Source organism: Calypte anna, chromosome 2 (genome assembly GCF_003957555.1).
Source record: "Calypte anna isolate BGI_N300 chromosome 2, bCalAnn1_v1.p, whole genome shotgun sequence".
Lineage (NCBI taxonomy): Eukaryota > Metazoa > Chordata > Aves > Apodiformes > Trochilidae > Calypte > Calypte anna.
Genome location: NC_044245.1, coordinates 50,137,269 through 50,381,061, shown reverse-complemented (window position 1 = coordinate 50,381,061; position 243,793 = coordinate 50,137,269). Strand labels below are relative to the sequence as shown.

Sequence of the window (243,793 nt, the reverse complement as noted above, 5' to 3'; positions counted from 1 at the left end):
TCAAAGCTGATGAGAACAGGGGTTCGGCTACTGCTGGTACCCTTACACTGGCAGCTGTCTCCCCTTTCCCCTGCTGGACCCTGGCAGAACTAAAACCCAGCAAAGCCCTGGCACAGGACTCCCATCCTCCCACCACCCACAGCTTCAGTCCCCACTGCCTTTCTTTTATTTTTCACACCCGGTCTTCCTGAACAGAAACCCTGCTTACAGAAGCAGCTGAAGATATTTTTTTTTTCTTGTCTGTGGAGGAGCAATGGTGGGAGGAGGAAGGCTTTGTGGGGCTGGGTTTTGGTTTGTATTTTCTTCTTTTTTTTTTTTTTTTTTTTTGTTTTGCAACACTAGTTGTTCAGGGGAGTGTCTTGTGTTAGTAATGCTGACTGGCTCTGACAGCTACTGTGGTTTAAGGTTGTTATTCATCCGCTCCGACCGCAGGAGACACAGGAGCCAGAGCTCTTCATCTTGGTCCTCCCAGGCCAGCAGGTTGGGAAGAGCTCCACATGGGGCACTGGGGTCTGGGGGAGTGTGGAGAGCATCCTGGGGTCTCGGGGGCATCATCCCAGTCCGGTCATGGGGTTCCCCATGGCCAGGGCTTTCTGGGTTGTGCTGGGTGGCTGCACAGCCTTCCTGAGTGGCCTGGGAGGGGCTGAGGGATGTGCAAAAGGCAGAGGCTGGGAGAGCACTGCCGTGTGCCAAGGTAGGATGCTCCATGCACCCAGTCAGAGGGCAGATGTGTGTCTCTGCCTGGCAAGAAGTCCCTGTGTCACATATAGCTATATAGGTGTGTGAGCCTCCTTCTCAAGCTGCTAATGAAACAAGGATACGGGATGCTCCCTGACCTCTAAGGGAATACAGGTCCCTGTGCTCCCTTCCCTCCTGATTTCTTCTTTTCTTTACTTTGTCAGGATGAGGGGGGCTAGGGGAACATTCCTTAATTTATTCTGCATCCTCTGGCTCCTGCTTCTGCTGAAGGCTGCCTCTTCCTCCCCTATGCCCCGTGGAAACAACCCACCGCCCCCCACGCTCCCCTCCAGGCTGTACAAAGGACACACCTGCGTCGGTACGTATTCAGGTTTTGTTTGCCTGCTGGACTAGTTCATTTGTTACCCCACCAGTGAGCTGAGAATTGCTATGTACATCGTAAATCACTCCTTTATCTATTTCAACAGCTGTACTGCAAAATACTCATAGTCTTTGGTGAAATAATCACTGAAGATTTTGCAAGGCCAGCCATGGGGTCTGGTGTTATTTTATGATTTTGTTTTTTTAGTAGCTACTTCCCAAAGTTCATGTTTTTACTCTGCAGGGAATGGTGTCTGAAAAGATAACTTTAACTTCCTTAAGTCTGGGACCTGGAAAAAAGATGTTACAGGGTGTCAGTTAGGTGGCTGTTAGGGTTCATGATGCATTTTGCTTAACTTCAGGAAACCACAGTTTTCTTCAGACTCACTCAGGGTCTCCTTGGTGATTTCACTACCTGAGAAACTCTTCCTAAGAACATTTTGTCCATTCGTGTGCCAGAGAACTTGATGGTCTGGGTGGTCAAGTCAGGATAGTTAAGTTGCAGGGGCTGTTTCTTCACATTTCCTTTCCTTTTCACAAGCACACATGCATGTTCCATACTAAAGTGGGGTGAATGTGTTTTGCCAACCCCCTCTCGTGTGACATGGGTGGTGGCAGTGATCTCCACAGGAGCTGTACCTGTGGCCTCAGCTGATTAAGTGATTCCCAAAGCAAGACCAGTAACACCAAAGTCAATGTGAACTGTGGGTATCTCTGCACTAGAAATGCCCTTAGTGTGAGACTCTATACACCTAGAGATGTAGTAGCTTGTATTTTTATGTGAGATAATGTTAAATGATGGATATGTTGTATACATCTCAATCAATAGGTTTATTTTGCCTTCTCTAAGCTTTTCAGGGTACTTTTGTGCTGTAAACTCTGTCATGGCTCTCCATCCTTCAGAAGGAAAGTCAGCCCAAGATTATTTTCAATCTGACTCAGGGAACATGATTAGAAATAATAATCCTCATCTTGATAAAACCGTTCTTCTTTCATCATTTTTGAACCATCCACAGTATCCCTGCAGATTTGGGTGCCAGAAAGGCAGGGTGAACCAAAAGCAGAGCAAAGTCAAGGCCCTGCCAGGGCTCATCCACCAGCTGGGAAATGAGAGCAAGTCATGAAAAGCAGAAATGTCTGTCAGGGTCCGGATTGTTTGGGTTCAACAGCCACACAAGCAGTGACTGAGCAGCGACCAGAGCAAGAGAGAAGTGATGGTGGTTTTTTAATGGTGAGATCTTTAGGCAGCATATTGTTGTGATGGCACAGGAAAGGTGATGAGAGTGCTTGCCTGTAGGGTTTTTATACTGGTGGGTTTTTTTAATGTCATGCATGAGCACTGTCTTCTTTTGCATTCTTTTGACTCAGCAAAACTCTAAATTCTTATAGTAACTGCCCAGTGCATTGAAGTTGCCTGGCAAAAGATAAATTGTCTTCTATTTCCCTTCCATATAGAGGAAAACTACATCACTCCTATTGCTGGGAGTGCTGGGAACATGCTGGGAACCAAACATGTTTGTTCATTGGGAAATACCAAAAAACTCACTTCCCACACCAGTTGCTCTCTCTGAGGTGTCACTTCAGCTAAAAGCATCCACATGAACTCAGCTCAGGACCAAACCAGACTGTCCACATCTCTGTGAACCACAAGCTAAAAGTGAAGTATGCAGAGCATTATAATTGTATGGGCCAAATCTGGGAGGGAAGGCTGGTGGCTGCAGTAGCCCAGACAGCCACCTCTGGGGTCCCACTGGTTAGTTCCTCTCTTGACTAACCCATGAAAGCTGTCACTGGTACCTTCACAAGTGGGAAAGGGAAAGCATCAGGAGCTGATGGTGACACTTGCTGTGGCATGGAGCAAGTGTAGCATCAGTTTTTGTGGCTGATCTGGTGACCAGTGCTCTTAGGAGCAGAAATTAATCTGAGATCAGCTTCATGTGTAGGAGGAAGATTGTAATTTCCTCTCCACATCTTGACCCCAGGCCCTGCTAGCTCAGTTTGCCATCTGGCAAGGCAGAGGGAGAGAGCCATGAGAGCTTCCTCTGCATTTTCTTGGCCTTCTGGATCAAGGCAGCATTTTTAGCATGAGAAATGTCTGTTACAAATTTATAGGAGATTTTCTTGAAGGAATGTTAAATGCAAATCAAACATGTGGTCAGGTGTCTAATTTTTCAAAGTTATTTGCCTCTCTTTTCTGAGGAAAATGAGGTGGCTGCACATTTAATAGTCATTTCTGATCCCTTCTGAGTGTGTAGCAGCTGCATGATTGAGATTGCTGTGTATAGTAGCCAAGGCTGGTCAGAAAATGGATGCTTTTTCAATAACAAGAGTATGAAAATATTTTCCATTAAGTCTTTCCACTGAAAGCATCACACTTCTTCAAGAAATATCTAGAAATGATATGACAGGAGAGCAGAATGCAGCTCTGATACCTCTGTTGAAAGTCATACAGCTTGGTTGCTTCCATCTTCTATTGCCCTTGCTAGCACCAGCGCTGAATAGGCACCCTCTGCCCCAGTATATTGTGGTCATACTGGGAAGGCAGCTGGATGCTTCAAGGGAGTGCCCTGGCCCTAGCACATCTTGGACAATGTATTTTGGGTAGGCACCTACATACTGGTGCAGAACAGGGCTGAAGGAGAGGAGGGTACATGTTCAGTAAGGTGCCAGAGTAGGCTGAGCAATTCAGACAACTCATAAGGGAAGGCTGGCCAAAACATTTCTGCTTTCAGATTGTTGCTTGTATAGAAAAGAAGGTGACTTTTTTCTTGCAAGCTCAATTGTATCAGAAAGCATTTAGACAGAAATTTTAACCAGCCTCAGTATATCTAGAAAAATTCACAGCATTTTTGCTGTATTTTTTGAAAACCTTGTTGCTTCATTCAGAGGAATACTTTTCGTAGTTGACTTGATATAAAAATAAAGCACCCGGAAAACATTTCCACCTAAAAAGGGATGCAATACTGCTGCCTTTCAGAATTATGAAAAAGAGGGAGAAAGGACATGGTGATAATCTTTCCAGAGAGAAGATCACATGTGGTATCAATTCTTGACCATCTCTAACCTGCTCTTAAATAGATATCTGCTCTCTCTTTGGCTCTGTCACTAGAAGAATTTTCCCCAGCATATGACAGTCTCTTTTCTGCATCATCTTTTCTGGCTCCCCAGGCTAGAAAAATCCCCCATATTTACATATGTGTAATCAGCTCAATAATAGGTTTGAATTTTGTTTCTGGGTCTGTTCCTGACTGGCAGTGTGACTCAAGGGATTTTTTCAGGACCTTTTGAGGTCCTTTTGAGAGATGCAGCCCAGCAATTTCAGTGGGGCATTCTGAGGACAAGATGGTTTGTATATTTCTCACAAAGTTAAGTATGAATGATTCAGATACTCTGCTCTTTGACTTTCTCCATCTGTTAAATGAGGAAGATAATGCCCATTTCACAGGGCAAATAAAGTTTTACTTTGAAGTAAAAAATTTTTACAAAGTTAATGTTGAGGTACCCAAAAACATTAGTAACTGTTGACACCAGTGTTACTTGAAACATTTTTCAATACTCATTTTTCTACTGTTTCTGATTAGTTTTTAAAGTTTTTATTCCACACCTCCCACCACCAGGTTTTATTCCACCACCTCAAATAATGACAGAGCCAAGAAATTTTGCTAATTGTCCTGTTCTCTAGCAAAGGTGACTTCATCCAGAAGTATGTGAAGAAACCTCAGGAAAGGCAAAAGCCTTGGAGGACTCAGAAAGCAGGGGTGACACTGAGAGACAGAAGGGAGTGGATGTATTCATAAAGATATGGTGAAGAAAAGAAGTTCAAGGGATTGTAGACAAGTCCCTTAAAAAACAGTTCTTAGAAAAATCCTGCAATAGTTGATGAAACTTCATAAAAAGCACCTTTCGAAAATAAATTGGAGTGAGAGCCTCACTAGATTTATCAAGGAGGAACAGTGTCAGATCAATCTAATTTTCTTTGCTGATTAGATAATGGTGTGTAGACACGGAAGAAGTAGTAAATGTTACAGCTGGACTTCAGTAAGGCTTTTGGCACCATCTCAGTGCTAATCTGATGGCTGAGCGATATGTTACGCTGATTAAGCTTCTACAAGGCAGGACAAAACCAGTGGGTGGCCTTGTTCAGAGAGTAATTACAAGTGGCTCTTTCCCTAAGCATAAGGACGTACAAAATGAGGTGTTTCTTGGACCTCTATTTTAAACATAGTGTCACTCCATATGGGCTATTAAATTATCATTTCATAGACATATGAAAAGATTTCACATGCAATGAAGGGCGAATTAAAAAATATCTTGAAAACTTGGACTATTTGCTCCCAAAAAAGATCATTTCAAAATGAGTATGCTGAAGGCACTTCAGCACAAGCAGTCACAGGTAGTGGATGAGGAATGATTGGCTGGGTAGCATCCCTGGGGAAGATCATCTGGGCTTGTAGTGGCACACTGTCGTGAAGAACACACACTGCATACGCTGAAACCTGTGAACAAAAGTTAGCTTGCAAAACGTGGAGTAACCCACTATCTTTCTCAGCAGTGAAAAAGCCCCAGAGGAATTTCTGCCTTCCCTTTTGGGCTGTGTGTCAAGAATGAAGCAAAGTGACAGGAGGTTTCAGAGAAAAACAAACAAGCTATAAAGGAATACCAAATAAATTAGAGTCGACTAGTCTAGAGAAGAAGAACTTGAGAAAATGACATGGCATCTATCCTCAAAAGCATTAAAGAGGTGGTCCATTCACCACCAGGTGGTCAGGAGGTTCATGACAATTAAGGCAAGAAATAACAGAAATGGATGCCAAAAGGGGCGCTCAGGGTAGAAAGAAAATTTTCTAGTGGCAGTGATCAGTGAGCACTGTCATGAGTTCCTGAGAAAGCTGTAGAAGACCTCGGCAGAGATCTTAACAGATCTGTGTCTACCCCATCCCTTTGGAACAGCACAGATGCCCCGGATTATCCGCTCAGGCTGAGGCTTGTCGAAGATAACTTCTTCTAAGCTGGATTTCCAGGGGTTCTGCTCTGTGACTGTGAGATCCATTTGCAAATAGCAGGGTTTATTTATTTTCTCCCCAGCAGCAGGCTGCCCTGCTCTTTTGGCGTTTAACTTTGGCTGCCCTTTTTGTAATGAGGCAATTAGTCAGGGAGCGCTCGATACAGCCGAGCAGCAGCGCTTTCCATCTTCCTCTCCAGTGAGCGGAGATCCTGTGGGTCAGCAGCCAGGAAAGCAAATTTCCCCATCTTTGTGCTCAATACAATGCCATTCTCAGCAACCTTTGCAGGTCACCTCTCCCATTCACCCATGAGCACATAATCCCTGGAGTACAAAGCAGTGTGTTTGGTGTTTGGCGTTTTCTTTTGGTTTTGTTTTTAGTTTTTTTTTTTTAAATGTATTTTCAGCTCTGGTTACATTAAAGCACAGATGTTTCCCAGCTTCCCAGCAGCCTAAAAGGCCGACCTCTACCTGTGTTGATTTGTGTGACAGTCGGTGTCCCCAACACTTTGCTTCTGCCTTGCTGTGTGGGGATGCAGGGATGAAATGTGCCCCACAGAGAGGCAGCAGGACCAGTGCCCTTTGGAGGTCCCAGGAACTCTGCACAATGGAAGGTGCCAACTGGAGCTGGAGGTTTTTAGTGACTGTGCTGAGACAAAGGGGCTGTGCACAAATTGTCCAGGGAGGCACCATGACAGAATGTATCATTTACAGCTCAGTGAGTTCAGTAAAAAGGCCGTGCCCAATATCAATGTGTTTTACTCTAAAAGGCTGGGATCAGCTTTGATTGCAGCTAAACCAGTGCCAAGCCACAGCACCTCTCTTCTCTTCACTGGCATTGCTCAGCTTGCTTACTGACAAAATCTGGTCTGGTGATCAGTAATAAATATCAAATATGATAATAACATACTTTTTCCTGTGATTATACTTCAGATATAAAAAACAGGAATGTTACTAGTGCAGTGGAGATACTAAAGCAGCTATTAAAATGGGAATTTTTTTTCTATGTCTATGCATATATTTTAACAACTGATGGTAAAAAATTCCATTTTCAAGATCACCCCAAGTCTGAAACTCAAAGTTTCTGGCTATAAAACACAAAAATATCTATTGATCACAATGAGATGTATCTGTGTGTAAATACACTCATTTGTGTTTATATGTGCATTTGTATGCATGGGTCATCTCGAATGTTCTACGTTACTGATGCTTGCTGTTAGGTCTCTTTTATAGTCTTATTTATTTAATACTGACTGTTTGGTTGCTGATTACCTTAACATATGTTCCTCCTATTCTTGTTCAAATGTTAGTCTTAAACAGAACTTCAGAAAAACCTTTTATGTTTAAGGCAATTTTTTTCAGTGGTTTTAGGACTTGTATATCTGAAAAAACTTTTTACATCCAGAATTTTGAAATCTTCCAACCTTTGTGACAAGGTTGATTTTATCTGGTTACATTAACTCCCTTTGCCACCATTCAGGCTTCAGTAAATTTTTTATATCCTTTCCTGATTCAGTAAAGAAAAATATGTTAATGGTACACATACATTTATTCTATTAATTAATGCAAAAAGCTTTTCCATTGGAAATGCCTGGGGTTATAGGTTTTGTTAAATAGGGCCCTTTGAAGTGTGATTTTGGAAACACTAGGGATACATATGGCTGGCAGATTTGGATACCAAAGTCTTCCACTAGATGGAAACTGACTTTTCTGTACCAGCAAAAACTGTACTAAAGTCCTTATCAGGTGTCTTAAGGAAACAATAATGAATAAAGCTGTGGGGTTTGGGGGTCTGAAGTGTCTCACTGCTATTGCATGAACTGCAGAGGCATAAGCAACAAAAAAGATAATGAATATTTCTGGTTCTGTTGCAGAGCTAAAATGCACCCCAAATACTGCTGTACTCAAAATGTCTTTTAAACATCTTTGGACAGTGTAATGTAGGTAATTTTATGCCCAGTGGCCATTATAGTGTACCATTTAGCATTTCCAAGATATCTTATGGCAGTTGGTAAATTTGGGGGTAAAAGATCTTGTATATACCAACATATTTGAATGTGTATACCTATAATTATATTCCATCACATCAGTATCTCTGTGAAATACATTAGCATTGTAAATGGAGTAGGAAGCAAAGCTTGGGGTCAAAGACTTTGGCACTCAGATCCCTTTCTAAATTACCTTTCAAGGCAACAAATCCTCCAGCTGTGCATGGGAAATAATTATCCTAACTTTGAATATACAGTTATGTCATGGAAATCTTGAGGTTATAAAGGGTTGTTCTTTCAAAGTATCAGCTCCATGCTGGGAAGCAGTGAAAGAAGGCAAAATGGGTGTTGGAAAGTATTAGGAAAGGAATATATAGTGAAAAAGAAAGCATTCCTGTATTGTAACTTTGCATATCTCTGGTCTGCCTGTACCTAGAATACCTAGAATATGTCCCCATGTCAGAGGAGAAAAACCTTATTTCTTCTTTGCTTCCCATTTGAATGCTTTTATTTCAAACAGGAGTATTCTTTTCCAGATCAACTGGGACTGGATTAGATTACTTTGGACAGAGTTGGTTTTCCTCTAGAGCAACAAACACCTGCACCAGGACTCTCAGTATGGTCTGGTAGACTTTGGAGACAGGTTCTGGGGACTCCTCACCTGTAAGTTTTAGGATATGTACTGGAGCCTATGATAATATATAAATAGAAGAAGCAAAGACTGTGTTCTGGGAAAACTTTATCTTCTGTATAAAACCAGGAATGTGATAGATGGGTTCATTTTCACAGGGCCTTCGCTGCTGTAGGCAGTATTTGAGCTTTGTCAAGCTAGACTCCTGTTCCTGCCCCACTGGGAGTGAGCAGGGTGACCACAGCCTGGCTGGCAGGGTTTGTGGAGAGCTATTTGTGTCCAAGGCCACTTTTTTTTTGCACCTTGTGCTTCAGGAAGTATGTTTAACTTATGTCTGGGAAACAGTGATATGGCTGGAGGAAGAAGAAAAGTCTCCAGCACCCAAGAACTCAAGCAAAAGATGGCAAAGAAGGATGCATCAGGTATCAAAAAATCCCATTTAACAGAGTTTGACTCAGGAAACAAATCTGAGACCTGGAGAGGCAGCTTTCACTATCCAGACACTTCTTGACATCCCCAGGTATAATGCTAATTTTAGAGCCTTTCAAATGTGTGCGGCAGAAGTGGATTAAGTTAAATAGTCTGCTCAAACTGCCAGAGGCTTCACAGCTAAGAAATGAGTTTCTCTAGTGCTGATTTTATTATTGGGATTTGATTTTTTTTTTTCTGAGCTTATGGGAAATGTCATTTTATTATTCCACGCTATTTTCAAATACATGGAGAGAAGTACTTCCTGGCATGTGAGTTTTCAGATTACTGCTGCTGAGCAAAATGGTTATGGTTTTCTCTTATTTCTTCAGAAATTAATAGCAGATGGGACACACTATCACTAAAAGAGACAGGCATTTTATTAATTCTGGAGTCTAGTTTCTAATGGCTAGCAGGCATTATAATACCAATTAATTCCTTCCTGAGAAAACATCCTTCAGCCTGTCAAGACATTGAAACCTATTATTGAAGTGCAATAGCAGAGTCAATTTCTTGAAACTTGTTTCTAAGGAAAATCGGGTGCAACTGTAAAAATTTTAGAGCTTTTTTTTTAGCCTTTAGTTATGAAGGTGATCTACATTGTTTTATATGTGCCCAGCTTGTTATGAGAAATAAATCATATCTAAATATCTGCTAAATTAAATACAAGCAATAGTTGCCAATGACTAGACAGATCTGGAAGTGCTTTTCTACTGATGCCAGCGTATTAAAAAGGTTGTATTTGTATACACATCACAAGTAATTAAAGCAGTGAGATTTCTACAATCCAAGACAAATTATTTTCTCCTTTCCTTTCAACTAATTAATTCTTTTCCGCTTTTAGTCAGAAGAATTAAGACCCAGGCTAGGGTAACTAGAACTAATTAGCATTTCTGATCGTACTCGGTATTCAGGGAGATTTCTGTAGATTTTGTTAGAGGGTAGTGGCTTCTTATGCTGCAGCCAACAGTGAATTCTTTTTCTGTCACTAAATCCAGAGAAATTATATATATATATATATTATATATATATATATATATACACATGATTGAAAAGTAGAGCAGGTTTGTACTAGGAGAAAGAGTAGTCTGGGTTGACTTTAGTTTACAGATACTAAGCTCTTGATGTTTTACCAGTAGCCCAACACAGGTGATTCTAGAGGTTAAATCTGAATTACTTACTGCGGGGGAAGCAGAACTTTATCCAGAAAAACAAGCAACCTGGATGGGTTGGGCATTAGGCAATTAGACATTCCTCCTCACAGGATTTGACCCTTTTCCAGAGTAATTTACAAAATTCCAGCCCAAAAGCTGCTCCTGATTACACCAGTCCAAATGAAGAGCTTTGAGACCAGGCAGAGCCTGAACAGAAATGAGCATCCCCTGGGTCGTGGCCCATGGCAGGGCACTAAGAGGTGCCAGCAGACCATGAGAAGTAAAGAGAGGTGGACTGAGGGCACCTGATAAAAGTTGAGGGAAAGAAGTTCAGTGGATCAGCTGATGGCAAGTTTTGGTGGCATCCATTCCCCCCACAGCACTTTTCCCACTGGAAGTCAGGAAGACTCTCCAAATTTGGGTCTGAAGAGTTCAGCCACAGCACCTGAGGCTGAGAATGCCCCAAATGGCAACTCAGACCTTTTGAATATCAGCCAAAGCTTTCTTTATTGTCATGTCCTGCAAAGTGTTTCAATAGCCAAAGTGTGGTAGGGGGGCCCAAAGCAGGGCAGGTGTAGTAGCATGTTCAGAAGCATCCTCTCTGTGATTGTAAAGTCTAATTTGTGAAAGCAAACATTTCAAAGTTCTGCTCTGTGGGTTTTGCCCAAGTAGTCAGGCTATTATTATTGTTATTATTATTATTATTGTTACTATTATTTATATTCATATAGCATCTATTAGCCCAAGGTACTGCATTTAATACTGCACAAATGCAGAAATGGCTCTGGTAATTCTCGCACAAAGAAAATCTCCCCTTTGACCTGGTTTAGAAGACACAAAAGTGTCTGATGGACTTAGTCAACATAGAATGGTTTGGGTTGGAAGGGACCTTAAAGATCATCTAGTTCCAAGCCCCCTGCATGGGCAGGGACACCTCCCACTAGACCTGGTTGCTCAAGGCCCCATCCAGCATGGCCTTGAATGCTTCCAGGGAGGGGGCAGCCACAACTTCCTTGGGTAACCTGTGCCAGCATCTCACCACCCTCAAATTAAAGAATTTCTTCCTAATGTGTAACCTAAATCTCCCCTCTTCAAGTTTGAAACCGTTTCCCATTGTTCTTTCACTACACACCTGTGTAAAAGCCATGCAAAAAACCATGCAAAATTTCCATTTAATTCCCAGGAGACAACTCCATGAATAGGTTTATCTGGATGATTGTTTGGGGGATTAAGAATTCCGTTTCTATTAGGCAGAGCTGAACCAAAAATAGCTCTTCTTTTATGCCCTCCCCACCCTCCTCTTCAGGTATTTTGACAAACATGAGAAATTCATATCTTCAGTGGAGACTTCTTGCATAGCAGAGGAACTGGAAACACCAGGGCTATTTTAATCCTCAACAAACTTTTTGGATTCAGAGCACTCAGGTGCTTTGTCCTTAAGCCTCTTTCTCTAAACCTGTTCTGCTGCAGGTGAGAAGATCTGGCTGTGATGACAAAACTAAGAGTCACAGGGGCAAAGTAAGTCTGGGACAGGGGAGGATGGGCAGCATCCCACTGCTACCTGAAGCAGTTTGCAAGCTTCATCACAATGGTGCACACCTCTGGTCCTTGCAGGGGGCAATGGGGTGCCAGAGGTGGGAGGCAGACTTTTAGGAAGCTGGAGCTAGCTGGAGACCTCCATTCCCATTCCATTTGGCAGGGGTGCAAAGCAAGCAGGGTGGGTAAAAGAAGCAGCAAGTCAGGATGAGGAAGCTGGAGACATAGATTTAATAGCACATAGGCAGAGGTACTTGGAAGGAATTTAAAAGCTCACTTAAAAAGCTCACTTTAAAGCTCATTTAAAAGCTGTGCTGGTCTGAAAACCCTAAGCAGGAATGCTCTTGAGCTTTGGAAAAGGGGGATCTGCATCTACATCCAAATGCTGCAGCTCACCTCCACTACCAGACTGTGTCAGAGCAAATTCTGAGAGCTGAGATTTCTTGCAGCGGGGAGGAAACAGGGTTCAGCTACAGGGATTTCAAAGACAAATCTTTATTCAGGCTGATGGAAAGTGGTGTTCTGGCTCCTTGTCTCCTGATTGCCTGAGATACTGTCATCTAAACAGTAGTTACACAGCCTCTGGGTCCCATCTGGGACCTCACTCTGGCTGCCAGGTCTGACTATTTTGGTCAGACTTTGTATTACCTAACATGGCTTCTTTAGAAAATGGTGAAGCCACTGCAAAATTAGAGCACAATTGGCCTGCAGCAATTTAAAATAGTCTGGAAATCAACCACTCATATTCATGATGTGGATTTTGAATTGCTATGTGGAGATCACTTTGAAACTACTTCATCCCAGAAATACCAGAAAAAGTGCTGTACATCTCAAGAAATGCTTCACTATGGTGAGCAAGTTCTTGGGTCTCAGCCACAGCTAGTCCAAGGAGCAACCAGGCTTTGGCCCTGCTAGCCCCCAGATTAGTGATGAAAAATAACCAGCTTTAGAGGTCATAGGAAGTGGTTTATTTCCAACCACAGAAGATGAGCAGAATGAACTCTGAAGACATTTTGGCTCTAGCAGCCCTGTGCATGAGAAGCACTGCTGAGCTTCAGAGGAGTGTGAGGAAAGGATGCTGTGGTCAACACATACGTCTGCTTTGTAATGTCTCTTCTGCAGGCAGTCACACACATTTGTTTTTCAGTTGCTGTAGCTCTCTGTGAGCCTTGTGTGGAGGGCTACTGAGGTCCTTTTAAGTACAGACCTGGACATTTTTCATGTACACAATACTGAGAGAGCAGATGGCCAAGCAGGCACTTCTAACAGTGCCTGTCTCACCAGTTCCTTGATTTTCATCCTTGAAATGATGAAATTCAGGAGCAACATCCAGTGCTGTAAAAGCCAGGTTGCTCTGTGCTCTCCTCTGGCATCAGCCTCCTCACTGTGGTAACTCATAGCTTTTAAATAAAGTCAGAAATTCACCGACATTTTTTCCCCCTTGAGCACTCATCTGCCATGCACCCTCACAAGAAATGAAATGACCAACCATGACTGGAATTCCTCTACGGCCAGGGGTGCTTCACCCCACTTTGCAGATAACCATATTTGCTCTTTTTCTTTGCTTGCAGGTTGTGTGCTTGTGGTCTCTGTAATCGAACAGCTTGCACAGTGGCACAACAGCACAGTAAAGGCAGCCATGGAGAGACTGTGCACCTACATACCTGGTAAGTACCAAATAATATGCCGTATGTGATGTTGGTACTGGTGTGTTTCTCTGTTAATTAAAAATGCAAAAGCTTTATCCATTTCTCATGCAGCACCTCAAATGGATGTATCTGAAAGTTAGGAAGGTGCTATCTGGAGTGGCTCACGTGGCTTCAGAACTGGGATTTGAAGTTAGAATGAACAGGGTTGCATTAAGCCCACACGTGTGGGAGCACCAAGGCATGCAGACCTCTTCCTTTCCTTTTTCTCCACGTTGTCTCTTTGTAAGCAGTTTAAGTTTCACTGTAAGCCCAGCCACTCCTCTTTCTTGTTGATATGGGTCTTTTTAGCAACTGTGAAGATTAATATGTTGTCAGCAGGTATAGGAAACTGCTATTGTATAACCTCAAATATATGCTCTGCTCAGAAAAGCTTTTGAAGTGTAACTGATGGTAAAAATTTCAAAACCAATAGCTATTCCATATATATATGTAGACACCCCTTTTGCTGCCCCTTATTTTGTCTGCACAAAGGGGCTTAGCTGTATGAATGCACATCCCTAGGTAGAGAACAATGTGACTGCCAGAATAGCTTTGTGTCTCACAGACCAATCCTGTAACTATTTAAGCAACATTCATGGTATCTTTTTAAAGTAATAAATTTAAAAAGATGGCTTGGGATTCTTTATTAAAAAAACATTTATATGGGACTTCACAATTGTATCTCTGAGAAACCATCTAGCTCTGTGGATCCTAGTTTCACAGAAGATACATGTAGAATATTCATTCCCTCCTTTCCAAGAGAGGATTTCCTGATGCGGGATGGGGCAGGGAGGTAATTGCTGGGATTCATTCACTGATAGAATAACGCTTATCTGATTTCTATTCCATAAGTCATATCCTCAGTGTTTAAAATTATGAGCACATAACCATGAAGTTACAATTAGAAGTACTGATCCTTCTATTAAAATACAATTTTCTTCTTTAAAATATGACATGCTAGCTCTGTGTTCATGATTCACTCAGTGGACTTTGTTCTGCTGACATGTCAAGATACTTCTTTTCAGCTGCCATTCTTTAGACATATAAAATCCTATTATCCCTTTCGTTAAATTTCTCTAATCCAGTTACCTTCTATGAGATGCATGATTACAGCCCACAGGAAAAAAAAAATTGACCCCGAACTTGAAAGGAATGAAAAATCCTATAGATTGTGTGGGAGCTAAAGTGAAACCAAATTTGTCCTCTCCTGGGAGGGAAACACTGAAGCCCAGAATGAGTCAACAGCTTCCTCTTGCTGCTGCTTGAAACAAGAGATGAACTTTGGATGCTGATAGGGAGCAAACCTACTGAAGCAGGACATGCCATTTCACCTGAAGGAGCAACTTCATTTTTATGAAGTTGCCTGCAATTGACTGTAAGAATAATGGCAACAAATTAATGGCAATGTTGTTTTTCATAAGGCCAAAAAGGGAATAAGGAGTCATGTGGTTTTTTAAAAGCCCTGCTATAATTTCCGCTGCAATTATGTTGGAGCTGGGTCAAGCCTATCGTGAAGTTATACAGCGTTCAAGAACAAAAGTATTTAGAGAAAATAAGAAAAAAACAGTACCTCTCAATCCCACTTAATATACTGGGTGGTGTAGAAAGCACAATTACATCCTTATTTGTATGGAAATATTTGCAATGTATGTGGTTCATGTTAGGTGGCCAATAAACCTATGAAAATAAGAGCAGTAACATCATGACTGAAGAAGAAATGACAGGTCTGGAAGAATGGGAAGAATTTACATTACCAAATATGCTGATAGCAAGAATGTATGTTTACCTGGGTGCTGGCTATCTGCCCAATGAAACAGAGGTCTCTGGTACCCAAAACGTGCTTTGAGACCGTCTGCCTCCAGTGTTGCCTCTGAGTCATGCCCTACTTCTGTGTTGCTTACTTCTATGTAAACACCTTAGAGCTCAAGTGGAAATGGCAACATGATTAATACCATCTTTCTTGCAAACACTTACCTTTGGGACTCAGCCAGAATTTGTGTTTCTAGGACTACAAGTCTATGGAGGGAGAACCCTCCCAGTTTTTATCATGGAAGAACAGGGCAGTTTAGGGTTGGATCTCTTTTACCTAAAGCAGGGCAGAAGGAAGTATAGTCTAAATTTTCTCCAAATTTTCCTGTATTTAGTTTGTTTTAAGCTCTTCTCTTGCTCCTATAGTCTCAAAGTTATTCATTATCTCTCTATCATTCTCTTCACCTCTTTTCTGACTTAGGCAGATTCTTCCTAACAGAGCTTTCTCTCGGTGAGACCCTCTCTCTCTGTGTGTTAGCAGAGCTGCAGGTTTGTGAAAGCATGAATTGCAGGCTGGCTCAGAGGATGAGCCTTGGAAACTCTGCCCACGGCTCAGGTCTGGTTTTTTGCTGGTAGCCAAAAACCTGAGTGGTACTTGTTTCTTCCAAGAGGACTACATGTGCCCAACAATAGTTTTATGTTATTGCTGTTCTTTTTGCCACCCCTCACTCTTTCTCTTGTTACCCCATGGGGTAATTTACAGGTCAAATGTATAAAGAATTTATTAATATATATACTAAATGTGTAAAGAATTCAGTGCCCAGATATCAGTGTGCCCAGCAGACCCCCAGCATCAGCTCCCCAGAGGTGCTGGTCAGCCAACCCTCCCCTCCTTGCAGCCACCCCTATGGGTTACAGAAGCCAACTGGCTCCTCCAGGGCCAGAAATGTTAGGGAAAACAGATGGTTTGGGAAACCTATATGGAGACCATCATGTGCAATGCACAGAGGAGGTGTTGGAGAAGCCAGACACCCTCTCCTGCTGGTGACTGTGGTGACAAGTGCCCCACTGGCAAACCTCATCACAGGGTGTTTTAATCAGCAATGATACCAAGCACAGGGTTATTGATGTCTGAGATGTCTTTTCTTTAAGGTGAACAAGAATAAAATCTAATTCTAGCCAAGAGACCGATTTTTAGCTTTCAGATTGCTTCTAAAAAGCCAACAGAGAGGAGTTATGTGGCAAAGGAGGCTAAGAAATGAAGATAGTAACTTGATTGAAATAAAATACCTGGCAAGGGATAAGAAAAATCACCCAGCATAGTTATAGAAGCTGCCCGCAGCACCATATCAGTAGGAGGGTGTTGGGGAAATGATCTTTTCAGTCTCTGCTACGTCTTTCTGGTCCCAGTTCTCCTTTCTCAGGTTGCCAGCCAGGGTGTCTGCAGTCCTGGCAGGAGAGCAGCCACCTTCCCAGGCACCCATGGGAGTGACTCTATCATAGCCCTGATGATAGAGTCAGGGCTGTGAGGTTTTTACCCTCCCCAGAGCAAGACTACCCATCTCGTATGCATCCTGCCTGACCCTGGGCATGTCCAGCCTAGTGATGGTTAAAATGAAATATTCATCCCAAAGTTGGAGGAAAGTGGCTGTTTGAGGGGTTCTAAGGGTTGGGGTTTTTTTGGGGGGAAAGATGAGGATCCTCTATATTTTGTTTCCCAGATACAGATAGCTATCTCTCTGGATAGTGGAGGTGCAAGAGAAAATGATAGCTCTCAGGAATTTCAGGAACTGCAAGTTTGTCATCACCACACTCGTATGAACCTGTCTGTTCATAACTTTTCGCAACACCAACCCTGATGAAACAAGGCCTGACACCTCTTTTGCAGGATTCATGCCTGGTTAACCATCCCTCATCTATTCTGGCCAAGAAAGAATCAGTTTTCCTTTGTGGGAACTATCAAACCCGTGCTGCCATCATGCCCTACCTGTATGCAAACCCACTATCTCTCCACAAAATTACTTTGCTTGGATGAAGGAACTACTTTTTTTTTTTACAGCAGTAACTTATTGAAACCTCCAATGAGCTGTCTTCTGTAGGCTACTGAGGGCATGCTTCACATAGATTAAAGAAAGCCACCTGAGCCAGCATCCTGAAAAGGCACAAGGCTGCAGACTGTCAAAGGAAACCGAATGAAAAGTGACAAATATTTGTTTTAGTGCAATTACTCCTGCACAACTCCTGCTCCACGTGAAACATATTCTCTTAACTCACATGAACCCATAGAGGCTTCAGGGTAGCTCTAGCTGTAGCATTAAGCCCTACATCTACTTTCTGCACTTTGATATATGTAGTAGTTTTCTTTCTTCTCACAAATCTACCGAGCTCTTTGTTTAACTGCTTAGAAGATGCTGCGGTGTGTATGATTTCTTCTTAGTTTTACGTGATGCCATACTCAGAACATTTTAAAAATGCTGAAATGCTGCTTCTACTTTTGGCCCTTATAATATGGCTTGCCTAAAGCCTCATGTTCTGAGTTATGTTAGAAATTCAGCTTTTCCCATTCTCTGATGTTATACTGAAGTCATAGATTGACATGGCTTCCCGCAAGATAAGTCAACATTCCCCTTAATGGACCAGCTCCAGGTGTATTTGACTCTTATAAAACCAGTTTCACCATGCTCTATTACTTAAAAAACGATATATTAATTTTTTTTCTAGACAAACTGCAAGGTGTCTGCTATGTACTCGCTGAACTTTATGGACCACACATAGCTGAACTGTAAGTATTGCTGTGAACTCTTAGCTTTTTCCTTACTTTGTCCTTGACACGTGTGGATGTGCTGTCAGATTGAGGTGCAGGGAGTTCATTCTTAAAATCACATTATTAGGGATGCTTGAGAGTGATTCTGGTTTGTCATTTGTCATAGATGTTCCTGAGTGAATAAGTGCAGGCTGCCTCTGGTAACCATTTTCATACCTGGTTTGAATCTCTGATCAGGCCCACCTGATGTAATTACCTTTTGAAATTCAGCTCGTTTGGCTGAGGGAGGAATTTGAATAACCCATGTGTTCAAGACAGTTTCTACAGAGTCACACAGTACTGTAATACTTGGCTCTTGCTTTCCTTTCTGCCTTTAATCAAGCTTTCTAATTGTCAGCCCCTACCTGCTCTCAGCCCCAACCTTGATACACACTCTCAGGGAAGCCTACTAAGTAATGTAAAGTGATTAAAAAAATAAGATGTAGGTAATTTTATTCCTCTTTGAGAGATCTTAGTTTAATTAACAGAGTTTTTGCCAAACGTTCTTCTTCCCCAGGGTTTTTATTTTTATTTTTAAAACTAGCCAAGGGACTGCAAAGTGCTTACAGGACTAAGAACTGCTGTAATCAAACATTTTAATCTAATTCCTGATTAGCCCAGAGGTATGTCCCAAAAAGAAAGAAACTATCGAAGTGCCTGGTGATGAATGGTAAAGGATACTTGAAGGATTTCTGGTTATTTCCTTGAGTTAATGATTGAATATTCATGTGTGCCAAATTGCATAGACATTAACTTTAACCTTTAAATCTTTGTCAGACTTAAGACTGATTAAAAAACAGAACAGTCATAATGTATTTGACTCAGGTGCTGCATATAAAGCACAGTACTTTTTCATCCTCCTGGGACACGGTTTTCAATGCTGAATTGGATCCTGTGGCAGAAAATCATTCGGACCCAACACAGTACTGAGCAGCAATTATGGGCCACAGTGAAGCAAGCTGAGATTATTGTCTGGCATTTGGGAGATTTAGCTTCCCATGGAAATCACTTCTACTTTCAAGCACCCAGAAGAGCATAATACTCTTTGTTTTCACACTCTTTCTTTCAGCATAGACAAGGAAATGAATGCTGATGTGGTCTGCCATTCCTTGAAGCTATGCAAGCAGGATCCAGGACAACCACTTTGTCATCTCTACACTCCTCCAAAGGTGAGTTGGTTTGCCACTTTTTGCAAAGCTACCAATTGTGGAAGGTCTTCTAAGTTGGAAATGGCTTCCATTGCACATGCATTGCCTAGAAAAGAAATTTCAATGTTGAGCATTGACACTGTAGAAAAAGATGGTTTGAGTGAAAGGTACATGACACAGTTGTGTGGAGCATCAACAACATGGTTTACAGAGACTGGGAATTACAGAGCCAAATTCTCTTGTACTAGTCTGGGTCAGAGAAGAAGAGAAGGGAAAATAAAATCTCCAGACTTTATTGTTAAGCAGTGCAATAAACACAAACCTGAGGCTCAGCTGAGATTCATCTATACCACCATGTAACCATGGCACAACATTACCCCTACAGTGCCTGATCTGCTGTGTTGCAGCCTGGGTACAAGCTGGTTAGCAGGGCTGTTTACCTTGGACTAGTCTGCAGTGCAAGAGGCTTAAGCTAATGTGTGTAATCTTTTGCCACAAGCTGGAAAGGTGCTCAGTTACCAGAGTTTTTGTCATGTATGGTTACTTGCTACACCATGGTAACTTGATTGCGAGTCCTACAGCTGTCCTGCTCAGCCACATACGTCTGCATAGGTGTCTAAACAGATTCAGTTTATTTTTTAATTTTTTTTTGGTTGTGGGTTTTGTGTCTTGCTTTTTTTCTCCAGTCATCATGCATCCTCACTCACACTAAAAGCTGTGAGTGATGGTGGTTGTTTGGCAGTGTCAAAAAGCAAGTGATTCACTTAGGCATCTGATTTTGGAAATCTTTTTCCCTGCATCTGAATGGATAAAGACATGTTTGATTTCTAAAGGTTTACACAAGATGTATTACATGGGGCCTAATCCAAAAGCCATTGGAAACAGTCAGAGCCTTTTTGTGGGCTTCCTTGAGCTGTGGTTCATCTCTAAGATGGATTTACTCCTGCCAGTATTAAGACCTGGAGAAACACTTGACAAAGTGCCCATAACAAACCTGAACAACTTCCAAGAAATTTTGTTTTATAGCAGGTGTGTGTCTCTTGTGACTCCTATGTTTCATGCTGTGCCAATAGAGATACATGGGTGAGCAAACAGGCAGGGATGAAAGAAGAAGAATGAAGGCAGCAAAGAGGGCCTACACAAACTTGGTTCAATCAGGATGTTGCCCAAACTTCATCAGATGTGTTCGTTCAGGAATTCTGTGTCTGAACACACAATTTAAGCCAAGGTGCTTCCCCTGTAGGTATTAGAAGATCTGTGATGAATTGCTCAGCATACCAACCAGAGGGTACAGACTACCACTTGTGAGGTTGCTGTCAGACTTTGGTTAACTCTTCCTGTCTCACAGAGCAAGGTTTGACTTCTTCAGCCTCCAGTGACAGATCTGCAAGTGCACTTTCTGCAAGGAAAAAAAGTGAAAATATTTTTCTTTTCAGTTTTATTTTTTAAACAAAATTTGCAGTCTCATTTGCATGGCCTGGAGACTATCTCTTTGAGTGGGTGGCTCAAGCAACTTCTCTCCCTTCCAAGTGGTAGCTAAACCCCTTTCTGTCAAGGTGTATTTGTTTCTCATCAGGAATAAGGGAACTCTACCAACAAAATGATTTTTCTACCCTGACTGTGTCCTACTTTTTAGCTCACCTGGTGCCCTGAGAGAGTGTAAGGAGGCTGTGGGAGATGGGAGAAGAGCAGTGCTTGGAGTTCATGCTCAAGTGCTTGATAAATTGCCCACAGTAACTCTGACAAGTCAGACCGAGTGAAGGTGAATTATGGGTGAAAAAATTAATATTCAGTCAGAGATGCAGATGCATAAAATGCAGTTTACCTCACATTTGCTTCTTCGGTTTGTAATTTGATTGATCACTTCAGTTACATGAGCCTGAAAACGCTGGCTCAGTCCCCTGCCAAGTGTTTGAACAAGACTTCAATACTAATGACTGTTTTGTTCAGCGCTATTGATTTTCAGGTACTTTGTTTATTCATTTAGACTTTTGGATGCCCATTTTCCCAGAATTAGTATCATCTTTGTACTGGCAAAGTCGGTAAAATAAATAAAGTTCTTTGCCCTTATAAGACAATATAATGTTCAGGTTTAATTGCTTTCAAGGAGACAAATAACAATGTGTGGCAGCTTTTTCAGTCAATAGTTCATTTTGGTTTGTTTCTGTGATGTTGCTCTGATGAGATCATGTGTCTCAAGGAAAGAAGACCCCCTGCTTCAGAGGCCTTGCAAACTATCTACATAATGGAGACACCACAAGCTGAGTAAATGATACGTGCACTACATTACATACTTCCCTGGTCTCTGACAAATTAGCCCAAATTAATTTTTTTGCCAACCTGCCTGGAGCCATTAGCACTCAGCAATTTTTCTAGGAGACTTGGCTCTAATTACGAATAAAAAATATTGCTCTATTTGTATGGAGTGCGATGCTCTCAACACAGATCTGGAGGAAGAGAGCATCAGCCTGGGGGAGGTAGGGGGGGTTCATTGGGGCTTGGGTTAGGGGTGGGCTGCCCTGCTGGTGGGCAGTTCCAGGAGCAGGACCCTGATGTTGGGTGGGAAGAGTGGTGGCTCCTGGATCTCAGGAAAACAGATGTCTCTTGTAATGGGGTCCTGTGAGGCCCTAATTACCACTGGTGGCACATAAAGCAGAGCCTGGACCAGGACTGGAAGTGCAGGCTTCCCTGCTGCATGTTTCTCTCCCAGTAAGAGGTTCTCCTCTGCCTTTTGTATTGAGGGTGTTCAAATCAGGAGGTAAAATACCTGTAGCTGAAAACTGGGCTGTATCTAAAGCTGCTGTAATATGTGTTGTGGTCTGTTTCATCAACGGTTGATATTCTAATGTTGGCTGCAGCACCACTCCAAAACTCTGACAGTGGGTCCAGGTATCCAAGTTACCTGTTTAGGATGACTGGATATCTTTTACTCAAAAAAGTTTATAAGCTCACATAAAGGTGAACATCCTGCACCAGGTCCTGTGATACAGGGGTGTTCCTCTAGCAAGTGAAAAGGGCTGAAATAGGGTGAGGAGTTTTAGGTACTGCCTACCAAGCTCCCTGTATGGCCTCAAGAGAGAGCAGATTTGCAGGAGATTAATCTCAGCTTGCCTCAAGATTGTTTGAAGCCAGCTGGCCTGTCAGTTAGATGGCAAAACTTTAAATGATTTTGTTGGGGCCAGAATAATGGCTCAACTTCAACACTGGAGTCCTCCTGCTGGCAATCATAAATGGTCTGTATTGGATGGAGCTGGTACACTTCTTTCTTCCCTTTAGAGAGTCTTTTCTGCAACCCATCACTTTTCTGCTCAGGATTATTAGAGACTTTAGCTTAACCTCCAGTTGAAGGATTTTCCTGGGAGTCATCTTACATCAGAAAAAAATACATGTTTATGCTAATGCAATTTTATCTCACCAAAGTAAGTTTTATTGCCACAAGAAGTCATGCTGGTTCATGTCCCTTCTATCAGGTCTTTCACTGATTTTCTGAAAATCAAAAGCCACATCCCTCATGGACATGGCTGTTGGCAGCCTGCTCTTTGACAAAGTAAGAGCCAAACAGTTCTGGATGGAAAAAAACCCCAAACCCTTTGGGGTTTCATTTAATAAAAAATACTCCCACTATTTTCTCTCTCTCTTGCAGTGAAAATGTGAGCTGCTTCCCAAAAGTTGAGGCAGAACCAGGCTCTGGGGTGAGAGTGCTTCTGCACTCCTGTTAAGAGCAGTCTGCCAGCCAAAGGCCAACCTTGCATAAAGCAAATATCTGGGAGGCAGGTTAGGTTCTGGGGAGCAAGAAACCCTCCTGTTAGCCTTTCTTTTTATAAATAGGTAAAATGTACTGAAATGGCAATTGTTTCTGCTTCTGAAAGACTTGAGCCCTGGAGAAACAACCTATAGACAAGTGACAGCAAAAGGCACAGTTTGAGCACTAGGTCTACCTCTTTCACTTGTTTTCTTACAGATTGCCCAACTCCTCTTCACTATCAGAAAATAAAATGCAGAGGAAGGCCATGGAGGTGATCAGAGGCAACCCATGGGGAACAGCAGTGTTGGTGTGGGAGGCTGGCAGACCGAAGTGTGGGGACAGGGAAACATTGCTTCTGGATACCTACTGTTTTTCAGATGCAAACTAGAAGAAATAAATCAAAATGTTTCATCTAGAGCACACAGGGTCCAAGCCCAAAAGAAACATGTGGTGTAAAATGAGCAGAAGTCAGAGTAGTTGCTCTGCGGGGGAGAAAGGACTGAGTCAGGCCTTGCATGGTTTAGATCTGGTCTTGTAGAGAAGGTCCCTATTTTGCATCCAAAGCACGTATAATTTTGAATAGCTATCCTGTGCAATTGTAATGATTCCCCCATGGCCTCTGCAGGATGAAGGGTGGGAGATATAGAATAAATTCCATTTTTGCCAGTGCTGTTTAAACAAGCTCTTCATCATTTTGGTACCTTGGTATGCAAACCTCTGGGAAAAGGATTGTAAAAATAAGTTAGAAGGCAACCTGTTGGAGTGTTTGGTAAATGGAAAGACTCCTGGAAAAGACTTGGCTAACAAGGATGATAAATGAGAGACAACTGAAGTTGGTTCATTCGTTAGCTTATGATGAGAAATAGATCTGTTTGCAACAAATTCATTACTGGGAATATATGGGATATTGCTGGAGCTTTCTGAAGCATGTAGTTCTCATGCACTACTGCTGAGAGCTGGAAAGGTTTCTCCTCTCCTGCACAGCCAAAAGAGATTGATGAATCTTGTCTCTCTGAAAATTTTTATGCATCGTACTAAACTTTAAGTAGTTTTCCTCATCTGAGTCTCAAGTTATTTTATAGCAGAAATGATAGCAGCTGGTAATGTGCAACATAACTGTGGCAAAAGCAAGATGCACATTGGCTTTTGGGGACAGCAGCTGCCCAGGGAGAAGAAACTAGGAACCAATGTCTTGGCTCCTTCCTAGAATCTCTTATCTACTTGTGACGTATCCAGATTTTCTAAGACTATAGACACAGTGAACTAAGCATGTATTGAACACATATATTAGTGTGACACATATGTTAAAAAACCAATAACCTAGAAGTCTATGTTCAATGTGGCTTATTCTTACTCTTCCTTATCCCTTTCTGTTATTCACTATGAAGTTTTGACCCTTGAGTATCACAGTTAATTAATTTGCTTTGATCACTGTGTAAATCAATTAAATGACATGCTAAATTTTTTCCCCTGATAAGAAATGTTGGTAATGGTTGCTTTAAATGCAAATATATGCTGCTTTAATATTCCAAGCTGGCATGCCCACTGTTCAGTATGGTGCCATGACTTGAGGGATATTTTTTTTTCTAAATGCTTTAGTGCTACCACTTGGTCAAGCATGCTTTTTTTCCTCCTGTGTTGAGTTCTTATGGCTTTAACCAGATAAATATAAACTTGTGCTGAACTTTACCTTGAAGCTCTCAACCCCAGCTGATGTGAAGCTGGGCAGTAATGTCCTTATGCTAGGCGGTAGGAGGCATTGATGGCTGGTCGTTGTCAGACAGAACAGTGTGCCCTGGGTAATCATTCTGATTAGCAACAAAGTGCTAACACATTTGTGATACACAATTGGAAGTATTTGTAAAGGTAATTTATTTTTATCTGTCTTTCTTTTTAAAATTATTTTAAATGATCCTTAAAGCCTACGAAATAAAGGCAGTGATTCCTTCCAAAAGAGGGCAAATGAGCAGTATTTTCAGCCTTCTTCATGTTGAAAGCTAGAGGGGAAGGGCAGAGACCATCACACAGAGATGACTGTTTGCAGAGGTGGCTTAATAAAAGCAGGACAATATATGGGAATTATCACTGCTGAAATAGAACAATATTGTCCGAAAGTAAGAATGGAACAGCAAGAGAGAGCACACTAGTGTTACCCTGCCAAAACTAAATGCTTTTGCCAGAAGTTTGCACTGAATTCTGCCATCTGAGCTCATCTCAGAGGCACTCAGGAACTGGCTTACTCATGAGCAGGGCACCCACAGCACAGTCTTAAACCCCCCTCCTGGACTTCTGTTACTAGCTTCTTTTTTCATTATTTTTCTTGAAGTTGTGGGATCTTCTTCTGTTACAGGAAGATTTTATGGACTTTAGAAAGTGCTGTAGATCAGAGCTGTTAAAGAGCTGTCAAACAGCTGAGACTGCAGGAGCATACCTGGGGCATATCCTCACCTCTATGACTTGGGTAGAAGCCTTGTAGCGAGAAAATCAGTGTGTTCCTTCTGTTATGTGCTATGAACCATGTTTCTTGAAGCCAGGGTAAACTCAGCACCCATGGCACACCTGCCCTCCTGCTGCCAGCAGCATTTATTCCTGAATTGTCACTCAGAGTTGGTGCCCCTTGCACAAAATTCCCTGTCCTCCTTTGAGGAGCATTAATTCAATGGGGAAGGTATTTGAGGAATTATCAGGCTATCACCAGCAGTCATAATTCATGGCATTACCGTGGCCAATTCATTCTCTTTTAATAAAGATGCCCTTCCAAGGTCTTTTCTTGCAGTGCTTGTCCCATTCTTCCTTTTTGTTCAGGTGTAACTACCTCATTTTGGAAGAATCCCAAAATGCTTTTTTCAGCAAAAACTTCCATGAACCCAACAGAAAAACAATCTTGCCACTGTCTGCAAGACCTTGCCCTCCAAGGAAGATATTTCCAGAAAAAAAAAAAAAAAAAAGCTAACCTTCCTGTATCCTAAGCAGGATACTGCCTACCAGTCTGTAGTCCCTGCTTTGTACCTTCCCACGTGCCAGCTGCTCCCTTGCTGAGATGAACCTCAGCTGAGAATAAGCCTCATCCATGCAGGACCCTACGTCCCCTCTTTACCCCTTCAGAGCAAGACAGAGCAGCATCACACACAAAACCTTCTTTTGACCACCTAATGGGTGAGTTGTTCTTCAGCAGGAGTCACTGGAGGAGCTTGTTCTCTGCAGTGCAGTCAGATCTGAATGTCAGCTCTTTTACCGAGCTGGACTTGTCCTCAGGAAATAAATGATGCCCTGGAGCAAAATAAATGAACTCTCACAACTGGAGTTTCATAGAAGGTGATTGGATAATTGATTGCTAGCCCAATAAAAAGTAACTGATGATGCATTTATGGAGTCATACATCATTTTTTGTGCTGTGACATATATATTTTTTTAAAAAGGCAGAAAACGGGGAGAAAGAATGGTAGAATGCTTTGAGGCTGATCTGTTTCTATTTTGTTTTGGTCTCCTAGGTGGGACTGAATACTGCAATAAGGAAAGCAAAAAGGATTATGAAGACTTCCAAAGATCTGGTAAGAAATCAGTGGCACTAGAATGTTTTACACTGTACTTGCATTTTATCAGGAGTGACTCCTCATTTATTTTTCCTAACTATCAACCCACCTGATCATCCTTGAATTAAACATTGTCTCATTCCTACCCTGTGTAGGGTCTGGTCTATCAGGTGACACTGGGAAGGAGAGAGAGCAAGATAATAGAAAACATGAAATAATGGGAGAATGAGAAAAAAACTTAATGAAAAATGTAGACTGCTTGTAGAGTAGGGATAACAGTCTATATCTATCCAAGACATAAATTTGAGTCTCAGATTCATGCAGCAGCTGATGATATAATCTGTGAGTGCTGTAGTGCAGTCATGCTGAGACATTCCCTGGTACTATCCCAACTTGCCTTTGGTGGAGCAGCCATCCTTAAACCAAAATAAAACCAGAGATTTTTTTTTTTATTTTTTTTTTTATAAAAACAGGAATTTTATGCTAACCCTGTGCTTTTTCATCCACAAAAGCTCCCTTCCTTCCTTCCTTCCCACTTCTTACAGTATTGCTATTATTATTACTTATATTAATTATTTTAATGAATATTTTTATTATTATTATTATTATTATTATTATTATTATTATTATTATTATTATTATTATTATTATTATTATTGCTCAGCCTTGTTTCATGCTTCTTCCTTGTACCCTTTCATCCCTGCTTTGCCCATGTACCCATATGTGGGAGGAAGCCTCATCAGCTGAGCCACTGTCTCAAAGCACAGTGAGTGACTGTACTTTGGGATTGTCTGAAACCCAAACAATGCCCTGAATGCATATTCTGCATATTTTTCCTTTATTTTTTAGAGGTTGCTTTTGCCTTTAAACTTAAAAACTGAGATTTGAAGTCACTGTGACTCCAACAGCTTTAAAGAATAGTGGGGAAGGGAAGGGCAGCTTTTGTTCTGCTGGGTTCCCTTACATGAGTCAGCTCTGCTGTAGGGTTTGCTTCTAGCTGCCTTCAGGAACCTAATACAAAGCAAATGTTTTTGCTGTTTCTGAAGAAATGATTGATATTGCTTCTTCCTGAATCCTCACTGTGATGCTACTCACAAAAGTGAAAACTGAGGTGCCTAATTAGCCTCTGGACAATTGCCAAATTACTAAGCCAGGGAAATAAACAATGCGCTGGAGAGAAGGGTCTCGGCTCCTGCAGAAAAGCACCCAGCAGGATCTTATTCATTTTCCTTCCTATTCAGCTGTGCTGCTGATGGCCTGAGATTTCCACTCAAGTTACATGACATTTCTAATCCCCTTCCCCCTAGTGCAAGTCCCCACATTAACACCTGCATCAAGATGCTCCTAGTCGAGGACTTCTCTGTTAGCCTGAACCTGGGCACCTGTGTGGGGATGAAGAGGAATCCAAGAGTAGCCTCTGCCTCCCAGGACACAGGGCTCCTTTCCTCCCTCGAGTGTGATTATACCCTTGGCATATCAGGCTGTGTCCCTTGCTTGGCCAGCCCCATCTGGCTTCTGAGATTCATGTGTGCCATGTCCTTCCAGGCTGTCCTATGTAGGGTGGCATGGTTGGCATCGGTATTTGAGTGCAGTGGGGTCTTCTTCCAGTTTTCCTCTAGGATCTCATCTCCTCAAAGTTGCTTGATTCCATGAGGCCCCCTGTATCTCCCTTGCTCTCTGTTGCAGCGCCCTTCACCTTTTCCTGCCCCTGCTTGCCTATTCAGCAGCAGGAAGGATGAGCAGACTGTGCCTCAGCTAAGAGCAGCAAGGTTTTGGTTATAGTTGGGTTTCTCCAGTCAATTTATTTTTAAACTCACAGTATAAGATGAGTTCAAATGAAAACAAGTATCATGTGGTTGGCTGAGCCACTCCTGCAGGTATTCCTGACATGTTCCCTTTAATGACCCTTGCTGAAATTTATTTTGAAGCTAGAAAATGAAAAGTAATGTTTCTAGAGGCATTACTGTCTCTCACAGCTTCCCTTTAGCTGGCTTGCAGTAAATTTCATTTCAAATCCTGATAACCAACGTAGTAAGAAACACAAAAGATCTCCAAGAGAAAGCACAGCATGTATCACACCTGCATAAGCCCTGTATCCCCAGAGTGGCAGAACGAGGACCCAGAAATGCCCTGTCTTTGGTAGGGCATCTCTGCATCGACACTGGTGGAGACCGAAAAATATTCACCTGGCTTTTTTTATGTTTTGGTCATGCTGGACAAAAATGTCACATTATAAGAGAAATGATTATGGCTGTTGGTAATGAGAACAGGATGTCTGGCTGCCTTCCAGAGAAGCTGTGTTTACTGTGTATTTCTTAGGATCACTGTGGATTTGGGAAAAAGAAAAGGTATTTTCAAGATGTATAAATGCAGTGAAAGTAGCTGCAAACAAAAATAAATAAATAAAATAAAAATTTAAAAATCTAATAATTATCTCCATTCATTAAAAGTAGTGGGCTATTTGTGAGTGAGTGGCTTAAAGCAAACACCAACAAGCATTAGGGACTCATTGTTACTCTTTGTTGTAAAACCAATTAAAATCATTATGGAAATGTCATTAGAGAATGTTAATAGGCAATGAATAAATATTGGTGTTATCAATCACTGTGAGCACCTCTAGCACTAAATGTTCTTCTGGGGGGCGAAGATCCTAAGAGGCATCTGTGAGCAGTAGCAGTGGAGGAATGACAAATGCAGCCATGGCTGTAGCATTCAATGAGGATGAGCACTGTGTGTGCAGTCCTGTCTCAGGGCTGCACTCACAGGAGAAGTGGGAAGCCACAGAGGGAGCCAAAAGGGAACTGGAAGGCAGAGGAGGGTATGAAGCAGTCTCCTGCACCACCCACTTGTGTTACACAGGGGTAGGTAATCTGTCTCCTCCCCAAAACACAAACAGCAATCTCAGTCTGGCTTTACTGGGAAGGACCCCAGGGTGCCTGTTCACCTGTGTTCTTCAGCTCACTCAATTACACATGCAAAGATTATCCCTTTCTTTAATCCTGTGCTCCTTAAGAGTAACACAAGACAACCTCAAAAAGCAGATGAGCTGCTCTCCTGCACGTCCCCGAGCAGAGCTGAAGTGCTATGTCCAGACCTCTCTCTCCCATGTGCTGTGGGGATGTGTAGGCTGGGAAGCCCAAGGATGCCGTGCTCTGGAATGCTCTGGGATGCTGCTTCAACTCAGTCTCAAAGCCCAACTTGACACCCCCTGTGCCACCACCAGGGCACCATCATGCCAACCTTTCCCACCAAAATTAGGCAATCTCTGGGGCTGCAGGGTAATCTTTCTTTGAAAGTGACAGAGGTCCAATTTTCAAATTCCTAGCTGAGAAGAAAGCAGGGAAGGTTTTATTCTATTTTCAGGAAAGACTAGACTTTAAATGCAGCTTGTGAGAAAAGTGTAATGTTTTATTTATTTGTTGAAAGCCCTGTAGTTTGTGTTTCTGGTGCAGTTTCAGCTAAAGATGCCTTTGTGTGCTGTGATATAGGCTAAAGTGAAAAGCCCAGAGCACAAGTGAAGACACTGCAAATCTTAGCCTGATGGAAAGCTTTAAGAGCTTCTAGTGCTTTTAGAGGCAGTGCTGAGATTAGTCCTACATGGGCAATTTGGGGGAAGTGTTTTATTTCCTCTCTTCAGGGAGGCATACATAAGTGTGCAAAGCTCTGAGAAAAGTCGTCATCCTACCTGCACATCTCTCATGTTCTCTGCCTGTCTGGCCATACATGTGTATGCACACACAGGGAGCAAAGTGGAGGCCTGTGACCCTGCCCTGCTGCAGGAATAGCCCAGAGACACCCAGGCTGGCAATGAAATCAAATAGAGGGATACGGACGGATGGGCAAAAGCACGGGGTGGCTGGAGCCAAAGCAGTGCGATAAGGTTGATCTTTCAGCTCATAGAAAGGCCCAACTCTGGGCTCCTTTTGGCCATTTCTACCCATTCCTTTTGTGGTTGTATTCTGGTTTCTCCTTTGACTCCACTGTCACTCTCTCCACCTCATGGAGAGATCTTGCCAGCCTTGTCATTTGAGTGTTTTGGACAGAGCTGATGAGTTAACTGAGGGGGGATGATGGGGCTTGTGGATTTCTTGTCTCTTGCCCCCTTGACTTTCTTTTTTTCTCCCCTCATTTCTCTACTGGGTCCTTCAGAAAGTGCTCTGTCATCCCCCATCAGCATGGCACCATGCTTTTAGGTTTTTTTCTCTGTATGTGAAATGTGTAACACAAGGTTCCAAGGACAGACCTCCTAAGTGCTATGGCAATATAAATAACTACCCCTCTTTGCATGTAGTTATGAATGTAGTGTCCATTTGCCCATCTGCTCCATCAGCAGCATTAGTGAATAGGTAATTAGTTAATGAATTAGTTAATTAGGTAATAGATAATAGCGACTGTGCAGCTACGTCTGTATTTACCTGAATGCCATCTGTGTTTAAAGCCTACCTGAACTTAGAGTGAAGCCACTTTAGCAGCATATTTTGAGGTCAATTATTGATGCAATGCAATGCTTCCATAAACTGAGCATTCAGTAACGAGGTTTGTCTCAGCTTCTGAAGATTCCTTGCCACCTGGTACCTTGACTGGATCAGCTTGGTTATGGTCTTACCAATGTTGAAAGAAAAGCAGCTGTCTTTACAGCTTGCAGGTCTGACCAAGATGAAGGTCTGACCTGGTTATGAGATTTCCAGGTAAAAATCTCATTAAAAATCTCATTCTATGCATATACTTGATCCTCCCATTTCTCCTCTCATTGGAACTGTTCTTATTCAACTCTTCCCAAGCCTGCAGAAACCAGCTTTATGGCCCACAATGTGTTACTTCCACTTGCTTAGCACTAAGTGTCAGACACCACTGTGTTTATTGAACATGAGAACAGCAGTTTTTACAATGAGTAAGAAAAACAACTTTGGTACATGAGAAGAGACAGTTTCACAGAAGCATCTTCCTTCCTTTTTAGTTTTACAGCTCTTTGAAAGCAAGAGAAGTTGGTTTATAAAATGCTCAGCTGAAATCCTTAAGTTGTCTACTATGTTGTGTCTAAATCCTCTGGCATGTAGCACCCTTTATGAAGTCACTGGAGTTTTCAGATGTTTCTAGGCAGACAATACATGATTTATCTATAGACTTCATTACCCCAAGCCACACTGCCTCAATGATTTAATGTATTCACCTTCTCTTATTTTCTTTCCCTTCAGAAGATCTTCACGGGGTTCTCAGCTGTATGTGCATTTCCTCTTCTGGATAACCTGTGTGAGAAGATTAAGTAGTATGTATAAAGTTTTCAGTCCTTAACCCCAGAAACAGAATATGGTACATTTTTTTCTTTCAAAAGTCCTTCTCACTTAATGAATCTTCCTATATTTTACTTCTTTTGGTTTCCTTCATAAAACTATTGCCCAGGTAACATAGAAGGAGGCTGTGGAGTTCATGTGAGTAAAATTCCTCAGAGGGATCCTTGTGCTTTTTCAGTACTTAAAATACTTGCATAATTTTAGTGGGTTCCTGAGGTGAAATGCATGACACACGCATAGCAGGACAACTCCAAGAGCCAATTATCTCCTGAGCCCAAGATTTCCTGAGCCTGGGAAACTTCTCCATTGCATTTGTTCACTGAATCGTGGTGTCCATAGCTCAGGGCAGGAAGTCCACCAGCACCTTTATATATGAGTGTGAGGAACATGAATTAGGCAGAATTGCAAAGTGCAGGAGAATCTCAACATACTTAAACAAGCCCTGTGGGTGGTGGACAGGAAAGCAACTTTGGGCAGTGCTGACAATGCTGACAGTTTCTGAAAACAGGCTGGGGGCAGCAAATGAGCTATCACCCCTAAAGCATGTTGGTAAAATTGCTGCAATGATTTGGAAGAGGATTTGAGCAAATCTAAGAATAAATATCAGCAATATATTTTGACTGATTTGACTGCCAAGACTAACTTGCTCGTATATTTCTACTCATTTAATTGAAACTGTGGACATCAAGAGTTTATTAGGAATGGCTTGATAAACATGAAACATCTCCTAAGCATTCTTGAAATGAGGACAAGTAATCTGAGTTTGAGCCCTGTGAGCCCAAGCAGTGAAAGCAGGAATCAAATTGTGTATCACTTTTGATAGCATGTGTTCAACTCCTCTGATCTCCTTCTCTTTTTTGTGGTTTTCGTTATTTTTTTGTTTTCATTATTCTTTCTGTAGCTATAAAAACATGTTTGGCAGTTGAACTCTTTTAGGTGGTCTGGATCTGTGCCAGTTCCTTGCCACTGAACCTTGCTGTGGAGAAGAAGTAGCTCAAAGCAATTACTGATCACAGACAGACTAAGGAGCCCCTACCAGGAGTGCATGCCACCTGTTCCCTGTGTATTCTTTTCTTATCCTGATGCCCTTGCAGTCTGAGGAATCCACCCTCATTGGAACTATTTGCTCTCTGAGCCAGGTTCAATATCTCTTATAAGTTCAAGAGGCTGGAAGAACTCAAAGAAAACTTTTCAAATAAAGAGTGGTTAGCATTTAATTCAAAGAGGAATGCCTGCTGGGCCAGATATGAAAATCTGCTCAGTGTAGGTGAGCTAAATTATAGCCTGTAGCCAAAATGAGGCACCATACTTGGGCAGCACCACATGAGATCTAGCATGTGTCCAAGCTAAATAGGAAGGGGAACAGAACTGACACCATCATTTAACACCTGCTTCAGGTACCACTAAAGCCTATAGGGTTGCTGGAAACAGAATGTGAAATAAAAATACATAGTTTCCAAAGGTTAATGTAGTTAGGCACTTTGGGGGACCAATGAGGACCACTCATTGCTCAGATCAAAGTCAAATACTTTAATACTTTTCCTGAATACGTTTGAGCATGGCCAGATGTTTGTGGGACCAGAAACAGAAACTGCAAGATGGGCTGCTAATCCTCAGGTAAAGCATAAGGCCACTTGTGAATTCAGTGTATATGGTCCTTCCTCTTCATATTATATTCAATTTTACCCTAAGCACAAAAGGAGAGAGCAGGTGTAAAGATTTGAGGGATGATTATAACAAAGGGTATTTGCCATTCGGTTTTTACAAAAGAAAGAAAGTCAGTCTCCATCATTATAAGGCCTCATTCTGAAGCTCTTTCTCAGGTAGGACTTCTGCTAGGCTGAGTGTAGTATTTATTTAAAAAAATTAGTTACTTTTACCATAGTTTTGATGTCCTAGTTTGTTTTAGAGATTGAATGTTCAGTGTTGCAACCATACATGAGTCCATCAGCCTCACCTCGAGATCTCAGTCAGCAGATATCGAAAGAAATCAGATTTTGCTCCTTTGGACAGAATAATTTTGCTGAAGTACAAGCATGCACCTAAAACTGATTATGGAGTTGCAAATGACATACCAGCTATTCTGTTCACTTCACTGTGTTTTTTCACTGCATTTGTTGTTTATGGTTTTTAGTGTCATAAGAAATAAACTGCCTTTTGAAGATTTTGATGGAGATAAATTTAGTACCTTCCCGGTAAGCAAAGTTTTTCCTTTGGTACAGTAATCCTTTGATAATGGAATTGTCTAAGGGATTCCCCCTACCTTCCACAAAACCTTATTCATTCACACGAAAATAGATAAAAGAGTGGATGGAGGGTTTTTTTTGTCATAAAAGATGCTTTCTTTTCTGGATGAAAAACAATCATTCATTTACACCACCTGGGGAGATGAAATCATAAAGCTGTGCTCCCTGCAGAAGAAAATTGCTCTGCTGCTGAGTGGTCTGTTTACTGAATTAATAGATGAAGTAAAGCCATATAAAAAAAAAACAAATTAAATTGCCAGCCTGTCTAATTTCTGCACCCAAGTGTGCAAGGTTCCATTTCTTAAAGCTTAGCAAAGGGACTCTGGAATACAACCAATTTACTGGGTTTTATTCCTACACCTTGAGTTAGATTCTCATTTCAGATATTTTAAATTAAAAGTGCAAGAGTAACAATGAACATCCTCTCTGTGTTCTTCTCCTGGCTTTCAGACATTGAGGGGATATCACTGGAGAGGCAGAGACTGCAATGACAAAAACATCACCGTGTACCCTGGCAGACGGTAAAGCTTTTAATTATTTTAAAGTCTTCCCAGTAATTGTGGCTTCTGGAAGAATGAGCTCCATATTTGTCTTTGAACATACTTTAAGAGAGCAGCACATCACTGCTCATTGCTTGAATTTCCTTTGATGGTGATAAGAAGGGATGATCAAGATCAGGGATGGGGTTCATTAGCCTAGGGGGTGGTTCACAGGTTTCTTTCCTATCTCTAAACTGTCTGCAGGCAAAATTGGTCAGACAGACCAAAGGTGGGAATGGAAACGGAGCCACTGGGTCTTATAAGCCATATGCCACTACAGCTGATGTGGGCTGTGACTACTTTAGGGAGGCAGGGCAAAACTGCGGTGCTCGTGGCTGGCTGCTGAGCTCCAGCATCCAGTCCTCATGTTGTGTTGGTAGAAATATAGACCTAAATATGTGTTCTAAGTGAGTGCTTTCCAGGTGAATACCTCCCAGCTGCCTGAACACATTCTTCCCTGCAGGTTGGCCTTGAACAAAGTCCCCTACTCTTGCTATTTAGCCCTGTGCTATAAAAGTAGTACTTCATTTTTTAAGAAGCTGTTGACCAGGAGTCTTTTTAGAGCCTGGGTTGTGGCCAGATAAGCTGAGTTTAAAGGTGTGGGCTTGAATGAATGATGTGCCATCATCCTGGGCAGGATACCTGTATTAGCAGAAAAGGTTTTACAAGTCAGTCCCTGTGTAGTCCTAGACTGAAGAGATGGAATCTCCCTGTAAAAGAAGCTTGAGTTTGCCACACTCTGTTGTTGGCCAGAGGAAATCCCCATTACACCACACTGAATTCAGAGGGAGGGGCTTGGTGGGTTTCAGTGAATTCTTAAAAGGAATAGGGCAGGGGAAAAGGGCCGGTATCCTACTACAGTCATTACCATTCACTTTGCCTAAGTGTAATGTAAAATGTAAGTTTCATTCAGCAACTTAAGTATTAACTTTAAATTAATATTGCATTTTGCTAGGAAAAAAATGTCTCTCCTAGCTTCCAAATGGGGGCAAAAAAACCCCACCCTTTTGTGCAGAAAAGAATTTCTAGGTATTTTATATTTCTAGTGTAAAATGGCAAAAAGGATCTGCTCTCCTGCTTTTTTTTTTTTTTTTTTTTTTTTTTTTTGTAACACTATAAATCCTTTTGTAATCATTTCAGTCCTGTTAACTGGGATGTGGAAAGTGACTCTAACTGCAATGGTATATGGGTAAGTAAATTAAGTAGCCTCTTATATTTCTTTCCTCATTGCTTCTTCTCTTTTTTTCCTGCCTTTTAAATTAGTCTGCAAACATTATTTTTTTAATTTATTCTGGTTTATGAACTGATTTGGAGTAGTCTTATTGGAGTACCTTTGATATTTCAAGCAGTAAAACTGTGTTTATTAAAAACCAAGGAAACATAAAGGAGGAAGTTATGAGCAAAGTTTGTTTATTGATGCTTATGATTATTTAAATTATAGATATAATTAATTTAAATGCACATACACTTATTAAGATTATGTAATGAAAGCATCATTATCATGATGCAGTGCTTCCTGCAGGCAAATATTCAAAAAGAACTGAGTGCTAAGCCTCTGTTTTGCACTGCCATTTTCCAGGCACTAGATAGATAGCATCATCTGCCCCTTCTCTCCTCCAACAGGGCGTGGATCCAAAAGATGGAATTCCCTATGAGGAGAAATTCTGCAAAGGTAAATCTTTACAGTCAATAAAAGAAACAATGTGTCTTTTGTATTAATTTCATAAATATTTCTATGTCCTCACTATAATTGCCAAGGCAGGGGAAAGACAAGGGGCTTTGCAGCTTCATGAGAATGGCAAAATGACAAAATAATTTATTTTCTTTTTTAATCTTGTGAACAGGCAAAGATGAAACATGAAAAGCACAGGCTGCTGCTAATTTCCTGCTAAAAGCCAGCTCAGTTATTAAGCTGAAATACATAGATAAGGGACAGCAGCAAAGAGAGATATCACCTCTGCATCTGCTGTTGTGACTGAGAGCAGCTTAATCTCCGTGTGTGTCCAGTTTGACCCTTTGCTGTAAATACCAGCAATGGTGCCAGCAGTGATGCTGACAATTTTCCAGAGAAGGCCTGAAAGAGATGAAGTGGTGCCATGGGCTGATTTCTCTGGCAGCCCTGTGAGTGTCTGGGTGTACATGTAAGCACAAATAACACCCCCACTGAACAGCCATGGCTACAGTTGCTGCTCACCTTGCTTTACCTTTAAATCAGCATTCTGAGGATGAACGATTGCCTGGCAAGGCTTTTCAACATTTTTAGGTGAAAAGCAATCTACAAATGCTAAGTAGAATTAATTATAAACCAGACAGATTGTTCCATCAGAAATACTCATGAGTAGTACATCCACCACCCAGTTCTCTTATAAGGAGCTTTGATCAATTTCCTGAGTAATCCGATTTCCCATAATGTTTAAATACTGTTTTTATACATATTCCATGCATAGTAAAAATAAATGCTGGCTGCAGAGCAGAGCCTCTGCTTAAATAACCTCCGTCCTTTAATGCAACCAGGACTTTTTCTGATTAGCAAGACCTCTCCTGTTTTCCATCCTCAGTCCCCAGCTGTTTCTCTGGGTTTGTTGGCACGTGCCTATTAGTCAGGTTTTGCTGCAGAGAGAGTTAAAATCCCATCGCAAGGTCTGAATGTTTCAGCTGCATGCTGAAAAAGGGTGGTGTAACCAGCCACCCCATGACTCCAGCAGCTTCCATTGCTGTTGCTCTTTAAGCATCGCTGGGATGCAATCATTTGCATCAAAGTTTGCTCGTTGTGACTAATAAGATGCTTTCATTAGGTGCAGACTCCCAAGGGGTTGTGCTGTTGGGAGACTCGGCCGGTGCTCACTTCCACATCCCTCCCGAATGGATGACCGTGAGTCAGATGTCAGTGGTGAGGAATCATGTTCTGGTTGCCAAAAACACTCTGCCATGGGTTGCTGTTTGCTTTCTCCCCAGTTGCCAAAGCATAACAAGAGCAAGGTGCCTCATTGCACTGGGATTTATAGTCTCCTATTTGTCAGTGCCCTCCCGCAGCTGCTCTTCTGAAGATAAAAAAGCATGGCCCTTGTGTCACCACTCCTCCAACATCTGTGCAATTGAGTCAGGGAAGAGTTTGGCTTCGGTGGCCCAGTGCTGTGCCAGAGACACAAACCAGGACATCTGGCCTTCCAGGCACATGCCTGCAGCTCAAGGAGAGCTGTGCTGTGGGTGGGATCAGCCCTGCCATGAGCAGGCGTGTTGGTACGGCTCCTTGCTGTGCAAGTGTTGCAGGAGCAACCCTGCTGCCAGTCTGGAAACTTCTGGTTTAGGCATCTGGCTTTGAAATTATGTGTCCTGGATTATTTTACTTTATCTCTGGCATATGGGAAGCAGGTGTAGTCATCCCAGTGTTCAGGCTCATTGCACAAATGCATCTGCAGGGCAGCATCCAAGGACCTATAATGGACTTGTGCAAAAGGGAGGAGTTTTGGTAGTGACTGTAAAATATCACTGCCACACTGATATCTACCTTTGGACAATATCCCAGCATTTCTCATTTTCAATCTACAACAAAATGTGCCTGACTCTGAATTGAACTGAGTCTCAGCTGCTGCAGTTCAATGGAATGGAATGAAATAACTGAGAAGAAAAGATAATTCCAGCAAACTGCAGTTTGGAGATAAATGCACAGGTACACTCATGTTCCTTGCTCTTGTTTCCTGTCCTGATCTGGTATCAGTCCCTAGCCAGGAGGTACTGTCTGTTGTCCTGCTCTGCACACAAGGGTCTGTTTCACAGGGGAGATCAGGGAGATCATTGCTGCCCACTTCCCCTGATGAAAACTTGCTACTCTCCCACTGTGGAAGAGGATATGGACAGTTTCTAGGGAACAGTCCTGATTCCAAAATGTCAGTAGTTACAGGGCTGTTGGAGGTCTGAGAATTTCATTTATTTTCCCACTTTGGGTCCCAGAGCTGAGCTGATTTAAATGTTGCAGCTTAGTGGTTGTTTTTCTTTGTTAAAGGTTTATGAGCAACAATTAAACAAATGACACTGATGACAGAGCTCATGATAAGCATAATAAATTAGCACTAATGATAGCTGAGATTATCTTGTCTAATATAGATGGTAATAATACTGATGGTGGTGATGATTGTGGCAGCAACACTGATATATTGCCATGTAGGCAGGAATAGTTTTAGACTGTGTCAGCATTTTATTATCACTATGATGAAGGCTTAGAAAGAGTTCCTCTTGCTTGAAGCTTGCTCGATCCATTAGTTGGATGGATCAAGGGTTTGCAGTGCCATGCAGAAGCAGAAGCTTCAAGGTCTGGACTGGAGTACAGATTATAAATGTGTTTTGATGGCACATTTTTTTGTTTGATGAGTGTAGAGCAACTTGCATAGGAAGGGAACTGGTTCTGTCTGTGCACCAGTTCTGATCTGGGGAAGATCAAGGACTGGTTGGAGAGGGAGAAGTGAGTTTCTTCGCTTTGCAGAAAGGCTGACTGCAGGTTGGAGCTGGTGCCCTGCATGGGGACAAGGAGAGCAAAGAGATGTGTTCACTCTCTGGCCTTTTGTAGTCACAGCACTTACAGTATATAAAATAAAAGGAATTAAGAAACAACTGGAATTGCAGAAGCTAAATACAGTAAGTATAAAAAAAGTAAAGTAAGTAAGTAAAAAAAAAAAGAATCCTGGACTTCCTGGATAGACCCAGACCCATCACAAGCCAGTACTAGGAGAGAGACACCTTTCATGCATCAGTACAAAGCAGCAGGGCTGGGGTCTCTTCTGAGCCCTGTAAGAAAGACCAGCATTAAGGTAGTGCTTAAAATACCACTTGTTGCAGCTAGCAGAAGAAGGTAAAAGAGGATAAGATAGGTCCCTCCAGACACTGGTAATTCTGAGTCTGGGTAGCACTGTGCACATTCCATCCTTGGGGAGGTTCTACAGCTCTGTGGACTTTGTATTTTTTGTAGCAATTTTCTTGGAAGAAAACAACTTCATAATTTTTACTTTCAGACAACAAGGATGGTCATTTGAGAGCTTTTTGCTGCACTTGTAGGTAAAGGTAAGGTAAAGGCCACCAGGCAGGTGACAATTGCTGGTACTGAGAGGGAGCTGCCCACAGGCTCCTGTGGCAGTGTGTGTGGGGATTCCTCTCCCAGCAGAGGAGGTCAGGCAATGGGGCAGCATCCCACATCTAGAAAACAAAACCAGGTGGAGGGATGCAGACGAGGCAGCTCTGGCTGTGAAGCTTTGCAAGGAGAATTGTGTGTCAGGAAAGTGTAGACAGCCCAGCCCTGGGATTTGGCAGCAGTGTCACCTCTCTGACTGCAAGGTGATGACCAGGGCTCAGACCTTGGCCATTGCAGCTGCACTGGCTCTATGCATTTGGCTCCTTCCATGCATCTGGACCTTTCACTGGGTGATTCTATGTGACAGCCTCAGTGCAAGTTCTTCTACCTGACCAAGCTCCTAAAGGCTGGACCATGCTTGCTTACCTTCTGAAGACCAGATTCCTTTTGCCTACACTTGGGTCATTCCATACTAAATGTATATAAAATTATAGCATTCTGGTCTGGTTGGTAGTATTTTAGGATGTGTTAATAATGTAGAGGAACATGGAAAAGTCAATTATAGTTACCCAGGACGGACCAGAGCTGGGCTAATTACCATGCAGGACATGCAGCCCTCCTGCAGCCAGCTGATCTCCACGGTAGTGCACCTCACAGCTGTCCAGGTGTCTGCTACGTGAGATTCATAAAACAGGAAAGAACAGGGTCATTTATAGGATTATTTGCAAGCTTTCCTACTCATATGGCCAAAATACAGTAATAAAATATCAACGCAGAGATACGGAGAGTTTAGCCCTTTGAAAACCCAGTGCCTGTGCCTCAACTCTAGCAAACGCAAAGTTATTTCATTTGCACCTCACCTGAAGTAAGAAAGCAGTGGCCTGAGTATAACAGTGGCAGCAAAAAGATTTCTGAGCTAATTCAGACTTTGTCACTGCCTCTTCCACGTGCTTGTCCTCTGTGGCTTGCTTTCCCTGTGTAGATTGGCAGTAACAGCAATTCAGCTGCCTCGGGGTTGTGAAGGTGAAATACTGCTGTCTCTTGATGCTTGACATTAAATATTACTGTCAAGTATCCTTCATTTGTAGTTTTAATTAACAAATTAACTGGCTTCAATCCCTTAAAGGGCAAGGCCTTTCTTAAAGAGAATTTCTAAGCAGATGTAGGGACGGTTTTGTGACCAGAGAGAGAGTGAGGAGAGTCTGTGCCTTGATCTTACAGGGAACATCCTTAATTTGGGAACACGGCAAGAATTTGAAGTTAGGGCTCTGAGGGGAGGATAACACATTAGCCTCCTGTACCTGCTGTTGCCACATGCTACCAAACTCAAGACAATTCACTTTGATTCTCTCAAAATTTCTTTGATAACACACATAGAAAAATTAGTTTAACAGTTTCCTCTGCAGTCAATACTAGACTCAGTTTAAAGCTTTCATTACCATTTCAATGGAATCTCCCTCAACATGGAGATCCAAATAGAACTTTTCCCCTCCCCCAAAGATTTTATCATGTGTAGACAGAAAAGTTTGTATGCCTTTTAATTCATATTTATTAAATGTAATGTTTCTTACTTTAATGTTTTTCTATATTTTCACATAACAATGTCATATAATTTGTATATTTCATGTATTTCCTATATTTACCCTTATATGTGTTCACATATACAAGCCTTTACACTTGGTAGCAATTTGGTGGGCCCTTCTGTTTATCAGCATCACATCAGTGGCAGCTGTTAATTCCTGTTTTCAAGCTAGTTCCATGCAGACATAATTTTTCAGGAGAGATGCTGAGAATTCAGTCAAGAGGCTCTGCAGAATGGTTCCTTTCCGTGGTTGTGCTCCACATATTCTGCCAGGAGGAGGAATGATGAGTGAGGGAAGAAGGATAATTTTGATTGAAAAATTTCCTCACTGGAGCAGGCTCAGGATGTCATTTGGGTAACCAGATGATCAGCACAAAGGTGTTCACCGGGGAACGTGGGCTGAACACCTTAGAAATTCAAATCCCTGCTCCAATGGCTCAAAGACTGTTGTTGGGAAAATGCTATAGACTGGATTTTGGATCTCCTGGTCTAATTGGGAACTTACTCCCTCTTAGTATTGGCCTTTCACAATGTAATACTCTCCATTGTAATCCAGTGCAGGGGTACCTGCCCCTGTCATAAATCCCATGTCCAGGTACATCAAATTACATCATTCAATTGCCCCATATCAAGTTCTCCAGTGCCTTCCTGGCCTTCCTGCTTTCTTAAACCTGAGCTATAGCTCAGGCATGTTATTTCTGCAGTTCAAAACCAAAAAAACTAAACCAAACAAACAACAAAACCAAACCAAACCAAAACACCCCACCCTATGCAGCCCTAGGGGAAGCCACAGGTACTTTGATTTTGAAGTTTTTGACCAGCCTGGTAGTGCTGAGTCCTGAAGTCTACAGGGATCTAGTTGAGGTGCAGGAACACAGAGAAAATGTTGCTGGGACCATCACAAGACACCTGCCTACATGTTCCTGAAGATGCAGCTGAGTACATGGCTCTGACCTTAAGCTGCCTTCACTCCAATAAATCCCCAAACACCCGGTATAAAATTACAGGAAGAGAATTATAAAGCTGTAAGAATGGGACTAGTCAACTTTATTTTGTCTTCCTTCTTGTCAATAGGTTTTGGGGTGAGTTGTTTTTTAGGTTTTTTTAGTTAGTATTTTATTTAAAAGGTTCAGCAAGAATTGAGATGAATGTTCACTCCTCTGACCTGAAAATTCAGACACTACAAATGAAATGTAATGCAGTAGACATTTTATGAGATTTAGCAAAGCAGAAGAAATACTGGTTTGTTTTTTGGTTTTTTGGGGTTTTTTTTGTGGTGGATGGTTTCTGTGGAAAGCTAATATTGAAAACACTGGTGTGTCTAGCGATGGATATTGTGCTCCTGCTGCTCTGTCCATCTGCTTACAATTTACTTCCAAATAGCTACTAAATGCAGCATTTTTCTATTACATGTCTGGGATAAAAGCTTACTTTTAAATCTCATTTTAGGGACAATTTTATCCGGAGATAAAAGCACTGTATTTATAAATGTGCTGAAAATTATACCCTTTCTAGGAAGATGCCTTTTAAAACTCTGATATCTATTTCATGCTGAATAAAGAGAAGAATAACTATAATCCAGTAAATATCTATTTACCCACAAATTCAAGGAGTTCCTGGGTTTCATAAAAGTAACTAGTTTATTCCCTATTAAAATAATTCAGCATTTCTTTAACTGTGTGTTCATGACACCCCACTGACTTATTTTTTGCACCACCATGAACCTATGATTCTATGAAAATCTTATTAAAAACATTCTCCAGCTTCCCTGTAAATCCAGGGCAAGTTTTGCAGGCAGGTTTCTCCCAGCTAGTATTATGATGACTAAGATGCTGTATTTTGGTGGAAATAAGGTAATAATTTTGGTAATTTCAAACCTATGTCCCATGCAGCTTTAAAGAGTAGAAATGCCATACATGCTTTTTAAAAAGATGAGGCTGTACTTTCCTCAAGAGCTATAAGGCTTGCTTATTTACTCAGAATAAGTAAATGGGTCTGTGGTACTTCATGCTAGCACAAGGATTTAAGCATCATTAAAGTAAATGCAAAAACAAATATTCATTTCTCATTCAAATTGAGGGATAGTTTAACTCCGGATTTCTGCAACTGCTATTTCTAAAGGCTCATATGAGCACTAGGGCCCAATCCCTTTTTGTGTCCTGATTTTGAAAATTTCCTGCCATAGCAGCCCAGAACCTTCTCCCACTTAAACTAACTTTGCTCAATGCATCCTGGTCTCTGTCCATTTAGCATCAGCTAAACTGGGCTTTGGCTGCCCAGTGTAAAAGAAGTGGGAGGGTTTGGGGAAACATATTTCAAGGTAGGACACATCTACAAGGTGAGGCCATTCCTTTGAAATGAGCCCAGCCAGAGCATTCGAGGCTAAAACACAGCATTTGAAGCTAGGCTGGAATAACTTTCTAATCATCCTCTGCTAAAATCTGGCACGTAGGCTGAAGCATGGTTTCTCAGCCAGAATAGTCTAGAGAATGGTATTTAAACAAGGCTGTGTTTGGTTTTAAGCTAAAAGTCAACATAGAACTGCCTCTAGAGTGGGACACATTTGCATCTGAGACTAAGTGACATGCAGTCTGTTAGACTGTGCTTTCCAAACTACATCCTCACAGAGTTCAAGGTCTAGCATTCTTCTGAAATTTCCATTAACTACTCATCTTCACCCTTTGGCCCTGACACATCTTCAAAGTCTGTCTCTAAGTGCTTCGCTGGAACAGTGTAAATGCTAAACATACATATAGGTTTGAAATGCAACTATAATTCTAGGCTCACAAAGTTCTTTTCTGAACCAATTTGCAGCTCAGTTATGTTTTGGCTAATTCATATTTTAGCAAAGGCTGCAGGGGAAAAAAAATAAAACAGCTAAAAATTACTGGAACTTGTCTACTGAAAATATTATTTTGGAGTGCTAACAGGAAATAATGTGAGAACTGGTCATAGAAGGATTTGTTTTAAAGATATTCCATCAATTTTAGGCTGTCTTTATACTTATATTTGTTTTGACTTGTAACATATTACATTAATAATTTGTTCTGTTCTAAGAGATTGTTTCAATATTTCTGTCACCTTTATGCAAAGCTACAAAGAGACAAATCTTGCAAATGGCCCCTCCATTCCTGCTCATAGCTGCTCCCATGGATGAAGTGCTTGTTTGCACACAAAACTATCAGATTTGAAGAAGGAAAAGTTGGAAGTTTGCTCTGGTCTTAAGATCAAATAAAAAAGGGATTTATATCCAGATACATGCAAAGACACACACACAGGTTGGATATAGATGATACCTAGATGTGGATATAGATATAGATGATAAATATAGATGGTAGATCATATAGATGATAGGTGATATAGAAATAGAGACAGATACAGATTTAGATTTAGATACAGATATAGATGATATAGATGATATAGATATAGATATAGATAGATATAAATGATATAGATATAGATAGATATAAATGATATAGATATAGACATATAGATATAGATATAGATATAGATATAGATATAGATATAGATATAGATATAGATATAGATATAGATATAGATATAGATATAGATATAGATAGATATAGATAGATATAGATATAACCAACTAAAGGATAATTAAACCAGACCCATTTTTACCTTTGTAACTAATGCAGATCTGCTGTAAGTAGGTCAAATATGCTGTTATGTGCTTTAAGCTGGCATCTGCTGTGCATTAGGCTGCTCAGAGCTTGGCTTCAGGTTTCCTTTCCTCCCCCTTCCCCCACTCCTAGCCCCCCTTTTCTCTCCTTCCCTTTCCCTGCATCTCCTCCCATCCTCTTACAGACAAAACCTGTAGTAGTATACTCAAGCATAGCTCCCATTCACCTAAAGAATAATTTTGTGGGAGTGAGGACTTGATGAGGGACTATGAAAATGAGCTCTTCTGTGGCTCCTGAGTTACCTCTGACCCTCCTGGAGGGAGGAGGGAGCTATTAAATCGCATGAATTAAACCAGTGCATAAATTCTCCAGTTTTATGTTTTGACCTTCTTTTGGTTATTACCTTTTTCATCAACAGTTTTTCAGTATGAGCACACTGGATTTATGCATTTGTCTTGGAGAGCGTACACCAGACCAGGAGAAGATGAAAATTTACTCCATTCTGTCATCCTTCTAAGATGGTGCAATTTCTTGAGGCCATTTTTCTCACCTTTCATGATTTTTGACACATTCGTAAATCAAAGTAGAAATGAACAGCCCCCTGTGTTTTAAATGTGGAACATTGGTTGCACTGGCATAGGGACTTTCACAGAGATAGTCACTTAAAAGCCTTAGGGACTTATACCAGGAAAAGCAGGAAAGGGTAAAGGTTGCATCTGTTTCCACAGGAAGGCTATGGCAGAGCATGGTCCCTCCCATGCTTAGGGGCCTTTGTGGCTCTGTTGTTTCAGTGATGACCTCGAAATTTGCAATGAAGACCAGGCAGAGGTTTTCAGGGAGTCAGCTGCTCCCACAGTTCATGCTGATTGAGAGGACAAGGGAGCTTTTTGAATTCTGTGAATCTGTGAATTTTGTTATTATCCCTCTAGCACACTACCATGTATGCTGGAGATATCAGGATGTCACCTCTCCCAGTGCCCAAGGACACCGACCCTTGGAGCAGGAGAGGTGCTGCAGCAAACAGCTACTGCCTTGGTGGCCTGCACCTGCAGCTCAGGCTCCACTTCAGGAGTAATTTTGGGCTCTTCCACAATGATAGAGTGTCAGGATATGAAGCTTGGAGATCTTTTCTGCTTTTCCTTCTTCAGTCTCTTGATATGCTCATCTTATGAGAGTCAGCTTTTTAAGTGTCTGTGTAAATAATTACCACTACAGCTATTGTTATAATTGCTGCTGCCTGCCTAAAGCTTCCGCTAAGAACTACCTGAGTTTGCTGAAAGGATTTTTTTGTCTGTGAGGGTGAAACTGTGTTGATTTAAAAATTTTTCTTGCAGAAATCATTTGCTAATCTCCCAATGGCTTTCACTGATGAGCTTGACTGGCCCCAGTTCTCTGAGATCACTGGATTTCTGAACTCCACCATTGGGTAAGCCAAGAGGCTGGGTAGCTGAGTGTCAAGGTACCTCAAAGCACAGCTAGAAGAAACAGTGATTGAACAGAAAGATTAAAAATCTAGTCAGCTTTGCTTCTGATCTTTCTAAAATCAAGTTTGACACTGGATCTAGGGATCTTTAAAAATCTTTTAAACATATGGACAATGCAAAATACTCTCTCCCAGACTTCCTGAAATTCAGGGTAGATCAAATTGTAATTTAGAAGGGATCAAAAGTGAAGAAATAAAAATCTAACTTGCTTCTTTAATCAAAATTCTGGGGCAGGGAGAAGGGGAGCATTGCTGAAACTAAGAAAAATCTGCATTTGTTTTTCTCTTTCTCTCTTCCTTCTGTTTCCTTTTTGCTGCTGAAATAGCAGAATTAATAGTGACCCCCAGGCTATTTAATGTTTTTCCCTTTTTAGGCATAATGTTTCCTTTTTTTCGCACATGTAGATGGAAGTAGCAGAAGAATTAGGAAGTGCTGTAACCTAATTTGCTGTGTTATACTGGCTCATGTGGATGAGGAAGGATGCAGGGATAGATGAAAAAAAAGAAGTCTCTTCCAGAAGGGAAGGAAAATAGAGTCCAAAGACAAAGAAAACCCTTTGAAATGCCTGCATATTTAATTGTGAAGTAAAAATTAATTAAAATAGTTTTGTTAATCATCTTCCTGGCCAGCAGTAAGAGACCTTTTCTTCTACTGGAACTGAAGGATGCAGTCATCAACAGTGCCTGGCCTCTCCCAAGTTTCAGATAATTTTTAATTTTATATATCTAAAATAAGTCATGAATACAGTGAAACCAAGCATGAGTCAAGCCTAGAGAGGCTCTCTACCAACAGAAGTAAAAAGTTGGCAGGATACATATTTTTGCCATGAAAAATACTTGTATCACCATATGCTTGTAACTTTTTGCTCCCTTTCTTCTCCCTATGCCAAAAACCAGGTTCCCAGCCCCAGCTACATTCACACAGTGCATGCTTGAACTGACAGGGAGACAAAAGAGATCTATGCAGCCTTCTCTGAAAGTGTCAGCAGCAAAGCTGACATCTAAAAATCTACTGTGGTGTCCAGTTACTCCATACACAGTATTTATCTAGGCTGCAAGGGATCTGAGGTTCGTGAGTGACCAAAGCTTAGTACTGACCTTGAAACTGCTAGTGATAGGCCTTGGTTCAGGCCTTAATCTCTATCTTAATGTCTACCACATCTGGAGAGACAGAGGGAGGGGAAAAAAAAAAAAAAAAAAAAAAGGACTGATGGGAGATTCATGGCATTTTTGAGAGAAATGACTCAGTGTGGTGAAGAAGAGTAGGCAATGTGCAGGGTTGGAGTAAGGTTGCCACTTACTCCAAACCTGCAGAAATAGAGGTGACACAAACAGATGTCATCCATGCCCATCCTGCCCATCTGCTGATGGATGAACATTGTCACCAACATCTAACTAGTATCTTCTAACCAAGAAGGTCTGTTTGCTTCTCCTTGCCCATTCTTCTGCTATTCTGAGAAGCAAAAAGCTTGCAAGTTCCTTGTGTAGCCCGTTGCATGGTGTCTGATTGGTTATGTGTTTCTATGTAGTTACTTTTTATTGATGGTTTCAAAATGTACTCTTGGCTTCTGTTTCTCTGCATTGGTCTAAGTTTTTTGCTCTTAAGCCATTGCATCGAAGTTATCTGATTCTTTTGGTGTCTTAAGTTCAAACACAAAATCAGCAGCCCCAGAAGAGATGACCAGGTACTCATGGCTGGGAGCATGGTCTTCTCATCAGCTTTGCTTTGGGCTGTTAGCCTTTCATTTGCCTTTTCTTTTTTCTCAGCTGTGCAAAGCAAAGGAGAAAACTGATCACAATCAAGCAAAACCTGTTTTCAAATCAATCTGTCCAAGATTTATGGCACTGGGAAATGAATGCCATGCCAATATTTCTTCTCTCTTATTTACTGTTTCATAACAACCAATTGAAAAGTCAATTAGTGAGCAATCAACAGGATTGTTTTGGTAAATGATGTATAACAAAGAGGGTTTTAATCACCTTATCTGACAGACCAGAATAAAAGCATTCTGGATGGAACAATTTCAAAGAAATTCTCCCTTAATTTACAGTTTCTGAAAGAATATCTTGCCCTGCATTTTAGGTCACCCTGTTTGTTATTAGAAGGTTTTATAACCACAAAAAAAAGAGAGATGGTGAAATACAAGTGTGTACATAGCCAGGGCACAGAGTTGTTCAGTGACAAGAACATACTTCATTGTTAATATCAGCTGTGTTTCAATTAATATCACAAGAGTTTAGCAGCTTGCATTTTCTGAATTTATTCCAGAGGATGGACAGATTCTCTGTATCTACGTTTACGCAGGAGAAATCGCTGCAATCACAGAGACTTACAGAACATTTCTCAAAATGGTACGTTAATTTTTCAATTTATTTTTTAACCGTACTAGTCTGATACTTGATTCTGCATTAATGAACATATTTCAGGAGCAAGAAGAAGCCCCTTCCTAATTGCATGTGTTTCTTATGGAAAAGTAGAGAACAGAGTTTATTTAATTCAGTGTCTTTTTTTCTGGCTCTGAGTGAGGTGTGTGTGGTTGGTAATTTTTCTCCGTATCTTGACTAAAAATTTCCATTGGACTAAAAAACAGTGTACCCCCTGGAAATATAAGGGACAATTTTTTTGGCTGTGGCCAAAAGTGGAGATCTATAGGGATATTGCTGGCAGTGATGGAGCTACCAAGGTCTACCCCTCATCAGCTCCTCTGGAGGTTGTGGCATGGTCCTTGCTTGCTTAAACACCTCTGCTCTGTACTTCTGCCACGGATGCTAGGAGAGCCCTAAACTGCACCCCACAGAAGCACAGGGGCCTCACAATGCTGCCACACCAGCAGGCAGAGGGGAAACAAAACAGTGGCCAGTCTCAAAGCAAGGGTGTCCATGATGTCCTATGACATCCTTTGGAGCTGAAGAGCAGCCAATGTAATTTCTCTTGCAATATGGGGTGAAGTCAACAGTGCAAGCATCTTCACATGCCCTAGAAAAGATTTTAAAGGAGTAATCAAAGACGTACAAGTAAATTAAAATTAATTCATTCATTTTGTGAGGCTGTGTTGGCAAGTGTGCATGCAGCAGACCTAATCTACGTAGAATTACAGAAAATGCCCTGCATGGTACCTAGTGGGAAATGTTTATGTAGAGTAAAGAAGAGGAAGGTGGGTGCAAGAAATGAGGTGCACAGAGAACCAGCTAAGCAGGGGAGAGCAGGGGAGAGTGTTCCTCATGCACTTCTCCTGCAGCTTGTGTTACTGTACACTTGGAGTGTTGACTGTAGAGCAGACCAAGGTGTGTTCTTGATGTTATCTGTGTATGATGCAAAATCGCACAGTATTAACCATTCTGAAGTGGCCCACACCCTTATACAGGCACAATTTAGATGAGCTTGGGAATAGCAGTGACAGCAGTTGCAGCAAATAGAATTGTACAAGACATGGATGCCAGAACTTCTGACAAGATGCTTGTCTCAGAGCTGGTGGCTCATCAGCCAGAGGTGGGGAATAGAGAGAGGCATTGGAGTGAAAAGGGGAATTTCAAGGAACAGCTGGGAGTGTAGGATAGAGCTGCTAAGAGGCTGCAAGAAGCATCAAGGACATTGTTTTATTTAGAGATGGGGACACAGCCCTTCCTCATGTAAGCCACTGATGAGACCTCTGGAAGTGGTCCCCTTTGCCCAGAGAGGACTGAGTTTGGTGATACAGAGATACAGAGAAAGGCTTTGGGGAAGATTAGGACAATAGAGAGTCTTGAAGGGATTTGGCAACTGAGCAAAATAAAAATCAAAAGGGATTACAGTTCTGAGTCCTTTTGAGGCATAAACATAATAGAGTAGGAAGAATGGTTTAAACTGAAAGATAGTTCTGGTACAAGAACATGACTTTTCATTAATACTACTTCTGGAGGGGAGATTTTTTAAAAGAAGTCACTAGCAAGGAATGAAAACCTAGAATAGTCCTCAAAATGGAGGAGTGGTGGTAAAAAAGAAACCTAAGCTGTTTCAACAGAGATTCTGATAAAATTTGTCAAAGGGATTTTACAAGGAGATGACAGTAATCCCCCTTGGAAATTAAGGTTTCTGATGTTAGCTTTTGTGTGTTGGATTAGACGATGTCTCCAACAGCAGGTTTTAAAGCTATTTGATTATTCTCTGATTATCACATTTTGTTTCTATTGTATTTAATTAATATTCACATTTCAGAAAGCTGGCTGCAGAAACTTGGGAAAAATTATTCTCCTCAGATAGATGTTTTGGCTTTATGAGATGCTTTTCCTCTATGACAGATGAGTTATTTTGGCCACAAGTGAGGATCACTGCTGCCCCTAGTGCAGTCTAGAAACTTGTTAAATGCTTGGGATTTCCTGCCAGATGTAGGATCAAAAAGGGTCTTCCCCACAGCTCTGACAGACATAGACCTTACTGGGCAGAAAACGCTGTCCAGACAGGTAGTGTGACACAAGGATCACTTCCAGGCTTTGGTGGACATTTTTACCTAAAGAATTGTCTTCTGGTGCCAACATTTGTGCCACTGGCAATGCCTCCCATATGCCTTCCTCTAACCTGGGGCACACAGAGGCTATTTCTGAGTCTTTGGGTCTTCTGCACAAGTGTTTTTCAAAGTGTTTGGTATCATTAGTTAGGTGCTTCTCACTTTCCCATCTGGCTGTTGAAGGGCAATAGAGTTGGTGGCTTCCATTATTGCAGTATGCTTTCTGGTGAAAGAAAGAAAAAAAAGACCAAAGTAGATGGTGTCAATGTTTTTTCTCATTTATACCCAGTTCAGCTCAGTACCTGACTCTATTGCCTTCTTCTGCTCTCTGTACATTAAAGGGGGGTTTTACTTTATGCTCTTCATTTTTCTCACTTCTCTTATAGACTTAAAAAAAATAAATCTCTCACTGCATGCATCATTCCTTCTCTCCATGTATCTCCTTAACACTTGTGCTCCAGACACCTGCAGGATATAAAAGGAGTTGAGCTTCTGTCAAGGCAAAAGACTCATTGAGAAGGGACTTTAATAAGGGGAAAAATTACAAATGGCTGAAAAATCCCAATATATCTTCCCTCTGCATCTTCTCCTGATCATCACACTAACACCTCATTCTAAGAGTTTGCTTCTGTTGGCCCATTTACAATAATATTTTCCCCAAATGGGAGGATTTAAATGGGCACTCCCAGTGTCAGTAAAGCAAAACCTGACAACCTGACCTAGCCTCACTTGGGACAGCTTAGCTTTCCTCTGGAAATGATGCTTTGCAATTGTATATAAATGAACTCAGAGGAAGGGATGCTGCGGGTGTGGACCTGGTGAGAGAGGTGAAAGACAGAGCCCAGGGATGGCAAACCAAGGTGGGCACCAAGCTGTAGAGCAAAAAAGTCAAGAAATGCAGCTCAGGTGTTCGAAGGTTTATGAAATTTGAGATTGCTCACAAGCAGATGCAAACCTAATCCTACTCCGCAACCAAAACTATAAAACCCCACCAGTCTGAAAATGTTTGGAAAAAAACAGAGTAGAAGAAGAGATTGAGGAATAGCTGTCAGGACATCCAACAGTGTATGGGTAACGGTTCTTTTGTGTCTCTTTCTCTCCCTTGAATATTTTCATCACAGGTTGCATCCTGTGTCCAAAAAAACTTCTTTAACACTCAATTTATCCATGAAAACAGTTCTCTTCAAAAAAATCCCTTCATTTTCTTGGGTTTTTTAACTTGATTTGTAACTATGCCCATGCTTTACTTGGAGCTGCTTCTAATTACCTACACTTGTGGGGACAATTCATACCAAATAACAACTTCCTACTTATTTGTAAATACATTTTTAGTTTCTAGAGATCCAAGTAGTTTATTTGTGCTAGAGCTGCAGCCCCAGACTGGGGACCCATGCAGCAGAACGGTTTAGCAGAGGGGTATATTACACTCTAGATGAGAGAACAGAAATTATTAGACAGAAAAAAAAAGAAATAAAATCAACTGGTGGTATTTGTATTCCAAGCCACATTTTCTAAGGATTTTGTGAGGCTCTTATTCTGCTGAAAAGAGCTTCTCGACAGAAAGTCTGGATTTTTAATGGACCAGCAACTCTCAGGAGAGAAGCAGCAGATAGATATGTTCATTTTATCTTGGAAGAACTGGATTATTTAAAACATAAAGGTTTCCTTGATATATGCGGTTGGTCTCACTGTGAGCGGTAATAACAAAGACACCACTATTAAAATACAAAGCTTATTATTGCTGCCTTATGGGTTTATCTGTTAGATCTTTCCCCTGTACCAATCCAGCAGGGACTTAATGATGTTCTGTCCACAAGTTTTCCTCCAAGAGCTGCGGGAAGGACAGGGTTTTCTCCTCAAAGCAAGCTTCAGAGGCACAATGCAGAAAAGAGGAGAAGAGAGAGACGAGGGAAGAGCTGAGCGAAGAATAGAGGGAGTGTAATACAAGAGGACAAGGAGCAAAAAAAGAGGAGTGAAATACTTCAAAATAAAAGCAAGTGCAACCTGTAGGTCCTGCTTCTCTGAAGATTGTGTCTGGTACTTTGCTGTGGGATGAGGTTTTTTGCAGTCACAGTCATAGCCTAATCTTGAACAAAGCTCGAAGCCGTTTTTAGGCTCCTCATTTGCCATCACTTTTGCACTGTAGGTGATGGAGTTTGATTTGTGTGCTGTAGACACGTGGGATGTATATGCATAACTTTTAAAAACCCACACTAATAAGTTTTATGCAGAAAAGTTTTCCTAATTGGGAATGCTTTTCTCATTCAAGACATAAATGAAAGATGCTCACAGATGCTTAGGTGCAGCTAGCTCTTTTCCTGGAGGAGGAAAGATTTGCATCCAAGCATTTGGGCTAATTGCCCTTGAAATGCAGAGCCTGTCAGGAGTTGTGCAGCTGGCCTAATACTATTTTTTATAAGTCTGACACTCATGGGGAAAGCAATGCAGACATCCAAACATTGGTGCTCTTTAGGATGCTTTATGGTACCTTTCCCACCTCCAGCTGCCTCTCCAGAAGTGCACAATCTCTCAGGCATCCTGTATTGTATCTGCCAGCCCTGCTGCAGGTTTCATGGATACTCTAGGATGTCAAAAATGGCACTTTGTGACTATCTTTAGGACCTGAATCAGTCCCAGCGTGGTATAGCTGTGAGACGCTCACTCTCTCAGAAGAGTGAGAACAGTTCCCTTTGAAATTTATAGGGAAAGTTAAAAGTAGATCAACTGTTGACAAGTCAGGTTGGCTAGTATACGACGTTCAACAGATGGAAAGAAGCTGCCAGATCTGGATTAAAAGCTAGATCCAAACAACCTCGCACTTAAAACTAGTTTATTTTCTACAGTCTGAAGTGTGAGACTCAGGTAAGAGCAGTGAGACCCTAGATACAGCTTTGCTTCCTCATACAGCACCCAAAATGTTTACAGAGATGATTTCTTGTTCTATTTTTATTTTTAGTGCTTTTACATTCTTGGAAATATGCAGTGAGGGTGAGTTTTGCACTTCATTTTGTTTGTCACTATAATGATGTTGAACTATTTCTCTCATTCCCACTCCGTGCGATCAGGTGGTTCTTCAGGAAACCTCCTCTATTTAATAAAAAGGTGAGTGCTTAATGGGATTCAAATTCGGAGTGGGGTTACAAAAGAGCTGATATTATACTTTTTTGGAAGCAAAACGCAAAGCGTTGTAAGGAATGTAATAGCCACAAGTGTTTTAGCAAGTGGCTTCCCTTGGCCACTGTGTTCTGCAGTGCTGACAGTTTTTCTCTGGTAAAAATGTTCATCAGCAGAAGAAAAACTGTTTTAAGCTGTGGATGTCACTATCTCCAAGGCCTTGATCTTGGTCTTGCTTCTGTCTAGCACTGAACTTCAAATGATATCCAGATTTGATCTTGAGCCCAGTCCTACCCATAAACTTCGTTGTCAGCCAAACATAGTCTTCATCTCCCCTCTCTGATTAAAAGTTTCTTGTGTTGCTTTATGTCTTCCCTCTGAAATTAAACTATCTGGTTTTGTTTCTGAACAACACAAAATAACAGAAAAATCAGGGAAAAAGACAAGTTCACAAGGGGCAAAAGGGAGAAATTAAAAAAAAAAAGTCTATATTTAAGAAATCTTACTGAAATATAAAAGTATAGTGGGGGAAAAAATAATTTAAAAAATTCAAAAAACAAAACCAAAAACCAACCAACCAAAAAAACAACCAAAAATCTCTCTCCCAAACCTAGAAGTGTTGTCACCTGAGAACTGACCAAATCTAAACAGGCTACTTCCAAATGTGATCTGATACAAGCATGATATGTGATTCAGACACTGATGTATTTCCCCATTTATATAGCTGCATGTTTATCTTTCTAGCTTGGCCAGAAATCAGCTGTTGGATAATCCAGCCATAGTTATCTATGCTACGATTGGGAACGATGTCTGCAATGGGTAAGGAGTAAATTGAATTAACTATTAAAGCATCATAAATTTTACTTCTTTAGGGTAATGCTGGCTGCTTGGGCATTTATATCTCATTGCTTTACACTTCAGTGTGATGTAATTTTTACTTTGCTATTGATCTGTGCATCTTTCTTATTTTTCTGCTTAAAAAATCCTAGTTGTTGTCTTACCTGTGTTTGTCATAGCCATCTAGCAATCCTCATTTGGAGCTGGTCTTTTTTTATTTTCACAAACCAGTGATAAAATGGCATGTCTGAAGCAGAATATTTCTAGTTAAGCAGATCAAAAGAAGCATAGCAACAACAGGAGGGGGAAGAAAGAGTTTAAAAGCTTGTATATCCATTATACTCAGCGTGTCACCTCCTGTCAGGAGGCAGAGCATGACTGGTTTACCTTTTCTGAAGAACAACGTAGTCTCCTGTCAAGGTCTATTTTCACCCTTCCTGCTGCCTGCAGCCTTTGCTGTGCTCTCTTGGTGAAGTGTTTTGTTTTTCTGGCTTTACTCACGTCATAAGCTGAGCAGGCAGATGAACTGGAGCTTTCAAAACTAATAGTTCTAGTATTATCCATTAGCAATGCTTGCAGGGATGCCAAGAGGTCACTGGTTGGATGCTTGCCTTCCTCCTGGTACTAAGGCAGGAGACATTTTGCAACCAGGCCAGTACACAGCACATCCATGGCACATCCATTGCTTTTGCAGGCAGTCCAAGTGCTGTTGTTAGTGTAGTTTTATTTTCACCATCATGAATCTTCAGGTCTTCATTTAAGTGGAAGAAATAAATCTGGTATGCAGAGACTTTCAAAACACTCATTTTAATAAATGACAGACACTCAGCTAAGCCCCCTTCTGAAGCTTTTGAAAAGTCTTACCTGCAGGCTACATTATGAAGTTGGAGCTACTACTATGCTGTCACTTTGCCATTAAGTGATCCTGGTTATAGCAGGATCTAAAACAGTAAGTTCTTGGATTGAAACTTTCCACATTGAGTGTTGTGCTCTACACAGGGATGGCCAAGGGCTAGGAGAGGCTTTCCCTGAAAATACAGCTCCTGCAAGTCCTAAGCTGGGGCAGAAGTGGGACCACAAGGGCCACCTTTATGGGTTCTTCCCTGGCACCACCATCTGCCTGGATATGTGCGAGCAGCATTAGGAAATAAGCTCCCATGAGCAACCCTTGGCATCTCCTTCTGGTACTTCAGCCCTGTCTACTGCCCTGCACACATCTGCCAAATCTGCCTCAACATCACCATCCTGCTACTGGACCCTCAAAAGTTACACTACCTCCTTTTGACTGAGTGGGTAAAGCAGTCACACACTGCCTGCTATTGCTCACAAGACTGTCCTGGGCATCTCTTTATTGAGAAGCTCATGGAGGTATCATTACAACTGCCTCCATCCCCCATGCCCCAAATAGTGCCCTGGCTGAAGTCCATGGATACAGCTCATAGAGACTTCAGGGCTGTCTTCTCCCAGGCTGGGCCCTGGCTCCCAGGCTCTCTTGTGTCCATATTTCAATTCTGCTGTTTTGTTGGCTATTCTAAAGCAATTCTTTTTCCTTTGTTCTATTCCTCCTTCTGCTAACTTCCCTTTCTTCGAACACTGCTTTCTATCTTTGCCTGAAGTAAAAAGAAACTTTCTACAAATTTGAACCATTTTGGCCTTTCATCGCCCATTTTTATGTTCCAAAACAGTATTTATTACTTGTAACTCAGCTGTCTTTTTATCCCAGCATCCATTACTTGGCAAAAAAGATTTTGTCTGCTCAAATTCTCTCTACTGTCTGTTTTCTTCTAAATCATTTGCAGCATCAAAAGAGGCTATCAGGCTGCAGTGATCCCTGTGACTCCATCAAGGAAAGATGCTGCAGCTTCTGCAGCAGCATGCTGTTTCCATCGAGTGGGCTGTACAGCAGAGAGAGATTTTTTCAGTGTCCTGTCACTGTGTGTAGCTGCCCTGGCTCTGATGTACCCACAGAGGTTACAGAGGATGCAGAGTATCTGATGGTCTTGACTTCAGACCCAGGGCTTGACAAATGAAAACCTCTTCAAGGACAGCTTTAAACTGCAGTAATAGAGCCTTTGTGGCCTTATCCTGTATTTTACCTCCAAAAGACAGCAGTGTGCTGAGCACACTGGAGACACAGCTTCTGGTCAAAGTATTGTTAAAATGCCAGTATTTCATCCCATGCAAAGGGCAATGAATAATATGGATGTTTGTAGAGGAGAAAGATAATGAAATTGGCAGCCTGTGTTACATGTTCCCAGTAGTCTTCACACTGTGGTGTCCAAACAGGGGGGTTAGAAAAATAAAGACAGATGGCAATGGTGTCTCTCAATCCACTGAGGTGTAAATGTGGGACACAATGTGGGACACACAGACCTGGAACAAAAGAAAAAGAAAAAAAATATCAGACAAGAAAATAATGAGTACCGTTACTCTCAAATGCTGTACAGTTATTACATATAGTTGTTGCATTTGGACTAAGGCACAAGTTCTCTGGCCTCTCTTTCCTGGCTTTGCAGGTATGGCATCTGCAGGAAGAAAAAGGTGACAGCCACAAAGAGGGGTGAGCAGGCAGCCACCAGGAAGGGACCTTGTACAAAGTGCCACCAGCAAGAGCATAACACTCCCTTATTGTAAAGCTACCATTACCAAAGCACTGCTGCACCCCTCCAGACTTAGAAGTGGTATGTGAGTGTGCAACACCTCTAGCCCTCCTGTCTGGGCATATCAGCCTCCTGCAGCAAGCTGGAGCTGAGCCCCTGCCCTGTGGACCCAGCTCTCCGTGGAAGTGCATGTGGCGTGTTTGAGCTCGTGCTCAGGTGTATTAGGACACCCAGGAGCTGTGTGCACATCCAAGGATATTACTGAGTATTTATGTATTGTAGGAGGACAGGGTGTACTCCCTAATGCACCCACATCCAATGCAGCAAGAATCCCAACACTGCCATCCCTTTGCTGTGCTCTGACACAACGAGCCATGGCCACTTTTCTGGGGTCCCCGGAGGACAGGGGATATCACTGGCTGCTGCCTACCAGGGCAGCCATGTGAGGGGACCACAATGTCCCCCATGCTCACCCAAGCACCTTGAAGTCCTTATGACACAACCAAAAACGAACATGCCTAGAAGATGGCTTGCTTCTCACTCAGTTTCAATTTGATAGGCTGGCACAGAAAGGAAATGTGAAGAAATGTTGTGAAATATCTGCATTATTTCAGCAGAGAAAGCCGAGAGAAAGTGGAATCATGAATGTCATATTAATTTCAGCTCACGCTGACATGTTTACTTGTGGTAGAGTCCTTACATCAGAGCAGTATTTTGAAATCAAGCGCTGCAACACCTGCAGGCAAAATGAAGTAATTTGAGGGCAAAACCACAGGCTTACTTATCTCCAAAGTACCTTGCTTGGGTGGCTGTCACAAGGATAATCCTGAATCTTAACACTGTTTTTCAGATATCCCTAATCAGAAAGTCTCAAATGCTTCAGCAGCACATACTGCAGTCAGATAAATTTCTAGGCCCAGAGAACTCATCTGTTATTTTGTGTGCAAAACACAGAGCTCTGTAGAATCCCAAATCCTTGCTAGAGAACAAAGTCCACCCACATGGGGCTCAGTACACACACACACACACACACACCATCCCCTGAGTACAAACATTTCTAATGCCTTGAGACAGAACAACAATGATTTTGAAAGCTCTTGCTCCTACCATGTACACTGACAAGAAATTCTACCTAATTCCACTGCAAGCAGGATGGAGCAAGGATGGAGCCTCCTGGCTGCTCAGCTGATTACCTCCCTACAAGCCCACATGAAGGAAATGTGGGAACTGCTACAACAATGAGTATGGAAATTAGTGCAACCTTATGCACTACTTGGAAGGACATCCCCTGTCTTTCTTCTTGAGCAACAAGATCAGCTCCTCAGTGGGTGCTGAGGCTTTCTGTCTGAAAACCTTGGTCTAGCTGAGCTGTACCTCCAGGGCAGGACCAAAACTGCAACTAAAGGCTGCTTCCCAAGGTGTATGGTCTGTGCCATGCACAGCTACACACACTGATGTGCTCCAAACCCCAACTATGGTGCCCTTGCTGCTATTTTTGGTGTTCTTTTTAGAGTTTATGTTGCAAGCATGTCTCTACTGCCTTTCCCATTTCAAAAAAAGCAACTTACGGATTTATGTGCTCTGCTGCCTGTGCCCCTAGGGGACCCTGAAGCTACCTGTGTTTCATGGAAGCCTGACATGGTGTCTTTCTTTCCATCCCACTGACTCTTTGTTCATGGGACATCTCCAGACAACAGGAGGCTTTTCCCCAGAGCTGGCTCCCTCTGCCTCCCAGATGTTGCTGGAGCTGGGGTCTCCCCTGTGCCAGAGACCTGTGGACCCTCTCTTACCAGGATGAGACAGCTTCCTCAGGGCATATTCATAGACTTGCTCAGTGACCCTGTTCTAGACCTGTGCACCATGAGAAAGTGGCAATAGCTCTCAGGGGGACTTTTTCTGTAATAAAGTAGGTGTTTTAATAATAAAACTAGAGCAGTGTTCTCTAGGCAGCCCCAGGGTGGTTTTTCTTGTTTGTTTTTCTTACATAAGTTGAAATTTGTTTCAACTTCATGATTATATTTTTTCCCTCTCTGTGGCATTTATGGCTAAATCCAAGGCAGGAAGGATAACCCTGAGCCCAGGACTCTGGCTTGAAGAAGCTCAGGCCTGCCAGTGAGCCACAAATGTGGGGTTTCCGTCCATGTGGGACACTGGGACAGCTCCCATCACCTACTGAACATTTCTGAGGACCATCTTATTTTAAATACCTCCTCACTCAAGCCTCCTATTTTTGTCCAGAGCCCTCACTACTCTCCTGCCTTCCTGCAGAGCTGTAGTAAGAGATATAACACGTGAGAAACAAAGCTACCTCAGATATTTCTACCTGGCATAATCAAAGAGCATGTTGAATGTAAGCTACCTGCAGCAACCTATGGAAAAGAAGCCCTCCCATCTGTAGGGCATCCCACAGCCTAAAGTTGTGGAAGAAGGGGGGGAAATCACAATTTCCTCCTGATAAGAGCTGAACCATGGAGGCTTTTAACCAGGTAATGGTTCCTTTTCCTGCTGGAACTTGTGGCAGATGTTATATCCGTTGACTGTCAGTCACAGACTGGAATTCGATAAGCAGATGAAGATCAGTGTCTTTGCAGTCACCAAAAGCAGCATGGACTTTCAAGGATTACAGCTGGACAAGTTCCTGGGTTTATATCAAGTAGCTTAAGATGCTCCTCAACAGTTAGAAAGGCAACAGGGTGAGTGGAGTAGTTTTAAAATGGACTTTTAACACCATGGCAAGCTAATGTGGTTGTAGTCTGCCTCATGGCTCTGATTTGCCTCTCTAGACTGTAAATAAAGACTAAGTAATTTGCAAACTATAAAATAAAGCCAGCAAGAGCACAAATGTTGGGTTGTTTTTTTATTTTATTTTAAGGAGGCATGCTGGGCCTGGCTAGGATGGAGTTAATTTCCTTCACAGCAGTTCTCATGGTGTTGTAATTCAGATTGGTAACAAGCACTACTTTTAGCTGTGACTGAGCAGTGCTTGCACAGTGTTGGGGCCTTCTCTGTTTTTCGCTCTGTCCTCCCCATTGGGCAGACTGAGGGTACAAAAGAGGGTGGGAGGGGTCACAGACATGCAGATGACCCTAAATGACTAAAAGGATAGTCCATTCTATGTAACATCATGCTCAGAAATAAGGATGGAGAAGAGGGGATTTTAGAGGGGTGCAGCCATGTTTCACTTAGGAGGTGGCTGGGCATTAGTTTGCCCATGGAGGTGTCAAGTGATTGTCTTTGCATCACTTCTTTTGTTTGCTTGCTTTCTTCTTATACTTCTCCTTTGCTTATTGAACAACTTTTTTTTTTTTTCTAATCTTGACCCCCAGGTTTTTTGCTTTTATTCTTCCTTTACTCTTCCCCCATCTCACTGGGTGTGAGGAGAGAGTGAGCAAGAGGCTATGTGATGCTTAGCTGCCCACCAGGTTTAACTCACTCTATAAAAATGGGGTGCATCCATGTGTTTTTAGCAGGAAGAAGGGTTACACTGAAGGACGTTTCTATCACTTCTGATTTTCATAATAACAATGAGGGCTTAAAACACACAGCATCATTCTAAGGTTTTAGTTAGCTGATTTAACGCAGAAAAACAGCAAAGAAAATTCCACTGTTTTGTTCCATTTGGGGGGGGGGAACTGTATTATCTGCCACAATGTCCTGTTGACATCCTCTTCTTTTGCAGGAACCGTGACACACTGGCTCACATGACTACACCCCAGGAGATGTTCTCCAACGTGGTGCAAGCTCTGCGATACCTGGACTCCCGCCTTCCAAATGGCAGCCACGTCATTTTAACAGGCTTGGTAGATGGTCGCTTTCTCTGGGATAACCTGCATGACAGATACCATCCTCTAGGTAAATATGAGATGTTGTGGGGTCCTCCTGGTTATCTGCTTGCTCATGTTTCTTTCTCTCCTTGAATAATTTATGAATCTCTTGACAATTTCAAGGAAACCTGAGAGAGCAGAGGAGCTCTGAGAAATAGGAGACAGATACTGGCTTTTCAGTAGAAGTAGAAGGGCCATCCCCAGTGCAGGACAGGGCAGCTAGAGGTCAGACTGCTATCCTGCTTGGTCCCCAACCCAAACCAGACCCTCTCAGCTCCAAATGTGTCTCAATGCATACTATGGACATGAAAACAAGCTTTTCTGCCTCAGCCTTGGCCCAAAATTGTGGCTGGCCTGCCTGCACATCATCCTAGTTGTGAACACTTCCATTCACAAACTCTTGGTTTCCTTGGTTAAACTGGATGTGGGCCAGGACAAAAATCTAAGTCAGGGGGTTACAACAGACTGGTTAGATGTCAGAGAAATAATTTTTCTGCAAGAGTTAGGTGCTTGCCACCTCTTACCCTACCAATTGGTGTAATGATTGAAACCTCACACCATCTGCAGTCATGTTTTGGGGTGCTCCTTATGGCAGTTGCCATAAGGTGTTTTGAGGCAGTGTGTTTAGAGATTTGGAGGCTGCCTTTGGAAATTTGTCACCCCAGAGCATGCATTAAACTCTGTGTCTGACCATCAACAGACCACTTGCTCCTTGGCTTCAGCCTGTGCCAAAAAAGCAAGGAGGAACATCACTGGGGAACGTATTCACATGCAGTGACATGTGACATTTCCCTGTGGATGTGGGAGGTTGTGGGGTGGGGAATCTTGGAAGCTGGCTCATGAATCCCCTCTACAAATTCATACCATCCTGCTGTGGATAAAGAAGGTGAAGTTTTTCATGCAGGTACCCAAGACATACGAAATGATAGAAGTCTGTTGTTCTCCAGTCACGTGTGTGTGTAAGGAACCATCAGGACCATTCTGCTGTCACATTTTAGACCAAAAGCATATTCTTCTTTGTATTTGGGCCCAGGAAGGTCTCTTTCATCTGAACAAGTGAGAGAGAAGCTAAATCATATCATTAAAATGGTGGATATGGTAGATTACATCTTCAGATCATTTTGGTAACCACTGGGTACCAGAGTTTTCAGCAGACTCTGTGCTTTTGGCTTCCCTATAGTCCCCCAGTCACAGCCAGTGGCCCCACAGCTTATGCATTTTCTACAATGGGTTATTTTACCTCTCAAAAGTAATTGCCTCTCCTCAGGAAGTCTGAGTTCTCTGTTTCTGTTCCTGCTACCTTGTTACATTATTTTCTAAGCGCTATACTGCTATCAAGTGAATGCAGGGAAAAAAAAAAAAAAAAAAAAAAGAAAAAAAAAAAAAAAAAAAAAAAAAAAAAGAAAAAAAAAAAAAAAAGAAAGAACAAAACCAAAATAAAACAAACAAACCTCAAAATAAAACAAAAAACCCCACATTTCCCTTTCAGTGCAGGAGGTATCTTTGATAACTTTATTTAGTGACATAACTGATAACATTGATAATTGGTTTTAGTGACATAAATACATTTCTTCCTTTGAGTGCATGTTTATCACAGGGACTGTTTCTCTACATAGAATAGCTAAATTATGAGACACAACATGTAGCATTGTTTGGCACAAGTCAAGTCAGGACTGATAAGTTGTGGAACCGGATGGAAATTTTTCAGGGGGGCTGATTTGCCTTGGAGCAAGAGAAAGAGCAAGAGAGAGATTCTGACAGATTCTCTGAGAGGTCCCAAGCAGGTTTCCTCACTCAGATGCAACCAGACATCAGTCTCCCTTTCTGCTGAATCCCTGGTCCCCCTGACAGCCCATCCCAGGGCCTGATTCTTTCAGGCTTCATGGATCTGGGACCACCCTTAATATCCAGAAGTGACACTAGATCTTTCAGCCCTCCGTCTTTTGCTCCTCAGGCAGCTGATACTCCTGTTGGGTGATGAGCAGCTGTGAGATAGGCAGGAATCGTGTCTGTAACAGAGAGTCACTGCAAAGCAACCTGAGGAGCCCATTTCACCTGGGGGGAGATCATACTTTACAGTTCTACAAATTAAAAAAAAAAAAAAAAATCGCATTTCAGCACTTCAAAAATAACAAAGCCTGACAGGGTTAATCAATGAGCTGCACACTTAGAGAACTGACTGGCCTTTTCATTTCCATCTTGGTTGTAGATACCAAAGAATTAAAAAGGTTGAGAAAATGGGTAAATTTTTCAGTAAACCCAGCTACTGTGTAGCACAGTGCATTTTAGGGAGTGTCAGCTGGGTGTTTGACTTGGTGTTTGAATTTGCTCCCCCCATGCCCACTTCCCTCTGTGACAGCAAACATTGTACCCCCCTTTTAAGGCTAACCTCTCTGAGATAAATGTGAAGCTCAGAATATATACAGCACCTCCAATCTTCCTTTTGACTTTGCAGCCCCTACATTTAATTTGGAGGGTGAGACACACGGTGATGGATAAAATATCAGTCACGCACCCAGGAGATTGGCACAGGCTGTGATGACTAAGCCCACGTGTCACACAAATCACCTGTGAAGGGGTGGAGAGGGATGTGGGAGAAGGGAAAGTGGCACTGGGTGCTGTGGGGATGCAGGTCCTTAGCAGGAAGGATGCATCAGTGCCACCTCTGCTCCATCCCTGCTCTGATGATGGGAGGGTAAACTGCGGGGGGAGGCTGGGGGTCCCAGGGTGTCTCTCACCACTGAGGGGTCTCATGCATGGCAACACACAGACCTGCAAAATGAACTTACACTTGGCCATCAAGCACATGAAGTTTCCCCCTCTGTGCATTGCAGGGCAGCTGAACAGGGATGTCACGTACAGTCAGCTTTACTCTTTCCTTGACTGCCTGCAGGTAAGGTCTCTGTCTCTATCTTATGAGCCCCTCCTTTCCTCTCAGCCCACTGCTAAAGCCCTGCTCCCCATACCTGCCCAGGTGAGCCCCTGCAGTGGCTGGCTGACCCCCAACGAGACCCTCAGGAACTTGACCTCAGAGGTAAGTCCCAACAAGGCTGTAATGGGACTGCCCTCTGGTAGAGACATTCTTCCAGTTTGTCCCTGTGTTTGAGGAGATAAGCCTCATGTCTCAAAGTCAGTGTCAGCACTCTTTTCTTTTGAAGGTGGGGAGAAGATGCAGCAACATCTATAGCCATCCTTTCAAATGCCTTTTAAGCTCTGGGAGACGGCATGGTTAAGTAGAGGGATTCGTAAATTACTCCTTTTCCAACCTCTCAGCTGCCCACATTTAGTCTCAAGGGATGTGGTCTCCCCAAGACAAAACTTCAAGTTCATGTTCTTTAAGGAGAAAACATACCTGACAAGAAAGAAAAAGCTTGTGCTAAGAGTAGCTGTGGGAACGAAAAGCCAACTGTGTAGATTTCACTGGCAGCAGGAGCAGGGCCTCAGAGCAAGAGCCTTGCTCTTCCTTCATTTGGGATTTGTGCTAATCTTCCTCAGACACATTTCTGTGGACTTAATCACCAGATGGCGTGACCAAGGAGCATCCAGGCTCGGTGCAGGCATGGGAATAGACAGAACAGATTCTTAAAACTCACCCTAAAAATCTGTCTGCAGAAGTAAATGTTACACGGTATCAGCCACTTATTGCCCTACTGTACAAACTGATTTTTAATCCCAGCACCCCCCTGCAGCCATGTAACAGAGCCAGTAACCAAATATCATCAAAGGTGTCATCTCTCTGTGTAGCTGTATTAATGGTTCCATTCGTTAAACAAAAATACGGCTTTAATTTCAAGAGGGACAGAACATAAAATGAAACATATGTGAGCCCTGGTGAAATTAAAGCCAAAATTAAACCAGAGAAGGCAATTAAGCACATTCCCAAATCTTTGCAGGGTTGCAGCTTATATATTCATACCAACAATACAGAGCATCCAGCACACATAACTTCTGTCCATGAACAATTCATATGTCTGCAGGGTATGAATTAATCTTCTTTCTGAGCCGTTGTCTGAAACTAATTGCCTATGTTATTATCCAAACCACACAATTTAAATATTTAGGAGATCCTGATCTCTGTTACAGCTGTAGAGATCACACTGGATGTATCAGTTAGGTAGATGCTCAATAGTGGTAATTTACTCTACTGAAAGTAAGGGCAGAATTTGTTCTGGATAGATAAGCATTAGTGCCCATAATACAGTAGTGGGAAGGAGAAGAGGAAGGAAGAACCTTTTTGCTGTAGAAAAGTTTCAGTTTTCTTGAAAAAGAATGAAAATGAGCAGTCTACTGCTCATCAAGAAGCCTCTAAAGCAAAGAAATTCAGAATATCTATATAGGCATAGAGATGCTACTAGAAGAGGTGTCTATTAAAATAACCATATCCTGGTTTAAACTTATTACATTGGCTGAGGCTTCAGAGCTGTCTTCAATTTTATGGTGAGCTGAGGAGCCCAAAGGCTGGTGGTTCTCATGAAAGTCTGTGTTATGATGAAGAACCCCATGTCACCTCCTTTCTCCCAGCTGAAAGGGCAACATCATCGTTCAAATCCTTGACCACACCTGGGAGACAAAAGCTGAATCTACACAAAGCATCATGAGTAGCATCAAATCATCATTAAACTGCTTGGTTTTTGCAGAGAGCTTTACAACTTTCCAACATCCTGAAAGAAATAGCAAGATCTGAAAAATTTGCCCACTTTGATGTTTTCTACATGGATTTCCCACTGAGACAAAGTAAGTTGTTTTTTTCCTGTCTTTCTCATGGAGCATTTATTTAATTTCTGGGCTGCTAATGTGCTCCTCATATTTTAGCTCTGTGCTGGGAGAAGGGCAGCATGGAAAGACAGCTTAGGTGACCCAGCTGGCAGGGCTGGGGCTAAGGGGGAACCCTTAACGCCATCTCCCTGCTTCTCTTCTTGGGATAACCATGGACCTCTGCAGACACGAGACCCCATCACCAGCCTGGGGCCCACAGCATCCCCTCTGTTCCTGGCTGCCAGCACCCACAAGTCTGGTGCACAGCACACTGCCCATTTGCACTTGGGTGTTGATGGCAAGGCAACAGGGACAGATGAGCCTCTACTGAAAATGCTTCCTGCTTTTCCCCTGCAGTTTCTCAAAATGGAATCTCAAACCCATCTCCATCTGTAAGATTTGGGTTTATTTTTGATCATTGCTTTTATAGGGGCTCATCTTGGCTGGAAATTGTGCATCTGCAATGGTGAAGGTGGTTTTCATCAGATATAGTGTACTTCATCACTGACTAGGCTTCACATTGCCTCCTGTGGGATGAGCAGTGCATTAGGAAGGAGAACATTGCTCAGCCAGTTTTTCTGCTTGGGTAACACAGCCACCCTCTCCTAACTAACTGCTTTGAAAAGCACCTAGTTACTACCAGAACTTATGACTTGAAGAGTTTACAAAAGTCATCATTCTTTGATCTTAAGTGATATTTTGGTAAGCACATTACCTAAATCACTTCCTTCTGCAGCTCTCACTTATAAAAAATCACAAGCCCCCCCCCCAGCAAACAAACCCCTCCCCCCCCCCAAAGTAATAACCCAAACAAAAAAACCCAAACAAACCCAAAAAAACCCCAGTCATGAAACAGAAAGTGGTTCACAACCATGGCTGGATGGTGTCCTTGCAGGGCTGGGGACAGATACCTGTCCCCAGATCCCTCTCAGCAGAAACATCCTGGCAATACTTCAAAGTGTAAGTCTTTAACTCAGTGCTCTCCTTATCAGTGCCTGGCTGTCCTTGGAAGTAAGAAGCTGCTGAAGCACCTAAGATTATTGCAAAGATTATTTGCATCCAAATCCTATCAAAATTCACAAACTTATTTTATCCTACGTGACCCAATTCAGGAAGCTGGTTCTGGGTCTCATGCAGACCATACAGAGGAGGAGATAAAGAGATGGGAGAGGGAATCTTTCTGTTCAATACTTTCTCTCAGAGACCTGCTGTCATGTTCCATACTGGAGCACAGAGTGTCAGGATGTCCTGGTCTCATTGTGGCTTCTGCCTCAGCTACTTAATATTTAACAAGTCATTAGGATTCGGAACAAACTACCTGCTGGGTAGGGAAATTACTTTAATAAGTTAAATGACTAACTTTAGGTAATTTATTTGCTTTCACGAAAAGAAACATCTAATATAATTTGCTGTTCTTGATTACATTGCGTTAAATAAATGAGGTAAACAAAATCACACATGCACATACAAACATCAGCGCTGAAAGACATTTTGCAAATGTTCCCACAGCCCTGGAGCCAACAACTTGAGCTTCCCATCAGGAAAACTGTCAGTTTGTGAGTGTGCTCAAAAGCCAGCTAAGGCTGCTGACCTACTTTTCGGGTCTCTTTCTGAAGCAAGCGCAAATCCTCCCCTAAAATCTCTGGACATCAAATATTTAGCAGTGGTTGCACACTGTGATGAGTACACTGATCCTTGCTGGTCTGGATAGATACATATATATATACACAAAGCAGCTCCCAGCTTTCTTGGATTCATATTTGAGTATACTAGCATTTATTCTAGATTTAGATGGACATTCAAGCTCCAATGTTGCCTTTGGCTGAAGAACTCGGTGATTCCTTTAAGAAGCAGTGCAATAAATAGGGGCATAAGGCTTGTTTGCTTTGGCTTTTTGTTAGCACAGATGGCAGCAAGTTCTAGTCTAGTCTAGTCAAGGCAATAGGCACTTTTAAGACAAACTCTGGACATACTCAGGTGATGAACACCTCGTTTTTTCAGCTGCTCCAGATTTTTTGGATGCCAAGTACAGCGGCCTTAATGTACCTATCTAGATATAAACGTTACTATCTTACACTCCTCTGCTCTTTCTGGCACTGGAGCAATTGTCCCCCCACAAAACAAAAGACAATACACAGCTTCATATGTACCATATACAAACATGTTAGGCAAGCTTGTTCTGTGCACTTGTATGTGTGCTCTGGATGCAAAGAAAGGGGAATGTGTTGTGCCCAGCACACTGCAAATTTGAAGCAAAGCTCCAAGCCCTGAGTCTTAAAGAAGGTTTCTTTGCATGTTGACTAAAACATCGCAAGTAGTTTTCTAAAGGCAAAGTAATATCACCCTTCTGTGAATTCAAAGCTAGTATGGGGATCCAGACTTCACTTTTTCACACAATAACTGGGGTCACAACAAACAGCAGTGACTCTGTGTTGGAACTGTGGTGCCTGAGTGGAGTACATTTTACTTCTGCCAGGACGCCTGCATAATGCTATTAAGAATTCTTAATATGTCATTATAAAACAAAATATTGAATTTACAGTCTGTTAATGCCATTTCCACTAGGCCCATGTTTGATCACTCCACAGCCCTTTTGAAGAGAGAAAGCTTTTTACTTCTCTAATGGCTCTGGGGCTTACAGCACAGCATCATTTGCACTGAATGTTGTGTTTATGTCATTGAAAAGGTTATTCTGTTGGAGTTGAAAAAGGCTGCTCAGAAGTGAAGTAACTGAAAATGACAGTTCATTGCTGCAGACATCAGCCCACGTTAATATTGTGCTACCATCTCTCTCTCAAAAAAGCACCGCTTTCTTCATCTCTTTGGTCTTCAGCACTGCTGAAGATGCAAGTACAGTGGGAAATGCAGAAGTATTAAATCAGTATTAAATAATTTACAGCTTCAGTTGCTACAGCATCCATCTAAGTTGGGAGGGAAAGTGAATTGTTTTACAATCATTTATGTTCGAAGCGCTTCCTCGCATAAAATATCAACGGGGGTGGGGGGGGAGAAAAAAATTAACAATAAAGGCTTAAACACTGCCCCAAGGAGAGGAGGGAGGGCGTACACAGCATTGGCTCTGACAACTTTGTATGAATTATCATAATCTACATGTAAAGCTGTCGTGTGCTTAGAAACACCAGTGGCACTTTGAGGAGGAGGGGGCAGCTCTCTGGGCGGGTGGCTACGTGCGCAGCAGTGGTAACCCCTCTGCTCACCTTGTTTGCAGCGGCGGAGGAGTGGAGCAAGATGGGAGGTGAGCCCTGGCAGCTGATCGAACCAGTCGATGGCTTCCACCCCAGCCAGGTAAAAAAGAAAAAAAACAGCCCCAGGAGAGAGGTGGGGGAAGGTGGGATGCTGGTGCCTGCCTCTACCCGAGGCAGCTAGTAGCACACCAAAACAATGCAAGGTTGAGGGATTTTTTTATTTCAGAGCAGATGATGGCTTTAGCCCCAGAGCAGATGTCTCTGACATCACTCCCAGCCATCTACTCAACATGGGGTGGTGGCCAGGGTCCAAAAAGCAAAAGCCATTCTTGATTTCCCTGCTTTTTAATCTTGACTCTTGGAAGTGAGAATTAAGCTGGGCTAAATTATGAGTGGACAAATTAAGGTGGGGGAGATGGACCTTTTTTCAGTGGTGCCGAGAACAAGAGGTAAGAAACACAAAATCGAACACAGGAAATTCCATCTAAACATAAGGAGGAAATCTGGTTCCTCCAAAAAGGTAGAACTTTGAGGGAGGCAGAGCACTGGAAGAGGCTGCCCAGAGAGGTGGTAGAGTCTCTGTCTCTGGAGACATTCAAAACCCACCTGGATGCCATCCTGTGCAGTCTGGTCTATATGAATCTGCCCTGGCAAAGGGGGGAGGGGGCTGGATGAGGTGAACTCCAGAGACCCCTTCCAACCCAAAACATTCTGTGATTCTATGAAAGCAGCAGCAGAGCTGCTATTCCTCTCTCTGCCACAGGCCTGTGGGCTGCCAAATGGCAGTAGCAGCTGCTCTCCATCTCTCTGTACATAGCAATAGGCCCATAAGATTCTATCAGCTGCTGTGAGGGAAACATGCCCTCCAAGCAGCCAGCTCCACTCCCAGCATCTCTACCCTGCTCAGGAGTGCTGGTGTGAGCAGCAGTGGGGAGGAGGAGTGATGATCCTTGGTGATGTTTTTCTGGTTCGTGATGCCACGTGCCGTGACAGTATTGTCTGTGCCATGGAAAGAGCAATTGAACAAAGCTGTTGTCTAGGGCACTGCTGGCTTCCTCCATGCTCTTGGTGCCACACTCTCATCCACCCCAGCATAACCAATCCATGCAAGCAAACCCAGCCATTTCTGCAGCCACCAACAGTGCTGCTTGGCAAGTCCTCCCGCTCAAAAGTTCTATGATGTGAGCAAAAACTCCATATATATTCATTCCCACCATCAGATACCTTGATGAGATATTTTTTTGTATGCTGAGAAAAAGCAATCCGTGGAGAAACACTTCAATGGGAGCATGTTGCAATAGTGGATGGATTCCAACATTTCATCAGCTGCTGTCAGTTCAGCCAGTGGAGAATTGTGAAGGGGAGGTCCAAAGCCAAGCTATATGCTTAAGTTACTGTTTTTTACATCCATGCTAGTCAGCCAAAGCAATAAGTTTGCTTGCTTAGCCTTGACACATCCAAAGAGACTCTTGTTTGAAGGGGGACTTACACATAATAAAAATTCCTGCCTGGCTACCGTGCAGTACCAAGAGAGAGCTGCATGACAGTAAGAACTCACAGCCTAGGGAAGTGAAGAAAGTGCATCTGGATTTTTTGCTGCAGGCTAAAATTGCTTCCCTTTACAAGGAAGCAATTAGAGAAAACTTGGCAAAAGAAACGAGCATGAAAACAATCATGAAATGAACCCATTCCCAACCCTGCCATCTGGGGAAACGGCAATATGAAGAACCTAGAGTGAAGAAGAAAAGGTCTTTGAATTAATTTTGTGTCTCACCCTTAGGCTGGCCTGAGGCTTCCTATAACACCCAGCAAAAGGCCACCGTGGGAGCCAAGCTCACCAGATCACAGCTTTTGGTCCAGACTTGCCCACATCCTCTATCCCCCAAGCAGCTGGAAAGTAGCACAGAGGTGAAGGCAGAAAGTATTTATCTTAAATGTACCGTGCCTAAGCCAGAAGAAAACAACAAGACAGCACTGAAGGGCAGCTTCAAACCTGCACACAGCTCGGAGGATGCCAGGCTGCAGGAGCCAGCTGAGCACTGCCATATTTCTCTCCCTCTGGACCCGGCATCCTGCAGTGGTTATGACCTCCCCCTCCTGCTGTTAGTATGACATTAATGCTTTTAGAGGTACATTTTCCCTTACAGTCAAGGTGCCAGCTGTAGATATGCCTCACTTCATGAGTTACTGCCCTCCTTGGATTTATTAATTAGCCTTATCCAAACATCCTCTGCTTTAAATCCATTTTTCTTTTCCTGCTAGTATATGAAAGTCTGTTATCAACATACCACTATTTGGACTTGAGAATAGCACCTTTCTCCTGCAGAGTGGCTGCCTTAGTGAAAAGAAGGGGAAGAGTGAGCAGAGTGTGATATTTAAGAGAACACTTGAGAGAGATGATAAACAATTCACTCACTCTTCATAGTATTTTATTTAAAGTTTTACTTTCTACTGATGACATGAATGCCTCTGGCCACGTACAGCTTTCATACCATAAGGAGCTGCCTAGTGGGAAAGGATTAATGCCATGCAGCTCTTCAAGTGAATGGGGGCTCTTACTTTTAGCAGTTATTCCCCACGCTTGGCAAACAGCTTGACAAATAAATACAACAGATAAGACCTGCCCTGAGCATCTCTAGTGAAATTTTCTCTCTGAAAATCTCAAAGCACTTGGCAAATATTCACGTTTTTTTAACTGAGCAGTACTCTGGGGAAAGTGTAAACATTTCAGCTTTTGCCTTCAGATGTGGAGAAGCTTAGGAGTCTGGGATACAAGAACAAGCATGTATATCCAGAAGTCCAGTGGTCTGGAAGGTAATTGGACCTTCCTGAGAGCTGTGTACTTATGGTTGCAAGAAGAAAAGGGGCAAAGGAGGCAAAATTCCCTTTGTCCTATTAGAGCTGTTCTGCTTTTTCATGCATTGGAAAAAGGCTAGGTTTGGTCAACCAGTCAGGAAAAAATAGCCCACTCAGTTCCAACTCCAGGCAATATTTTGTGTTTTAAAAAGTCTTTGAAAGAAGGAGTAAACACGACTTGCTCATTTGTTTAGACAGGCCCGGAACTATATTCCCTTACTGGAAATACCTTGAGGAGAAAAGGTTGGGTTTTCTGCATATATACCTGTTGCAAAACAGAAGGCTGCAAACAAGGTGTTTATTCTTGGCATAACTGCATTTCTCCTCAGTTCCAAAGCTAAAACTGGGCTTCATGAGTTTTGTTTATTTTATTCCAAAACACCCAGGTCGGTCCTTAAGTGGAAGAAATTCACACCATTTACTTTTGACAAGTAAAAGCAAAATACAACATACAGTCCTCCTAAATTCCCTCTAGAACTGCCTCTGTGACACCATTCCTCAAAGTCTCTCTCGTTTGCCCTTGGGAGACTTTCTCTTCCCATTGACTGTAGTGGAAGCTCAGGGACTTTTTTTCAGCATCTTTCTCTTACTTTCTCTTAGTATGAAATCTGACAGAAAACCATTCTGCATGCCAGATGGCTCCAAGGACACCACTTCTTTCTAGAACAGCCAATTGCTTTGTTTGAATGGCAAGACCTTGCATTTCAACAGGATCCTGCACGAACGGCTTCGTTTCTTCTTTTTATGAACTTACCAGGAGTGAGAACATTAAAGTCCTGAGCACTGCAAACTGGAACCTGGGACGCTTGGAAGGTTCTTAGTGATGATGTAGGCAGCAAGGCAGAGGCACTGTTGCCGGAACGGCTAAACCACAGCAACCAAAAAGAAAGGAAAAAAAAAAAAGAAAAAAGAGAGAGAGAGAGAAAAGAAAGCACAGAGAGAGAGGGAAAAGGAGGGAGGTAGAGAGGGAGAGAGGCTGCCTCCTTGTCCTGAGCAGGAAGAGACAGCTCCAGATCAAGAGGGGATGGTTCTGACTCATCACAGGTGGAGACTGAGTGCCGGCGACCTGAATCCCATCACCTGTGAGAGCAGTCCCTATCATTACAGTTTCTTCCAAAAATCACAAGATTTAACAAGAATCTGTAAAAACTTCTCCAAAGCCTCTAGTCCATTCCCAAACTGCAAAATATCAATTGAAATAGGTTTATTCCGTAAACCTATCTTGGCCCTTAATAGAAAGGATTTGTTGTCCCTATTTAAGCCTCAAAATTATAATCCATGCCAGAGTGAGTTTTAGAACTGAAAGTGAAGTTGCCATATAAGCAGAATATAATTATAGGACAGAAATTAGAACAAAAATGAAGTAACAGCGTGTGAAAATTTGATTAAAGGAGAATGAGCCTGTTTCCCTTTTCATATAATCATAGAATCATAGAATTGGCTGGGTTGGAAGGGACCTCAGAGATCATCAAGTCCAACCCTTGAACCACTGCTGCAGTTACCAGACCATGGCACTGAGTGCCACATCCAGTCTCTTTTTAAATATCTCCAGGGATGGAGAATCCACTACTTCCCTGGGCAGCCCATTCCAATGCCTGATCACCCTCTCCATAAAGAAATTCTTTCTAATGTCCAACCTAAACCTCCCCTGGCACAACTTAAGACCATGCCCTCTTGTCTTGCTGAGAGTTGCCTGGGAAAAGAGACCAACCCCCACCTGGCTACACCCTCCTTTCAGGGAGTTGTAGAGAGTGATGAGGTCTCCTCAGAGCCTCCTCTTCTCCAGGCTGAACAGCCCCAGATCCCTCAGCCTCTCCTCATAGGGTCTGTGCTCGAGTCCTTTCACCAGCCTGGTTGCCCTCCTTTGGACCTGCTCCAGGACCTCGATATCCTTCCTGAACTGAGCAGCCCAGAACTGGACACAGTTCCCATCCCACATTTCTTACCCTGGCAGTAGAGTGGATACATATTTCTTTTCAGAGCATGTCTTCTAGGGAAGCTACAGTGATTCTAACAGTAAGGAGAAAACCTGCATGTCTCATGGAAAATAAGCTCTAAAGACAACTAGCTGCAGGCAAAAACTTAGAGCATCAGAGCTGGGTAGTTTTGAACCTAGATGTAATTGGGTCTCTCAATACCTGTGGTTTCCTTATAGAAAAGCAGAGAGAATATTTATTAGAATTATCAGAGGCAATCAAGAGCATGAATTCCTTTGGGCTTGCTAGAGTTCCATGCATTAGACACAAGTAGTGCTTTTGAGATGCTTTCAAAGTGTTTTCTGGGGAAAAACTGATCAGATTCCAGGCCTCTAGAATAGATATTTGATGGGACCAGGCATCATAGGCTTCAGGAAGTGATTGGACACTAGCACTAGACAAACTGACTGGTCAGGGAGGTGCAAACATACGGTCCTCACCTTCTGTTTACTGTTCAGAAGGATTTTCCACTATCCAAGCAGCTGCAATGGGGTATTTTCTGTGGTTTGAGGTTAATGTCCATCATGTGGCTATACAGGGTAGATGTGCTGAGGAGATCTCCCAAGTGCTGGCATGAAACAGGTATGTTATAGAGGCACAAGAAACTGACAGTATTTGTGCTGTTTGCAGATTGCTGCAGCCCTTGGAACAAGCGTTACCTGGCAGAAGGTGCTACATGAATGGCCTCAAGTGCTTGGAAAGGAGAATCCATTCAATGACCAGATTGAAGCTATATTCAAAGACCAAGGTGGACACTGACTTCCACACTGCTGGAGCAGTTTACGGTGTTGCTTCCACAGAACATGATGATGGAAGACACAGACAAAAGAAGAGGGAGGGCAAGTTATCAGAGCCAGTAGCAGTGGATGTAACACAACAGCATTCTTCTCAGTTTGTATCACACCTGCACAAGTAGACTATGCTTTTTCTTTGGAGCTACAAAAACAAAAATCAAAGGATACCTGGGAGCTAGATTATTCATTGTGCTGGTTTGCAAATCAGTACTGTTTGTTCCAAATATAGCAATCGCTTTGCTCTAATTGATTTTTTTCCTCTGCAGAGCATTAATTCTGTTTTCTATTTTACTGTTTCAATGGTGAATCTCATCCGAAAAGGCAGAGGGAGGGGGACAACATGACCCCCAAACTCATTAGGTTGCTATGAATTGTGTACATGTAATTGCCCTGACAGTCAATAGATTATTTAGCTGCTGTTTGCTTATTAAAATACACCAGGAATAATGAGGTGCTGGAATTTTGCTGATTTGCCTCACAGCATTAGTGCAGGCTGACTGGTTCTCTTCCCCCCCATTAACAAAGTAGTGACTCAACAATACTTCATGTATTTAAAACAGGTTGTTTTTCCAAGCTTTGTACATCTTTGCTCTTCTGCATTCAAACAAATAAATGATATATCCAATCCTGTACCTTTTACAGACATGACCAAGGGAATCACTGAAGATACTGGGCAGCACTTACCCACTCTGTTTCATATGGAGAGTTGAAAGTTGAGAATAGCAGTTTACAAAACAAACAATATATACATTATACATATATAAAATTAAGGACAAGTCTATCCTACTTACAGCCTTACTGGTCAGATCAGACAGCAAAAAAATGTCAGTAATTATACATGGAAAAAAATCTGGTAAAGAGAAAGTATTAACATAACATGATAAAACCCATCCAAATTAGCCCAAGCTCAGGGAGATTTATTCTGCTCTTCATTCTGAACACGTCCCATGTGCAAGGCTGAGTCACCTGTGATCAGCTCTTAATCTGTGGTCCAAACTAAAGGAGGTAGCCTGGCTGTACAGATCTCAGCACACTGGCCACATCTGTTGGAGATCTATCTGCTCTGTATTTTGAGTACACAGAGGATGACTTGGCTAATGCTATTCCAACTGAAATATGTATTATTGCTCTTAGATCCCCTCCCTTTTTTGTAAAATACAGTCTATGCCACATCTTTTATTAAGATTGATATTCCTTTGGGGAAACTGCTAATATTTAAGGAAACATTCAAACCACCTACTTTAGGAAACCAAAGAGGAATACACTCCTTAATTGAAAGATACTCACTGATAAGGCTGCAATTCATTAAAGACATTTAGAATTTACCAAAATACCCACTCTCCCAAGCAGCAGTTTGAAGTTCTCAGAAGCATGTCTGAGGAACTCTTTACTACTAAAAGTAGGAAAATGAGATCTACTTCCTGTACAAATCCTCTCTACAAAAGAACGTAAGATATGATGTACACTGGCTAGGTAGGAAACCTGAAAAGTTAATAACAAGTAGTTAGAAGGGTTCTATCTTTCATTAAAAAGAACAAAAGGACAGAAACATGTGCATCCATATTGTTTTACTATAGACCAAGTACAGCATAAGCAGCAATTATATCAAAGTTTCCTCTAAACCAAAATACAGAAATGTAACAATTAATAGGAGGAACAGTATGTGTTCAGAAGCCAAATTTTCAGGCACTCTCATTGCAAATTATTGTGTTTCACTTGAGGCTGGGGATTTAATAGATTAAATTAGGAGTTTTACAAGCTAGTAAAACGGAAGTTCCTCAGCTAAAATAAGCTTCATTGCCAAGAGCAAAGTGTTTTCCATTTACAGACTTTCTTATTAGTGAAGATCCTGAGGCTCTGAACAATGGATAAAAAAGCTTTTATAAAATTAGAACAATCAAAGATGACCTGAACCCCCTGTAGCTCAGTCCTAGAGCAAAACTCAGATTTTCCCAGTGTAATCACTCTGTATTTGATATGGAGTCTCTGAGGGACTTGATGGAACAGGCTTGCCACTGACTGACAAAGCACTAAACCAAACCATACATCCTCCTGCCTCAGAGGCAAGCTCTGCAGTTGAGTTAGAAGTAGGCTGTATGCAGAAACTTGATTTGTAATTAATGAAGTAACTATTTGCAAAAAAAAAAGAGGTGAATTCTGGATCTATTAACCTGTCAGGTTTTATAGCCACTGTATCTCTCCATTATTTCAAAGAATGCTGAAACCAGCTGAAGATCTGTACCCCCAAACCATCAATCACTTACCAGTACCACTCTAAAAATAAATGCCTTATATTTAAACAAATGATTCTGAAAATGTTACTTACTCTAAAGCAGTAACAAACTGGGAATCCCTGTTCATTCCATTAGTTAAACTTCTCCTGATTCTTAGATTGGTTGAAGGTGACAAATGAATGGGGAGAAAAAAAAACAAATGGGAAGAAAACATTTCTCTTGGGTAACTATAGTTCCATGAAATTCAAGCAGTTCCATGAAATTCAAGCTTTATAGCACTACATATTTCTTAGAGGAATGGTCTACCAATGTCTTTTTTGGGGGAGTCAGAGCATGAGACTAGAGGAGGGATTACTTCACTGGCCAGTTCCCACATGCTGCAGACAGGAAGATGTTCTCCGAGGTTACTCTGTTCATAAACTGTTTTTACAACACTTTGATTTCAATGATTTTGTAAAAACAGACAGTAGAACCTATTTTTGAAGTATGAAACATCCATAGCTACCTGAAGCTATTTGAATTCATACAACCTGGCCTCTTTGAAAATGCTCTGCTACAAACATGAAGAAAATGTTTGCCAACATCTTTGAAATTTTTTCCACAGCTCACCCTTAAAAGAGTGAAGGAACACAGGAGGAAAGGAGGTGCACAGCAAGGTGAGCCAGTAAATGCATGCAGCAAATGCAAGCTTGCTGCTCAGCTGGCATCCCATGCTCCTGCTGGCTGCAGGCATGCACATCCTTGGCAACAATCCCTAGTGCCTAGAACTCATCTTTCAGGGTCAAGCTTTTCTAACTTGCATCACCTGATACACTTTATGCCTTTCCTTGATGGGGATAATTTTGTCTTGGGCAACAAACAAACACAGATTAATTTCTACAATGCATAATAGCCCAATTAGCCTAGATTTTAAAAAGGAAATTTCATTAGATATATCCAGTTCTATTCTTAAGACCTTTCTACAGACTCAATCTGTGATTTTATATTTAATAATTTTTTACTAGCATCCATTTGGAAGTTTCAGGAGACAGCCTGCTGTGGATCCATAGACAAAATTTGCTCTTGCACTGTCTCTATTGTATTGCACTCTGCTGCCACGTCCCTAGCACAAGAGAAAAGAACCATCTCTCCTCTTCATACTTGAAGGCCTGCGGGTCTCCAACAGCCTCTACATTCACATACATTCCAACCAGTTCATAATAGCTGCCCATGGACAACCAAAGCTCCCACTAAAAAACCTGGTACACCAGGTACTCCTTAGGCATCACATTATCTTCCCAAATCAAGTGTATTTTGGGATACACATCTTGAAGAGGATCCTTTTTTTAACTTTATGTCCAGCTTTTCTTCTTCAACCTACAAACTAGTATCTCAAATGCAGAGATGACAGTATGGAAAAAACAAAGTGTTTTATTCTTTATTTTAAATGAATAAAATAAATCTCAGTTTGGAAGACATCAGAAATAGAAAACTAGGTTTAAAAGCAAGTACAAAAGTGGCAGAATGAAAACAGCATAAGCTAACAGAATTTAGTGTTGAGTGTGAATATGTAACAGCAATAACAATTTTAAGTACTCCACTATTGCATTAACAACAGTGAAGTAATGAGATAGTATTTCACTAGGCTCAGTGAGAAGCTGTGAAAATTGCAAGTTTTAACTGAATAGTTTTGCCTGAAGTAAAGTTTTTATCTGCATTTATGGACATGTCTCTAAGGGGGAGGAAGACCTATACTTCTGGCCAGTGGAGTATTAGTTTGTAGATAGCAGCTTTGTAGTGTCTTAAAAAACATTTTTAGAACCTATTCCTGGTTTTCAGATGGAGAATTCTAGTCAGTACAAACTATGAGTTCCAGGAAATACTGATACATAGAAATGCTAAAGCTATTAATTTTTTTAATGTAGCAGTCCTAACAAAAATATTCAAAGCCTTTCATTTTTACCAAAGTGCAACATACTGCATACATAATTTCACACACCTGTAAACCATATAGGATACATGCCATGCACTTACCCAAACCATTTTGTATGAGAAATTGCAAAAGAAGAATGCATTGTGCATGCCTTTTGTTCTGACCACAAGGACACTGTGCAAGCAAGAAATACTTGTACTGCATGGTGTAGAATAAAATTTACTAGCCTGATCTTGAAAAACAAAACCAAAAAACAAACAAACAACACAAACAAAAAAACCCAAACAACTGAAAACCTTCTAATATTAATCTTGTGCTTCAGCACCATCCTTGTTAGAGAACTCCAAGATGCTGTTTCTTTCAGGGAGATGAGTTATATAGTAAGCTTGGTCTTTTCACTAGCTTGCCTCCCACCCTGCCCCATAGTGTGATTTTCTGCAATAATTTAGTTATTTAAAGAATGTACTTAGCTAGAAAAGCTTCCAAAAAAGGAGCTACATAAATATTTAGCACATTTAGAAACAGCTAATTGTTTCCTACCATGTCCAAAAGCTAGGAAGTAAAAAGGTTTTAAAATTCTTAAAAGTGAAATAAAAATACTGCATAACATAGTTCTCTATCATGTTAAATACTCTCTTAAATTTAAAGCATAAATGACCCAGACGACTTCCCACATTTTCATTTAAGTCCTTTTTTTTGTGTAGTTCCTGCAGGTTTTTGCATACATATTTTCTTTGTATTTCCCTTCTAGATGTTTAAAGCTTTCCAATAGGTTTGTAGCAGGCATCAGGCTGCCACATACGAAGGTCAACAAGGACTTGATTGAGCTTTTGCATCCAAAGGTTACGTTCTTCTTTTGTATCAGCGGACAGCCAGTTCCTGAAAGGCAAAGAGCCCAATGGATTAGCTAAGTCTTTCTCTGCCTCGCAGATATTCTTAAAAATGTCAAGCTGATCATCCACAGAAGTCCAAATAGCAGGGGAAAAAAACAACTATTCCACAATCATGCTACCAAGCTACATGGCATTTCCACTTCTGGAAAAGTTGAGTTCTTTGTTCTCAGAAGAGCAAAATGGGACAGGAAGACAAAACAGGACTAAAAGCAAACTAAAAGCAGTTCAAGTGTCATGCCAAAGTCCTAGCATTCAAATGTCCTTTGCACTGGCATGTCAGAGCTGTAAAGCCCCTATGTTATAACTATCATTTGAGGCTAAATAATCCTCTCACACACACATACACACCATACCCCCCACAGCCTTTGCTATTCCATCCACTCACTTTGTAACACAGAGTGTGTCCCTGCATTGGCTGACAAGAGTTTCTCTGTCATCTTCCCTCTGTGGACGGACAGTTATTAGTTCGAAAGTGTGGGGACGGGCACAGAACTCCCTGTTGGCAGGTTCAATCTGATGATTAGTGCAATTAGCCAAGTTTATCCGGCCCAGAGGATGCTGAAAGGGAAGTTATTTCATCAGTCAAGAATTCTGCAATGAAGGGTTATTTGAAACAATATTTGCTTTGACGATTTTTGGCATATTAAGAATTGAAACACTACCCCAAATCAATTACTCTATACTTAAAGAGGGATTCCATTTTTTGTGTTTAAAACCCACAGCTGAAGTAATGTAGACAATGGAACATATCCTGGCTCAGCTATGTACAATGCAGCTAGAAATCCAACCCTTACACCAAAGGCCTTGGCTCTAGAAAAATAAATCCCCCCTTTCCTTTACTCCTTAGTTAAGAAAAAAAGCTTTTTTAACTTTTAAATTAAAAATAACTTCATAATAAAATCCAAACTGATAGATTAAACCCTGTCAAAGTTGACAGAAAACAATCGTTTTAGGGATGCTTTCATCATTCTTGTCAAAGCCTGAGCATGTGGATTCATCTTCAAACATGCAGCTAAAGCACCTACGTGCCTTGTCCTACTGCTTTAGCTCCCTCTGTAGTAAGACCCCAAAGAGCATTTGAAATTCCAAGGCAGATCTCTCTTTCTGCTGATTACAGAGGTTCAGCTATATGCCTGAAGTTAGTTACAAACCTTGGATTCCATTCCTCATACCTACATTAGGGACACATCGCAGGCTGCTCTTGGTTTGGAGAAGTTTGTTATTAATTTTGAAAGTTCACAACACTATTAAAATACACTAGCTAAATATACTATACTAGTTAAAATAACCTAAGTTACCACAAAAAAATAGATTGCTCAATTTAAAGAGCACTATGAAACAGGTTTCAAGTTGTTGATATATATACAACCATGGGCAATTAAAAAACATTCCATAATTTAAAGCAGTTATTTCCCTATACCAATATTTCTGAGCTATGTCTATCTTTGCATGGCAGACAGATACAGTGTGGGTTAGATGAAGCATTTAATCAGATAGTTTAATATTGCTGTAGATGATAGCATATCAAAAGGATATAGCTGACCTCTTCTCAGAGTGATAGTGAAACAAGGCTAGAAGATTAAGAACAATCTGAAAACAAAAGGTGCTTTCTTGCACACAAAAGCAGAATAGGAACCTTTTTCTTGCTTAAGTTTTTTTTTTCTCCCTTCATCTTCTATTACAGTAGGCAGAGATTTTTTGCCTCTTTCTTGGCATAGAAGGAAAGTACTCCGATATATTTTGGCAGTGTCAGCTATCAGCATATGGTCTTCCTCTGTTAGCAGGGAAGAAACTAAACTCAGGCATCTGGATTGGCACAGGAGACCCAAAAAGGCCAAAGGTCGCCACAGAGTTTGGGAAAGAAAGTGTTGTGCCAGTAAACAAGCAAGTGTATAATGGTAAATTGCTTAAGTGAGTCAGAAAAACCCTCTTGAAAGCAGTCTTTAAAAGGACCTGGAAACGTTTCAGTATACACTGCAAAACAGGATGATAAGGAGACAAGAAGGTTCACCTTAGTGACAGATGAACATCTGATTTGTCTCCTTAGCACACAGTAACTGAAGTTTCCGTGAGAACCATTTAAAAAGCACCAATTCTAACTGCAATGTGGACCTCCAAGAAAACAATGACTGCAACATTATATGTAGTCCATAACTACAACTATGCTTCTGCAATATGGAATGATTGCTCACTCTAATTCTGTACTATAATGTTATTCATTATTTCATCTAAAACTTAAGTCAGCTAGATAGTCTGTTTAGTAAGTTGTTCAAGTCTGATTAATTTCTATTAAATGATTAGTCATTTGAGAGGTGCAATGAAAAACTTTAAGACTAAAGGGGAAATTAAATACCTATCTTCCACTTTTCCCTGTTCCTTCTAGATAAAATGCTGTTTCTAATTTTGCCCTCATTTAGGTCAGACTTAAAAAGCCAAGTCCCTTCCATTCCCCAAGGAAACCTTCCGAGCTTGAATCACATGCTCTGAATATACTTCCCTGTTTTAAACCTAAACATTATTGTCATGAAACATGAACAGCTGGTTGTGTAGGGTACCACAGAACCTTGGACCTGAGCTTCATAAAACAGCATTACCTTTCGTTTTTCATCATCAGGGTATGTCCAATAAGATATACAATTTCCAGACAGCACACACCAGCGCCTATGCCATGCTCCGAATCCACTAACATCTTCAAACATAGTCTAAAAAAATAGAAATTAAAAATGGGGTAACATTATAACTTGAGCTTCATCAGTACTCAACTATTTTTTCTACCAGAATGGTTCTGCAAGCACAACTCTTTATAGGAAAAAATATAAGAAAAGGAAAAAATATATACTCCACTAATACAAGTCTCTCCCAGCATATTCATTTTCCAAGTAGCAGAGAAAATGAGCTTACACTATCATTCTTGCTCAAGATGCACCTATTACTGTTATTTCAAATTACCAGATTTTTAAGTTAACAAGTTAATTTTCTCTTAAAATAATGGAGGGCTGCTTATAGGAGAGACAGGATGAGAAGTTGACAAAACATGCATTAGTATCACATAATAATTTATGATTAGGTATGTAAGGCATCTTTGATTTACAATTCAGGATTTTAAAATGTTGGGCTATTCTGTAGGCCACACTCAGGAACCCACTCAGTTTAAAATAAATTAGAAATTGATTTTCAAATGTTTGTGTTGGCAGTTATTTTATTGGATAGAGGTTTATGTCAATTTCAAGCCCCATTTCCCTAATACTGGACTAGAAAGTCTAGCATCTGCCTTCTGTTCCTCATCCCTCTTGAACTTGTACAGAATGTTTTTTTGCTCCAATTAATTTTTGTTTCTCGTGTTTTTCATTCTTCACAGTTCAGATTATAATTTTTAATTGTGCAAGGAGTTTACAAATCTTTAATCTGAAAAAATAATATGCATGTGCACCTTTCTCCAGGTTCTACATACTGTATAATAGAAATAAAAAAGTACTTTCTTAGATTAGTACACAAAAACATGGGACAGCAAATACTGTATGTAAAATGTTTGCATCTAATGAAATCTCTTCAACTTCAGTTAAGTAAGAGGAAAGGAGAGAGAAAGACCTGCTTGAAAAAGAATCCTGATTTCTGCAAACACCAAAACAGTGAATGTTACTGTTATGCTGAGTTATATTCATAGCACATTTACTGCCATCTGCTGGGCTTACCCTCAACAGTTCCACCTATTAGGCACAATTATAAGCTGCACTTTCTAAGCCAAGTTTTAGAAATTAAACTGCTTAAGATGTTTATCAAAAATTACTGTCACTTCCTTGCAAGTCAAAAAGTTTCTGTACATAATGAAAAAAGTTAATCTTTGGGGAGTTAGGTTTTTTTTGTTTTTTTAAATGCAAAAAAGTCCAAGATACCCTGTAAAAATTTCTGGCTAAGAAAATAGAATCTCATCTCTTGACAGACTATATCAAGAGAAGGTTAATTGCAGTTCAAAACAACAATTGAACAGTGTTTAGAAGAAAAAGATATATAACTCCTAAAAGGTAGCTTTAATTTAGGCACGTTTAGAAGATAAAAAGATAAAGTTTTGAAGCCTGAATCAAAGGGGGGGAAAAAAAAAAACAACCAAAAAAAGCCCAAACAAGGCAGTTTTAAGCTTCACTATCCTCACAAATACATCTGGGTAATTTTAAAAGTGACTACATTTAATAAGGCCTGTAATTCCCAAAGAAAGAATTTGAAATTAATACCTTACCAAGAACCCTTTCTCCTCCACAGAACAGTCCACTTGGCATTTTAACTTTAGATATATATGCCCTTCCAAAGGAGACAAAAAGGGAACCTGTAAAAAGTAAAACAATTAGTCATTTAATTTTGACACCTCTCAACTCTACCAGTTCAAGCAAGCCACCTGCACCAGAATGTTAGTACTGTCTTGTTCTTAGCATCTTCAGCCAGAAAGAAGCAGTCCCAAGCAAGACAGTAATAATCACCTTCATTTTAAGTTCATTTAGAAGCTTTTCAATAATTATTTGCTTATTAGTTTGCTCAGGACATATGCACAAACATGCTTGTGTCTAGAAAAATGGGCACTTCAGCTATGGCTAAAACCAACACAAAGCACCAGCCCACATTCTGCAAGCTTGTGTTTCAGTTTTCAAATAAACTGTTCGGAAAAAATCAAAGTGGTATTAAACAGGATTGGTACTTAGATGCCATAGCATTTTGGCAGATACTGTTGTAGTAGTGCCTACTCAGATTAAATATTTGTATGAAAAGACCTAGAAGGGGAAAAAGAAAACTAGTTCTTCTTAACTGGAACTCGAAGTGCTGAAGACCTGTGTTAAGTACTGTCCAATAAAAGTGGGTCCAAGACTTATCTTCTACCACTGAAGAAAAGCAGCTTAACTCTTGGACCAGTGGTCAGTCAAATGGTTACATGATATTCAAGAATTCTGAGGAGCAACCTTCAACAAGAGCTGCCTTTTGACTTCTTCCAGCCCCTCCACACAAAGCAGCTTATTACACTGAGTATTCCCACTGCTATTATCTAGTAATCAAACCTCTTTTTTTTTCCCCCACAGGGGAAGCTATCAGACAAACTGCTAATTCAACAAGCAAATGAGGTGCATTTTACACACCATATATTGACAGCAATAAGCAATATTGTAAGATAAGCAATACTGTAAGAATTCTGGGGGGAAAAAACCAAACAACTCTTACTAGAGAAACAAGAAGTTGATGGTGGTGTTCAAATACAAAGAGCCACTTGCCAGCGAACAAGCACGTGTACACAATAATGAAATAGTTTTTAGAACCATGGATCATTGTCAAACAGAATTAAATTTTGCTTGTAGTTAAGGTGAACAACAATAATCCTTAGTAGTTAAGAGTGCACAGATGTAGACCACAGTGAACCCTGCAGAACACCAAAATAGATGTTGTGGTTCAGCTGTAGGCAGACTGTAGCTTCCTCAGGGACACCTGAAATTCATGGGCACAAGCAAGTGATGAAATAATTTTTACATTAGATTTACTCAACTGAGACAGCATGCATGGCTTGCTCGTGTGCTTGGCCTTACAGTAGAGTAAAATTTTGAGCACCAGGTAGGAGTTTGCATATGATTTGAGAAACAAAAATAGTAAAATGCTTGCACATAATAGAAATTATTTGCATCAGCCATGGATTTTTATCAGCAGAGACAACTATAACTTTACATGCTACAACAGGGAATTTTGTTTACATCCTACTAAACCACAGTAAAATCCATTTCTGAATTATGGCATCATGGAAGTTTAGCCAGTTCCCCAATTGAAGTTTGTCAAACTTTACATTCTTTTCTAATTTATGTCAGGACAGAAAAGTTTACTTTGTAGATTATGAAGTTTTACCTTGAAGAGATGTGTGACAGTGAAACAGAAAGGATGTAGTACAAACAGAACCTATCAGCTAGGCAGAGCCTACAGAACCATTAATAATTCCTAAAGCAGGTCTCAAAACACTACTGTGCACAAAATGAGAACATACTACATTCTAGCCAACAATATAACCTTTTCAAAGCAAGTGGAGTGGAAGCAGTGATAAGAAAGCAAATTTGTTGAATATACAGCTAGATGAAGAGAAAACTGAGGCCTGTGACTAAGCTAGCTTGCATTCTGGTATTATCATTTACCATAGAAGTTGGCTTACTGTCAAAGATTACCCATAAAAACAGGAGAGTTTTGATTACAAATCGAAGGTGATGGGTATTAAAGTTATCACCTGCCTAATTTTGAGAGAAAACATAGCCAAAGTTCTCTAAAACAATGTCCTCTTAGGAATCAGAGTTAACTATTAACTAAATAAAACTACTGTCAGCTATTAAAGACCAATTATTTTCATGCTATCAGTGTATGTAATTCGTAAAGCCAAAAACATAAACCAAGCAAAATATTTCTTTTGTACATTTTTGTACAAATAAGAACCTGATATTATGATGCGTTTGGTACATTCAGAAAGTATAGTTTTTTCATTGCTTTTTGCTAAAAGAAAGAAGAAAAAAAGATAAAAAAAAGAGAATCTTAACAGAAAAAGATCGAAAGAATAAGAAACAAAGTATTAAGTGATTAAGAATCCTTAGTGATTTTAATTTTCTTCAGTGGCAACAAGTTGAGTGAAACCAACACTTAGATCAGTCATTTTTCCCTGGTCCTCTATCAGCAGAGTAGCTGATTCCATGTTCTGTAGAGTTCATTAAGAAGCTGGGTCAAATTTCTTGACTTGCAGTCTCTAGGAGAGACACTGTTTTGTTTTGAAGCAGGAAAAAAAACAACCTCCTGTAGTAAATCCAGGAAGAGAGACATGCTAGTTAAGGAAAAACCCTAGGTGGCCTAAATAACTGAGTTCCAGTAGCATGCCTATTGTAAAAGATAGGGAGTAGAATTAAGCAAGGCCTAAAGGCTCCTAACATCTTATGTTTAGTTAGTAAATCATTGTAAGCATTTTCTTAGAAGATTAAAAAAAAAAGAAATACTGCAAAAAGGTCAGCCAGACATGAGCAACATGCACTAGGAAGCCACTCTTTATTTTAAGCTAAAGGGTCATAGCAACCTTGTCCTGGAACATATAGCCCAACAGTTCTTTTTCCTCCCCTTCAAAATTTATCTAGGGAAAAAAAGAAACATGCTCAATGCAATTAGTATAAAGTTAAGGTTAAGAAAAAAAAAATCTGTACACTTTGGTCATTTATACCATTAATTTTAAGACTACATATAAAAGGAAGGAATGAAACTCAAAAGAAATACCACTGTGGCACCAGTTTGTTTCATATTAGAAATGTATGAGGCAAGTTAAAAAGCGGCTGTTCAGTAGTGCCACAGGCCAATTAAAAACTAGTTTTACAGAGGTAAAAACAAACTTTTACAGAAGTGATAAGTTAAAAAAAAAAACTGACAAAAGCTGAGTTCTTATTTATAACTGTTGAAGTTTGCACCTAGAAAAATTTAACCAGGTGACAGCTTCCCCTGGAAATTTTTTTGGATCTTGTGCCACAGTTTACTAGTACAGTCCAGTGTCCGATCTTAAAGACTAAACAACAACAACAAAAAAAACCCAAACAAACCTCAAATCACTGAATATAAAACAAAAGCTGACTCCATAACTCAACCAAAAAGGAGTTTAGGAGTTTCCAAAACCCAAGCCATACATAAAGTAAGATTTCTTCACATAGGTCTGGTTAAGAGGAACATTCACACTGAAGAACTGAAGTTCACACAGTCAGTAACAGCAGTGTCAATCCATCTCTTAAGTCCTGCAAACTGCTTCAATAAAGGAACCCATTTCTATGCACAAAAATCAAAACTTCTAGAAAGGAAGTTGAGATTCTGATATTTTGGGGTTTTATGCACAAACATAACCAATTCTTGTTATCTCCTTTCTCATCAGAAGCTATAATTGCAATACTACTATAATAACAGTAAGACATAATTAGTTAAGATGACAATTTATTCTTATTGCTGCTGGTTTGGACAGATAAAAGCTGTAATTTAGTACTAACCATAAGATGCAATAACTTTTGAATTAATTTATCTTGGGAAAGCTGCTAACATAAACACCTATCGAAAGAGGTTTTAGGTATAAATTATTACAAGGTCAGAGATTACAGTGAAAGTAAGATTGTATTTTTTAACTTCTAATGATAAGAGCCAATAACCTTATTGTGTTAAGACAAGGAACTAGTGATATCAAATTAAATAGTAGCTCTCAAAAATATTGATAGCTTGCTTCTACAAATTCAATTAGGATATGAAAGGAAGCTCAATTTTAACTGTATTCAAACAGCAATTTTAAAGTCAATTAAATGCAGAACATTTAAAATACTTCATTAAAACACATCAAGTATCTTTAGTGGTAACTCCCAGACTAAGAGCAATGTACAACATGAAGACCTCCTAAAGAGATGCCAAGTGCACACAGAAATCTTTTTTGTCAGTGAAAGCAAATCAGTAATCAAATGCCTTCTTTATCTTTGCATAACTATAACTTACACTGAGCTACAGAAAGTAAAGAACACCTGGCATTATAATGCAAGTCTTTTTCTGTTGTATCACAAAATTCATTTCATTCACATAGAATTAAATGAGTATCAATAACTATATATCAACCAATAATTTCCATTACCTTCTCCAATGCAAATTTGACGTTTCCTACAGAAGACAGTGACAGCTTGTGGGATCCAACAAGGATGAAGTTAGTAGTGCGTATGGCATTAGGACCACCTGGACTGGCCATGGCTGCAGAGAAAGAAGATAAATTCAAGTCATAAAACAACACAATCATCATCTGCAAGGCTTAGAAATGCTTTCATTGTTCTACTGTATCCATGCCCTGCTCAGTCCTCCAGTAGAAGCACCCTCTGAAGGGCACATTCAGACAGGATCTCAGTGCGCACAACTCCTCTTCAGTAGATTTCTTTCAGAAAGAAGTCTTGAAATTTTCACAAATGAGAAAACAAAGCATTTTAAAAATTATCAGAAGGACAGTGAGCACTCTAGGGCACACCACAAAACAGCCATGCCAATCTCAGCTTCACTGACACACTACACTCTTCCAGAATTTTTATGTCTCTATTCCTTTTTGCACTTACATCAAGAGAAACAAGCACTATAGCTCAGACACAGAAATCTGGCAAGCTGCATCAGCATGGTAGACATTCCAAATTTAGTTCATTAGTTTGTTGCTGTAGTTAGTACTAAAGCTAAAGTATCTAACACATTTTTATGTAGTCAGAAGAACACTCAGAGATGCTGTTCTTCCTCAAGACTCAGAAATACATAAAAATGTTAACATTACACACACGCAAAACTTCAGAATCTGCTGCTATTTTCCACTTTGCTGTATATTACTTTGTTTACAGACTTTAGTTTAAAATCTTAAAATTTGAGCTAATATTTTCAGGAAATTAATGTAAACCACAGCCATCTACTAAGAGATAATAATTCTGGTTTTGTGAAAAACTCTTTCATTAAGCATAACTGCAACTCAGATAAAAACACAGGGCAAATTTCTGGGCTGACAAACTGACATAATTGTGTGTTTATTACTCCCAAATACTGTTACAAGTACTACCATTCTGCTTTAGATAGCAAGTGTAGATTATTAATCTTCACATAAGACATTAAGATTTCCCTTACCTGGAGTGAGAAGGGTGCTTTTCTAGAAGGAGAGAGAGAGAAATAAAACCTTATTGGAAAAATAATCTGACAACTTCTACACTTGACTAAGCTAGGCTAGAAAGAAACTAGATTTGAATTACTTAAACAAAAAACAAAAAACCCCCACCAAAAACAGCTTGAAAAGGAAATCCAAAAATATGTGTAGTAACTGTGCATTTCCAGCATTACATATTTAGAGCTGTTACCTATTTCTCGAGCTGATGGCAGATAGCTGGACAGTTTACAGAATTTCAAGTAAGGAATACAAAGAGTCTGCTATAGGCAGAGCCTTCAGTCAGAATATATCCTTTGGAAGTGGTCATAACCAGATTGTGTTATAATATTACATTCATACTTACAGAGGTAATAGATGTTAGTAATCTCTTTGGAGTTATAACCTACAAGAGAATATAACAAGATAAAGGTATTTGCAATTTGTCCATCACATCGGTATGAAAATTTCACAATGAATCTGCTAAAACTTACCACCTAAATCAATTTTTAATGAAAACTGACTAGGTGTTATGAGAAAGTCTTGTGCTTTGAACTCAGACTGAATGTAACGTTTTTCCCCTTTAAAGGAATGCTACATTTTACAAAAATATTTACCACAGAAAAATTTAAGTACACATTACCAATGTATGGAGACACACATTTAAAATATTTATAGCAGACCTTTTCCATTTATGTAACGGGGCTTCAAAGTGACATTTGCTTATTTAAAAATTAACAATACAAGCACAAACACTTGAAATGTGCACCCCAATCAAGCTGAAATATTTATGCTCAAGGAGTTATTAAAACATTTGCTTTAAAAAATGAGCAACTTTTACTTAACAATGGGAAGAAATAAGTGTTGCAGGTTGATCAATAGAATCTTTAAGACAAATCAGACTGCAGGGTAGGGCATATTCACTGTTGTATTTTAAATAAAATGGAGAATCACTACCCCCTAAATCACTACCAGAGAGCTCACACCTAATAAATAATTGCAAAGCATAGCATTTCACAGACAGTAAGACTCCTTTTTCTTCCTATCCAATATATTTCAGACTCAACCAAGTGCTGCAGGCCCAATCTACTAATAGCTGCAGAATTCCATAGCCCATCTGTCATTGCAGATGTTCCAAGAAAGCAACAGCTTGTATAAGACTATTAGTCAGTTCTCCCTGAACACTGCAATCTTCCTAGGATACCTTCTGTTGAAATACTATATAGCAATTTTCATGTTTCGTTTACCTTGGATTTATTTGCCTTTTTCCTTTTATCAGTGCTTGTAACTTCTTTTCTTTGCACCTGTAAGGCAGGAAGGTATTAAGAAAGGCCACCACACTATTCTCCCTTCTAAATCCTCTTGATAGAAAAGGATACATACCAAACTGTAAACTTCTATATTTATTTCAAAGTCATTTGACACATCGTGCCTGAAAGAGAGAAGTGGAAAAAATAAGCTAGAAACAGCCTGAAGAAAAATAGAGATTTTTGTTTTTTTAGATTACTTATTAATACTTCTGTCCTTCCACTCCTTCAGACTCTAGGGAACAGCTAGATTCTACACTTAGACATAATACTGACTAATAATTAATATCTTATTAATAAGTTATAGCTTGTTCCTTCAGGTCAATAGAGCTGTCTGAGATCCTTCTGCTTTTACAACAGTATTCTCCAGCACAAGCAAGTTGCTAATTTTAAAACTCGAGTGTATTATATCAAGACACTTTCTGAAACAAAAGAGGAGGGTGAGCAAGGGGCAGATAGACTACATCTACCATTTCTCAGATAGTATCATTCAGTTCACTGCTGGAATACCCATTTCTAAACAGAGACAGGTTTTCTTGCATAAATAGTTTTACATGAAAATTCCAATTAAGTTGCACTTTTTTTAAAAAAAGGGAGTTTGCTTATTTATTTTGGAAAACTTTTACTAACAACCACTTTAATTCACAATACCTTTTTGGCTTTAAGAGTACTATTTTTTCCAGACACCAAAACCAAATAGCTATATGTATAATTGTTGCAAAAGAGAAAAACACATCATTTCAGGCAGAGCAATCCATCTGTCACTGCAGGTATTCCCAGACAGAACAAAACCAGAAAAAGCAAGAGGTAAATTAGCTGATGGATGGTGGAATAAGTCTAGTGTTCTCTTTCAGGAGAAGTGCATTCCAGCTATTTCTTGAAACAGGAAATAGCTATACACAAGATCTCACCATATTTGTTTGTAGAGTATTACATCCTTATATGTAAATTTTTAACATTTTTATGTGCGTGCCACCAGAGTTGAAACTGGTTCCAAAACAGTTTCTGTGTACTTACATAGTAAATGTTGTAGTAAAAGTAAGAGCATCTCCATTCAGGGAGCTGGCAGTACTTGCTAATGGAGTTGCAACGATGTTTTCTGCTCCAGATCTCAGTATTATTACATAGTAGTAATTTGCTGCTTCTGTAAATACATACAGAATACACTTGATAAGTGGCTTTGTTAGCCAGAGATGTTCAAGTACCTAAACCCCCTCAAGGACTGTGTTGCCTCTGTTACACCTCACTTAAACATTCTATGAGCAAGTCTTGTCCATAATTAAATTACTCTTAAGACAAGGCTTTTTTTCCCACTTTATGTGTTGGAAGACTGTCTCCACAGGATTACCAGCTGCAATACTATGTGGGGCACCTCAAGCCAGACCTGTAGCACCCAGTGCATCAGAGGTGAAAGGAAGAACTTTGTCATATTCACCAGTTTATCTTATTTCCTTAGACACTGTTGTTACTCCCTAGGCCTGCCAGCTTAAACACAGATCAGCTTTTGCTACTGCTATTTTATTCATTTTTATTCATTTTTATTCATTTTTATTCATTTTTATTCATTTTTATTCAGTCCTATGAAGAAACTGTTTACCCAGGCAACACATTTTCCTGTTTTCACATAAGGGAAAATGACACCTCAATAGTGTCAGATCATTTGTGCAGCAGACTGATACAAGTACACACTGTAGTAATTTGCTGAATAGTAAAGTAGAAGCGTTGTATAATAGTATACAATGTCAAAAAAGAAACCAAAACCAAACAAGAAACAGAACCACAAAACAAAAACAGTCTGAGTACTCTGTTAAGCAGGACAAGCCATATCTTTCAGAACAACAGGTGAAGACTCCAGTAAGCACTGATCTGTACTCTTAATAATTGTAGTTCTTTTCAGAGATGGAAGTGATTAATAGAGTTTGTTCTGGTGCACAATATAAAGTTGCACTTCTGCAATAAAGTTTTGACAACAAATAGCTCACAGTTTTTAGTTCAATTACCTAGAGAAACTGAACTTATTTTGGAACTATTTGAGAGGCTTTCCTATAAAATGGATAAATTTTCTCATGCAACAAGAACTGTAATGTGTTGGGGAGTTAAGTCAGATATTTATGTTAATTTAAAACCTTTTTTATATTTTCAAGTAAAATATAATCACAGTTCATGAACCAGTTAAAAAAAACAAGGTTACATATGAATTCACTAGTAGAAGTTTTGCAAACAAGGAACCTGCTAGAAGAATCCAGCTACACTCATTCTGTGACATTATATAAAATAGCACAGGTTATTGTGGGCTTGCAAATTTTTTTAAACTGCCACATGACACAGAATCTTACTATGTTCCAGGATAAGTCTCTAGACCTACAATTACAGATTACTAGACATTATTCTGGAACAAAAGAAGAAACAAAGCCACAGTTTTAAGACTGGCTGGAAAGGTCTTTAAATTTCTTGAACCTTAAAAGCCAGAAAAGGATGCAACTAAAATGGCCAGGGAATGAATGACCAATACAAAAGACCAGACTCCATGGAGAAAAAACTAGAAACATATAAAGACAGGGGTAAGAGGAAAAAAGAAGAAAAGCTTTCATCTGCTATTTTTACCTGGCTTTTGAACTGTACCACATACAAAGTCTGCTTTGAGAGGTAGACGCATTTCTGAAATTGAAACAGATCCCCTAGATGGAGCAAATTCAGTGGATGCAGAAACAGCTTTGTTTCTTCTGCTGTGAAGTCCCTCACTCTTTAGCTTATTCAGTTCTTCCAGTAAAGCAGTTCTCTTCTCAGCTGCATAGATAAATGAATTATTGTAACAGAGGAAAAAATACTATTTTCTTTTGCTGCTTGTAAAACGTAACAAAATTGTTAACCATCTTCCAGAATAGTAGGGACAGAAAAAGGTAACAAATTATCCTCTTGCCTATAAAAGAAACTGAGAAAGAACAAGTATTTTTCCTTCATTGTTTTACAGGTGAAGAGCTGTAAATAAGCTTCTTCAAGGTAGCTAATAAATGCATTGACAGAGTTTATTAATTCTTCCTTCTGCTCATGACAAAGAATTGAACTTGGGTTGAAAAACCTACTTGCAAAGAGAAGAAGTCTCTCCGCTTCTGCTTCCTCTTGTGACCCTTTTCCATGTTCCTCATCAAAACAGCAGTTCAGAGCTTGACTGGCTTGATAAATCACTGTCTGCTGCATGTTAATCTCATTATTCAGATCCTAGAGTAAGCCAGCAGTAAAATAATGAGGAGAGATTTACTGTTACACCCAAACAAGGAAATCCTGTGAGATTAGCATTTACGGCTATGCTTCAGAGAAGTGAGACCAGTTAAATAGTAAACTAGAATAATCTTGCAATTCACTGTTGCTTCTGCAATACATTCCAACACTCCATCTGCAGAATATTCCAGCATAACTTTTTTCAACTTTAGAGATAATTTAAATGTGGTGAGGAGCAAAAAACTTCAATGTTTGCATGTTCCATACACAGTTTAGTCTTGCTTGCAGAAATTCAGCTATGTAGGTGAACAAGTCAGTGAAGACCGGAATATTGTCTACTGCAAGTATGCAGTTATGAATCCTACCCAATTCAGAGGCAGTGATTAGATAGAGATTCCCTGTTGCCTTCTAAAAACAATAGCTTGTTCTTTCCAGACTTAACATGGTATGATGCTTTTAATAGATGCATTAGCTGTTCAAATTATGCAGTAAAATGCCCTAACATTAGATATTTTCGCTAAGCTAAGCAATATAATTTTGCAGATATAAGCAGTATGTTGATGTCCTGGGCATTCATAGGGAATATTAAGCAAGAGAATAGTAAATTAGAAAACTTTTAAGATTTGTATTAGATACCTGGATTCTCTTTTTGATATTGACTTGATCAGATGGACCATTCCTTTTCATTTCTAGTTTGGAACCAACATCTTCTTTGCGAACAATGATTTGCTTTATTGATGGACGATCAGTTTCTTTAAATCTTTGAGATCTATATGCATCAATGCTTTTAAATTAAAAAATTCCATTAAATGTTTCACAGATGTGCCAAGGTTCTGGTCTTTTTTTTAACCATACATATGTATCAAGTACTGACATTTTCCAACTTGCCTAAATGGCTTTAAAAAAGCCACTTAAAATTTGAGCAACATAAAGACGACAGAGCAATCTTTGAAAAAAGACAAGATATTGAAAAAAGCTTCATTTGTAGTTCAAGTAACACACTTCATTAGAGTTTAAAAAGCCAATATCTTAATTTGCAGTCCTACAGAATTAAGTGTGGGGTTTATGTATTTATTACCTATATGGAAGACTGCGATCTTCTGACAGAGAGCCAATACTGTCTCCAGATTCTGCCCTGGGGACTTTAGTCCTTTGGAACTTGTCAGACTTCAGACTTACATCACTGATACTACTACCTTCACCAACTGATCTACAAGGAGAAACAAAGGCCTGGAAGGAAGAAAAGGCTTATTAGTTATCTGTCCACATTACTGATGATCTCCTTCCTCAACTTTACTTGTTTTGCTATTACATATAAACAGTAAATTTGGAGGCTGCTTATACTATTTAACAGACATTTTAAAACTACTTCCTAGGACACAGAGCAAGCTAATTTATTTTTTTATTTTAAAAACACCAGCAGATCATTGAATTCAAGGCTATATTCAATATGCTATGCTATTTTCAGAGGAAAGTAACTACCTCATTATGCTTTCATGATTAAAATGTCTTCTGTAGTTTTTTTATTTGCCCAGGTATCACAGTACAAAGTATCACTGCTCACAAGCAAATTGTACATCTATATGATAAACAAGTCCTTCCCCACTTCCTAAGAGCTCTCACCTCTGGACCAACAGATTCCACGAGAGGCGTTAACAGAGACATTGAGGAAATATTCAATGACTCTTCCTGTTCATCTTCATCACTTTCACCTTCCAGGCTCATGCTCATTTCTTTCTTCAGCTTTTCTATGTCTGGACCATCCTCATGAAGAACTTCAAAAATTTCATTTATGACTTTTGAACTATTCATCTCGTCATCCACATTGATTTCAATTTCATATACTTCATCTGAAGGGTGATGTTTTAAAAATATTAGTAGCATTGAGACTCAAGTCTTCATTTTCATTAAATGTACAAGGCTATTAACAGATAAGCAACTATTTTTACTTTTCAAGTAAGCGTGATTAAAAAGCACTTTTTATTACAGTCAGACATATAGAACCCTAAAGTATATTTTAATATACTATTATCACATATACTTCATAATTGCTACAGAAAGGGAATTAACAGATGCACTGGTTAGACAAGTTTCAACATTTTAACTCAAACAGTTCTGAAACTTAACCCCAAGCCTCATAATAGAGTAGTCAATTCTGTCCTTTCCAAATAAACTAATATCAGCATTTTAATATTCCTTGAAGACTTGAATGTCAAGAGATAAGGGTTACAATAAAAGAAGTCTCCCAATTTGTTTTATATAAGCATAATGACAAAACACACAGAAGTGTCAGCAGATGCATGATGAATTTGTTCAGACTTGAAGGTTATTAATAGTCCACTGAACAAGTGGCAACAGATAGCTAAGTGCATCTACTTACTACACGTACTCAATACAAACCTTTTGGTTTCTCAGCAAGCTGTTCAAGTTTTGACACAGGCATCGCTTTTACAGGGCTCTTTGGTTCAGTCATATTCAGAGGACTGGGTTTATCAGTCTCTTCACATTGAGGAGTATCTAAATAGTTCATGAAAAAAGTCACTGAGGATTGATTTTTAAATTTTTTTTTAGTTATTGAATTTTGCAAGTTCTACAATATAGATGACAACTTTAAGAAGCCCACTAGACAAAGTATTCCTGTTAGCTTGCTGTCAAAAAAAAACAAACCAAAAAAAAATAGAATACACACCATCCATAACCTCTACAGCTAGACTCCTATCTTACAACCAGAAAACTGATAGCACAAGAAACAATACTAAAACCAGTATTGTAAACAGTAGAGTGCAGTTGCCTAAAAGAAAAAAGAGAAAATTTGACAAAAGCACACCAAACACAACCCAAGAGCAGGAAGCTATCCTGTTTATCTAAGAGCAAATAAACTTTATGGTCAAACAGGCTTCTTTTTATGTCCCCTACTAAAAGAATTAATACCATAAGGGGATACTGAAAAGAGAAAAATTTTCTTCCCTCAGTATAACTTAAATCTGTAACTGACAATTCTCATTCACTCATTCACTTTCCCAACACTTAACATTTGTGGAGTAAGAAACATAGGTAAACCCTCTGAAAAACAAAGGGCAGTCTGCCTTGCCAATCTTTGAAGGGGCGTAGGAGTGCAGAGTGTTATCACACAAGATTTAAACAAATCACTAACTACATGATGGGTCCAGTTCTACATGTCAGTACTACCAGCCCCTGTCAGCTCATGAGTCAAGGCAGTGCTTCAGTGCAGTGTTAGACAGAGGTAGACAGTGACAGTTCTTACCTGAAGATTCCACACTAGGAGACTCTGTTGGCCCATCACTTGCTGCTGTGTCCTCTGCTGATCCAAAAGCAGTGGCATCTGAACTAGGAGGATGTTTCGGACTAGTCCGAGGTTGGCTCTCCTGTCAAAAAATAAAGCATAGTACATTAAGGAGGTAATGTGCAAAGTGACTAAAAAAACCACCAGATACACATTTAAACACATGCTAGGAAAAATAGGTAGCACATTCAATATCAGGAAGAATCCTACTTAAGAAATTCAGCTGAATAATAAATTGAGTACTTGTGAGAGGATCTTGGTTTTGTTTTTAAAGTTACAGAATATAAAAACCATACTCAACATCATCAAATAAATAAAATCAATAGGCTTAAAACAGTATCATTTCTCTTTTAACTGATTCTGCAAGAGGAAAAAAATCTAATCATTTGTTAATAATCATACAAAAAATTTGACAAATGGTATTTTACAGCCTGGGCATTCACAGGGTTTTATATTTTACTTACATTTGGCTATTTATCCCTATGTTCAGAACATGTTAAACCAACTCACAGACTATCCCCTTTTGATACATGGAGGTAACAGATTACCATTTTAGTTTCTGGAAGTTTTCTCTTCGAACTTTCACTTTTCTCTGCACTCCACAGATTGCCCCTATCAAACCGGCCACGGAGGCACGCAAGTTCTCGTTCACGTTCCTACACAATTAAAGGAGAATGGGGGAAAAGCTGACAGCTTTAAGATGTCAAAACATTTCAGATTGCTCAGGTAGCTGCAGTACAGCAAGATTCTTCCCCAAATTGAAAAACAAGCTATGAATATAACAAGTCATACCTGCTTAAGTTGAAGCGCTAAACTGGCAGTAGAGGAATTTTCATTTTGTTTGAGAAGCCTTTCCTGGATTGTCCTTGTATTTGGGGTAACAATGGGTGTTCTGCACCCTGGAGTATTCGCTGCAGGACTCCGTGCACTACGCTCTTGGCAGCGCTCCCCAAAGCGTTCCAGGAAGGGCTTAATTCCTGATCCCCCTACAAAGACAACTGTGTTGAATTTGCCTCAAAAGAAACTCTCAGACACACAGAAATCACTGTTACTTTGCATCCTGATGAATTTTTTCAGTGAAGGAATTAAGCTGTCTCCTTTGCAGATGTGTCTCCATTAAACTTAATACAAACTAAACCTGAAGTGCAAATCACCACAGCATCAGATCACTGAAGTTAATAAAGCAGCAAATCAGACCAAAGAGACGTCCCCCTCTTACTAAAGTCCCCACGTGATTCATCAGTTAATTATACCCGTTTGGTTTTTCAAAATTTGCTCTACAAGCATCCTCCTATGCATCCTACACATAAATAAGCATTCAGGTACATAAGGTGGATACACTGGTGTGGCATCCACCCCCCTTTACTTGTCTTTTATTGTCAGCATATCTAGACACACACTTGCTCAATTGGCTATCGTGTCGAAGGCTATTAGCCCAAGTTTCTAACTGAATTATCAGTTGGACTAGGAACTATCATTTGTCTTAACATCAATGCTACCACTCAAAAGAGTCACTATACAACGTTACAGGACTTACATGGCAGCACTGATTTATTGTAACTTGTGCAGACTCTTTATATAGATTGGATACACATAGTATTAAACAATTTGAAAGAATCTTGGAATAGTCTCAATTAACTGATATTAGAAAGATATGTGTTTACATAGGGAGAGAAGTTAGACTGATTTTTTTCCCCAAGAATTACTAAAACCATGTCCAAGAAAATGCTCTGGCAAAATATGGAAGCTGCAGAATTTATGACAATTATTAGAGACCTTTTCAGGATTCCACTCTAATTACAGCAAAAAATAATCATTATACAAAAGTCTTAACTAATATGTAGTTTTCAACACAGGACACAAGCCCCATCTGAATGAACATTAACTTCAAAACAGCTTACCTGGTGTTGTGGGTTTACCCTTAGGTTCAAGTTGCACATGTGTTCCTTTGACTGGCTCCTCTTTGGATTGAACTGGTTGAGGCAAAGTTGATTTTGCTGTTTGTGTAGGCTTTTCAGTTTTCTGAGGGCTACAGGGATTCCCTGTTAGTGGCTTTTGTACTTCAGATTCCTTAGAACAGGGAACAGTGACTCTTGAAGACTGTGCTAGGGAATTAGCTGGACCCTTAACAAGAAAAAAGGAATAAAATTAAAACGAGACAGTCAATTCTTATTCTCTCAAAAGGAAAAAGAACAAAATAATTATGCATAGGATAGTTTGAATAATTTACCTATTCCATCATCAATAAAAAAAGTTTCAGAAAAAGTATTAAGCTTTTTGTAGATTTTTTTTTCATCCAGTATTTCAAATTATTTCAGCATTTGATTCCAGCTGCTTTTGCCAGCTACTTCAGGTGTTTTCCCCTGTCTCTCTGAACAAGACTACACATGATAGGTATTGTCATTTCATAAATGGCATAAACCAAACAATAGGTATCTAGTACTAATTATTTCAGCATTCTGATTGCATTTTCATATAGCAATAATAGTTACAATTTAAGTCAACCAACTATATGAAGCTAGGGTGAAACCCACTAGCCCTGTGAGTAGCTCCACTTAAGGTCAGAAAAGCAGCAATCAATTACCTTCACATAAATTTTACAAGACTTAAGTCTTGTAAAGTCTTAAAGACTCATCTTTAAGTACTAGCAACAGGGATTCTAAGCTGGTTCAGGTCTGCCATTCAAAAAAAAGGCATGTGGGATTGCAATAAAGCAACTGCTGCAAATAGACTAAGATCACTCACATCAAATCTTTAAATTCAGATTAAAGAGTTACAAATTAACATTCGTCCCCCCCGATACTCTTATCAATTTTTAATCAGCAACTAAATCAGACACTCACCGCTATCTTTGAGGTTGCTGCTTTATTAATAGAAGCTTCAACAAGCCTTTGAGAACAGGATGCAGCTTCCTGCTTGACACTGCTACTATTGATTCTAGCAGATGCTCCACTTGTAGTGGACAATTTGGATAAACAAGTAGTGCCAGGCTGTTCTTGTGCATTGTTTTGCTTTGCAGATGGATGACTTAGGTCATCTTCCCAGGAACCAATTGTAGCAGCAAGGTTAGCTAAACGGCCTCTTCTCCCAATAGGGGTGTCACTTGCCAGGACATTAGATGTGTGCTTAGGTGGAGAAACACACAGATCTTTTGACTGGAGAGGAGACAGTGGAACACATTCAGAGGGATCTAGAAAAAGAGAACACAGATTTATTGGCTAGTAAAATACACTGAGATATATTTGCATCTTTTGCATTTTTGTATACATAAAGTTTATCAACAGTTAGACCTTCTTGCCATTAAACAGAACCAAGCTATTAGCTCTGAGGACACTGAGACTTAAAAAATTAAATTAAAGGTCATTGCAAACCAGCACATTTTTAACCTAGCAGTTTAACCTAGCCTTGCTCAACAGTGACGTAAAACATCACACTACTAAGGAAAAGTTATATAAAATAAAGCTGTGGTCAAGAGTTTCATTATTTGAGGCCTTCCCTGGTGCTAAGAATTCCTTATGAAAACATTAGCATTCACACAGAAAAAAATATCTTCTTCTAGCAAACACCATCATCAATCCAGACACTGAAAAGCATCAGTACTACTTAACAAGTGAAACACACCCTCGCTATCCCAGCAACGCCGCTGTTCTGCCAGCTTCTGCATCCGTGACTTGACTGAACGGGCTGCAGGAGTTTCTGACTCAGTGTTTGCTTTTCCTTTTTCAAGGGGCTGAACCAGTGAAGTCCTGGTAGAAGCAGTTGCGTGCAATTCCGAACTTATCTCAGGAGGATGATGATTTGTGGAACTTGGTGGAGCTGGCTGTACGTTCTCTGAACTGGAAGCTTGAGTCTCCACACTGCTAGGGCAAAGCCTCTTTGATGGTGATGGCTTTGTCCCAGGTTTTGCTGTGCAGGTCAGAGTATACAAGTAAATTATTAGTATTCAAACAATGTAAAATATTTTCAGAGACAGTGCAAAACTGTAATGCAAATAAAGCTATGATTTACAAAAACCCTGATATCCTCCCCAAAAAACGCCTTTTCTGAATACTACCAAGCACAATACTACCTTTGCCATTTTACAGTAACTTTTAAGTAGCTTACTAATTACTTAGAGCAACTGCTCTTAGAGTAAGCTAAACATTAGCCTTATTCATTCCTTGTGGTCAGGTAACTGTATCCTTGCTGCTTAAAGATAAACACTAACAGTTTCCACTTGTCCTTAGAGGAAAAAAAAAAAAAAAAAAGACATGGGACTTGTATCAAAAGACTATTTTCATGAAATTTGATAGAATACCTTCTTCACCAGGAAGAGGTGCCTGGTTACTGGTTTCTAACAAAGGCTCTCTGACCCTCTTGGTCTGCACTGTGGGTCTCACTCCCATCTTGGGTCGCTCAGCCATCTTCTTCTGCAGGTTCTCTCGCCTGGCACGAGTTCTTTCAAGGAGTTTCTGAGTAGTCAATAAATCACAATTACTACACACTGCAACAAGTCTGTTAATTAGCAGTCACCAAAATTAAAAATGTTTGGATTTCATTTCATCCAATATTTCATTTCATCCACAATACCAGAAATTCATGATAAAGACTACATTATGACAAATACAGCTCTCAGTTGTTGGTAACCAATCTACTTCAGTGCAACACAATAGAAATACTCAAAAGTCTGATTTGCTGGCTGACTGTCCACTCCTAAAAGCAGAACTAAGAAAACGTTTTCTACACTGTCAACTACATGATTTTCCCATCTACCTCATTTTTCCTCATTGTGATACTCCCAGTCTCCATACTTTGATTTCACTGTTGCAATACCCATAGCTTCTATTTTCAGCAAGTACCTGTCAGATAAAAGGTCATATTGTAGCTCACATTGTAGTACATTCCAAGCTACCTTAGTGCTATGTGGCTGATCACTACACCTTCCTAGGATATCTGAAGTTCTCTGTCCTACCAGACTGACAAGAGACTGCTACATTTACTTCAGAAGCAATGGTTGGAGTCTTTCCACCTAGGCACAAACTTAACAAAGCAAATAAGTTTGAGACAGCTGCTCTCTTATGAAGAAGTACAGCTAGGCAGCAGGTTCCAAAGTTCTGGTCATTAAGTCAACTAGTGTCTTCCATTAGCTTCTTTTTCAAAGGAAACCAGGCTAAAGAGACACAAGCAGACAGAAAAAAAAGAATAAAAATAGTTACTTTAAAATTAAAGTAGTTACTTTCTGTAATTGAATCACACCACTGAATCACATGAAAATTTTGAACTGTCAAGTCTTACTAATAGTTTTTTTTCACATGCTGCAAAAGCATATGGATAAGTCACCTGATTGGCACTAGCCCTCTAACAAAACCAACAACATTGAAATGGTTGCCAAGTAGTCATAAAAGTTTCAACATATTAAATTCACAGCTGTTAGTATTAAAAAATATTGCTCTTACACCTTCTTACTCACAGGGTGATTTTTTCTTCCTCAAGCATCATTTTTAAGAAGAGACTGATGTTATAACTAGTTGTTTTAAGAAACAGGCTAATACGATATATGTAGAAGAACATATAAAGATATACCTATTAAGCTACCTGCTAATCTTTCATTCCCTGGCCATTGGAAGCTTGAGTACTATGATCATATTCCATACAAAACAGCGGTTTAGTAAACTCCACATTAGTAGAAAACGACTACTCATTCCATCCAAGTTTGAAATACGTATTTTTAAAATACCACATTCATAAATCGTTATCATTCTTTTTAATCATATCTAAAGGATACCTCATTCATTTGATCTAGGTTTTGAGGCACTTTGAAAGAAGAAATTGTGTAATTGAACTAATGGCCTTGAAAGGGAAGCATATAAACTGCACTTGTTTGTTGGCACATAAATTATTGTGAGAATTGTGCCAGCCATTATCTGTCCTGTTACACAGCAATTAAATACACATTTGACATTCTTAACTGTCTGTGGCTGAAGTCTGAAACAATGTTCTATTGTAGGGTAACACAGGACAAATGGAATGTCAATCTCAACAGTTTTTTGTGAAAGCAAAAATCAGCTTCACTAACTTTCATACAAGAGGAGGATTTCGGGCCAGGGGGGCTGTGCAAAACATGAAATGCCAGGAGTGATTTCAATGCAAGTTCCATGCTAGTTATGTCCACAAGTCAAGTTTCCCTGTTTCAAGCTCCAACAGGAAGGGCTACAAACCACAGGTAATAACCACATAAATCAAATCTTAAAGACTATATAAATTACTTTCCCTCTTGCATGAAGCTGAGCATATCTTCCACAACAGTATTCCCATCGTTCTATTCAAACGCAGTTGCATTCCTTTCTGTTTTGTTAGTTCACTCAAGTGGAGTTTCAGTTGCTACAAATAGTATGTCACTTGCCAAGAATGCACGCCTCTGTTGTTGAACTCCAGCTCCTATTGGTGGTTAGTTTCTCAAGTTTTCCATGCAGCCATCATAATTCAAATTCTGCTATTACACATGATGAGTAAGCCACTCGCTAGAACCCGAGACTTCATGTTCAGCAGCAAAGTATTTGCTACAAGTACCTTTTCCAAGTGTTCTACTGAGTAGGACATACCAATTTCATTATACCTAATAACCTGAGAACTACTGTCACAGAGGATCACACTTCACATTGCAAAAACACCTTCCAAAAATCAGAAAAGACATTCCTACTTTAAATGTTGATGGACACTGTTGCTTTTAAAGAAGTGTTTTAAAGTACATATTTAGCAGCATTAGAGAAGATACTCAGGCCCACATGTGATTACAAAAATCTGTTCTAACTTCCCTGCTTTACTAGCAGAGTGCAACAAAGGGAGCAAATTCATCAGTGACATTAAAGCAACAGTTAACTTCAAACTTCACCTATGCAAATTTCCCCTAAACAACTGCATCAGTCATTTCTCTTTAGTCATCCTCCATGCTAGGAAACCATACTTTTCTCTATGAATATTAATAGGTACTTCAAAGAACAAAATAACTTAGACTATATCTAACAATCTGTAGTACCAAACAAAAGCCTTTTGTGCAAGAAAGGCGAATTATACAATCAACTATAAAGTAGAAGTCAAACAGTATGTTGTCATCCTAAAAAGTATCTACTGCAGTATCTCTTCAGTTATGTTTTACTAATAATTTGGTTGAGATAGGTTTTGCTTACAAGATTAATCAAAAGAAACATTGTTCCAGAACTGATTTGAAAGCATTCCACTGAACCTTAGAGTGAGATTTGAGATTAAATTCAGTGAGGACATAATTTGTTACTCTAAAGTGATTAGCAAACACCAAACTAACAGCATACTTTGACCTATTAAGGCACAAATTACACTGCTTTATGCAATCAACACTTAGAGTGCCTCACCAGTTCCCTGCAAGAAACAGTAATTTGTAGACAAAAGACTATCTGAAAATAATTAAGAAAAATATATCTAAAGAAAAAAAAATAAGTTGGAACATAAGTACTTCATAGAAAGTGGTAAAAAGCTTCGCTTTAAAATCATTAAATTTCAGTATTACTGTATTAACTTTGCTCAGACTTTTACATAACAGCAGTGAACGTCCTCCAACATTCTTGATAGGTAACATTTCAGGCGCTCTGCAGTACTAGATCAGAGCTGAGTGAAGTTTGCCATAAGGAGCGGCCTCACAGTTGGTCACAGCTTTCAAAAATCAGTTATTTAAAATCAAGAAGGGCGTGTTGAGGTTGGAATATCTCCCAGCATCCAAAACCATTGCAAAACCATTTTAAACTGGATTCAGTAGTCTGGACTTGAAGTTTACTTAAGACTAGTTGGATCATGCCACTCCCTACCATTTAAGGAAGGAGGTTTTAGATGTTTATAATACCGCAAGCTTTTACATAGGGGCAGGGTAAATCTGCCGTGGCATAACACATTAACTAAATATGTTCAAGATTAATGTCTTATGTGCAGTTTTTTAAAAGCTGATCTTAACAGTCGCTTTTTTTTTGGGTGCATAGTGTATTTAAAATATGTTACTTTTATAAGCAAACTTTTTTCAAGGGGAGAAGAGAGTATTTCATCAATGTATTTCACGTGGCTTTTTAAAAAAAAAAAAAAAGTTTAGGTTTTTGGTTAGACAGGCTGTGAATTGAAGGCCACTTTTAATATGGCATTTCTTAAAACAATTTCAAGGCGGGTCCTCAACTTTACATCTGTCACACAAAATCAGAGTACAACACCACATCTTCAAGAAACTTCCAACCATACAGATTCAACCCCGTCACTTCCACTCATTTTGCTATAATTTTGCCACCGTAAAACTTCCAGATCCACCTAAGTGACTTTTTTTTTAATTTTCCCCCCCACCCTCAAACAGGACGCGAAACTGTGCCTGCCGATGAAAGCGACCAACCACAGGTTGGTCAACAATGTCAAGTAAGACGCATTTGCAATCATGTGGGAGCTACTTTGGGCAAACTTCACCCTCGACCTTTAGATACGGCAGGCACGATGTGTGTCACTCCCATCAGCTTCCAGGGTCCCTTCCGTTTCAGCCGAAAATCTTATCTGCCGGACGCACATAAAGGGCAAGCAGTAAAGCGCTTGGAAACACAATCGAGTACCAGCCCGGTTTAGACTAAGTTCTCTCCTCCACAACCCCTCTTCTCCTCTCCTGGAAGGGATCTGACTGCAGCCTGAGGGGCTGCGTGGTGGAGGTGGAGCAAGACGAGGCGGGCAGAGAGAGAGTCATCCCTTGCAGAGAAAGAGGCTCAACAGAAGCCCACAAACTCCGGGCATCTAAGGCAAAAGCGGATGAGGGGCGCTGACAAGTCTGAGCCAGAGCTTGGGAGAAAGTACTCCGCTCCAAGAGCTCAACCACAAGGAGCAGCTCCCCTGCGGACCCTGGCCAGCCCTCGCCGCCCTCTGTCCCTGCGGCGCCAGACACTGACAACTCCGCCCCTACCCCGGAGCAAGCCCCAGCTGTGCCCCCTCCATAGCTCACGGCTCAGGGGCTGGCCTACGCCCTGTCCTCACCTCAGTGAACGGGTCCATCTCCGCTGCTGCTGCTGCTGCTGCTGCTGCTGCTGCTGCTGCTGCTGCTGCTGCTGCTGCTGCTGCTGCTGCTGCTGCTGCTGCTGCTGCTGCTGCTGCTGCTGCTGCTGCCGCCGCCCGCCAGCGGCACAGCCACCACCCCAACCGCTCCTCAAATTTGAATTTCAGCGCCCGCCTCAGCCGCGCATGCGCGGGGCGGGGCCAGAAGTGCGCTCGGCAATGGCCCTTGCCCTCCGCAGCGTCGGCGGGCACTGATTGACAGCGGCGCTGTCCAATCAGACAGCAGCCTGCCCGGCTCTCCTGTCCCCCTCGCCGACTGCCGGGCCCTGTGAGAGGGAGAGAGAGAGAGGACGGGAGGCGGGGGCTGGGCGGGGGGTTTCGCCGGACCGGGGAGGTTCGGGTGTACCCTGCGTGACGGTCCGAGACGGTTCTGCTTTTTCCGGGTCCGGGAGCAGGGCCTGGATTCAGTGTCGTACCGTCGGGTATCAGCCCTCTGGTTGTGTCGACCAGGGTTTGCGTGTGCTGGGCGCAGGAAGCTCCTTCAGCTACGGTGGCTCTGCCACCTTCTCCTCCCGTGTCTGCCCAACTGGTTGCAAACTGGTTATTTAAAAAAAAAACAAACAAACCCAAACCAGACTGCTCAATAGGACCATTCCTGGGGCCTTCTTGGTGTGAGGTTTTGTAATTAGAAGATACTTATCCCAATACAGCTGTGGAAGTTGCAACTCTTTCTCCTGCCCATCTTCTCATCAAACCTCACCCACAAGTTCCTCCTGCTGCCCTCCTCATCACTGGTTGACCATTCTTGATGTGGATGGGTTGTGGACACTGAATTGACAGATACACATTGGGTGCTCATACCCAGTCCTTGCTGTCACAGATCTGGTCACAGATACAGCTACAGTTTTAGGGTGGTTTTGTCTCATTCTTCCTGGAAGGTTGCTGTAGGCTGTTCAAATTACTAAATCACATCAAATTTCCAATCTATCCATACATACTGCCCTATATGAGAAAACAGAGTAAATTACAATGCCTGAATGCTCTTCTTTCCTAGTGTTGTTCTTCTTTCCTCTTGAAGTATTTATAGGCAGCAGTCATTTCTTCTTACAACCTCTACTTTGCCCTGCTAAACAAACCATGCTCTTCTAATCATCCCTTATAAAAAAATCTTTCCAATGCCTTCCTTGCAAACAGTATGGCATCAGTGTGCAGCAGATTCTCAGAAATATAACACTAAATAGACAATTTCCAAAGAAATCTTCAAGAATGGGCACCCTGGACAACAAATGTTCCTGCACCATTCTCAGATAAACAGGGATTGAAGCAGTATGAGGTCCAGCATCAAAACCTGCTCACACACCAGGCTGAAAATTTGGGCTTGGCAGATGAGATTTATCATTCATTCATAATCTATGAACCAGCCTGTGCAGTGATAAGGACAGGCTTTATATCCTTCATGAGGAAGTAGGTATATGTATCACTGGTTAATAACAGAGGCCTTCCTTTATTGTAGCAGTAGAGAATCAATGCAGGCAAATGCCAGAAGACAAAACTGCCAATACGGAGCTCAGAGAAGTCTACGGAAATGAAGAGAGAATTACCATTAACTCTGTCATTCCTCCTGCCACTCCAAAAGAGGTCATGCACAATTTGAGCCCATTCAACATAACAGAATGAATGCATTTTGAACATACTTTCTTCTTTACACATGGATCTGTGAGAGTAATATAATGCAGCTCCAGCTGTTGTTGCATTTCCAAATGTGGTTCCATCCATTGGTATTGCCTTTCAAATTATACAGCATAGTGAATGATGCTTAGCCTGGGGGCCAGCTGAAGTGGTGCTAGCTGCACTGTCAGTGTACCTTATAATCTTACCTGGTACTTAACATTTTAAAAAGAGAGAAATAATAATGCTTTATTCTCTAAAATCTATTGTAAATTTTTTTTCTATGAACTGTATTCTGAAAAACAAAATTGAGGTCTCTATCTCTTAAAAGGCCCCCATATCTGCTTAAAATGTCAGTGTAACATGGATGTGACAAATATCCTTTCCTTTTCGTCTCTGCAGAGACAATAATTTCTTCCACTTGGATCCAGGGTCAGTAGGGCCTTTACAGAAATTAGTAGAATACTTGGTTACTCAACTTCTCACAGGGTTATGTTTGTCTTTCAGAAAAGCAACAGAGAGTAAATTTATCTTATCCTTATATTGTTCCAAAGAGCCAAAAAAAGTCTGTCTTTTTCAGGACTGGTGCTATAAAATGGCTACATTGATCCATTGTCCACATAATGGGGCAGTTGGGTAGGTATGGCCCATACAAATGAAATTGCAGTCATGGCTCTTTTTTTCTAAATAAATTAATAAAACTATTTACAACGTACAGAAAGTACCAACTGCTGTTTCATGATCTGAAGGCATAAAGAAAAAGAGAAGGAAAGAAAGGAATGTAGCGTTGAAACCAGCAGAACAATGAGCTGGCTCTGCCTGCTGAAGAACGTTATATTTTATGCCAGCCTTTTGCATTCAGAAATTATGAGTCACACCCTTCACTGTCTCCTCACCCCATGTGATACAGTTTAAGATTTCTTTTTGCCAGGGGTAAGCTAATGAAAAGTAATCCTTTCTGTAGCAACAAATAACACAGTACAAAGGACTTGGGGAACGGTTTTTGCTAGCTTGCAGTTTTCATGGGAATTGAGAGTGTGGGCATGAAAGCTTGTAATTTGTTTTTTAACATGGCAAGAAGAACATTTGTACTTTCCCAAGTTTTCCTTCGAAAATTTTTAAAATATGCTGACTGTTTTCAGGATTGAATTTTAATTTTCAGAGAGTTAAGTAAGTTTGCACTATCACTTTAATAAGAATAGAGCACTTTTTAATCAATAAGGTATTGTATATGTACTACATATATGGCTTATATTTATATGGGGTGCTAGCCAAAGGTCTTTTTATCTCTGATTTCCTTACAATACCAATACAATAATAAATGTAAAATACTGAAGGCAAAAATACTGATCCCGGGTGATTATCCTTCTTTTGTCAACTCCTGTGATAATCGCAGAAGCAAATTAGGCTGACATTTTCCAGTAAAATAATATATTTGTGTCAGGAATAAGACAGGTTTTGTGAGTGAGCAACTCAATGCATTGGGATGGATTTAAATTAGCAAAGTTCAGTGCACAAATCTCTCTAGAAGGAAACTGATAACCAGCTCAATCAGACTGCAGGATTATGAGACCTCATGGATGTTACAGACCAAGTTTCAGCTGGGACTGTGTTGTAGAATACCAAAGGGCTTGGCTTGTTCACCTGCCTTGGTAAGCACTGTTTTGGGAAAAATCCTTTAAAATGGACATTTGCTGGGGGAAAGCATGCTGCATTTTCAGAGTAAACAGGAAGAATTTCAAACATGAATCTCTCACTTCTGCTTTGTAAGAAAATGGGAGGCTCTTGAGACAAGACTGGCTTTCAGAAAACACCATTATATTAAAGGTTGGAAAAGCATAAAATCATTTATATTTTGCACTAAATTACCATACAATGGCACTGGTGGATTAGTGTTAACTGCTGTCAGAACTGAAATGCACTCTCTTATATGGAGAGCACATTAGGAAAATCAAACAGAAATCGAAGCTGGAAGGAACAGCAAAAATATTATTAGGAGAAAGAATTTAAAAAAACCCAGCAGAAAATGGCAAATAACTAGGGAAGATAAAACAGGAGGAAATGACAGACAACAAAATATATTAAAACGGAAAAAATAGTGAAATGAGGAGTGAGACAAAACTTGTATTTCATTAACAACAAGAGATACCTGTCAAGTGAACTCAGTTTCAGAAGAAATCTCAGAGTGGTTGATCTCTGCATTTTTACACGGCTGTGGGAGTTGAGAAACATTTGCCTGTCATGCAAGCTGAAAGGATACATTGTGTTCACAATTTTCTTAGTATAATATTGCATTTGTATCACTAAATCAAGGAAAGTTTCTCAGGACCTTTCATTTAGGTCTAATAGATTTACACATGAGACTGGGAATTAGACTTTCTCCTTTTGTGTTTCAGTTATAAAATTCTTGCTTTTTCATTCTATATCCATACAGCACAGCTGTACCATTTTCTGACATAAACATTCTGAAAATAAACCTGGGAGTAGTCAGGTGTCATTATGTAATTTAGGCCATTACTTTAATTTACAGGTGCCTGAGGACTTATTTGCAACTCTGTATCATAATGCAAACCAAGTAGTCACATAAGCAACATCACCGACCTGATTGTATCACATTTTATATTCTTGAAATAATTTTCTGGAAGATGGAAAATTAGGAGATTATTGTTGAAAAATCATTTTTCACCAAAAAAAAATATGTTCTCTCAGCTATAGTTCATTTTTCTGAAGATGCAGTAATGCTGTAAGCTTCACAGGTGATAATTTCTAAACTCATTCTTGCTGTCTTATTTTTATATTTTAAATGAATATATTAAATTATATGACACCTGTAAAACACATCCTAAACAATGCCCAAGAAGCCCAAGAATGGTACCTACAAAATGACCTTATAGTTTTAAAATCTATATTAGATACTCCAAGATAAGCATTACATATATGCCTTGATAATCAAGGAAAGACCATAGGGTATGAAATGGATTTTACATGAATTCATTGCTTATTTTTGGTCTTCACTTTCCATGTCATTCATCTTAAAAAAAATTAAAAATAGTCATGCAACGACAGGGAATCTTTTCTTGTAGTAGTAGCATTTTTACACTAGAGGGTGCTACTTAGACAGGACTTCGGGCTGCTTCGTGTTTTGCTTCGGAAAGCTCAATATTTGGAAAAAAATGCACATCTGAAAGAAATGGCAGCTGTTTTCAGAATGAGAGTTTCTACCGGAATGTGAAGAAGTTCAATTAAAATGTAATGGTAATTATATTTTCCATACACCTACCCATGAAGAACAGTGGTAATACAGTCATCTCAGGTTCAGTAGATGCTACGTCTGTAATTACACTGAAGCTGTATTAAGGATGAGTGAATATCCCTAATATTTCAACCTTATTTTGCTTAAAAGCCTATTATGCAGCAGAAAACAGATTATCTAAAGGAATATGAAAGTGAAATCATGGCTTCTTGTTAATGAGAGACACAGAAACATCTCATGGATTAAACCATAAAGTAGCCATGTATGGTACAAATTCAGTCTCATGGTATGTCTGGGTGTGATATGATGGAGGGGTTTACCTCACTTTGCAATTAAATAGGAAAAAAGGCAAAGGGAATGGAAGTGGCCAAGAGGTTGTTTTAAATAACTTTTCCCTCATCCTTCCAGAGGTGGTGAGGATTATCAGAGCCCTGAACATGCCTCTCATTGTCTCCAGGGGCTTTGGCTGATTGCAGTCAGAGCCTACATGGAGATGGTGGATCTCTGGGACCGTGGGCTGTGAAGAGACCTGCTGCTCCTTGACAACAATTTGCAAGTAGCTTGATATGGATAGCTTGTCTTCTTATACATCTCATCAAAAAAATCTCTTTTTACCTCAGAGGACCTGTAAGAGGGCACAACGCTGTGTGCCCTGCACTGTCCCCCACTCGTGTGCTCCAGAGCACCAACTCCATGACTGTGATAAAACTGAACCTAGGGAATCTCCAAAATCAGATATGAGAGGGAGGAGAATAAAGTCTGCAAAGAACTCTATCTTGGCTTATGCTTCTCCCAGGCTGCAACACTATTGACAGCAGATGAATTTGTCACTGGTACCACTTGAAAGGGATTATTCACCATGGAGTAAATAAAATAGCCCCAGATATTTTATAGTTCCATCTAACCCACAGACTGCACAAACCTTCAAGGGTAGCAGTGCCAAGCACGCACATGGAAACAGGAAAAAGAGAGTGGTCTTACATCTTGAATTCTGCCCCTCACTGAGTCCAGTGCTTTACTTTGAAAACAGGAGTTACCAGAAGACCACCTTCTCCTGGCCAGGCAAATGGCTTCTGTTCTACAGATGCTGTCCTAAGTGGGAGGGTCTGGAGGTCTCATGCACTGAAATACTTCAATGAAGAAAGAGATTGCTGTTGAAGAAAGACTGAAGAAAGACCCAGCTGTTGGGTCTTTGCCCACTGAGGTCAACTGTGAAAGCTCTGCTCCCAGCACTGGGGCTCCAGCTCTAGGAGAGAGCTGGCCCTGGTCTGCAGGTGAGGTATCTTTCTCCAAAGCACAGTGTGGTCCTGCCTATTCCTGCACGTGTTGCATCTTGTCCAATGCTGCAAAGGCAGTGTTTTGTGTTCCCTGGATGTCCCCTTTTCATTTTCCAAGGCTGTTGTATAGCCTGGATCAGCTAAAAATAGGAGACTGGGCAGGGGGTGTGGAAGAGGAAGGTCAATAGGGAGGGGAATATTATGCTTTTCTCTGGTGTGTTAAGAAACAAGCGGAGTCCTCAACTCATCAGCCAAAAAGGGCAATGCATTACTATGAAAACATTTTCTTTTCAACCACAGTTGTCTCAGCACCACAGAAGATTTGGGAAACTTCAAAAGGCTCAAAGAGACTAACATTTAAAAAATTGTTTGGGGGTGGATTGTTGTTACCCCTATGGTGCCTGACCTGGTGTTTGTGTTGCCACAGCAAAGTAGCTGTGACTCATCTGCAGGTGTCTGTGGTTTGGGCAGGTAGCCTGCCAGCCCTGCTGCCACTGCCACAGGCAACACCCTGCCTTTCTCAGAAGGACCCCTGCTGCAGAACTGGGCAGATGGTTGGAGGAGGAAAGATCATGAGGGGTTGTACTGGGCCATCGATCCATACTATAGGCAGGTGCATTCTTGACTGCCACTCATGTATTCACAGCTCTCTGCCATAAGAAGGCAGCTTTTCAAATTTTCTTTTAGTAGGTGCAAGTGTACAACAGACATTTATGATTTTGCCCCCATATAACACACAGCGGTCAGCTACATTTGTAGGTTTGCATCACAAGGATCCTACGTAGCTTTCAATTCTCTGAACTTTACTGCAAGGTTTGCCTGCATTTTGCTTCCCCTTGTTGGGCTGAATTTATGGCATTGAGACTCTTTAGCATGAAGTGGAAACAAGTTCAATGGCTAAATCAATCCAAATACAGGAATTGTACCAAGCTGTGCTCTTCAAGGCGTTTTAAAATAGTAGTCCCATTGAATAAGACTGTGTGAGTAAGCAGCTCCCACAAGCATGTGCTGCTGGGTACTAGAAATGTTGGACAGCAAAGTTAGACATTTCGGAAGGGGGTTCTGGAAAGAAGATGTCTGGAAGAAGGGTCCATGAAATTGTTTGGTTAGAAGATCCTCAGCCAGCTAAGTCATTAAGCTGGGGGGGGAAGGTTAACCTTGCCACTCTGATAGCCCTGAAGCCCTGCCAAATTATGCAGAGTTAGTTAAGGATTCTCATTCTCAGCTTTCCTAGTTCCTCAGGGATTCTTGTCAACACAGAGAGAAGAAAGATGTTAGTGTGAATATGGGGGAGGAACCAAATAAACCAACAGTAAAAACGAGAAACAAGTGTGTGTGTGTATATGTGTATATATATATATACACATATAAACATACATGCATATTTAAAATCCAAATGCACATAGACATATACATTTATATATAAATGTGTGTTTAATTTTGCAGTCTTAGCTTGTGACAGATGTAGAGATCAATAAAATGAATGTATCACTGCCCTTCCAGACTGTATATGCTGCAGAGATTATTGATTCCAGTATTTCTATAAAGATATTCTTCTGCATGCATGACATTACAATATTTTTTACCAGATGAATTTGAAATTATCTCTGAAGACATGACCTGGTATGTCTGAAATTACCTCAGAAAGTAACATTATGTTGAAGCTGAAATATAATATTCATATCAGCTTGAATTCCATCCCCTAACAATGCCTAAGTGATACCAAGATATAGATCTATTGTGGAAGCTTATTCTTTAAGCTGTATTGCACAGTGTGGCTCATCTAAATCTTACCATTTGTCCCTATGTCCCCTCACCTCGCTACAATGTGGTCCATGCCAGCTGCTCTGACAGCCTCCAGGAATGTTTTCATGGCAGAGGAGCTCATCTTTTTCCGACTGCCCATCCATACAGACTTGCAGGCTATGCCATCTTTGAGGTCAGAACTGTCAGAGGTACATTAAACACCTGTATAGTATTGTATATACAAGCATTGAGATGCCTACTAATGTTTTTCATTTTCAGCTTTTCACATTATGATTTTAATGAACAAACATGACAAAGCTTGTTCAGAGCCAAAGCAGAAAACAGGGGCAGGTGGTCTTTTAGTATCCCCCCTCTGTGCCTTCTGCTACTGCCTTTGGCATTCTCCTGCTAGAGCCAGGAGCTGGCATGACCTAACAAAACCTTCAAGCCACCCTGCAAAGGAAAGAGGCTAGCAGGAAAAGAAGAAATAAGATGAAGGCAGCAGACTCAGGGGTGACTGAGTGCCCTAGCACTTGATGAAAAAGGACATGCAGACCCCAGGGAGGAGAAGGCAGAAGATGAGGAAAATGGACAGAAGGCATCCACCAGAGGGAGAAAAGAGGTGATATATTTGTAAAACACACATCAAAAAAGGAGTTAACTGATTTCACTGCTAAGGCTCCCAAGCATATACATTAAGTAGCATCTCTAACAGGAGAATTCAGGGTCTATGCAGCAAAACCATTGGGGAGTTATAGTAAAATGGTACATTAACTTCACATTGAAGCAGCCATTGATTGTTTCTTCATCTGCTGTGCAGATTATTTGCAATGCTTGAAGTGTTTCACTGTTTTCAGGGTTTTTTTTCTATAATTGTCATGTATCACAAGCAACTCTAACTCATCAGCAATAACTTTGTCTAAATTTAGAAGTGTTTATTCAGTTCCTGCAATTTGAGATTTGGAGACAAGCCTGTGGGTTCCAGATATTACAGTGCTAGCAAAATGCTTTAGAGGGTATTTTAGGTTAAACTTAGACGTTGACAGAGCATATATCTTCTCTGTTCTTCAAAGAATACAAGTTAAAAGGGACATCAAATTTATCAGCAATAGCACTTCTTTAGCAGTCTGAGAAAACTGTCATCTCAGTCTTTTCATAGCTTAAAAGTCTTGATATCACCCAGTGGTAAAGGAAATGCAAGTATGTGCTTTACACTTTTTAAAGTATTGCCTTTGAAGAGTGATATGAAAGCAGACAGAGCTATTTGATCAGTGTCCTCTCAGCTGTATGAATGCATAAGTGCAAATGCCTATAAGAAGGATTCATTGAAGTTCACTCAAGCTTTTCCAGGTAGGACATAGGAAGCTGTTCTCAGAAGGCTGTACAATCTATGGTCTGTGGACTTCTCATCCCTGCCATGTGATGGTACAGGCAGATCTCATACCTTAAAGGACAGTGTTATGGAGAGTTATGGGTACTCTTCCATACCTGCATTGCAGGTATTAATTTATTGATGGGAGGAAAGGTAGAAAGCATGCCATACCTACATTAAATGGTTACACAACTGTAACTGCTACAGGAGAATAGCTTGTTGCTATGTGATGCTCAATAGGCTTTTTGAAACGAGCAGATTACATTTCAAGGAGTGGAAGGTTTGACAAGCGAAGAAATAGATTACACAAAAAGTAAAGCAACAGAAAGGCACAATATAATATCTACCTTCTACTATAAATTGTGCTTTTTTTATGTATCAATTTGTGACAACCTTCTCAGTGAAATAAGTTGTTGCTCCAAAATGTTACTTTGATGCGGTTCCCTCATTCTCTGTAGCAAGAGATGATGGCTCCTTGTCATGCTCTCCCAGGGTGGCACATACCCTTTCCATACACCCCCTGAGCACCCTTGTCTCACAAACACCTTTCTCGGTCTGCCTTAGGCCCAACAGATGATTATCAATCATACCTGTTATTATCAACTACAGCACTGTTGATAATTAATAATTATCCACACACTGCAGTGCAGCCACTGGTTTCAGTGAAACAAATGCCTGCTAGACTCCTGCATAGCATGATGCTATGTCGATAGCATGATATCATAGCATGATACCCGTCGATATTCCCGGCACCTCACACCAAGCCGTGCCGCTCTCACAAACCGGATTCCTTCGACGATTTTTTTAGGTGCATCTATCCCAGGACAGCAGCGGGGCCACGCCACCGCCCGGTCCCCTGCACTACAACTCCCAGAATGCATCTCCCGCCCAAGCCAGCGCTCCGACAGCGCAGAGCATGCCGGTACTTGTAGTCCGGCAGCTCAGGGCGGGCGCTCCGCTCGCCGGTTCCCTGCCTGCCACGCCGGGACCATCCGAGCTCCCTGAGCCGCGGCGGGGCCGGCACATCCCGCTTCCCCGCCCAGGAGGCGGGAGCCCGCCGCACAGGGGGAAGGTAGCGAGGGGGCAGAGCAGTGGGGCTGCCCGGTGGGAGAACCATGCTGGAGTCCATCCGTGTCACCGGTGAGTACCGCCCCCAGGCCGGCAGCCTGAAGGGTTGGGGTGGGAGAGGACCGCGGACTGCGCCTCGGGCCTTACCGGCTTCAGGGGGGCTTGTGGCGGCAGGAGGAGGGCGAGGAGAAGCCGCTTCCCCCGCTCCACCTCCGGCGAGAGGAACTCGGCGGCGGGGAAGGAGAGGGGAAAGGCCGCCGGCTCTGTGAAAGCGGTGGAGCGGCCACCTTCACAGAGCCGGCGGCCTTTTCCCCCGTTCTTCCCCACCGCCGAAGGCTGCTCCTGCATGGAAAAAAAAACCCAGTGGTTTCGGGAACCCTTCGTGAAGAAGGGGAAGGTGACTCTCATCCAGCTGCCTCGGAAGACGGGGGAGCGGTGGTGCCCCAAGATGCTGATAAATAAAATACTGCTGATTGCATCGCTGCCTTTCGGTCTTCGGCTCTCCTCTTTGCTCAGTTTTTCAGACAACTTTACGATTCTTTGTAATGTAATGTTTACGAAACCCAGTAGTCTGCAGCCGAAATCTAGGGATGGTTTTGTGTGGTATCAAAAACTTTTGCCTTCAGCGCTGTGTGTATGGAGTATGTAGGAAGTGTAGGGAAATCTGGAATGCAGCTGCTGTTCCTAAACAGATTTTTCACTCGGATGTTTTCCTGGTTTGAATTTGACGTAGTTTCATATGTTGTTTCTTCAGCAGCTTCAAGAAAGTGTCATTCTGTCACAGAGAAATCCTATCCAGAAGAGATCTGGTGGAGATGTCAATGCCCCCTCACACATCACCATTACAATCATAATTAAGATTTTTTGCAGCTACTCATTCTCTAGGTAATTTATATGCTGCTCCATCTGTGCATGGATACGAGTAGGGCATCACTTCTGGTAATGCGAGTAGAAATAAGTTGAATCAGATGAAGAATCCCCAGAGATGTGCAACAGGAACTGTAATATTAACAGATTAAGATTGCTTAAAAGGCAAGATAGTTATTTGAGACTTAGATTCCTAGGACAGGAGGAAGTGCTGCAACAACATCTCTATTAGGCACCTCAAGAATCATTCCTGCAGTTAGGAAACAATTTGTCCATTATAAAAATATAACCTGAGTGCCAGCTGCTCAGAAATCACAGGAGCTCTCTACTTTTTTTATTGGAAGGCTAGCTAGGCAAAAGGGGGATCCATGTCTACAAATACCTATAATTTTTCACCTCATTCCATCTATGGAACAGGTATTTAAGCTGCTTGGATAGTAGCTACACAGTAGCCTTGAGGGAGATTTTTCTACAATACCCTCCAAAGTCTGGAGAAATTCTTACCTTGGACTTTTACTACATGTAATACATGTTAACACAAGAAAAGATTAGTTCAATACATTCATTTCTAAGGGATGGAAACCAATAATATAACCTAGTTCCAAATTTAATATAAAATTTAACATTTTTTTCTAACAAGTTACTTCAGACAAGATTAGGCAATGTCTGCCTTGCTACAGGATTTAAAGCTAGTGACTGAGGTGCAACTTAAACACGGGAAGTGTTTCATCAGTGCCAGATTACAGTGAGATCTGTGATTCCCACATATCCTCTGTTAGCAGTCTTGGGGTACATTCCTTCTCCAGTACTGCCGTGACACTGAAATAACTGCATGCATATACATCAAATTACACAAGGGTAAAAGTCTGTTGACAAAATCAAGCTTCTGGTATTTTATATTGTTCTGTGACACATGGAACTTTTGTATCAGTGGGATGGAATTAAGTCCAGTACTGTCAGTTCTAGCACATATCTTGAAAATTATGCAATTCTGGCTGAGTTCTTGTGTGAGATCCTTCCAGCAAAGGGAGGAGTTGCCCCTAGCTGTCTGACTCCCCTTCAAACCCACCTCATGGGGTAGCAGAAACCTGCTTCTCCAAAGAGGGGCAAGGCTCCAGTCTGGTCCAATACTATGAAACTAAGTTTACACTGAACAGGAGGATTTTCTGCCCTTTGGTACCTTACTGAAACCAAAATGTAGGCAGGCTTCTCTTCTGCCCCATCCTCCATCTTCCTGCTTCTTTCTACATTATTACCTTCCACCCCAAACCTGGGAAATTCACTTAGTAATTCACCAGCATCCCCAAAACCTGTATTTTTATCACTGTGCTGTTGCAGAGAGGAACAAAATGTCAATAAATGGAAGAGAAGATGATGAGAAAGACTTCCTGGGAGAAACTATGCTAGTTTTTCCCTGGGTTGAAGGACTTAAGGCTTTGTGACTGAGTATTTGGAAATTATATCTATGAAGATAATTGGTGTACATGGCATGCATATTTTTAGGGAGATTTTTAAAGGTAACTGGAGCCTTGGACTCTTGGGTTCTTTGGCTGTTTTCTTGCAAAGACTGAAATATGTAAAGTTAGAAATTTTTATATCTCAGAATGCACATAACACATGGATGCAATACGAAAGATATATCCTATGTCATATATGGAGTGATATGCAAGACAGAGTTATGCCACAGTAAAGTCTGTTGACACCTTTCCTGTGGTATTCAGAATCATAGAATCATAGAATTGGCTGGGTTGGAAGGGACCTCAGAGATCATCAAGCCCAACCCTTGAACCACCATTGCGCTTACCAGACCATGGCACTGAGTGCCACATCCAGTCTCTTTTTAAATATCCCCAGGGATGGAGAATCCACTACTTCCCTGGGCAGCCCATTCCAATGACTGATCAGCCTCTCCATAAAGTAATTCTAATATCTAACCTAAACTTCCCCTGGCACAACTTAAGACCATGCCCTCTTGTCTTGTTGAAAGTCTTCTGGCAAAAGAGACCAACCCCCACCTGGCTACACCCTCCTTTCAGGGAGTTGTAGAGAGTGATGAGGTCTCCCCTGAGCCTCCTCTTCTCCAGGCCGAACAGCCCCAGTTCCCTCAGCCTCTCCTCATAGGATATTTGCTTAAGTCCCTTCACCAGCCTAGTTGCCCTCCTTTGGACCTGCTCCAGGACCTCGATATCCTTCCTAAACTGAGGGGCCCAGAACTGGACACAGGACTGGAGGTGTGGCCTCACCAGCGCTGAGTACAGGGGCAGAATCACTTCCTTGGACCTGCTGGCCACGCTGTTCCTGATACAGGCCAGGATGCCATTGGCCTTCTTGGCTACCTGGGCACACTGCTGGCTCATGTTCAGCTTCCTGTCAATCCAGACTCCCATGTCCCTTTCTGCCTGGCTGCTCTCCAACCACTCTGTGCCCAGCCTGGAGCTCCCCATGGGGTTGTTGTGGCCAAAGTGCAGGACCCGGCACTTGGCCGTGTTGAACCTCATCCCGTTGGAATCAGCCCAACTCTCCAGTCTGTCCAGGTCCCTCTGCAGAGCCCTCCTGCCTTCCAGCTGATCCACACTTCCCCCCAGCTTAGTGTCATCTGCGACAGAGTTTAAAAGCTGGAGATCACTGCTAGCTAGTGATCACTTAATTTGGGTTGATATTATTTTCTAGTTTATTTTGTAAAATTATGATGTTCACAGGAGCAGTCCCATGACAAGAATGGCAGTTTAGTGGCTTCTGTGAAAACTAGTGTTACCTAATACAATCTTTCAAATCTGCAGGATTATTTTTTCTACATTTCCAGAACGAATATGCCTAAAAAAGGATCCTTTATTTGGAAGAAAAGTAAGGACAACCGCACTTAGTTTGGCAGCTGTAAAATACTTTTGCTATGAGATTGCACATATAAAGTAACTACAGATTTGGGAACACCTATTTTTGATATCAACCATGTGCATGTGAAACTTGCCAATGTATGTTCAGGGCTCTACCACCATTTGTGAAACTTGTATGAGAATTCTAACTGGCGTTGTTCAGAAATTAGCTAGGTATAAATGCATTTATTAGTGGCCAACTGTACCACTTGGGTCTAAAAAATTTACTGTCACAAGTTTTTGGTATTGGATCAACCCAAGAGCTTGGGGAGACAGTTAATATTTTCTCCAAATTCTCTTTGTTTGTTGTTTTTTTCTCTTTATCACTTTTTAGATATATGTGTGATGTTTATCAATTCCAGTTTTTCCTTGGTATTAGCAACTTAAGGCTTCTCTACATGGCTTTTGAGAATTGATGAGAAGGTGAAGAGTTACTGCCATGTTGCACTTATCTGCATTTTAAGAAGTAGCTCTTTAATTTCCAACTTTACTTTTGTCTACACAAGCAAAGTTCCTTGCTCAGAAAGGTATTATTTCTGTGTTCTGATATTCTGGAAGCCTTGCTTTTCATTTATCCTTCTTAAAAGTTATGATGCTCATACTGTAATACTCAATGCAGGCCTGAAGACAATCTTACATACCCAGAAATACACGTGAGCTGTCATCTTAGTTTGCTTTCCAAAAAGTGACCCATTTTGTTTGTGGATAAATGAATACTCACTGCACGGTATTTTGGCTGTGTGTTTGATGTGATGGGAACAGCGGTAGCTCACCCCTGCAGCCCATGGCAAAGGAAGAGAAGAGGCAGGCAGGTTGTCACCCGTGTGATGAGAATGATCTGACAGAATTTGAACAGGAATGCCAAGGAGCACGTTCCTGCACTGAGCATAGAAAGATTTGCAAACTTCCAATGAAACAAAACTGAGCTTGCCTGAGACGTGCATGCTTCAGTGGAAGAGAACAATCTAAGGTTTCTGCCTCTCTCTTTCCTGTGGAGGAAACACCCAGGCTGCAGTTTTCCCATCCTATGTTCACACAAACATGACCTCTGCCTCTTTGCTCTTTAGAACTGCTTCTTCAAGAGAATCAAGGAACACAGACTGACATGGAACTGCAAGAAGTCCAGCAGCATAAAATACGTTGTCATGGTACTTACTCTGGGAGCAAAACCTAATTTTACAGTGAAAATAAAGCTGAAGTTAAACTACTGTTGATTTTTTTCCCCTTAGAGGCATTTAATGATCTCTTGCTAATGTTCCATTTGGAGTATAATTACTGTATGTCAGGTAATTACAGTTCAGCTATGTATAACCAGGGGCAGAAGCCTAAATCCCTTTTGCAGGCTTTAATCAAGCCTCAGACATATACATAGAATCAGCCAGGTTGGAAGGGACCTCTGAGATCATCAAATCCAACCCTTGATCCACTGCCACTGTGGTTACCAGACCATGGCACTGAGTGCCACATCAGTCTCTTCTTAAAAACCTCCAGGGATGGAGAATCCACCCTGGGCAGCCCATTCCAATGCCTGATCACCCTCTCTGTAAAGAATTTTTTCCTAATACCTAACCTAAACCTCCCCTGGAAGAGCTTAAGTCCATGCCCTCTTGTCTTACTGAGAGCTACTGGGGAAAAGAGCCCGACACCCCCCTGGCTACTCTCTCCTTTCAGGGAGTTGTAGAGAGTGATGAGGTCTCCCCTGAGCCTCCGCTTCTCTAGACTGAACACCCCCAGCTCCCTTAGCCTTTCCTTACAGGACTTGTGCTTGAGTCCCTTCACAGCCTCCTTGCTCTTCTCCGGACCTGCTCCAGCACCTCAATCTCCTTCCTGAACTGAGGGGCCCAGAACTGGACACAGGACTCGAGGTGTGGCCTCACCAGGGCTGAGTACAGGGGAAGAATCCCTTCCCTGGACCTGCTGGCCACACTGTTCCTGGTACAGGCCAGGGTATCTCTTGTTCCATGAATCCTTTCACTTTAGGTGCAGAAGTGGGAAGCATTTCGTTGTGACACAATTTGTGCCCTTCACTTCAACTCTAGCCTGGTTTATAAAAGGAAGGGCTTGGTTAGAACCTGTGAAGAGAGGTCACTTCTCTCTGGCAAGCCAGAGCAATTGTTAAATCTGGTTTTAATCCTCAAATGAGTTTTCCCTGCAGCTGCTCTGCACCAGCAGCCTGTCACCCTTGAAGGCTGTGCCAGAGGTCAGAGCAAGAAAGGAGAAGGGTTCCTTCACTAGAGGGACTCTATTTACTTCTTATATTATTTGTTTTCTTAAAGCCAGCTGTTCTTGTAGAAGTCCTCTGAAGGGATGATAGTGTTGTCTTAAGGATTCTTAAGGGTGTGTTTGTACCTAGCTGATCTCTCTCCTCTTTAAATATAGCTTACCATCTGGGTTAAGAAGGACTATGTGAAACTGAATTTTTTTATATTAGTGTTTGTGTAGTGGTGTGGATTGTTCGTAGGGGCTGAGCTGTTTTAGTGTTCTTGTCCTTTTTGAAAAAAGATTCTGTAATCAGATTTAGGAGCTGAGACCACACCAGACTGCTTACATGACAGCACAGATCCCTGTGGGACTTCACTGTAAATACTGCTTATATGCTCCTGTACAGTTTCTATATTTTAAGGTTTTTTTTATCCACACAGAAAGCCGTCCTTGCATGTTGAAGATCAATCAGATTTTGCTCAAAACTAAAAATTTGTTAACAAAACAATAAATATTCATGAAGTCCTGCATGAAGTCTTGCTTTAAACAACTCAGTTCTTGGCTGCAAACAATGCACTTGTGCATGGAGATGCAAGCATAAAATACTTATTTAGCTGGATCTTGCAAGTCCCAGTCTAGATGTTCAGGAGTCTACATGTCTACAAATCCAGATTAACCTGATGTGACTGCAGTTAACACATGTTCTGCATTTCATCCATATTGCAGTTTTGAGTCCTTAAAATTAGTATCACTTTGTGAAACAATAAAATTTATGCTCAGCTTATTTTTTTTTTCCCCTGTGTCTGAATACAGAAAAACTTCACTGGCCCAAGACAGAGCTTTCTAGGAAATCCGTCCTGAGCCCAGAACAACATAAGCTGAACATTAATGATGAAAACAGCTTCCAGCACTCACCTGCTGGGATCCTTAAGGACACTTTCACAACAGGAACCAGTAGCTATAATGTCCTTCTTCAGAGCAAAGAGGAAAAAAAACACCACACTCAAAAGCAGCCATCTGCTCATCACAAGAAACACAGGAAAACAACCAAGTGTTCTACCACCTTGCGAAGCAACCAGCACCACAAAATCAAGGTCCCACTACCCCTGCTCAGCAGTGGATGGTACTGTACAAACAGACAGCCCCCCATCATCCTCACTAGCCCAGTGGCTACCAGCATGAAGCTTTCAAACAGTATTTCAGTGGGAGGGAGCAAGACGGGACTGCCATCTCGACCCAAAAGTAGAACCAAGAGGCATTTGAATCTAACAAAGCCAAAGCAATCCCAGTGCTCAAAAACCCATGGAAAAGAAGGTGATGGCTCTGGCCGAAAACTCTGTATACTGACTGCAATCAAGCCTTCCAATGTGGAGAAAGAGAAGATGAAATTCTTTAAGTCAGATTTCACATACAATCCACAGTTTGAATATGAAAACCCTGCACTGCCAAATGTGTTAGCTAAGCACAGCCATGCATCTGACAGATTTCTTAAGCAGGTATAGTTCCTTTTTTTTTTCCCCCTCATTTTCCACTGATATTTTTCCTACACCCCTTAAGATGGTATTTGGCTTTGTAGCAAATATTTCCTCCTTACCATCCTCCTCTATGGTTTGAGAAATGCATCATAAATGAGAACACAACAGTAGAACTGAAAGAAAATACTTTTTTCTTTAGAAAAAGGCTTCCTAAAATATAGGATAAGGGCACAGTTCCTTTTAAATGAGGTTTACATGAAACATGATTTAAGAAAGATTTTTTGGCAGAGTCCAGTACAGAAGAAATACAATGCCAAAGTCGACTTTAATAAACAGAGTAAAAAAGCAGTGTACAAATCCTACCAATCCTCTTGGTCATGATTATTGGATAAGCATGTGTTGCTGTTCCTTGCTTTAATTGACTTTGAAAGGATATTTGCATAGACACGAGGCTCTGTCAAGCAGCAGACAAACACGATTCCAGAATCAGGTAAAACTTTAAAACACACACACACACACACACACCCTTTTTTTCTTTCCCCTCTATACTATGCAGCCACACTGGTAATATAGCTACTGATACAGCTACACTTTCTGTGTAAATACCCTTGCATACTAGATGTCTAAATTGTGAAGAAACCTAACAAAACAAGAACACCAAAAACTGTATTCAACTGTGACCTAAGCAACAGAAACCAATGCTTATCTGCCTAACAACAGGACCATATTTTAGAAAAATCTTATTTAAGTCTAACAGGATTTTGTAAGCAAAGAATCTCATGTTTCAAGTGATACTTAAGTTGGGAAGAAATCCTGGCATTCCACAAGCTTCACATGTGTTATATTACCTTCCAAATTCCTGGTGAATAGGGTACATGAATTAAAGTATGATAGATTCTAATAACTGCCCCTTGACTGGTACAGAATTACTTCTTTTGTTGCTGTTTCTTATTGGGGTTTTGGTTGGTTGGTTTTGGGGTTTTTTTGTTTGTTTGTTTGATTGGTTTTGTTTTGGAGTTGACTTTTTTGGCAAAGCCAAGAACGCCCCAAGGTTATATTACCCATGAAGTCATTGTCTTGGTCTGCATTTTCACTGTAAAAATACCTGTATACTTTAAAAACTCAGTAGTTTGATTGCATTAAGAATTTATTTCCTTTACAAGAGCAGAGAAGCAGCTGTTATGTTCTTAAGATGAGCTTCCATACTTCTAAACAACTAATTAAATCATAACCAATTAAAAATTCTGTTTCACTAGAGCTTTTTAATAAGTTTTCCTTTGATTGTTAGAGCAATACTAGCAACATTCAACATACATTACTGCAAATCATCAATAACTAATTTGCCATATTTCATACAAGTTATCCCTTTCAGTATGAGGTAGCAGAGCCCTAAAAATTATTTTAGGCCTGATGATTTTGTGGAACAGCCCTGTTATTGATTTAGCATTCTACTAAATAATTAATATTTTAATAATGAATGATTCTTCAATATTACTTCTATTCATAGCTCCACCTCTTTTTTTCCTTTACCTACAAATCATTGGAAGATAAAAGCTTCATAACAACTTTATAAAAAGCAGTGAAGGATTTAATATTCAGTGGATGTGATATTTCTGAAGCTTACCAAGGAAGATGTTAATAGTTTCTTAAGATTTACTTTAAGTCTCAGAAGTGCTTAGTAAAGAAAGCAGTTCTTCAATATTCAGCTCTGACTGAACAGTATCTTGGCACTTCATTTAAAGCACAAAAAAAGCAGCTCTAACATGACTCCCAGCCCAGCAGGTGGTGCTGGCTCTCTCTTTTTTTATCTACAACCAGCTGTGGAAATTTTCATCTTCAGGCGAATTTGAATTTCATCTCATGCAAATTTACTTTCCAGAAAAAGCAACATTAATTAACATTTTAAGCAGAAAATATTGTATGAGCACTTGCTGGTGGTTTGGTGTTTGTTCTTTTTTTTCCCATACAAGTTTTAATTCTATATATCTTATAGAAAATGTTAACTTCAAGAAAGATTACTTCAGTTTCAGAAAAAGAAAAAAAAAAAAAAAGAGGTACTCACAGCACCAAGATTTGGGCCTGCAGTAAAAACACAATGGCACAGTCATCCTTTTTCCTGCAACAAAGATAAATTCAGTTTTGGTTTTGGAAACATTTTTGGCTTTAATTTGTTGCTCTGCTTATTTTGAGAAGCTTAGCTTTCTGTGAACAGAAACGGAGTGATCCCTGTTATATTTTATAAAAGGTGCTTATAGAAACTTATACTACTGCTTGGTCTTCTATTGCTACTATCTGCAGAATCACAGCTTTCTACTGACAGAACTTGCCAATTTTATAGGGAGCTTTTAAGGATAACTTCTGTGAAATGAGCTCAAAAGCTGATATTTCAGAAATTTAGAGGATTTTTCATCACTTAGAAAATATTTTTAACCTCAACTGTTTATAGCCTGCTTAGTCATTAAAACAGGCTGTGTTTTCCTATTGCCCTTTCTGCTTTTCTGGATGTCTGTGGAATTGGTTAATAAAGCATTATTGCAACATATCATACCCTGCCTTTTTTTTTTTTTTTTTTTTTTTTTTTTTTTTTTTTTGTAAAGGCAAAGAACACTGGATTTGCAAGCCATCAACACAGCAACAGTAGAGTGGGGAACAGACAAGCTTGTGAGCACTCACTTCACCCCAAGCCTATAGTCAGATCAAAGATTTTAAACCTTGGACATAGCCCAACACTTGATAGACTTTTTACAGACATAGGGTAAAACATTTTTGAACCATTAAAACATTTGAAAATAATATTTATGTCTTATACTTTACTGGGTATTTTTGTTTCTTTCTACTCTATCTCTTTTTGTAATAAGGTTCTTTCATGAGTCATTCAAGATACATTTTAGGGAAGAGAAATAGGCCAAAAAAAAAAAAGCAGACTTGCAGCTGTTTTACACTGACTGACATACCTAATATTACAGAAATTAATTCACTTACTGCTAGGTTTCTTTCAAGGTCAGTGCAGCAACTCTGTGCTTGAAGTGCTATGAAAGTTTTCTTATTATCGTCTGGCTTAAAGGACTGGTCCTTCTTTGCAAAGTACACTTAACAAACAAGTGTTTGTTATTTTTGCACAGATGCTAGAGGTGAGATGCTCAGTGAGAGGTAATTGTCCCCTGTGTTTGCAGAGCAGATGACTTAACAGTTGGAATTTGCTGAACCAAAATCAGCAAGGAGGTTGCATCTTCAATAACCTGTGTTTTAACACCTTTTTCTTTAAATTGTGCCTAAAGGCAGAAAACCTATTTTTACACACGTACTTTTTAAAAATAATTTTGCTAAATGAATAATTGCCTCTATGAAAGAGTTATACATCCTTTTCCCTTTTATTTCTAAAGCCATTCTGAGTTAATAAATCACTTGTGCTGCATTGTAAGTGCACATTGAGGGTGTTATTACATACCCTCAAAGTCATGGATATACAAGTAGCCTACAATTAGCAAATTTATCAGATACTGGAAAAATAGTTAGGTGGAGCTGGAAGGTTAAACAACAGTGAGTAATCCTTTGCACTGAGGTAATGTCATATGTTTGGCATATTGAAGATTAAATAATGTGTCACTGGCTGCAACATTCTCTAGTTAACAAATTTCCTCCTAAAGTAAGATTTATAGGTAAAATTGTTAATATGTACCACAAAGCATATCAGACCATCCAACTAGCATAAAGTTCTCAGGGTCCTGCACAAATGTCTCTTTGCCACTAGAAAAGACTGGAGATAATTTCTGGTGATGCTACAGGATGATCATAGCTTTATATCAGGACAGAGTTTCATACAAAACCAGAGTATTAATTTTTTATTCCTTACAAAGTATTTAAAAAAAATTTCATTAAAAATATTTTTTACTGGCTCCACATTACTTAGACATGCTCTTTATCACACTAAGAGCACACACGCAAAATAAAGTCCATTGTAAACACTGAATAAAAATCAAAATACTACAGCCTGGGTACACATCCCTCAAAAATCTGCTCTTACCCCTCTTCTTTCTTTCCACTTAATCACAGAAAGGAGGGCAGGCACCATCTTATATGGCTGTTGATTAGATTAACAAATTCCATCTGGTATAGCTTAGTGTTACCTAAGGATGCATCTGGTAAGTATCTGAGTTCAGTGAATGGATGCCTTCCAGCAAGTGAGGTTATATCATGGTTTTGTTGGGGTTACTAGTAGACGTAGTGTGAGTGCTGGGTATTTTCTGAAAGATGCCTTAAAAACCCTTAGAAAGAAAAGGACCAAATCTTGGTGGCTTTTTAAGGTAACAGCTATCCCTGCATGAAGTCCTGCAGTAAATTAACTTCCAGAGAATTTAAAGCCAAACCTTTCCACTCACACACCCACTGTGTTGTAAATCACATTATTGAAAACTTCAGAGGGAAACGTTGTATGGAAACTGTTCATACAACCACACGTTAAACCATGGAAAGACCTATCTCAGAAAATGAGGGTTTGGGGACACCACATAGTGTACCTGCTCTGGGGATTGCAGTTCTCTGGCAAACCCTTTTGCATCTTAATTCTTCATGTGATTTTTAATAAAATGCTAGTAATTATAATGATTTTTTTCCAGAATTTGTTCCTGAGAGATAGGAGAGTTGGGAAGAAAAAAGAATAGCTTTGGGAAACAAAATATGGTACTGCTGGGCAGCAGGTCTCTTTAAGACTGGGAATCACTGGTACACATTCAAAGAAACTTAAGCATCTGAGAATTTAAGTGGGTACTCAGTGTATTTAATCTAATAGACTTAATTGAAATTTAATATCAGCAAGTTGTGAAGAAAAATTTCATGCCAGAAGAGTAATTCAGAGACAACTTCTTTCAGAAGCACATAAAGTTAAGTAATTGTTCAGAGAAACCAGATACCCCAAACAACTAATAGGTAACATAAGTACCTTAAGGATCTGGCACCTTGCAAAGGAAACTGAGGAACTGTTATCAATAATTACTCAGGCTACCATCTGAGAATAAACTTCCTGGGACAGGGAGCAAGAGTTTTCCTTTAACCAAGGATTTTGTGTGGGACAGGGAGGTGCCTCTGAATTTGCAGACACTGGAATATTTTAAAAACAGCTAATGTTTTTAGAAGTTAAAAGTTCATATGTAATTAAAAAAGAGAAAAAGATGGTTTGGGAAAATGTAGAAGTTATTAAAAAGAACTAGATTTTGCTCTGATTTGTTCTTTATGTCTAGCCCTTGATCCTAAATTTTCTAGAAGCAATTGCCATCATTCTCCAGAAACATTAGGTTTTGCATGAGTGATTCCTCTATTCCTTCTTTTAATACTTAGGCACAAAGCTTGCTTCATTTATCTGAGGTAATTTTAGAATGACAAGTGATGTTAAGACTTGACTATTCACAAGAAAAAAAATCATAATTTACTGACACTGAAAGGTCTCTCTAATATCTTTTTATAATCTTTTAGGCCCTGCCCCACCTATGCTTCTGTACAAGACCTCATACATGGGTCTTGTCACTGGGAAGCAAAAATCCCATTTGCCTCTTAGGTTTCCAGTGCAGATGTGTAGCTGTCCTTACTCATGTTTCTGTGCAATAGGTAGCAGCAAAATAACAGCACTGAGCCTCTGTTAAATATCTACAGCAGTGACAGACAAAATGTGTTCCTTGCTGATGCCTTCCCTTCTGACCAGGAGGCCCTTAAATTTAACAAAAAAAAAAAATAAAATTAGAGGCAGACAAAGAAATAGCAGACATTAAGTGAAGGTAGTCAGGTAATTGATATTTCTTTCATCAAAGAGCTAAGAGGCTTTAAGAATACATCCAGTGAGCATTGATGGCTTTCAGTGGCTTTATTCAGGGTGTCTTAGTTTCTACTTGGAAAAAGTGAGGATTCTTTAGTAGCTGAGAGAGAGAGAAAATTAATCCTGTTTCTGTGGACAATAAGCCAGTCTGGCACTGTCAGAATTAGACAGCTGAAAACAGCAAGCATGTTACCAGCCTCACACATAGTTGTAATTGTACAATGGAAAAAGAGTCTCAGTCTGCAAGATTTCCACCTTCATCATTAGTGGAATTTTCTTGGCAAGAAATTACCTTTTTGCCTTGGTTTTTGAAGTTATATCAGTAATATTTTTTTCTCTCTTTGATTCTTGGGAGCTTCTGTTACCATGTCTATTAATAAAGGCATTCCCTGTAGCTTGGCTACTGCTGGGCAAGAAGTTATTCTATACCATGTTCTCTTTAGGGATGTGAAATGACATGTTGGGAAATAGATTAGTGATGGTGACTTTCACACCTCACCACTGACACCTTCCACATGCAGAGTTCAGACTATATTATAGGCATTCTGCTCTGTTTACCACCCAAAAAGGGCTTCTTCCAGCAGCAATACATATGAGAATTAAAGTTGGTACTACTTCATTTTCCTCACAGAACATCCCTCTTTCTTTTGTGGTGTTTATAAAGAAGTATTATAGTTTAAATAAAAGTTCTGTGAAGACAGTTCTTTTCTCTCACCTTTGTGAGACGGACATCCATGGTACAGAGAATTTCATCCTAAGGAGAAATTTGTGGTGAATTTATAGTCATACATCTGCTTAATCATAGTTCAGCATTCCTCAATTAGAAATACCAAGAAATTAAGTGAGATTACAGTAAGAGTTGATCTTTACAATTCTTTGGAAAGCTGTAAGAAGAGTCATGCCGACAACTTAAACTGCAAATCTTCTTGTGACCTCTTAGGTCTGATTTACAAGAAAGTTGTACAATTCTCCCAGAATTAAAAAGAAAATGTGGGGTTTTTTTTCACTAGACTGACGATAATCTGTGTCATGCTGATGTGTGTGGGTCGAAAATGTGTTGATGGGAATCTTTTTTCAGTGCATTGGCATTAATGCATATCTGAAGATGATAGAAATTGATTACAGAGTATCTAATATCAGCCTGTATCTAATGACTGCAGGGCCTCACTGCATTCATAGTTGCTATTTTGTGTTTTATAGTCCATTAACATTATGGAGCGGACACTGCAGAAATATGGAAGTTACGAGAAGTTTGAACAGGCCACTGGAGGCAGCTTGCTGACCAAAAGTCGAATCTGGAATCGTGTCAGGAAATACATGGTGAAAGAAGGCTGCCTGGGGGAGGTAAGCGATGTGCCAGATCAGGGAAGAAACATTTCTGTAGACCTTTGTCAGAGTTTAACACTGGCCTTGCAATTAAACCAAATGACAGGTGCTCTCTATTAATCCCCCTCCCCTCCCAGATAAAGGAAGGAGAGAGAATAAGGAAGAGAGACTTATGGGTTGGAAACTAAGCTACACAGCTTTAATGAAACAGTAATGAGAAATAGGAAAAATTACTTAATATATACAAATATACAGGAAAATTGATACCACATTCCTTCCCTCTTTCCCCCAATAACTCTCACTTCACCCCTGAGGCTGCAGGGCAGCCCTGGGAAAGTCCAGGCTGGACTCCTGGAGTTGGCAGCAGTTGGGAGCTGGAGGCAGGAACACAGGGATTCAGGCTGGCATGGATCAGGACCACAGGCAGAGGAACAGACTGAATCCTCCCAGGATGCTGAAGCAAACAGGGACAGGGGAAGAAGGGGAAGCAGGAAGGGAAGAAGGGGTTTGACCCTCGTGACCCCTCAAATTTATACTGAGTATGACTTGTATGGGATGGAATATTCTGTTTGGTCAATTTTGATCATTTATCTTGTCCATTTCTCCCTAAGGGAGGGCTTCAGGTATGGCCTTTTTACTTCTCTCCTTCCAGAGGGAAAAATGTTCCTCAGAACTGAGCAGTGTCCTTGGCTCTGCACACCAGTCTCTAAAAGTAACTATAAACATGGAGTGTTATCAGTCCCAGAAGCAGACAATGACTGAAAACCTTGTTGTTAATTTCAGCAAGTGCAGCTCCTTACAAGAGACTTAGATGAAAGCAAAGTTACAAGACAGAAAATTACCTTTATCCTGGCCCAAACCAGGACAACCTTAGAAATCAGACATGGATGGCCCTGAAACTCTATTCGTGGGGCCTTTCCTCCATATTTGCAGGAATTTTCCTTTCATCGTCTTTTCCTCATGGCTGTGCCCAGTCTAATTTTTGGAACAATTGAAATGATGCAGATGCCTTGTGAATGCTTCAGCCGTCTCTTTGAGCCTGTTTCCTGATTCATATATGCTGGTTCTTAAATTCATGTCTTGTGGGAGTACCCAAGAACGACACCCTTCCTTCCCTCCTTTTTTCAGTTATTTGGAGACTCACACATTTCCATTTATTCATCAGTTTTGCAATCCATTCTCTTGTTTCAAATTATTTACACCAAAGGAAAGTGAGGTAAGAAACGGCCAAGAAAAATAAGCAGCAGCCCGGGAGGCTGATTTATAAGATGCAGAACAAATGAAAGTGACATAAGTGAATAAAAAGGTCTGAAAAAAGGTTTGCTTGTTGGGCTGGTTTAAGTGCTAGTTTTTCATGACTTTAACCTTCTAATTTTTCAGAGCCCTGTGCTAAAAAAATTATTTCTTGTATTCAAGATTTGTAAGTCCAATTTGACTGAGTTACATAGAATTGCTTGGAAGAGTTAGATGAAATTGATTGTATAAAAAGATAATTATTCTGATTAAAAAGACCAGCTGACACAGTCCATGACTGGGAAGAGATCACTGGCAGTGAGTGAGAGGATTGTGGAATGAGAAACCTATGGACAAAGATTAGTTTGCCAGAAACTAGGTTTAATTAGCAAACATTATATTATTAGGAGAAACTGGTAAACTCATTACATCTTTTTGGAAGACTGTAATTTGACAATAATACCAGATTTTACCTGTGTTTCTAAGAGTTAGGTTATAAAACCACAGTTCAGACCACCCAATAAAAAAATTACATTTTTGGTCTTTGCTGTGCTTTATCTCCCTTTGAGTTCATTTTTGCCTTTTTTAGTCATAATACAAGCAGGATCTTACACCCTCATCTTACACCCATGATGAAATATTCTACTTCTTATGCAAAAATTTGGTTAATACATATTTAGAATGGTCTGAAATACTCTGTGCAGTTGAAAGTGTGTCAATAAAACTAAGTGCTATCTGTGCTTTAAATGTTTCAGGATTTATCTATCTTTCCTGTGTCTTAAATAAATTTTTTATTGTACTGATTGTTTGCTGTGGAATTTGAAGCTGAATTGTGGGTTTTGAATAGAGGGAAGTGTCATGTTCCAATGCCTTTGAACTCTTTTTTGTTAACTTTGATACTAAAAAAATTCTCTCTTGTAGATATTCTCCCCTTGTCCTCTTCTGAGCAGTACTGTGAGGAGTTTCTTTAGACATTACATGAGGAAAGAAAGGTGCTTAATATTCAGCAAAGATAGTTTTCCCTCTCCCTCCCAGTCACTTGGTATAAAAGTCTTTTTAAACTCAAATAAATGTATCAATATGAATTAATTTCCTTCTCTGTCAGGTTTTGTTTTGATTACCAATTTTCTATGAGAAAACAGGGAAACAAGAACTGTAACACTTCTTTAGGTGCCCCATTCCTGGAAACATTCACAGTCAGGTTGGATGGAGCTCTGAGCAGCATGATTTAGTTTAAGATGTCCTTGCTCATTGCAGAAGGGTTGGACTGGATGATCTTTGAAGATCTCTTCCAACCCCAACCATTTTATGATTCTAATTACTTTCCAGTATAAAAAAAAGCAACAAGCAACACACTACTAGTGTTTTAATAATATTTTAGGTCTGCATTGTGTATCAGGAAACAAAGTACTCAGTGCATCTCCCTCTTATTCATTTGGCTTTAGAAATGCAACTAAAAAGGTTTCAGGCAGTTTAAGTATATAGATACCTCATCAATGTATGTGTACTTATCTTAAATTTTTTCATTCTCAGTAACAAGAGGATAATTAGAGTTCAAGAGATGGAATTTTCTCATATTTACTCTGCATGTAATTGGTCCCCACCCCCTGGATCAGTGTTACCATATTACATTTTTCAGTCTCATTTGGGTCTGTCTGAACTGTCACGCTGAGTCCCACTGAAGCCTGAGGCTCTGTGAGCAGCACAGGTGACCATGATAGCTCAGTGGGGTCAGAAGGGTCTTTCATAGGTGATTGTTGGGTAGCAAGACAGAGTTGTGGAGGGCAAGGGACAAAAAGAAACGCAGTACTGGAAGGGCCTCTTTGCTACCTGAACTCTCTCCTCTTCAGATCGTGGTCCATCTCACGGAGGATCTGCTTTCTCGAGCCTCTATGACAGTGGTGAATGGCCGCCCCACTCTCACTATCAACATCTCCACTGCACGAGAGCACTGGCTGGAAGGGATGCTGAGACATGAAATTGGTATGAGCATGACATCAGTTCATCAGGCACAGGGGGGTACTTGTGTGCATTCTTACATATTCTGCAATGGTGGGCCAGGCACTGTGCACACTGTCTGAGGAACACGTGCTGTAGGCATGCTATAAGGAAGAAGAAACCTATTTATCACTGCACCACGCTGCAGAAGGAAGGTAATCTGCTTGAGAATTCCTAGGCATCATGTACATTCCCATTTTAGGTGAGATCAGTAGCGAGCTTTGGAAGCAAGTCTACCAACTTGTCCCACTTAGTGCACTGAGGTTTACATACCAAAGGAATCTTGGAGCAGGCAAAGTATAATCCTTTCAGGTGATGCTAGCCCAGAGACTATGCTCCAGAGCGTACCTTCTGTGCTGTCACTGCTGAGGGACATTTTGCTCATGAGAGCAAGTCTGAGCTAGACGAGAGTGAAAAAAAAAAAAAAAAAAAAAAAAAAAAGGCAAATAAAAATAGCACAGCCATTCAGCCTCACCACCATTCATTTTACTTTATAAATCTGTTGCTGTTGTGCTGCACTGCTTGCAAATGCACATGTGCTTTAGGCATGAAGAATTTACCCAGTGACCCCTAAACCAATGAAAGGTTGCCTTGGTTTTGCATTGTACACAGTTGACCCAGCCCCATGGAAAATGCCTACAAAGTGTTAATTTAATCTGTTGGATATAGCTAGGGAAATCAAAATTTGATAAACTGGGCTAGTGCCTGAATTTTGTGATTGCCTTGAACCACTCATGTTGTGAGGGGCCACGTCTGCCTCCAAGGCTCCAGTAGGTCTGTTTAATCACCTTCAAGGGGCAGCATTTCTGTCTCCTCAGTCTGATTTGCCTTCCTTCTCTTCACTACAGTGCCTAGCCTATGCTAGAGGCATTCAGCATGTAAGATACTTCTGAAAATTCCTTGTCACAGATTTGGGAACTCAAGTCCTGATGAGGTTTGTATTTCTTAGGTATTTCTGGCAGTCCCACATGCACTCTGCACGTGAATAATTCTACCACGTAGCTGTCTCTAGCAAAACTCTCAGTTGCAGACCAGGCTAAACCTAGCACTTTTCCCAGTGCCTAGCCTTTCAGTTTAGAGTTCTGAAATGTGCATTTTCTTCCATATTATGTTATTTTAAAAACCATTAGGTGCTACTCTTCTAAGTCCTGTATTCCTTTCTTTCCAGGAACTCATTATTTTCGGGGCTTTAACAACAACAGCCAGCCATGGTGCAACTGGAATGGACGCAGAAAACATGGGTTAAAACCAATCAACCCCACAGAAGAGGGGCTAGCAAGCATTCATAGTGTCCTGTTTCGTAAAGACCCCTTTCTTTGGAGGGCTGCCTTGCTCTACTACACAGTGTATCAGGCTAGCCAAATGTCCTTCAGTCAGCTTTTCCAGGATTTGGGGAAATTTGTCAAGGACCCCAATACGAGGTGGGATTACTGCGTACGAGCTAAGAGGGGGTGGACTGACACATCCCAGCCAGGTGGGTTCCCTGTTTGTCTTCTCTGGGTGTGTGCTTCAGAGGGGTTTTCAGAACATGCACAGAGCTCCTTCATAATCTTTGGAAAAGGGAGAAATGGGAATTCACACTTTCTGAAATGAAGCAGCAGGATTTCTGCTATTGAAATGCACATCCGTGAGACTTTCAAACTGAATCAGTGGTGTTGGCTTGTTTGGGGTTTTTTTTGTTGGAAGTGGGAATGTAAATTGCAAAATTGTGAAAAAGTTCATTCTTAGGGTTTGACCTCCTCTCATGTTTGTTACAAAAGATGTAATGTTACTGTGAATATTCACAGTCACCATCTTCTGTGTTTGATGTCTTTGGCTAGCATGTTTAGCCTTCTAGTTAGTTTTTTTGGAAAGGCTTTCAAAGTCTAGTTTACAAATACCTAGGTTTAAAAACTAAAACTTCTCTTCCCATAATGGCTTCTGAGGGTATACTTTGAACAAACCCTGGTAGAATGCACTGTATCTTGCTTCCTTTTAGGCTGTTTCAATAAGGATCAGGTGTACTTGGATGGCATCCTGCGAATCCTAAGATACAGGGAGTCCATTGATTTCTATCTTCTGACAGCCCTTGGAAAGGTGAGTGGACTCTGTCTTACCAAAGAGTACAGTTTTATGATTTAAGTAAACCTGTCTGTAAAGAGCTATGAGTCACTGTGCTCTGTTTTACTTTGATCTGGAAATCTCTGTTCTGTACAGCACCTCGTTACAAATATTTTGAGGTCCTAAAAATTTTGAACTGCTTTTCCTCATTCCTTGCTTATCAGATTAAGGTTTTTATGGTCATGTTTTCCAGCCTTGCACAATTGGTACAGAGGCTAGAAAAGGTGGTTTCTTCTAGAAAAGGCTAGAAGACATTCTCTTCTTCTCTTAGTAGAAGAGAAAATAAACCACTTGATGCTAATGCATGCCCACAAAGAGTTTTTCATCTCAAATTTCTCTCACTGATGTTGCCTCTGATGTTTTTAAAAAATCAGCTGTATTTGTCCCCCTCCCCTTCAATATATGGTATTTCTGCATTCACAGGACATCTTTTATATCCATTCTGTTATTGCTTGTTTGTTCTCAAAATTATACCAAGAAGTGCAGAAACTTTGTCACACTTCCTGAACCAAACCCTTGGATTGTTAAGTTTCCACAGTTTATAAAGCACAGTTCATACTCACATAAACCAAACTTCTGAAAATAAAATCATACTGTCAAATAAATCTCTGCAGCTGTATTCTCTGAAACTTCATTTTGCTTTAAGCCTGCTTAACTCCACACAGCTTCTGCTTGCTAAACTACTGAGCACACACTGTTCCTGCACTGCTTTATCCCTTTCTCTCTTTAGGGAGTCAGGTGGATTGTCAAGCCACTTCAAAAAGATAAGCCATTCCTCATGATTACAGATTCCACTATAATCCACATGGCCAGGCATCTACATTAAGGGTCCATGAGCAATTTCATTCTAGCAGTAGGAATTTCTTAAGTGCTTGACTTTACAGCTGCTAAAATCAAGGGAACATAAAGTCTATTCTGAATGTTTTTGCTGCACGTATCTGCTGCCAAACTGGAAATCTGTGTATAAGAGCAGTGCCTACTCCCAGCATCACAGATGGGTTGAGGTTTGCAGGGACCTCCCAAGATCATCTAGTCAAACTCCCATGCTTAAGCAGCATGAGCTAGAGCACATTGCCCAAGATTACATCTAGTTGGGCTTTGGATATCTCCACTGATGGAGATGCCATAACCTCTTTGTGCCAGTTTTTTACCACCCTTACTGTAAAAAAGTGTTTTGTGTAGAGATGGAATTCTGTGTGTTTTAACTGCTGCTCATTGCCTCTGGCCTTGCCAGCGGGCCCTGATGAGAAGAACATGATTGCCTTGTCATTCCTTCCCATCAGGTAACTTTACCCACTGGTAAAAGTCCTTGAGCCTTTTCTTCTCTAGGCTGAGCAGTCCCAGCTTTCACAGTCCTTCCTTACATGTCAGATGCTGCAGTGTCTTAACCATCTTAGTGACCACTCCAGTATATCCATTTACTCCAACAAAAAGCAAGGGCTGTGAGCATAGGGAAATATGAAACTTGCACTCAGAACTAGCCTGTGGTTGTTATGACTTGATCTCCACTCTGAAAGGTGGCTTATTTGTTTGTTTAGGGTGTAATTGGAGAATCAGGTTGTTCCAAAAGGAGTATTAAGCTCAGCTGGTGTGTCTTTCGGGTTAGAAAAAAACCGAAAAACACAAAGAAGTCCAACATTTAGTGGGAAAATTATCATTTTCTTTTGAAGATTCTCAATGTAATGCCACACCATCTTCGAACAGCAGTATTTTAGTTACTTGAGTAAGCCTGGGCATGGGCATATGTTAGATTTTTCAATCCAGTTGCATCTTGTCATTGCTGCTAGAAAAGCACATGTGTACTCAGATGCAAATTCATTCCCTTTGTGGACTTTGTTCTCAGTATCATCAGCAAGATACGCACCCCATGTCTGACCACCTGCTTGGATCCAGTTTAGCAATCTGAATTACACTGTCCTATCTTTTCAGAGAGCCCTTCCATGCCCCTGACACATTGGTGGCTCATTCATGCTCACTTCAATCTTTTCTGAACAGAAACCATCACCTGCTAAGGGAGGAAGCTGTTTCCATGGAGCCTCCACCACACAGTGCTCAGCTTAGAAGAAACATGAGGTTGAAAGGTTGGAGGGCTCCACTCTCAAGCCACCTGGCACAAACCTGCTGTGAGGAAGTAGGATGTGCCAGCTAGTAAGCACCGCCAGGCTTGTGGGGTTTTGCCAGTACATATGGTCCTGTCTGTAGGGTGCCCAGAACATGCAGCTTGTAGACAAAGTGGCAACCACAGAAATTTCATCACGCTGGAGAGCTGCCCAAGGAGGTAGCTACTGCACAGCCAAAGCATTCATCCTTTCTGCACCATCATTCACAGCACCCTGAGCTAGACTTGCAGTTCCTAGCTCATAGAATCATAAGACTATGGAGTAGAAAAGAAGCAGTAGACTCTGTAGTAGCTGGGAAAAGTCTGACAATGTCACAGCTATACCCAGAAGGCTCTGATGCCAGTATCCATCCTGCTATTGAATGGGAAATTTTTAAAGTAAAATTGGGATGCTCAGGGGTTGCCCATGCTGTAGTTAATTACTAGAGATGCATTTTAATTGAGCGTTGCATAAGCACATTTGGTAGTGAAAATAAAAACATCAGAGTTCAGGTCAGTTGGCACCATGCCCATCCCAAAGCCAGAGTCTGCCTGCTTCCTGTGCCATGCCTGTCCTGCACTGCCTTCCTAGTTCCTCAGTCTTTGGCACACTGTTTTTCCCCTTTGCACGTGAGTCTTTCTGCCTCCTTTTGAAGAGACTTCAAGATTCACACGTTTCATCCTTTCCCTGTCAATTCCTCCAGCTTCTGTAGATAATTCTCATTCAGGTTCCTATGAGCCTATTCACTGCTTGAATCAAAAGCAGAATCAGGAAGTAAGGAGGCATTTGCTAAAATTACTTTTTTTTTTTTTTTTTTTTTTTTGCATCTTTCACTGAGGTATATGCAGTGACTCATGTTTTCAGAGGATTCTCACAAGCTTTTACATCCCACTCACAAGCTCTGAAATCTCTTATATCCTCTACAGGAGAGAATTCAGAGCAGCAAGCAGAGAAATAACAGGGCTATAGTGTGAAATTAACCCATATCCTTCCTTACAGATCTCCTATGAGGATGTGGACCGCCTGAAGGGATTAGCTGTGACAGAGAACATGAGGGTACCACACTTCTTGCAAGACCACGCCCGTTACATGGAGCACTTGGAAAAGATCATGGAAGTCAATGAGCTCACTGATGAGGAGCTCCAGGATCTCATAAATTAACAGTACCAGCCTGACATTCACTTATTATGTGCAGCTGAGGATGTACCACTGGACTTCCCACAGCTTGCAAAAATGGACTTTGGAGGGGGCAGGAGAGAAGAGTGGCCAGAATTATGTGGAATTAAGCAAAAGTCCTTTTAAGTTCCTTTTGAATTGTGATTGTATACTGATTATTTTTAAGGGATTTGTGCAGGTTTTTTTAATTTGGCTTAGGATTCCTTTGCAGTGACCTGCCCAATCATCTACTCAGTTTTATATGATAGACATAGTGGTTGCACTGTCTTTTGTAAGATACTTCCTTTTCCCATCCAGGTTTTGATGTGAAAGAAAGGAGACAGAAGAGAAAGTGCCCCTTAGTTCACTTGTGTTTGCCCCGTGTTTGGTCATAGCATTCATGGTTCATACCAATAGAACTGTTGTAAGTTATCCTACATCACTGTATGTGTAACTCTTTACCTTTTGGTCATTATTGCAATGAAAAAAGAAGGTTTAAAAACAAACTGAACAGAAGCAGGTCTTTATGCCATAGAATCAAAGCTCTGTAATAGTATAAATAGTTTCAGGGTTTTTTTACTGAGTTCTAACATTAAAAAAAAAAAGGAAGTATTGCTGTTTTAATGACTGCAGGTAGCAAAGTTTTTCCCCCCTATCTTCTCAAAAAGTTACACTGTTACACTTCTTTATCTGTACAGTACATGTTTCAGGAAGCTGAATTCCAGAAAGGGTCTGTCTCCCTTGAGGACAACCTTAGCACATCTAAGAAGTTCAACATGAAGTGTTTTGGAAGAAGGATTGGGAAGAACTGCCATTTCATGACTTTGTGTGTTCCAAATAATGACAATGGACATGATTCAGCACAGCAGGCAGCACCCACTTCTCTTCTGAGCCTACAAAAGGTCAGGTCCCCTTTTTGAGCAGTACCTCCACATTGCAGCAAGCTTGAGCTTGCCAGGCTTGTTGATGAACCAAGGTGTGATTGGGGGGAAATAAAGAACCACAAGTGCCCTGTTCCTGTATTCCAAGAGAAGCGCTGCATCACTGTGAAGCAACCTTACCTCTGTTCTGACTGCTGGTGCTATATCCAGAACCAAGAGGAGCACTGTGAGGCATGGCTAAGTCACATCAGAAATGGCTTCAGTGACACAGGAATTAAATTACAGAGGCAAAATGAGTTTTACACCTCTAAGTATTCTGTCAAAGAGTTATGTTTTAGTAGATTGTGTTTTACCAGGGCTCCTTTAAACTCCCAGGAAGCAGCTGTGGTCGGAGAGGCCAGACAGGAACAAGTGAGGGCTTCAGCTCTTTATTTCTCTTCTGCCTTGGCCCACTGGCTCAGCATTGGATAAGGCAAGTAGATGGAGCTGAAGTCTCCTCCACACCACATCTGCATCAACCTGAGCCCTCGTACCCCTTCTTATTATCTTCTTATCCCTGCTTATTGTGTTCTTTACTGAAATGGATGGAATAACCCTTGCAGCTTATTTTACATCCAGGACATTACCAGCCATTACAGCAAAGTCTTAAGAATGCATTTTCTGTTGTGTAGCAAAATCTGCAAGGAAAAGCTGTCGGTTGGTTAAGAGATCTGAAGCTTTTTTAACAAACCAGTAAAAGCAGCTGCCTTTTACATAGAATTGCAGTTGTGTTTGCAGTGGCTGGCTGGCTGAGTGCTTAAAAAAGAAAATGCACTCAACAAGCATAAATTTACTAAATTTGGTTATTAAAAAAGCATTTGCAGCATCCTTAATTTTGTATTGTCAGTGCTGTTGATGAACTGAAAGCCTTTCAGCCTCTGGATAGTGAAATAAAACCCCTTTTTCTCTCCTTCCCCACTTCAGACTGTCCAGTTTAATCACTGGTAACTTTGCCTGCCCAGCTTTTAGAGCTGCACCTGATGGGAACTATTTGCGGTCCAGGTTTTGGCTCCTTGGCCAGAAGCAGCTAGAAAGCCATGCACATCTGAGGCTGAAGCGGTCAGAAGCTGTCTTTGGAGTAAATCATACAGAGATTGAGCTATGTCAGGGAAGAATTCACCCAGGGGAATGTGAAAGGACCAGTCCTTTATAAAAGAGACAATTCTGAACTGATTATTTTTTTCTCACATGAGAGGTCCCTGCCATCCTCCAGCCACTCCTACGTAAGCAAAGTTCTTTTCCTCCTCCTACAGTAGTAATATCTTATAATCTAATTGTATGCACATAACGTGTTCTTGAAACCAGGAGGCTGTTCTAGTTACCCTGTTTTGCCACAAAATACCATGCCTACAGCCTTTTGTCCAACAGCCAGCTGACTCTTACCACTCTGTAATTCTCCATGCTGCTACAGGCCTTTTTGCTTTACTTGAAGACCTACATCATGTTTTCTTCAAAGTAGCAGGTGCCATTCTACTTCTCTGCTCTTCATTATTCTAGAAATAGATTTGCCTTGTGCAACATTGGTGCTGGAAGTGGTTGGTATCAAAGCAGTACTGTAGCAGTAGATGAAGCTATCAGCTTCTGTTTTCAATGTCAACTTTATCCTTCCTCCTCTGTAAAAATTGTCCAGCTTTTGAAGTGTCACTTTTGTAAATTTTCTTGATTTTTGTTTTCTTTTCTTAAAGTGTGAAGAAACTAATAAAGCATAGTGATGGGAGTTTCATTACATCAATTATGTGATGACAGCCTTTCCTAGCAGTCCTGGTGATTTGATTTCCTGTGTATCCATGTCTCACTACTTCTACATAATTCCTATATAGAAACCTGGTCAACATTGTAAAAGGATCCCTATTTCACCAGATCAATTTTACAGGGCATTTTATACAATTTTTACAAATAAAGAGAAATGAAAGAATGCCAGAGACAGGCCTACGAGTGTCACAGTGTTGCACAAGAGCTTTACTCTCTTTCAATGGCATTGGCTCTACAGCTTGTTGCACATCCCAAAGTGTGCTTAGAAGAGATGGCTTTCTGCCACACTTCCAAAAAACATCAACTGGGGTTGGAGTCACAGTGGATCAGTTAAAATCATACATGGGATACAGGTCCCTCTCCTCCAAAGGCCCAGCTACTCAGAAGAAAATTGCACACCCTCCCTTTTTTCAGGATACAGCCCTGAGGCACTGCTGGAGCCACTTTGCTACAATGCATTTCTCAGTGCCATCCATGTGGGAAATGGTAACTCCAAATGTTTTTCTTGAACACTTTATCCACCTCCCTCTCCCCCATTGCTTCATTGCAGGGCTTCTTGTCCCCTCTCACATTTATAGAACACCCTTGCTTATCTCCAGGGGGTCCTGTGCTCTTAAGATTCTTCTCCCTCATGTAAGAATAATATTTAAAGGTTGTGGGGGTTTTTATTTCAGAAGTAATTAGCTAATGTTTCTTGCAAGGTAGCTAAATATTAGGACATTAAAGTCTCCCTTGCTTGCTAGCACAAAAAGCCCAGCCTGAAATCTCCCCCTGTCTGCAGGTTCATAAATCACCTGCTCTCCTCCCTCATCCTGTGCATCCCTTCTGCAGGGTCAGTGTCAGCATCATGAAACAATGCTTGATCTTTGCTGGGCAGGTATAATACAGTACTGAGCAAACTTCATGTTTGTTACAGCTGATCTGTGGGACTACTGCAGCTCTGAAATCCTTCTACCAGCACTCAAGTGCCAGGCTTGTGAAGCCAGATGCAGGTTAAGGAGCAGCTCAAGCATTAAGGGCCCCAGTGATGCTCCTGTCCATGTGGAGAAGAGAGGAAGCTGGAAATCATTTACACTAAAAACCAGGATGGAAATTGGACCATGCACAGAGTGAGGGTGGATGAGGGTGGAAGTCACGAGAGACACCATCCAAGAGAAAAAAAACAAAAGCAAAATGCAGCAATTTTTTTAAAGAAGTGTTCATTTAAAAGCATCTTAATTTTGATATTGGTACCAAATTAAGTAGTTGAGTTCTTTTAAATATGTAGTTTAAAATGAGATTGTATATCTTTACAGAGGGCAATCTATTTTGGCTTTGCTGAACATTTTTATCTAACATAATTATGGACATTTCACCACAGAAAGTCTGTATCAGATTAAGTCTGGATATTGAATATTAAACCCATTCATTTACATTGATTCAATAATGAAAAGATGTCATCAGGATTCCCTTTGAAGGCATATTCATGCCCTTCCCTTTAAAGTTGTGTAAATTAACACACCACCACCACCCCCCTGCACAGCAGAGCTGGGCTCACATTCAGGCCCCGTCTCAGGGATAGCCTGAAAAATGTCTTTGGAACGTCTCATGTATATAGTAAGGACCCAGTTTTCATCTCATACCACATCCCAAACAACTAACCAGTCAGGATCTCTCCTCCAGTTCACTCTCTTGTTTATTCTGCTTAGATTTTTTTTCCCCTGGTCTCTAGTACTCACTGAGGTTGCATTTATTTAATCCCAGTCCTTCAGTTTCCTTTTTATCTCACGATTATGTTCAATACCACATAATCAACCCCTAATCCTAGAAAGTAAGTCAATTCACTCCAATTTCAAAAAAATCCATATGATCTATGAGTTAATCTCTTCTCCTTCCCCTTACCTTGCAATGCTTTAAAGCAAAATACAAAAATGTCTTTTGTATTTCTGAGCTTCCTTTGCAGCTTTCAGAAAAGAAGCTTGGTCACCAGAGACACAGAACCCTGTGGAGAAACCTCCAGCTGTAATTAATTCACTTCTCTACCTGCTCTTCCATCTCCATAGAAGCACAGAATCATTAAGGTTGGAAAGGTCATCAGGTCAAATCATTCATCCTTCCTCCTTTCCCAGGCCTTTTCTGCCCCACACTCCTCCAGCTCCCAACATCCTTTCTCAGATTTTTCTCCACCATTCTCTTTAGGACTCTCCATGCTGCAGGTGTGTCCCAGACAAGTGTCCCTCTGGGCAGCCCCCGTGCCCTTCCTGCCTTCCCACTGTCACGCTTCCACTATCCCCCCAGCTCCCCGTGCACTTGCAATCTCTCATACATCCCCACCACCCACTGTGACTCCTCAAGGCTTCTCCACAGGCCCTCGTCTGTCCCAGGAGCAAAAGAAAACTTTTTCCTTCTGTTTTGAAGAGAAAAACAGGGTTAAGTGTAGCTCTGGTTACACCTTCCTGACCCAAATCCCTGCCTCTGGCATCGCTACCTTCATGCTACTGACAGAAAGGAGCAGCAGTGGCTCTCACCCCAGCCTGGTGAGAGAGGTTTATTTCTAAGCACAAAGCAATGTATGGTACTACAAGCAGACTTACTACTCTCTCCATCCCAGAGATGATAGGTAGGGAAAAGAATAGTGTGAATCAGCTGGCCAGTGTTGCCACCCTTTAGGTCCCTGCATACACCTCCACACAACCCCTCCACAGAAGCAGGGCAGAAGGTGGAGAGGAAACCAAGCACAAATGTTGCTTGGGCACCTTGCTGACCCAAGGGAGCACTCTGCAGAGGATGGGAACACGGTGAGAAGTCACTTCGAAGCAGCTGGGGATATGTCATGTGCAAAGGGAAAAACAGCCTGACCACAAAATTACTGGGAAAATGAGTAACAGTACTACAGGTAGAAGAATCAGGTTAAGGTTCAACAAAATGAGACTACACAAGAGTACAAAGATTCCCAGACAGGTATGGACTTGGAATGATCCTTATGGAAGTGGACTGATAACCTCAAGCAATAAGCAAAGTGGAATGTAAAGTAGTCACACAGCTGCAAGGCAACCCCTCTGTCTATCAGTGTGCCAGGAGGGCTGGAGGGATGGTCTGAGTAAAAAGATTTCTTGAAGGCCACTCACTGAAAACTGGTAGGAAACTGCTCTGAGAGCTCCATGTTGGCTCTCCTTCTGTTACCTCTTCACATGAAATTTGAGCAATATTGCAGTTCAGGTCTGTGCACATTCCATTTGATTTTCCTTTTGAAAAAGGCTTCTGCTTTCATACAGACAGTAAAGAGGCACCTTTGGATATCCCTCCAGCTGGGAACATTTAATCAGGCAGAGTTATGAGATAACCAGAAGGATGGGTCATCAATGAGTCACCCAGCCATAATTTCTAAGTGTACACAGAACCCATGGGTACTCTGGAGTAAGCCCTTTTCATTACTTTGATTCTATGCAGGAGCTTTTTCTCTTTTTCAGATATGGGGATAAAAATTACTTAAGACTTAAAAACATAAAAAACAGCCAAACCAATTAATCTCATGTTATAACCTGATGCGACAAGGGTTGGATTGAATGTCCACATATCTTTATATTTTAAACTATATCATAGAATCACAGAATGCCAGGTTCAAAGGGACTTCAAGGATCATCTGGGCCAGCCTGACCTGTCCTATGTATGTGTGGCCTCTCCTAAGAGCTGCAGCCTCCTGACATTACTCCTAAGCAAAGCAGGGACCAGCAGCAGCCAACACATTGCTGGGAACAGCAAAAGGTTTGCAGCAACACCTCTGTGGGGGTACCTGCTATTCCCTGATAGAACATAAATTCTCTGTTGCTCCAAAGTTACAAGTTGTTAAACCCTTTTTATCACCTGAAGGAAGCAAACCCAACCCAAACCCAAGGAAATGAGCAGAGGAGCCATGCAGTGAGATGGACCCCATCAGCGGATGGAACCCAGCAGACAAGGACTCCATCTGCAACTGCAATAACCTCCTGCTCTGCAGGATGTGGGACACAACCCAGAAATGCCAAGCAGTGACAGCAAGAGCTGTGCAGCCTACTGGCAAGGGGCTTCAGTCATGCCCCAAGGCTGGTGGATTCACAGAGTCATTGATGCATCTCTTCTGAGGATGAAAAAAACTGCTGCAGACTCAGTTTCCCATGAGATCCCAGCTTCACAGTCAGCGTGACTTCTCACACAGGAGAACTTTGCATTTTGCTTTGGAAAAACAAACAAACACAAGCCTCCTAAGAAGATTTTCCCATCTAGAAACTCCATATGAAATCAGGGAAGTCAAAAGCTGGGAAATGTCTGCACAGCTTCGCTTTGCTTCCTGCAGCATAGGAAAAACTCATATCCTAAATATGGGACATTTCCATCCAGTTTCTTAGTGCTTGAATTTATGACCTGAAATGCCCCTAGGGAACAGCAGCTGGTGGCCTGAGATCTCTGCTTCCTAGCACATCCACGTTCTTCTCATGGCCACCATGCTCTTTCAAGACATCAATTTTTAAACCAAAAATCAACTCATTCTCAAAAGAAGGCATTAGGTGTCTAGGAAAACCTTAAAATCCCCTGACCTAACCCTTTCCTGTTCTTTTCTATGAATGCTGTGCATTGGTTCCCCTGAGGGCTCAAGAGTGCCCAGACCAAGGCTGGTTACCTTGTGTGTTCAAGCTTCCACCTCTCTACCAGGAGTCATTCAACATACTGCTGCCACAACTTGGTTCTTGCAAGCTTACTTCCAGAAATGTTACTTAGTTTTTGCTCCTTAGAGGCTTTTAGCAGCTTTCCAAATGACTCCTCCTGTACTGCATCTCTTTTTTAGAGGGCTTGCAGCACTGCTTGGTGCAGCAACACTGCAAAGCCAAGTGACTGAATGGACATTTGCCAAGCAAGTCCTCCTAAAAAGCCCACAGGACAAAGCAGAGGCTTTGCTCCAAAGCAAGCAAGTCAGAGCAAATAGGTAAGAACCGTTTGGCTGTGCACATTTTAAAAGCCTTTCTGGCAGGGAGCAATGAGGAGAGGCCAAAGAGCAGATGGGCCCCCCTTAGTGAGCAGGGTGTTGTTTGAAGCTTTTATTCCAGCAGGTGCTAAAAGATAGAATCTCAACTTGAAAATCTCAACTTTTGCCCACCAGCAGCTACCACTCTTCTCAAAAGCTGCCAGGAGCAAGGTGGAGCTCCCCTGCAGGGTCTCACCAACCACAGTGACCACAGAGACCATGGGTTGTGCATTAGCTGTCACCATGTCACCTGGCCAGGGGAGGTTTGAGGCTGGCATGTGTCAGGAAGAAGTACAAGGCAGCACTTAGCTTTAAGAAAGCAGCTGGGCTCCATGTGCAGTGGGCAGTGAAGAGGCCACCCTTTGCTGTGCACAGGTGAGCTGAACTGCCTTCCAAAAGCAACTATACTGAGGAAAAATAAACCTGGACCAAATCAGTCTGTAGCCATTGGAGACACTATTTAGGAAGCAGGACCCAGGCTTACAAATCTGGGGCTCCTAAGGGAGCCCATTTGCAAGACAGACTTTGTTTCTGCGTTATCTCCATCCTTGCTGCCTCCCTTGGCAGTGCCAGGACAATGCAGCTACAGATATCTATATCAGCCAAGCTTCTACTGTAAACACCTTGAAATAAAATTACTATTCTAGTTCGCTCCTGCAGTTGCAGGAGGAAGCCAGCCACCACTTCAGCTTCTGAACAACCATGACAAATGCACTTTGGAACTCTAAAATCCATCAGGCTCACAACCACCTCATCATATTCCAAAGGTGTCGCAGACAAAAAGCAAAGCGAGCTTTTAATAACCAGTGCAACCATCAAGACATTCAGGCACTGCTGCTTCCCAGCAGGAAGTAACCAGGCACATACCTCAGTGCTGATGTTCCATTCAAGGCAGAGCTCTACTTGTAGGTACCAAACTCCTCTATCCTCTTCCCTTGGATCCCCTGCAGGGCCAATCTTACTCCAGGGTATCTCCCTATTCATCAATAATCACCTTCCCAGAGCTCTCCTCAAGAGGCTGGGCTGAGCTGAGCAACCTCTGGGCTACAGACCAGCTTCATTAACCTTCCTTACAGGTCACACAGGGTTATGAGAGTGGCTCAAGCTCATTTCCCCCATCAGCAGCCCATGGAAACAGGCAGCTCAGCAGCCAAAGCAAGGATCCCTCCTGCAGCTGCTCACAGACCACCAACACCTGCACAGGAGGCTGCAGGTGCTGCTCTGGCCTTTGGTGCCTCTGCATTTATTTACACCTGCATCAGCTTACATGGGATCTGGCCCTTTCAGTTTTTATTTCTAGAGCCCTACAGTCATTTCAGCCTCCAAACATACCTAGGGAAACACTACCAAACATTTGTTGGTACAAGAGAGTGAGTGTGTTCTTGAGAATTTTACTGCTGTTCACCTCACGTAATGTTTATTTGATTATAAGGCAATTTTTCTTGCATCCCCACCTCTATTTTGCAGTGGTCCACTGACAGTTGCTTTGGAAATCTGATGCTGCTCACATTAAGGTGGGAGTCAGCAAAATAGTGCCAGGTGGGAAAGGACAAAGCAGCAACAAGAATCTGGAATGAAAGCTAGAGCCAAACTCTCCCACTGGCTTCTTTAATGACCAGAAACAAAGTCTGCAACTCCCATTTTCAACATGGAATGCTGAACAAATAAAAACACATTTATGTTCTGATGCTCTGAACTCTTAGTTATTCAGTTAGCATCCTGAAATATCAGTGAAACCTTCCTCAGTCTGAGAGTCATAGCCAGGCTATTCCACCTTCCTCCAGGTTTAATTTTGTGTCTAGGCAGAAAAGCTGTTTGAAATACTCAACTGTGTGTGTTTCCATGTGAATTTTTTCAGTTTTTCCTGAAAGTTTAAGCAAAGAAAATGCTACAAGAGTGAGATATGGTTTACTCTAAAGCTTTCAGTAACAACACCTCCTTTGGTATGGCACTGCTGTCAGGAGCAGTTTTCCCTTTATAGCCCAGTGTGCCAGAGCTTTCCTTTCCACTCAGCAGCAAAATGTGTGGTCATGTGCAGCCCAGAGCAGAAGGTGCTGGGCTAGTGGGAAGCTCAGCACCTTCCCCACTCAGCTCTTCCTTTTGCAGATGCTGAATTGCTTTTTCTAGTCCTTACACATTTCCTTCCTAGGTCACTGTTTATTAAGAGGTATTTGAAAAACTTTATGTAGGTGCCAAACTTAATGCTCCATCTCCAGCACTGTCGTGGAACCTTGCTGACTGAAGTCCTCCCCACCCAGGACATGCACAGGAACAAACCTCCTTAGAAGCAGACCACATCCCTGACATATGTGCAACAGCCACACACTGTATTTGAACTCCCTGTTGCATAAGCCTAGACCAGGCTTACCCAGCAACAAACCTTAGGAAAGTGATGCATAATTGCTTGGTCTTCCAGAGGGTGAAACTGAAACCCCCTAAAAAGTCGACAGGCAGAGGTCAGAGAAATATGTGGGTCAGCCTTCATAGTGATCACCATACAGACCTCCTACCAATACATGACATATTCCTCCCCAGTGTAAAGCCCGGCTCAGAACATTTAGTCCTAGACAAAGACTTAGGACTGTATCTCTTCTTTGATGCCAGTTGTAGGGCCAGAGAACAAGGGCTATTCCTGCAAGATCCCTGACAAGTGGCGAAAGGGAGAAAGGGTCCTGGAGAAGGGTCCTGGAGACGGGACCAGGTTTTGAAGAGGAACAAGCTGGTTTCCCAGCTCCTGAAGGCTAGTGTGCAGGACAAAACCAACACTGAATGTTGCACATCAAACAAAAAGCCAAAGCCAAGCTCCAGCAAGCCCTTCTAGGGCACAACTCAACCTGCCAGGAGCATGAGGAGAGAGGAAGGGAAGGATGAGAGGTGCCCACATCCACATGAGACTGGGGAGGAGTGGGGCCTCTCCAGGCTGAGTCCAAGGATAACTCAGGCTGCATTTCAGGTCATGTAGAGACCAGCTCTAGCATCTTTTCCAGGTGCTGAACAGCATTTGTGATTTGCCAAGAAATTCCACAGCGTCTCTCTATTTGGGTCCTCTCTCATTCCCTCAATTTACAAGGAGGCAAAGAAAAATCACCACCACTCCCCCCTCACCCTCACAGCAAAGCCCTGCTGGGCTGCATTTTAGCAAAGATCCCGTACCATATTAAAAGTACACTTTATTTTCTGTACAATTCTCATTCAAATCTCCAGGCGTGAAAATGTCCACTGTGTCCCCAGACAAAAAAAAAAAAAAAAAAAAAAAAAGTGGCAGATTGCCCTCCTGCTGCGAGACACCTCACAACCAACCAGGAGAGGCACAAAGCCAGGGCCACCAAAATCAAGTGCTGATGCTTTCTAGGCGTGGGGAGGAGGAGAGCGGGAAGGAGGGAGAGGAGAAGGCAGTCCAAACAGAGCCTTTGGCCACCTCCTGGGGAGGAGAAGAGGCACCCTCGAGTTCACGTCATCGTTCATGCTTGGTGTGGGAGTCGTTGCGTTCAACTGTCACCCCGTTCCCATTCCGTGTCGCCTCCTTCCTGTTCCAGTCCTTTTCCAGGTAAAACTCGGCCAGCACGGGGCAGTGGTCTGAAGCCACCCCACCCCAGGACCAGTTATCAGGAATCCATGGGTTTGTGAGGCCTTCTCGCACGACAGCCCAGTGGCCTGTGTTAAAATGAAGCGCAGAGAAAAAGATAAGTAATGTTGCCCGAATCTGACACGTGCTGATAATCTAACTAAAGGTCACACAACCTCAGTAGAAAGCAACTTTACCTGTGAAAACCTTTTTCAAGCTCCGACTAATCCAGATGTTATCCAGTGACTTGGACCCTTGTGGGTTCTTTGTGCTGATGTTGGTGAAGGTGCTGGAAGGGACCAAGTGATGGAACTTCTCCTTCCTCAGAATGTCGTGATCGCTGCTGTCTGGGGCCTGGTTAAAATCTCCAAGGATGATCACGTCTCTTTCTCCTAGAGAACAGGAAAAATAAAAATGAATGGGAAGAATGGACATCCATCTCTTAAGTACAAGAAGGAGTGAGAATAAATGGGAAGAGGAAAAATGCAAACACTGAATAGCAAAGCTGACTTTACTCTGAACTCCTGAAAGACATGCTGCTTAAAGCCTTTTTCACTGACTACTCTGGCCATTGGTGTAATGACAATAAAGCTCAGCCAGTAAACATTTCATGCTTGTTTTAAAATATCACCTAATTTACATTGGCATCCTTTGTTTTATATACACTGACAGTGACAAGTTCAAAGCCAATCTGTTGTGCTGGTTGTAGAGTTTTTTAGAAATCTGTGATTTTGTAGGCTTTTTTTTTGTTATTGTTGGGGTTTTGGTTGGTTGGTTGGTTGGTTGGTTTGGTTTTTTCCCCCCCCAAGAAACTTTAACTTGTCCTGATGTTGTCTTCTTATAGATTTGCTGTAAGAGTCAAAGACACCTGTGTGAGGATCCCAGGAAGACAGAGCTGGTATATACCAGAGTCCCGAAAGTGCAGTGCTTGTTCTAATCCTCTACATTTAAGAAATCCCAAGGAACAAGTCCATGGAGCAGCCTGCATGTCTGATGGCAGAAGGTAAGTTCACAGACTACACGGACATCCCCTGACTACAGCAGCTTTCCTTTCCCTGGCCAACTGAAAGGATACTGGTGAAACTGGGATATCTTACAATCTGTCTAGGGCAGAATTTTCAAAGAAACAAAGGGAATGACTTGAAAATGCTTGTCAAAAAATCACGTGAATAGAGAATTACCTCAGTTACATTTTATTTCCAACCCTAATGAAGCAAGAACAGGAACTCTGGACCCTAATTTCATATCTACAATGTGTGCTCCCCTATCTCCACAGCTACAGATGGAAACATCCCAGCTCTGGAGTCGGGTAAGAGGACAACACAGATGCCCCAGTGACCATCTCAAATGATGGCCAGAAATGTCTGATAAGACAACTCAAGAACTCTGATAGCTGATCAGAGATGTTGCTGCATTAGAGCTTTGTACCAGAGAAGGAGGAAGACTAAAAGGAGGCAGAAATATACAAAAAAATCTCCCAAACCTTACTACGGGAGTCTCCAAGCTTCCTTTTTCCTGGGATTGAAGTGTGGGAGGAGATGGGGTGGGCAGATTGCGCTACCACATCTAGTGCTCGCGGAGAAACCTCCTCGTTTTGTGCTGTTGCTGTGGAAGTGGCTCGCCAGGAGAGGGAGTGCGAGTTCAACAACAAAATTTATTCCACTCCTGTCTGTCACCGCATGAGAGATGAACTGGGAAAGGGTAGGAGAGCAACTAGACTGCTAGCAAATGATTTTAAAAACCAAATACTTCATAACGTGCTGTTTGCTAAAATGCAGAGAGGCAGTGGAAAAACAGTGAAACTGTAGTCTCTCTACCCTTTGGCAAGTCACAAATCATACTGGAAATGACATGAGGTTTAAATACTATTCTAGAAAGTTTTCATGACAGTGGCCTTCCTACCTTTAAAAGAAACAAAAAGCACAAATCTGAACCTGAGCTATTTTAAGCTCCATCAGAACCCAAAAGAAAAATCAGTGCTTGTTTAATGGGCCAATAGTGCTTGCTGGGAGCTGGAGGTTTTGTATGCATCCCATCATAAAAACCAAGGATCTCTCACTTGGCAGGAGCAGTAAGCCTGAAATGTGACCATGCTATCTTGGTCCTTCAGAACTAATGATTGCTTTATGGCCCAGGCAGAACTTGGCTCCTTCCATGCTTTCATCTCAGCTATATAAGTGGGGGAAGGCCATTACAGAAACCTCTCAAGCACATCTTTGTGGGGTGATATGGAAAAATGAAAGAGAGACAGGGATCTTTTGATCCTTTCCCTTTCCTTTTCGATTTCCCTTTATATTTCCCTTTCCCTTTCCCTTCTTTCCTTTCCAATCTCCCTCTCCTCTCCTCTCCTTTTTTCTATGTTCTATTCCATTCCATTCCAATCCATTTTATTCCTAAATGCACTTCTTTTAGCAAATCCTCACGCCTATTTTCCTCACATGAAAAATCTACCAAAAAAACCACACAGTCAAGTGAAAATTTTAACTAACTGCTCCAACCTGGCCAGTTTAGAAATAGCAGAGCCTAAAAGACCCAACATCTGGATGTGTGCTTGGCAAGAGGTAAGAGGCCAGCCTGCATCATCTTCAGGGAGGGAATCACTGTATTCTTAACCTGTTTAAGCTTCTGCATGCCGAATAACTAAGCATAAAATTGTAACAGAGTGTAAAGCTGACTGATGGAATAGGCTGAGGCATGTCAAAGAACTTGAAACCCAACATGCCATCAAGGGAGGGAAAGGATTGCTTCTGGTCCCCTCTTCCCACAGGAGCTTCTGGGGCTCCCCATGACTGCGAATCACAGGGGGAAAGGCCGGGCAGCCCTGCACTAAGCAGGAAAAGCAAGAAACACCAGCACAGCAGTTTCCTGTCTTGTCTGCCTCCCAAGACCTTGACAGACACCAAGCGGCAGGAGGGAAGGAAGCAAAACTGCCTGGATTCTCCCGGGCGTGTAACTGGGGGGCAGGGGAAGAGCCCCCATGCACCAGATGCAGCACTCAGGGTCTCAGGGATCAGCCCCAGTGGCTCTCAGCCAAACTTAGCAGAAGACACAGAAAAACTCATGCCCTTGCTCACAACAAGGGATGATAACTGATCAGAAACTTCAGTCACCATGTCCAGAATCAGATGGTGGCAGGGGGGGTGGGGGAGAAAGGAAACTGATATAACACTACTGGTGCTGTGACATGATTTCTTACTTTTGGAAGAAACAGTTTGAGACTTCTCCTCAGGACTGGTCCTCCTCATCATGCCACAGGATGCACCAGCAAATCCTTCCTTACCAAAGGTCCCTCCCACAGACTATACCGTCCACAAGGACCCAGAGCCTCCTCCTGGTGGGGCTCGATGGCAGACAGGAACATCTCCCATTTTACTGGCACAGGCTGCCCAGGGAAGTGGCTGAGTCAACATCCCTGGAAGTTCTTTAAAGATGTGTAGAGGTAGTGCTTAGGGGCATGATTTAGTGGTGGACTTGGCAGTGTGCCAGATTAGTGGTTGGAGCCAATAATTTTAAAGGCCTTTTCCAATTAGTATAATTTTATGATTACCTCTCAGGGATTCTCCCATGCTATAGCACTGAGACCCACTGGGCTCAAAGCAACACTGCCCTTGTCAATGGAGAACTCTTGGGGTGAGGAAAAGATCCAGCCTGTTTGCAAATGCATCTGCAAATTCACTGAAGCACCAGCAATTTCTCTCAGTGTCTGCAGGTGGCTCTTGGCCAGCAAAGCAAAGCACAGCACTGCCTTAACTCTGCCCTGTGCTGCAGTGGCTGAGCACCAGTGTGCCAACACCATCAGCTGAAGGACTTCCAGTGCCTGCAGAATGTCTGCAGTGTTGAAATCTGCTATCCTGCAGGACCCTTTGCTTTGTGGCAGGTCCAAGGAGCCACCTGCAGGACACTCTTCCTGACTCTTCCATGCCTCGAATGAGTCCCCTCCTGAATTAACCAGACCCTTAAGCCCTCCAATCCTTCCTGGAGAGAGTGAGAAGCAGATGATGAGAAGGATGTGATGGTGCACCAGATGCCAAGAAGCTCCCTACATCCTCCCAAAAGTCTTCTAAGCTTAGTGCCTGATGCATGGATAACCTGTGGAATACGGCCAAGCCAGATGGGAGAAGATGGCTTAGCCAACACCCTGCTGCTTGGGTCTATGCTCTCCAAGAACAGGCAGAACAGTGTCTCTGTGCCACCCATGGTCACCACACTGAAGATGAACACACGGAGTGCTTGAGAGAAGGCAGAGAGTTAGCTAGCAGCAGCCAAGAGTCACTGTACCTCTCTGGTACTGCCAAAAGAGAAAGAAAAAGGGAAAAAAGGAACCAAGACCTGTGGATTTGATGGAAAAATACAGGGATACTACTCCTCTGCAATACAGGACCCATAGTGTGGGTAGTAACCAAATTTCCTTGGATGCTCACATGTCATAATAATGAAAGATAACAGTAGGTGAAATGGCAGCAGAAACTCCAATTTCCTGCACTACCCACAGATAAATCAGTCTTTATTACCCATATTTGATGGATTGATTTGGAAGAAATTGAAGGATGGCAGTAATTTTAAGCATGACATCGATTTTTGCAGGGTAATTCAGTCCTTCGAAGTAACACGTGTGCAGTACCATTTGTTTACAAAACAAGAACCTGCATTCCACAATCTCTTCTTTTTGTGAAAGATTAAGCCAAGAGCAAGCACGCTGAAGTGACGTGCCTGTCATGTGAAAATAAAAAGTATGAAATAAAGAGAAGCCCTAATATCAACAGTCTAAATTTAGATGCAGTGGAAATTCAACTCTGTTAACTTCAGAAGAGCTACACATTTATCTGTGTCTCAGTTCAGCTTTCAGGAATCAAACAAAATATCCTTTTGTTTATCTTCATCCTTTCCAGTTTCAAGGTACCTGGACAAATACTTACATCAGTAGCACCTAAAAATAGCTTTGACTGAATTCTTGCAGCTCAAAAGGAAAAACAATAGAACATACATAAATATTGCAAAATACCTTTTGTGTTGTGTAAGAGAAAAATGAATGCTTCCAAGTGACAAACCTTGCTAAACTAGGACAAGCTGCAAACTGTCGTGCATGTAACCTTGTTTACCTTTGTATCTTTGTTAAGTAGTAAATGAAAGGCTAGATATTTCTATTCCTATAACAAGATCTGCAGCATTTAAAATCTGGAATGTGCTATTCTGCTTCGAGGGAAATTGAATTAATTTGCAAGCTTTAAAGTAAGAAGCAAATTCTAAGAAATGAGGCAAAGAAACTGAGCTGGCTATTACATTTCCCAAGTTCAGGTCTAAATGCTGGTGCCCCTCATCTTATTATAAAACCAGAAGAACTTATTTGAAAACAACACAATTATCCAGCACATTACACCCAGGTACCAAAGCAAGATTTGGTTGCTGGTCTCTTCTAATCAGCAGATATCTGATTTGCACTGTGTTTTCCAAAGTTCTTCCAGTTATCCAAAAGTAAATATATAGAATCTATTTATTTTGGAAAAAAAGCTATTGGTCTGATATCATGCAGCTGTCAGTTCCACAAAACACATAAATTAGGGTCTTAACCCTGGTGGTTTTGGGGTTTTTTTTTGGCTGAACTTGTTCTTCAACTAGTATAAAATCAGAAGGAACATAATTTGAAAAAAACAGTTTCAAAGGCAGTAGGATCCCTGTTGCTTTTTGTGTTAATTAGGAGAGACTGTAAGAGCAGAGGAAAAGCATATTTGCCATGCTATGGATGACTCAGATTCAAATATCAGTAATGACAATGCAAAGCTGGTAAGGATATTTGTGAAACCTGCACTGAGATACAGGTTTGGGTTTTTTTAAATTCCTTTTATTAGATAAGATGACCAGCATGCATGTGGTTGCTAACAGGAAAAAAAACACTGTACCTTTCAGAGTTTCCTGCAAAGTCTGGGCAAAAGATGCCAGTTTGTGGCTGTCGTGGTTCTTCCCAGTATTCTCTACTGCTGCAGGTGACAAGGCCAGATGAAGGTTAACCACTGTTAGATCATTCATCCCAACCTGGAGGAGGAAGGAGGAGAACTCAGTGCCATGCAGACGGGGCACAGAAGGCAAAACCACACAAAGCAAAACCATGTGCCTATTCCCTGTACTTTTGGCAGTAACTCTGGGTGATTAGGACTCACTTTTCCATGTGTGTGGTATGTTTTGGTTGGCCTTCTTTTTAGGAAGAAGAGGGAGAAGGTGTTTTCCAGCTCTGTTTGCAACAACCCGATACCCTTTCAGTTCTGGGGAAACTGGTTTACATAAGGAAACAGCTTCTTTCCACCTGCAGAAAGAAGCTGGATGCTTATGAAAATCAGTCTACACAAAACCAGTTGCTTATAAGCTACAGATAATGTTGTAGTAACTACATGGGCTAATTACAGTTCTCTTGTGATTAGCTCTGGCCCCTCACAAAGACTAACCAAGAAACTTAATGTACCTTGAAAGGGGCTGCTGGCATCCTGCAATCTTCTACTTACCTACTTATTCTTATCTTTTGGGACTCACCTGGTCTTGTGACAGGAGAAATACTTGCCCCTAATATTGACCAGTTTATATATTACAAATCAACTATCAATAATTATTTATTTATCTATAGTTATTCTATTAATGCACCTCTCAAAGCATTACTAGAGCTGTCAGGTTCCCCAAACTGGACTCATCCATCACAGCCTGTGAGGGGAAGGGGCTGTATGCTCTCACAAGCATATGTAAGAGAACACCTTCCAAAATGCATGATATTCTTTTAGATGGTTTCAGCCTAGTGAAAAAGCTTGAAAATGGAAATTCTGCAGTATGCCAGCAACATGTGACAGATCAGCCTGAGTCTCTCAGGAGCATGGTGCCTTCTCTATTTATATTTATGCATTCTGACTACACTTACCCCTCTCTGTTGACAATTTGAGGCACTGACAAGAACCACAGCCCTGTAGCTTGCTGCATCAGGATACCCACCTTGCTCTTGCCATGTTAATTTAATAAAGCAGAACAAGGTAACTTCTGTCACTCTCTTAGTGGCTGTGGATGCTACCAGAGATCCACTGACCCCCATATGGCTGAATGCTGCTTTGCAGCAGGGTTTGCTCCCACAGCAGCCAAGGAAAGAACTGATTCTGGTGACCTGCCATACCAATAAAGACCCTATTTGAGTATGTCTCATGGCCTTGTCCTACAATCAAGCCATAAGACAGTGATGAAGTTAGGAGGTGGGCTAAAGCCGCATGCAAATTTTTATCTGTTAGAAGACTGTGGGTTTTTTCTAGTTTTGTACCCTAGATTTTTTAGTAAAAGCTCAATTCTGCAAGGGTTGGTTGGCACAAATGCAGTTACCTTGAAATGTGCAAGATATGGGTGAGGATATGAGTGCTTCCCATTGCCATTGGTCTGTGCACTCTCCTGAGATGAAGCATTTTTCAATTCAATGCCAGCCGTTGTATCCCAGAGGAAGCCAGAATATTCGACTCCCTTAAAAAAAAAGAAGGAAAAAGAAAAAAAAAATAAAAGGAGAAAAGCTATCAGTAAGAAGGCAAAACCAAAACATTCTGCCCAAATCCAGCCCCCTGGGTGAAATTTTCACCCAGCAAGTAGCAGTACAACTGTTGGTACAGACAGTGATGTACATTACTCCCAAAACATGCAGAGGAGTAAAAGATGATGCTGGTTTATAGCTGGGCTTGGCACCTGCTGAGGGCAGGAAGCCCAACTCTCTGTGCACAATAGCAAAGGAGAAACAGCATCCTAGGCTGTCAGGACAAGATAAAGAAACAGGCAGAAACACTTTCTCTCACAATGGCCAAAAGCCCCATTAGGTCTGGGAGGGATGCTCCCTGAGCAGCCCCACTGAATATGGAGTAAACTGAACTCAAAGTCAGGTTACTCTACTACTCATACCCCCTCTCACCTCCATGCTGGCTGTCAGACACCCAGCAACTTTAGCACTGCTCAGTCCAGCCAAGGATTTAATAAGCTGTTTTATTTTCTGCAGGTGAAGTGTGTTCAGGACAACCACAGGTGTGAGAGATCAAGATGCTGCCTCTTGTGCACGTGTTTGGGCTAATATGGACCTTGTTTCCTTCCACTCTAGGCAAGACATCAGATTCTTCTGAGTATGGTCAATAATGAGGCAGTTTGTTACCCGCAGGATTATTTTTCTAACACTGAGCTCAGTGCTTCATCTCACTGGGTGACTGCTAGGGCTTGCAGTAGATGATGCTGTGCCCAGTTGTTCCTTCTCCCCACACCAATATGCCATCTTACAGAGTTCTGTCACCCACAAGCCAAAAATATCCAGGCTCCTTTAGTCTCCTGGCATGAAATCTAGTCTAGACCTCTCAGACCTGTCAATCTTCTCTCTTTTTCAGCTCAAACTTTTCATGCTCCGATCTCCCCTCCTTTCAGCTCTGTTTCTATCATGCTGTATGGTTTGGTGGTTTTTTCATTACTTCAGGACATAGAAATGGCATTTTCAGAAAGCTGCCTGCCCTGGTGACACCAGCAGCAGTGTCTAATTCAAAGCCTGTCAGCCTTTCTTCCCATCACCAGACACCATTTTTCTTGGTATCACTGAAACACACTTCCCTTAGTGAATCCATCTCCAGGGAAGAGGGTTTTTTCCACTTCAGCTGCAGTAAATAGGTGTTATCTGCAATGCTGACTTCCTGGGAGCCTTAAAAGAAAGTATGAAGGCTGTCTAGAATCCATTGGTAGCTCCTTTAGAGAACTCACCTTTAAATACTGACAAAATTATTCAACCAGTCGGAAGTCTAAGGTCTGAAAACTGCTACAGGAAAAGATGTGGAAGAATAAAACCACTGCCAACAGCTGTTTACCATTTCTTTGTTCCAGATTTCACACCACCATGGTGGTCAAAAGTTATTGCTTGGTTGAAGGCCAAATGCCTGGGACGTGTGGAAGCACAAGCCTGAAGCACCATCTACTATTTTGCATTATTTAGCTCTGAGGAGCATCCTGAGATGAACTTGTGCCAAAGATGCTAAATCCTCAGGGTTACACTATGTTACTTCACTGTATAGCATTTGTGTACACGGTGCTCAAACCTGATGGACTCATTAACTAACCCAAAGGATATAAGAGACTTCTTGGCTTAGTGGAGGGTTCACCAGTACAGCCAAACTTCTGTTAAAGCAGCTAAAAGGAGGAGTCAGAAGAAAACATTTCTGTTCTTAGCTTGGCTACATACAAAATTCTCCCATATTTTTGGGAACCATTCATCCTTACACCCCTACCAGGAAAATAAGCAGATGATGATTTTTAGTTTCTCAGCTCATAGTCAAAACAGTTACTATTATCTTTGGAAATAAAGATCAAGAAAGAACAGACTAAAGACTCTAGGTTTAACATAGAAACTCTGAGACAATGATTAGTAAATCTTGGAAAAAGACAAAGCAGAGGGAACAACTTTGACAACTTTCCACAGCTTTTTTAATTTAGTGTTTTAATGATCTGGCCTAGCAAGACATTGCAAAGGGAAACTCCATCCAGGAATAAAAATGTAGTGAAGGGGATGTGCATTCTGCATCAGGATTCAGTGTTAAATCTTCATCATATTCAGACCTTCCATGTCTTTCTAGTGGTTGCTCGAGTTAAACCTGTAGTGAAATAAGACAACCAGGTGCCACTTGAACCCTTGTGCTGCTAAGGTGGTGGTTTTTCATTTGGGTGGTTTGGTTTGGATTTTTTTCTCATTTTTGTGTTTTATTAAAAAAAGAAAAAGAATGAGGCAATAGAAGGAAGTGCATCTCTCAAAACTTAAGTCCAAAATCAGTGAGTGAATGGAGATGCAACCTGATTTGGAAAAGCCAAAAGAAGGAAACGTGGATTCTAAGCTGTGTGATTGCAGGATACAACTGCCACCACATATTTAATAATGACAGCACTCAGAACAGAGGAAGACAGTTCTATCTGCTGCTGGGCACATTCATTACATGGCAGGTCTTGGTTCCTGCTTCTGCCCCACAACAACATCCATGCTGAGATAACTGCATCGTGACAGCTATCTCATTCAGCAACAACAGGCTCAAGCCAGACAGAGGAGGACCTTGCTCTGAAAGCTCATTAGTGCCTTTAAAGGAAAAAAACCAAGAGATTTCCCCTGGGAGAGACTGCTCTTGGGCACCATTAGAGGTGTCCAGCCCAATTTAGCTATACCTTGCATACTGTCAAGGGTAGTAGGTGCAGCTGTCACCACCTCACTGCAGTACCTATATATATATATATATATATATTCCCATGCTGCAGGGAAAAGCACAGTGCAGCATGGTGCAGATTTCAAAGGGAGTCCACAGAGTTTAAAACACCTGTGCAGAGCAGTGTGAGGACTGTGCAAGGTAAGCTCCTCTTCCAGATGAGGATGGCAGGCTGCACAGCCCCTCTGTGGGGTTTTCACTTCCCAAGTAGGAAAATTGGGAGCCCTTCTGAATGCCAGCCAGTGCTGCACCAGGGAATAAGCTCAGGTGACTAGCACAAAAGAATTCAGAAGTACTGCAGCCTGCCAGGGGCAAAGCCAAGGACTCTTTTCTTGTCCTAATGTGTAGCTATTATTCTGTATTTCTTTATTTCTTTTATCCAGCATACCTTCCCCAAACACTCACACCTTCCTCCTTACAAGTGTACCAGAGGCTGAGGAAAACAATTCTTCAACAAAAATACCATACAGTCAAATTGAAAGCTAAAGGAACAGTTAGCTTAAAAAACAAGAGGTGCAAACTTTGCCAAAAAATGGTTTGCAAAGTGTTTGGCTTTAAACATTCAAAATATGTCCTTGGTTAGAATGAGGGGAGAAAAAAGCAAAGCCAAAGTTCAAATTAATGTACCTTGTGTAGCTGGCCTGAGGGTTTTTCGGAAACAACACCCTTCCAACATCCTCTAGGGCCCTTCCACTTGCGGATGTTTGGCAGCGTCGGTTCGTTCAGCTCTGTACAAAACTAGAGAGAGGAAAGGGGAAAAAAAAATAAAAAAGATCAGCTTTGTAGGGTTTTAAAATATTGCAAAATAAAGCATGCAGTGAGGCATTGGTAAGAGACACCGTGGAGCACAGGCTGTGCTCTCTGCCCTCCCTGAAGGCTTGCAAAGGAGGTGGTCTGGGCCCCATCCCAGGCTGACTCACCCCCAACTGGACGTTACATGGAAATAAATAAAAAACTAAAATAACTCGGTGCAAATGCTGCAAGTAGAACATTTCCACCACACGACTGTTTTTTGTTTTTTCCTCCAAAGCTATTTGTTTGACTTGAAAGGAGTTTCCTCTCTGCTGCCTTTCCAAAGATGCTGACTGCACCCTATCTCACCCCACAAGGGGCTTCACAAGCATCTCCTGGGGTGCAGGAAGCTCCTGAGACTTGGCTGCCTCCACTCCAACACCAAACCTGCCAGCACAACACTGGAGGAAGAATGTAGACCAAGCTCAAGAGCTGCTGTTCTGGGGTTAAAGCTCCCCTGACTTTACACCAGGGGAGACTTCCCATGCACAAAGGGATGTGCTGCACACTGGCACACAGATCCAGCAGATCCTTCTGATGCTCCCTACAGGTGTTCATCTTCCTAGATACTGCTGTAGAGCCACAGCACACAGAAACCTTTATGTGTCCAAGCACATGGTCAGAGCTATAAAGGCTGAGCCCTAATATCCAGCAGATCAGGGATACTCTAACTACAGGCACCATGGAAAGCCCCCAAGTCCACCTGGGTAATATCTTGAGATGGAAATTAAAGTAAGTAAATACATAAACAGACAAACCCCAATGCCCTGGAACATTTGAAATCTGATACCTCTTGATATGGACAACATGAAATATTTTTTTACATAGTAAAAAGTAATTTCTGCACAAGAGCAAGGTAGGCTTTCATGGCACATGAAGTTCTTATATCTGATGCTGGAGAAACTATGTTGAAATCCAGAGGTTTTCACAGAGAAAAGGCATCCTCAGAAAGCCAAGAAAAGGCCTCCAGAAAGCCTCCCTAGATCAAGCAGCCATTTAAGGAATAGGGATTTTCTGGGCAAACTATAACCTCCTGTACACTGTACCAATGTACAGTGAATCTTTGCAGTGGGACATGCTGAACACAGTTTGAAGAACTGAAGTGTTAAACTGCATGGATACAAGGGTTTCCTATGTGGGTATCAGCAAAATGATGGGACACTTATTCTCATGTTTATTTTATCTTCTGAGTCAAAAATAAAAATCAAAACATGCTCTTTCACTAACAGCCTTGTCTGCAAGTTTAGCATCCTGGAGGCTGAAGTGACTTCTCAGATGTGCACAACCTAACAACGCTATTTTGCCTCAGAAAGCTGAGAGTAATTTTGGTCACACATGCAGAGCAAAAATGCTATGTCTGAAATTCAGAGATTGGCTGGCCCTTCTTATTCAAGATGCCACATTGCCCCTGTACTCAGCCCTGGTGAGGCCACACCTTGAGTACTGTGTCCAGTTCTGGGCCCCTCAGTTTAGGAAGGATATCGAGGTCCTGGAGTGGGTCCAAAGGAGGGCAACCAGGCTGGTGAAGGGACTTAAGCACATATCCTATGAAGAGAGGCTGAGGGAGCTGGGGGTGTTCAGCCTGGAAAAGAGGAGGCTCTGAGGAGACCTCATCACTCTTTACAACTCCCTGAAGGGAGGGTGTAGCCAGGGGGGGGGGTTGGTCTCTTTTCCCAGGCAACTCTCAGCAAGACAAGAGGACACGGTCTTAAGTTGTGCCAGGGGAAGTTTAGGTTGGATATTAGAAAGAATTTCTTTATGGAGAGGGTGATCAGGCATTGGAATGGGCTGCCCTGGGAAGTAGTGGATTCTCCATCCCTGGAGATATTTAAAAAGAGACTGGATGTGGCACTCAGTGCCATGGTCTGGTAACTGCAGCAGTAGTGGATCAAGGGTTGGACTTGATGATCTCTGAGGTCCCTTCCAACCCAGTCAATTCTATGATTCTATGATTAGCATATGACATTATTGTCTGTTATATACCTTCAGGCAGTGCTAGGGCTGGGCTGATTTATCAAACAAGGAGGTAGACAGGTTGTTTGCATGGCCTGGGAACAGAGCTCTCCTCTCAACTGATTGCCAGGTCCTACCCTAACAAACACAATAAATCACAGCAGCAACAATTACTCATTCCTGATGTCATTCTGAGGCATGAGTAAACAGTGTGAATTTGTTGAAAGAGTTTTCTACCATTTAAATAATTTAAATCAGAAAAGAAAAATATGTGGAAATCAGAATTTCCACAGTAAACCAACAGGAGTTAACTTATCTCTGTGTTGCAGCTGCCTAGAAAGTTCAGCCGGCACAAAGCATACCACAGGGATGAATAAATCCTACAGAAACCATCACTTTATTAAAAAGAGCATCTTCAGTTGACTAGTTGGAATATTTTGTTTCCTCCAAATTGATTTTTCTTTAAGGCCTTGATTTAACTTTGTTCAAACAAAAGAGATGACAAATAAGATTACACAGTTTGTTCAGAAGAAAATCCATCAGCTTGTTCTGGGTATGGTTGCATCAACAGAGAACTTGGCCTGCAGCAGCTGACTTTAATCTGTGCCCATTTTCCAGGGTTTACAGGCACACAGATTCTGAAGCTGTGACAGCATACTTGCTTAGGTCATGTTTTTTCTCCTGAAGTGAGAAGGGCATTTCTAAAATCTCGTTTTTCTGCCCATAAAGCCCAATGTCAAACAACATTACACTTTCCATCATACAGTAAAAATACACAGACAAGCTCTTACCCACATTGGGAATGAAAAAAATTCCTTTCCTCCCTTGCAAAACAAAGTTAGAGCTACATTAATCCCTTTGAGGATCAATTCTTTATGTGGAAAAAAAAATAAAATCAAAACTAAAATCTCAGTCAACCAGAACAACATTTTTTTTTTTTTAACAAAATCCTCCTACAGAAAAAAGTTCTAGTTTTGTTTTTCTCTAGAGCCTTTCAGGCTGCAAGACTCCTGAAATTTAATCAGCTGATTTATTAAATCCTATACATCCCAAATCAAAACTCACACACATACCACAATGCCAACAGCAGCAGGGCTTATTTACAAGGATGCCCTGAATTACACCGATGCTGCTGCAACCTCTCTGCTGGGTGCTGGTTTCTGTGGGGCAGACAGTGCTGCCCAAGCAGGAACACAACACCACCACCATGCTCCAGGCATGATCTAGGCAGAGTTACCTTGCAAAGAGGTATCTTGTGCCACATTTCTGCCCATTGCTCCCATTTGGCATGCAAGGTGCCAACAAGGATCACCACTCCAGGAAGCAGGACAAGCCCCATTGCCTTTGCTCATCTGCAACACAGCCTTGCCCCACGAAGAGAGGCTCCAAGGATGTAATTCCTCTTTGTCCGCCCTGATAAGGAGACGGTTCCTGTTGAATCATAGAATTCAACAGTCATAGAATAGAATCACAGAAACAGCAAGGTTGGAAAGGACTTCTGAGATCATCAAGTCCCTTGAGAAGCAGAGACAAGTGCAGGAACAAGCCTATGCCTGACACTGGGAAAGAATGGAGGGCAGTTGGAAGAAGCCGGCAAAACCCCTATTTGAGGAGGGACTGGCGAGGGAAAGGCAAGAGGTCTTGGACTAATTTGGGAGCAGGAAGGAGAACATATGCTGGGCTGACACATGGTGGAGGTCATAAGAATTACAGACTGCCTAATACACCTACCTGCCTCCCCAAGACACTCCAAGCACTGCCAGCAAGAGCACCTCATTTGTACATGAAGCTAAATCTACTACCAGTAGAAGAGCTGCAAGCCAGCACCCTGCAGTAGCCCATGAGATCTCAACATCTCTTGTTCAGGATGCTCTGGTTAATATTTTTCTTTTGGGGTCCCAAATCAAGAACAGGGTTATCTCTTCCAGGTGACACCACTTTGTGATGAGCATCTTTGCCCACCCAGTGTTACTCCTGTAGTGCCAGCACTGGGGACCAGAATGAGCCAGTGACCTCCCCTGAGGTAGGCATCTTTTGCTTGAAAGAAGGATGTGCTGCTCCTAAACCTCGAGGAAACTAAATGTGACTTTTCAAAACAATATCTTAGGCCTTAAAAAATTACCCGTTTCTTATTAGCCAGTGAGTCCTCTTCGAAGGACACTTGAATTTCAGACCTGGATTCAGAGAAGAGGCTGCAAGAAGGGTGAGGAGGGAAGGAAGAGTGAGAAGGAGCTTCCAAATGAGCCTGTTGTTATGGCATGGGATGTCTCAGTGCTGTAATTTTTGCCTGAACTTTCTATAAGCACTCAAAAGCAATTAACTGTACGTTTTAGTTAATTACCACCAGGCCAAAAGGGCACTGCAGTGAAGGTAAACAACAACTTACTTCATCAAAGCAAAGGTTTTTGGTTCCTCTTTACCAAGAAGAGAGATGAGAGCTGGGGAACAAATGTTCCATTTCTAAATGTCATCTATTCACAGCTCCTTTATTTTTAATGGGCACTAGAGGGAGCAGCTTTAATGAGTACCAGAGATGCATATAAAAACTTCTGTCAATTCCTATCCTTTCAGCTATGCTGAGGTGCCATTTCAGTAAAGATTTCACATCGTCGTGGTGAAAGAGACTTGGATTTTGAGTGTGGGAGCTGGCAAGAGTTGAAAATGAGACCCTGACCATCAAAAGAAAGTTCAACTATATTATTAGGTCAAAATTCACCACCTTTTATTTCAAATTATAGATTCTGGATAAATCTTGAAGTTGAAATCAGTACCTGTGCAGGAAAACTTTAAGCTTTCTGGTAGTGGGCTCATTTTCCTGTTACTTTTGAGGGACACCATAGTAACAGTTTCTGCACTGCAGGAATCTGCAGGTTATGGGCTGGAAAACAGTGAGGTAGGGGCTGTTCTGTGCTGTAGAGCATCTCTCAGTGGTGGACTTGGTGCTTTAGGAAAGGGTAAACATAAGAGATCTAAAATACACCTTATAACTGTGCAGTGGCACTTAAAGAGAAGCCTCCCTCTCAAACTCTCCATCCTGAAACATGATCTATCCCTGATAGAAAATACAACAATATTGGCAGAGGCTTTATGAGACCATCTAGTGCTGCTCTTTTTTAATCTATCCTTTAATATATATACATATATATATGCCTTCCCTGCTCCATCACTGAGTATTGTATAACCTAAATATCACATTCCTGGAATTAAATGCACATTATCCTTTCTTTATTCATGTGAGTAGACTGTATTTTTATTTCCAGTTGAAAAAGCAGTCTTAAATACCTGTAATCCTAATCCAATCTTCCACAGGCAGGACACAGCTACATTTGGTGCACCCTAAAGAAGCCTGACCTAGAAAGTTACAAACACTTCTGAGAAACTGAAATCAACACCTTCGGTTTTCAAGTAAAGCATCCTGAGTTGCCACCAGTTCTCCAGAAGAAGAAGAATGTTTTGTTAGATCTCATTTGTGAGGAGGAAGAGGAAGATGTAGGGAGCAGAGATATTTGTGGATGTTGTATTTTCCTGAACTGGCTACTGAGGTAGAGAGAAATGTCAGAGTCTTCAGGACTCTTGCCCTGAGATAGCCCCACATGGCAGAGCAATGAGACAAGTCAAGAGGGAATGCAAGCCCCAGGGGGGCTGGGATGCCCAGCACACTTCTGCAGCCCAGCAACACCACATCCACTTCCCTAGAAGAAAGAAAGGAAGGAAGGGGATGCAGAGGAGCATCAGACCTTTCGCTTGCATCTTATTTCTCCTGTTACCAAATGTAACAGCAAGGAAGGAAGCACTGTTATGAAAAAAAAACCATGAAGGAGAGACTCAAGGTTGGGTCCCCTTTCCCACTGATATCAGTGCTGCCTTAGGCTTTCATTGCTTGTTTGCCTTTCCCTGGAGTGTTTCCCTTTCCTGTTTGCAAAGTAGGTAAAAACTACACACACAAGAAATAGATGCATCCACTGGTGGGGGGGATGCACTCACAAACTATTATATCTAACACAAGGGAAAATTGGTGTTGCCCTATGTTAAGATACAACATTTTTCACATGCCCATTCAACTGGTACCTTCTAGGAAGACTTCATTGTATTGCTTGTGTTGTTCAAGTATTGATATTACATTAAGGCAAATAAAACTTGGCAGACAGATGGAAGCCTGATAGATAGATAATGATGAGTGTTTTGAAAGGAGAACACCACCCCTCCACCTCCAGGGAATCTGTTTCAGTCTCAGCCATATCTATACATTTGTGCTGGAAAAAGTTTTTTACTTCACCCTCTTCTACATGATTGTATGCAGTTCTACAGTGATGGCGCTGAAAAAATAATACAATAATCATAACTTTTAGGAAAAAAATTCTAGGATGAAAAAAAAAAATTAAAAAGCAACCCATCTACTGAAAGTGCAACAGCCACAGAATTACTCCTGGAAAGCTTATCTGACCCTTCTGCCATGCTAGTGTGCCCTGCTTGCACTGGGTCATAGAGACCTGGGGCAACACCTTCATCCTTTATGTACTGGTTTGTTGATCCTAGAGCTAAATCAAAATATCCAGATTGATGACTGAACAAATCCTTCCTATATGTTCTTCACCAAACTTACCTAATACATTCTTCAAAGAGCTCAACAAACTCATTGAGAGCAGCAAAACTCAGGCACAAACCTTCAGCACAGCCAAATACTCAACCACTGCCTTTCTTCAGAAATAATATAGCACCCATAGGCAGAGCCATCACCACTATGTGCCTTTGGGTGTTCATGGACATATAAAACTAATTTGCTGAGATAATGTGCATGAATATTGGGTTCCCAAGTCATGGTCCAACTGAAGGCACCAACAGCTTCTTCATTAATTTGAGCGAGACTCATTTTTGCTTGGGAAATGTGCTGCTACTGCTTTTTAAAAAGCATCCCAGTAATTCAGACACCCACAGAGGAGTGATCTCCTGCCTTTGAGGATCAGATTCTTACCGAGCTCCTAAATGAGTCCTTCATGCAACATATTATGGACCAGAGAGCTAAACATTTATCATACTGCAGCCTTGCTGCCCAGCAGCCACATAGTGACCTGAATTCCCAGCTTTGCTGCACAGACCACTTCTTAGCTTAATACTTAAATAAGGAAACCTCCAGGTCTGAGCTTCTCAGAAGAGATAGGATGAGGAGGGCTCATTTTCCAAGCCCAACTATGCATAGGTTAAGAAACAAAGTTTTCCAGTTCTGTTCTGCCTGGGCCAGTCCTGCACCAGCAGAGAGGCACCACTCTGCTCACCTGAGGAGAGTGAAAGCAAAGAACTAGAGGACTGGGGTCATTTAGGCAGTCCTGGGGTTAGGTAGCAGATAAAGGATGCCTGGCAAGACTGGAAAGTTTTTTAAACTGAGGGCATAATTTCCTGCAATAAGTATCTGAGCCCCTTCATCAGCTTGGTCCTGTTTTGAACCAGGCCATGGATGTGGATCCAGCTGGACACGTGCCGATTCCCTGCCACTGCTGTGTTACTCACCCATTGTGCTCCAGGAATGTGCGGGAAATAATTATGCTGATAAGCTTAACATTATCTCAACTATCAAGAGTGTGTAATGATTTGTTTCCATACACAAACCTGTTTGAATCAAATCAGTCGTGTTTTTTTTTTTAAGTCAGGCTTTACAAGTTCAGTCTGGGGAGTGGTAGGAGCCTCAGTTTGCACTCCCAAGCTATTTGCTTTCCTTTTTGAGAACTTATTTTGGAAAAATTTAGCAGTGAGTTTCTCCACAGCCCTCCCAAATGAATTACAGCTCACCATGGTCACCCAACTGCTTAAGTCTTTGTAACATCTAAGAGGAAATCACTTCCTTTATCCTTGAGTGTATGATTTAAAAAAATAGTAGCCCACAAACCTAGTTCTCTGCTCACCTTTAATCATAATGTTCCTGGAACAAAACAATGCAGTTCATTCACTGGCATGTTCTCCTACCTTCATCCTAAACAAAAGTGATTATTCAAATAAACAGAATCTTTTAATAGATCTGCAAAAGGAACACATGGAAACCTTTGATGAAGAGCAGGGAAACAACTGAAAGAGGCAATGCAATGACTCCCTAGCACGTTGTAGGTGCTGGGGCCACTACTGAAAAAATGCAGGATGCTCACCTACCTGATGCCAAAATGGTATAACTAACATCTTTCAGCCAGTTTGCTATTTCATGGCATGCTGTCTTCACAGATGCTTGGAGGAAATCTATGCTGCCTTTTTCCTATGGAAAAGAGCACCAATATTTGCCAGCCTCCATATAGGAGAATTTTTGTGCACTAGTTTCTCATGTTTCCAGTCGCAAGCTGAACTTTATTCCTTGTACTTCATGGGACAGACTAATTTTGCAGAAGCCATTTCCTGCCTACTTCTTTTCTTACCCTTAAGGACCTTTTTTTTTTTTTTAACATAATACAGAGATTAAGGCTCAAGAGGTTGCCCAGGATGGTCACAAATCTTTGCAATTTATTCTTCATGCCTTATCAAGAGAGTGTTTTATTCTTCTTAAGTAGGCAGTATAATCATGAACAGCAATAATGGCATGCTAAGGGAACTAGTGTGATACAAAGGAGAATAAAAAGGAGGCCTTATGACTCTGAGGCTATTTTTCTTCATCAGGCTGCTTTTATAAGAGATGAGTGGTGGAATTCAAACACTTTCACTATTGTCATGAAACAGGCTGCTCAACTGGTTAGCTGTGCTAAAACCATAGCCACCCCCAGACTGAATTATTTACTTAGCATTATGTTTTCTGCTTTTCCAAGTGTTTTTTCCAAACTCATTATTTCCAAAGGTAGAAAACAACTTTCATTTTGCTGTCATTTTTGCCATTAAAAAAAAAAAAATACACCTCTCCAGAAATACAGGTGTGTGCTTAGGGAAGTTACCATTAAGATTCTTAGATCAATGAAGCATCAGATATTTTAGTAATACTACTATAAGTGTGATTACTACACCACCTGCTTCAAGCAGTAGTTGACCTTACTGACCTAAGTCTTGCACAGAGGGCTGCACATTTACCCAGAGTTCACGTACTTGGTTTTGACCCTCTTCTCTCCATAGCCTTGGACCATGCAGCAGATTTTCAGAGACCTAAGATGCCTGTTCATTTGGACTAAATGTAAAGCTAGACTAGGTGATTTGCCATGCTCTGAATCTCCTTGCCCATAGATTGCTTTCAGACAGAAAAAAAGAGGAGGAGGGAAGAGTGATAATAGAAAAGAACAGACAAAATTGAAAGGGAGCAGGGAAATGACACTTTCGAATGTTATTAATCAAGGAAAGCTGGTTAAGCACACAAGATAGGTCTTTCCCCACTCCTATGAGAAAAATTTATCCATTTCCAGAGGTGTCAGCAAGAGAGCTGAGTTTTCTAATTTAAAAAACTGCACCCTAATGGCACATACATGGTGGTAAAGACAGATGGGGATGTTCTGATGTGCAGTAGGAGAAGGAATAAAAGCACTATGTTAAGAAAACTGCTGTGACACAAGGAAAAAGGCACAGCCCTCATTACAATAAGGTCACAAGTTGCCCACTCCTACAGAGCCTTGCATCAAAACCAGTTTTTCACTGGGCAATTTATATACATTCATTTCTTTCTTCTGTTGGTACTACTCTTTTCCCCAACTGATCTACATCTCAGCTTAGAGCAAGCATTCTTTCCCATGGTAGGAATTTCAAAAACAAGGAAGAGAAAAATATATAATATGACTCACAATCATTGCCAGCTTCAAATATTTATTCTTCCTCCAGGCATTGATTACACCACCATACACAGTACTGTGCTACCCTCTGTAAAGTTATTTAAATCTATCTCACATCCTATTCCATTCTATTTTTTAGATGCCTATTATTAGGAAGATCTCTTCCATCTCACCTTTAAAAAGAAGTCCCATAGACTTTTTACATTCATTTTCTCACCCATAATTAAAAGATCCCAATTTGACACTGATTTCACTCTCAAACAGCCCATTCTTTATTTATAGGCTTGCATGAGTAATAAATGGTTTTTTGTCTTCACCCATTAGCATTCCCTCTGCAGAGCATACAGGACTGTCCTTCAACCCTGACCAAAGTTTTGTTCTAAAAGATACAATGGACTCTGGCTTCCCATAGAGAACAGATGCATTACTTAGTCTACATAATCCAGGAGAAAATATTTGGGCTGACATTGAAACATTCTTGCTGCCATGCCAGTCTACTTAATAGAAAAAACAAACAAACCACCCTTCCCCAAAAATGCTGACTATTCTCAACTGGTTCTGCTCTATGAACTTGCTCTACCTTCTGCCATGTTCTGGAAGAAAGTAAGGAAAAAGAACTGACTAGGGATCCCTACTACTTCTACCAGCAGGAATAATAGTCTTTTTTTCTCTGAGTGATTAATCATTGATTATATGGTGGCTTCAAAGGAACCTATTTCAGCTGATGAATTATACAAAAATCCATGCCAAGGCTGAACTAGGCAAAGGAGACAATGAGAGACTTGACTCCACCTCTCCTGGCTAGAAATGGGGATCAGCAAAATGAGGCAGAGACAGGGCTGGAAGAGACTGATCAAAGGTCCTGAGTGAGTCAGTGTCAAAGTCTACATCTCCTTTTCTTGTTTTCTGAAAGCAAGACTGCTGTTTCTTTATCATCCAAAAGTCCTTAAGTTTCAAAGGGTTCAACATCTTTCTGGAAAGGACAATTCTAAAAATAGACAGTAAATATAACCCATTTACAACAACTAATTAATTTGTTGCCTTTTGCCTAATAGTATTTTGTAATCACTGAATAGAATCATAGAATGGGTTGGGTTGGAAGGGACCTTAAAGATCATCTAGTTCCAATCCCCCTGCGTGGGCAGGGACACCTCTCACTAGATCCGGTTGCTCCAAGCGCCATCCAACCTGGTTCTGAACACTTCCAGGGTGAGGGCAGCCACAACTTCCCTGGGCAAACTGTTCCAGCACCTCACCGACCTCACATGAAAGAATTTTTTCACAGAATAGCATAATTGTTGAGGCTGGAAAAGACCTCTGAGATCAAGTCAATAGCTCCGAAGCAAAGCAAGATGGGGTCCTATTATATAGGTATAGATCCTACTGTATAGGAGGACTATGGCATTTCAAAATATGCACACAAAGACTTAGTCCTGAACTAACTGCATTTCTGGGGTGCACATCTGCTGCAGTAAAAGACAATTCACATCAAAGGGAAAGCTGTCTTGCTGTTAGAAGAGTGCCTGGAGACTCAGGACGCTGAGGTTTGCTTCCCAACTCTGTTCACAGTCGGTCATCTTAGGTGACTGCTAAAACTGTAATTTCCTCTTAATTCCACCATGCCACAGCTCTTCCCCACCTCTCTGGAACTACTGCATGATTGCACTATCAAAAAAATGTAACAGCAGCAACAGTTCAGATATTTTGGGTTGTGTGGGCAACAGATCCTTTCCAGGTGATCCAACCCCAGTGGCTGGAGAGCTCAGACAGCAGTAGTGAACTCTCACCCTGCCAAGGGCAGGTGAACTCTCAACAGCCCTTCCCTGCTCTTCCTTATCCAGAAACATCAATGGCAGATCCATGGCAGAGCTGGCTTATCCACAGGGAACACTGCTTGCCTGAAAGGGCAGCACTGACTGCATGACCACCCACTTGATGCTTTTATGGAGGAAATGTTGACAGGCCAGACATGGACCAGCTGCTTCATGTCAAGGCATATTTTATTTCACTTCCAACCACCCTAGCAAAGGCACACAAAACCATATTTATATCTCTGTGAGCAAGAAGTGATGTGCCTATGCTTACCCCTGAACACAGAAAACAGTACCACTCTTTCAAACACCAACAAGCTCCCAGGGACAACCTTTCACAAATAAACAACCTGCTCTGCTCCCAGAGGTTTTTTATAAAGAACAGAGATTACAATGGGCTTAATCATGATTAAACACTGATCTGGCTCAATCTACTCAAAAGCAGACAAAAGATAAATAAAAACCTCCAGCAGATGCATTTCATACTGGAAATTCTGGAACTTCAATTGACGTCATACTTTTTATGTTCAGATAATATCTGGAGGAAACAGTAGACTGGATCAAGAAAACAAAAGCAAATTTCTAGTTAAAATTCTCCGTGCTCTTTGTAGAAAGGAGAAGGTTACAGCAGGGAATGCACAGGGCAGCTCAGCATTTTACAAACTCATTTTTGACTGTAGCTGAAATTGTGCTATTAAAGCAATGACACAACAAAGAAACAAGCACTCCCTTTTGTTCTCATCTCCTGGGTCCCCATATTTCCCCACAGACAAAAGCTGCTTCTGATTGATCACAGGCAGGGTAATTTTCTTTTACTAAAATAATGCCAGCCCCTCAGTGCCATCCCTGTTGTGGTGCATTGATTCCTCAGGCCCAGTACGAAAATTCTGCATGATGGGAAGGATGTTCTAGTGAGCATCACCCAGATGGGGGTCATCATCCTTTTGGTCTTATGGGTGAGGGAACCAAGGGAACAGATTCCTCATCATGGAAGACAACTCCAGCCACTAGCACAGCTGAGGGAGGTAAAAAAAGTGAAAAATCCTTACACAGACTGTAGGGATTAGGGATTGTTTCCTTACAGTGTTAAGCTTTTCATTTTATTCAACAGGATAAAGACATCCTCTTTGAGGAACGAGAAGTAACTCTTCACATGAAAAAAAAAAAAAAAAAAAAAAAAAAGATCCATTTGGAGGAGAAGGCTGATCTGAGTTTTCTCATTCTATCACTCCATTCCAGCTCTCATGTCCACATCAGCAGAAACAGCCAGTGGATGACCCTGTAACATTCGGCCAGCAGACGGAAGGAATGAATTTAGATGTCTAGGACCCACGTTGCTGCCTTTCCTGGTCCCTCATGAATATAACACCTTGGGCTTCACAGCTACAGGTGCTTTACAACAACTACTCTCCCCAAACAACAGGGGAAAGACTTTCAATCCCTTTTGATTTGTGATATTCCTCAAAACTTCCCCATTGAAGGTTAAGGTTTCCAAACAGACGATGAAAGCCTTCTGATAATTACTTTAGTCTTCTCACTGACCTCTTGGATGTAGCTCACAGTGCAAAAATTTGCCACCAGTGGCAGACAGACCTTTAAAATGGAACCTCTTGTTACTTATCCAGATTTTAAGCTGCCATTTATCATCAGCTTCAAGAAGATCACCCCTGAACAAAATCATAAGTCTCACTACAACTCTCATTGTCCTTTAGCCCATCTAGAATAACTTTCATGCCAATCTAGTTAGATCACTTCCAACTGCAAGCAGAATTATCCTCATTTTGCAGAGAAATTCCACTTCCACATGCTGCAGATCAGAGTTACATGACTTGCATTTCCTAGATGTGAAACCAACAAACTGGTGTCTGTAGCCTCAAGTGCACAGTCCTTTCTCATCCTGAGTAATGCCACTTGCTAATTAAGATACAAGTAGGAAAATAATTCCCAAAGATTTACTCCCAAAGCAGGATTACCTTCTAAAAACCTGTCAGGGGTTTACTAGATATAATATTGTTGTATAGATTATTTAACTTTCCTCAAGAACCTACGTGGTAACACCTGAAAAGTGCAGGGTGGGGGGCATTTGACAGAATGCAAAGAATATTTTGTCTTACAATATGGGTGACTCTTCCTGCACATCCTACTGGCACCAAGCACCAATGAGAACGCTCATTTTGGCATACTTGTTGCCTATGGGAAAGGACTAGGGATATAAATGCTAAAACAGCAACCAGTGTGAAATGTCACCTGGCCAGGCAGTTCAATCTGCTAATTACTTAAACAGATTAATTTTTAAACTATAAAAAAACAGCATGTTCCTCGGGAGAATTATTTTTTCCCGTTCCCCAAATAAAGATGGTTAACACCAGCCAAGTACAATTCTTCATCTGCAATTAAGGACTTGCCAAAATTAGATCCAGCAAAGTATTAAAAAACACATTGGGGCAAGAGCATCCCTGGGGGTCTCTCCCAGAGCTTTGCTTCTGGAGGAGATGCTTCCTCCAGGACACAGCGCCAACAAACCTGCCTGCCAGAGATACTTCTTTCTAAAGCCTGAGTGGCCTTGAACCCTTGTGGGGACAAGGCTGTCACGACTGCAAGCCCTCCTGTGATACCTTGCTGCTTGCATTCATTGCTGTCCCCAGTAAATGGCAGCAGCAACTCTGAAGCAAAGGCACAGCAGCCACACAGCCCCAGAGCAGGCAGGGGGAAGCTCAGCGAGGAGGCAGGGGGAAGTAAACAGAACAATTTGAAGGTTCAAGAGAAGATAAAATGCAGATAAGATAAATGCAGATAAGATAAATGCAGGTAAGGTAAAAACCACGTGCTTAGCTTTGAGCTGCTGGTGAGACAGCTCACTTGGAGCATGTGCTGAACAAGTCTGATGGGCTACAGCCAAAGCAATAACACAAACAAACACATCTCTGACCTGACCTAGAATTTTCTCCAGGTAAAGACTGTTCTTCAAATGTGACCTGGTCCTGCTGCACCAAGATGAATTGTTATTTTCCCTTTTCTCATAATGACAGCAAGTGTGGTGGTGGAGTGAGTGCAGCTCCACATGCAGCATCCTTTTTCTGCAGTGTTTACAGGTGCTCGTGGCACACCAGAAAAACAAGCCAGCTGATGAGCAGCACCCAAAGGCCAAACAAGGTTTTCCCAAGCAAGGATGAGCTGTAATTAAACCCAGCCAATCATCCTTTTTGTCTCAACAGCCCCAAGAGTAATGGTAGCCAAGTGTGATAGATCTTTGGCTTAAGGGATCATTTTGGCCAAATTTTACAGAAGATTAGAGCTTAGGAAATTAAGCAAATAATCATTGCACAACACAAAGATTTTCCTGGTGTGATTAATTTATTTTCAATGACCAATGTCATTTTAAAAAACGGAAAAAAAAGAAAAAGAAATTAAAAAAAAACACCTTAAAGATAATAAAATATCTAAGATAGTCGGAATGGCATTAAACCCTTCTGCTGTAAGCCATCAGTAAATAACTGATGGACAGCTTCTGAAGCACAGCAGCACTCTACTACATGAGGGCAAAGCTTTCCACAGGATACCCACAGGAGGTTTGCCATGTTCTCAAGACCCCAATAGTTCAATTAGCTTCTCCTAGGCTGCTCCTTCACGTGTTTTGCTTCTCTCACCCATTTTAAAAAGGTGATGGTGAACTGTGATTTGTAGTGCTAGATAATTGTCTGATACTGTCTCAAGGCCCTGGTTCCCAAGAGACTGGCTGCACACACACATGATTTCCATGTGATTTAATTTAATGGAGCTACTCAGTGATACAAAGACTCCTGTACTCATTTAAGTCTTTTCAGGGGCACTGCAGTGCTAGCAGCTCATCAGCGTGCTTCTACTCACTTTTTTCCTCCATACAAGTCTCAAACATACAGAACAACAGTTTTAAAGCTGAGCACTGAATTTTGGAAATAAGACTAAAAAGTTCATAACCATCTATGACAGACTAGGAAGTACCCCACTGAAAAAAGACTTTCAGGTTATCGTTTCCATAGCCATCTTAAAGAAAAATTCCCTTCAAAAACCAGAAAAATCAATGTTACAAAGAATATTAAAATAATATTCTGTATTCCTGCAATAAGTCAGCACATGTTCTCAAAATGACTCTTACTCTGCAAGCAAGTGGGACAAAGGATTTTGTTCTTGTTTACTTTTTTCCTCTCCTATATTTAAAAAATTAAGAAAGCAATTTTCTTTGAACTTATATAATTCCACCCAGTTGTTTTTCAGAAAAAAAAAAAAAAAAAAGAAAGAAAAAAAGCTGGCGTTTTAAATTCTTTAAGCTTGGCATTGTATGAAAGCAGATATCAAATATTCAGAGAGGTCGATTTAAAAAGGTAATTTTTAAGGCTGAGCCTTTCTGAAGAGCTTCCTGCAAAGCTCCAGACAATGCCCCCAAGAGCCATTCCCACTAAGCTGAGGTTATGTACCCTTGCCAAGCTTCTGTACCCTTGCCTATTTTAGGAGGCCTTGGGCCAAAGGGAGTACAAGACCAAAAGAAAGGTGAGAAGTGTATGGGGTGTGAGGTGCCAGAGAAGCTTATTGCTGCAAGCAACAGTTTCTGAATATTAACCTGTTTTGCACAATGAGTAGTTGAGAATATCATCTTCACTTGCAAAATGCTACAGTACCACCTTCCTAGTCCTCTGTCCCCACCTTTTAACAAAATTCACCTCTTTGGGCCAAAATCAGAGCTCACCAAAACCAATGAAGAGATGCCCCTCTTGAGTTAACTGAGTTGTACACAGGACCTCTGTGAAACTCATCCCCAGTTTATGGCAAATTACAAGACTGAAACACCACTGGCACTGCTTACCCCAAGCCAGCTGTAAAATCAGCATAATCATCCCTATCATTCCGTGTACTGTGTAGCTAGAACAATTTCCTAGTTTATGCCACATGGTCTTCCATAAAGTTAGGGAGCTCTACTAACACAGAGGGCTCTAAGAGCTTAAATGTATTATGACACTTGTATTAGATATATTTTTTAAATACCTTTTCCAATGCTTCTCTGTCCACCAGCTCCTGCACAGCCAAAAGCTTGATACTGCAAGAAAAAAACAGAGAGGAAAAGGAGAAGAATTAATCACTCCATTACAAGTATTACAGAAGCACAAGTAACAGCAGAACTGAGGAAGTTTTTCTTCTCACCTCTCAAAAAAAAAAAAGGCTGTAGAGGTACAGATACAAAAAGTGCTCCAGATAAAGTAAACTAAAGCAAGTGAGAACCAACATTCCTCTGTTTGCTTCGACTTAGCTATCCTAAACATATTTTCTCCTTTCTGACTTGAAAGTATACCTGAATTCCCCCTACAGAGAAAGTGCATTCATCATTACATTTTAATACCCTAATCTAACACTGAAAGATCTCTCAAACAAAAAATACAGAGAATAACTCTAAACATTTCTATCATTTTAGTTGGCTCTGTTCTTCAGCATCAACAGGTTTCTATGAGTCCCACAACAGTAATTCCCAAGGATTTACATTGCTGTATATGAGGTACATGCTGTATATGAGGTGCCATAACCAAGACAACCTAAATCAAAAAAATTCACAGAAATAGCAGGGAAACATGCATGACTGAAAGCATAATGAAGAGACACTAATCAATCACTGATATTCTCCTTCAACTTCTGTTATTTGTACATGTCCCCACATAGCACAAAAAAACCCAATCCTTTCCACAATAAGGAATTTCAGGAAAAGATCTTGTGGCATCCGCAGAAATCTGCAGGGGCTCAGAAACCAGGTAGAAACTGGGAAACTTTTGGCAAAGCAACACCAGCAGGTCAAAGGGGGTGGTCCTTCCTCTCTACAGAGAACTGGTGAAGCCACATCTGGAGTGCTGGGGCCATTTCTGGGCTCCCCAGGACAGGAGAGAGGGGGGCATTTTGGAGACAGTCCAGTGAAGGGCCACAAAGATGATGAAGGCAAAGGAGAACCTCATAAGAGAAGAAATAGAGGAAGCTGGGAGTGTGCAGCCTGGAGATGAAGGCTCAGGGGCACCTCTTCAGTGGTGCCCGGTGACAGAACCAGAGGCAATGTGCACACGATGAAACACAGGAGGCTCCAAACATCAGAAAACACTCTTTTTACTGTGAGGGTGACCAAGCACTGGTACAGGCTGACCAGAGGCTGTGGAGTCTCCATCCTTGCAGATACTCAAAAGCCATCTAGACATGGTCCTGGGCAGTCAGCTCTAGATGGCCCTGCTTGAGATCCACAAGTCCCTTCTGCGACACTGTCAACTCAGATAAATGCTAAGGATGTCTGTACCATTACCACTTACACTTAATTAAAATTAAGACCATGACAGGGGGAGGACCTAGTGTCAATTCCTCATCCTCTTCAGTCTTCTCATGTTTGTAAAGCCATTTACTGCCCAACACACCCCATCAGTCTTCTCTAGGCCATACAAAGCAACATTGGTTTTCCCAAAGACAGAGTTTGTCAGATTAGGTAAATCTGATCACCAGATTATGTTAAAAAGTTGCAGAAGGCACCCTCCCCTGAAAAAGGGGAGAAGCACCATACATGTTCTCCCCATCCCTGGGATGGGTGTTTGCTTCAGGACAACATAGTTGCCACTCAGCCCATTTAAATTTTACCTCTCTACAGTTTTGATGCCTAATCAAAGCTAGTATTTGGATTCTTTATATGAGCCATGAAAGGAGGGACCTCACTCCCCCAGGGCAGTCCAACCCACCTGTGGTGGCATCATCTCCTATGTGCTCCCACAAGCACAGGAGCTACTGACATGCTACACTGCCCCAGGTCAGGCTTGCAGAAAGCTGGCAGGCTTTTTCTCCATAAAATAAACAGACAGTGCAACTCCAACTGCTCACCTTCCTTACCCAGTCTTAAACCAATCATTTAATACATTATCCTTAGACTCTGTTTGCCCAGAGATACAAAAACATTCGTGTGGCCATGGAAGAATACAATGATGCATACAAAAAGTGTTTACATGACTCTCATAACTCTAGAAGGACACAGCAAAGAGCCAACAGAGTTTAAAACTCACATTCAGACTAGGCTGATAGCTGACACAGAGGTCTGCCAAAGGATATAATTTGCCATGTATTACAAGAAGTTTCATTAGCCTTTCAAAACCTCAGAGTAATGCTGTGTAATTCTGGAATGCCCACCGACACATTACACATTAATCATGGACTTCCACTCTGTAAGAGCAGCTGGAAAAACATAGCTTTAGCACTGTCCTTTCCACTACAAGTATTGACAGCCTAACCCCTAAATATGAAAGTGCTTTCACTTTAATGTACTTCCAGTTTTCTGATGTCTTCAAAGCATCATAAAACATCCTATATCCAATGAATTACAAAATAGCTCCAGATGATACATTTCCAGTCTGTAGAGGCTATTATTACTAAGACAGAGAGGGTGGAGATGGTTCAGAAAACAACAGGATAACCAAAGATTTAAAAAAAGGTATTCCATTAAAGCCCAACCACTTCAGCAGAAGGGTGCACATGATTTTCTGTTCCTGTTTGGTGAACACTAGGCTGTACACAAGCATTCAGCTGAACTGCAAGGTACTTAGGCAAAGTACAAAACCAATATAAGGTATTTTTTAACATCATTTTGCTCTTAATTGAGACAGAATGAAAAATTTAAACAGGAGGGGCACTTAGCAAAGAATGCATTGGTTTTAAAACAGAGGTGCCATGTTGTGTCCAACACTGAATTTCAGAAGGAGCCCAGGCTGCTGGGTGTCAGAGAATGAAGTCAGGCAGTAGCAATGCAGCCACAGTCAAGAGCTGTCTCTGATTTCAGGACTCCCCTCTTAGTTTTGGATGACCTGCTTCTGTTGCAGCACACCTGGGAGAAAGATAGGATGCAGAAGAGGGAGGCAGTCTAACACACACATGTGGAGGCATCCAGGATGCTCAGAGACAAGTGAGGTTCTGCAAAGACAGCTTCAAGTCCATGAGTATGTAGTAGAATCTAACATTTTGCCACTCCCTTCTGCAAGCTGGACGACAATGTTGGGTTTGTTATGCAAATTACTGTTGCCTTTTTCCATTTGAAGCCAGAAATCTTTCCATGCTTAATCATCAAAAGGCAGCACTTACCAATCAAGGCTGCTGATGCTTCTACCAATTGACAGATTTATTTCTAGAACATTAATTGTGGATTACCTGACACTCAGTAGGAGCAGAAGATGTAGGCTGCCCCAAATGTCAGTATGATTTTCCTTACAAACCTACACTCCCTCCCATTTAACCAGTCAAACCCCAGAAAACCTCCTTCAGCTGGTTTGCTTTTATTTGAAACAAAGCATACCAAGTTACACAAAAGCAAGTAACAATACATGGAGCAGGAATCTTTTTACTTTTATCTCACATTAACAGGAATGCTGTACTCCTGTTCAGAGGTGAAGAACCCATACAAAATGTTTACACACCGCAGAGGTACTCCATAGGCAGGGTCAAAAGCAAATCTGAATTTAATGTTGTTACATGACTTGCAACAACATTGATTTGACCCTTAGTGAGAAAGAGACTTCCTTCTCCTGTTACAAATTTACAGAGATCAGTGTTTGCCCAGTGCTCTACTTCTCTTCAAATAACACCAGGTATTTTTTTCTGGGTCAAAAGGAATCAGCAAATGCCAATTTCAGCCTTTGTGCAAGCAGCTGCAAGACACTTCTTTCCGTGAAGCACCATGATGGATGCTGTCTCTACCCACTGGATTACCTGCACTCTTTATAGCCAGTTACTTACTGCTATTTCTTCCAGCTATTCCAAGCAACACTTGTATGTGCTATTTTATGCAGTGTCAGCTTGAAAATTCACCCTTTTTCAAGACTGCTGCCTTGGGGGGTTTGATGCTTTGAACACTGAAGCACATCCTACAAACACTGAAAGTAGCTCCTAACTAGGTATGCTGTTTGTAGCTTATGAATTCACTAACAATTTCCAAGTACATGTGAATATAGCTAGTTAGTAACTAGGAGAAAGAGGAGCAAAAATCTCTAATAATGCAGAAATGCAGAGTTACCAAAAGCCAATGCTGAAGCCCCAGGTATTGCTGTCTATAATATAAGACTGATGTATTCTCTTTATATTCCATGTTATAATTTCCTTCCCATCCTCACCTGCAGTGCATGAATGCTAATTCATGAATAAAGTTGTAGAAGAATTTATTTCCTGAAGAAAGCTTTCAGTTACTGAAGCAGATGCTCTAATTTAGCAGCTTTGAAGTATACTGGTAAGAAACCTGTAACTCAAGTGGTAAGAAACCTCTTATGCAAGTACCTATACTGACTTGAAGGAAATGGTCCTGCTTGTATCTGTAACCCTATCAAAAATTCTTACGGACTCCATTACTTCTATGATCTATTTAAACAACGTTATTGAAATAAATATCCTGGCACCCCAGGCACACTCAAAATAATCAAAACCATTCAGCAATTGGGGTGAAGGACTCTCCTTCAGCAGGAAAAATATGCAAAGATGATGTGCTGTCAAGGAAACACATGACTCCTTATTTTTTTTTTTGGCTGTGGGTGACGCACAACATTCTCCTCTAAGGGAATTCCCTTTGTTTTCCAGAAGATGAGTCAGGATGCAAAGCAAAGGCCTATAGCTGCAGCAATTTCTGCTCCTCAGGGCAGCACTGCAATCCCTTCCTCAAGGTCTTCTTACCTCAAACCACATAGCATTGGGTTCCTCTCTCTAATCCCACAGACCCAGGAATAATGTAATCCTTTTTAGCAACTTTTTGCAATAATTCAGGTTTGCTGATGGGTCACTTGGTGTGTTCCTATTCACCATGAGCCATCATTGCATTTTATTTGCACTTTGCTTCATCTCTCATCTTGCAAATCCCATCTGCTTTTGCAACAAGGGATACCAGGGCCTTCCTCAGAACCACTGCAAGGTATTCTGCCTGCAAGCCAGTGAACCTATGGCTCTGCAGCAGGGCAGATGGGGCAGAAACCTCTGTGCCAGGCAGATCCATCCATGCAGAACACACCCTAGGTTTTCACCTGAGGAAGAGAATCTGCTTCCTCCAAAACCAGCTTCAAGGGTGCTCTAGGAGAGGGGTGGAGAGAATTTAGGATTACAGGCAGTTTCTAGACCACCCTTGAAGAGCATTGGACTTGCAGCCACTATGGACATATGCCACTTGGCTGCCACCACCAAGGGAGAAGGTCTCCAGAGCAGAGCCCTGCACCAACAAGCACAGCAAACTGCATCTGCTGAGCTGACCCTGGAGTGCAGCTGAGGCTCCCATTCAGTGCAGAACCTGGTGATCTGGGAAAAAAGGGAAAGAGGGGAAGTATGTGAAGCATTAAGTTTGGTGATCAGTGAAATGCTGAAGCAAACACTTGGCCTCACAACAGCATCCTGCAGAAGGGATCAGGAGCTGTGATACAGAACGGCTGCCAAGGCAGAGCAGCAAAACCCTGGCTGGAAGCTGGTACTGCCAGCATCTTCCCTTAGCTCTTGGCACCTTGTTAGCCAGCAAAGAGCTGGTGCACAGGGAGTCTCCAAGCATTCCAGTCCAGCTCGATTTGCTAGCACTTTGCTTTTCCTTCTCAGCAGCCTCTCTCCTCCTCTCTCCTGGCCCAGCAGAGCTTCTGGGCCAGCCGGTGCTGCCCGACTCGAACCTGTAGGGCACTATGGCACGTGGCTCACAGCCAGCCATCACCCACCTGGGTCTGTCACCCAGCAGCAGTGGCTCAATTTGTCTCAAATTGGTCTCAATTGGCTTTGCAAGCTTAGATATTTTTCCTCAACACCTCAGTTCTTCCAAAAACCTCAAGCTTTCTGTTAGTCTGTGTGTAAGTCTGAAGTTAGCAACATGAAGAGATGCCATTTGACTTCTCTTATTTTTCCGGCTCCTTCTTCAGCATACAGCTGTAGCAAATCATGCTTCAGCTAGTGTCATTATTATAAATAGCCTGTGCAAAACTCACTCAACCCCAAACCATTTTTTAGCACCAATAAATCTTTCCCTTCTACCTCCCTTTTGGTCCATAAACTTTTCCCCTTTGTTCTTTTGATAAGATCCCATAACCATGTCATAGCTCGCAGTGAAGTTTTATTGACAACTTATATATCCAAGAATAAATCATGGATACACATAATAGATGTGCCCCCAACTCACCTTGGGGTTGATTAACACAACAGAGGAGTACAAAACCCTGTGGCTCAAATTTATATTCTAAAATTGCATTTGTATAACTACACAAAGCAACCTCACTTATAAACCAGTCCTGCTCTAAAAGATGAGCATGAAACATGAGAGTTAGAAGAAAAAAAAGCCCCTCAAAATACAGCCTAACTGTGCAAATGTCCCCTCAGTACCTGGGAGGGAGCTGCCCCCTCCATGCTCTGCCCACTTTCCCCCACCATCCCCATGCCTGACTTCAGTCCCTGGCTCTCCTGCCAAAAAGGGCACGCTCCATTTCATCACCATTCACATGGCAGCCCCAGTTCTCCCTTTGGCATTTGCCAGATGACAGGGTGAGCAGCACCGAGGAGGATGCTATTGGTACTTGCAGGCTGAGGCAGCAGCCGTCATGGGCCCGTGTTTGCTGCCAGGGCTGTGGTGTGTGTCCCCTGCAGCCAGCTGTCAACAGACTCATGTTAAGGGCTGTGATTAACTGCTTTCTAATTGTTTCAAGCACAAGCAGAAGCTTAGGCAGCAACCATGTGCTCCTCTGGGAAGTACATGGAGGGCAGGGAAAGATAACAGCCAAAAAGTGACACACACACACACTGTAAAACATTCATCCAGCTGCTAAAACCAGTGGGGAGGATGTGCATGTTTGTGGTGTTTTGGGGTTTTTTTGTGCCATGAACAAACATCTAATTTCTGCTGGCACATCCCATTTACAAAGCTGTTTTCCCCCCAGGACCCTGTTCACTCAGACCCAAGTAAAAACAAAAGCAGGCAGAAGAATGAAGAAAAGCACGCTCAATGACTTTCAGCCTCGTAAACTTCCTTCATTCACCCCCTACGAAGTCTGACAAGGAAATAAAATCCATTTCTTCTTTTCCACTAAAAGCATCTGTGTCTTCTCAATCACTCCTTAAATGGGAGGGAAAATTGCATCCGCTGCCACGTCTCACCGGCTGCTGGAAGCCACCAGAGAGAGCTTATGAAGTAAGCTGAGGGCCTTGTATCAGAAAGCCATGCCATATTGCTTTGGGACTAGCTGCCAGCTAATGACACAATAAAAGGATTTGGAAGATTCTCAGGAAAAATATAGCTACAGTAAGTAGAAATAAGGGTAAACCCAGGGAGCTGCATTTCCTTTAAAAAAAAATTAATTATATTTACTTGATGTATATCTATATTACAGCATAGGATGTGTTTATACAAATGCATTACATATACTGCTATATTATATACCTATTACACATGTTATACATAAATTTCTAAAAATATTAATATATCTAAAACTATATATATGTAAATTTATTTGCTTCTTTTCAGTTTCCTAGTTCAGATGAAAGCTGCTCCTCTTCTATCTCTGGCCATCTTCAATTTGTCTGCAGAATGGTTTTAAAACAAAAAGCAGATGAAGGCTCCACAGCTGAGGAGCCTGAATAAATGGAAGGAGCTGAGAAGTTGAAATCCATCAAGCAAATTAGTGGTGTAGCACAGCCCAGACAAACACTCTTCCCCAGTATTTGCATTCCTGGGTCTTATTACATTATGTGAGTGATTGGAGTCTTTGTCATGGGGAGGAAGGAAACTGTAATGGAACTAAGAGGGGGCAAACATGAATTATGGATGGTTACTGAGTGTTGGTGGGAAACAGCAGCACTTGCCAAGCTAACAGATAGGAGACAACTGAAAGAGTTCACTCCCTTCTCTTTCTGTTGCGGTGTTTCTCTGGGTGCAGTAATGCACTCTCAATCCTCTCTGGCACACAGCTCCCTCCTTCTTCTTCTTCTTCTTCTTCTTCTTCCTATACCTGTGGCAAAGCCAGCATTTGGCAGGACCTATATGACTTTTGCATCAAGGGCCAGATTTATGCTCAGCTAATGCTGCAGTTTCAGCATAGCTATATCATTGCAGGAACAGAATCATGATTCATAAACTCTGAGAGCTGTGAGTATTCCCCAAGCAAGAGTACAAAACAAAAAACAAAACAAAACAAACCCAAAACAAACAAACAATAAGCAAACAAACAAAAAAAAGAGAGCTTGCAAGAACAGCAAGCTTCTTCCTAGCACTCTGAAAGGGAGCAAGACTGCTCACAAAATGACCCAAACCACAAGGAGCAGCAGAAAGCATGTCAATGTTCACATGTAACAAGACCTGGAAGCCTTCCTGACCTCCTCCTTGGGAACACCCATATCAAGCTCTTTCCAAAGGGATGAAATTCCTGTTGCTGTGCTTTCTGGCATTTCCTACACCAGCAAGCAGAGCAGTGAAGTTAAGAGGGGAGCTGCTCAAAACTCTTACACTGTCTGTGACACCAAAGAAAGATCACTCTTTTCTTGTCCATCTGCTGAGTTGTGACACACTGATACTCAACAGACACTGCTGCAGGTTCTAGAGGTTTCCATCATAGACAGTATTAACAACACCAGGTAAGTGTCCTATTTACCTCCTCCTCCACATTAATTATCATGCCTCAGGACTAATTCTTTCTTTTTTTTCAGGTAACAGAGAAGGAGACTGGACATCATCCATTCATTTCCACTTGCTTAAAGTCTTCCTTTCTAAAGATTCCCTCAAACTGTTAACCCGAGGAAGCTGCAGAAGGAGCATCCTTCTGGGTGCACGCAGCATGCACATGCATACTTCCCTTTAATTCATTATGTCCATAGATATTTGCTATCCTATATCAGTTTGGGGTGTGGGATACTGAAGACACAAATCCAAAGCAAACTGCACTTTCTAGAAACACTTTTCTAGGTGACTGACTATCCTGTGGCCTTCTGTTTTGCTGTACCCTTACTCTTCTTTCCTATCATTCTCCAGCTCTCTGGTGGCAAACTGATGCAGTGCCAAGAGAGTGGCAGCTGTTAGAAAAGTAAGCATCATGGAAGGCTTCCAAGGTCCTCAGAAGAAATTCTGTTTATTAAGAGCTGAGATACATTGCACTTGATTGAATAGAACCAGAGCTGATTCCTGAGAGGCAAAGGTTAATTAGACAAATGGCTCAAAAGAATCAATCTGCTCTAACTCATTATTTGTTGAATTTTAAAAAAATTTTCGAAGAGAGTTTAAAATAGACAAGGCAGCTGAAAATAACCCCCAAATTCCCAAATGCATGAGATAAAACCATGGAAGGCCTGGGACTGCCAGTAACATAATGATTAGAGAGTAGTAGCCTAATAAGTAAAGCAAATCAAAGGCCTATATTAAATTATACCAAACACAGCAATCTTGTCTGCATGTATCTACTAAGGGGGGGGGGAGCAGGAACAGGCAGTAGTAATGCAGCTTAACTTCCAACATTGTTCAAAACTTGAGGTGACACTCCAGAAGGATTCTCTGTCACCACTTCCACCTACTCCTTCACTCACTACGTCTGTACCACAGCCTTCACTACATAGTAATTGATGGCAGCAGAAGAAAATACTACTGTAAGAGAGCAGGGGGGAGATAATCTAATGGCCATTATATTTAGTCACAAAAAAAAATTCAAAACCCTACAAGTTGTTTCAGCTCACTTTTGACAAACATCAAACCAAAACCAGCTACCTATATTAAAAAAAAAAAAAAAAAGTGGGGAGGTGGCATTTAGTTTCATTTATATGGTCATAAAATGTATTATTCTTCTTCTTTCAAAATTAATTTCTTACTATACTTAGCTAAGAGTGTTGATGTACAAACCAGTTCACTTTATGCCCAGCAGTTTTGAAATCAGGGAAAATCCACTGCATAGTGTTCACAGTCTTAGGGCTTTTTTATTTTTTCTTTTTTCAAAGGATGCTTGTTCCCTTACAGTTCTGCAGGGAGAGAGAGGTTCATGGAGTGTTGTGTTTGCAGCGACATTGATTTCTTGTGAGTCATTAAAACTGGACATGGTAATGTTATTTAACTTGTACTGAATTATTCAAATCTGTCCAACCAGGGAGAAGACCAGGATTGAAAAGAAAAATTTAGAAGCTCATAAAAATGAAAGGTGACTTAGAGCTTCCAAATATAGGCATTATGTTATAGTGCAAGTGGTCTCTGGTATTTGGCTCTTTTTTCAGATTTTCTGAATCATTCTCTGCTGGGGTAGAGCTTCTAAGTTCCAGAAACAGCATCTTCTCCAATCCAACCCTGCCCCACTGCAGCAATGGAAAAACTGAACATTCCTTAATTAAATCAAACGGGCACGGTTGGAAAAGGCCACACCACCGCTTGGCATGCAAAGTGATTAATCAGGACAATTGAAATTGAAGGATTTGCCTCTGTGGCCCTGCAAAACAGACTTGAACTTGGGAAGCAATAAAATTTGATTTGAAATAGTTTGCATGCCCTTTCTCCATCAGGTATGTGAAGCATATGCTATCAAGTTCTTACATGAAAACTCCTCACATCTTGTGATTCAATGTCAGAAACTTAATGCAGTATTACCTTGCTATATCTACACATCCTCCTCTTAGAGAAACGGGTTTGCTCATTAAACCTTAAAAAAATAAACTTTAAAAAGGATTACAGTGGAAGCCAGTTTGCTTTGCTAAGTACAGGCCCAAGAGCAATGCTGTGGTTTGGTGGCAGGAGGACCACAGTCAGGCCAGAATTATGCAAAGAGTATTGAAGCTTCCTGGCTTAATCCAGATATAGAACTTTAGAGTCTTTTACAGTATGCTCTTAAAGAGATTGACCCTCAAGAAGTTGGCTCCTACTTCAAAGAGGCAGGTGGAGCACCACAGCAATTGCACATTTCATATGAGCATCTTTTGCAAAAGACTGCATGCCAAAGTGGAATAGTTTAAACAGTGGAGAAGGATGAACACCAGAGATTAAAACAGATGAAGGTACACAAGAGGTGTTGAGAGAGATACTATGGAATTCTTGAGGAGAAATAGTGTAATGAGGGGAAAGGAGCACTACAGAAATCAAGTGTGGTGCTTGGATCAAGTGTACTTTTCTCCATGGCTCTTTCCTGGACAATCTTATGCTGTCTTACAAATTCAAAGACATTTTGACAGAAAGAATAAAATGAAGTGCATCATAAAAACAAGTAGAGAGTAAAGCAGAAACCATATTAGCCGACAGTCTGTATGCTTTAAAGACTTCCCACTGTGTGGCTAAGAGCCAGCCAAACTATGATCTTGGAATGGAGCTCAGGAAGCTGGTGACAAGACCTTGATGTTGCAGTGCCCTGCAGGAGCAAGAAGCAGGAGCTAAAGGATGAAGAAAAGACTTGGCCAAGGTGACTGAGGCCTTGTCACCATGAGGGTGAAAATATGGGAGATTCAACAAGATAACATCCCTATATTACTACTGTGGCAAAAGTTTCCAGCTCAGGCCTGGGGATGGTCAAGTTTGCATATCAAGAGAGATAAGGACATTGGTCAGCACATCAGCCATCTACTGCAGCACAAGCAGGAAAGGCAGCAGGATCCACTCCCAACAACTGGGCCATTTTCTTTACAGCATCTATGCCATATGGTGAAAAAAGGGTGGCAGTAGATGGGACTTCCTCAAAACCCTCACTTGGCTAGCCCACTTGACAGAAAGCAGAATAATTTGGTATTCAGGCTTTGAAAGAATGTGAACATATATCTGTCCTCCTAAAACTGAGTTCAATTGCACATTCCAAAATCTGAAGTAAAGAAATGGAAAACTGTCAATAGAAGAGGGACAGAGGGAGCAGAGGCAGAAAACCTGAGTTTTGCAGGGAAGATGGGACTCCTCCTCTGTCTTGCACCCAATACTTTTTCTATCAGAAGAAGCACTGAAGGCAGAAGAATAAAACAGCTCACAAGTACAGCTGACATCAAACCTCAAAGAATTTTGTTTACACTCCTAGGTCCACACCACAAATGCAAAGGATATAGTAATCAGAAAATAATCTGCCAGCACTGAGGTCACAAGGGCCCACAGAAAGCACAAACCAGCTAAGAAAACCACCTGTCACATAAGGGTAAGAAGTTAAAAGTCTCCTTTCCAAGAGCTAATTACCAGCTTTGTCTGAAACATTGCATGACACTGCATTAGAACAGGGAATTTAGCTTATGGGGCATTTGGAGTGTTATTTATATAACTTTAACCCAAATAGCAGAACAGATGGTCTATCAGTCCAGTTGTTTTTTACTTTAATAAGGACTTTGAAGTGTGATGGGGGCTATGCAAAGCTTAAGCCTCCAGTTAGCCAAAAGCCACAGCCGCATATAGCCTTTGCTCTGAGTATCAGAGTAACATGGAAAGGTTTGGATTTAAACCTCCAGGGGATACATCACACAGCTGCAACTCTAATCCAGGAGAGAACGTAATCCTTCCTCAGTTCTCAAAGCCAGAGAAACTGCCTGAGGCGGCACTCTCCCAGCCAGCTGCTGCCCTTGAACCAGACCCTGCTTGGTTTGGGGGCAGAGTTTCGCAGCAGAGCTATACCAAGCAGAAGGGAAAGATCACTCAATGAATGCAACATAAACACACAGCAATACTGTCTATTTCCACAGGCTGCTACCATCCACTTTTCCTACTTCATCCAGAAAATTCCTAAAGATTGTGTGTGATGTAGAGAAGAATCCTAGATCAACCAAGTCCTTTGTGTCTGTCTCCAGGAGTACTACAGAAAAACAAATACAGAAACACTGATCAAAAGAGCCCCTCTGATGCAACCCCCTAATCAGGGCACTATCATGAGGTCAGCTGTGGCTTCACCCAGCTGAGTCTTGAAAACCTCCAAAACACTAAGACTCCCTGGCCTCAAGATAAACTCTTCCAGTGAAGAGTTTCACTGATCACCACATCTGAGTGATGAAGCTTCCTCTAATGTCTGTTCTGAAGATCCCAAACAAGCCAAGTGCCCGTTTGTACTGAGGTGAGGGGTTAATTTACCTTCAGAGCTAGGCTATGTGCTTCCTTTTAAACTTCCTAAGGCTTCTGTTGACCTAGCTGAGTTTGTCCAGGATCTTCTGGATTGAAGGGCTACCATCCACCACAGCAGCCACTCCCCCAAATTACATAATGTTAAAGAGCATAATAACTTATTACTCCTCATACAGGATAATTACCCCATGTAGCAAATACATACAGTAGTCTGTGTTGACGTATGAATAGGTTTATCTGAGTAGAAAGATGGGTCAAGTAATGTCTTTCTCCCACTCCAACAATAGTTTGTGATGGACTCTTCAGAGGAGATAGTGAGACACGTAGTAAAGAAGACAAAGAGCTTTAGCTCTCTTTACTTCTCATAGTAAAGAAGAGAAAGCATCCCCTTTTAGCTTTTAGGGGATGGCACCACTGTCCCCCTAACTCCACCTACCTGCCCCACTTTCTGGGCTGCAGGATGCTGTCAGGATGGAAACTGCCCTCCATAGATCACACGGCATCGTGAAACACTTGACCAAAAGATGCTACAGAAGGGATCTCACCCACCACAAAACCACAGTCATTTCAGTCATACCTTGGGAATGGGGGGGGAGGCAGAGGGCAACTAATCCTTTATTTGAGCTGCTGCTGAGCTCTTACCACTGCTAACCAGCGTGGCATTTTCTGGCATGGGATTATTCATGTGCCATGTTAAAAATGCCCGTAAAGCAAACACAGCAGGTTTTTCACTTGTACTAATATGTGCTTAGAAAACAGCACAGTTGAGTTATTTTACATTCAGTTGTAACAGCAGCCTTTTTGTTCTAGTATCTCATGACTTTCAGATCAGAACAAGCCTCATCAGTTAAGAAGCCTCACTAAAATGATCTATTTCTTCTCAGGAAGAGTAGATATTTGAAGTTTGTATCATGAAAGATACTACTAAAAGCTTTAAACTGTGGAATATTTATATGGGGAATAATAGATTTCAAATCAAGCTTGTATTGCTAGCAATAAAGGGAACTGTTACAAAAGCAGATTATCCATCTTTCAGTTAATGCCTGCAAAACTCCAAGGAACAATAGGACACCTAGTAAGCACTTCCCTACAGCTGAGGACTGCACACAGGTGCAGGTCGGCTCACAGATGCTCCTTGGTTTCAAGGAAAAGTGATGAGCTCTGGAAGCTCAAGAAAGCTCCTGTATCTCCAAGCAAGTGGGCAGAACAGCTATGAAGCCAGGACTACATGTTGTTTCTAGAACAATTCCATCAAGGGCATTGGTCATGACTTTCTATTTACTATAAGTAAATAAATTTGCTGTAGTCAAGTGCCTACAGATTTGATGCAGTGTATGTGAACATCAGGAAGAGCAACATCCTGCTGAAACACACCAGCATGGCCCAGACACCCTTCTCCCAGTGCTGACACCACAGCCAGGCTGGCTGCATCCCTCCTGGGATGGCTGCAGGGCAGAGCTCGGGCTCACCCCTTGGGCATCAGCACTGAGCAGATGCCAGAGGTGACCACCGGGTGGACCTCTCCCCTTGCCACCTCCCCACCATGCAGCATCTCTCCTGCCTGTGAATTTTAAAGTTGGAGTCTTCATACCTTATTTATTTTCTGTGGACCTCCATATGCTTTATGTACAGCCAGGGTACAGCGCAGCTCTCTTGGAGCTGCAGACAGGTCAGTTCAAGCCAGCATCACTCCCAGGCCACAAGCCATATTCAGCAGATATTTAAGTGAGGCCAATTGACTTGGCAGACAGGAAGCTCCCAGATTAACCTGGATCAGCTCTGGGTGCTGAGAAAGAGTAACAAACAGCTAACGGGAGGACCTCAAACACCTGCTTCTTCAGAGGTGATGAGAATATATGCCTGAAGCTGTGGAGAAGTGATGAGAGTCATCCCACCTGATGTCAGAGATGGAGATGGGGACAGAGCCACAGTGCCTACAGTCCTAGGCCATAGCATTCTCCTCTTACACCACCTCACTTTCTAATGCTTCATTTTACATTTTACAGTGCATGAAAGCTTACTCATTAAATACATGTTAATTATATAGTGTATAGGACTCCTACTTCAGATTTAAGGAAAGCATTGATGCATTATTAATTACTTCACCATTTATTCTTTGCTGTTCGGATCACTGCCCCCAATTTTTGTTGCACACAACTCCTTTTTTCTTTTTCTTCCTTTTTTTTTTTTTTCCTTTTTACTATTGACCAAATAGCTCCTAGCTATAATTCTGATTACCACTTGCAAACGCTTGTTTGTGGAGGATTAATTACAGTGGTGAAAGCAGAGGAAAAACCTAGTAAATGACCAGCATTAGTTTTGAAGCACAAAGCTGCACTGGGAAGTGTCATGGTCACCTCAGCAGGGCTGTGCCAAGCAGCAGAAGTTTCAGGCTGCCTTTAAGTGCATCAAGTCCCCAAACACTGAACACCTACAGCTTAGTCATAAAAAAAAATAAAGTAAAATAAATGGAATACAGCCTTTTAATTAAAAACACCTAAGGAATTAAAACCACCTAAGGAATCACAGAGGCTGGAAAGACAGAAAGGGATTTTAATTTCATTTCACAGCTCTCATTAAACATAGATGCCTGCAGACTGCCACAGCTCTCACAGTCTATAGCCAGCATGGAGGTTACATAACCAGTTACTATAGAAAGTTATAGAAATGACCATTACATAAATTGAAGAGGTCTGTGTCTATGGAGGAATTTCCTTTAACCAGCCTGCTAGTAGCCACTAAGCTCTAAAGCAAGGTTTAAGATCCAAAGCAAGGAGGAGGACTTGTCATACCTGCTTCACCAGATAGGTAACAAGGAACAATAAACACGATTCTGCTGTGTCAGCTCTGTCACCAAAGGTTTTGCTTCAGAGCACACATAGGTAAACTTAAAGGCAACCCCCCAAATCCTTCTAATTTTAAAAGGCTTTGTGAGCTTCCTGGGGAATTAGGGAAAACAAAACAAAACATAAAAAGCCAAGATAAATCTTTTTAAAGCCTTTCAAAGAGCCACGAAAAGGAGATTTTGTTAAACACATGATTCTCGCCATCTTCTTATTTGTGCTGGGCTGTGTGAGCAGGGCAGAGATTTAAGGTGATTTGCCTGCTGGTTTGCAAGCTGCGGGCAGCCCCAGCTCCCCGAACTGAAGTAACCCTGCACAGGCAGGGATCCAGCCAGACGTCTTAGGGGTTACTAGGATTCACGTTTAAGGAAGAGAAACACTGACACTCGCTCTCGTGGAGAAAAATAAAAATTGCCAAAGGCAGATGTCTCCGCCTGCTTCAATTCCGTCAGATATTATGTGGTCGGGACTGCACTGCCACAAGATTTAATAAGAAGAAGTTCTCTTAACTCCCTTGGTTAGGCAAAAAAACCCATGTCTTTCCAGCTGTAGAGAGAAAAGGGAAAAATAGCACCCACCACACAGACTCTCTACTAGTGAAAGGGAGGGGGGAGAGTTCCTGACTTTATGCAAGTCCTAGCAGTTTAGGAAAGGTTAATAGAGTTTATCTGACTTCTAAAAGGGGATAGCTCTCGCATTTCTTCACAGCCTGCACACATCAAAAAGGTAATTTCATCTGTTTTCTTGTTTAACTCTGTCTCCAAGCCCATTCCTTCTTTTGAGCCAAAAACCACAGCCCCTCGCCATGCACCCTAGCAAAATGGAGTGGCTTTTTACAGCTGTGCAGCAAAAACAAGGGTACTAGAGTTTATATATACATTAACTCCTCCTATGGGACTGGTTTTGGTTTGCAGTCCAGGTGGCCAGGATATGAAGTGAGAAGAAAAGCCTCCACACCTTCTCCTGATGGAGGGGAGTCCACGGAGTGGCACCTCAGGATGCTCCTGTCTCCCTGGACAGGTTGGCTGCTCTCCCAGCCTGGTGCCAACCAGGAATCTGGGGTTTCCAGAACATGGCAGCAGCTTTGATCTACAACAGACCTGCCTACAACCCCTTGGATGCTCACCAATCTTCCATTAGTTTAAGCAATCAGATAGTATTCAAATAACACTACTGTGGCATGTACATAACAAGATAATAAAGATCATCTCCTTCCCTATGCCTCAAACCCCAGTACTCAAGAAAAGATCAGAAAAGATCACAGCTGATGAAAATAGAACATGTTCAGCTGCATTCACCAGCACTTCACTGAAGAAAAATGCTAAAGCACAAGATTGTAATTTGTCATCTCACCCTCAATAAGGTCACTGTGAAGCAGCACCAGCCTCAAGGGAATGACCTTAAGGAAAGAAAAATGAATCCTAATGGAGTGGCAGAGTATGATGGGTCTCTGGGTGACACTGCAGAGCGAAATCAATCTGTTACTGAGAACCCAGCGTGCTCAGGGAGGCAAAAAAGGTAAATTCCCCATCCATGCATGAACCTGGGCAATTCCACCTGGGATAGTGCTGCTCATGCAAAGGACCACACAGTGGCACAGGAGAATGAGGAAAGTGGGATACTTAGGGAAGGAAGGCTAAAAATAAGTGGGGGCAGTCATTCCTTCCTCTTTTAAGAGACCATGACAACCTATGTGACACCTCATGATGCAAGCACACAGAAAAATGCTAAGGGCAGCTTTCCTAGAAATGCAGGGTAGGAGAAAGGAGCAGGGAAGCGAATTTCAAGTTTTCCTTCCCCTCTTCAGAGAAAAGCATGAACAATTCGGGCAAAACCTGTATTGTTAAGGCTGAAGCACAATTTCCTATTCAGGATAGACAGATAGAGCACTAAATGGAAGAAAAAACAAAAACAAAAAAAATTATGTGTAGCAGATCCTCAGCAGAGATGCTCCCTCTACTTCACTGCAAAGGGAGGGCCCTGGCCTGGGTAGCAAGGTACTCTTCTCCCATAGCCCCAGAGAGCAGAGCAAGGGTCACAATGAAAATTCTTGCCCTCCCACCACCTGAAGTCTGCAGAACCCACAGGCAGAGCAGACACACACAGCTATCAGTGAGTGGCACACCTTCTGCCTATGCAATGAAACCCAGGCTATTGGGTACCAGTTCCTACCTTATGAAAGACAGTGATAAGCCCTTTTCTTTCCAGCCTGGTAAGAGGTTTCTATCCATGTGCATACATGGTAAACAACAGTGGAATTTCTGCTCAGTTATAAACGACCCAAATAAATGTACATTGCCCTGACACACAGCAAGAAAACCAGCATGGGGCTGACACGTGCCTGTGTAGATGCAAAGACAGAATGCAAAGGGAGTTGGGTAACATCACCTGGTGAGCCAACACTCTGTTGGGATCAAATCCCACCCACACATCACCCCCTTCCAGCAGGAGAACACTGCTATTATCAACTAGTCAATATTGCCACAAACCACCCTGTTGCCAGCTTCACACTGAAGAAATAACTAGCAGGCAAACCATTCCTGAGCCAGCAGAGCCAGGGTGTTGGGTTTTTGCTTTCCTTCTCTCCCCCACCCCCATTCCAAAACACAATAACAATCTGAAAGGCTCTTTCAAGCAGGGAAACACCCATCATGTCTACAGGATGTGAGAGGCAAAAGGGATGTGGGTTTGCTGGAGGAAGTGCAGCAACAGGGCTCTGGCTGCTGTGCTCTTCAAGTTCTACCAGGACATGCCCCAAGGCCCACAGCATAGTGTGTGTAGCAACGTGGGACCTGGCTGCCAAGCATCCTACCCACCTCCCATTTTAGCTTTTCTTCCTCTGAGGCACAGCAGAGTCTTTTCAACAGTCTGCGGGATGAATGCAAAAGTTATGAGATTATGAACCACAAAATTTTTAAGTGTAGGTCCAAGTTAATCCTATTATTTTTTTAGAGACTATCTTTGTGGTTTTCTAACAATGAGAACATGTGATACTTGAAGACTATGGCCTGACCCTGTGAAAAGGCCCCTACATCTGTGTGCCATCAAGTTAGGGATCCCAGCCAAGATGGATGATGTTCATGGGTCTGTCTAGAGGCTCTCCTAATTAGACTGAAACACCCTGAAGAAAAATCAAGCAGTCAAAATGTGCATATGAGCTCCCCTAGCACAGCTCTGCTCCCCTCAGACCACAGCTTTAATTCTACCCCAGCTTCCCTCTCCTCAGATCAACTCATTTAACACTCCAGACACCCACAGCTAATAATATCAGAAGGGGCAGCAGAGCCAGGTGTGCTGGGAGAAGTTTTAACTTCACCTGAGATCCTGACCTGCTAGAAGGCAGGAAAAGTTGAAATAACTTAGCCAAAATAAACTTTCTTTTCAGCCTTATTTGTGCTTTCTCCTTAGGTCTGCAAATGCCACAAGAGCTGCACAAAGTCTTCTGGGGCAGCACCATCAAGTATCAGGTGGGTTGATCTCAAGGCCACCACGTTACAAATGATGCAATCTAAACCTCCAAGGTCAAATTCCTGCACTGAAAGATGTCCTTGCAAAGGCATTAGAATATATTTTTATATTCGTTACCTTGTTCCCTCTCTTCTGGTACCCGGGTTTGGGAAATAAAAAGGCCAGTTCAGTAGAAAGCACCCTCCTCTCTGTCCCATTAACCTCCTTTTATTTCCCCTGGCTACACTGCAGACAAAAAGAAACAGCAAGCTGGTAGCAAAATGCCCCTTGACAGCAGGCCAGCAAGCAGAGCAATGCAGCAGCACCGTGAGCCAGCCCATGGAGCTCAGCATCCCCGAGAGCAGAGCTCCTGTACCACCCTGACCCCAGGCACCCACCCACCCACCCCCTCCCCTTGGCTCATCTCTGATCCGGGGTTACGCTGTTCCCATGAACCGCTGCTTGTCTTCCCCCAAGGAAAGCCAAGAAGGGAACATGCAAGCCTCCCGAAAAACCATACCCTGCGAGGAGGAGGGGATTAGGAGGGAACAATGTCGGAGTGTCTTCAGTGAGCTGGAAGCCATCCCAGCTTCCAGCTGCACAATGACACGCAGGAAGGAGTTTTGAAAGCTTCCCAGTCGCAGAGTAACCTTGCGTGCCAGGCTTGGGGATGTCTGGACATAAGAATGGCCTTCAGAGCATAAGGATGCAAGAGGGCTGCAGAACTCTGCATGCAGACTGGTCCTGGCAAAGCAAGGAATGGTGGCCTGAGCTCAGCTTTCTTTATTTTTGGCACTGGATGCTAATTCTGTAGTCCAGATCCTTAACCTTATTTAGGTCAGAGGCTTCAACACAAAACAGTCTTAGAAACACCAGTCTTCTGTGGGAATGAGAAAGCCTGTTTGGCCAGACCCAGAGCTCTCCAGATATTGGAGATAAAGTGCAATCAGATGTCAGAAAAGGATGACAAGAGGCGATTGTTTTTGATGACCTGTTTTGATGGGCTCCACACAGCAGTGCAAAATTATGCCTCTTGAAGCTTTACATATAATTTGCATGTTTTGTAACATCCTCCAAGGCAGATAAAGCAGTCCTAAGTATCTCTGAAACAGGATCGTATGGATGCTTACAAAAATGTTCCCTGTTGGTTCACCGTGATGCCCTGCCAGCCACCACGATGCCATACTTTCACCCACCCTGCCACAGATCTTCCCCAGCTTGGACAGATGATAATGCACCCAAAATTGGTGGAGAAAGGGTGACAGTGCCAATGCAGGCACCCCCAGGGAGTAGGAGTGAGAAAACTGCATGCTGAGCCCTGGGGTTTCGTTTATTAGATTCAATTATGGGCTTAATGTATCATAAAGAGGGTTCCAGTGTTTCTTCTAAATGGTGCTTATGCACTTGCAGGCCTGCAAAGTACACAAAGCAGAAATTGTAATCCTATCACAACAATGTTCTAAATCCCATTTCTGGATTATTCCAAGGATAAAATAATCATTGCTCCATGGAAAGCATTACAGGTTATTTGAAGAGGTGTGACTCACATAGGTTTTGTTAGCATGACTGCCTCCTGAAGTTGTGCCATAGAAACAATCTATAAAAACAATCAAACCAATGATTTAATACCTATAAGTAATAACACATTACTGAAATACCAGCTTTGCCATTCATCACACCCATACAGCAAGATGACAGTATGGAAAACAAGTTGTAAAATCAGGGCAGCAGGGAAACACGCAGAAGTGTTTGATGCAACATCCAGGAAGATGGAAACGAGAAATAAACAAACTGCCCAAAGTTTAAGCACCAATGCAATGGGAACAGATTTTTGGATTTGGCAGTGATTTCACAAGCATCCCAGTTTTGAGGAGCAGAGCTGGCAAGTGAAACTTGAGCCAAAGAATAACTGAAATGGAAGCACAAAGCTCTGTGCTTTCTTTGGATGGTGGATTCAAGCTATCATATGACCCTTGTTCCTCAATAAAATACAATTGTCCTGCAGCAGATAAATACACGTGCAAAGTTTATGGACAGTATAGGATCAAGTGTTTAGGTTAAAATGATCCTGGGAAGATCTCACAAGCAGGAAAAAAAAATCCCTAAAAAGCCAGGATGACATTATAAACACCTGGCAATCTCTCTCCTCCAGAAGAACTGAAAATTTCAGACTATCATACTTATGTTCCTAGAGAAAAACACATTTGTGTACTATGAGAGTATCCACATTTAGCACTGATTCGGCTGTAGCCTCCAAACAACCCCTCAAAATGTACCAATAAGTACTTGATAAGTACTTTAAATACTGGGGCGTGGGGGTTTATCAGCTCTACTGAAGACAAACAGCACCACCATGACAAAGCTGATATTCTCCGGCACTATTTTGAAGAGATATTCTGAACACTGCACCATGTTGAATTGCTGCTAGACAAAAAGATTCTTCTGATATAAATTCATCAGTCTCTCCTCACAGAACTGGTGTCTCCAGTCACTATCTTTAGGAAGATAAGATGCATATGGAAGAGGTATTACAAACTGTTGGTGCAGCGTGCACCCCTACAGCATAATCAGATAGGCTCCACTAAAGACAGGAGAAAATTGCTGAGCACTTGTGCTACTAAGCTCCTAACATATATGCAAACTCCTTTTAAAAACCTGCTCTTGCAAGTTGCAAATAATTCCATGTCCAACATATCAGTAACCTAGCAAGGTACTTTCCTGTGGAGGAAAAGAAATCAAAACAAGGAACAGAAATAAAAAATACATATACTTTTGCCTTTAAATCAGTAGTACATGAGCCTCATCTATTTGCAAGAATTTTTAACACTCCCTGAAATAAAAGGCAAGGCTACAGTTTTCTAGAGATTTCTGAAACTTGAGATATCTTAGAAAGTACCGATTTTCAAACTGTGTGCCAAGTAGCTTCTGCAGAGGAGAAAGAAATGCTGCAGCACATCGTGGAACAAGAAGACAGGGTTACAATGATTTAGCAGAAAGATCATGGATTATCCAAGGAATCTTAAGCCCTCAGCCTTGTATGTGGGAGATGACACCAGTCATCCCTCATGGTATGAAAGCAAAGGCTTGATCAAAATGCAGCTTCAATAACTGGAAGAGCTCGAGGTGTAGAAAGACTATTTAAAAGCCAAGCAAAGTCATTTAAACAGCTTTAGGTTCAGTAGGACTGGAGAAAGGATGAGAAACAGAGTCACATTCAGGTGACAAGAGCTAGCTGTGTAGATCAGATCAAAGATAAAGGCAGGTTATATGAGGCAATTTCCCTTCAGCCTATAGACAATCAATATACAGGAATCTGCCTATCTTGTATGTTTACTTTCTTCTCCCAAATTTAAGTGCACAGTGAGGTACCATCATCCTTGCACACGGCTGCTGAAAAAAAAAAGAAAAAGCTCCTGTACTCTACACACACACACACACACACACACACATACACCATCAAAAAGGGAAGGAGAAGCAAGTCAAACATCAGCCAAGTTGAAGTGGTCTCAGGTTGAAAAAGAAATGGGAAACATCACATGCTTGGAGGTGGCTTTTGCTTATGCAGCACTACTTTCATCTACAGGCAGCATTTCCAGAATGTTTACTGCCAGCAGCTCTGCATGGAAGTTGTCCAAATACCTATTAAACCCATGAGCTGCTAACCAAGGACTGTTCAGTCCTTGAACCTTTATACTGTCCTTTAAGCCATGGTTTCCTTTCCTGTGGTGTTGCTTTGCACCACAGAACTCTGAAGCAATTAAAACCAGAAACCATGCAGGTTTTGGGTTTGGTTTTTGGTTGGGTTTTTTTTGGTAACCAAAGGGTAATGTTTACCAAGAGATCCCTTGAAGAATAGGCTGAGCTATCTGCCAGAGGTGCCAACACCTTCACCCTCATCCAGGCCACAGAGTGCTCATTACACAATGCTGCAACTGGGGGGAGGGAGGGAGGGGCACCATGGGGGACACCAAGCAGCACCTATCTGCTCTGTTGGTGGCACCAGGTAGCACCATCTCCAATGACTAGGAAAGGGATGTGTAAATACAGCTAGAGATAAGGGAAGGAGCTGTACAAAGGACTAGCAGGAAGATACAGATAAGCAAAAATTGCACTACCATTGCTGCCAAAAAATCATAGGTAAACTTGGGTTGGTCAGGATAAAGGTTGCAAAGGGTAGTCAGGTACCACTGTAGCATTGTCCTGCCAATAAAATGTGTTTTCATACTTAGTTCAGTGGCAGCTCTGTTTTTTTATATATGGTGGGGATCTCTTGCAGACACAGTGCACTTCCTCTCCTGTGTATCATGATGCCAGCATGTACCTCACCATCATCAGCCTTACATGCCATGAACAAAGCAAAGACTTCCTTAAGGTGGTAGGACCTTCACACAGGTGGGACCCTAGCACTCTCTCCACATCTACCTACATTAGCTTGAGCTTGTATTACCACTGGAAAATTGCTGCCTTGTTAGAACAGCAAACGGTTTCAAAGCAAGTGACATGGGTCCATAACAAAGGTTCACACTTACACATATTTTTGTCTGCTTAGAAGGAGAAAAAAAGAGGAGTAAAGTAGTCAGTTCTTATGCTATGAGCAGCAGGTTTGACATCAAACCTATGGAACTGACCTTGCACACCTAAAAGCAGCAAACTCACTTATTTTGCAGTTCATTTTTTCAGTGCCAAATTATGAGTTGCTCCTGCTACAAACACCCTGCACACTCCAGCGGTATTGAGCCGGAGCCACGCTTGGTCGTATTTGCTTAAACAGAATAAGCAAAGAAACCATTAGAATAAATAAAGAAACCAAACACGAGGTTTCTAAGTTAACATCCAGTGCATATCCAACAGCATGCTGCTTCCAGTTCAGCAGAAAGCTGGCTAACCTTCACACCAGCTGAGCCTGGCTGAAGGAGGGAGGACTGGAGGGCACCGACCGGCAATTACCCTGAGCAAGGCTGGAGCAAGCCCTTGGTCTGCACCCAGGAGCCTGTGACGGAGGGATGGCCCGACCCATAAGGAAGACGGGAGGAAAAGAGGAACTCTAAATATAACAGAGCCAAAGGGTAAGTCTGGAAGCAAAAGCGACAACCTCTTTATGCTGCAGCTGGGAGAGCTTTATGCTCTTCCTTCCCTCCCCCTTTCCTTGCAAAGCTTTGCAGGGCTGGCAGCGTGTCGCCAGCACGGGGGATTTAGGGCAGGAAGGATGCTGCTGCCACACGGGGCAAAAGCCTTGTTGATCAATTAGCTGTGCAGTAACCCATTAAAAACCCTTTCAGCTCTGAATGGCTGGGACAGCTGCTGTAGCTAAATGTGCCCAGAAGCTGGAGCAGGTTACCTGAAACGCCCATAAAAACGCAGCAAAAAATAGCTACGCAGAAGGAAAAGGAAATTTTCCTGTTCCTCATCCGTATCCGCAAACCTACAGCATGAGCTGCTCCGACTTTGCTCCGTGGGATATAACCCACAAAAAGCAGGAGGGCATTACTGTAGTCATCCTCCCATTCCGTGACAAGGACAGAGGCAGGACAGACAGGCAGCCTGCAGAGCCACCAGGCTCCCTTCCCAGACAGGAGGTGCCAGGCAGTGTCAGACACAGGGACTCTGAACCTCTCTGCACAAGCTGGCTGTGTTTATTTTACTGCAACCACACTGCATTTAATAACCCCAGAATTCCTAGACATCCTTTGCTTAGAGGACAACATAATCCCCAATGTGTTTTTTTCTGCAGGAATTAACTTAGTTTTAATTATGTTTTTATACACAGTTCAACTTCTGGAACATGCACACACATGGGGCATAAGCAAGGTAAATGTATTTCTCTTACTCACTGGCCTCTAATAACTTTACCACAGGCACTGAAAATAAAAGCTCAGCACTGAGGCCAGGTTCCTGCCTGCACAAACCTCCCAGAAGCAGAGAGGGAAAGGAGGTCAGCAGCTCTGATCCTCCGCAATGGTGACAACACAATTTAAAACACTTGTGCCATTTGCAAATGCCACTCAGTTTGACTGGGACGTGGATAGTGCTGCATATGCTCGGGGTGACATCAAGCAGTTTCTCAACAGAAAACATCCTTTTTACCACAGCTAAATATTCCCTTCACTGTTCATCTGCTGCTGACGTGATGCCCACTCTGCTCTTGGCACCTTAAAGGGCGTTTCAGAACCTGCTATGAATCACCCAGGTCAGAGACAAGGGAGGGGACCAGACCAAATCCTGGTGTAAAGTCCATTCATACCACGTAAAACAAGAGGTCTTCAGTAGGTCTCACCCTCTCCTCAGCAAAGTCACCTTTTATTCTCTGATAATTCAGGGGGGATTGCCAGCTCTTCAAACAGATCAAAGTCCTCAATGTAAAATAATAAATTTTAAAAATCTGGAATTGAAGAAACTACAGAGTTCTATTTTCAAATGCTGCTATTAAAAATGTGCCACGGTTCTTCGTCTCCATCACCACACCGTATAATAGTGTTGAGAAATTACTGCAGCATATTGTAATTATTTCAGTAAGGACACTGTGCCTCTGTCAGCTTACACCTGCATCACAATGCAGAACAATGAGACCTAAAATTATGTTGCATGCACACTGTAATCTGTGTCCTATCAACTTTTCTATGCTCATCTGGCCAAGACTTGAAATCATTATTTGGGCAAGACTCCCAGAGAAAGGCTAATTAGACACTGAAGAAGCAAGGTCCTCCTAGCACTGCATAGTAGGAAACAAGTTGAAGCCCAGCTCCAGCAAGAAGACTGCAGCAAAATCTGTAAAACCACATTCTTACTTAAATGTCCCTGATTAATACAGTTGAAGACCTATGTTCCCAGTGAGCCAGACCAGCACTTGGTTGCAAAGAGAGTGTTTTCATCTTGTTAGGAGGGACTGGCCAAGTTTCTGCTCACACCTTCTCAGGAACCAGGGAGTATTTAATTCCCCTGGTTACAGTCCCTTGGTCTTTCTTTCATGGTAAGAACAGCAACAGCATCATTTGCCACTAGAAACGGTCCTATTGCTCTTTTTTAAAACCAAAGCTAGAAAACCATCCTTCCTGCAGCTGTACTGGGAGCTACTAAACTGCAGAAGAATCACAGAGTATTAAAGATTTCTGTTTAAAGACTGGAGCCCTATATGCATACATACCTAGTCTGCCTTCTGCAGTCTTATGGCACAAGCTGTCTGAAAAACCTATCAGGATGAGGTTATAGCCTTGTGACCTCTGCTCATGACTCAGGAGCAGGCAGTAAAGCATCACTTACTAATTTGCCAATTTATTACCATAAATCATAGAATCATCGGATTGTTTTGACTGAGCTCATCAACCATTAACCTAGCAGTGCCAAGTCCATCACTAAACCATGTCCCTAAGCATGACATCTACACATTTTTTTAAACACTTCCAGGGATGGTGACTCCACCACTGCCCTGGGAAGCCTATTAGAGTGCCTAACAGCCCTTTCAGTGAAGAAATTTTTCATAATATCCAATCTAAACCTACCCTCGTACAACTTGAGGCCATCTCCTCTTGTTCTACCACTTGTCACTTGGGAGAAGAGACTGATCCCCACCTCACTAGAACCTGCTTTCAGGTAGTTGTAGAGAAATAAGGTCTCCCCTCAGTTTTCTTTTCTTCAGACTAAACAACCCCAGTTCCCTCAGATGCTCCTCATAAGACTTGAGCTCTAGACCCTTCACCAGCTTCATTGCCCTTCTCTGGACATGCTCCATACTTCAATGTCTTTCTTGTAGTCAGGTGCCCAAAACTGAACACCATATTCAATATTCAAGTTTAATCTTTGCCACATGGAATAAAATAATCCCTGAAATATCTGCAGGAGTAAGATGGCAGCTCCAGTTCACCAAAATACTTGGGATCTGAAACATGAACCAGTGACATGAAATAAATATGCAGAACAGCCCAGCAGACCTGGATTGAAACTAAGCAGCCATTATGTGCTCCCACATGTATCAAGTACACGTTTGGAGAAAAAAAAAAATATGAACAAACGCTTTCTCTACTAATCCATTTTGTTTTAGTCAGGCTCTATGGCATAAGTAATAATGGCAAGGTATGACAGTTTTTTAAAATACTCTTTGTTTTATAAACTGGCCTTTAACTACACAATTTTTATAGCCACAGTCTCAACTTTAAAGCAGAAAAAAACCAGTTGGTTAGATACAGGCTCTCCGATGCTCAAGGAATACACTGTGTCAAAGTCAACAAGATGCCCAGGTCTCCCTCTAAAGGAGAAAATCTCTGGGAAGGCAATTTCAAGGGCCTGCCCTACCTTCCCCTGTCACTTCCAAGGAAGGGAAGATGTGGCAAACCCACTAGATACACAGCTATTAACAGAGACCAAGCAGGATCAGAGAGCTCAGTGCATCCACCTATGAAATCTCCTGCAGAGTGAATGGTTCAAGAATGGCTTGGCTTCTCCAAGCGTCTGGACACAAGGATGGTGGAAACTCTTCATGATCTTTCTTTAAGTCCATCCACTGCTTTTGATCTCTCCTACAAATTTGTGAGTTGCAAAGTACCTCGACTGAGTAACCCATCTCCTAGAGGAGGTGCAGGTGATGCCCGTGTAGAAGGTATCAGCACTGCATCCATATGAAGAAGTAGTTTGGAAATGGAATTTAATTAATTTTACTTTATTAATTGATCCTTTAATAAATAAATACTTTATTTATTAATCCTCCAGCAGCAGTCCTGAAACAGGCTAGGGTCCCTACCCAAGGCGGAAGCAGTACTGCAGAAAAGCCCAAACCCCCAGGCAAACAGTCATGATTTTTAGCACTGAGCTCCATAGACTTCAGCTGATTTGACAAAGGAATGGGCCAAATCCTGAACAGGAATAAAGCAGTAGCATTTTATTTCACTGGCAAATTATGCCTGTCAGGTTCTGACCCAAGAAGATCTTGCTGTTTTGCCCCTGACAGACGGTATCCAGAAGGCAGGTTCAGTCTCCCACTTGTGTCCAGTAAATAAATATTGTTGATCTCATATAAGAGGAGGCAAAAAAACCAACCTCCAAAAGCTACAAAAAAGCCAGCCCCCCAAAACCCCAATCAGAACAGCTCGACCATCACCCCATTTTTTTGTCCTTAGTAGTATTAAGAAAATGCAAAATTACAGTGGCTTTACATGGATCTGTATTTCTATTGCTCATAAAAATCCCTTTGTGAAGTACACAAGGAAGATATCATCTAACAATCCCATTTTTCTCAAGTTTTTCCTGTAGTCACAGGAGGCAGGATTTCCTCCCTATTACATAAGGAGGAGAGGGTGTATTTGTTCTTTTGCCATTTAAGACTTATTAGCACAGTCAGGTTACTCGAGCCAGGCCCCCTTTCCTGATCTTTTCTTTCAGGAGAATTATTCTTGGCGAGGCTCCAGCCTAGGACTAATCCAAGGGAGAAAAACTAAGTGGCTGTATAAAGAAAGAGACATGAACCAGATGTACCTCTAGTCTTTGCCTTCCCATCAAGAGTAGATGATGGATGATGGAGTAGAAATAACAAATACAGGCTGGTGCTGAAACTCCAAAGCATACAAGTGCAGCCATCACAACTACTACTATGATACACTACTACAGTGTGTTTGAGGGGGGTGCGATCCTCTTCTGCTGTCCTACTGGGAAACACAGCAACAAGCCAGAAGGCCAGGTACAGCACCACATCCCTTCCCAAACAGAGCATCAAGCCCCAGCAGTAAATAACTGCTCCTTGTAATGATCCCACCTCTCAGTCCAGATTTATTAGGTTGGAGAGGAAAACTAAGCCCCCACCCTGTTATCTAATGTAGGTCAGTAGTAGGAAAGTGGTTCTCCTGTCTCCAACACATCATATGGAGACCTGAATGAGATGGCTTTTTCCTCACCTCATACTAGAAGGAGAGTTTTCCAGAGGGTCTGTGAAGAGCTTGCCTTTTTTTTTTTTTTAGGTGACAAGAAGATGTGCTGAGGTTGAGCACCCCCCAGGGACACCTACCTGGGATAGTCAGGATCAAGAAGAGCTACTCAGCATGGTGGCACAATGAGGGTACCAGAGGGCTGCCTGTCACCTGCTGCCTGCCAGAAGGGTATTTGGGGCTGAGGTTTACCTACCCTTCTTGCAGCAGGAACACCGATTTGGGTCTCTGAGGCATAGAAACTTCTTGCCTTTGAGAGACCTCTACCCTTCTGTGTAACCAAACTGAAAACAGATAACCAGTTACAAAACTGGGGGAGGAAGAGAGGATGACATGTTCCTAAAGGGTAAGCATGAAGGCTTGCTGCCCAAGAAACTAAACCAAGAAGAGAAAGAAAGAAAGCTAATCACCACTATGTACAAACCTTATGTTGCTTATTTGTTGCTCTACAAGAATGTAAGAAAGATTTTTTTTTTTTGCAGAGACCTGTCAGTCCCTGGAACAACCTGCCCATGGGCACAGTAGAAACTGCACCCCTGGAGGTTCACAAGTTGTGACTGGACAAGGTGCTAGATAATGTAGGCTGCCTTTTCCACAAAAGGTTGGACCAGGTGATCTTTTGATATCCTTTCCAACCTGGGCTTCATTATGGCTCCGTGATTTTTGCAACAGGTCTTAAGGATTTATTCCATATACTTTTTTGAAGGTGTAACTGCACCAAGAAACTGTCAAAAAGGAAGCAGCAGAGGGATAGAGCAGCCTGAACTGCTCGACATCTGGAAGGAAACAGAACTGGGCTCTCAGGACCAAGTCTTAAGCTTGTTACCCCACCATAATCCTGCCACACACCCTGCCTTCTTTTTAAGAGACAGTGTAAATTCTGGCTTTAGGACCCTCTATCAATTTGCATTTATTCAACTGCAGTGTGGTTACAAGAAAATTTAAAAGTAAATAATTAAGAGGTCTTCACAAAGTTACCACTCAGTATTATAAACCGTAATAAAAATCAGCCAGAAAACCTGCCCTGCAAACTGTGCTGGGAAAATTGCACAACTAATTGCTCCCCTCAGCTACCAGCAAATTTTCAAGGAGTGGAAAGGCAACCTACCCTACAGACATGGAACACAGGACAGCTCTGCAGTACTTCCACCAACCTCGGCCAGAGGAACCATCTCCACTGGGGCTACTTACCCTTCTCCTCTATGGCTACTTATCCTTCCCATGAACACTCTTGCTGCCTGTGACCTGAGCTTGCTAGCCCTTTTGATCATGCTACACTACCCCAATGTTGGGCTTTTATTATTATTTTTTGGTAAGAAGAAGCTGTTGGTTTCTTCATCCCCTCAAGAATGGGGAGGACATGGAGGTCAGCTTGATGGGATGACCTGCATCCCCAGAGACAGGTCAGCTCTGACCTTCTGTCAACAAATCCCAGATTTGCTGAACCACACCTGCAAGAAATATAGCAGGTTTGGGCAAATTCGCCCCACATTTGATACTTTAATCCAATTATGCATCATGCTTGTCTCCACGTTCATCATGCTAATCTCTTCTAAAATTACCCTCTAGTCCTCTGAATGAAAACACCTCGTTCCTCCACTCCAGACACTGTGATAAACATAGATCCTTGTAATATGAGAAAGAGGGTGAGGACCTTGCTGTATTTCATTATTTTTGTACTGTGGCAATGAATTTCAAAATAGCTTAGCAGTAGTAGTCATGCTTGCTGATTTGGTATATATTCTCTTTGCTGCTCTTGAGAAATTTAGCACCTCTGGGCAAAAGTGTGAAGATTTTGGGTTGGTTTTTTTCCCCGGCTCTCCTTCAGCAGTTTACTCTACATGACAGCATTTTATTGCTTTTTTGTTTGTTTTGAATGAAGGCATGGCCCTCTTTCCTTCCTGCACAACTGTTCCCTCAGTGCTAAGGCTATCTATGCAGGACTAGAAGAAAAGAAGCCTTCATATTCTAGCCTCATAGGGAAACATGCAGTAGTTTTCCCCATTGTTAAAGCCTGAAAGAACAAGCTCACAGGGTTTCAAAGCTACTTGCTGTGTACTGGTCATGAAGAAAAACAAACCACCAACAAACAAGCCTGAAAACAAACCCCAAATCACCCTTTCAACCAGCACGAAAGTCCCCCGGATGTCAAACTGAGATTTCAAATTGAGATTTGCTGCGCTTTACACAGTTTTAATACAGTCATCTTGACTTGCTGTGCTTTATTTACGGACTTCAAAAGCTAGGTGAGGCAAGCCATCCAACAAGAGTACTGCAGCAAGGCAGTGCTCCACCTCCCGAGGCCACCCCAGACTCCCTGCGACCGCCCCAGACCATGAGGACCCAGCATGCAGAAGCAATTTATGAGTTCCCAGGGTACACAGCCAGAGCTGTGAGGGAAACCATGGAGATCATACACAGAAAGAAGGCAGTTTCTGGCCTCAGCTGAGGATGTTTTACAGATGCAAAGCTCCACTGGCCCCAGCAATGCTAGCACAAGCAAGAGGAAATTCCTCCCTGAGGTGCTGAGCATGACTTCCCAACATACACTTCACTCCTGCATCTCGTCATTCTTTTCTGTTCCCACTTTTATTTTCCCAGGCAAGTTTTGCAGGCTTGCCCGTGGATTCACATTACTCTTATTTCTTTCCAGATTCTCATGTTATCACAAATAAGATCAAATACAGAAAACAATTGCATCGTGCTCTCTCTGTGTGATTGATGGCACACATACGTGCAATAAAGCAGAACAAAAGTACTTGCATCAGGCTCCTCAGAGTATCAGGCAGACCCTTCATACCACCCAGTACAGCTGAGTACCCCTTTGCTGAACTGGGTGGAAACAAAGTATGACACAGTTTAAAAGCAAGAATAAAACAAACTGCGAGAGTCATGCTCTGTATAACCAGTGACCAGCTTGGGCTAACACAGGATTATTTAACAAGATGCTTTCTCTGCCTAGCTTTTTTAAGAGATGGACTGTTTGGGGCTTCCCTCCACCCCAAGAAACAAAAACAGGAGATGCAGAAGTGATAGTTAACTTTTTACTAGATGAGATTCTTAAAAAAAAAAAACAAAAAACAAAACAGAACAAAACCCAAGAAGATTCCCCCCCTCATAACATACAGGTACATATATAAAAATAAATCACCAGTCACTTTTATTCCCAAACTGGATTATTAGAATAATCCTGAGACTAGCAATACTCAGACATGTTTCTTTCCTCAGTAGGTCTGTCCAACTCTGCCCCCTGCCCTGATGTCCAGCCCCACCAGACCACATCCTAAGGTCCACTCCAGCCAACCAACTGCATAGGCAAGCACAAGAGTGGTGGCAAAGGAGGAAGCACAGGAGACCTGAACTAGCAGAGCAGTCGAGGAACACTGTAAGATGTTAGGCTGAAGCCATGAGCATAACATCTGAATACCCCCCCTGGGCTATCCTTTCAGTTTTGGCTATCAAACAGTGATTGCTGCAAGATGACAGATGTTTCTTATGTGAGACCACCAGCATTCCAAGCAGTGCACAGCAGGGGTATCCTCAGCCACAAAAACTGTCCCGCAGCACAGGACACCACATCACTGTCACCATCCCTCTCATGTGCCTGACCTCCGCAGCCACACCGACAAGAGCCATTATTCAGCACATTACTGGAAAAGGACACAGAGCCCTCGACACTACCACAGATAAATGGTTCATCAGCACTTCCCCTCCCCACAATATCCCTTTTACAGAAGTCTAAGAGTACCCTGCCCCTGTTCATTTCCAGCTGGAAGTTCAAATACAAGCCAGAGAAACAAGTCAGTTTCTCAAGACCATAAACTAAATGCCAGACCACCTGGGACAGATTTCACATGTGGAGAGGAAAGAGTCAAGAGTTACTTCAAAATCCTTATCGCATTCTCACATTTCTGTATCAAGCAGAAAGTTTAGCAGGAGACATCCCCAGGCTGTTGGTTGATTTGCTTTAGTCTAAAAAAAAATTATAAAATAACATCTCAGCTTCTCAGCCATTAAAACCAGAAGCACCATCCCACTTGACCACACAACAAACAGACCTTCCTCTGAGCCCACCAGGTCAGTGAAATCAGAGGTCTGCCTGGCTCAGGGAGAGTATAGCATCCTCAGGCAGCTGCCCCACATCTTGCATCCCCCAAGCATGAGCAGTCCTTCCAGCTTGGCAGATGCCCCATGACCACTCCTTAACGAGCTGTGTCACCCTTGTGTGACGAGCCATGGCATTCCATGCTTGTTACACAGCTCAAACTATCCTAACTGTGCTCTCAAGCCTTATGATTCAAGGAGCAGACCTGAGGGAGAGCAGACTACAGCCCTATTGCTGAAAGTAACGGAGTCAAGAGCCAAACAAGACTTTGTGGAGAAAAAGCACAAGCAGGTCTCAGCTTGGCAGCTCCCAGACAGGTGGATGTAGTGCTGCATCCTCCCTCCCAAAGGGGAGGCAAGACACTCTGGGAAACACCAAAAAAGCATCCTTCACCGGCTATTACCACCCCCCTGTCTCTCCTCCCAGGAGAAGGGAAGGGAGTTCTGGCAGGGAAGACAGCCCTCTGTGACTTGTTCAAAAGGCTCTTAATGAAGAAACAATCCTTGACCAACCATTAATAGGCCCAATGTGACCAACTATTACAGGTTCCCTTCACAGACTGGTGTACACACATACCTCCCCAGGAGGCCCACCACTTTTCAAGGACTAGAACAACTTTATCAACGGACAGCCACTACAATGCTGGCATTAAGACCCAACCAGTGCTCCATGCAAGAAGAAGGAAACATTTACTAATTCTATGAAGAAGCAAGTCCCACTAGGATTATAACGGGACTCTCAAGTGCCCAAACCCCAGAGGCACTAACCTACAATTCTGCATGGAGCTGGGCCTACAGGTCAGGTGCTGCCTCTTACCTATTCTCCAGCAGGGTCATGCACACAACTTCCCGCACACCTGGGTTGTTGGCCTTCTCGATGGAGCAGCTTTGCAGGTTCCAGGTAGCCACCCTCAGGACAGGTCTGCCATCTCTCACTCCCCCAAACATCTCCACAGAGGGGCGAGTGGATATGATCTGGGTGGGACCCCCAGGAGGAAAGTCCAGGTCCTCACTCTGGAGGCTCAGAGAAGTGGGGCTGGGGTGAGGCTTAGCTGTGAAGTTGAGGCCACCACTGGTGTTCGTCGAAGGAGGCCGGGACCGCTCTGCAAAAATCTGATGCCTGATTTTGTCCAAAAAGGAGGAGTTGATGCAGTCCATCCTTACCAGGTCCTCGATACTCTTGAAGGGCCCGTGTTCTTTACGGTAGTCCACAATGCTGTTGGCGATCTTCTCGGTGATGCCACGGATGCTCATGAGCTGGGCTGGGGTGGCAGTGTTAATGTTGATCTTGGTGGTGGAGAGATGATGCTCGGAGACCGGATCCTTGCGCAGGGAGCTGGGCGAGTGCTGTGCCGAGCTGCCCTTGCTGCTCACGCAGATCTCGAACTTAACCTGCTCCAGCTTGGCCGCCCCGACCCCGCTCACCAGCGCCAGGTCCTCCACTTTCTTGAAGCCACCGATGTACTCCCGGTACTCCACGATGTTCTGGGCTACCACCCGTGTGACCCCGGGGAGGGTCATCAGCTCCTCCTCCGTGGCCGTGTTGATGTTGAGCCTCTCCTGGTTGACCAGAATGTTGCTGAAGTTGCACGCCGCGCTGAACTTGCGACTGTGGCACAGGTCAGCCGGGTCGCGGGGGATGGAGCGGTGGCAGCCCAGGCTGCCCCCCATCTCACCTCCGCCGCCTCGCCGGACCGCTGCCGGAGCCGGGGGAGCGGGCGAGGGGCGCTGCCGGGGCTGCGCGCCCGCGACTCATGGACCCCCGCGGGAGGGGGGAGCGGCAGATGGGGGAGCTGAGGGGGATGTCAGGGGGGGGACGGCGACGCCCGAGACTCCTTGCCAGGGGATGACGGAGCGCGGCTGCAGGACACCCTGCGGACAGACCCCACACGACACGCTCGATCAGGCGGACCCAGGACCCCTGCCTCCTCCTCCTCCCCGCCCTCCTCCTCCGAGGGTCACCGCCGCTCCCTTGGCGCCGCCTCAGCCGCTGCCCGCCCGGCACCGGCCCGCCGCGCTGCTCCGCTCCAGCCCCAAGCGCTCCCGGCGGCTACTGCCTCTGCCCCGCTCCCCGCCGGCGGTAGTAGTAGCTCGGCGGGAGCTCCCGCCCCTCGGCCGGGCGAGGCGGAGCCGGGAGCCGCCATCGCCACCGCCTCCCGGGGCGTTACCCGCGCCGTGCCCGCCCCCGACCGGCGGTGGCTGGGACGGGCCCGGGTTGCGGGAGGGTTGGTGACGGTGGGACTGCCGGGAGATAATGCCCGTGGCTCGGTCCACTCCACAAACACCCGCATGGAGCAGGGGAGGACTACGGGGGGGTGATCGCCTTCTTCCCCGCATGGGCAGTCATCCCCCGGACGTGGGGTCGAGCTCGCAAGGCCCCAGGGGGCCCAAAATGGCCCTGCTGCTGTCACCTTGCCCTTGAGGGCAGGCTTTGCTCTTCCTCCAGGTGAATGGGACGCCGGCTCTCAGGTGCTCAGATGCTCTCTGCAGCGTGCCCATCCCTGAAGTTCCTGGAGCTCGCCTCTCCGCAGCTGGTGGGGCATAACTGCTTTCTAACCTCATGAAAGCCTCGTCAGGCATCTCCACTGACTTTTCCTTTTCTTTCTTTCTTTCTTTCTTTCTTTCTTTCTTTCTTTCTTTCTTTCTTTCTTTCTTTCTTTCTTTCTTTCTTTCTTTCTTTCTTTCTTTCTTTCTTTCTTTCTTTCTTTCTTTCTTTCTTTCTTTCTTTCTTTCTTTCTTTCTTTCTTTCTTTCTTTCTTTCTTTCTTTCTCTCTTTCTTTCTCTCTTTCTTTCTCTCTTTCTTTCTCTCTTTCTCTCTTTCTCTCTTTCTCTCTTTCTCTCTTTCTCTCTTTCTCTCTTTCTTTCTCTCTTTCTTTCTCTCTTTCTTTCTCTCTTTCTCTCTTTCTCTCTTTCTCTCTCTCTTTCTCTCTTTCTCTCTTTCTCTCTTTCTTTCTCTCTTTCTCTCTTTCTCTCTTTCTCTCTTTCTCTCTTTCTCTCTTTCTCTCTCTCTTTCTCTCTTTCTCTCTTTCTCTCTTTCTCTCTCTCTTTCTCTCTTTCTCTCTTTCTCTCTTTCTCTCTTTCTTTCTCTCTCTCTCTCTCTCTCTCTTTCTTTCTCAATTTCCCTCTCTTTCTTTCTCGCTTTCTCTCACTTTCTGGTTTTTTTTTTTTTCTTTCTCTGGCGGGCACTGTGTTTTCATACATCTGGGTAAAGCCTGTTAGATTGTTTTGTTTTGGTTTCGCCCGCATCTCAAGCAATCCTCAGAGTGCTCCGCAAACTGCAACTTCTCATAGAGTTATGCTTTTGCGTGTGTTGTATCTGCATACAAGGTTTGTCTCTGCCCATTTGTCTACTGCATGCCCAACCTTTTCCTGAGACAGGGTACCACCATCCTGCACTGAAATCGTAGTCCTGTATTACTGGTGTGCCTGAGCTGCCTTTCACGTAGCTTTTGCCCTGAGAGCTGCAGCAGCCCACCCCAGCCCACGTTGGTAACATCACTGAAGTATTTACTCAGCTCCTACTGCATTGAGCCCCGTGCTGCGCTGTCTGCAGTGCTATCTGTAGCCAAATTAGCTCATTTGAAACTAGCTTGACTGTGCCCACACAGGAGTGACTGCAATGTCAATGAATCCGAAATATAATCGGTGGGTGTAATTGAAAGGAAAGGGGGAGGAAAACTGAAAGAAAGAGCAACGTGTTTGCAGATGCCAGCTACATACCCTGGTGCTGACAGTATACCTAGGTATTTCTTCTAGCTGGACAGAATATGGTGCACGTGTATTTCAACAAGACTCTTGGGCTGGCCCTCTAAGGAAGATTAAACAGCTTCTAATAGCACTTTCTACATGCACTTTTCACAGCAAGTTAATGGAAATCATTTGGGTTCACCTGAAATAAAAGGTCGGATTTGCTCAGCTTTTTGGGGAAGGGGAATGCAACGTGCACCCAGCCGTGCTCTCGGATTGCACTGGGGCACTGCTGCTTTAACACTTGCACCAGATATTCTGCTGTGGATCACACATTTCTCTTCTGTTCGCCCGAGCAACAGAGCTGCCTCATTATCATTACGGGAATGGGTCCTGGCTGCATTAGGGTATTGGCTCTCTGCTGACTGTTGGAGTGCAGAAAGTGCTCGCTTAGGTGATTAAATGCTGCTGCTTCTGCTGGAAAGTGCTCTGTGCACTGAGATAACAGCAGCCAATGCAGCAGAAGTCATGCAGGGCCTAATCCTGCTGGGATGATACCAGCGCAGAGCTGGAAACAATTAACCATTGAAATGAGTATTCTTTTCAAGGCAGTGTTATTATGGTAATAGCTCTACAAGCTGTTATCTCAATGGAGAGCAGACTCTTCTGTTTTGTACAGCAGGTTGTTTCAAATTGATCCAGGCTCATTAAATAAGTTTTGAAGCTGAAAAGCACCAAAATCCATCTGAGGCATCATCTATGTTGCAGGCAGCACTACGTTTTCCATGTTTCAGAGAGAAGTCAGGAGCATATCCAGAAAGAAAATAACAGATGTCCCTCCAGTCCAGCACTTTCTGTTGTCAGCAGCTACTCGATCTTATTGAATCTGCAGCACCAAGATAACTTGCAAGGCTGGATGCAGCTGAAGGGGCAGAATTCAGAGGGATGCAATGGGTGTACCATCACCTAATCCATGCTAATGGGGAGTTACAGGGGAGAGAACAAGGGTCACTACTTGATTAGTCCCTTACCACTTTTTTTTTTTTCTTTTGACACTTTGAAAATGCCAGTTACAGGGAGTTTACCAAGCTCTGACTCAACTTTTGACACATCTTGGTATTTATGGGAAGTGTTAAAAGATGTGAAAAGGTATAGGCTTGGTTCATATTTTTAAAGGTTAAAAAAAAAAAAAAAAAAAAAGAGTTGACTGGCTTGACATCAGTGCAAGACAATCCATTAACATGAGAAAGCTAAAAATAGAGGGTAGTCAGTAGATTATTGAAAAAAACAATGGCAGAATTATTGACAGCCAGTGTAAGCAACAGAAAATAAATCCTGTGAAACCTAGGTAGATACTAGATTTTTATCTTCAATCCAATCCCAAGCTCAGTGTTTTAAATGTATTCAGGAAGCAATTGATCATGGTCTGCTGGTAGGCACTGGCTGGCAGGTAGCCTGCCTGGGCTGCTGAACACCTAACATGGCCAGTGGCTGCAAATTTGGGATTCCTGGATCTCCATCACCTCCAGCGGGTTGGAGGGCTCTGAGGCACCATGGGTGGCTTACTCCTCAGGATCCTCAGCTCATTGCCTACCAAGTGGCTGGCTGCCTGCCAGAGCTGACTAAAACCTCTCAGTACAGGCAAAATTGGGTTTTGCTGCTCTGGGGGAGTGCGAATCTGGGATGGACCTCACAAGCCCAGGCAGGCTTTAGCATTGAAAAGAGGCAGGGGAAGAAAAGGCCCTCTGGAGCAGCTATATCCCATCACTGAAAATGTTTTCTGTATTTACTGAAAGAGGTTGCTCAGGGAAGCTGTGGATGCCCCTTCCCTGGAAGTCTTTAAGGCCAAGTAGGATGGGTCTTTGAGCAACCTGGTCTACTGGGAGGTGACCCTGCCCATGGCAGGGTAGTTGGAACTAGGTGATGTTTTAAGTTCCATTCCAACCAAAACCATTCTATGATTCTATCACCATACAGTGTTGCAAAGAGGGCAGACAGGGAGCAGCAGTTTTATCACTGCCCAGCAGCCATTTGTTGATCTCTTCTTGATTTGCCACTGTCTTGAGCCCTCGTAGAATGACCCTTTCACACCCTATGAGCTGCTAGGCAAACAAGTTGCTGGGCAGCCAGTGTCACTGGGACAAGTAACTGGCCACTTGGGAAATCCAGGGGTAGGGTAGTGTCATCTGCCTGCCAATTCTGGAGGTCTCAGAGTCCTTTTCCCTTCAGGAACTTTTCAAAGTGAAAAGAAGAAAATTAAACTTTTACTATAGGAAGGAGGTTCTCCAACACCTAAAGCCTTTAAATGCAATATTTAAGGAGAACATGGAGTTGCCATAATGATGGCGTAGATGCAGATACTGCTGAGCAATGTTCTTTGACTTAAGTCAAAGAATCAGCCTAGAGGGCACTACATTTTAAAGGTTTAACTTCTCAGCATTTTCAGATGACCTTGAAAAAAATCTCAGTCTGTTTTCACATTTCCCAAAATGCATCATCTACATTGCAGAGGCTCTAAACAAATAAACTGTATTTCATTACAAGGGTTAGAAGGAGCCAGGAGATGTTGCTCAATAGAATACCACAGAGTTTGCCTTCAGTTTGCCTTGGCAATTGCAGTTCCTACTAGCCCACCATATGACAGCAATGCCTTTTCCAGCTCCCTCTTACAGAGCCTTTGGGAGCTGGGGGTTTAATACTGGGGAGAAGTCACCCTCTTAGGGACTTTGTTTTCAGCCCTGCTGCACTGGACTCTTAACCAGCCAGGACTTGAAAAGGCAGCTGATTAACTGCAGTGCCTGTATTTTTATTTCAAGGAGCTATTAAAAATAATTGTTTTCCTTCTGAGAGGACGTCTTCAGTAATACTTGTAACAGATGCCTGAGGCAGAAGACAGACAGTGTTTTTATGAAGACAAGTCATAACAAGTAGGAGTTAGCAATTTCATGAGCACTGGGACTTAGGAAGTTTGATTTCTGATGGCTTTTTCCTCTGCTGATTTTCCAATGTATAATAATAAAAATAATGCTGAGTATCCATTTTTCAGTGGGGTCAGTAATCTGGATGTCTCTGATCTATGTAGCCATCAATTTTTGTGATGCTCGTAGAAAGTTTTTTTGTTTTGTTTTGTTTTTTTAGGAAATTTAACCTCTGAAATTAGCCTGCAGGCTAGTAAAATCCCTGGAAAGGGGATGATGAGCAGAACAGCAAAGAATACAATCACATGACTTTTTCCTTAGGAATTCAATGTCTATAGTGTGAGCTCTTTTTCCTGTAAGGCATTTTATATGGCTGCCAAACTTGTTGCAAAAAGACTGTGATGTCACCAGTGCTGAGTTGCCAAGTTACGAGTGTCACATCCTACAGAGAAATACAGTCAGAAGGGTGAGCAGAAGTGATTCATCCTTATACCTTCATTAGGGCTTCTTTTTGGTTGGTGTTGTGTCTGAAACCCAGACCTCTCCCTCCCACAGGAGGTCCCAAACATGTGCCCACCATTCTCTCATCCATGTGTGGTGGTACAGCTCACCTGGTAGGGAAATGAGAAGAACCCATTTTAGAGAGGAAATTCTCCAGCAGAGCTTTACTGTGGTTTCCAGTTTTGTTAGACAACAGGAGGATTCGACTCCCATCCCTTACATATGAGATGACCCTGTCAATTACTCAGTTATCCTTTGGGTCACAGGACCAGAAAGGAAGTAATAATCTATTCCTTCCTTCACCTCAGGCAGAGTCACCAAGGCCATGCTTACAGAAGTTTTCCTGCTCTGGGCCTCCAATGTTGGCATCTTCTGAACTTCCTGGATGAGGGACAGGGGACACAGCAGAGCTGTGTCACAACTGATGTTTTACTTGAGGCTCAGTCTGTCAAGACTCTTGTAAAAATGCTTAAAAATCACAACTTTGTGATTTTTGGCAGGGGATAAAAATCAGTATTTGTGAACTGCCAGCTAGGTACCTAAGCTCTCACCCCAGGCAAGCTTTCTGTGGTTCTACACAGAACCAAGCATCCAGTGGATTTTTGTGAAAAAGAAATGGCAGTCAGATTCTAGGCACCCTGAGAGCCATGGAAGAGGAGAGGGAAGGTTAGGCAGAGTGCTGGAAAGGGATGTACAGTAAACCAGTCAGCACTTCACACAGTGCTTTGGTTATCAACAGCAACATCAATATTGCCCCTCCATGAGACCTTTGGAATGCCTTCATGAGATGCCTCTTGGTGGCAGAAGGGATTTAAAATGCAAGCAAGTCAGCTAGATAATTTATAACAAGCCATGAACTTCACAGGCAGTGTGTTTCATTAGTCTTTCCAAAACATTTGCATTTCAAAAGCAGTATAACTTGTTAATGTTTAGTGCCAGAAATAATGACACATGTTGAACCCTATCTGCTCATCATTCTGTTGTTTCACTGAATAAACTATTAGTATGTATTATATGTCACTTATACCTTAGTTGTAGTTACTAGGTTACCTTCTAATACATGAAGACTTAAACATAATTGATTTTCATGTCAACAAATTTTAAATAAATGTTTAAAAATCCATTTAATATTTACTGTTTATATTTTAACGGAGTTTCATGAACATTAAGTAGTGCAGTAACTCATACAGACAGCTGTTTAACTCAAGGTGGTTCTGCAGCTGCTGTAGCCAGTGCAATTCTGTCCAGACTTAAATATTACTCACAACTTCTGCTCTTTGGGGGTTTTACTTATTGGATTTTTTTTTAGGTGAAAAAATTTCACCTATGAAAAAAATTTATGTATAAAAATTTCAGAGTTCAGTCTCTAGAATCATAGAATCATAGAATCCTTGGGGTTGGAAGGGACCTCGAAAGATCATCTAGTCCAACCCCCCTTCCAGAGCAGGGCCACCTAGAGCACTTCGCATAGGGACGTGTCCAGGCGGGTTTTGAATGTCTCCAGTGAAGGAGACTCTACTTCTCACTTACATGAAGGATCTGAAGAACAACTTCAGAACCTGAAATTATTCAGCGAGACAAAACCTGGACCCTTAGCTCTCCTTATTATTCAGATGTAAGGAGAAGTCAGTCAGGTCTTCATGTTGTTCACTTGTGCTAAGATTCATTTGTTTCCTGTCTCTGACTCTTCAAGTGTAAACTCCTTAAGAATAAAATAAACCACAAACTAGAGTCAATTTTTCCCTTAGCCCCAAATTCTCAGAGGAGATCTGCAGAGGACAAAGCCTCGGTATGAAGCCAGAGCTCTGCCAAGGAGCAGGTCATTGGTTTGTGAAATAGTAAATGTTTTGTTTAAGACTTTTCACATAAAACACAGCATCTTGCGTAAATGAGCAGCTCCATACTACTCTCTTGAGAAAATCTGTCTCTCACATTTCAAATCCTGCATCAACAATTAAAATGGTTTCACAGCCTCAACCACTCCCAGCAGACCTTGAATTTTCTAGAGGATCCTCCCTGACAAGTGAAACCCAGCTGCCTAATCCTTACATCTCCTGTGAAAGTTTGATCCAGTGCCCACAAAGGTGGAGGAAGATTTTAAAAGATCTAAATCATTTAAAAGAGTGCTCTGCTGATTTACATGAGCAGGTGGACGTGTGCTGTTGATCTAGCTAACTCATGGAGTTCTCCAGCAGCAAGACAGGTTGGTCCAACCCTCCCATAAAGGGGGTAGGAAAGCAGGACAGCACAGAGGTTTTCCTCTAGAGCCAGGCAAGCTCAGGTCACCAGCATCTGGGGGAGTTGGCAGCAGAGCATCTGAGCAATACTGGACTATCAGAGGACAAGCAAGTCCCAAAACACCTGGAGATGAACACCACTAAGCTGTTTAAAACAGAAAATGAAGGACCCATTAAACCTAGCTTTGATGCCTGGAAAGACTCAGGCACAAATAAGGATTTTAAGTACTTGGAAGATAATCGGGTGTTAAAAAACCCCACCAGCATGGCCTTACTAAGCTCACTTTTTTCTTCAACAGTGCAACTGTCTAGGACAGAAAACACAGATTATTGACAGAGTGGGTGAAAGAGAACATACTTACCAAGTTTGTGCCTGTCACAGAGCTGAAGGGCCTGTAAAGACTTCAGTGGGTGGGATCAAAATTCAAAATAGTCTTCGCATATTGGAGGAACGTTCCAAAACTGGCAAGCTGAGCTTTGGTAGAGACCTAGGGAGGAGGAATCTACGGTATCCATTCAAACTGGGGAATAACTGGGCCAGTTGGGTCAGGAAAAGCTCAACAACATGAACAGGAATCAGCAGGGTGGCCCAGGTAGACACCAAAGGCTTTTTCTAGCTGATCTCATGAATCCTAACAACATTATTAGGAAAATAGCTATGCGATGACACAATTACTGTCTCGAGCCACCATACCAAAGTTTTGATGAATTACTGCCAGGTGTTGTACAAGTTACAAAAACCAAGGAGTTCCCCCAAAACTAAACCTGTAGCTTTGAGGTGCTTCCTGTTTTAAGCCTGGATCCTAAAGTCCAAATATATACTCTGAGAAATGGCCTAGTTGAAATCAGAGGGACTATGAAGTACTACTGGACAGGAAAGTAGCTTGTGTAGCCTGGGGCAATGAGTTTTCTTCCTAAAGAAGGGCTTAAATAACATAAAGTATTAGGGTGTTCCTTTCACTGTATGTGACATTATGGCTGAGGTGATGTCCATAGCTCCAGACCTTGTTGTAGCCAAGCATCATCTGCTTTGGAGAGGCTTTTCCGAAGTCTGAAGAGCCAGGAGGGAAAATATCTGTCACTATCTCACACAAGGTTTTGCATTATGTCATCAGCACGAGTTCTCCACACTCTGCAGGACATTCATTCCTATTCACCTGGTGTATTTGTTTATGTGACTCAACACAAAAACAGCAGAGCAGATGTTGGTTGGCTGTGATTCCTATGGAAACTCTGTTCTGAATATTGCAGGACTTCTGGTTTTCCTGTGATGGATTCTCAGACTTTGCTGTAGTCAGGCATGGCTCCCAGAACCTCCTGCTCCAAAGCCAATCTCACTAGGTATCCTGAAATCAGGTTTTAATCCCTCTCCCAAGTATCCCAAAACATGCAGTTGATTAATTCTGATTTCACCCTGCAGTTAGCCAAGTCACACACACAGTATCCCTGCCAGCAGGTATCTGAGCCACATTCTTCTCATGTTAGTCATGGAGCACGTCTGCCTTTAATCTATACAGCCAGGGGCAGACAATTATGGGACACAGGGTGCTCCTCCCATGACTCAGGAAACACTCTTGTCACCTGATGCTGCAAAGTGCTGGGTGTCCCTATCCTGCCACCTAGCAAGAGACATCAGGGGATGCTGGTATATATCACCAGCATGACTCCCACATTGGACAGAAGGAAGATGGGACGCTCAGTGGGGACAAGGCTAGAGAAATGGTTGGATGAGTGACTTGCTTAAGCTGACTGAGGCCCCATCCCAAAGATGCCAGTTGTCAAATTTAGCTGTTTCTCATTCCCAAATTCAACTGTTTCTCAATCCCAGACATGCAAGCTCAGGCAGCCAAACGCCTCTGAGAAGACAAGTGTGCCTCCTTCTACACCCAGTACACCATACTGCCACCCCAAGCTGGACGTGAACTCAAGCCACATTTAATACAGGGTTGACTGCCCTTCATGCCTTGGGCTTCAAGGTGTCAGGTACCTCTTCTGAATATGCTTATTTCCCTTGCTGACATCCAGCATTCCTAGGGAAAGTTTCCATGCTGCCCTCAGTTCACCTCTCGGACAATGAGATCTTTTGCCAGGTATGGAAATTGGGATGTTATTCTCCCCTTGTATTCAGCCCTGGTGAGACCACACCTTGAGTACTGTGTACAGCTCCAGGGCCCTCACTTCAAGAAGGATATTGAGGTGCTGGAGCAGGTCCAGAGGAGAGCAATGAGGCTGATGAAGGGAATAGGGTGAAAGTCTCATAAGGAGAGGCTAAGGGAGCTGAGGTTGTTTAGCCTGAAGAAGAGGAGACCCAAGGGGGGACCTTATCACTATCTACAACTACATGAAGGGAAGTTGTAGTCATGTGTGGGTCGGAAAGTTTAAGTTAGATATCAAACCCACTTCCTCATGGAGAGGGTGATCAGGCACTGGAATTGGCTGCCCAGGGAAGTGGTGGAGTTTAAGGTGTTTAAGGTGTCAAAGGAAAGTCTGGATGTGCTGGAGGTATAGCCAGTGTGGTAGTGCTAGGTCATGGGATGGACTTGATGATCTCAGAGATCCTTTCCAGCCTCAATAATTCTGTGATTGATCTTCAGGGAATTGAAGCATCACTCAAACTATTTTTTTTAATCCTGCATCCTTTTCCATTGTGTTTCATTGCTTGCAGGCATGACTTCAAATAGCATAGGACAAGAGGGTTTTAGAAAGGCAGGTTAAAAGAGAATTTGGAATTGTTTCTACTTATTTTTAAGAATTTCAAGATAGAGATTATCTATCATACCCATAGGGGTCTGCAGGTTCCTTGTGGCAGCTGGCCTAGCTCAGAGAGGTCTTTGGAGCCCAGCCTGCCATTGCATGCTGTGCATCAGGGTCTGCCATCTGTACTGCCCTCCTTGCATCCAGCATTCTCTGGTGTGATTATGACCAGCAGGAGAATAGGGAATTGCCCAGACTGAGGAAGGGCATCAGCACGTGGCCTTCCCAGAGCCTGCTGGAGATAGGCAACCATGCATGCCAAGAGTTGGCAGGGACACTAGATTACCTTCACATCAATTCATCTTCGTATCATTTGGTTTTGAAAAGACTGATTCTGCCAAAGACAAACGCTCAACGGTTCTCACCCTCTCTGTGGTAGATTGGAAGGAAAGGAGGAAGAGTTTTTCTCCATCTGTAGCCCTTTGTCCTTGCTGCCTTTAGATAAGGTGACACAAATTTGCAGATTCCCTTTGGATTTAAGATGGTGATTGTTTAAGGCACAATGACAACTCTGTATCACAAGAACAAGTGATGAGAGAAACATTGTTAGAGAAGAAATCCTTCATGTCAGGGTAGGCACCGTATTTTCTCCTTCATTAAGCTCTGGATTTCATTTGTTTTTTCTAGGCAGAGGCTCTGGCAGGTATAATGTAGGGTGCACTGCCCAGCAGAAACATTCCATCAATTTATTGCCAAAGTAAATACACAGAGGCACATTCCCTGAGGTGTTAAAAAGTCCCTCAGCAGTGCCAGGGGCATTCTTCCCCTTGGATTTCAGGAAGGGTTAGAGATTCCCAGGAAATCAGACGAGGCAGAAGGCAACAAAAGAACTGGTGTTATCTTAAATTGACTGGAGGACAAAAAGATTTTTTTTTTAAAAAGGAAAAAAAACTGAGAAAAAAACCCTAACCAGAACAAAAAAACTTAAAACTCATCTGCATGTGCTCCTGAGCAACTTTGACCAGGAGGTCAGATTAGATGATCTCCCTTCCAATCACTATTCTTCAGTTGTGTAGTTGTTGGCCTTGTACTTGTTGCCTTGGTAAATAGGAGCTGGGGAGGATTTGGTGAGCTTTGGATAGGTTGACTATGACAGGGAGAGGAAAGGAATAAAGGATGGGTAGTAGAATTGATAGTTTCACATCCATTCTTGACAAATCCATGGGGATAACCATCCCATTTTTGACTGATAAAGCATCTTACAGTTGTGTGTTATTTGTGATAGTTAAAGAAGATATGTGATCTAAACTGGATACAAAAAAACAAGCAAAAAAAACCCAAACAAAGCAAACCAGCAAAAATTCTCATCCATTTGCTTTCAAATAATTAGGATTTTTTTTTTTCCTAATTCTGAAGGATTGGAGATAGTGGCTTGTTAATACTGTAGAAGTAAATCCATGAGTCCTGAATCACAGCTCAGTTTAAATGGCACAGGAGGGAGATTCCATGGTCAAGGAGAAGTCCCCTCTGAGGAAGGAGAAACAAGGCAGCCTTCAACCAGCAACACCACAGAGCTTTTCCTCTGCTGTCAGTTTGCATGATATATGGGCTTAGTTGTAAGAGAGAAAAAAACTGGAGGAATTTTTTTGCCAAATAGGGAGAAGTTTGATTACTTTAGAACAATAGAAACAAAGAGAACTCAAGGGAATTATTAATCGTATAACTGGTATTAGATTTTCTAATGCAAAGGGCAGTCTCTAATTACAGTAAATTGAAACAATAGAACATTTCCTTACTAAAAAGTTTGAGGTATTTTTGTTGCTATTACTATGCAAAAGTGATGCATGTGCTTATGAGTCTTAGCAGTTATTGTAGGGATTAACTTCAGCCAACTACTTTTTTAAAATTACCATGATTAGCAATAGATTTTTTTTCCCTTTCCTTACTTTTCTTAAGGACCAAACACAGATACCACGATGTGTGCATAGTCATGCAATGTACTACATCTGCACAGAAAGGGACAATTAACTCTGTTTCTTCATTTCATAACACAGCACAGAAAAAAAGTAACACAAATGGATCTCCATCTGCCACGATAAACAGGATCTGCCATCTCTCAGAAGAAAGGCATATAATAATAAAGTCACACTAAAGGCATCTGAAGATTTTGCTTAGTGCTGAATGACACAGTCCTTGCCATCTTGTGGTCATTATCTTTGGTAGCATATATAATAAATAAGAAGATTATGCCTAACTGCATTAAAAGGATAGCCATGGGATCAACACACACGATATGATACATCACTCTGAGCAAGTTTTCAGTTTTTAAATGTCCACAGTTTGTTCCACAGCTACAGTCTTCTGCACCTCCATGGTCTCATCACAAGCTGGGAACACACGTACTGATTCTTGGCATCCTTTTAGGAAAGAGAAGTTCCAAAGCTTGAGGAAAGTGAAGGAAAAGAAGTAAACTCCCACACTCCTGTTAGGTTTTCTAAGTATGAAAAAAATGCATGGTGGTGTTTTTTAGAGGCTGCAGTCAAATTAGCATTTAATTTCATTAACATTTAATGCTTAAAAATGTCAGAAAAGGACTGAGGGGGAAAGAAATAAAACTGAACTTAGAATAGTGACAGATGAGATGCACACAGGTTTAAATGCCTGATTTCTATTCCCAATGAAGGCCCATCTTCATTTTTCCTGCCTCATGCCATACTGTAAACAAAAATTTTGTGTGTTCAATCTTAAAATGCCCCCGCCTCCAGCTTTCTAAACTTGTTGAATCTAATGAAATTTAACTACTGCTTCAAATTACTTTTGTTCTCTGGAATGTTCCTTGATAATGAAAATCGTGATGGGGATAAAACAGATTACGCTCCTCTGAGGTCTCAGGACTATCAGCCATGCTCCATTTAACCTTAGTACTCATCTGAGCAGGAGTTCCAATGTTTTGTGAGGAGGAGATGTGCTCAGGGCTGAGCAGCCACTGGTGCTCTGCCTGCACCATGAGGAATGACTCAGAGCCAAGAGCTGCTGCTCACCTTTGGCATCTTCTTTCTTGAGCCACATAGCTCAGAAATGTGGCTTCAGAAATCACCTGATGGAGATCAGTGATCTGTCAGACTGAGAAGATGAGATGTATTCTCAGTGCTTCCAGCTGAGATAATACAGAAGCTGGATACATGCACAGTCCCTGCTCATGGAAGAAGTCCCAGGCTGTATTTCTTTGAGTCGTGCAATTTCTCCAACCAGCAGCTGTAGAGAAGACTGTGGTCATATTATCTCCTACATAAAAGCCAGATGTGGTCTTTTGCAAGGCTCTTCTTAGGGATTAATATATTATTATTATTATCCCCTCAAATCTCAGTGCAGATTCCTACAAAGTGTCAGCTGTTCTGAGTTCAGCCTGCAAGACACCAGAAATCAGTGCAGTCCTAGAAGGTCCAGTAAAAGCCTGTGTGTTGCCTGGGGAGTGCTACTGCAGTGGGATCACATTGCCAAGAACTTGGGATTTCATAGCAGAGTGAAATTACACATAGAAGAGAACTTTCATAGAATACATTCATTTTTAATGAAGACATTAAACAGAGCTTTGTCTTTTCACTTCTGTGCCCAGCCTACTGCCTCTGTAATGAGCCCCCAAGCCCTGAGAGAACAGAGATGGCTCAGTGTCTCTCTGCTAGAGAGATTTCAGGATTTCAGTCTCTTCACTTAGGAAACTATTAGACAGTGATGGATAATAATGAAAGTAAACTGTCTGGGAGATTTGAGAATAAATGTTTTTCTCAGTGGAGCTAAGGACTGTGTGACACCTTGATGAGCTTTCTCACTGTAGAGAAAGCCCTGAGAAGGATCTCTTGAAGATTGTGGTGAATAGGGAAGGGGCCAGGAGGTTGAGACAAATGAAGTGGGGGATGATGGATCTCTGAAAGTGGACAGAAGGTTCAATACAGCTTCACAGAAAGTATTTAATCTCCTCTCCTTTCTCCTAACAGCAAGGTTCAGGCCCACTACATATGTTTCCTGATCTTCCAGGACAGGACATGCAGAGAGGAAACACTTTGGGAAAATACAGATATATTTCCCTGGAAATATAAGTACAGAGATACTTCCCTGGAAATGTCTCACGATCGTAGGTCACAGAACAAAACACTCAGAGGTTCTAGATCTGACAGTTTACAGGAGCATGTCTGAGAAATGAAAAGTTAATATGGGATTTGAAGTCATCTGCTCTCCCTGTTCTTCCCAGTCCATGTACCTCATGAACATCAGAGAACTCTCTCCTCATGGCAGCATTGTTGCAACTCTTTTTACAACTGAAAAACTATAGAATAAATTGAAATGCCTGAAATAACAGAGCCTGATCAGTCCCAAGCTTTCCTGTTGTTCCTGAAACTACTCCATCAGATACTCTGTACACAGACAATCCTGTGAAGTCAAGCCAGACAAGAGGCAAAACAAGGAGAGACATTTGTTTTGAGAAACAGATGCTGCACTTGTCCTTCATGAGTAAAAGAAAGTATTTAGTTCTTCAGTGCACTCTTCTACCAGCTCCCCACTTTTCCAAGGAAATATCCATAGTTTGGAATGTTTATGTGGACATAACCAAAACGTTATTGTACTGTAATAGCTTTGGGCAGGGACATGTATTGCATTTGAATCATTTCTCATGATGTTTTTATTTCTGAACTGTGAAATCCTGGCCACCTGACTCATAGATTAATATGTTAACAAGATAAAACAATACCATAAGGGTGCTTAGATAGAAAGCTTAGCTATGTGGTAGCTTCCTATTATCCTTTTTATCCTTCACTATGTCAGAATGAATTACAGCATCTCCCTCTTCAGCTAAAACCCCTATTCAATACTTAAAGCTGAGAAGATGGGATAATATTTATTTTATTCTGGAGTTTAATTTTAGATGAGGTGACATGCACCAGAATGAAGCTCAGTCAGTGGAAAATGGTCTCCCACAGTGTGATAAATGACAGAACACAAGTGAGTAATGCAAAGGCAATTAAAAAAAAAGGAATGTACCCCTGGAAGTTGGCACCCTTTAACCCCATAACTAAGTAGACAAGCAACCAAGTGAATGCCAACATTCTCAGATCTGTTCATGCAATATGCTGCTCACATCTAAAGCATACTGCAAAGCACAAGGTGAAATGGTCCAGATTAGAAGAACATTGGTCTAGTTCTGTAGCAGTGCTTTTTGTTTTGCTCAACAAAAAAGGACCCTCAATACAGCAGCCTCCCTTCCCTGGGCCACTATCAGTGAAGTCACTCAAGATCATGCAGTGTATCTGAATAAGTTGGAAGATCATTCAGATGAGAAATTACCCTCCATGGAATAAAGCTTTCAAGCAGCTGCTCATCTTGCAGTGTGCTCATAGTCCCATGAGCTTTATTACCTGAGGAGTCCTGTATGCATGCTTGTATTTCTTTTACTGGAAGAAATCATCTGCAGATGTCTCTACTTGCCTGGCTTTGAAGAGGCTACATAACCCCAGCAATAGGACCTATAGAATTAAAGGAGCTGGGACATTCCCCAGGGTGCTTTCAGCCAAGCAAGACATGCAGCAGTTGTTGGTACTGTCCTCTGGGAGGGATGGCCTACACTGCAGCTACAAACACCAGTGAGAACTGGGGGACATATGGATTAATATAAAAAAAAAATAATTTCTAAATGGCTGTTGTGATAGAGCAGGGAAAATGTTACATCTCCTCCAAGCAGGGGTAGAAATCTTCTCCTACTGTAGGGTAGAAAACACATTTGGCACAGTGCATTTCAGAAACATGCAAAGACAAAGAACCAAGACCAGCCTAATTCCAAGTTTCATATCTGTTACCAAGGCACTGTATAGCCTTAACTGTGACAACATATAAGTTATCACACCAAGGTACTGAAATTAGTCATAAAACAGAGCACTATAATTCATTCTGTCAAAGCTATTTCTGTTCACTTGGAGCTGTTTTCACAGACTGACATAATTGGACAACAGGTATGACAAGTCTTTTCTGTGATGGTATCGTCACAGAGACACAGACTTTGTTGTAGGAGAGGATGAAAAACAGAGCTCTGTCAAACAATACATCATGGAGACAGCCTACCTGACCTGGAAAAAAAATCAGAAGGCTGCATTTTTCTTTCTCTGCAGCTAATATCAGACCTACCAAAGCTACCTCATTGTAGGACTCAAGAGCTGTAGTGATGTTTCATGCTGTCAGTTTCACAGAAACCAGTTATAAACACAAGATCTGAGCAATAGGGATGGGAAAAAAAAAAACAACAAAAACCCAACAGACATATTTCTGATTTAGATATCTACCTTTCAGAAAGCTGCTACCCTAGACAGCTGGCTTCTGCTTCCATACTCCCCTTTACAGTAATCTCTGGAAAGCTGATCATACACAAATGCACTTCTCAGAGCACATGGGGCATTATTATTCTATGATTCAATTATCCTATGGTATAATTCTAATACTTTCAGCAAATTTTAAAAATAAATTTAATGAACTCTACCTTCCACAAATCTCCTGCAATGGCCAAAGTTCTTATTTAAGCCCCATTTATGACTGTCATAGAAAAAACACTAAAATCCAAGACAGACCCTTTTCCAGGCTGGGCAGGTGACAGCAAAGGTCCTCTTCCCAACCTGGATTTGAGATGGCTCCCTGCCATATGGATCCCTTCTTGATATACAGGATTGAGTCAAGGAGCAATGATTGAAAAACCTGGAGAGGGGAGATTTAGGTTAGATATTGGGAGGAAATTCTTTCCTGTGAAGGTGGTGGGACATTGGAACAGCTTTCTGTAGCTGCCCCCTCCCTGAAGTGTTCAAGGGCAGGTTGGATGGAGCCTTGAGGCAACCTGGTCTAGTGGGAGGTGTCCCTGTCCATGGCAGGGGCGTTGGAACTGGATGATCTTTAAGCTCCCTTCCAACACAAACCATTCTATGATTCTATGGTTCTGTGATTAGGTACTAGAACAATGGGCTACCTTTACCTTATCAGCAAAGGAGAACATACATGATATCCCACACAGCTCATCTGTACTGCGCCAAACAATATTCTCAAAGTACACAAACTTGTCTATAGTTCATCATTATTAATATGCTTTAGTAGTAAATGTTTCATAATGCTTCTCACCTTGCAGCCAGACTGGCTTCTTGTGTTGTCCTCATCATGGAAATTGTTGCCATTCAGCCTCATCTCACCAAGGGAACAGCTGTGGCAAAGAAATTAAGCTAGAGCCCTGTGGCCACACAAGGCTACAAACTCTGCTGTTTGGCACACCACACTGCCTCAGCAAAGCAGCACCTACATGGGCACAGCCACAACAATATGAACTATTTCCCTCCTCCTGACTTTAGCCTGATCTGTACTAAACAAGCCTTTGCAGACCTTTCCTAGCTCTGCTCAAAAGCAGCTGACAGCTGAGGCTTAAAACCCACACTGGTTAGAGATGGCCTGGGCTGAGTTAGAAACCTCATGCTTAAAAAAACCCAAAAGGAGCAAGTAGCTAGCATCCCATGTCATTAGGAGATGTTCTCCCTATAGTGCCTAATGAGGTGGCACAGCCTTGCCTTGCAGCAGGAGCTCCTCATCTTGCTGAGACAGCCTGACAAGCATCTCTGAGCATCAGCTACTTTGTCATCCTTCCTGCAGTGTTTAGCTCTGGCCAGGAGTAACAGAGGCTGCTATAATATGAAAAAAAAAAAAATAATCATCCCACTGTGCTGCTGACACCAGGAGAATTCACTGCCTTGCTGTAAATAAGGTGATAATAAATCTTCCTTTCCTGATGGGGATCACCAAAATGTCAAGGCTGGTAACTGCCCTTTCCCTTCTGACATGATAGCTAGCCCCTGGGAAGGAAATAAATTACTGAGCCACTTAACACCTCATTAGGAGCTAAACCTATATATTCAGCATCTCCAAGTAGATTTTTTTAAAGCAGCTTGGGTATTTAAGGGTAAGCTGTGCAGGTAGCTCTGGTAATATGAAAGCATCCTTTCCTTAAAAGAAGCTTTTCCTTTAAATTTCTCCAAGTCCCAGGCAAATAATTGTTTTCATTCCTCCCTCTTAACTGTCCTGGTTTGTGTTGTATAGCCTGCAATTATAAATAACCCACTTTGTTTACCAATTATTTTAAGTATTTTCAGGAAAGGGAAGGAAGAAAACTCTGGGAATGTTGCAATTGCCTGTCTGGCCTCATTAGCCCAGTCATTATTTCTCTGTAATTCAACAGTTTCTTGCACTTGGTTCAAGATAAGAAGACTGCAGCAATAATAATATCTTAAGAAGTTCAGCTTCTTGGGTTTATTTGTTTTTCCTTCTTTTCTTTCTTCTTTGCTCTTTTCTCCAAGGCCTCTGCCTTGCCTGCCTCTGCATCATTGCTCCCTCCTAGTTATGATATATGGGAGGATTGCTGCTTTTTTTTTTTTTCTTTCTTTTTTTTTTTTTTGTAGGTTTTAAACCCAGATCACTTGGCATTTGCATGGTTGGCACATTGTAAAAGCTGAATAGGATTTGTCTTATTTTATTCAAGTTAATAAAATCTGCAAACATCCTGTGACCTATTGCTGAAAACTAAGATTCTCTTATACCCAAATCCATGAAGACCCAAAACTGCATCATAGCAAATGCTTTGAACTACACCCCAGCTTTTGACACTCTTTATTGTAGCAATGGAAGAAAGAGGCAGAAATGTAGCTCCTGTATGTGTACATCCTCCTACCAGAGTTATGAATGGTGCAAAATATGCACATAAATATGGAGTTTCTGGGTGGTAACAGATGTACAACCACAGTGGCCCCTCTGAGGGAGATGGTTCAGAGCTCTTCTTTGCTTTGGGTTCACCACAGCTTCCGTCCTCCATCCACATCACCACGTCCTCTTCCGAAACCCCAAGGCTTTGGCTTAGCTATGGAAACACAAATGGCATCCACAAAAGGGTGTTTTTTCTGTCACCCACAGCGTTTTGCAACTTGAGAGAATTGGGAATGTTTAATTTGGAGAAGAGGAGGCTGGAAGGAGACCTTACTGCTCTCTGAAACCACCTCAAAGGAGGTTGTAGGGAGATGAGTGCTGGTGATATATTAGGAACAATGACAGGAGTAGAGGAAATGGCCTGAAGTTGCTCCAGGGGAGGTTCAGACTAGATTTGAAGAAGAAGTTCTTTACTGAGAGACTAGTTAAATGTTGGAATGGACTGCCCAGGGAAGTGGTGGAATCACCATCTCTAGAAGCATTTAAAAATTGTGTACACAATGCACTTCAGGACATAATCTAGTGGACATGATGATACAGATATTGATAAATATATTTTCTTTGTTTTATTGGAGGTATGATGACAGTTGGACATGGTGATCCTAGAGGTCTTTTTCAACTGTGACAATTCTGAGTGTGATTTTTTCACTGTTCAGCTTCACTGACAAGTTGGATGATCTCCAGATACATCTCTGAGTGTCCCCTGGTTTATTCACTATGGGGCTCTCTTTCACTGACATCTCCAAGAACAGATTTGGGTTGAAGAAAGGTGTTACTAGGAAGGGTTCGGGGGAGTGTGTGTTTAAATAAGCTCCTTCTTTTTTAAAAAGCAAGTGTCAGTCTAAAGTCAGTTATGATTTCCTTATGCGAGATACATTGGACCAAACCACGTAAGAATTATGTATTTGCTTAATTTTAAAGCTAGCATGACTGATCCTTCCACTGTTTAACCCAGAACTGCACTTCAGAGCTTAAAAACATTCCTTAAGTGGGGAAAGGTTGTATATTCCTCCTGGCACACATACTCCTACTTACACCTTATCAGAGCAGCAGTGTGGAGCTGCTGTGCCAGAAGCTCATTTCAACCAAATTGCAACCATTTTCCTTCCTTTGCTCAGTATTCAAGTCCACATAGTGGTAGGACAAGGGGTAATGCTTTCAGACTGGAAGAGAGTAAATGAAACTAGATATTAAGGAGGAAATTCTTCACTGGGAGAGCGGTGAGGCCTCCAGGTTGCCCAGGGAAGTTGTGAATGTCCCCTCCCTGAAAGTGTTCAAGGCCAGGTTGGATGGGGATTTGAGAAAACTAGCCTAGTGGGAGGTGTCCCTGCCCATAGCAGAGGGTTTGGAACTAGGTGATCCTTAAGGTCCTTTCCAACCTAAACCAAATCTTTCTGTGATTCTGTGTTGCTTAAGTTACCCTTTGGCAAGATTCAGCAATGTCTGCATATGTTCATCACCACAGCCAGATGCTAAGATGTAACCTGCAAGGGGTGATGAACCAGGGAAGACAGAGCAGCAGGATCAGTGTGTCCATAACTATGGAAAACAGCTCTGATTTCACCCAGGAGCTGTGAACTTTGCTCAAATTTCTCAAAACATCCATGCCACTATCTTGCTCTTCAGATTGGCCCTATTCAGAGGAGCCAGGATGTTGTGGGAACTGTGCAAGAATGAGAATTTTTCCATCTGATCTCACTGGTGAGAGGTGAAGGAAATTATTTGTCATATTCTGAGCCCACAAACATCGACTTGGTATGCATGTTTTTTCTTCATGCTTGGTGGCAAGCACTGAGGCCCCATGTGAAGAAGAGAAATTATCTCCAGTGGCAGTATCCTGTGCCTTTGAAGCTGGAATTGAAGCTGCTTTCCCCCATCTATCACTGGTGACTGTCTGAATGACCTTAGCATGCAGGGATGTGACAACCATTAAGTAAACCAGCTGACTGGTTTGCTACAGCAGTGTCAGTTCCAAATTTGCTGCAAAGAAAGTAGAAATGCCCAACACAGCATCCTTCCCAGAGAAAGGGTGACAGTATGATGCTTCTCAAGCAGCAGGATTGCTCCAGACTTTCCCATGCGTGGACCATTTCCATTTAATACATCCCAGGTTCTGGTTTCAGTCCTGCAAAATGGTGCCTTCTCTCCAACAGGAGGCTGTAGCATTCACAGACTATCCAGCAATGTTGTAGAGCTGCAGGATTAACCTGTTGGGATGGATGAACTTGTCTGATCTCATTTCAGATCCCTTCACGTATGACAGTTTGCACGTTTTGGCTCAGATTCATGCATTTGTAGGTGGGAGTGAAAATAAAATAAACAGGGAGAAAAGAATGGAGGGGAAAATGATACTCGGCCCATGAAGGAAATAATGTAAAAATTATTATCAAATCAGAAGCTGAGAGGGGAAAGAGAAACAGTCTAATAAACATCTAACAACCTGTACCTTGTGGGAAAGATCGTCCGTCCTCCAGCTAGAGCACACTCTCATTCTAGATTAATAGGCCACTCTAGATACCCTAAATATGAAAATCTGAAAGCTAGATATCAGTATTTTGAGCAGTTTGTTAAACCCTGTGATCCTAAATACCTGTTTTTGGTTCCAGGATTTTGGGAGCCCACAGCCAATGAAACCATGCTGTCGCCATGGGTGGCTTACACCTTTCTTTTATGTTAGTTTTTTGTCAGTCTTCCTGAAATGATTTCCCAGCAATATTTTCATCCTTGGACCAGTCTGTTTCCCCATGGTGTCCTGAGAGAGGACAGTGCTGACTGCTTTTAAGTCACAGGTGACTTCTGGGCAGTTCTTTACCCTAACCAGAGGATGCAAAAAACAGTCAGGTAGGTTTTGCAGGAGGAAAACTTAGTTATGGAGCAGTGAGACCTTAAGCTACACAGCTGGTCAGGGACAGAACTGGATCTCAAATCCAAGGCTCTTTAAGTCCAAGTCACTGCTTTGAGCTCTGAAATGAAACTTTGCTTCAGGAAAGCCAGTGACACACAGAGTCCTCTCTTGAGACCCTTCAGCTGGGACCCTGCAGGAATTCAACCTTTTCCACCTCATACCAACCCTGGGGCTGGACAGCCCCTGGAGAGGGACATCAGAGCTTTTCTGTCCCATTGCTGTGATGTAGCCTCTGGTTATACCTAGGCACAAAGACCCTCAGATTCAAGAAAATGTTATTTTATGTTCCTGGATAGTGAGAAATTCATGCAATGCCAAAGTCACTGGTGTGGTACAGCACCAGGTGAGCAGGCAGCCAGCTCCTGTTATATGAGGTGCTCTGTTGACACAGCATGATGTGCTACTCTGGACTGTGTGATGGCTTTCAGCAAGGCTATGGTGATGGGCTTTAGTGGTTCCCCAACATTCCTCTTCCCATTTCAGAATTTCCTGAGAGGTAATTCAGAATTATCTATAAAAGTGTATTACTGACTTTGTGAAAATTTTATGATTTCTGTTAGTCTTTTTTATTTTTAGAAACATAGGCCATAAAAAATTGAAGTAATTTTGCCATTCCAGAGATCTTTTTCTCCAAAATATTTTTTGTTACAGCCATGTATGTCTGATAAAAGAAATTGTAGTGAAATTAAAAGGGAGATCTGTCTGGTCTCTAACGCTTCCCTGAAACATGAGTCTACATGGGTGGATGGCAGTATATAAAGTTTCATTAGGCAGGTAGCAAATTCTTCTCTCCAGACTCCTCCCAACCAGAACTGACTGTCCTTTTCACACATTTAATGTCTCCAGAGCTTACCCTTTTCCTAGATGAAAACATAACTTTCAATTTTAAACCCATACATTAGTGGTCCATTATATTTAAAGTCTTACTAGCTTTTAAATGCTTTCCCAACCACCCATGGTGCTCTGACAGTGAAATGTATCCCCTTGCATCTATCCATAGCCTGGTGTTTGCCTCCTGATGCTGGTCCAGCCTCAGGGATGGAGCAGGACTTGCAGGCTGCCTTCCTCCTACTTGGCCATGATGCCCATCAGCTTCTACTGAGAGTGCAAAAAGCCAACCTGCCCATGGCTACAGGCTCAGAGAGCCTGTAGGGTCTGGGTTGTGGCTTGGGGAGCTCAGCAATGATCTGAAGAACAAGAAAAGGCTCTCTGAGGGCAAGATGATCCTTTTGTGCATCTCTTTCCCACACATGATCACCCAGATTTTGAGGATCAGAGAATACCAGGTTGGAAGGCACCTTGAGGATTATGTGGTCCACCCCTCTCCTGCCAAATGCGTGGTTTACATAAGATGACCCAGCACTCTGCCCAGCTGAATCTTTAAAGCTGTTGTTGCTGGGGAACCCATCATGTTTCTTGAGAGATTATTCAGAAAGCTGGTTGTTCTCATTGTGAAAAATTTTCCTTTTGTGTCTGACCAGAATATCCACAGGAGTCCACCCATTACTCCTTATCTTTTCCATCTCACTTCCTATAAAAGGAAGTCTCCTTCTTCTTTGTAGCCACCCTTTAAGTATTGGAACATGGTGACAAGGTCTGCCCTAAGCCTTCTTCTCTCAAGGCTGAAAAAAACACAGTTCTTTCAGCCTTTCCTCATACGACAAATTTCCTAGTCCTTTGGTCATCTTTGTGGCCCTTCTCTGGACCCTCTCCAGCCTGGCCATGTCCTTTTTGTATAGCAGTGTCCAAAATTAAACACAGTATTCCAGATGTGGCCTGACAAGTACTCATTGGGATGATGACCTCGTTATCTCTGCTGGTGATGCACCTCAGCATCCAGTGGTTTTCTTTACCACTGTAACACAGTGCTCACTCCCAAGGAGATTGTAATTACAATATGCTCTGAGCAAAAGGGTGACCTGGGGCTGTCAGCATGTGGATCATGCCATTCTGTGTGGATAGCATGGTAAAAAAGTGCAAGTGACATTAATATTGGAATCATAGAATCATAGAATCATAGAATTAGCCGGGTTGGAAGGGACCTCAGAGATCATCTAGTCCAACCCTTGACCCACCGGAGCAGTTGCTAGACCATGGCACTGAGTGCCACATCCAGTCTTTTTTTAAATGTCTCCAGGGACGGAGAATCTACCACCTCACCGGGCAGTCCATTCCATAGCCTAATCACCCTCTCCGTGAAGAAATTCTTTCTAATATCTAACCTAAACCTCCCCTGGCACAACTTAAGACTGTGTCCTCTTGTCTTGTTGAAGGTCGTCTGTGAAGGTCGTCTGGAGGCTGAGGGCACAGTGTCTCTCTTACAAGCCCTAGGGGTGAGCTAGATTTGAGCTCACATTAATGTCCTCCGTGCCAGAAATATTCAAGAAACATTCATTTCACAGTAAATAAAATGAAGCCCTGCATTATCTGTGGCTGGCAGTAGCCAGAAAATGGGATTGGGAGTCACAGTACCTGTCCCTGTCTCTCACTGTGACAGGAACAGGGTGGCAGAAGAGAACAGAAGAGGGACTGGAGGGTTTTACTGCACCAGGTTGCAGGATCCCTTACATCTTTTGGGTAAACTGAATGGATTGTTTTCATCATATGAATGCTACTCAAATGCGGTTTATCATGTTATAGAACATTTTTAAAATTTATTTTATGGGGAGTTATAAAATTCAGCTCTCTTTTTTTTTTTTTTTCAGCTGATAATCTGCTTGGTGTGATTTTGAAAATTCATTCCCACCCCAGAGCCATTCCTTTGCAACTAGGGTTTGGCTGCTTAGAGGTCTTTGGCATCCCATTGCTCACAGTCCTCTCAGGGATGGTGTCATGAAATCTCCACAGGCCTGTCCCCACTAAGTGTACACAACCTGCCAGATTGACATACCTGCCCCCAAAATATACATTGCTCCTTTTCTTGTTAGTGTTTTCCTTCTTGAACTTTTAAGGCATGGCAGGTCACAGTGGGAACTGAAAACTTCCTTTCTAAGAATGAAAAAACCACAGCCAAACAAAACAACAAAAACACCACTAACATTGTCCTCTAATTAATTAACTAAAGGTGTGCAAAAGGGGTCAGCACAGAACCACAGCAGCAGCAAACACTGTCCCTGCTCCAGAGGCAAACTGAGATTTTGCAGCTCCTTAGTGGGGGAGTGGACACTTTTGGCAGCACATTATCAGTACAGTCCCCAAATTTGCAGCTAGCTGCTGGGTTGTGAATGAAATTTCAGAGCCACCACGACTCATACCCTGGCTATTCAAAAGCACAGTGCAGCCACAGGCAGGCTGGAATCCATTAGGTCATTTTTTCCCTCATAATATAATTACTCACAGCTGCTGGAAGTGCACATACTCTGATTTCCAAATATAGAAAGCTGGGTAGCTTCCACCTCATTCCCATTTTTCCACAGCTTTCTTTATATTTTCCAGACCCACATTCTTATTTGAGCTTTACATGAGTTTCTATACCCGACTGAAAGACCTAGGAGACTTGTGATAAAAAGTCACCACTTTGTAAGCTCAGCATGTGTAAGGTGATAGAAGACTCAGGCCACTGCTGGTTATCCCTCTGAAGTGCTCATGTGCCTTTCATTTGGCACTCATGGCACAGTGAAAGTGGCTGGAAGGGAAAATGTTTAACACAGGAACAAAGGGAAATTTAAAAAAAAAATCCCTGGGTTATAAATCTTTGCTGGCTTTGCCCAATCTTGCAGATTCTCTCTTTTAAAAAAACTCTTTACAGCTTATGCTGTTTTAAAGGGAACCTAATCTATAAACCGTGGAATTGCAGCCTATTTTAAGACTCATGATCAGCCTTTAGACCTTAACCTCATGGTGCAGCACTAAGGGATCAAAGACAGCCCAGAGATAGGGGCAAGTTAAGATTTCTAGCTATGCAACTCTCTCTGCTGCATGCCCAAGGACCAGACTCAGAGACATGCAAAAAGGTGGAAAGCCCTACACCATTGGTACCTTGTGGTCCATTTTCTGTGAAGCCACACCAAGTGACCTCCCAAGGCAGATATTGGTCCTGTTCTATAACTGCTGCATCCGGAGAAGAAGGTGAAGTAATTCAGTCATCTGATGCTATGGGGCAGATGCTGTGGGACCATCCCCACAGCCCTGGGTGCATTTTCATCTGTGCCCTCTCTCTCCTTTGAGTATTTCTGTAGCCACAAGAGCCAAAGGGATGGAAAACTACTTTGGATTTTTCGTTTTCAGTCTTCTGAGTACTGCCTCTTGCATCCATGGATTAGAATTTGCAAATTCCCTTACATCTAACAAACTACACAAAAATATCCCAGCACTTAGCAAGACATCCGAATGCTGCTTTCCCATCAAGGAGCTGAAAAATAATGGCTGGCTTCCCTGTGCTCAAATCTACTCACATAATTTGTGCCAAAACATCTAGTTTTGAGCAATTGAGATCAGCTGGTCAAAGCCACGAGGTCAGTCCTTCCAGTCTCTGTCACCCCGAGTCCCAGCCAGGAAAGGTCAGTCTGATAACAAAGTTTCTCCCTGTTTTTCTTTTCATCATAGTTTCACTGGTGGCCCAAAATATTTCTGTGTCAGCTTTGAATTAAAATAAAACAACTGAAAGGCAGCCTCAGGGAAGAATGCACCAAAGGCTCAGCTCTGTGGAAAAGTTTTTTCACTTATACTAAATTTGTTTAATTTAATGAATAAAAGTTGTACTGGTATAACTGTGGGAAAACGCTTATTCTGTGGGTTTTAGATCAGCCCAGTTATGATTTATCTAAAATGCAAAGCTTATGCAACATGAGAAGATGAAAAGGTTCGGTTCATATAGGACTTGGGAGAAAAACAACCCAATAAATGCACACATCAAGGCCAATTCATCCTTGTGCAAAGTGGCAAAACTCCCTGGGGACTGAAGCAGCAGTAGCTGTGTATATAAGAAATTCCATCTGGTGGGTCAGCCATGTAAATTTTAAAAGTAGTTTCCTAGTTTGCAAAAACCAAGGGGTTATTTCATGATTTAGCTGGGCCATAAAGTCATCCTTGACCACCCTGGTGCTGAGCTGCCTTCCCCTCCCTCTTGGGTTAAAGTAGAGGAAGAAGACAGTCTCCTGTGATGGTGGGTCTGGGATGCCCAGAGCTGCAGGAGAACAGGAATTAGGGCTCCTTCTCCTTAGAACGTGTTCATGTTGCCCACCTCACTCTCAGCTGTGATTTTCTTAAAGGAAAACCAAAACCCTTTCTTGTTTTCATTCAATGTTTATTATTTCAATGAATATTTAATTTAAATTTTCCTTGTTTTGTTTTTCATTAGGACCTTTCTTTAATTTTTGTAAAAGAAACCCCAAAACATGCTTGGGGTTTTTTGTGTTTTGTTTTGTTTCCAATTAAAACTGCTCATCCTGAAAGAGCTCACTTTCCACCAAAGCAAAACCAAATCCTTCTCTTCAAGCACAGCCTACAACATCTGTCAGAGATTACCCCACCTGGGCTGGAGGACTGCTCCTTCTCCCTGAACTTCAGCAGCTCAAAGGTCTCACCAGGAGCTTTTAGCTGCCTGGAGCTGGGACCATTCTAAGTTACTGGAAAATAAGCTCAAGAACCAAGTCAGTGATGTGGCAAACTGATGCTGTTACCAGGCTGAAATCTCAAAGCTTTTTCTCTCTGAATCTGTCCACTGGAGTATCTTGGTGTACTCTGGATGCACCCCACATCCTGCCTGGCACCAGGCTCAGGTGGGATAAGTAAGCCCTGCAGCATTTGTCCCAAGGTTATGTTTTCCAGATGCTTGTGATAAGCCTTTTTTTGTCTATGGGACTGTCCTTAATCTTACCTTTCTTTCAAAGTCTCAGAAAGCTGCACAATGGAGCTGGAATGGCTGTGTTGGCCCAGCTAAAACCATCTGGAGGACCTTTGTCAAAATTCATTGCCTTGCCCTGCTTCAAAGGAGAAAATATCAGAGAAACCAACTTATGTTCCAAATTTTTACATCTGCTCAGTGACTTCAGCAAAGGCATTTCACCTTTTTACAACCTCAGTGTCACCACATGCGAAGATAAATGATAAAGTCATGGCATATGAACATGGAGTGCTGTAGGAAACTTAAATATTGCATCAGGGAGACACTGGGAATATCAATCAGCAAAAGAAGGCTGAACCAGAAGCGACTGTCTCTGCAGGACTGTTATATTTTACAATGCTATTTTTTTCTTCTCCCTGAATTTTCTCTCCCAAGCAGTTGTGCCACCCTCCCCCAGCCCACCTCTGTCCCTGCCTTTCTCAGGCAGAAATGCCACATCTCCAGCAGCAGCCCCAAGCTGTAACAGGCAAGCTGCTCATATTTCACTCTGTGCCTGTGGAATTTTAAAAAAATGTAACTTGCCACTGATGAGAAACAGGCAAAGGGGAAATGTGTTTGACTCAAAGCCCAGTTTTTCACTGCAGCACAACCCTCATGGGACACACCTGGTGGTGACCAAGCGTGGAAAGGTACCAAGGCAAGTGATAAGAAGAGCTGTGCTGTGTGCCTACAGCTGGAGAGCCCCAAGCCCAGATGCTGAGGGTGCAGCAGACAAACACCTTGGCTGCTCTCCCCCTCATGGGGGTCACTGGCTCAGCAATGGGTGGGGGGGAATTGTCAGAAATTACAGAGTGGGAAGAAAGAACACTCAGTCACATACTGAAGCAGGGCCAGCCAGAGGACCTGGATGTACAGCTAGTAACATCACCTCCTATTAATCCCCTTGCTACACAGGAGAGGTTTGAGCAGGGAAATACAGTAGGATTTCCACCTGCTGGCATCTCTGCTGTGTTTAACAGCAGTGGCTAAAAATAGGAAGGAGGTGCAAGAGAGATAATTAACACTGTTAACTTCTGCTACAATCAATTAGGATGAGTGCTGACTGCTTCCTTAACATCTTCTTAGGAAAGAAACTTAACTCAAAGCCTGACTAAGGAGGAAAACCAGAGGGATAAGCAGACTGTAATGCTTTTCCTGGCCTCCAAGCCACATGCAGGGAGCTGTGATAAACAGTCATGTGGCCCAATGCATGATTCCCAGTGGTATTATCTACTTCAGTGGAAGTTAGAATGCTTTTGAGAATCCCAGCAGCCACTTTTTTTACAAGTGAGAGATCCTCAAGCCCTAGAAAAGCTTTGATCAAAATCTCCTAGTTTTCTCTCTTCACCATCCAGTGCATCAGAGAATAAACTGGGAAAGTATCTTTCTGGACAGTGCTCCAGCTGTGATGGGCAGAGCACTTGGATACTAAACAGTTATTTTACTCCAGTACAACAGAGAAGGATTTTAAGAAATTAATTCCATTTTGTTCTGGCTCAGTGCATACCCACTCAACCAGAAATGTTGGAGATGTTTTAATCCAACAAGGATAACATTTTCCACTTACCAAAAAAACCCAATTTCCCACTACATGACAGATTTTCAAATAAAACTTAAAACACCTTAAGAGTTTTCACAAATTATTTTTGAGGGTTTTCATTTTGTGAGGAGAGATTTTTAAGAAGCAAGAAGTTGTGTGAAAAACCCAAATCATCCGTAGTTATTGAATCCAGCAGTGGGTCTGATACAAAACCTTGGAAAGAGCTTGCCAAAGATGTGTCTCCTATTATATTTTCAGTTTATTGGTATTACGTTTTAGAAATGGAAAGCAAGCAATTACTACAGTTATATTTGGCAAACAATACTCGTGAGATGTAAATGAAGAAAGCCTGGTTCTGAGATCTGCATCTTCCTCATGCTATTCTATAATGCAAGGGAACTGTGTTTTTTGCAATGCTGGCCATGAAATATTAAGATGCACCCAGCAGTAAACTGACTTGTCTCCTATTTCAGCTTTGGCTCTGGATTAGAAGCAGACAGGAGAAGCTCTGACAGGGCCTGTCTGGAGAGCAAAATTCGGTCACTGACAGCAGAAGAAAGCATCACTTGGAAATTTGTTGAACCACGTGAGCCACACAGCCCCTTTGCTGCCTTTTTCTGGATGTTAAGCAAGGGGAGAAGCTTTCAAACAGGGTCCATGCCTGCTGCCAGCCACCCCTGTGGGTAGAGCCAGGAAAGCCCATCCCCAAAACCCAGGCAGCAAGTTGTAAATGGTTAAAGAGATCCCAAAAACTGCGTGCAGAGCAGCCCTGAGCTTATCAGGGGAAAAAGAGCGTGGAGGCAGCTGTGGCTCCAGGAGCTGTTC

General features: G+C 41.9%; 5 protein-coding genes across 6 annotated transcripts; 2 read left to right on the top strand and 3 right to left on the bottom strand.

Annotated features, from left to right (window-relative positions):
• Positions 1 to 370: 370 nt before the first annotated feature.
• AOAH (acyloxyacyl hydrolase) lies at positions 371 to 74,875 on the top strand. 2 transcript variants are annotated; one of them, XM_030445428.1, is made up of 22 exons: positions 371 to 480; positions 903 to 1,057; positions 13,410 to 13,505; positions 17,997 to 18,057; positions 19,148 to 19,247; positions 26,463 to 26,522; positions 31,700 to 31,770; positions 33,930 to 33,990; positions 34,492 to 34,562; positions 35,721 to 35,769; positions 36,204 to 36,252; positions 37,376 to 37,470; positions 46,200 to 46,291; positions 48,618 to 48,700; positions 53,898 to 53,934; positions 54,691 to 54,765; positions 61,063 to 61,235; positions 64,042 to 64,100; positions 64,182 to 64,241; positions 65,845 to 65,941; positions 69,192 to 69,268; positions 74,631 to 74,875. In XM_030445428.1, the coding sequence occupies exons 1-22, from the start codon at positions 371 to 373 to the stop codon at positions 74,757 to 74,759; spliced, it is 1,860 nt and encodes a 619-aa protein (XP_030301288.1). In that variant the 3' UTR covers positions 74,760 to 74,875. The 2 variants fall into 2 exon arrangements, with proteins under 2 accessions (XP_030301288.1, XP_030301289.1); XM_030445429.1 differs by lacking the exon at positions 69,192 to 69,268 and having other exon boundaries at positions 438 to 480; positions 74,631 to 74,765.
• A 4,771-nt stretch (positions 74,876 to 79,646) lies between these two features.
• Positions 79,647 to 106,348, bottom strand: ANLN (anillin actin binding protein). The gene is made up of 25 exons (XM_030445349.1): positions 106,331 to 106,348; positions 101,625 to 101,778; positions 100,949 to 101,233; positions 100,171 to 100,517; positions 99,229 to 99,451; positions 98,120 to 98,313; positions 97,876 to 97,983; positions 97,289 to 97,409; positions 96,424 to 96,540; positions 95,647 to 95,873; positions 95,102 to 95,253; positions 94,660 to 94,807; positions 93,888 to 94,023; positions 93,409 to 93,591; positions 91,822 to 91,948; positions 90,881 to 90,929; positions 90,745 to 90,801; positions 89,865 to 89,903; positions 89,485 to 89,506; positions 88,472 to 88,584; positions 86,903 to 86,956; positions 84,068 to 84,154; positions 82,428 to 82,535; positions 80,219 to 80,391; positions 79,647 to 79,819 (listed from the first exon to the last, which is right to left on the bottom strand). Exons 1-25 carry the CDS (start codon positions 106,346 to 106,348, stop codon positions 79,696 to 79,698), a joined length of 3,366 nt encoding a protein of 1,121 aa, XP_030301209.1. The 3' UTR covers positions 79,647 to 79,695.
• Positions 106,349 to 116,693: 10,345 nt separating this feature from the next.
• On the top strand, positions 116,694 to 142,507 carry KIAA0895 (KIAA0895 ortholog). Its single transcript, XM_030445192.1, has 7 exons — positions 116,694 to 116,804; positions 123,488 to 124,170; positions 131,156 to 131,299; positions 134,365 to 134,497; positions 135,681 to 135,986; positions 136,491 to 136,588; positions 139,711 to 142,507. Exons 1-7 carry the CDS (start codon positions 116,780 to 116,782, stop codon positions 139,870 to 139,872), a joined length of 1,551 nt encoding a protein of 516 aa, XP_030301052.1. The 5' UTR covers positions 116,694 to 116,779; the 3' UTR covers positions 139,873 to 142,507.
• Positions 142,508 to 150,666: 8,159 nt separating this feature from the next.
• LOC103537117 (endonuclease/exonuclease/phosphatase family domain-containing protein 1) lies at positions 150,667 to 192,091 on the bottom strand. The gene is made up of 8 exons (XM_030444646.1): positions 192,025 to 192,091; positions 189,165 to 189,216; positions 178,598 to 178,649; positions 161,929 to 162,039; positions 158,426 to 158,560; positions 156,979 to 157,111; positions 151,279 to 151,473; positions 150,667 to 151,170 (listed from the first exon to the last, which is right to left on the bottom strand). The coding sequence occupies exons 1-8, from the start codon at positions 192,089 to 192,091 to the stop codon at positions 150,971 to 150,973; spliced, it is 945 nt and encodes a 314-aa protein (XP_030300506.1). The 3' UTR covers positions 150,667 to 150,970.
• A 19,624-nt stretch (positions 192,092 to 211,715) lies between these two features.
• LOC115597809 (endonuclease/exonuclease/phosphatase family domain-containing protein 1-like) lies at positions 211,716 to 213,923 on the bottom strand. The gene is made up of 2 exons (XM_030444645.1): positions 212,708 to 213,923; positions 211,716 to 211,758 (listed from the first exon to the last, which is right to left on the bottom strand). Exons 1-2 carry the CDS (start codon positions 213,559 to 213,561, stop codon positions 211,716 to 211,718), a joined length of 897 nt encoding a protein of 298 aa, XP_030300505.1. The 5' UTR covers positions 213,562 to 213,923.
• Positions 213,924 to 243,793: the final 29,870 nt, after the last annotated feature.

Bases quoted from the DNA above. Each gene is read 5' to 3' on its own strand.
- AOAH (XM_030445428.1), top strand. From the start codon at position 371: ATGCTGACTGGCTCTGACAGCTACTGTGGTTTAAGGTTGTTATTCATC. The intron at 18,058-19,147 runs GTAAGTATTGCT...TCTTTCTTTCAG, and splicing joins GGACCACACATAGCTGAACT to CATAGACAAGGAAATGAATG. The intron at 65,942-69,191 runs GTAAGTTGTTTT...CCTTGTTTGCAG, and splicing joins GGATTTCCCACTGAGACAAA to CGGCGGAGGAGTGGAGCAAG.
- ANLN (XM_030445349.1), bottom strand. The intron at 101,234-101,624 runs GTATTCTATCAA...TGACCTGCACAG, and splicing joins ACCTCTTCCTGGTGAAGAAG to CAAAACCTGGGACAAAGCCA. The intron at 98,314-99,228 runs GTAAGCTGTTTT...TTGTCTTTGTAG, and splicing joins GGGTAAACCCACAACACCAG to GGGGATCAGGAATTAAGCCC.
- KIAA0895 (XM_030445192.1), top strand. From the start codon at position 116,780: ATGCTGGAGTCCATCCGTGTCACCG. The intron at 124,171-131,155 runs GTATAGTTCCTT...TGTGTTTTATAG, and splicing joins CTGACAGATTTCTTAAGCAG to TCCATTAACATTATGGAGCG. The intron at 134,498-135,680 runs GTATGAGCATGA...CTTTCTTTCCAG, and splicing joins GATGCTGAGACATGAAATTG to GAACTCATTATTTTCGGGGC.
- LOC103537117 (XM_030444646.1), bottom strand. From the start codon at position 192,091: ATGCCGTGTGATCTATGGAGGGCAGTTTCCATCCTGACAGCATCCTGC. The intron at 162,040-178,597 runs GTATTTAAAAAA...TCCTCTCTCTAG, and splicing joins ACAGAGAAGCATTGGAAAAG to TTTTGTACAGAGCTGAACGA. The intron at 158,561-161,928 runs GTACATTAATTT...TTTTTTTTTAAG, and splicing joins CCTCAGGCCAGCTACACAAG to GGAGTCGAATATTCTGGCTT.
- LOC115597809 (XM_030444645.1), bottom strand. From the start codon at position 213,561: ATGGGGGGCAGCCTGGGCTGCCACCGCTCCATCCCCCGCGACCCGGCT. The intron at 211,759-212,707 runs GTAAGAGGCAGC...ATTTTTTTTTAG, and splicing joins ATGACCCTGCTGGAGAATAG to ACTAAAGCAAATCAACCAAC.